The sequence below is a fragment of the Larus michahellis genome, chromosome 3 (assembly GCF_964199755.1).
Source record: "Larus michahellis chromosome 3, bLarMic1.1, whole genome shotgun sequence".
Classification (NCBI taxonomy): domain Eukaryota; kingdom Metazoa; phylum Chordata; class Aves; order Charadriiformes; family Laridae; genus Larus; species Larus michahellis.
In genome coordinates this window covers 78,663,844-78,922,671 of record NC_133898.1, presented here as the reverse complement: position 1 = coordinate 78,922,671, position 258,828 = coordinate 78,663,844, and the positions used below count along the sequence as shown (strand labels likewise).

General features: G+C 40.0%; 1 protein-coding gene across 5 annotated transcripts; it reads right to left on the bottom strand.

Moving 5' to 3' along the window:
• Nucleotides 1-49,369: 49,369 nt before the first annotated feature.
• HS3ST5 (heparan sulfate-glucosamine 3-sulfotransferase 5) lies at nucleotides 49,370-247,344 on the bottom strand. 5 transcript variants are annotated; one of them, XM_074580914.1, is made up of 8 exons: nucleotides 246,621-247,344; nucleotides 145,995-146,202; nucleotides 86,015-86,196; nucleotides 84,947-85,213; nucleotides 83,749-83,863; nucleotides 82,935-83,005; nucleotides 57,579-57,717; nucleotides 49,373-51,121 (listed from the first exon to the last, which is right to left on the bottom strand). In XM_074580914.1, exons 7-8 carry the CDS (start codon nucleotides 57,683-57,685, stop codon nucleotides 50,191-50,193), a joined length of 1,038 nt encoding a protein of 345 aa, XP_074437015.1. In that variant the 5' UTR covers nucleotides 57,686-57,717; nucleotides 82,935-83,005; nucleotides 83,749-83,863; nucleotides 84,947-85,213; nucleotides 86,015-86,196; nucleotides 145,995-146,202; nucleotides 246,621-247,344; the 3' UTR covers nucleotides 49,373-50,190. The 5 variants fall into 5 exon arrangements, with proteins under 5 accessions (XP_074437019.1, XP_074437015.1, XP_074437016.1 ...); XM_074580918.1 differs by lacking the exons at nucleotides 82,935-83,005; nucleotides 83,749-83,863; nucleotides 84,947-85,213; nucleotides 86,015-86,196; nucleotides 246,621-247,344 and adding an exon at nucleotides 65,053-65,157 and having other exon boundaries at nucleotides 49,370-51,121; nucleotides 145,995-146,010; XM_074580915.1 differs by lacking the exons at nucleotides 82,935-83,005; nucleotides 83,749-83,863; nucleotides 84,947-85,213; nucleotides 86,015-86,196.
• Between the last annotated feature and the right edge of the window lie 11,484 nt (nucleotides 247,345-258,828).

Sequence of the window (258,828 nt, the reverse complement as noted above, 5' to 3'; positions counted from 1 at the left end):
ACGGCAGCTCCCCTCAGCTTCCCCCCAACCCCGGGCCCGGCCGTGGGCGGGGAGCGCTTCCCGCCGCCCCGGGGCCGGTACCTCACTCTCGGCCCGTCTCCCCCGGAGAGCAGACGCTGAGCACGCTGGGGATGTCCTGTGCCCATGCAGTGAGAAGTCACGCAGTCTGCTGTTTCCCACAACAAAACTGGTTTCTCTTGGGCTTTGGGTTTTTTTCTGGTAGTGGAGTTATGTACCACTATTTTTAATTTATGTTTTTTCTTTTGTTCTGAAGATTTGCAGAAGAACTGCCATTTTTACCCGTGTTTGAGAAGAGCCCCCCTGATACATGAGGCGGCTGCAGCCAGGCCTCGGGCCGCTGTGGGCCCTGCCGACGCCGTTGCTGCTGAGTACCCTTGTTCCAGAAGAAGTTCAAAGCCTGCTTCACAGGATGAACGGCCGTTGCTCCTTCCAAAATTAAGGCATGCTATGGAAGATGAAAGTAATTGGGGTTTTATATAAGAGGGCTTGACACCTGAATCAGGTTTCAGATTAAGATCTAGCAGCAGTTTTCCCTGCCCACCTCAGCTCTGCTACAAACATAGGAGGAGGAAGTACAGGAAGTTAATGTGATCATCTCTGTACTAACCCAGTGGCTACAGCTTCCTTGTACTCGCATTTATATAGGGGTTCACACTTGTTAGAACTTGAGGTCTGATATACCTGAGTCTGGAGACGTGTATCAGTTACGCAGAAGATTACTGTTTCTTCATCTGACATGAAAAGCCAGTATTTAGGGACTCGCGCTCATTGTAGAAGTCTTCACCAAAGTTTCTTGGAGACTCTAATAAAAGTACCTAGAAACTCTGATTGTTGCCACATATACTTTTATACTAGATTATATAAAAATGTAATTGTTATCAACATCACTCATCAAAACCAGTACATGCACAAACACAGGTTAGATCTTTCTTCCCAGAATTAGGGTATTTTCACTCCCGGAGATACCTAAGAGGAAGTTGGGACCTTGTAGCTGATAAAAATTGGTTTTATATTGTTAGAGAGAACCAACTGTAAGACACGTTTATGTTAACTACATGTATACACACAACACCCTGAGGGTAAACCTAGTACATGCTGAAATAAAAATGGGTTCTGCATTTTCCCCCCCTCTTCATGTTGTAAAAAGAGGATACTATTTTGTCATGTGGTGTAGCATATTTGAGAAGCATTTGCCATATTCCATTTATAAATTTCTGTCTTAGAAATGGCATACAAAATTGATTTCTACAGCTTATCATACAACTGATAATGTGCTTCATGCTGCAAAGTGCAGCAAAATATCTACGTGAAATTATAAGCTATAACAGGCATGATACTATTCACCACTAACTTCCTTGTAGTCTCAGTCTGCTTAGTGCTGTCACTGCTTGAACAGAGTTAGATAGGACTCCAGAAGCTCCATACATTGGTTATCTAATACAAAATAAAGTATTATACACTTCTTTGACCGTTGAAATTCAATGCATTTGTGAGGTTACTCAGTGTTTCATTGTTGCCGGATAAACATTTGTATCCAAATAATGTAATAGCACAAGTCAGCTGGCTCAATAAGAGGAAATTCAATACAAGCAGTGACATATTGTCAAAGTTCTTAGTGACTTTTTCTGAAGTTCATAATTACATTAATAATACCACGTTTCAAAGCTATGTGTACAACATGGATTTCCTAGCCCAGTCTCACTTCTAGAAATGCAAGTTCTGCACATACATTCAAACCCACTTGTGAAGGGAACAGCATGGCAGCCATGCTACACAAAAGCTAATGACATGGAAGAAAATCTGGAGCAGTCACTCCCCACAGTAAGCACACATGAACGTCACCGGTTTGAGTCCCAGGCCGGTTCTGAGATAGAAGAGAGTAAATAACAGCGTATTAGTGGAAAAAGTGACTATTCCATTTTAATATGTAGCTACATACAGACCTGATTTTACAACATAATGGAGATATTCTTATACCTTCCTGTAATTGCTTGTTGCCGTTACTGGATGACTTTTAGCTTTATTTCATGCTCTCTCTGCATCATTATACTAGCATTAGCTTGTTCTTTCACACAATATGTATGTTGTACCTTAGATAGTATTTATTAAGTAAAATGAAAAAAGGAGCAATAAGGATCTTTTAAACAGAAGAGTAATTTTCAGCTTCAGCATTTGCAGCCAGCATTGCTCTCCTAAAGCACATCTATTATGGATGCTCAGTGAATGCCCATGCAAACAGTGAATGAGAAATCTCTATAGGTAAAAGTTTAAACCTTTATTTTTCTTAGCAAAAAGTGCTCAAGACAGCATTCTCAACTCCAGAGTACCCATCACCCCAGTAAAAGCCAAGCAGAGTATTTTAAAACAGAGAGCTTAAGTGAAGGATCTAAAGCACCTTTTTTTTCTCCTCTCCTCACAGCTGCTATAGAAAAGTGGTGTTACTCATATACCACAGAAATCATAACCAGATCGCCTTCCTTCTCTCTCCTTGCATAACCTAGAAGCAGAATAATGCAGCTAGAAAACTTGCTGTCACCTAGCTCGTTACTTACCTAAACTGTGCCACCCCGTACACACTCACATACATACAGCCACCTCCATTCATTTTAGCAGAACTCAATAACTAATCAAGTTAAATTAAAAAAAAACAAAAACAAAACCAAACACAACCAAAAAGCCTCTAAGGAGCAAATTGTTCACCTAACAATTGAGCCCCCTCATTATCAAAGGCCGAAGGGAGCTTTTTAAACTACCTCACTCCAGACCGTACACTCAGAAAAAACAAGCTAATTTAACCTAGAGATACACACAAAATCTTTTCATTAGTTCACCTCTTCATGAAATAGTTATCCCTTACACTATTAAGTACAGTACAATCCAACATCCCATATCTTTCTTTAAATTTAACAATAGTCATGCTCATTCTCCTGCCCTCCTTTTCTACCTGTGAGAAGTAAGTATTTTCAGGTGCTACCTATTAGCAGCATTTGCAGCCGCAAACTTGTAACCACACATGCATAAATGTAAGGAGAAGTCACAGATATTACTACTATTGACTTGCCCCATTGCCCAGTAACGCTAACGGTCTCTTGACAGCATGCAAGAGAGTTAACATGGAAAAAGTAGTTTTCTCAAGACATTCATAGACTTTACAAGAGTTCTAAAAAGCATAAGAGTAAATAGGGCTTTGGGGCTGCTGTCCTGAGAAGGAAACGTGGTTTTCATCATGCAGATACCTTGCTAGTGAAATCATTTCATGCAGTACATCAAAGTCATTAAAGAACAAATAGATAAAGAGAACTGAATAGAAAACAAACTGTGAGATTCAGGTTTTCTCCCTTGGTTATTTGTGCAATAAGCACTGGCAATATTGCCATCTACTAATTGCTTTTGAATTTCAAGAGGGTGGACTGCTGGATAGTCTTCTTTATTCATTGTTAGGAAAATGCTAGGGCTCATAATGGGTTTGTAGGAATGCTATGGAATAGTCGTTACTGCCCATCTGGGAGCAAAGGGAACTTGCCCTGCTCCTGGATGCTCATGTCAACAGTAAAACAGTGATTTCAGTTTAAGCAGTTGGCCAGTGTATTATTCTCTTACACACCTATCATTTCTCTGTGCAGTGTCTTCATCTTTGTGTTGTGCGTGTAAACATAATAGATCAGTAGTGTATTCTGCCTGGGGCAGCTATCCCCACCCATTGAATCTCTTCTGTAATTGCCTGAAACTGGTTCCTGTTCAGTTGTGTCTCTGTCAGTCTGGTAGCCAGGAAAAGTCTGTCTTCAGTGTGCAGCACATAAACACAGGGGCAGTGTTTATGCAAAGCAGCATGGTACAATGCAATAGCTCTAATGCTTATTTTTCTCTTTTAAAAAAAAAGGCTACACAATGTTTTTAAAGCACATAATCATCAATATTCAAATATTTTCTTTTAAAAACTTACTTTTTATAAAGTTGGTAGGAGTAGGAAGGTGGAAGAAACATGCAATGCTAGGTATAGTTTAATGAGAGCAATGTAATCCACCTTTCCTGTTTGTACTGAAAACTTTGACAGACCTAGAGAAAACGGTATACATTCACCTCTGTAAGAACTTAGATGGCTATCACTTACTTTTGCAGTTAAAATGCTGTTTCTTGGTGGTTGCTAGAGTGCCCGGTATACGCAATCTCGCAGTCTTCTTTGTTTGCAAAGAGAGATCAGTTTAAATTATGCTAGCTTTTGGTGAGATGACTGAATCTTATTCTGTGTATTTGGTAATGCCCGTAGAAAGACAGACATCTTTTTAAAAGAAAATCTGGCACATAGTTATGACATTCAAAAAATATAGATTAAAAAAGTTACTGTCCATCACAATATATTTCTCAGAGCCACAGACCTCCATATCAAGCACAGTACTTGAGACTTACTGTTGTCTGCTTTGCTTTGCTTTGCTTTATTTTATCTACTTCTGAGCTAAAGACCGAAGTTGGGTGGAAGGTAAACTAGTGTAAAGTAGCAGCCAGGTCTTCTCAGCCTATAAATGATGTTTTCATAGCTCTGTATGCTTACAAATTGCTAGGGTTAAATTTTCTTAGGAGCAATCTAATTTACAGAAATGGGTATGGACAAACGCAGGTAATTTTTTGTTTTCAGTAAGTAGTGGGAAACAGTCTGCTGGTAGGAAGTGCCCAGATGAGGAGCACATCAGGCCATGGGAGAGCAGTGTGCAGAGTACCACGGTTCTCCAGCAGCTCCCGAGGAGTGAGTCCTGAACTGCTATAACCTATAAATCACTTCCTTATTTCTTCTCTGTCTCAGGGGCTGAACAGGTCACAGCTGATAAGACATTCTGGTCCCTGCATGATTCACTCTCCCTTTTGATTCCTTGATTAACCCTTGATATCTCAAGCAAACAAAAACCAGTGAGTCACTGGCCATCTATGCAAACACCCTGCCAGTGCTAGTTTTTGCATATCAGGTGTACCATGTGAAGCATTATTAAGATAAAGCTGTATCCGCATAAGTAAAATGCACCAATTTAACTTAAATCAAATTTAAAACCAATTTAAACTGCAGTGAGGCACTGTATGAACACTATTTCAACTTGACAGTGGCAGGTTACCTTCAATTTAGAATGATTCTAATCTTCAGAGACTAATCTGATATAAAGCAGCATCCACGTAGTCATTTGTATCAATTAGAAAACAATTTAAGGTAAACAGGGGCAAACTTCCCATATAACTGGTGCCTATCAGTTTGAGTTTCCTATCTGATGCAGTCTTGACAATGAATGAATTGTCAATGAATAAAACCAGGCAAAATAAATGGAATTCTGCAGCCTGTAGGCAGTTAGCTGCTTGAAGGACAAGACTGCTCGCCTTTCCGTTAGCCATACCAGTGCAAGGTTAAAAAACAGAAAGGGTGACCTGAGGATGGATGCATCTGAGGAGAGACGTGCAGTTGTCAGCATGCAGATGAGATTCTTGGCAATTCTCTTTGGCTTTATTTCCACTGTGCAGGAATTACCAGCAGGCTGTGGATCAGCAACCTCATTATTGCAAAGTCATCAATGTTCCTTCTTTCTTCATCTGTTCTTAGCGTGGATACATCACAGGTGCAATGTACCACAACGTTTCTTTGCAGCACAGCAAACCTGAGTGTCAAAGAACAGAAGCAAAGGTGAGAAAAGGTATTTTTACAAGATGGGTCCCGAAGAAAGATTTTCTTGTTACTTCTCATGAATCTAGTCAAAATAGGTCACCATTTAGGAGTTTTTAAGCAACTATTATTTTTTTCAGGAAGTCCACTGAAGAAAAAAAGAAAATTCTCTCTCCCAAATACCAAAATACCCATTCTACCCCACTGACCCAGCTTAATATTACATTCTAGAAACCATCTTAATTTCACATTTTAAGACTTGTGATTTATTAGTAGCTGCCTGTAATAACGCATCATATTGTCCTGAGATGAAAATACTGCACTGTATATACTGTGCATATATTGTCACTTTACTAGTAACACTGCCTTTAGAAAAGGAAGCAAGTTCTTCTCTACCCCTTTCTGCCATCATTTTGCCTGGAGCCTTCAATGTTGTTGTGCTGGTTATATACCCACTTCTCTGCCAAGATTCCTGTTTCCTCACCTCACCCCACTTGATAATCAGATTCCTTCAGGAATATCACATTCATTCAGGTGGTGGCTGGGAGATCAAAGCATTTGAAGGGCAGGCTGAAGCAAGTTTCTTGGCACTGAAGTGATCGAGAAGCAAACTAAAACAGAGGTTTTAGGTTCTTGCAGAAAAAAGTCCCTGTCACATTTTTATTCTACGTTAAATTGTTCATACCATTTTATTTGCTTTCTAATCGGTTGGAGATCATGATATATTTGATATGAGTGTTAAATAATGGACATCTTAGAAGGCCATCTGAGGGCTGGCGTGGTCACATCTGTCTTACTGGCCCCTAGACCATGTTGCTCAAAGCCCCATCCAAACTGGCCTTGAACACTTGCAGGGATGGAACATCCACAACTTCTCTGGGCAACCTGTTCCAGTGTCTCATCACCCTCAGAGTAAAGAATTTCTTCCTAATATCTAGTCTATATCTCCCCTCTTTCAGTTTAAAACCTTTACCCCTCGTCCTATCACTACACTCCCTGATAGAGAGTCCATCCCCATCTTTCCTTTAGGCCCCCTTCAGGCATGGAAGGCTACTATAAGGTCTCCCTGAAGCCTTTTCTCCAGGCTGAACAACCCCAGCTCTCTCAGCCTGTCCTCATAGAAGAGGTGCTCAGCCCTCTGATCATCTTCATGGCCCTCCTCTGGACCCGATCCAACAAGTCCATGTCCTTCTTGTGCTGAGAATTCCAAAGCTGGATGCAGTACTCCAGGTGGGGTCTCACCAGAGCAGAGTAGAGGACAAGAATCACCTCCCTCAACCTGCTGGCCACACTTGTGATGCAGTGCAGGATGTGGTTGGCCTTCTGGGCTGCAAGCATGCATTGCTGGCTCATGTTAAGCCTCTCATCAACCAACACCCCCAATGCTTTGCACAAGTCCAGGTAGATGGCGTCAGTTGCTCTTCCCTTTTCCACCAACACTGTAATGCCATCGTAGAAGGCCACAAAATTTGTTAGGCATGATTTACCCTCTGTGAAACCACGTTAGCTGTCACCAGTAAGGTGAGTCAGATTTGATGGATACTCATATGGTATTATGTGTTGATAGGACACATGGAAATGTAATGAAGCTGCATCAGACTGGACATTAGGAAAAGGTTCTTCACTGAGAGGGTGTTCAGTCACTGGAACAGGCTCCCCAGGGAAGTGGTCATGGTACCAAACCTGTCAGAGTTCAAGGAGCGTCTGGACGATGCTCTTAGTCACGTTAGGTAGTCCTGTGAGGAGCAAGGAGTTGGACTCCTTATGGGTCCCTTCCAACTTGCAATACTCTGCAATTCTGTGATTCTATGGTATTACAGTAATAACTAGCGTCCATTAGGTTGAAAGCTAAGAAAAAGAGTAATATGAAATCTAGTGGCATAAGACAGCATAATAACAAGGTTGCCCTCTAAAATGCCCAGAAGGAATGACGAGGAAGTAGTCTGCTTTAGCAAGATCATAGCCAAGAAAGAGACTGTGGCCAGTTGTAGTATATGTATACCCCAGCTCTAAATCTAGCCTGTTTCTTAAATATCTCCAGCTCCAAATGGGGTCCCTGTGTGAGCCGATGCAGGCAGGATGCAGGAACGACCACAAACCACGGATGAAAAGCAAAGAACAAGTTTAATCTCGGTACTTCACAGACCAGGAAATCTCCAAAGCAACACCTGGGTAGAGGCATGCAAGCAGGGGACGCGGGCACCGCAGAGTGAGAGAGAGTCCTTGTTAGCAAGAGTCCTTGGCAGTGAGAGAGTCCTTGTTAGCAAGAGCACGCGCGGACTCCCTGTTCTCGCTGGTATTTAAAGGGTTCAAACAGGCATAGTTTTCCCACTGTGCTTTGATCTTCTTCAACAACAGGCCAGGATTCTCAAGCGGCTAGATAAGGTGTCCCTGACTCCATCGCAGACTTACGTTATCTAAGTGCAAGTGTTTTACTTGCAAGCACCCAAGACTGAACAACAATTAGTGTGATATATGTGTTTCCCAGCACCACAAGTGCAAGTCACTTGGGCGTATTTACAATCCTCCTCGCCAATATTCTGTTGCTTTCCCACAATCCCTCACTCTTTTTTTCAGCATCATGAATTCCAAAGTCTCCTAGTAGCCAGTCACTTCTGTATTTTAGGTTTTCCGTGATGCTTCCTGCCTGACGAGATGAGGCAAGTCAAAAAGATGCGTTGATCTGGTGAGAGATGCAGAGGGAGAAAGCTGTTTCAGGGCCTGAGAATGAATTCTTAAATTCTAAGCTTTAGTTAACTTATATCCAGCATGTTTTTTTCTCCTTTTCTTCAAATGTGATTTACTTAAGACTAAATGTCTACACAAACAGCTGGCTTAGCACCTAAGATAATTATACCAGCTGAGGATCCGGACAAGTAACATTCCAAGTGATTCCCAGACTACTTACTTTCACTGCAGTTTACTTAAATAGCCAAATCTATTTTGAGAGCACTGAGTACTTATTTCTGCTACTGTATTTATGTTAAAAGTTTTAGCAATTCTAAATATATCTTCAGTCTCTCAAGAGACCTAGGATTTAAAAGCAAAATATAGCAGAAAGCAAAGTCTCTAGTTCTGACGTGAAAAGCAAATAGCAAGACTAAATCTCATATCTTTTTTCAACTCAGGTATTTCATACTCTGTCATGGACAGTATGAAAACTTGAGGTTACTCTGTCATACATAACCTGATGGCCTAATTCTCCACTAGTTTACTATTTGCGGAGTCCTGAATTAAAGCAGGATTTAATACTGTCCATGAAGTATCCCCTGATTCAGATTTTCAAGTGGCAATGATTAAATATCCTGAGGTATTGGTACGCAGCCTTCACAATGTTGTGAAATGTATTATTGAACCATAGGATAAACATATGAAGCTGCATATGCCTACTATCTGTTCCAGGTGTGGGAAAGGAGTACCTACAGATGTGTTTAGCAAAAAGCTAAGGAAACAAGTGTTTTCGAACTCACGACTTAAAAAGAGGAGATAGTGAATTTACCAGTTAGGAGAGCCCACTCAATGCAGCTGCTGCATTATAGACAACTGGCAGATTCTCTACATTGTCTAATGTTCAGGGAGTTTCTGAAGACTAATAAAGACTTACGCTGAAACCTGACATTTTTCAAGAGAAGAAAAATTAATCAAGTCACATTTCTTGGTGTTTTTTTAGAAGAAAAATATTGACTTCCTTTGCATCTGAAGACAAGTCCAGTCTCATTTTAAGCTGTTGCTCCAAGCTTTGAAGTGACTTTCTCAGGGGGATATATTTCACATCAGGTGGATATATATAACTGAAATTTTATCGGTGGGAAGTGTTGTTTTTTTTAATTATTGTGCTGGTTTTAGCTGCATCGAAGTCTGTTTCAGTGTTCAGTGTGCATTCTGGAGTACAGGAAGAACTCACTGTACTTCTGTCCCTGCCGACTCTTGAAGCAGTACAGACAACTCACTGAGTCATCTTCCAAAAAAGAGAAAATGCAGTCACCAATGGGATGTTACTAACCACATTCAATAGATGTTCCCCCCCAAAGTCTGCAGCTGAAAAAGCAGAGAGAAGGAAACCACTGGTAGAGACTATTATAGTTTCTCAGAGTCGGAAGATAGGGTGAAAGGCCAATGGGTTTCAGGAAGATTATCCGCTCCACTAACCTTCTTCTTTCTATTTAGGGAGATTTGGAAAATTATATTTTGTGTTAGAATTAGCCTAAGGAACCGTGTGAATTAATTAATTCATTTTCTCAAATCCCTAACTTAGTGCTCTGATGAGTAAAAAGTGGTAGCTGTGATACGGTCTCTACAAATTATGTTTCCTTTTACATTAGCATCATAAGCAGATAAAATACTGACATATTTGGATGGCTTTGCTGGATTGCTCCTGGAGTATGTCCAAATGAGAGGACTGCAGGCCATAAAACCTTGCTTGTGTCCATGCTCTAGCCCCAAGGGGTGATACAAAACACTTCATTTATGAGTAGGTAACTTAGCGTACAGGGTGTCCTGAGAGAGGAGCTCTTTCAACGTGTTTGGAAAGACTTTCCTCAGCTCTTCTTTTACCATGCATGCACTGTGACCCCTCTATACAGCACTGCCCCCTTATGCAGCTTCTCGGCACCTACTCCAATCTTGATGCATTAATATCTTCCAGCAAGCACACCGATATATGTGGTAGCACACGATGGTGGGAAAGATAAGAAAGGAACGAAAGACTTCAAAAAACTCAAAGGAGGGAGCAGCATACTCACACCCAAAACACTTAACCTCATTTCAAGGACCATGTCATCCTGTCAGGTACCAGGCATAATCTCAGGTGAGCTGCTCTGACATAACAAGAATATAATGAAGTCCTTGCTGTCAAGACTTGGTTGACTATCTTTGATGTTTCTGGAAGTATGTGGTGTGTGATGACCAACAAGAGTTAATCTCCAGATGGTCTTGACTCACTGCTAAGTGAAGAAGCCTGGCTGATAAGTGGGTGGAAGAAGATGATGGAGGACAGCCGGTGGCCGGAGATACAGCATTGCCTGCTGACTCTCATGGAGAAGAGCTTGAAGGATTGGACTGTCTGGGGAAAGGGACCTCACTGCTCGCTCTCTGTTGTCATTTTTAGTGTTTCTGCAGTCAAGGCCATGGCTAGGGAAGGTCCCCGCTGCACAAGTTTAGTGCCCCATCCACTGCTTTGTGGCTGCGCTAAGTGATTTTCACCCAGCCCAGAGTTTGTCACTGACATTTTTCCGTCTTTTTCACTGCTCCCGTGCTTGCTTAGAGGCTGCACAGGTTGCCCTCTGCTGTGGATTTCCTGAAATACTTCATCTGAAGTAGGAAAGCCCCCTTACCCTGAGCAGTTATTTTTGTCCTTAGTCTTATTACAGCCTTTTTCTCTTTCCGTGAGCACTACTTCCATGTTTACGTATACCTGACTGGGACATCTACACATCAATAAACTCCAGCTCAGGTCTACCTTGGCAAAGCTAGGGTCTTATAAAAATCTCCTCTAGAAAGAGGCTTTAGTTAGAGCATTTCAGTCTGAGTAGCAGGCTGAAGACTTTCCGCACGTGTGGCTCAATACCAAGTGAGCTGTGGGGTTTTTTACAAGCAGTGTTTTATGCTTGCAGTGGAGCTGGATCTGAAGATGCAGTGACCACATTACAGTGCCTTGTGGGATTTATAATGGTGAATTTGAGCCCTTTCTGGAGAAGGAGGCTACGCTTTCAGAACTTACCCGGGAGTTTCTGGAAGCACTGTGAGGAGTAGGTGACCTTAAAGTTTGCCCTGCAGATAATAAGCAGATAATAAAGATAGTAAAGAACCACTGGATGATATTCCCAAATAGTTTTCCAAAAGTTAGGTATTTAGTCTTGAAGCCATCATAAGGGGACTTTTACAGAGTTGTATTCATCAGTAGGTTAACCACCACAACTCTCCTGTCTAACACAGTTTCTCGATTTAGATAATGTCCTTGGAGTAGGAAAGAAAAGCTATGAAAGAAGCTATTGCAAAAGCGTCTTTGAAGTACACTTCTGGCAATACTTTTGCTGTTAACAGACATGTAGAATAGAAACAAAGGACCTTTGTTTGTGTTTCATATAAATCCTGAGGTTGCAAATTTATTGGATTCCTAGTTCCTCTGATAGAGAGAGAAAGAAGGAAGAAAAAAGGAGGGAAATTAAAAATATTCCCAAATTAAAAAATCATTAAAAAAAACCACACACAAAAGTCAGTATTTTTTACTCTACCTGTAACAATAGTTGCTAGATATTTTCCTCCACAGCTCTGCTTGAGAGAATTTCTCCTTATGTGAGAAGTAGCTATGTTAATAATTGATAGCATTTGTTATTTATAACACAAAAAACCCTTTCATAAAAAATATTTCCCCAGACATAATAGTGTCGAATGATCAGATGACCAGGCATGTGAACAATGCCTATATGGTCTTGTGAATATGCCCCCTCCCACCCTCCAAATTAATGTTGGGTTTCCTGAGCCCAGTCCTGCTGTCTGAGCTTCATGTGTCCTTGGCTCAACTTCAGCTTGCAAAGGCAGACTATCATTGGTAAGTATTTTGAGGTTCTTTTTGGACTGGGGGTTGAGGAAATGTGATGGTATATTGCAGTCATTCCGTTTCCATCTCTGGTAAGCAGTGATAGAAGGGTGTTGACATTTAAAGCATTATCAATGGGTAGCTAAGTTGGTGCTCGCTGAGAAGGATGCGGGAAATCATTTCTCAGAACATTGTTAGTTAAGGTTCTGAAAGTGCAAGCAGATGCCACTACATCTGTTACATCCTCTTCCCGTGTTTGAGTGCATCTCTCCAACCACATTAGCTGGAGATTTCAGTCTGAGGGAAACAGCAACAAACACAGATATTTCCCCTCACTTCCCAAGCCTTTAGGATCTGGAAAACAAAGATATAGCATTTAAAAGATGCCAATATATCTTACAGCTTACTTGCCAAATCCAAACGGTGCGTGTGTTAACTATTAGTATTTACACATTTGATGCAAGAGAAACTTATCTTAATACATTTTGGGTAAATGGCTGAAAATGTATGTGCTGGCAACGATGTGGCTGAGAGACCTAGGAATCTAAGGAAGTAGCTGTTCTCCAAAGTGAGAAACATAAGGGACAAAAAGCATTATGTGGTTGATATGGCCAGTTTCCCAAAGAGAATAGCAAAAGAAACAAGCAGTAAAAGACTAAGTAGGAAGCAGCAATTTCTCATAATGCTGCTTGCAATTACAGAATAGTTATAGGCCATTCATAACAAGAGATGTTATGTGTGCTTTGTTATTTATTTTGTAGAAGTAATTCAACCATTTTTTACATATATATTTGTTTAGGATGTCGAAATTCACTTTCCTGGCTTTGAAATATTTCTATATGTCTAGTAGTAGCATTGTTCTTCTCATCTTCATGTGCTTAGAACATACAGAATTAGGACCTAAGAGCTGTGAATCGTAATTTAAAATAATATTTAAGTTCTGTTGCTGATGTTGATTTATCGAAGCAGTAATTTTCCATGGCTGCATAAGCTCTCTTTTTTTTCCTTTTGTAGCATTGATAATACAGTAAATCCCAATGGAATAAATTCTGTGTTGCAGCCAATGGAATAAAACCAGCACAGTGTTTACAGACAGTTACTTAAGTGCCAAATATCAGGGAAACTGTTATAAGTCCCTAAGAAGCTCTGTTAGGAGTCATGAGGATAGATACATCATAAAGGAGAGCCTGTGGAAGGGAATGCCTATTTCATGGTTACACACTGAGCGATACGTCCCTGTATAATCCCTTTAAAGCAAGGTATGAAAACCAAGAAAACAAGCAATTAAATCTAAAAAAGGGAGATTGGACTACAGAGACAAGAAGAGGCACAGCATAAGGCTCCTCCTTATACTCGCTCTTTCAGGTTCAGGAAACCCTGACTTGCTTTCTGCAGAGCCACAACAAAAGACTTGAACAATGTTGCTTTTCCCTTTTTCAGACCTTTCCTTTGTCTATAATTTAGGTGGCTTCTGGTGTCTGGGAAGATGTGGGAGGGTGTCTGAGGGAGAGGAAGGAAGGCTCTGCTTCCTACAGGTGCAGTTCCAAAGACAGGCCACCCCGACCAAAGACTGCAGCTGTCATCTCCTCCTGGTGGCCTCAGGACACGCTAATTGTCTTGAGCTGCCACTGGACCCCTCCACAAGCTGATTTAAATCACTTAGCAGAAAAGTAAGCTTGCAAAGGCATTGGGTAATTTGTTGTTAGATTTGTAAACTGAATTCACTCATAGGAGAATCCTGTGTGATGAAGAATTGACACAAAAGATAGGATCACACCGTGTGCCTGGGAATGGGGAGAGGAGCACGGTCAGGTAGCGCGAGGAGAACAGAGTAATGGAGGAGATCAGGGGATGGGGAGGAGGGAAGAGGAGAGGAGGAGAGGTCATGAGACCTGAGGACAAGCAGCTGTTAGTGTGCTAACTACTAAGCGGGTCACCATGGGTGAGAAGATCATCAGGACTATCAGAAATGTGACTTTACTGCCTTCGTGTATCAGTGTCTCCCGTATCTCAAGTGCTCCCTCACTTTTACTGATTTCAAGACTGGTCACACACCTTGTCATGGTTTTGGCCGGATTGACCAAGCAGAACAACAGATGGCCCTCCCCTACCTCTCTCCTCAGAGAGGAGAGGAAGAGATAAGGAGATTTACGAGTTTAGAAAAAGAACTAAACTACTTTAATGAAAATAATAATAAATAAGAAAAATAGTAAATAATAATAGAATAATAAAAATTAAAGGAAAAAAAAGTATACAATATATATAAAACAGTATCCAGCTCCCAGGATGACGATCGCATCACCAGCAGACACAGGGAAAGTCCCAGACTGGAGTCAGCGATGGACAGGAGCTGAATTCCGGAACTAGAGTCAGGAATGCTCGGATCGGGATCAAAGGCAGATGAACAGACAGGGTCCTCTCAGACATCGGCCATTGAAGAAAAAGCGAGCCAGAGCCCCCTTGCCCCTTTGATCCCTCAGCTTTTATACTGAGCGTGATGCAGATGGGATGGAATACCCCGTTGGTCAGTTTTGGGTCACATGTCCCGTCTGCTCCTCCCTGCAGGTGGGACCCCTCTACGCTTCTCCGCTTCCGACCCTCGAACAGGGCAAACAGCGAAGCGAGCTGACCTTGGTTGTTATAGCAATAAGTATGAGCAAGAGCCTGTGTGCATACCGTTCCTTGGTACAATCAGGTCTTATCACTCTGGGAGTGAACAGTTTCTGAACAATATGCTGTTAATTTCAGACTTTAGTCAGTTAAAAGAGGCCCAACTAAAAAGTAAAATTACAAATCAGAAAATTGGTTCTGTTTTACCTCAAACCAGGACACACCTGTATAACTGTCTTGCACAGGAGAAGTTTTCTGTCTCAGGATTTGAGCCAGGCACCATCTTCAGTGATTTTTGGTGGCATTAGAGCCTTCTCTGCCTGTCCACATGCAGTGAATTATAGCTTCCCAGCGAGCAGATTAATACCCTGTGGCACAGCTCACCACCAACCATGAGTGGCTACTGCACAATCTGTTTTTAATTTTACCACTTCTAGGATGAAAGAAGAAATCACAAAGCTTAACTCTGTCAGGGAGCGTTGTAGGGCAAACAATCAGGGGCAAGAGCTACTTACATTTCCATTGCCATCAAAACTTTGCTCCCTTGTAAGCATTCTACCTGCTAAATTATCATATGGATGAAGAAAGGCAGCTCCAGACATGCCTTAGAGGCAGCACCCGTTCACCATATAACCTGATAATAATCCCAGTCCTGGCTACCTTATTTCCCTTACTCATGGTGAAGGAAGACTTACTCAGGGTTCTGGTTTTCAGAACCTCTTCTGAACTTCTGAGCTGTGTTGTAAACACACCAAAACTGCATGGCAAGCCTTTTGTGTTTGCTGTAGGATCAATGTCTGCAAAGTCCGCATCTATAGCAGCAAACCAAACAGTTCCAGGGTGTGTTCCCAGACACTGCAACTCAAGTGTCTGTGCTGTACAGCCGCCAGTGGTTGCTGGTTTTGACCCAGACTGGTCATCAGTCTTCCAAACATAGGCCCTGGGCGTGTGTCAGAAGTTAGTCTGGTCATGGACCATTTCCATTAGGCAGTTTGGATGAAGCCATCTGGTTTTGTAGGGTAAGGTAATTTTATGTTATGAACGTGGGCTGTACTGTTCCAGTTGACTTCAATGCCACAGAGCTGTCCTGGGCTTGTTTAACTTACTAGCAGAGACACAGGAAAAGAGCTGATTGTATTTTGGGCTTCCTGTGTTAACGCGCAGTGTTTAGCATTAGTGCTTAATTTGGACAGAACCAAGCCTAAATAAAGGTCCCCCTTGGATAAAGTCTATCTTTCTGCAGGTTTTGTTTCAGAAAGAGTCACACTGAGATTTCGTTATGTTGCTGCCTCGTGCATTACAAGGGACATTTTTTAATTGGCTTTACAACACAATTAAGCAAAAAGTTTCATGCCAGTGGGGCACAAAATGGTGTATTTTGGGTGGGTTTTTTGAAAACCATTCAAAACATAAAATGCTAAAGCTCTCCTTTCTTTTTCATTAGGAGGAAGAAACTTCTTTTTTTTTTTTTTATTCTCTTTGTTGTCCTTAGTGTCAATTCGGACTTTAAAGTCAGTGTCTTCCATAAGACTGCTAATGATTTTTTTCCCTAGACCATGCAACCATTTCTTTAGACTGTACTTCTTTTTAATTGACTTACTAAGCTTTCTTCCAAAAGCTTCTCTTCTTTTCTTCTCCCTTTCTTTTGGAATTCAGAGAAGGCAATTTGGACTGATTTCAGTCTCTTATAGATTTTGGAAAGATTCCAGAGGCAAAGATAGGACTAAAACAAACTGGCAAATTCGATTATTTTTAAGTTTTAGCTCTTAGTTTAGACAATTTTGACAATAATGCTGAAAGGATGTTGGAAAATGTCACAGTCTGGTCAGGAAACTGCAGTATAATGTGTGGTGAATAACTAACACACCAAGCGACACTGATAAAGGAGTTCTGGGGAAAATGATACCCTCAAAAATGTTGTCAACCTGTTATACCCCAATTTTTGCTCCCACTTACATCGAACTAAGTCTGCAGCAATTTCACTGACTTAACGTCAAGATTGGATTCTATGTTCCCATGCACAATTTTTTCACAAAAGGTGAGCCTCATTGGAGTTATTTCAGTGAGAAATAGAGAGAGATCAAGCATTTTAGTGAAGAAAGGGACACGAGAAGCTGAGTGATCACCGTGGCTGCATTTCTCCTAAGCCGTGGGTGCATGACACGGAGCGCTGGCACCTCTCCCGTCGCAGCAGCCAGCAGTGTGATACCAGAGGTCTGGGTGTTGGGCTTCTTCCCCCTGACAACTGCAGGGAGGGGAGAAAGCGAGCTGAGGCATTTCGACATCCCCTGATACTGATACATTTGCTAGTAAATATATTTACTGGTGCTTTAAAAGATATAAGTAGTTCATCAGCTCAGACTGGGCACTTTATGTACATCTTGCATGAAAAGAAAAGGATTGAAGTGTGATCCTTAATCCTGAGGATTTGGATGTAGTCCTGAGATTACCACTTTTCCCGTGACCTGCATCATGGCAGTTCTCTGCCAGTGTAACACCTTTCAGCTTCATGGAGCGATGTAGCGCAGCTGCGAATCGGGTGCGATGTTCTCCCATCACCCAGCTATTCCCCGGGACACCTGGGATGTACACACAGTCCCAAGTCAGTCCTCCTGAGAGGGAGGCCAAACTAATACCCTTCAGAGATGATGAAGTTCAAAGGCCGTCCTCTCCAGTAGTATTTGGGATAATTACAAAACATAAAATTACATTTTAACAGACCTTCCATGAAGGAAGCTGGGGTAGCATTTCAGTTCACCTGCGTGGTTCCCGAGAGTCGTGTCATTTCTTCTTACCTGTGCTGTGAATTTCTTCAAGCACCACCTCCCAGGCAAATAAACAAAGAAAAGAAACCAAGCTTCTTAGGAATTTTCTGTTCCTTAATGCATGACTATGCTAGAATACATAGCTGGACATTTGTAAAGCCAGGAAAACAGAAATAAAATGGCTTGCATTAATCCCAGGTGAAATGTTGTTGGCTGTCACAAGAACTGAATTTTGTCAAAGGCAAACCTTGGGCCAACAGGCCAAGTTACTGAGTATCCTTAACTGGCCAATTCCATAACAGAAATGTGTTATTACTTTGTAATAAACCTATTTTGATCATATTTGTATCCTTTTCTTTCCATGCAAGGTGTACATAAAATGCTTGGTCTGAGGTGATGAATTACTTTTATATCTTTTGCAGCACTGGTAAATGCAGCAGCTCTTTTTCTTTCTGGCCTCTAAAAGGTTACCTATCACTACACGCTTTCCTTTATTCTCAGAAGATGAAACAAGTATTTGATTCACACTGGTTGAGGCAGCAATCCTAGCGGAACATTTTTCCCCATATAGGCTAACCCTGCATTTATGTTACTGAGTAACAAAATTCTCTGGTAGCCTAAAGTGCAGACAGCAAAAAATGGTAAAGGCAACGCTTCCTCCCCGGCTTTTGAGGAGGGCAGTGGGTGCTGCTTTCTTGCCTTTGTCTCCTCATTGTGCACAAGCTCCGATCATCTCGCCTATCGTCTTTCACGGGGCATGAGCTTGGCAGAGTCCAAATGCCACACACCGCTGTTTTCGCCAGCAGGAGAACTCCTGGGTCTCTGAATGGATGTCTAGAAAAATTGCTTTTTACGATCTTTTGGTTCAGCTGGCTCTGCGGTGGAGGCCTGCCGCAATTGTTTGAACAGTTTGCAATAAAGAGGGCATAAGGAAGAAATATTCAGGGTCTCCCTCGGGAATGTAAGGAAAGCACCTGCATGTTAAATGTCTCAGAGTTTAATTCAAAGAGTGAAGTGATCCGCCCAACAGTATGCACCTTATCCTCTGAATTTAAAATACATGGTCCCTTGGGTTGTTCAGGTTATGCATTTACTTTTGCTTGTTGTTCGCTCTTGGCTCTCCAAGGATTGTTCACCATCCAAATGAGCTCCTGAAGTAGGTATAATATAATATCTCCTTCTCTCTTCCTGGTAAGTGGTTTGGACAGCTTATGCATAGATTACACTTCCAGCACCATTGGGATTCTGATTGAGATGGCTGAGTTCAGCTACACAGGGCTGAGGGATCCTGTTGGAATATTTCAGGTGACTTCAGCCGTCACATAGCCATTTGGTTAGCTCAAGCAGCATCAGTACTTCCCTACTTGGTTTTTGGCTTGGCACTCTAATAGAGCAATGAGGCAAATCCTTGACTCAACCTTAACTGGCACAGCCCCTTTGATTTTAGTAAAATAATGGCAAAGTGACAAACTGTCCAATACTTACCCTACCTTGAAGCTGCCTGTGTAGCTCCAAATTGCATTTTCTCAGTCTATCAATATTCCAGCCTAATGGATTTGAAAGAACTAAACACAATTCTGGTGCTAAGCATAGAACTGATTTCTCAAGTTGTTTTTTTTTTTCACATGAACAACTATTTGGATGGAAATTGTTACAACTACATCTCTGCAGCATCTTGTTGTAACAGGCACAATTAATAAGCTTGCCAGACATTTAGATCTAGAAAAAAATACCATTCTGTATCCAAAATAAAAGTGTTACCAGTGGCAACCCCATTGGTCTTTTTAGCAGACAGACTGGATGCTGGAGGAGTCAGGGGAAGGAAACCACTCTCTCAACATGGAAGAGGACTCTTCTTTGTCAGGACAATGTAGGAAGGATGCTCAAGCTATACTTGCTTTGTGTAAAATTGCAGAGCCACAGCTTCTAATGCAGGTTATTCTATAGTAAATTGCTTTTAAAGCAAGCCAGAAATAATCGGAACAAAGCAGGCCATAGCTGCTGTCACCTGCTTTCATGCCTCCAATGGGAACTAAATTCACTAAAATGGTCTGTAAGAAATATCGGGAGGGGTGGCTCTGTTCCTTTTCACCTATGTCTGAATAGCTGGCTTCACCCTTCATCAGGGTTCAGGCAAATTGCCCTGTTGAGGGAAACAGACGTCTTCCCTTCAGGCTGCTGGGAAAAACTTTAAATCCATTTTGTTTAGAAGTAGTGGAAACTGCAGAGGTTATTCACGGCCCAAGAAGTTCTGTGGAGGTCGAAGGACTGGGAAATAAGCTAACAAATGTTAAGAGGGAGGCATTGTCCAGTGGAACTCTTTTTGTCCCCAAAATGCCTCTGGCCTGAATTCAAAAGAAGGAAATGCATAATATCCCAAGATCAGCCCTCTGCGTTCACCTGGATGCTAGCACAAGAGACAAAGCACACTGGATGAAGATGCGCGTGTTCATCACATGTATGCTAGTGCAACTAATCCACACACACAACAGCCAAACTGTGGGCTGAGCCGTGCAAGGGGAAGGGGCAGCAGCACTGGGCTGGAGGTCCGCAGGTCCAGCAGGACCCTCTGAAGTGCCCAGTAGCCGACACTAGAGCAGGAGGCTTTAGGTGTCAGGTACTGAGCATTGCCTGAAGCTGAGCAGAAGCCAGGCACTGCAGCTACAGCAGGGATCACCGGGATGAAAGCAGCAACACCACAGCAATGAGTCAGTGTGTCCCCACAGCCAGCGCACGTCTGCCTAGCCCAGTCCGGGATGGACTTGGACTTTGCTGCCAGCACAGACCGTGGTGAGGAGTTGTGGTGGTGCTGAGGAGACCAATGGCCACTGGAGAGCTGCAATGGCTGCAGCTGCTCCCCCATCAACTCCTCCCTTCACCCACCACAAATACAGTGACCTTGAGTAGTCCCAGGCCTTCAGACACCCGGCGATGCTACATGCACCCAGGCAGAACTTCTTGGCCATTACTGCCATTACTCTCTTTCCTTCCTTGCTTATCTCTGTTCTGACATGTGAGCCAAAATCTGAGCACGCTTCATGCAGCACATCGTTCCACATCTTTTTTCTTTCTTTCTTTCTTTGGTCTTTGACATTGGAAAGAATGGCAAGTGTCTCTTCAGCAGCATTTTGCACTATTATTGCACTCTAAACTACCTACAGTTGTCTATATTTATTGGCTGTATTTCGTCTTTTCTGTGCTGTGTCTCAGAAACGCATGCCTGAGAGGTCATCATTTACTTAAGACAATGATAAAATATTTTATTGTGTTCTATTTTAAAAATATAATGAAGAGATGGTGCCTCATTCCAGAGGTGCTGGAAGCTCATAAGCCGTGGATTATTTAGTGCAGTAGTTGATGCGGGAAATTATTTACCTCTGAAGAATGGATGAGGGATTGTTTTCTGGGTTTATAGTAGGATGGCATTAATCAATGGAAAAAAGTAATTTCATTGACAAGAAATTACTCAGCAGGTCTTTGACTAAAAGACAAAAAGTCACAGGGTGAGTGAGAGAAGATAATAGCACATTTCTTCCCCTGAAGAAGCTTATTCCTATGAAAAGATTTCCAGCAAAATAAAGCAGATGGGACTAGCATAGGTAGGATGCTGAGCTAGACTCAGCTGTCATGGGCATAGCAACCCTTGTCCGAGACAACTGAACATTGTATAGTGAACCACATACCAACCAGACCCAAAGTCTTTTTTAAGTATTCTGTACCTGCTACAACCAGAGGTTGTTCAGGAATTGTACAAAAGAAGGACATTCATACAAAGTGTTTGCTAATGTTACATATTCCTGTACCTGCAGATATTGCTCAATCTGCAAACTTGATTTTGAACAAATTATTTAGCAGTAATCAGTCACATTCAATCAAGAATAAATCACTGGTTACATATTTAATTTCACTGTCATAGTTCATCTTGGATTATAGATAATCCAAAGGCTGAGATACAGTCCCATTTCCACCTCAACGGAAGCAAAGACCGCTTCACTGCATTTAATATTCATAAGGGAGAAAAATCCTCTCACTTCTGTGGAAATTTCACTCATAATGTAAAAAAAGACTAATGGCAGTTCTCACCACATGACAATACTATAACTAGGGGTCAGTCTTTGAGACATGTTGCCCAGAGAAGCTGCAGAATGTCCATCCATGGAGATTTCCAAAGCTCAAGTGGACAAGGGCCTGAGCAACCTGATTTGACACTGAAGTTATCCCTACTATGTGCAGGATGTTGGACTAGGTGACCTCCAGAGATACCGACCAACCTGCAATAATCTATGATTCTGCATACTTCTGGAATTTGTTGCTGAAGGGGGTTAAGGGATGCAGACCATATCAGCAAATTTGAAAAGGGATTAGACAAATCCATTGACAACATGTCCATAAATAGATAAAAAGGAAGCAGTCACGGGTATGCCCTCTAACATCCTTGATGATTATGGACGCTGGAGGTGGACTAAGGGAAGAGTGGATAACTATTCATGATGTCTCTCTAAGTAGCACCTCCTATTGACATAGCCAAGGGGAAAATACTTTGCAAGTGAACTGCTGGTCTGATCCACAGGACGTATCTTTTTATTATTAATTCATCTTAACTTATTTCTTGACTGCAACACTACTGTTGCTGCGTCTCTGATACGTTGCATAGAATCATGGAATCATGGACTGGTTTAGGTTGGAAGGGACCTTGAAGGTCATTTAGTTCTAACCCCCTGCCATGGGCAGGGACACCTCCCACTAGACCTGTATCAAGTCCTTTGATCCCTCTATTTCCTAAGTTTCTTATGGTTTTCCCAAACACCTCTAATGAAAACTAGGCCTAAGTGTCTTAAAAAAGCCTCTCAAATCTGACTACATATAAAATTCATCACAGAAAAAAGAGAGAAAAAGGATTCACCTGTGCCGTCTTTGGTCTCGTGTTAATCAAGGTATTTGTTTTTTGTTTTAACAGCTGCCTCTCCTTGCATTGAATAACTACCACTTACTGCCCTCTGCCAGTGCCTTGGAAATAGTATTGGTTGGGACTCTGAGGATGATTTTGAATCACGGACTCATCTGACATTACACCAAAGTATCCAAGGTACTTCACTGTAGGCGTCTGCTGGTTATATCAGTCTACTCACATATGGAGCTGCCAGAAAGCTGCATATATGCTGTTTGAATGCAGAATTGGAGGGGGCCCTATGCGATAAAGAGCTACAACGTGAACTCATCACATATAGAATTAAAAATGATGCTCAGCGCAGAAGATGTGAGCAGGGAGATACAGGAGCGCAGAAGATGTAAGCAGGGAGATACAGGTTCTAGCAGACTGGAGTTTACTGGGGGACATTGGAACTCTGTATTTTGGGATTAAGCCTGTTTCCATCTTGGTAGGAGAATAGTTTGCAGTCTCAGTTAAGAAGAAATCTGGGCTCTACCTTGGAAAACAGGATTAAAATCAATGTACATTTAAAACTTTTAAACCGATTTTTCATGCTTTGATGGGTTGAGCTAAAAATAGAATGAAAATCTTAGGTAGCAAAGAAATACCTATAAGCATATCTCAGCATACATTTATTAACAAAAGCCTATAAGCAAGCACTTATGTTTAAACCCGTGTGTTAGTCAAGCTGACTTAACTACACAGCAGGCCTGAAGTGCCCTCCTTAAGAGGCGTTCTTTCTTGAGCTGGGATCTCAGGCCTTTAAAAGAGTTTGGCCATACCCAGGTTCCTCCTGCCCTGCTGGAGACCTTGCAGTTATCCAAGCTATGAATGCCTCCTGGAACTTCTGCTAGGCTAGCCTGCAATCACAGCCTTTCTGGAGTAGTCCCATCTGTCTATAACATAACGATTCACACATTATTCCTTCGTAAAGGGTAGGGAAAGTCATCACTCTGGGAATTTACAATCCCCTTTGGTCATCCACTATGCCAGAACCGTAACAACAGTTTTCATTATTGTGCTCTAGTTTTAATGGATTATCCTTTTTATTGCTGGCTGCAGTTGCAGTTCTCAGAAATAAACCCAAAATTATTCATTATATTAAAAAATTCTCCAATCTTCATTAATGTTGCTCTCTTAAGTGTTATTTATTGAATGATTAAATTACCATTAGCAGATGGTAACTGAAGTATATAAAATGCAAATGCCTACAATATCAAGCAAGCATATTTTACCGACAAAATTTAATACAAGTGCACATCATGACTGCTCTTTTTTGTTCACAGAATGGAAGATAATGGAGATGAGTACCATGTCTCTCTCAGATTAATTAATCTATTTATTCAACAAATCAAGCTGATGCCAGTAGTTTAGTTAACAATATGGAAAGACAGGTGATATTGGAGCATATGGTCTGCAGTTAAAATGAACTTTGTTGCTCTATAATGGAACTTTTTCCTTGTTTCTTAATTTTAATGGTAGACCCCCAGAAGCTAAAGGCATATTAAGAGAACAAGGTTGTAAATTGTTTCTCAGTTTTATTCTGAAGCCTAGATAATCCCATTTTATAGATGAGACTCAAAGCACTGAGATAACAAACTCTAAATACTTGAATAATACAGAAAGTGTTCTTTTTCCGGTCACCAGGGTCCTCCACATTCCCCATGCAATTTGTTTGAACTTGTACCTCAAAATCCTATTTACTTCAGTGGGAATTAGACAAGTAACATATATTCAGACCTGTAGCCTTTGCAGACTATAATATAATGGTAATGGGAATCGTACAGAGTATCCCCATTGTCTCATTTCCTGATTCAGCAGAATTAGTTCTTCCTTTATGCATCTAATTCAGCGGGATCCATCTGAAGAGCCCTGAAAACATTAGGGTAAACGCACAGCGGGGACCCCCCATGCACATATTCTTTCTTAATGTACCTGGGGCTCGGGAAGGCTCCTTCTCATTACGGAGACAAATGGAAAGTGCTCGCTTCAGTGGGGGCAGCAGTAGCAGAACCAACCGCACTTTCTGCATTCTTCCTTTCTTCTCTAATCAGCCAGCCTTTGCAAGCCACAAAGCCTGCTGACACAGGGCGTAGAATTATCCCTTCTTGCATGAATAGAAATTTGTGATGTGGCCTGGATGTTACAAGCTTGCATTTGCTTAGCCGCACATTGTGACAAATCAGAGAGGCTAGCAGTAATGAGGAGATGGGGTATAAATATAGTGGTAGCGTAACTGAACTGTTTGCAAAGTTTCTATGTTGCATATCCATGGGAATAACACTGTAGGTGATGAAGGAAAGGTTTAGTTAGCTAACAGGAAGATAGTAAGAAGAATCAGAGCAAACGTTCTCTAGAAAAAAAAATAAATAGATATATATACACAGAGTATTGCTGTGTATAGGTTATTTCTGCTATTTTAAGGCCAGGCATGGATCCCTTTACTCGAGGGAATTCATTTACATTAAAAAAAAAACTGCAATTGCACTGTTTGAAAAATATGAAGTGTGGCTTCATGTGGCTCTGAGTAGAGACATGTCTGGCTTCTGAGTGTTCCCTCCAGCTCTCCTGTGTAGGTTGAATCATAGAATCATAGAATCATAGAATCATAGGGTTGGAAGGGACCTCTGGAGATCATCTAGTCCAACCCCCCTGCCAGAGCAGGGTCACCCAGAGCAGGGTCACCCAGAGCAGGTTGCACAGGAACGCGTCCAGGCGGGTTTGGAATGTCTCCAGAGACGGAGACTCCACCACCTCTCTGGGCAGGCTGTGCCAGTGCTCTGCCACCCTCAAAGGAAAGAAGTTCCTCCTCAAATTTAGGTGGAACTTCCTATGCTCAAGTTTGTGCCCGTTACCTCTTGTCCTGTCGCTGGGCACCACTGAAAAGAGCCTGGCCCCATCCTCCTGACACCCACCCTTTAAGTATTTATAAGTGTTGATAAGCATTTGGACTTTTCAGGTCATACCCCAGAAGCCGTAGCACTGAGAAAAGCCATGCAACACTGATTTTTGCTCAGAAAAGTGTGGGTGGGCAGGAAAGGACTATCAGCTCTGGAGAGGTATAGCTGCTGCTGTCCCGTCAAAGTGGTACATTTTCCACTTGAAATTTAGCCAGGAGCCTGGGGGTCCATACTGCTACAAGGAAAATGCACTGCTGAAGGGCCAGGTGAGAGTGCTGGGTAACTATAGAAAAGGGGTAACATTACAGCTGGAAAGAACACTGAAGCCTTGACTTTGGTGGAGAGTCATATTAAGCGTTGGGAGAGTTGGGAAATGTAAGTATTTAAGTTCTAAAGACTTTGTTGTAGTAAGAACAGTAGCTTTGTTTGCACCAGCTGAACAGTAATTAGCTACATTTGACATAACTAAGTCAATTAACTCCCTTCTGTCCACTTAGCTGCAGCTTATTTCACTTTCAAACACTTGCTACTCATGTTTTTTTAAACTGAGCAAAAGCAACTTTTCTGTCTCAGCAGACTCTAGAGCTGTATCACGTTTACAGGTAGGCAGGTACAGCCGGTCCCAGGAAACCCTCCGGTTACACTGGCTGTGTCCTCCCTGCCATTTCAGTTGAATAAATAAGCATAATTTACCAAGATTAACTGTTGGATCTCTGGCGACCTGGCCCTTGAAGGACTAGGTGTTCACTCTGGCTGCTGAGGAGATATAAGGGTAGCAGCCGGGGGCCCCTCTCACAGCATGGCTGTATGTGCAGCACCTGCCCTAGGCTGCAGCAAAACTGTGAGGACCTGCAAAATGCAAAATTTAATTACTGTGCCATAAAAATAATGTGGAACCATAGTGTTTAAGGGGTTTGCTGGCTGAATGGCAGAGTGACATTACTGGGGCCAATAGTGTATGGCGTTTTGCTATCTACAACATTAAAAACAAGTGAAAGATACAGGTTAAGCTTTATGACTTCGTCCACTTTCTGGAAAAAGTGAAATTAAAAACAGATTCTAGAGCAGCTAATCACGCTGTGCTGAGCCGCACCACAGAGTGCTAAGAGTGGGACGAATTCCCTGGAGAACCTGAATAATGATATTTCCTCAGGTATTGCCATAGATCTGGGGACTCCAAGTGCATAATAATGCACGATCAGACAGAAGCATTATTAACTCTGATCATAGCGAGTGAACATTCGGCCAGCATCTCCCCCTCTCTTCCCCTGTTCTCTGCCAAGTGGTTGCAGAGACCCAACCTATATACTGTTTCAGGGAAAAAAAAAATAAAAAAGAGAAAGAGGTGAGAAAAATAATATTAGCAAAGCCAGGTATCCATCCCTGGGAGGGATGGACTCCTTAAGTATCTTGCTAACTGCCACAATTTGAAGAACGAATCAAACAGTAAATAATGTGACAATATGGAGAGATGGATCTTGGTGGAGCCTATAGGAGTGGCACACCCAGTATTATCTTAGCTCAGAGAGGGGAGGTGGAAACAACCACAGACTGTTAGCTTTTAGTTGGAAGGAATGTTCTTTTAGTTATGATAAACTTCTTAGCCAGACCTCTCAAATCTTAAATAATTTTACCACCACAGTGTGACTGAATATGGACAGGCAGAGAAAGCTGTAATGCCACCAAAACCATTGCAGATGGTATTTTGTTCAAATCCTATGAAGTGTGGACACATTTTCTCATCTAAGGTAGTTATATTGGTGTGTGACTGTCCTATAAAGTCAAGGTGAGGGGACAGTGAGGATGCTAGAGGCACTGAGAAGGGAACAAAGTAAAGTCCCATTCTTGCTGATGCTGATGATCTTCCCACTCGTGCTCATTTGCTAGACACTAGTAGCTGTTCGGTACTGGGTATTCATTCTTCTCTCCCTCAGCCACCCCTCCCTGTTTGAGTCTCATCACACTATATAATGATGATATAATAAATTCATCCAGGAGACTAACATTTGTCATATTTGACTCATTCCTCTCCTCCACCCCAAAATAACTATATGCTGTGTTTTGTTTGATATATACCATTGTTTAGATAGGATTTAGGTTTCTTTTTCTACACTGCAAAATGTCTATAACAGAGAAGTCAAGGCTGAAGAAGTGCAAAACGTAATGTTGTATGATTTATGAGGCTTTTCATGTCTTGGGAAGAACCCCTTCCACTGTTTTGACTAAACCTAGAGAAAGTTTCTGGACACCATGGCCTAGACCTCCCTGACAGAGTGCGGGTGACTTGTCCTCCTGTGTCCTCCCTTTTTGCAACTGAATATTTTCTGGCCCATCATCTGTTCTGCATGCGCTGCCTTGACAGACGGCGGGCAGTGGGGCTGTTGGAGGAGCTTTGCTGAGAGCTCCACACCGTGACCCATCTAGCAGGTCTCATTTAAGTTTTGCTAAAGTGTGAGGGACAGGCCTGAGCCAAAACTTAGGCTTTTTGTATTACAGCAGAGTGTGGGTATCAAGCATTTCATGGTTCAAGAACTGTAGTTTGAGTAAAATGATACTTAAGTCCCCAAAAGTCACTCAGATCAATGTTCTGATCTTTTCTGGCCTAGGTTTCTGTATTTAAGAACAGCCTCACTTCTGCATGAAATTGCTTAGCAAACTACGCATCAGCCGTAAGCCAGGGAATACCCTGAAGAAAATCTCTAAGATTTTGTAGGTTAGGATATCGGGATTGTTTTAGTCAAAATGAGAAATCTGTCTCTTTTATTGCAAAACTGGTTTCCCATTGTATTCCTTGAGGGGGAGCTCCAGTTAATGAAAACGACTCAGGGTGAAATCCGCTGAAGAAAAAAACCTACAAAGTAAGGGAATGTTTTCTAAAGATGCTAATAAGTCAATTGATGGAACGAATCTCTCACTCGTATGTAACAAGCTTAATTTTCTAGCTGATACACTGCTTTTCCAGCTGTCCCCCTTCAATTAGTATGCAGTAAAGTTTTGTAACCAGGATTTCTGTCATCTGCAGCGGAGCACAATGGTGCAAACAGCTCCTGTGCTTTTCAGCTCATGCTCCTTGTGTGCACAGAATTTCTCAGCCTCTCCCAACCCAGAGCGAATATATTACTTTTTCAGTGAGTTCCCAGCTACTCTCCAGGGAAAAAAAGTTCCCATTACGTTACATTTCAAAAAATTATTATTTTATGATACTCAAAGAGAAATCAGTTACATCTTTTATATTTTAAGGAATGTTACTATTCTCAGCCTTTGAGGAAAAGGTACAGAAGTGCTACAAATTCTGTATGGAATACACCCTTCTTTTTGAACGTAGTACTGCATTTTAAGCTGCAGGTTCAGAAGTTCTCATAGTAAGGTAGAATTTTCCAGCTGTAAGTTCTCTTCCTGGAATGTCTTTCTCTTTTACTGAGAGAGATTTTCTCCCCCCTCTTTTTTTTTTTTTTTTTGTTTTTCTACTTTAAGGTTCATTTTAACATGGAATTATAAGTGCACTCTAAAAGTTAACAGCCACAAAATTATTGACATCCAAGATTATTAAAAAAAACCCCCAAACTTACTACATTTGCCAAATGAAAATAGGTTACCCTTACAGGTGTGCGTTGGTATCAGTTTTACTTTTTATGTTTAGGAGAGTGCACCAGAAATACTAATTTCCTAAAAATTGAGACCTCAAAGATTCCCCCTCATGATCCTGTTTTTCAAAATAACAAAACGTCCTAGTATTTGGATAAGAAAGCCATGAACCATCATACCACTGACTTGCTTCTACATCCTTTGCAATGCAACAGGAGCAGCAAGTATTTTAATAATTTTATGGCCTTTCTTAGTCATGTGGTTTCTGTAATATTGTTTTGGACAGTCTTTAGGCATCAGTGATCATCAGTAAACCTGGAAAGAAAGGAATTTGTATTTCTTTAAGATATACCTATTCTTATGTGAATAAAAGCAACAAGATGAATTTACCTTATGATAACCTGAATGTGCTGTATTACTCCTTTATCCGTTTTCACTTGCTTTCCATATACAAACATAGGGGAGTTGTTCAGTGATACGTGAGTCATCAGTCTGAAGATGCGCTTTCTCACTATTCTTTCATTGCAGAGCATATAGTCAAACACAGACATTGTTCATCGTGATGATGAAGGCTTTATCACAAAGGGCAGAGGAAGGTTGCTGGGCTGGAACAAGCCGGGCTTACAGGACCACCTAGCATCATGAATCTTGCCTCTCAGGCAAGCATTTTCAAAATGAGGAGCAAAATAAAAGCAAAATGCTCATTTGCCTCTGTGCAAATCAAAAGCTACCCACCTGCTCAATGGCAGCCTTTCACAGGCACCATGTATAGCTGGGGCAGCAGTTTCCAAGCTCCTAACTGGACTCGTGAAGTTCATCATGGAGCAAGGTGCCCTCTACTACAGCAAGAATTTCCCTTCTGGGCAAGCCTGCAGCTTGATCCCTCCTGCCAGCCAGAGCTCAGTGGGAGCAGAAGCCACTGTCTGAAAGAGAACAGCTCATCCTCAGCTCCTTGCTGCAGTGGTGGCAGTGGTTGCTGCCAAGGTCCTGCAAGTGTTTTGAATGCAGCCGTCCTTTCAGAAGATGGGTCCACCAAGGGATTCTTGTTTTCCCATCTCCAAAGCAGCTCCTTCCATTAGCTCTGCCATCTGTTTTATGTTGAACTACTCTTAATTACAAAGAGGCTTCCGGTGTTCCCTTTCAGCATGCCCAACAGGCTCCCATGTCTGGAGTGTGGAAGAAGGCTGAGACCTCTCTACTTCCGTTAGGGAATGTAAAGTGGCAAAGTTACAGTTAGCAAAAGTGAAGGGATAATCCTTTTGGCTTAGGCCTGAGAAAAAAGGCCAACAGTGTCCTTACTTGTATATGACATACACCTTAACTTATACATATTCTAGCTTTTCTATATGTTTCATATCCTGGATCATAGGCTACATATATACTAATAAATAAGATGTCTGGAGAGTGCTTGTCAGCACAAATCACTGCTTTGCCATGAGGAGTGCTAGCAATATGGGCCATGGTGAGGCAGTGCTCTAGACTAAGACCTGACTCTGATTAGATTACTGATAGAGATGTAGCCATAGTGCTCAACAAGTTTTTTTCCTTCTAACAAATTCCTGATACACCTATTATTGTATCAATACTCTTGTTTAAATGAGGTATTCTAGTTCCCTCGTCTTATTCTTTAGACTTATAGAATACAAATAAAGTATAAAGGTATAATGTTTTATTATTTCCTTAAACTGTATTTAAATGGTACTTAGTCTGTATTGATTGTTTTTCACCTTCTCCTATATGACTTCTTCTGATATCTGCCCTTTACGTCACACAAGGATAGGAAGTTGCCTGTAAAGGATGTATCTTACTGAACCTGGTGCTCTTCTACATTTGTCTGTATTTCCTGGCATCAGTTATTTCCTCGATAAACAACTCAGAAATTATAAATCGCTTGTCTGGCTGTCTTAAGTAGGTGTGTGATCCAACTCTTGAAGACTATATTATCAGTAACCTAAAATTTTTTGTGTTCCTCACCCACGAACCTTTCTGAGACTTTTCATTTGACTACTAGGCTGTAAAAAATGGCAAATTAGCCTTCTCCAACCTCAAAAACCTGAAAGTCTTTTGTGCAGGTTACTATAAAAGTAACACGAGCTCCATTGAAAATATTAAGTTTTAGTGGCATGCCCTTGAGAGCAGTTATACTGGGGACACATTTTGCAGGCCTAGGACATTTCTTTTCACAGTGATAACAGAAATGAAAAGTTTCCTGACAGCTCTCTATAAGTAAAAACATTAAATGATTCTGTGATGACAGCATTACAGTTCTTGCAATGCAAAGCCTGACCTAGTCTGGTCCTTGTTGTCTCCGTCGCAGAATGGAAGATAGAACAGCACATTAATGCTGACTGTAAGTGCTCACACTAGTACGACTAGCTACAGCATTCAGAAATCTGTAACCTTTTATCCTATGGTACATGTGCAGCATGGACAAGATTTCAGCTTCCTTTCCATGGTTCTGCACCTTGATAACCCCACCTGTGAGATCTTTGAGTACCTTCAGTCCCAGAATGCTAGGTGTACCTAGGATCTGGCCCTACCTCCCTGGTATTTCACTGACTTCAATGCAAAAGGTCCCTGTGTACAGTTCTCACTACACAGTTAGTAAAAAATCTCTGGACCATGAGTTCCTGCATGTATGTAGAGCCCAGTAATAGTAAAAATCAATGAACAATAAACCTAGCAATTGGGAATCCAGCATCACTTACAAAGAAACATAAATCAAATGGAAACCAAAGGCAGCAAACAGAACTGAATCGTTCCTTTTCTTGGAAATGTATGGTTCATTAGGCATGCTGTACAAATTAGATTTAAATATGCAAATATGAAAATGTAAATATTTTTTTGCTTGGACTTTCAGTATAAACATATATTCTTTCTGTGGATTAGTACTGTCCTCATGAGAATAAGCACTGGTCATATTGCAAAAGACTTCTAAAAAATATTTGAGCTGTTTTTTCATCTGCTATGACTGCTGCCAATCTTCGGATTTAGCTGTTCAAAGATGAGCAGAAACAGCTGGTTACATAATGGTACAGAGAATAGAGTGGGAACATTTAGCATGTTTTTCCTGATACTTCTGGATGTGGTGGTGTGGCTCAGGTAGGTGATGTCAACGTATTCAGACAGGATTCACTCAATAAAAAAAAAATCACTTATTTTTCAGAATGTATGTGTAACTTTCTTTATAGTGTATGTTAGTTATTTCTTCCCAGACCCCACTTTGCAGAGATTACTTATATTATACCTGAAGCTAAATCACTTCTGGTTTGGATTTTTTGTTACTGTGTTTTTTTTAATGCAAATCTATTTGTTACAAACCCTTTTCTTTTAGAATAAAAACATTTTGACCCATTTTACTGTTGATTTTTGTCAACAATTGACTCTGACATCCTTTTATCAATAAATGTGTACCTTTACTCTTATATTTCCCAGAGTTTGGTCCACAGAAAAATTTTTGGACATTTCCCTTTGTTCCTTTCATTAAGAAAGGATATATAAGGATAGATACAACAAATACAACTGCTAAAATGTTATTGCTGTATCAGAGGAATACGTTACACTCTGCATGTTCTTTTGCTGATAATTCTATTCTGTTCTCCATATTTCCCTTCATTTATGTTTTGTCATATATTACCTTGCTCGTTGCTTTCGTTCAAGTTATCTGTTTTAAATGTCACAATAATGACCAAGTCATCTTTGCTTGGGAGGACCCATAAAGTCTTTGGTATCTGAAAGAATTTTCGCATTCCTAGTTGCAGATACGAAATCTTTATATTCTCATTCTTTACTTTCTCCTACTACTGATGTGGTGGTAGAGTTACCATAGAAAGAAACTCTATTGCATTTGCTATTATACATGGAAAAGGAGCCTGATGGGAAAGAGACCCTTAAGCATGAATGCAGTCTCTCTTAACCCTGATACTCTTCAAATCCGATTCTTCTAAAGCACTGACCACTGTGACTGAGAATGCAAGAACATGTTCCTCAATTCCTAAAGTAGAATCCCCTGCAGAGGGAATCATGACACTTGTGTAGTTTCACACTACCTCAGGGAAGCCAGATGTGTTTGACAGACAAGTGACTGAGAGGTTGCCATTGGTAAAACAAGCTGATGAGAAGGAAAGTTGAGACTACTAAAAAGTTAGCAGGAGTTTAAATCCTCAGCTAAAAAATGAAAGTGTTACCATCTCCATTCTGAGGCATGAGCTGTCCCAGTCATAACCACTAGATAAATCAGTGCTATTGACTAGAGCCAATTGTAATTTGGGACCTGTAAGAACAAAAAGCAGAAGGTATCAGTGAGGGATCATTATCTTTCCTATCCCTCTCCAAAGTAGCTGAAATACTCTTGTGTGTTTCTTTTTGTGGCGACGCTTTCTGACCTGATGTGACATTTTGGCCTTTCAGCCATATGTCTATTTGACCTTATGAACTTCTCAGTTTATAATATTTCACCATCTGGCTCCAATCCATTTACACAAACATGAGATTTCTGTTGCTGCTTTAAAGAACAGTTTCTTGAGGTGAAGGAAAGAAAAGGTATCTATGAATCTATAGATTCACACAGAAACAGATGCACGTACACTTGTGGACACACCCAAATTTAACTGAGGAGAGGTACTTCACTGTAAGTTCATTCAACACACTCTCACTACCTCCAGGGGTAGATCAAGTTGTTGACAGAGGTAATGGTTTGACTTTTAGAGATTCAATACCTAAGTTGTTTTGCAGATAATTACCTAATGCGGCAAGGGTGCAGAACAGGTGCCTTCTCTCATATGGCATCTGCTGCCTTTTCAGCTGAAGCTAAACTACTGAAGCTCGAGGACATTTTGCAGCTTGGTAAGAGTCCAGCAACTCTAAAGATCAAGGGGAAAAAAAATCATAAAATTTACTTGTGAAATTGTTTTTCTGTCACACTAACACAGATTTTTGTTGCTGCTGACTTCTCTGATACATGTCCAATTTATTGGCTTCCTATTGCTGTACATTGTCAAGTTCAGATGTTAACGAATTTACCTGGTATAACCTCTACACAGCACAGAAACGTGATTCCCACTTTGTTGAGAAGAAACTGAGACACAAGCGACCTGACAAAGGTCATACAGGGAGAGTGAGGCAAAGCCAGAAATTCAAGCCAGAGCGCCTGCATTTTCAGGCAGAGCCTTAATAGCAAGATAAGCCTTCCTTTTTATCAGATCATATATGCGTCTTAAAAACCAGTAATTTCTAGCTTGAATACCTAAGGTTAGAAACATAAATCCATATTTGTATGTACTTTCATAAATATGTTGCTTTTCAGCTGCTGACTTGCTGCTTCTTTTGAGAGTTTTGTTGATGTTTGTTCTAAGTTGTAAAATATATTCTTGAAAGTGGGAAAGCCACCTATAAAAATAGTCTTCCTGTATTTTCACTTCCAGTTTAGAAGCTGGCACTAATATTAATCTTGTGGAACAGTTTGTTTTCTACTTTTAAATAGGCAAACCCACACAGATATTCATAGAAGTATCGTTGTTGCCAAAAGCTTATACTACATGAATTCCAGGCAAATTTCTTTCATGTTTCTTACAACTCTTAGCCCTTCACAACCACTGCGAAACTTCTTTATGCACTCTGAAATTTTAATTATGCTATCTGTATCCTTTTGGTCTACTCGAGATTAATGGGAGTCAACTGCCTCTTATTACCTTTCTAAGTGAAACATGATTATGCTTCTCTTCAGGAAGACTGCCTACCCTTAAATCAAGACATTTTCCTCTTTTTAAAGTGTTCCCATCTGATCTCTAAAAAATGGTACCTAATGCTTTACTAAAAAAGAAGCTAGACTAACTGTTCTATAATCTCTGGAATACCCATAGGATTTTGTCTTAATTATGACATTAAACCAGTCCATTTTCAGTCTTCAGGGGTCTATGTTGAACTTTTATTCAGTGACCTTTTTAAAAAACCTACCACTCAGATTTTCATTGGTTAGCAGCTACTAATGCCTTTAGAAACCTTGGCTATGACAGCTTACGCCCTTATTCCTGGGCTTCTTTTATTGAAATAAATTCTTTGAGAATCTGAAGTCTTATTCTCTATGAACAGGAGAAAAGCTGAAAAGCAAAGGACTGAAATGGGCATGAAAACTGGATCAGTCTCTCTCCTCTTGTCCTGCTTTGTCCTGCACTTATTGCTAATTATAGAGAAATTCGTGCTGCTCTTGGCTATTTGGTCCTATTCACAGCAGCTTTTTGGGGGCTGTCAAGCAAACCTCTTTCATGTGCACTGTGGGATAAATTCTGAGCCTTCTTCATCAAAAAGATGTACTTGCTCTTCTCCTAAAGCATGTGCACTTTTTTTTTTTTTTGGCCTAGAAATTCCAACCCAGTGCAAGCAATTTTGATCCAGACATGATTTAATGGCCCTGTCCATTGGGTTGGGGTTTCTGGGTATCCAGCATATCAAGTGGAATTGATGTTCCTAAGCTAGTTGAGACGCCAGATGTTTGGAAATCCTGGCCTTGTCAGCATAACTGCTGTGCACAACAGAGATATCTCGTACGCTGAAGACATTTGCAAAAAACAGAAATATAGTAACCGCCAGACAGCTATGAAAACCACGTTACGTCCTGATAACTCATCCTGCAGATGACACAAAAGGGACTTGTGCACCATCGGATAACAAAATTGGAAGGAGGGACGGTGATACGGAAGGAGACATAATGTAAATGGTCTTGACACTGATGGAGCAATTCTGCATAGAAACTGGTCTTGATCTTCTTTTTTTTGTCATGTTCAATGAACCAATGATATATTTTTGGTCAAAATGGCTATAAAATACAGTCATTGGATAACAGTAGCTGACTTTCTGATTATTTATTCTCTCGCCAATTTTTATGTTATCTGGAAATGGCTGGGAAAATACTTCTATGCTCATCAATGTTGGTAAAGTATTAAATATCAAGGAGTCGTTGAACTTTCTGTGTTTAAAAATGTCATTAGTTATTAAATAACAGTGTATTTAAAATATATTAAAAAGATGCAACACTGAAGTTATGTTCAATTTTATGAGCTTTCCAGCAGAAATGCCCGTGGACAAAACCATCAGCTGTGATGCTACTTTTTTAAGGAGACATCCATCCTTTTCTCTAGGTAGGTTTGATGGCTTGAAGCAGATACTGCAGCTACTGTTCTTAGGATTTATGTTGCTAACTGAAATTCTAACTTTCAAAGCACTGAAGTTTGCATGACAAGGAATAATCTGAAGCTCTGTCCCAGGTAAAACAAGTTTCTCTCTATCCTAGAGCATTACAGTGTATTTCTGCCATGCAGTTTGAGGATAAGATCATGGTTTAAAGTCTTAATGTTTTTTGTTTTTTAGTTCGTTTGTTATGCTGTCTTGCTCCATAGCTTGTCCTGTTGCTTATGCATTTTTGGTCTTGGTTATGACTCTGGCTTTTGAATAGAAAACTAACATCTCTGCTTCTGAGCGATGAGGTGAGTGCTCTCTCTGCCAGCTCTATTGGATAATCCAGCTCTCACTCTCTCATTATTATTACTGTTGTTGTTGTTCTTATTGTTACAGCTGCATTAGTTCTTCAGAGTTAGGACTATCCACCTTTGTAACAGCTTATAGTGACCTAATTATGAACCCAATTTGGCAGGCACTTTAAGAACAGAGATGCAAGAAGCAGGGGCTGTTCCAAAGAGAGACACCCGTGTTCAGCACTGCCACACTTACCTTTTCTATGAAACCCTGATGGTGAGAGCTGCAGGTGGAGACCAAGACCTCAGATTCCACAAGCTAAGGAGATTCAAGCCTAAGTATCCAGCTGGCAGAAAGATGCTTTCTGGTCCCTCTGGTGGACTGTTAGCAAGAAGGTTTGGGAGATTGCTGGAAACAGGGGAGAAAGCCCATCTCTCACAGCTGAACCGGGACGCTCAGCTGAGCAAGTGGATCCCTTGAAAGTTTGGCTTATAGAGGGAAAGTAGAAAAAATATCTGGTGTTAAACTCAACGTGTCCACTTTAGGTAGGTCATTCTTATTTACAATAAGAAGGAATAAGACTTTTGAAGACTCCTGTGTTGTTAACTGGGAAAGCAGAATAGTTGTGTTCATGGACCCCTGCCCTTGCTCACACAAACACAAGGGTGCAGAATTCAGCCAGTCTCATCAAATAGCACAAACCTGACACAGATACTCAGGATTATGTAGAGGTGCATGACCTACATGGCAAAGGTGTACATACCTGGAGGAAAAACTATCAGAAAATGCAAGCTACATTATGTCTCTTCAGTTTAGTGAAGTCATTCTACTTCCCTAGCAGTGCTGCTACAGCTACAGCTTTGTCTTAACATGGCTGTATATGGCTGCTTACAACCAGCAGCTATATCAAGTACACACCACATTCACCAGCTGCTGTCACGGGCTGAGCTTGTTCCTGAGGCTCAGTAGTATCTATGACTTACAAGGCCAGAAGCGGAGAATGTATGGAAGTCTTTGTGTGTTATGGCACTATGCATTCCAAGGAAATTTGGTGTTGAGCAGGCAGAAGGCAGGCAGGGAGCTTGGTGGTGGTTCTTTTATGTGAAGGATGCTGAGTTGTCTTGGAGTCATGAATTGGATCTGTGAAGCCTTTGCTTTGCTGTCATTCCTATCAACCTCTGTTTTAAACAATTTTAAAAGCTGTGTTTCCTGCTTGTTTTTAGAAGGGGAAGCTAATTCCTCATCCTCCCTCCAGTTGGGTTATAGACATCCAGTGAGGTGGAAAGGTGTGTGTTTTAGTTATTCTTTTGATTTACTTACTCATGCATAAGAGGTGAAACGACAGGGATGAGCCATAACCACATGGGTCCAGTCACTGCAGAACCACAGAAGATACTGACTCTTACCCTGAGTTGATTGCTATGAGAAAAGGATGATTTGTCACATGGTTTTCAAAGCACTTGAAGATCCTTCCAGCTCTGTAAAAATATATGGAATTATCAATGGAGTATATAATCATAGAATCATAGAATTGTCAGGGTTGGAAGGGACCTTAAAGATCACCTACTTCCAACCCTCCTGCCATGGGCAGGGACACCTCCCACTAGATCAGGTTGCTCAGAGGTCCACCCAGCCTGGCCTTAAAAACTTTCGGGGATGGGGCTTCCACCACTTCTCTGGGCAACCTGTTCCAGTGCCTCATCACCCTCATGGTGAAGAACTTCTTATTTTAGTTCTTTATTTGTTTTATATGTAATTTTCAAATCTTTCTTTTCCATTCATCAGGGAATATATGTCATGTTTATTTATCAAGTTATTTTCTCTATTATTTCCTTTCTCAAATATACCTGTTAAAGCCTTTCTGATTCATCTTAGATACTTTGACTGGCATTAAATTATTTTGCTTATTTCCATCTCTTATATTGTGCCCTCACATATGGCAACTGTTTTGTTTTGTACTCTTTTCCTATGTTCAATATAATTTTTTTCGTACTTATAACCACAGATTTTCATTCCTATTTCTTGTCAAATTATATCCATGCTTGCTTCTATGTATTCTTTCTTTCCAAAGAAACTAGTGCCTTTTGTCTATCACTTTTATTTTATCCAAGGGTTTTTTTTGTGTGGCTTTTATTCTGAGATACAGAAGCTGTTTGTCCTTCCAAGATGAAAGCTGCAGGGTTATAGTAAGGACTCATTTGGACAATTGAAGTTGGCTAGCTCAGTGTATAAAGTTTCTCATCCGCACCTTTCACAGACTCCCTTGCATCCTGCAGCCTAACACAGTTCCCTGACTTGCAGAAATAACATTTCATGCCCAAAAGCCATGCATGAACTGTCCCTAAGTAAAACTTATGTGGGCCAGAAGTCACAGCTTGGCCATACCTGCTTTAGAGTAGCTCAAAACATATGCAGGCTTCTCCCTTCATTTTAAGTATTGAGATGTGAACTCGAATTAGCTCCTTTTTAAGTGGTTAATTTCTCCTGTATTTTGATTAGGAGAGTAATAACCTTTGCCAGTCACGCTCATAGTATTTTTGGCTTGACATACCTTTTGGCTTGACATACAGAGTTGCCCTTTCTGCCCCACTGGAAATTTGGTGAGTCATCAAGCAAGAAATCCAGTAAAAGGGCAAGATTTCTCTCTTGTGAAAAGTCTGAGCAATTACATATTTACTACTTTCAAAAAGACATAAACCCAGCCCACAAAACTCATGGATTCCCTTCCCTAATGCAAACCCACAACAATATAAAAGAACAAACAAAGTCTTACCAAAGCAAGAGATTTCTTTAAACAGCCTTAGGGAAAGACTGAGAGAAGACCCATGCCAGGTGTCTGTGTCCCAGGTGGAAAGAACTCAGATATGATGGAGATGAACTCTGGAGACTAGAAAAGAGCAGGTGTATATGAAAGACTTAGAGTAAGGCTTGCTCTGCATGTACGTATACAGAAAGGTTACATAGCAAGGGAGAGACCTGCCTTTTATCTCCAAGGAGAAGATGAGATCAGCCCTCCCAGGAAGCCCACCTCTTTACTGAGTGATAGGCCAGGGTGCACACCTGCACCAGCAAAAAAACCCCACTTTGCCCTTGCCCTCCAACCACTGCAGATTTGGGTTCCCACAGCAAAGCCAAGCTTCTCCACCAGCTGGGAAGCGTAGCCCAGCCCCAGGCGCTGCACTGAGTCTGCTCATGAGCTGTATGTGGCTCAGGAGCTTCCCTGCTTTCATCCCTTTGGTACGAGTCAGCACCATCCGCAACCACCCTCATGGGAGACATTGGATTAGTCATTATTCTGGATTTATATTTCCTTTTGGTAGAGATTATGGGGAGCCTAATGATGTGGGATTCAGAGTGGGAAGGTGATGGGATAGGTAAGGCAGAGGAGGAGGAGGACGGGTGAGCACGTGCTCCCAGGGGTGCTATGTCAGTCCCACAGAGAGGTTTCTGTCAATTACCTGACCATACCTGGGCATAGCAGTGTAACACCTATAGAGTTTTCCCAATCGAAATGCAAGCAGAAAATATGCCAGGATACACTGGCTGTATATGCTAGGACCAAACATCAATATAGACAAAACATATTTACTACGTAGCCCTGGTCTGTCTTTGAGGATATATTATTTTGAACAATGGCTCCAGCAGCTGTGATATTCCCCTCTTTTTCACACCTGAAACTTGCCTCTTTTCTCTACAAGGTCATAAAGTTGAGCTTAACAGAGCTGTCTCCCACTGATTTTACTATAGGTGTGGCAGACAGGGCCTCTTATATTAAAAACAGTGGTACTTCATTCCTGTGGGCTCTGGTTCTATCTTAGAGCTGACTTTTATTTTTGTGGGAGAAGATGAGCTCCTTCTAGATTCTCAGAATCCACTTCCCAAAAGCTGCAGCAGAAGAACTGGAATTAATTGAACATAAAGTGCTACTACACCTTCAGTTTGATTGCACAAAAAGGTGTTGAAGTTAAAAGGACATCAGATCTGCTGAATTGTAACTAATAAAGAGCTGTAAAGGAAATGAAATGAGATCACCAGTTGCCATGGTTTAACGCCAGCCAGCAACTAGGACCATGCAGCCCCTCCCTCACTCCCCCTTGCCCCGCCCCCCCTGCCAGAAGGGCAGGGAGAAGAGGGAAAAAAGGAGGGCAAAGGGAAAAAAAAACACCTTGTGGGTTGAGATAAAGACAGTTTAATAGAACAATAATGGAAAAGGAAAATGATGGCAACAATAATAATAATGGTAAAAGAATATGCAAAGCACAAGTCACTCTCACCACTTGGTGAATTGGTTGCCCAGCCCAACCCAAGCAGTAATGGCAGATTTTGCCACCCCTGGCCAATCGCCATTTATATACTGAGCATGACGTGTATGGTACAGAATATCCTATTGGCCGTTCTGTTCTGTCTATGCTCCTTCTCAGCTTCTATGGGAAGCTGAGAAAATGTCCTTGACTAGTACAAACATCACCTAGCAACAACTAAAGCAATATGCATTACTGACATTCCTTTCATACCAAATCTGAAAACACAGCAGCCACTAGAAAGAAAATTAACTCTATCCCAGATGGAACCAGAACACCAGTGTTACTCAAATGAACTCTAATGCTGTTTTCATCATGCATTACTCAGTTTGAAGATTGTAACTTGGGGACTAATAGAGCAGTTCTACCTCTCAACCGTTCTACCGAACTAGTCAGAGTACTTGTTTCCCCATACCACGTGAACTCCTACAATGTCAGCCCTGTAATTCACTATTCAGAGATGGAGTATTGCAGTGTACCTGGCCTCATCTCTCTTCTGGAAACAATGACAGTGCTGGTTTCACTGTGCAAGCTGCTATGGCGTTCATAAGCTTAGATGGTTTTAAGTTGGCTGCTAACTTGCAGACCTAGAACTTGGCTGTATACATGAGATTTTCTAGTTCAAGGGTGTCAATCCAAGACATTGGGGCAACTGGGGATCATTTTTGTAATGACCAAACTTTGTAACCACCTTGCATAATTTGTAACACAGAAGTAGGTGCTAGGTTACCCTTACCATGAGTGAAGACAGCGCCTTCTAATGATTCAGCAACCGATATTATCCGTGTCAGAAATACCAGTATAGCCTCTTACCTCCACAAGACGTCATGGCATCCATCTGTTCAGCTTCCTGAGGAGGTTGTAGGAGACCAGCTGGTCCTGAGCAAGCCCAGCAAATATTCATAGCATGCAACCTTGCTTTGCCAGCAGTTCTGTTTTATACTTGCCCCCCAAAAATGGCTACCTTACATTACAGAGTTTCCTCAGCTTGGGAGAATTTGAATGCTTGCAGCATATATTGAAAGAATATCCTAACCATGGTGTAAGTAAAAACTGCCTTTGGATGTATCTCAGTGCACTTTTTGGGTTGAACAAGAAAGTTGGCAAGAAGAGTCTTGTAGGCTAACACTTAGGAAAAACCAGGAAAAGAAGGTGCCTACAATTGTAGCCTGCTCCTGTGATTGTTTCTACTCTTTTATGCAATACAAAAATGCATTGCTACTACTTTTATTTATCAAGTAACTTAGCATTTTGTGTCATTGCTATTCTAATCCACTAAAATTGAGTAAAAATGGAAATCTGGAGTGTTTAGATAGCTCCAAGGCTTGATAAGATGTCTGAGTAACTATATTCTGGATTTATTTTAATATCTAAGTGTCAAAAATGGAAGTGAACATGACAGCTGTGAACTACTCAATGTCAATTTGCAACATTTTAAAATAAAGCCTGGGTGGCTTTGCAAAAGGAAATTTTACTGGATCTTAAGCGTAAAAGAACTTGTATGAGTAGCTGTACTTGTTCTGCTTTTGTTATCAGTGAATAGAGTGTCGGGGCACTGTACCAGGACAGACAACGCCACGTGCCTGCGGGTGGCAATTTTAGACTCCAGGATGGAATGTAGTCAGACTTTTTCCCTAATCAGCACTGAGTACAAGTTTTCCTTCCAGTTAATCCTGGGGGCCTTCAGAACAAATTAATTTAAATGAGCCTGAAGGTGTAACAGTAACTGCCCATTGTATAGGATATGCATTGCTAATTAGTACTGATGGCAATGATAATTACATGTGGCTACCTCTTAGAAGACTGGTCTTACCATTCACTTTAAAAAATAAAGAAGAAAAAAGAAAAGAAAAGACTATTATTTCCTTTATCTCTATGGTGCAGGCTGGCCCTTTCAATGCATAGCAAATGTGGTGCTTTTCCTTTTTTAAGACAAATGATGGTTTCGCTTCACCAGCCCTATAGGTCCAGGCTGCTTCTTTGCAAGGCACTGTGATACACCATGGCCATCCAAAGTAAAAAAGCTTTTTTTCTGTTCCTAAAACTGTATTACTGGTGGAGCTACACCGAGGAACTTGTAACAGCTGGAGCAATTTTCTGAAGATGAAGCTAGTAATAGTGCTGCTGCTAGTCCCACCTCTTATGAAATGCCTATCACTTTTTTTCATATAGTAGGGAATTGTAAATTAATTCTTCTGTCTCCATGGGTTTGGAATAGAAACGATGCCTTCACAGTTCAACGAAGTGGAAAGTCTTTCATCAGTAGAAAATCAGCCAAGGAATTGGATGGCAAAGGCCTCATACATTACAAAACAGTTGTTTGCAATTAAGGCCAGGAGTAAGATGTGCATGAGTCTGTCATGTTTCTTTTTGTTTATTTAATCAGCCTGAGGCATAACCTTAGATGGTTTGAAGTGGCATTGTTTCCTTGTCACGTCCTATGATTTGCTGTGTGTTATGTGTACAGTATATGTACTGTATCAAAAGACTGCAATCTGTTAAAAATAGAGACATTTCATATTTTGCCTGAATCCTGATCAGGACATTTTCACAGAAGCATTAACCTTCTAAAGTAGTGCCCACTGCTGGGGGGAGATTCTTTTGAAAGTCGTTGGAGGGAATCAGCTAAATCATCAGCAGAATGAAAATTGGGTGTGCCACAATCTTTCCCTGCAGTCACAGGGGCAAAGACTGTGACAGACTCTGCTGATGTTTCTTTTTCTGTATCCCAAGACAAACACTTAAGGGAGAGCTGTGGATCACTTTGCACCATGATGGAGAACTTTGTAACTGATATAAAGTTGCATGGAGTCAAAACTGAACTGAAAGTAAGCTAGATATGAACTCAAAAGAGTCAGGTAGCTTGGTCAACATCAGCTCCTAAAGTCATACTACTGCCAGTTTTAATAGGGGTCTCAAAACAGCAGGTAATCTTATTTACCATATGCTAAGCACGGTGCAGCAGATGGACAATGGTGTTCTAGTCTTTTCTGTGCTTTCCTTGCACTTGTCAATTCAAGCCCTGGGAACAAGGCTGGTATCCAGACTGATAACACATGGGTGTTCTCTAAGGGCTTGAATCTTTCATCAGTGCACGATTGCAGAAAGAATTGAAACCCCTTTCTCTATAAATGTAAACGCAGTTAGTGATAGCTGGTAGTTCAGAAGATGGGTTTATTATATCTGTCTCAAAGTTGTCAGAAGGTAAATCAGGCTTTAAAGAACAGATTAGCCGGAACTAATCAGCTGGTAGAAATGTGCTATGGAATATCACATGTAGAGATCTCCTCAAAGAAACCCGTAAACAAAGGAAAAATCAACTCATACTTAGTAACAATTATTAGCTTGAGCATGTCCCTATTTCAGTAACATGTACGAGCCTTCAGTAACAAAATTAAGTCCTTATATGTCAATCTGAGAGTCACTACGTCCATGTCGCCCTTTTCAAATAATCTTTTTTTTTTCTCCTCTGTGAGGTAAATCTTACATGATAGGCTATAAAGACGGACATTGAAGTAGAAGTCTAAGAGGACTGTGATCCAGTAGCCAGTCGTTCTCCTTGCAGCTGACAGGTACAATAACAAAAAGTGTTTGGGATTACTGTTAAAAATCTCTTTAAAGTATTTATCTGAAGTCCTTTTCTCTGCAAACAAGCTCTTTGAAAAGTAAAATTTACCATAATTTAGTCTGTTTCTGCAGTATCTTACAAATCTGAGGACCAAGTCTGCTCAGGGATCTCCAATAAGTTTAAGGTAGTGTGGCACATTTTTTTTTTTTTCAGAAACTAATAAAACAAGCCATAGTGTTTTCGAAGTGAGTTGGGAAGGAAAAACAAAACTTCTATTACCATACCAGCATATTAATTATCAGATTTTAAAGACACTACCCAAATTTCTCTGATTCATTTTATACGTCTATTCTTACAAATTGGTAACACAGGAGTGCAGTTCTGGAACAGCTGGTCAGTGCGTTCAAGGGGTTTCTGGATAAGTACACAGAAGAAGAAGGCACTCAGGGCTGCTACATCTGAAGATGGCACTGTCCCACTCGAGTCCTCCAATGACTGCAAACCATCGGAACCTGGAAATTTCTTCATGCTTTCTCTGTCTTTATGTCCTTCCTCAGCCATTAGCTGTTGGCCACTTCCAGGGGCAGATCCTGGTTTGGAAAGACCTTTGCTTTGACCCAGTACAGTTTTAGTGACCTTACTCACCTTTTTAGGTCAGGTTAGTCTTCTGCTTGCATTGTGAAATGAAGCTGCTCCATGTGGAAGGAGCATGATAGTCAGTGCAAAAGAGAGGGAAAGAGCACATTATGCGGGCAGGGAGATTGGGACCTTGGCAGGCATCAGCTGGGTTGACTTGAGTTCAGCTGGGCTGACTGACATAGGATTGTAGAGTCCTTCTACAAAGCTGATTTCTTTTTTTACACAGAAAAGAAATAGCATTTTATCCTCCCATGTTAAATGGAAGCAGAGATGCATTCAGCTCCTGACCTCTTCTTCATCAAGAAGGGTCATTTGTGAACTTCCCGGTTACTGCAGGCCTCTCAGTCATTGTACCAAAACCAGCAGCGGTGATTTGTTATATTGTCATTAAGAAATTGTGCTTCTGCGTGATCCTTGCTCCAACATGAGCAGCCTTAGGAGAAGCTGGGACTTGAACTTTTTCAAGTGGGTATTAAAAATCCCTTCCAGTGATGGCTATATCTTTGGCCTTCTCCAAAGATGCAGATAATTCATTTCAGTGATATGCTATCGCTGGAACAGACTGTAGCACTGATGAAACTTCGGTAAGGTATATCGGTTAAACTGCAAGCAAACGCTTTTTGCTAGAGCACTCAACCCTACCTCACGGGAGATAAATCAGTTGCATGTGTGAAATCATGTCTGCAAAATAACTGGATGCAATAACTTTAGCATGAGATTTAGGTACCGCAGCTTAACAATAAATTTATTCCATCAAGCTGAAAATGCCTGGAAACAGAACTGTGGCATTCAGAAAAGCCTAAAACTCATGAAATTTCTGAGCTTACCCCTTTGGACAGGTGCATGAGCATTTAAGGAGTAAAGTCTCACCTGTTAGAAAAGCGTCATTTGAAAGATTCACACAAACCAGCTCCCAGTAATTTTACAGGAGATTTATTCTCTCACTATTGATAACATTTGATTGTTTAGAGTGAAATAAATCTAGATTGCTAAATCATGATTTCAACAAGTCTCATTAGTATCGAGGAGCTTATATTGGAGGACAGGGAAAGGAAGTTTCTCCAAAACTTTATCATCATGAGTTTGTGGATTGGTTGAACTTTTGGTTCTGTTTTCTTCAAATTATGATCTACGCTTTAGTCTTACATATAACTGAAGTCAAAACAGAGGAGCAGTATAAGTTAAATCTTTACCACGTGTATTCAGACATGGATCTTTTGTATTCACTCAGCAGCCCACATGTTCTGGATATATCCCTAAGGCATGTATCCAGTATAAGTAGCTGCTCATATAATTTGGAACTGCAGAGAATGTAATGAATATGCATCTTTGAAACAATTTTTGATTACTCTGTTGTCCCAAGTTTATGGGTATACCTCAGTGTCTTGCTGTAAAGAATGCCATGCAAGAGACGTTGCTCACTGTGAGCTTCTTGAAAGAAGGCTTCACGAAATTCTCCTTTCTGGAAATTTACGTGCTATGGACCTTCTATTATGATATCCTTTGTCACTCAACATCACTGCTGAGGTCATCCAGGATGTGAAAAAGAAAGATTTCTCTAAGTTACTTCCTTATCTTCTCCAGTTAGAGGGTTCCAATAAGTTACACAGGCTCCCAATATGTGTTAGGTCAGCTAGGCAGGGAATAAACGTGCACAGTAGTGCTTCTACAGCTCGGGTTTGAGCAGTGATTGGACTGGCTTGTGACACTGGGCTTGGACCTTCACTGACATCTGCGTAACACTGAACTGATGAGTAATACTTAAGAAGGACCTTAATGATAGAGAGACATCTTCACAGAATGACTGAGGTTGGAAGGGGGGTCCAACCCCCTGATCAAGCAGGGATGCCTAGAGCCAGTTGCCCAGGACCATGTCCAGATGGCTTTTGAATATCTCCAATGATGGAAACTCCATGACCTCTCTGGGCAAACCGTGCTGGAGCTTAGTCAGCCTCACAGTAAAAAAGTTTTTCCTGATGTTCCGACAGTGCCTCCTGTGTTTCCATTTGTGGCCATTGCCTCTTAAATATCTTGGACTAGCATACTGAAATATGTGGCTAAAAAAGTTGTCTCTCTTGTATTCTTAGACATTATGGCAAAAAAAAATAATCCATTTAAATAGGGCAAATACATTTTCACCATGCTTATTCTCCTTTCATTAATAAATACAGTGCGTTAATGGTAAATGAACCAGTGATCTCCAAATGTCAGTCCTTTATCTATCTGTATACTGATATCTGAAAATACAATTTCAAATTCAACTCTGATATTCTTTTATGCTGCAAATTGTTGTTCTATGTAGTTTAAATAGCAGCTGGGACAATCTGATAAAAATGAACAGAAATATTAGCAGTTTTAATCTAAACATTTATCAGAGCTGTGATGCCTGCAATTTTACGGTACAGAAAATATGAAAGACGCAATGTCTTTAGAGAACTTGAATGCCATAAGTTAACAGCTGCAACTTCATATAGCTGTGCATCATTCTGCAATCATAAACTCAAGCTATGAGCTCTCTTCCCAGTCTGAACACTCGTGATCAATTTGAATAGAAATGATTCACTTAGGATTTGGGAAAGCAAAGCAGAGAGGCTGAAATGAATTATTCACAAATTGCTCCTGAAGAGGTAAATACCATAAGGTCAGAACTCCTCAAACCGGTTATGAATACTGCAGCAAAATCCCCATTAACCCCATTAGGAGTGTGCTTTGGGTGCTGTGTTGGATCCATGTATTAAGAACCAGTTTTGAAATTTTCTCTTCACTGTGTAGCATCAAAAAGACTCAAGGATGTTGCACTGAAGGCTCAGTGAAAGTGAATCAGTCTCCTGCTCTTTTAGGCTTCTTCATACCTTGCAATGCCTCTGAACTCTCTTTCCTCCCCTGCTATTCCTGACGATTCCTCTGTGCGTTTTTGAAACAGATTTGTCTAAGATCTATCGCCTAAATTTATCCATGTATCTCCAAAATTGCAAATGATCAGCTGGAGTTAAGCCAGCTGACTTTAACAGGAATATGCATAGGGGTGCCTGCTAGATCACAGTCTCTGTGATTTTTCTGATCAATGCAGAGAGATTTTAACTTCGAATGCATATTTCATGCTTGGAGGTAACTTTGGCCTAATTTGTCCCTTTCGTTGAAAATACACCTCAGCCTTCAGTCATAGTTTGTAGGCGGGACTATGTGAAGCCAGTGGGTATCACCCAAAGGCAGCTGGAATCTGCTCACCTGAAGACCGTGCAAATGTTAAATTGGATAAAATCTCCTCTTTGAACACTATTAGGTTAGTTAAATGTCTCGGCCTTTATGACTGGGTGTGGGCAGGATAAATGGTTCTCACACAGGAAAACAGTGAGTAGTATTGTAGCTACTGCGGAAAATTTCACATATGCTCTACCGTGTTGTGTTGGCAAGGCTCCGAAGCAGCACGAAGAAAGGGCACATTGCTCACAGTGCTAGCACATATGATTAAAGATACAGCAAGACAAGTAGCAATCTCTCACAAGAGATTTAAAAATCACTTATTTAGAAAACTGATGCTTCCAAATCACTGAGCAAGATAAACAGCCCACAGGGAAAACTTGATCTTATTATAATCTGAACTACCAGCTACTCTGCTACCATAGCTTAGAATATTCAGATGTTCTGGTACCTTCCAAAATCTGTGTCCCCATCAATCTTTAGATGTTGGTTTTAAAGTGGTTGGGTCTTTTCTTTCTTTCTTTCTTTCTTTCTTTCTTTCTTTCTTTCTTTCTTTCTTTCTTTCTTTCTTATTCTAAAAGACATTTTTCAATTGCTTTTATTCTTCTTCTTATGAATCTTTAAGAGCCATACAATATATAAAGCATGAAAATACTCATTTCCTGAACGAATTTCTTGTCACTTACTGAATGGAAAAATGAGCTATATGTTTATACCAGGAATAACAACACTGTGGTTGGTTGGTTGGAGCAGGTGCATATGTTACCAGATAAAAGCAGAGGTATCACAACTGTTTTCCTTGACTTCTGAAACACCACCAGCTTTTGGTGATGAAATCTCTATAACTATTCTTCTAATCTTGTTTGTCTCTCTGTCGTTTTGGTTTTAATAGCGGCTCTGCTTTTCTGATATACCTGGTTACAGGAATCTTTTACAGTCATTCTTTAGCCTCACGGGCTACTGCAACTGAATTAATTCTAGCAAAGTGCTTCAATAGAACAGCAATAATGTTCTTTGAGGTGTGTATTGCACCAGATTCCCAGATGGATGAGTTTTTTAATAAACTCAGCTTCACCACACGTATCAGTTCTCTCAACTGTCTAGAAACCAAGTTTACACGTGCAGCTCTCTCTCGCACGTTTGCACATGATTTGCCTGGGCTAAGGGGCCACACCGATGTACATCAAGCAAAGGTGAAAAGTTGTTGCACATATAGGTAATTTTAATCCATTCCGTTTTTAAATACCACAATAAATTTAATTTTCACAATAAATTAAATAGCCATATTCAGTTTACAAAATAGAATTACTTAGTGTGAAACCAGTATTTACAAACATTATACACTATGTACACGATGTTTAGCTTTGTTGACACACAAGCATAGAAGGAAAAATTATTTGACCTTTTTTTGACACATGATTGACATGCTACAAGTGACACTATGGTCCATACAATAAAACAATAGTGCAAACTCACCACAGGAACTCTGTAACGATGTAGTTTGTATGAGATAAGATATTCATTTCAAATAATAAGAAAATAGTACTATCCACTCTCATTGTAAAAATTCAGCGCTGTGTTTAAAGTGTCAGTATTCCTTTAGCAATATACATACCAAATATAGCCTGAAGGTTATGCTTTCTCACAGCTTCACAGACTTTTGACATGAATTTTTATGGCATAAACTGACGTTTTGCTTAGATCGATAAGTATGTCACATAAACACTTCACTAAGCGAGAGGAACACTGACCCTTTTAACGGTGTCTGACTTTATGTCCCTAAATACCTCCTTTCCCTTTATTATTATATCTTAAAAGATGCAACTATGCTGACAGTAAATTTATGTTAGTTACTACTCTGTAGAAAAAGTTGATCCCACCGTATATTTGGTCACACACTGCATATGTACACGTATGCATGAAAAAAGTTACTTTGATAGCCGTGTCTATGAAAAGTGCATATTTTAGCAGAGACATTTATTGCATGTCTCAGGTGCAACAGAAAGTGTTGTACGAAGTTTAATTTAGGGCCAGTTAAATGTCCTCCCAGTGATCTGGTAAAATTTTTGATTAAAAGGATGAAAGAACTTGCGCAATTTGGTAATGACAGAGGTATCCACCTCTGGATGGATGCGTCCCTTGCTACCCGCCAGGCACTTGTTAAAGACAATGTTAAATCGCAAGCAGTAAAACCCTCTGGTGGCATTGAAGTATAAATTGTACTGACTTATCCTCGGAGGAAGATTTAGGAACTTCTCGACCAGCTGCAGTTCTGGCAGTGGTTCTGTGATGAGCCGGTCTCCGTCCACGATATGAAACTGCTCGACTGGGAAGTATTTTAACCATCTCTCCAGATGTTTTGTGTAGATGCTGGTTCTCACCGCCTTATACTTAGTGTTCACTTCGCAGGTATTAGGATCAATAGCCAGCTTCTCAAATTTGTAATAAGTTTTGTTCTTTCTTTCCTTACCTTCCAGCACCTGAGTGTAATCAGAAATAGCTCTTGTGGTAGGTTCCCTGACAATGATCAATAATTTGATAGATGAGTTCATTTTGTAAATCCTTTCAGGTACTTCCTCGGTGATAAAATACGCAGGGCTTTTCTCAATTGTTATTTGATGAGGGTAAGAAAAAGGCATTTTTTTCCGGTACCACTCAATCCCCTTGGCATAGTTCTCATCATTGTCAAAGAAGTGAATCTCTTGAGAAGCTTTGACCACTGCGGGGTGAAGGTTCAGCATCTCCAGCAGTGCTCGGGTGCCTCCTTTCCGCACCCCAATGATAATGGCCTTGGGAAGCTGCTGAACCAGGTTGTGCAGCCGTATTTGCTCCTTGGTGGCATTGCCCTTTCGGAACTCGTGGAGCAACCCTCGCTTGAACTGCAGAGCTCGCAGCTGGATTTCGTCCTGGCCGCGGGGTCCAAATCGACCATCGATGGGGCAGAGGGGCTGCAGTCTGCAAGCAAAATAAGAGGTATTGGTAAAAAAAAAAGGTATCTCTTAAGGCAGGTTTTTTGTATAAGGCAGTCCTGCTCATGGAAACCTTTCACAATGTGGTGTGATGCACGCATCTTTCAACTTGTATTTCATTCTGCCAGTGATTAAATTGTTTGCAAATAGTTTGATTATTTATTCTAGTATTTTGCTATGATTTTGGTGAGTAACTCCCGACTCCACTCTTCTGCTCTTTTCAAGCATAGGCACTACGATTACTGTTCTTGGGGCTTCTTGAACCTTGCCTCACCTCCCACTTTGCTGATTACTTTGTGATTGCTTTGGCAGTTTCTAAAACATTCTAAGATGAATTTTATTTGGTCATTTTGATCTGAAAATACAGTTCATTTAAGTCATCTCTTTCCAACACTTTTCCTGTTCTAGCCTGAATTATTTCCTGTGCTTCTCATTGTGTTGACTTTATTAGCTGCTGATCCAGAATTGGCCTTTTTAGTGAAGAGGGGCAAAAGGGGTGAAAAACAGCTTTCTAGGCATCACCTTTCAATTTTTTCCCTCCTCTTTAGAAGTTGCCTGGTGTTTTCCCTGGAACAGAATCAGAAAGACCAAGGTTCTGAATCAGGCGTGATTATTATAGAAAGAACGGCAAGAAAAGTTTTTAAAAATGCATTTATCGCATTGTTACATCAATGATTTTCTTATCATCACTTATGTGTCCTCCCACTGAACCTCATTTTGCGCCTTACTGTTTCTTCTTTCCTCCCTGCATTTTTGTACTATTATTTTCTATTCACCAGCAATTATTTCACCTATTTTCCACTTTTCTAATGCTTCCTTCTGGTATTTGATGTCACTGAATGCAAGAAATGATTCAGTAAGAAAAATGTTAAAATTTCACTACTACAGAACCTTGAGTAAGCTCTCACCTCCACTTCTAAATCAGCGCTTTGGTCATTATGCAGGCCAATATTGCACTGAAAATGAAATTGGTGTGGAGAGAGAGCTTCCAAAGTCCTACAGAAAAAAATATTATTAAAAATTTTGCGGAGGCATGCTCTCCAAAATTAAGGATATATAAGGAACAAAGGTTGCCTAGGCAATTTTAATATGAGCTTGCTGTGCATATATATTATGATACGTTTTTTTAAATTACATGGCCACATGCTATTATTTTTCACAGGACCCCTGCCTCAGCCACTATACCAGATGGGCAATGCTCATTAATAGCTGCTTAGGTATTCAGTATTTATGCTGGTTTCTCAGCATGTGGCCCCTCACTCATTTACTGTATATTATTCAAAACCTGCTTTCAGGACAGAATTAATTAATTCTTTATGGCTTTTCCATCCATCACTGCTTGTTGGGGTCTCTAATTTGACACCGATGCTAGGACAATGGATGGTTGGGACAAAGTAAGTTTGATCCCCCTGGCTGACCCGCTAGCTGTTTCCTTGATTATCCAGATGCTGAGAGATATAGCCTGTCCAGGCAGAGCTGAAGAAACAACCCAGATGACATTGCTGGGTTCACACGAGCTCTAGCGAAATCCTGCAGGCTAATTAGAAAGTGTGATGAAAAGTGAGTTCCTGTTGTTATTTCTTCTCTCAAGTTTCCAGCCTCTTCTTTTCTATTGCTGTCTGCCATATCATAGAATCATAGAATCATAGAATCATAGGGTTGGAAGGGACCTCTGGAGATCATCTAGTCCAACCCCCCTGCCAGAGCAGGGTCACCTAGAGCAGGTTACACAGGAACACGTCCAGGCGGGTTTTGAATGTCTCCAGAGTTGGAGACTCCACCACCTCTCTGGGCAGCCTGTTCCAGTGCTCTGTCACCCTCAGGGTAAAGAAGTTCCTCCTCATGTTTAGGTGGAACTTCCTATGTTCAAGTTTGTGCCCATTGCCTCTTGTCCTGTTGCTGGGCACCACTGAAAAGAGCCTGGCCCCATCCTCCTGACACCCACCCTTTAAGTATTTATAAGCGTTGATAAGGTCACCCCTCAGCCGTCTTTTTTCCAGACTGAAGAGACCCAAATCCCTCAGCCTTTCCTCATAAGAGAGGTGTTCCAGTCCCCCAATCATCTTTGTAGCCCTCTGCTGCACCCTTTCCAGCAGTTCCCTGTCCCTCTTGAACCAGGGAGCCCAGAACTGGACACAGTACTCCAGGTGCGGCCTCACCAAGGCAGAGGAGAGGGGGAGGATGACCTCCCTCGACCTGCTGGCCACGCTCTTCTTGATGCATCCCAGGATGCCATTGGCCTTCTTGGCCACAAGGGCACATTGCTGACTCATGGTCATCCTGTTGTCCACCAGGACTCCCAGGTCTCTTTCCACAGAGCTGCTCTCCAGCAGGTCAGCACCCAACCTGTACTGGTGCATGGGGTTGTTCCTTCCCAGGTGCAGCACCCTACACTTGCCCTTGTTGAACTTCATAAGGTTTCTCTCTGCCCAGATCTCCAACCTGTCCAGGTCTCTCTGTATGGCGGCACAGCCTTCTGGTGTGTCAGCCACCCCACCCAGCTTGGTGTCATCAGCAAACTTGCTGAGGGCGCACTCTATCCCCTCATCCAGGTCATTGATGAATATGTTGAAGAGGACTGGACCCAGTACTGACCCCTGGGGAACACCACTCGTCACTGGTCTCCAACTAGACTCTGTGCCCCTAATCACAACCCTCTGAGCTCTATCTTTCAACCAGTTTTCTATCCACCCCACTGTCCATTCATCTAACCCACACTTCCTAAGCTTCCCTATGAGGATGCTGTGGGAGACCGTGTCAAACGCCTTGCTTAAGTCAAGGTAGACCACATCTACCGCCCTCCCCTCATCTATCCATCTAGTCATGCCATCGTAGAAGGCTATCAGATTAGTCAGACATGATTTGCCCTTGGTGAATCCATGCTGAGTACTTCTGATAGCTTTCCTTTCCTCCACGTGCCTTGAGATGACACCCAGAACGAGCTGTTCCATCATCTTTCCAGGGATGGAGGTGAGGCTGACCGGCCTGTAGTTCCCTGGCTCCTCCTTCTTGCCTTTCTTGAAGACTGGAGTGACATTGGCTTTCCTCCAGTCCCCAGGCACCTCGCCTGTTCTCCAGGACTTTTCAAAGATGATGGAGAGCGGCCCAGCAATGACTTCTGCCAGCTCCCTCAGCACTCTCGGGTGCATCCCATCAGGGCCCATGGACTTGTGAATATCTAGATGATCTAATTGGTCCCTCACTCGCTCCTCCTCAACCCAAGGGAAGTCTTCTTCTTTCCCTGTTACTTTAGTCAATGCTTGGGACTCCTGAGGGCTGGGCCGAGCAGAAAAGACCGAAGCAAAGAAGGCATTCAGTAACTCTGCCTTCTCCACATCCTCCGTCACCATGACTCCTGCCTCATTCAGCAGTGGGCCTACAACTTCTCTGGTCTTCCTTTTGCTTCCAATATACTTGTAGAAGCTCTTTTTGTTGTGCTTATACTGCGTAAGAGCCTGACTCGGTCGCAGAGACTGAAGCATTGCAACACTGATGCAAACCTGCCAATAAAAAACCCCAACAAAACAAGCGGAAAGCAGTGTCTTGACTCGACAGCGGTATGACTTGGTCAGCCTGTGGTGTGCCTGGTAAGACAGTCTCTCTGCAGCAGCGAGGCGGCAGTTAAAAGCATAAGAAACAGAAGCCGCAATTGCTATCTCTCTTCTTCTCTTCCCTCTCCTTCTGTGTATTTGTTATTTGTTTTCAAGCAAAAAGGATGCCACAACAGCAGTTCCAGACCCATCGCGACTAATTTTATCTCTTTTGCTCAAAAAGACAGTTAGCACTGCCTTCAGTGTAACACAACAGCTTGTCAAACAGGGTGGTTTCCTTTAAAAGTAAATAAATACTCAAGATATCCTCAAGCCTAAGGGAGAAGATTGGGTGTTGGTAAAAGTCCTTCCTCAACACTTCATTTCAGTTTTTTTACTCTGTCCCCTTTCTTCTCCTCTCTCTAAACAATAAAAAATATCCTTTAAAAGGTCTTGGCAGTGGTGGCGTTAAGCAGGCCGTCGGATCTTGGTGGTTGAATCCCCAGATGTAACTATTTACTGTTATATCACAACATGTTAATATTTTTGATTTGCTGAGTCATGTTGTCCATTAAAATAGCAGTCCTTTGTAAAGAAAGAGTATATGGCATTTATTATATCACTGAAGTTGCTCTCCCAAAACAGGCAATTTCTCAAACTGCTACAGTAAAACTCCACAAATACTCTTCTTGTGAAAACCACCATAGAGCGTTTTGTCTCAGGGAACTATATTTTTGACTAATTTCAAATCAGCTAAAGTATGTCTGGGCAATCCTAAGGACAAATAGCAGTGCTCTCTCTCCTGATCCAGAATACTTGCGAATTGGCTTCTAAGGTAGGTGTCAAGGTGGCAAAACATTATGGGCATTTATCGCATCGTTACATCAATGATTTTTCTTATCATCACTTAAGTATCCTCCCACTGAACCTGGTTCCAGCAGGAGAGTTTCAGAGCATTGAAATCAGGGGCAGAGGCTCCCCATGCTGCCAACGAGACACTCAGGCAACTCCAGATCCTCTCAAAATCTCCAGGCACAGAATCTGTTCGAGCTTCCACATGCGAAGCAGGTCCATGCGCTCAGGATCTGAAGGATGTTGGCCTCCCCTGGAAGGAAGTGCTCAGCTCATCTGACTTTATGACTCAATGAATCAGATAAACTAGCGGTGATTTCCCTTCGGGCCTAAGAAAACTCAAAACATTCCCGTTGAAGAGCCTAATCTGATGCTATTAAATGTGGGCCGTCCCCAGCTCTCCTATTCAAATTGGATCAGCATAAATTAAGCATAAATGAATCTGGATTTCTTCCTGAACAATTAGTTATTCCAAGTCTATTGAAGCCACTCAGTGTCCTTTTACTGACAAATTCAACAAGTTTGGATTGTGCTGTACTGCTAAGGCAGAATTCATCTGTCTCATGCTTTCTAGTGCTTCTTTCTCTCTCTTTTTCATAACAATTCCAAATAAAGGGCTGCTTTTTAACATTGTGATATTTTTCACACTGGGTAACACAAGAGAATGAAACTGAATTTTACTGCCACTGGCAACGTTATATATGAAACTGGTGGAATTCACTGCCGCAGGAGGTCAGTGAGTCAAATACTGTGGCCAGGTTATTTTATAGCCATCAGTAAATTCTGTAGATGTGCAAGCATAGATAATAGCATAAGGTTAATTAGATTTCATGCCTCTGAGCATAAAATATACTGTTGCAGAGACCAGTAAGGAATTTTGCCTCCATTTACAGAATCACCATAGTCTTAGTGAAGTTTTCATCTGAAGCATCAGAGATGCTTTGACCACCATGGGAAAGAAGATATAAATTCTGGGGCTTAATTTGCAACGCACTTGGTCCTAATTGAGTACATGATCCCCCTCTTCTTCTGGAGTGGATTTAGGTGAAGAAGGCACCACGTGACCTCAGATGGAGCTCAACATTACCTAGCAATGGACACTAGGTATCTCTGTTTTCAATTGACTTTCCATGCACTGCGTATTCACACAGCATTGTGTCACAGTTTTGAACTCAACTAATATTTTCTGTCATTTAAAAGAGCACTGGCAAGTGTCTACCAGCTTCTGGAAATCTCAAAGTCTTGCTTCACTCATTCTTTCGAAACAGCTTTTTTTCTTAACCCTCTCTTTGTGTAGCCCCTACTAGGGCAATCCTAGGCCGTTTTGAAGATGACAGAAACAGCAGTGTCAGTGCAGGTAGCGCTAGTGTTGCACTGTCAAAAATCAGTCAAAACTCAGCCTGGTCAAAAGTGCCAAATACTCTGATTTCCTCTGCTGGATTTGCTACTGTTCTTCGGGAAATCACTTGCAGAGAAAACCCACTTATTTAGCACATTCAACTCCAGAAAATACTGGCTAATTAACATAGTTAAAATTCTCAAACCCTGAAGCAGTCTTTCAAGTGAAATGGTATTCAAAACTTGACGAGCTACTCTGCAGGCTCATACTTAATTTTAACTATCACTGTAGCACATTAATTGCTTGCTCATAAATTTAGAAAGACGATATATAAATACATCATAACTGTTTTGCTGAAACTAGAGGTCACCACACAGATGCACACAGACAAAAATGAGCTACTGTAATGACATTTTTACTGGGCGCTGGTTTATTTCTTCTCTGAAAACAAGTGCCAATGTGCTTAGAATACAAATGGACAGGCAGAAAGACTTTGACGGGGATGACCCGCGACTCTGTTTCCCTACTCTCTTCTCCAAAGGGGAGAAAAGGACAATGAAAACCAGTACTAGAATAAACAGTCTTTTTGTCTTCCTATACATGATTAGACACTAAAAAAAAAAGGGAAAAAAAAAACCAAGAAAGAAATCAGACCCTTTAAGCAAAACCCGAGACAATGTGAGCCCATTTTTAATGAAGAGAGCAGTTACTTAATGACTTACCTATCCAAGCTCCCAACTCTGGCAACTAGATATAGGAGACTTCCAATAGCAAGGCTGCCTAGTACAAAGAGCTTCTGTCTCAGCAACGCCTGCTGTTTGAATAGCATGGCCCTCCATCAATCTTCAGGACTTCTTCAGTCTGCAGAGACAAGAGCACATAAAACACTCATCAGAAAGCTATGTGCAAGGTAATGTTTAATTGGTTGTTGCAAGTAATCAAGCCACACTTGCAAAATCTTTTCAAACTGCAAAATAAGTAGTTAAAACTTTTTTGTTTGCTACTGTTTTTCTGTCCCACATGGTAACACCAGGCAATGTATTCGGGCCAGGGTGATAATCCTGGAAGTCAATAGTTCAGTTTCATCCACCATTTACTAGAGCTGTTTGATAGCCATACTGTGGGTCTTGACTGTGTAGAGGCTTGTATTGTAATAGGATCTCTTGTTAGGTAAATATGTTTGGACTTTAAGCCCTTCAAAAGCAGCCTGGGCTAGATTTCAACAGAGATTAAATGTTTTGCTGCCAAGTGAGGCGTCAGTAACCAGGCGTTAGGCTTGCAGATCCTCTGCACACAGTGTATGGGGGCACATTTACTGTCTCTCTCCTATTATTAGAGTGTAATCTGGAGAGAAATCTAAACCACTGTACTTCCTGATCTGTGACAGCTAGCTCCTAATGACAGACCTGAGAAACATAGCTGGGATGGGCACAATGACCATTTTTCGACACGAGCTCATCCTGTCACCTCTCCCTGGGTAGGCATTAGCTTGGGCTCTACAGAAAAACCCTTAACCACCTCATCTGCTTGACACCAGCCTTGGCTGTCGTCTCAAGACCTTATGGGACACAAACTGGAGTCCTTGAACTGAGCATGCCCATATCCCCAGATTTCAGCAACATCGAAGCATAGACTTAAATTTCCTTCCCTGATGTGCACCAGGCACCATCTAAAGCCCACAAATGAGCTTTGCTTCAAATACTTTAAGTAAAGAGGCAAGCTCGAGTCAAACAATGTGACCTCGTGCCAAGAAGATTGAACCAGAATTACCAGGAGGTCCCTAGGTATGGTAGAAGGAAGTGCTGAGTAAAACTATTTGTCTTTAGCCTGACTCTTTCCTGGACATTAGGTTTCTGTTCAAGACTGCAGACCTAATGCCTTCTTACAAGAACTGAGGAGAAAGCTCAGTCCCTCCTTTCAGAGCACAGCCAAAGATGACATAGTTTTTCACTCTGTACCAATCCTAGGCTTTCTTATATATACGCAGGAGACTAAAGTTCAAATCCTCTCACTGGCTCAGGGGATGTAAAGACGTATTGTCTACCTAGCAAATGAATGCTTTAATCACCAAATTGATCCTCCTGATGTAAAAACCCACAAATATAAACTGGACTCAGCTGAACTACTCATCCATATTCTCACTCCCTCGACCAGGGATTGCTTAATGTATTTGGGAATAGTTTCAACCCAAACTGCTTTTTTTCCGATTTCAACTGGACTTACTTAGAACAATTTTTGATGTCAAGTTTCTTATGTTTTACTACCAGTAAAGCTCCTTTTGCAGCTCACTTTGTTCTTTTCCAGCTCTAGAACTTGCATCAAGCAAGACTATGATAGATTATTTTAAGCATATAACTATATACAGAAACAGAATGGGTAATAGCAGTGCAAAGTTTGACTGGACACTGTTAAATAGAGCCTGCAAATATTTCTTTGTCCTGCACCTACTGTTAAATTTTTGGCCCAGAAAGCTCTCACGAGACTCCAGGATACAGTTTGGGGGCTACTGCAAGCCAGGGACCATTCCCAAAAGACAGTATGCATGCAGCCTGCCGGCCTTAGCGCTGGCTGAGTTTCATGGTGTGGATGCAGGTCACTCCATACTGGTTGTCTTCAAGAGTGGTAGAATAGTCATCCCCAAGCACATTTATTTTATTGCTGTGTAGAAAGCCTGTGTAAGACCAGCCCATCATCTCTTGATAAGGGCCATGCAACATTGAATCTCTGATCTCTGTGTTAGACTGAGTCTCTAACACACTTCTGGTGTCCTAATAATAATAGTAACTCTATACAGCCAGGTCGTAGTTCAGGATAACCTCTCATACAGGATAACCTATCGTAAAGAATATATTGCTTTTTACATAGATAAAAGTAACTCTAAAATAAGAATTCTTTGATAAGTTCCTTATTGCAACAAGAATCTTACAAAACACAGAGTAAAAGGAGTTTGCAATGTAAATACAGAGACAGAAGAAGCATTATCATCCTTTAAAAAATAAATGAGGAGCAAGGGTACAGAGAGATTAAGTGATTTGCTCAAGGTCACAGAGAAAACCTGCAGCACCAATAGGATTCAGTGTAAAATGTCTGAATTCTTGTCTAGTGCCTTAACTACATGATAAACTTTTGCCTTTTTTGTAGTGTACTTTTTCTTAACATTGAAAAATAAACATAAAAATGACATATAAGTGAGGAATTCTAGACATTCAGCAAGGCAGAACACCCACAGCTGAAGCTTAAATTATTAAGAAAAATGCACAGATACTGTATGTCTATGTTGTATATGCTACTGCAAATTACTCTTTTAAATAAGTTATTTAATTAAAAAACAGAAAAGAGAAGGACATGATGATGATGATAGCAAATGTTCATATGTTTCCAGCTTTAAATCCGTCAGTGCTGCTCTTTCTAAATAAAAGTATCGCTTCAGCATTACAACATTTCGTCCTGAACGTCGTCTCTCAGAAGACATACATATATAGCCCTCTGTACATGAAATTGAAGTTCTGTCTGCGTGTTATCCCTTATACAGGCCCTTGCAACCCAGTTAAGTCCTACCTGCAGGCCTCACTAAGGCTATGGAGGTCATCAGGCCATAATGACATCAAATTAAAGACAAGCTGTTTACCAAAATAGATTCCACAAGGTCTCATGACTGCAATATTCATATTTGCAATAAGATTCAATGCGAAAAAACCAAACAAACCTGATCAACCAACCAACCAACCAACCAAAAAAACCCCAAACCAGTTCCCTTTGCTCTGTGTCTTTATGTACCCGAGTACAGAAAACTTTTCCACAGAATGACAAGTCCTAAACACCCACTAGAAATGCAAACATAACTTTATTTATTTGCTTGTTTCATTTTTGCTATCACTTTAGGCATCTAGTTTAAAATCCATGGAAGGAGTTTTATTCCAGAGAGGCTGTGACCTTATAATACTATTCTCAGATGTTAGGTTTTTTCATGAAAATAAACGTAGAGAAATAATATCTCAGCTTAAGTAATGGCTTGCAATGGATGTACTGAGGTCGCTCTATGTGACAGAAGAGAGGACTGAAGAAACACTTCTATTTAAGCCACGGAGTTAATACAACCAGAATGTGATTAAAGTGAAGGTCCCTAAGGCAGAAATGTTGCTGGAGACTAACATGGCAACACCTAAATGAAATGGAAAGAAGAAATGAAAAGGAAGAAATGAAAATTCTCGGACACGTTATAAGCTGCACAAAGTTTTCTATAAGGAACGCATACTTTTAAACTTGACAAGAAGCCGGAAGGCAAGATAAAATGTAATCCAAAGTGACAAGATTTTAGCACTTATTTGAGGCAAATAAGGGTGTTTTTTTAAAAAAATGTTGCTCTCTGTTAGGGACGACAGCTGAACTGGCACACAAACTACTGACCGGTAGAGGGAAGCTTGTGAAAGCTGCAGGCAGAACTAAAACGGTCGCTGGATGCTGAATGTGGAACCTCCTACTAAAAGAGATGACAGTATACTGTTGTACATCTCCAGCAGGCTTACGTCAGAAGTATCTATCTTTAACAATCTAGTTAAATACACATATGAAGAAAATCCTTTCCTGGATATCGATGCATAAAGAACAACACAAACAATTCACAATGTGGAATGCGTAATTTCCAGAAATGAAAGCGTGTGCAACATGGCGTAGAGAAAAAAGTGTAATGTGCGTTGTGACTTCAGATGCACAACTGATCTAACTCATTAGATTGACATGGTAAAGTTAAATAAAGAAGCTTCATTTAGCACTAGGAAGTAGCTTTATCAGTTTATAGGTGTGAATGCTTCAACCAACCCCATTTCCCATATTCCCATCCCTGTTGGTGAGAGGACTGGGGTTATTGAGCGAATTGCCAAGAGAAGACAGTATAACATAACATAACATATAATGATATACAAATTAAAAACATATATAACATAACATATAATGATGATACAAATTAAAAACCAGATGGACTGTTCCTGACAAGATGAAGTGATCATAGATAAAGGAAGATATTGCATGTGGTGGCCAAATAATGTGAATTTTTGGTAAACTCTTGTAAAAGTTAGCTTTAGTTTCAAGTTAGGTCAAAGTAAAATAAGTAGAATAAAACAGAAAAAAAACATACCAATAATAACAGTATTACTGATAAAAGTGTGAATTTGATAACACTGCAAATGGTGCAGAAGCACTGAAAACAGAAGCTGTTGCTATGATCACCTATTCCAACTAAACAGACAATGAGATAAGAAGGTTGCCAGGAACTTGTTTGAAAATGAGCAGAGGGAAATTTTTGGACACATGGAACAGAGATGAGAAGATGCTACTGGTAAATTAATAGCATGTGGTTGATTATGGCGAGAAGCGTAAGAAAGGAAGGCAACATATAATCCTTTGGTAAACAGACTGAAGAGACCCAGTCTTGATGGAGTGCTGTGATTAATCAAAGTGAAGTACAAACCACAGGCAAATGTGCACAAAGGAGGCTGGAAAAAATAAAAAAAATAGGAGGTGGTTTTTTTAGTTGGATTTATCAATTGGTTGGCATAGATTTTTTTGATTTTGCACACCAGCAGGGGTCAGCTGTTGACCAACAAATATTTTTCTTCACACTGTGAAAAGATCTTTGAGTTTATGTGGGATTTAAATACAATGACTGAGAAAACAAGTCAGGGAACTGATCACTTGGCATGTTTCCATTTCTCTTGATTTTCCATTATGTTTCTTGAACATTAACTACAGCTTCTTGCATTTGTCACTGTGAGCAAAATTCATACAAATCACGCACTAGATTTTTTTCTAGGGTGGAAAACCACACGGCGTTTGGGAAAGGAAGGTATTTATCTCTCAAATTGTGTGCATCAGCTCATCAGCTCATGATCTTCTTTGTGGTCTGTCTGGAATAGCTGGTCGGGCTCCTGCTCTTTCTTTAGCCTCCTCCAGGTCCTCCCCTTCCCCTTGTGCTATCTCACCACCGATGAAGGTCTAGGCTAGTGGCAAGGAAAAGATACAATCCCACTGTACTTTTTCCCCAGTACCATTCGCTTCAGTGCTTTAATTACAACAGCGCTACTGCACCATGTGGGCTGTATTAAAGAGCTAGAATAATCATGATAAAGCAGAACATGATTCTTCATTAGGAAGAGGATTTTTCATTCCTAATAGTGCTGAATAGCATAAGAGCGGACAAAACTCTTCCCCTTTTAGACACAGTGAAATGAAATGGATAATGGGAACTGAAAGCTTTGAAAATATCATTTTTCTGAAGGAACTGCAAAGTGCTGAGCCCACAGAAATGGAATTTGGATTTAATTTTTTCGTTTAATTTTCCATAATGGTTCATATTTTCAATATAAAAAAAGAATTTTAATTCAAATATGTAATTACAGTGTTTCAATTTTTTTCTTGCTAGCTTAAGAACGAAATGAGATGAAATAAGATTAATGCACACTTGCTCAGTTCAGGATGTGAAGGAAGAAAAGAAGGAAATACTTTCACAACATGGAACAAGTTCACAGATTCAGGTAAATGTCTCTGTGTACAAAACATGTCCTTTCCTCCTCGTGACTCATATTGACTGAAAGAGTGGAGAATAAAATGTCAGCAAAGCTGACAGAAAAGAGTAAATGATGCAGATAAATTCCAGCATAAAGATTCCCTATAATTTTATGCCACAACCGTGAGAATAACTTAAAAATACCTTTTTTTGTCTGCTATTGTAGAGTTTTGACCTTTAGGACTGCCTTTAAGCTGCCCTTGAAGACAGTCATTTGTGTAAAGAAGTGGTAAGAAGCTTTCTTCAGAAAGGCTGCTTTACTCTGGGAGACAGTCCATAAAATCAGCATCTGTATGTGGATACTAGATAAGAAAATACATGTTCCTTTCACAAAAGTTAGCACACTGTCAGTGCTGAAAGAACATTTGTGATTCATAATCTCAAACCCACCAGGGGTGGGTTGGGTGGTACACCCAAATATCTGGGTTCTCTCAAGCCTATAGAGAGTGGTAATGGCTATTTATTTAGTCCACTGCCCACAGGACATTTGAGTCCAGACGTCCTCAAGACTCATCTATCCATAGTTTTACTATCTCTAGATATCACTGTGCCAAGTGACAACAGTACAGAAGGCCATAACCAGCTCTTTATCACATTCCTTTCTCAGCCTGACCCTGGGAGGTTTTTTTGCATTTTACTGAAAGACATTGAGCAAGATGGTGTTGGGAAGAGAGAAACAACTCCAAAGCTCGCTGTTGCCTTTGCTGTGCCCTGTGCCAAACAGATCTGCTGCCAGATTGTCAGAGTAGTTAGGAATCTCAGACGCTTTGATGCCCTTGAGGTCTCAGACACATCTGCTTAGGAAAACTGCCTTATTGCATCTGAGCCGGCGAGGCAGGCGGCCGCGTTCTGCTGAATGATGACGAGGTTGCCATGATCCACAATTAGCTACAATGCTCCAGGAACACTTCCAAGCGCATAGATCTTAATAGGACTTCATTAGTCCAAAATACAGATGCCTGTCTCCTTGCCAGCATCCCGAGTAAATTACCCTGCACTGCTCTTCATAGAGCACGAGATTAATCTGATAGGGTTGGCCTTTTTCTTTGAATTAATGGTGTTTCCCCAGCTACTTCCCTCCTTTTCTTCTGAAATGATCACCTTACTTGTCTGCTCCATTTCTCAGGAACAGTGGAGGTGACGACGACACTAAGACAGAAAACCTGTGGACCTGCAATTCTGAGTGCAGAAAGTTTATAATAGCTACTAATTTCACAGTCTTCAAAAGAGAACACCAGCCTCCTTTCTTCCAGCTGGCATTACAACAGCTGCAACCAAAAATCGCAATCAAAAAGGAAAAAGGAGGTTGAGGAGCAAAATGCAGTGAAATGGAAGAGGTGAGGAATGACTGCAAACATGAAAAAAGAAATCGTAAAAGGAGGCCAATATCAGTGTCACAGTAGGAGTAAGCAGTTTGTTTTTCAGTTCTGGGAAAGACTTAAAGAAGAAGATAATGAATCCCCAGAGAGAAAGGTAAACAGGTAGATATCTAGAGCTTTTTTCTTCTGTCCGTCGTTCAGGCTACATAATTTAGAGTCATGAACAGTTTACTGCATTGAGTGGGATATGAAGAAGGCAGAGAGGTATTACTTAATACGTTTCAGCATTAAATAAAATCGCATCTTTTCACATACTTGAAGTTTAAAAAGTTCTCTTCTACTACTTCAAGTCATGCTTGCAGACTATTGCTCCTTTTTTTTCCCCTGGAAAAAGTTGTGCTTTCGCAAATAATTTCATACCTGAAACAAGACAAATGAAAGACTGGTTGAAAGTTCTTTAATTAACTAAAACCTGACAGACAATTTAAGTTAATTCCCTTCTTAGCTATTATGGTGGCAAAATCTAGATACCCTTCTGCAGGCCATACAGCTCTGTTTTCTCTGACTTTCCTTTAAAAAAGCAGCAAAACTGACTTAAATGCAAAACATTATTAGGACTGAAAAGCATTCATGGTAAAACTAACAGCAAAAACTTAACCAAGCTGCAAATATATTTTGCTGGTACACTGCATTTACAGTAAAAAATGCTTGAGTAGATTTTCCTCATGGCTCTTAACTCCCCAGTGAGAAAAAATTCCAACGTAGGAGGTAAGACACCCATCCAGCTCTCTGCGCATATATGGGCATGTTATAAAAAAATAACTTGTGTGAGTCTGAACATTTTTTTGCAGCCTAATCTTAGTCTTTGCTCCTGAGGCCAGATACGCTGCCTTAGCTACGCGGCTGCCAGCTCCCATGCTACGTGTGCTGCAGTAATACCTACCGCCTGCACAGCTGTGTCTTGCTGTGGCTGCTAAACTGGAGTACACAGCAGTGATAAAGGTAATTTTCCCTACTATTGATGCAAATGACCAGGTGCAGTGAGATGATATTGCAAAATACTGCAAGATGACTAAATACGATAACGTCTTCTTGTGATCCTGTGCTCCTTCAGCTTCTGTGACTCTGTGACCTGTTTCTTATGCAGCTTCAGCTTCTTCTGAGTGTCTTGTAGAGCAGGCAGTTTGCTCTTTCCCACCTGCATATCTTTAGGTAGATCACTTGCTCATCTCTTTTCTCTTGTACAAACTCATATTCTGGACTTCCCCATTACTGATGAATAGACATCACACTGTCTAATATGGAGCACCTACATTCATTCTGGATTGGTAGCATCTCTTGTCTTTTCCTCAGTACTTTAATCTGAGGCATATTCAGCTCAGACCTCTGTCCAAAACCTCATACGCAGGCTAAATTTCATAGCCCCTTTCTGCAGAAATGTCCTACGCATATAGTCTATTACATAGCTATATATCTAAAATTTTCCCATGGTTTCCCTTCACCATTTTATCTTAACTACTGCAGTGGTCTTTCCTCAGGCCTTGACCTTTGTAACTGTGCTCCGTTCACATCCATTCTGAACAGCGCTGCAAAGAGCAATCTTCTAGCCCATTTCTCTGACCACACCACATCTGTCTAGACACCCTTTTATTGTCTTCCGACTTTTTCTATCATGCCTTTCTGTATATTTCCATGTCTGAGGGAACAAGGAGAAGGGGAGTTCAAAACCTTGACCCCAAAGACCACTCAGTTATTTTTCAGAATGCAAAGTCCAGGTGCTTCCCATGTAAGTCCTGACCACAACACTTCTCTAAGTAGTGCTATCTATTTTAAGGTGGAAATCTAAGTGAAAATATCAATGCCAGTTTAAGCAGGGACTTGTTACTATGCCTCTATGAGAGAGAGATCTATTAACAGTTTTGTCTGAAAATAAGAGTGCTGTGATGTTCTCCTGCGCATGTGTTTTAAAGGCCAATAACACACTGTTATACTGGCCCGAGTGACAGTTCACAGCCCCAATCTGGGTGGAAAAAACAGGGGAAACAAGGAGAGACAGCTCACATCTGCAGCAGCCAGGTGTCACAGAGCTGCACGGTGCCGGAGACTTCCCCATAAATGAGCTCTCTGCTCGCTAAGCAGTGCTGCTTCCCTTGCACAGCCCATTCATCTTCTTCCCATTGGGCAATGTGAGCTGTAGAAGTAACAGCTGTCTTGAGGCTGCATTCCATCACTTACATGTAGATGCCCTGGCCAATACGCCTGCCTCATGGTTTTAACTTAAAAAAAAAACCAAACCACATAAAAAGTCAACAAAAACCTCTTTGCACATGCTTTACTGGTGGGTCTCTGAGGCAAGAAAGATGCCTTCAGAGAGAGGTATGTGCTTCTGATCCTCACTGGCAGTCACACCTGAAAAATTCCAGAAGGGATGTTCCTCTGCTGGCATGAGGTGCCTTCTCTCTCTGTCTTTTTAGAGCAACTTTTTAGAGAATACTTTTCAGTGTACTATTCACGGTCCTTATACTGATTTCACGCTAATGCAGGTTGATTAACTTGGTGGACTTTAACTTGAGCTCCATGGAGTGGAGAGGATCTAATCCTTTCTCTATGCGTGCTTATGACTTAGTATCACTTTCCTAGAGATGTATTTATTTATTCATTTTAACTTTGTCTTTTTTTCCTGACCCATCACAATGACAGTCACCACACGGACTGTCCATATTTTTGTGTATAGACACATTTTGTCTGCATGGTAAAATATGCTAGAAATGATGCCGCTAGACGAGGCTATTACTTGTCTGCCACTTAGTTAGTGGTGGATCAGTGAAAGAAGAGAGAGAAGCATTGGTCTAGCTAGATGTGAAGCTCATGTAATTTATCCAGGAACTTGGAGTAGCCTCTGGCCTATGCAGTTCACATTTGTAATAGCCATTAGTCAAGGTATCTGTCTGGTTTGGCTTTGCTCCTGACTCTCATCTACAGAACCTACATCCTAATACCTTTTGGGACCATGGTCTGGCTGCAGCCTCAACACTGTCTGTTTTGTACAAGTATAGAAAACTGTAAAATAATCTGCACAGTTCAAAATAGATTGGTTGGGTGAGAATTAATCCCAGAATGTGTCGATGTTTTCTTTAATTGGCTTTGAAATATGCAAAAACACCTCCCCATGTTCTAAAGGACCTAATATTTAAAGCTGCTGCCATATAAGTATACAATAAAGTTAAATTACTTCTGTTTGTCTATGAAAATTTAGGTCCTAAAGAGTCCTGCTTACAAATTGTGTAGCAGAGTGAGTGACACTTTATAAATGCCTCAATAGATGGAAGAGTTGATCTAATAATGAAATAAAGAATACCCACAAATAATTTATTTGTCATTTGGTGGGGGAAAAGAAGACTGAATAATTTATTTGGTCAATATTATTCAATCATCAATAGAACTGGTGGAATAATTTATAAATTTACTTATGAATAATTTATTCATCACTTGATGGTAGGAGGGAATTAATGAAGTAAACAATATTCGAGCAACACTCAACAGGCTCTCACGGACAGGCAGGGAGGAACTGAGGGAATGGATGCCTTTCGTCAGCCTCATGACAGCCTGTGCATGAGCACAGTGGACAGCCAAAGGGCAGCCGCCCTGCAGCCGCTTCCGTACCTTGCTAATAGTAGTCACCTTCTTTCCCATCTACCCACCCAGGATGACAGCTCTGCAAAGGTGCCCTGAGAGCTCTGAGTGATCTCATTGTGTCTCTGATGACACAATGTGTGGAGATTCCTCCTCCGGTGTTTTCCACCGGCTTCTGCTGTGATCGCTCAAGCCGGGCGCCGCTCGCTCTGACATGTGGCAGGAGAGGCTGCAGGTGCCATCGCAGCCTTTCAGCAGCTTGAAACCTGTCACGCAGCTGAGAAGCGTGCTGTGCTCTGCTTGTGTAGCCCAGGTTGGAAGCAGAGGGTTTCCCTCAGAAAGCCACTCTCCCCTGTTTCTAATAACAAAAATTAAAACTCCAAGGCATCTTAGTGAAAAAAATAAAAAAATCTTAATAGCTTAAAATATTTCATGTTGCCTCCTTAAAGGGCAAATCATCAAGCTACTCAGATCCACACTAGATGACAAAAGTCTGGTTGTGCAACTGAATTGTGCCATGCCTGAAATCAAGCAACAAGTTGCTGATGTGCAAGGAGTTAAAAATAACCCTATTGCCCACCATGACTTTTCAAAATGTGAGTTCATAGGCTTGTTACTGCAACCATCAAAATCATTTCAAGGCATATCTTATCTGAAAGCAATTTTTAGATTTGTTTAATTTATTAATATCTTTCCAATGTGGCAGTGTGAGGGGGAAGTTTCTTGCTAAGTAATGCATTCAGAAATACCCCACTGCCGTCGGATAGCATCCATTGGTTTGTCTGAGTTTGCATTACTGCCATTGAATGAATCCACAACAAATCCAGTCTGAATGTTAACCAAGAGCTGCAACAGAATACTGTTAATAAAAATCATCCCTAAAATGGCTTTTGTTGTGTTATAATCTCCCATTGTAATAGCTGTCATAAAAATACAAATATAAAGTAGGCATGAGGATGTGAGCAGAAGGGGTTTTTTTTCTGTTTGCGATGTGCTAAATTTAATGGTGGCTATATGTGCAGTTTGGGATGAAAACAGATGCCCTTTATGAATAGACTAAGTGGAGGAATCAGCTGGCTTATGTTCTCCTCTCAACTGCTACCAGGATTTTTCCACTCTCTGTTCCTTTGTTAACTATAAACTGTAAGCACTGAAAATCAAAAAATGAGGGAAAGTTTATGAATTATACACGGTCACAGAGTTTATTAGCGGTCTGTGCTCGTCCTCTTGGGAGTCACTGGAAGAAGAGCTTTGAGCAATTCCCAAATTTTCAAATGGGTTCTCCATTTCTTTATCTCATTCAGCTTTTGATATGGTGCATAAATTATTTATTAGGGCTACCATTATTTCGTTAGCTTGCGTTGTCCTCTGGCACCATGTCTGCAGAATGATATTCATTTTGCATTTGCAATTACGAAACTTAAAAGAAATCAGTTAATTCTTCCTTTATTCAGCTCCCTCGTTTTGCAGAATGATGTGTGAAGGACTGAGATGTGAACAGAATTTCATTTTGACCTTGAACCCTAATTACTCTTTTCATCCTCCCATTTCACCAGAAAATGTAACTCAAGTTTATGTAAGAAATATTTCTATTTTCCTTTCTCTCTTTTTTTTTTTTTTTTTTAAGGTGGGAAGATGGGATAGGAAATAAATTTTTCCACATCATAAATTCACCATTAAAGCTTAGTGAATTATGTGCTATGCTGGTTAAGTTCAGAGAAGGATCATCTTTTATATGCTTTACGTCTGTCTCCTTGAAGTTAATTTTTGAGGCAGTTCATCTCATAGCTTCCCAATTGCAATAGCACCTCAATGGAACAGCTTGACTACTTCACCTTACAGAGTGTAAAGAGACACTAGTCTTTTTCCATACCACAACGTACAATATGTTCTTAAACAAATGTTTATTATGATTGACTTCCTCCTGTTTTACTCCCATAATGTTCTTACATCCCTTCCTGACATCCCTCACCCTGGTCTGCTGCTGCAATTACCGGGTAGCTGGCTACCAGGCAGATTTCCATTTAAAAATATATCTAGGTAGCTTTACACCTAAAACAATGTGCTAATGGGCTGGAGCCAGATCATAGCTTAGCCTGGAGGAAAACTTTATCCTCACTGTTTGGTACAAGAGCAGACTCAATTACACCAGTCCAAAATAATTTCCCCTTGTGTCCATGTGGCGCATCTGTTTCCTGCCCCTTCCCAGGGTTCCTCGGCTGAAGCCCTCTTGCAAAAGAGAAGGAAGAAGGAGAAGCTCTAGTGGGAGAGGGTTTGTGGCCATTTCTGTCCAGCTGTGGTTCACCTTATGCAAAGAAGACCCTGTGATATCTGCTTAAATATCGACGTCTGTGAGGCGATAACCATACTGAACAGACAGCAGTGAGAGATTGTCGTTTAAGACTCGTTTAGATGTGGTGTTGGGGGATATGGTGTAGGGGAGAACTTTGTAGAGTGGGGTTGATGGTTGGACTCGATGATCCCAAGGGTCTTTTCCAACTTAAATGATTCTATGATTCTACGATTCTATGATTGTGACGGAGCTGCCTCTGCTGCAGAGCAGTGGTACGTCCCCACCTGAGGCCCCTGTCAGGACAGAGGATGGATGGCAGCACCATGCTCCTTCCCCTGTGTTGACAACCACTCAAGCGAACGATGTGCCTCCTGGCATCTCTGCAATAGGCCCCATTTTCTGCAAATGCAAGATCACAGCCCAGAATAAGGAAACAATATGACAGTATTACCTACAATTATTTTTCTAGTACCAGCTATGGATTAATTCACTGATTTCCTTCAAGTAGCACTCTGTCCTATCTGCAGGGTTACTTTAATCCTTCGGTCTTTGAAGATGCTTCTCTTATGACGCCATGAACAATCTTGCTGCTAACTAACCACCTTATTTTTCTCTAGAAATATTTGGGGTTTTGTGGGCATTGATATACTAAAGTTCTGCATCACTTCCTTCAGCAGTTCTCATTCTTGAGAATGGCAGGCGCTTTTACTCTTCTGAGAGCGTTATATGCATTGTGTTTGATTAAATGTAATGCATTTAGCAGTTCTGTGGGACCGATCACAAATAAGAATCCAAGTAGGTGGGATGATGTCAGTGGTCACATTGTTATTATCACCAGAATCAGACTTCTGGAGAGTGGGGCATGAGAAAAGGCACCTCTTACCTCCAAGTTGATGGTCCTCATGCTGCCTATTTAATAGTTTACTAACAGACTATGTGGTTGTAGAAATGTCTTTATGTTGTACCAGGTGAGCTAAGGAAGTTGTTAACTTCTGTTTTGTAAAACACAGATAGTAGGTACAAAGGTACCATGTAACTGAAGTTTCATATATGCAGAGAACTTTGATTTCCATTGCAATATATGCTTCTGCCCTTCCCCTTTCTACTAGTAGGTGTATTTTTTTTTTGTCTCTGAAAGATGGTGGTTCAGCGCCCTTGCCAGCTAAAGCTACCCACACAAAAAATGCCACGCTACCCTCAGCAATAGTAGGTTTTTCAAACTACCATTTCAGAGGAACCATTCCTGTGGTTCTGCTGGGACTCCAGGAGCAAAGTTTCTATGGAAGTACCTGTATCCCAGGCAAACAGCGTTTCCCCGCTGTGAGGCGACTGCTCCCAGCTGCTCTCTGCTTCTCACCAGTTGCCTGTTGGTAGGAAGCCTCTCCCAGGGAGAAGCTGTCGGGCTTCTGCCCACAATTCCAGGCCACCAGGGGCAAGACATGTAGCTGTTCCCCCCACCCTACTGCCAAGTTCAGCCTAGTAAGACCCAGAGAGAGGCATTTCTCTGCACCTGGACAACTTGAGATCCCTAGGGGCTCTCTGTACTATTTATATATACAGGTCGTGGATCTCTGCGTGGATCCTTAGGCTACTACTACATAACAACTGGCACTAAGCATCATTCTTCTTAGCTGCCCCCCAGAGGTGCCAATCCACATCGCAATCCACAGTGCCCAGCTTCAGGCTTTTTTTCACACTGCTGTGTGAAGAACGGGGCTGATTAAAAAGAAACCAACGCTCCACGTACATTCACACTCCTTGTCCTAAAACGAGCCGTAGAACTGTGAACGTGTTTGTACCCTTTGATGCACCAGGCAAAAAAAAGGAAGAAAAATAAATAAATCTCTTTTATCTTCTAGAATACTAACAGCTTCTTTCCATCTATGAAAATAACAAATACTTGCTTTGAAATTAAGTCTGTCATCTGAATATTAATGGAAAGCACTTCTGCAGACTAGTATTTAGTCTGCAGTGTAAAGCTAAAAAAAAGAAAATTAAACCATCCACTCAATCGTTTTCTGTCAGCGAGAGACTGCTCTGCGCTGCTCTGTGCTGTGCATCCCGCTCCTTCCCAGGCTACCGAAGGGGCCAGCCCCCGTACATGAAGCTTCCCTTGTTATTGCAGCCTCTTTTGAAGATATAAGCACTACACAACAAGAACAGCTGCTAGGCTTATCCCTTGAACAAACAGAAGGCAATGCAATTGAGTTTGCTTTTGTCCAAGGATGGTCTGGCCTAATGCTTTAGATAAAAACGTGGATCAGATTGTTTGACACCGGTTTAATACCTGGAATTCTACAGGCGGCTCTTAGCCGCTGCCCTACTGCATTCCTATACATTTCCCTGCAGTGCCCCAGCACCTATCCTAGATGGCTGCAATGCTGTGAGGATGCCGCAGCCCCTCCTGCCTGTCTCTGGCTCTCAGATTGCAGCTTGGAAAAGATAAACTCCTTCCACTGACAACTTCTTCTGTTCAGGGTTACCATTTTTTCCACCAAAGCCTTCCCTTGCCAGCTAACAGAAGTAATGGAGCTGAGACCTCTGCTGCGACCGGGAGTGCTTTGAGCTGTACGGACCATCTGCCTTATAGGAAGGCAGATCTGTTTGAAATTCCCATAGAAGAACAATACAATTATTATTGCTAATTAATAGTAGACAAGGACACAAACCCATTCGAAATCAAATTAAGTTCCAATCAAAAAAGTCAAGTGTGATTTCTCATTGATTGCATTTTAAAATCAATCAGTCAGGTTGTGTATGTTTTTTTTCGCAGGATCCAACAGCTTACTGATACTTGTCTTTCTAGTGAGACTGAGATTGAAGCAGAACTGTGGAGTTTTTCCTTTAATGGAATTGATTTTTTTAAAGGAAGATCTATTTTAATTAGAATTGTACAGCGAGATTTGTCAAGCTCACGGTCCTCTGGAAGTTTATTATGAGGCTGTGTGGAAAGAAAGATGCTCTATGTGTTTACTCGCTCCCAAAGGGCCACATGAAGTTAAAATGAACCTCTGTGCCTGCTGGCACATACAGACCCCATGAGCCTCCTAAATTCCTGCTCAGCAAAGGCTGCTTCACACTGAGAAAAGGAAATATCATCGCCTTTCTTCAGAATGGCAGATTAAGTTTTCCCTGGTTCCCCCTTTCTGAGCATCAGACTCCAACATCACATATATGGATGCTAAAGAGCCCAGATGGCTGGTTCAGCTTTAAATTAATAACGTCAGTCAGATGGGGCATGATACAGTTGTTAAGTTTGTTCACCCCCACCACTTCTGTGTGTTACACTAATAGTTTAATTTAGTGCTTCTGGCTCTCCTCTGGAGCAAGTTTCAGGAAACTGTTGTTGAATATCAGGTACGTGCATTTGGCCATGAACATTCAGAATTAGAAGGAGGGACAGTCCGCACTGTACCTCATCTCAGACTGTGACACTTAAACTCTTGGGAAGTTGTAATAGTATAATTAGTAATATTGGAGTTAAGTCTTTTGATGCTACAGGAGAGCTATTGCAACAGTCTGCCAAAATAGCACATGACTCTATTTCAAAGAGATGTTAGTAAAGAAAAAACACAATATGGAGCAAACAGTCCATGTTATGCAGGATGAATAGGAAGAAATCCCAAATAATAATGATCATGGATCAGTGGAAATCAATACAATAGTACATGCAGAAAATCTGTAGCTCTGGGAGTGAATCCTTGGAAAAACAATGCATCGTTAAACAAGTCATTCATTAGTAAGGAACGACCATCAAAATCACAGAATCACAGAACCACAGAATGGTAGGGGTTGGAAGGGACCTTCGGAGATCATCTAGTGCAACTCTCTTTCTAAAGCAGGTTCACCTAGAGCAGATTGGACAGGATCACGTCCAGGTGGGTTTTTAATATCTCCAGAGATGGAGACTCCACAACCTCTCTGGGCAGCCTGTGCCAGTGCTCTGATGCCCTCAAAGTAAAGAAGTTTTCCCTTGTGTTCAGATGGAATTTTCTGTGTTCTAGTTTGTGCGTGTTGCCCCTTGTCCTGTTGCTGGGCACCACTGAAAAGTCTGGCCCCATCCTCTTGACACCCACCCTTTAGATACTCATAAGCATTGATGAGATCCCCTCTCAGTCTTCTCTTCTCCAGGCTAAACAGACCCAGGTCTCTTAGCCTTTACTCATAAGAGAGATGCTCCATTCCCTTGATCGTCTTTGTAGCCCTCCACTGGACTCTCTCCAGTAGCTCCTTGTCCTTCTTGAACCGGGGAGCCCAGAACTGGACACAGTACTCCAGTTGTGGCCTCACCAGGGCAGAGTGGAGGGGGAGGATGACCTCCCTCGATGTGCTGGCCACGCTCTTTTTAATGCACCCCAGGAGACCATTGGCCTTCTTGGTCACAAGGGCACATTGCTGGGGCATGGTCGACTTCTTGTCCATCAGGACTTCCAGGTCCCTCTCTGCAGAGCTGCTTTCCAGCAGGGCAACCCCTAACCTGTACTGGTGCATGGGGTTATTCTCCCCTAGGCGCAGCACCCTACACTTGCCCTTGTTGAACTTCATCATGTTCCTCTCCGCTCAACTCTCTAGCCTGTCCATTCGCTGAATGGACAGAAGGCACAGCCTTCTGGTGTATCAGCCACTCTTCCCAGTTTTTTATCATCAGCAAACTTACTGAAGGTACACTCTGTCCCCTCATCCAGGCCATTGATGAATATATTGAACAAGACCAAACACAGTACTGGCTCCACTAGTTACAGGCCTCCAACTACACTCTGCACTCTTGATCACAACCCTCTGAGCTCTGCCATTCAGCCACTTCTCAATCCACCTCACTGTTCACTCATCTAACCCACAATTCTTAAGCTTACCTGTGAGGATATTATAGGAGACAGTGTCAAAAGCCTTGCTAAAGTTGAAGTAGATAACATCCACTGCTCTCCCCTCATCTGCCCAGCCAGTTATGTCATCATAGAAGGCTATCAGATTGGTCAAGCATGATTTCCCCTTGGTGACTCCATGTTAATCACTCCTGATAACCTTCTTTTACTCCACATGCTTAGAGATGATATCCAGGGTGAGCTGTTCCATCACCTTTCCAGAGATGGAGATGAGGCTGATTGGCCTGTAGTTTCCCAGGTCCTCCTTCTTGCCCTTTTTGAAGAGTGGCATGACATTGACTTTTCTCCAGTCCTCAGGCACCTGTCCTGTTCTCCAGGACCTTTCAAAGATGATGGAGAGTAGCTTTGCAATAACATCTGCCAGCTCCCTCAGCACTCCTAGGTGCATCCCATCCATGCCCACAGATTTGTGGGTGTCAAGTTTTCCTAAATGATCTCTAACCTGATCCTCCTCAACCAAGGGAAAGTTTTCATTTATCCAGATTTTTTCTCTTACCTCTGGGATTTCCTGGGAGGATTTGTCTGGGATTCCCAAGGGCTGGCCTTAGCAGTAAAGACTGAAGCAAAGAAGGCATTCAGTAACTCCGCCTTCTCTGTATCCTCTGTCACCAGGGCACCCACCTCATTCAGCAGCAGGCTCACATTTTCCCCACATAATGGGGTTTCAGTGTCAGAGTATAAAAACTTTGGATAAAGACACTCTATATTCTTCACGGTAAAAAGTAAGTCTATATTTCATTGAGACTGAACAATCCACTTTATGTCTCGGGCAGAACCATCATCAAACTCTTTGGCACTTACCTAATGGAAAGAATGACTTAAACTGGTACCTACAATAATAAAGAGGTCTTCCCATCACCTGGGGCCCCGGACAGTTGTTCCTGTTTACAATATATATTATTATTTCTCCCATCATTTCATCACATTCACAAAGGACAGTTAAAGTTGATGTGGAATTAATATATATCTATTCCTTGCTATTTCCTTCTAAATATGAGGAAAGACAGAAACTGTTTTTGGTGTGTGCTGTGTTCTGGAGTTCCTGAACAGATGACATCTCTCTGCTGTGAGTTGGGACAGTACAGTACAGGGGGTTCTGTAACTTCAGCACAGATCTGAGACCCCCGCTCCAGAGCATGCTTTTCCTCTCTGAAAAAGATACCTATCAGTCAATAATTGCTCATCTCAATCCTTGCTTTTAGGAGAGGTGGAAAACTTATTATATTCTTCTTGCCCTGTCCATGTTTTCTTTAACCAAATTATATTTGCCACTGAAAAAGACCTATTGATTAATTTAATAGATCTTTTGTTCTTTCTGCAGATTAATGTCTCACTTTTTATCTTACTTCCTTGTGCAATCTTCACATCAGTCTATTTAAGCATTCTGAAAGCTTTATAGCATTTTTTAAACTCTTCATTCTTTTGTCCCTTATGTATCAGCCTGGGCAGGGGTGAAATCACACAAGTACTCAGCAACTACCAGCACAAACAGGTCCCTTCCCCCCTAGGGTGGTGTCTGGTGCAAAGATGACAAGCGCCAAAAGGATTTGTCACTCAGAAAGCTGACATCAGGATCACTGGGCTAAAAGCTGACTCCAGTTCCCAACAGGGCAGGGTAGGTATATATATAATTTTTCTCTGTCTTTAGCAGAAAAAATTCTGACACCACTTCTTGATTCTCATCTCTCCTCTGTCTAGAGCCTTGGGAAATCGGTCTGGGTGTGAAGTTGCAATAAATCCTGAGGACTCCAACAGAGGCAACAAGAAGACAACTACTATACCAGTGTGATAATGTGGTGGGTAAAGTGACGGGGTAGGAGAAGCAAGGCATAATGCTTAATGATACAAGTTCTTCTCGGTCAGTGCCCTAAATGTCAAAAGTCTCACCAGACAGTTTAATAGAGACAGCAATCTGGCTTCAGAGCCACACGGTGGAAAGTCACATTCCCCCAGATATTAGTCTTAAATCACGATCTCACAATGTGTGCTGTTGACACTGTACTGTATATCTAGGCTTTTTTACAAATTTCCCATCTGCATACAGCAATTTTCTTGTTGATGTTTAGACATGATTGACATAATTCAACAATCTGGCTTATTAGTTTGCTATGTAACTATGTAAAATGCTGACAATGATTATCCCAGTTGACTGAGGACATGCTTCCTGTGACACAGTAAAACAAATGTAGCAGAGGAGGCTTTTTCCAAATGATTGCTCCAACCCCCTAATGAGAATGTTAACTTATTTCATCAGGGCTGCACTACACCAAGCGTCTTAATGAATCCTCAAGTCACACAGCTCCGTTTCTTGAGCCTGGGGTACAGTAGCTAGAATTGTATGCCTACGGAGTTTTCTCCCATCTTTATCTGCATGCTGCATTATAATGAACCCATTTATTATACTGCCTGCAACAAGACATTTCTTTGAAAAAGATAGTATTTCCGAGATTTGGTTTCAAAATCTACCAAACTCCTCAGAGGAGCGCTTCTTCCTATAAATCAGTGCCTCCTAATGGAAAGAACCTGATGAAAGTATGAGTAATGGTAGGGAAAAAAATAAGAATAAATCAACCTGCTCATTAACCTGCTTGCACAGTAAATTCTCTGTGCTCTGAAGGCCAGGATTTAAGACAGTTCCTCTAAATCAAAGGATTCTCATGAACCCTATTCTCCAGTTCCCTTCTATAAGTTATGTTTGGGTAGTCAATGACCGTTTGTAGGGGATGTTTTTCAGGTGTTCGCAAACATCGGCACTGATTTATTTGGAGAAAATAACACATGGTGTTCCCAGGGGAAAAAATCATTACCTTAGTTTTGATGCATCTAATTACAATAAGTCTCTATCATACTCACCATCTACCCTAATTACCCAGGGAATTGGCAGTGTTTAACAATGAAGGAAAGAGGGCTCCAGTGTCCAATTAAGGTTTTCTTTGAGGATTAATAAATCATGTCTCATCAGCCCCACTGACCCAGAGGTGTTAATCTTCACCTTATCACTCTAATCTTAAAGCAAAATTCTGCAGATCAAGAGCAGCAGAATGGTTGAGTTAATCGTTCCATTAGGCTGATGAAGTCTTTATACCCATGTCCAATAATACACTATTCCCTCAGTGTCTTTACATACTCTGCTACAGAGCAGAAAACAAACAGTGAAAAGACTGCCACAGCTATTCAGCGCAGCTGACCGCTAGCTTGGACTTGCTCCATACTCAGCTGTTTGGATACAACTGTGCTGCATTCACATACTGGAGCAAGGCACTGAGAAGACTATAAACAGTCAAGAGAGGTTTTAGCACATCTAAATGCAGTTGCAAAAGGAAATAAATCATGTAGTCAATAATGAAAAGAAGACTTAGCCGTTATCTGCCCTGTAAACAATATCCTTGGTTAGAAGGCATAAACAATACTGTTTTATTTAAGGGCAAGGATCCACATATTTCACTGGGAAGAGTTTTTCTCATTGACAAGCCTACAGTAATCATGGAGAGCATGGCAAATTGAGTTAAAAATATGCTCCTAACCACTACAATAAATTAGAAATCACATTTTAACTGTGTTCCCAGCCTATTTGTATTTGCTTTCTTTTTGTTTTTTTTTTTTCCCCCTAAGTAATCTGGCAGGTTAAATTATTGTGGCACGAACGTTCACTAGAAGTACTGAGCTCATGTTAAAAATCCATTTCATAACCATTGCTTTTCAAACAGTTCTTCCGCCTGATCTGAGTTAAGCGGGATAGGAAGTGGGAATTGACACCTTTCAGAGCATGGGTCACATACTCGTGTGTCACTGAACAAAGGGAGAGAGAGATATGGGATCAAATCCAGAATAATTCCATGGGGTGGGCAGAGGGAAAAGGGAGGAGAGCTGGATTTCTAAAAGGCTTTTGAATGTATAATCTTTATTTATATTCACACTCTATTTCCTTGCCCATGTCTGCCTCCTTCTCTTCTAAACAAAACACAAACCTCCATTTTCCCTCTCCCCACTCTGTCTCACCCCCAGAGCAATGGGTCTCGGACAGACTCTTCCCCCTTCCAGAGACTAAGGACTCTGCATTGGATTCAAGAGGACAGAGCATGTGTTTGAAGTAAGGCAAGTGTTAAAAGAAGCTTAAAGAGTTGGGTTAAAGGAGAGAAAAATGAGTAACATTTTTTCCCCCTTCTCTTTTCTCCAAAATGTGAGTCACATATTATGTTATTTTCTGAAACGCAGGCACAGCCTCTTCTTTTACACTCTGAATTCACTCCTGAATGCAACACCTGAACACGCAAAGAAAACATTAAACAACACAATTGTTTATGTAGTTTTTCATAAAGATTTCTCGGAGAAAGTGGAGGTCTTGGACAGCTGCTATTTCATCCATATTATTATTTCCTTTTTTTGCATCTTGAAGATATCTCAAATAGATTCCATTTAAAATAAAAACAGATAAGCTATTATCATGCTACCCTCTGTGTCCTGTGCTGAGAAATGGGACATATTATGATACTGACTACAAAGCATTTCATCTGTAAAAAAGACAAGTGGCTTACACATAGAAGTGTGCATCTTATAAAGGACCCAGATCAGATCATTTAAATGATTAATTTAACCAATACAGTTTTGAGATAAATTGATTTGCCTCTTTTCCCCTACTTATCATCCTCTCTCTCCTTCAACAATTTAGCACTCAACCAAATACTACCAGGCATACAACATTCCCAAGGTCATTCTACTGTCCTCCTTCAAGTACCCCATTAAAACCCTCTTCTAATATAAGACTATGAACAAAATAAAATTAATCCTCCCTTTCCCTCCAGCCTAAGAGGATTCAAACTCACATATCTCACCTCCCAGGAGAATTGCAACCTCTCCATCTATGGACCAGTGTCTTTATGTATGCACATGCATACGCGAATACCCAGAGACAGAGAGATGGACAGAGCACTCTGTACTGCTCCACAGAAAGCTGTTTTATTTTACATTAAATAATTAAGGAATCCTTGGGCCAGAGAGCAGGACGGAGGATGACCATAGGGCAGCAATCAGGGCACTCAGCTGGGAAAAAGACCCGTTTTCTGCTGTTTGCTTTAAAGACTACTTGCTATTTAAACCAGTGACTGCTCCAAAGGAAAGACGTAACTGAGTCGTCTCTGCCCTGCCTGATGAAGCATGTGAGCCCACACCTTCCAGGTGACTTGTTAGGTGCAGCAGGAGGACTTCCAGGAAAAGAGGTTCTTCCCTGGTTTGCTGCAGCTTGTGTCTGCATTGGGGCAGCTTCTGGTACTGAGTGTCTGCAAGGTCATCTTCTGGCCATATCACTGCCTCACCGGGCACCCCTAAAAGTCAAACGGTGTCTCAGAAAGCTCAGGACTCAGCTACAACTGTGTTGCTTTTACGCTGTATTCGTGTTGGACTGGCTTCTCTTCCCGTGGGGTGGAGGACATGCTAGAACCGTGTCAGTACCTCTTTTTTGGCAGGCTTAAAAAGTGATGGCACCCCAGGTAAGAGTCTTAGCACAAACCAAAGATCCCAAGTCCCTAAAGATGAATTCTCAAACAAGGCAATTCTCCACCCATTTGTCTAGCTGTGCCAGATGACAGAAGTAACCTTAGAACATGTCTAAGGCGGGTGTTAAGAGTTACAGGATTAAATATTGCCAAGAGCTAGGTCAACTCATCTGGGTTATCAAGATTCAAGTCCTTGCTCCAGAACAAATAATTAATCACAAGTCTATTCACACTAGATGAATGAATGAATGGATGAAAGAAATATCAAGGAAAAATGTGAAATATCATTGTGTCTGCTTCATCAAATACAGAAAGAAAGCTTTGGCACCTAGCTGTAGGGCAGAGTTTGCAGCCAAGAATATGAAGAGAAAGGAGATGTCTGTCTGGCCAGAGGCAGATACTTCTTTCCCCTTCATTTTATTCCTGGTTAATTCAGGTAGCTTCCTGTGTACTTCCAAGGTGGAACACCAGCACCAGGGATAGATGAGTCCAGGTGACACCAGTTAAATCCTCCACATGTCAGTACCTGTCTTCTACACGCCTAAGCATCTAAGTGGCTCTAACCTACAGCCCTTCTCCTGTTTAGTTCTTAAGATGTACAGAAGAAAGAGGGGTTTCCAAATCTGGATGAAATCACTCATATTATCATATTTAGTTGTTGTGCCCAGAAAAGAAAAGTGTGAGACAGCACTGGAAATTGTGGTGTTGACAAAATAAAATCATTTACACAAAGAACATTATTATGAGACAAGTAAAATGTTTGGAAAGTAGTTAATGTCAGATCGTTCCCATTCATACATTTTTAAAACAGATTTATAAAATGCATCCAATTCGTAAGTGTTTTGCCTTTCATATTTCTTGTTAATTTCTTTTATTTTAGAATTCCACTGAGTGAATATCTCTGCACATTATGTACAGAAGATAGCAGTGGAATAATTTTATATCTTCTTCTGTCTCCCTCTGCCTGAATTTTAATAATAATAATGTCTGAATTGTTATAACACAAAATTGAAGGCAACCTGCCTGACAAACCAGGCAGAATGCATGAACAACCTCAGTATTGCCTTACTTTCCAGACTTGTGACAAATTACGTCTAGTTTATGCAGCAGTTGTTATTATCCTCATGTTTCTTCTCTTAAAAAAAAAAAAAAAACAACAAGAAAAGTTACTACACTTATGGTTTTCATTCTGTTTGGCAACAAAAAGTTAAAAATAAATAAATAAATAAATAATCAAAGGATCAAAAACCTGCCTGAGATGATGAAAAATAAAAAGGGAGCCATGTGCACATCTCTCACTCAACTGCTTTCAGTTCATCAGCCCAAATAACCAGGCATCCATTTATAATGCAGTTGCAGCCTTTAATAGAAGGCCAAATTGAATTTGCTGGAGTCTTAAAAATGAACTTTTATTTTAATTAGCTGGAACCTGAACCTCATCGAGATGAAATCGATCGGAGTATTTCCACACACTTAATATGTTTGGGGTTGCACTTTTGATTTGCCACAGCGTTTCCCTAGTTTGGGCACTTTTTGCTGCCAGTAGCTGGAAGACTGCCAGTTTGCTGCTGTGGTACTCAGTCTGGTCGCGTATACAATTTAGAATTTCATTTCTCCATTTATTTATTTTCAGTTTGATTTAGTTCTTTTGTCACCCTAGTAAAACTACAGTTGAGGTGAGTAGATATAGAGTCAGGAGAAATATCTTTCTTTCATGGAGAGAGGCCAGTAGAGATGGATGAATGGAGAGAACGAAACCACCACCATAGATGGAGCAACGTTTCTTCTGTCCGGGAGGCAAAGCTAGGAGCTGTGGAAGTATCCAAAGCCTTACAAAGTGCCAATAACATAAAAAGCATCTCTCACAAGGCTGCCTCCACACAAAATACAACTCACCCTGATAGGTCTTCGTTCATTCTTAGAAGATCAGAGCTGCATGGGCTGTCTGCCACATCCTGTTGTCTCCTCTAAGGGAAGCGTAGACGATTAGTTGCCAGATTTGATAGCATAGGTTGAAAAGAGCTTATTTTAGCTACAGAGGAGGAGTCTTTGTCAAAGACATGGAAGACTACTACCTGCTAAGAAGTAGCAAGGTAGAAATTTTGGTTAAAAGAGCCCAGTTGCAGTTTGTAATCTAATAGAAAAAGCTATAACCGTTGATTTTGAAAACTGTTTATTGCAGTTTGCATCTGATTCTTCAGGGAAAAAAAATAGGCGACTGCTAGCTGTATTCTCCTAAACTGCTTTGTATATCCCTAGCTGAGGATGGTGTGAACTCAACAAATAATGTATTTGGATTACCCTCCAGGGATCACCTCTTTCTCTTCTGCTGGCCTTCACTCAAAAGAGAGATTCTTGCAGGTTTTCTTGCTGGGGCCTCCATCTTTCTGAAGGGAAACTCTCGACAGTAGACACTCCAGCTGAGTGCACACCTCTCTAGGGACGACAGGACTCCCTTTCTACCTTTTCCTTGTCCTTGGCTCTTGCTGAGTATAATTTGTATTGTTACATAAATTTGTTGCAAGCAAAGATTTTTTGAAAAATCTGGTTTACTCTGCAAGTATTAGACTGCAAGCTCAGCCCAGCAAATTTATCTTCTCTAATATTTGATTTCTTCTCTTTGCCATTTCTTTTTCTTCACCTAACAATTTTCTCAATAAAAAAAGAAATTCTGTCAACATAGAGGCTCTCAGCATGCTGTCCGTATTACCTCAGTGAAAAGGAAATTTGATGTCTGGACATATGTTGTCTTGTGAAAAAGGGTCTTCACGCACAGACAAGCCTAGCAGTATAGTTAACAGTATTTCCCAAGGGGGGTGGCCTTGCTTTAAAAAAAGAGAAGAAGAAAAAGAAAAAAAATCAATATTGACTCTTGACACATTTTCATTTACATCACTGCATGGCTTTCAGTCTGGGCACAAATCAATAGGCAGCTTTTAACACTGCTCAACTAGTTTGTTCTATGTAAAAGAAGAGAGATTTGCCTCAAGTGGCTTGTTTTTCCCTTTGGGCTCCAGGCAGACTCTCCACCATTAGCAGTGTGTGATTCTTCGAAATGAAGTTGAGTTTATTTGACTGCTCTTTCTGCGACTGATCCAAAGAGCTTGAACTGTAATATTAATCACACGACGTTTTCTTCATCACCACTTACAGTCAATTGACTTTGTACTTAGTGAAAGCGTCTCAAGCAGCCAACAAAATGTACCAGAGGGCAAGAAGTCAATAGGAGGAAGAAAGATTTAGTTTCAAGACACACAGTTCACAGCCTGTGGAGCTGCGGCCACACACACGCCGGGCACTTTATCACACTGCAGGTGCACTGCTATTACATGTTTTCATTTTCATGATGGAGGCATCCACATCACCTGAGTTATTCCTGATGAATAAGTCTCCTCAGTCAACTACAGCTTTTCCCTCAATCTCAGATTTACCTGAGAGATGTAGGGATCAGGTAGCTTCTCCAAATTGCACGGGGTTTACCAACTATTTAGTTTCAATTCAACTCTCTACAGATTTCAGTAGCGAACTGACCCATGAAGCAGGCGCCTTCTGTTTCAGATATACTGATGACTGTTACTCAAATGCCAGGCATATGTCATATTAATAATACTACCCATATGTTTAACATGCCAATTTGACTAAGATCCCATTAATACCATTTTAATAGCCACTTGCATACAGTGAGCCTTCTAAAACCACATCTTTGTCACATATTGATTTTTCAATATAGAAGAGCAGGAGCACAGATGCCCAGAGCTACAACATTGTCAGTTTTGTTTCCTAGAGTCTCAGTACCTCACCGCAGAGAATTTTTAGCTCACGAATTCTCCACAGAAGTTTTCACACTAAAGAAGTGCACGCAACATTGAAAACAAGAGCCGAGAGGATTCATTTATTGCATGCAATACCTTAGAAATTTTCTTTGCTAGAAGCAGACTCCGTGTGAAGTCCAACACGCCATAAAATGGTCAATCACGTCTTTTTCTATTGCACATTTTAGACATGCATGACCAGAGTCTTCCCACTTGTGTAAAACAGCTCGTTGACTGCCTTCATTGCTTTCAGGGGATTCTCCGTAAATAAAGTGGGTTCCTCAGTGGTGCAGAACTGATGTAACACCCAGCACAATGTCGACTCTCGCTCTCTGGGCTTTTCTGGATTAGGCCTCTAATTATCTATATACGTAGTCACATGTAATAATAAAACAATATATGGTAAATGAGTACATGCTGATACTAAACAAGTTTGCTATCACTTTATTAAGGAAAAGCACTGCTTTATTTTCTGTGAATGAACCAAGCTTTATTCAAGACTCTGTTTTCAGTGGATAAAATTAGCATTGTTTAGATGGAACACACTGAGCATATTTTACTTGAGACATATTTTGCTGGTTATTAATTTTTCAAAATTTCCATAGACTGGCCCAAACTGCATGAAACAGCTGTCGGTCTCAGACCATTCAAATCAATTTTTATTTAACCATCCAAGTTTTCATGACATTTGTCTCTTATGAGTTTAGAGTTACAGGACAACATGTGTTTCCCAGTGGAAAAGAACAGAGTCATAATAAGAATAAAGAAGGACTTTCAAGGACACTCACAGAGATCAGTCAGCCAAGACTTTCTTTAAATCTGTATTCTTATTCTGTTGGGGGGATTCAAACCAGGCTATACCAAAACAGTGAAGAAAAAAGTAAAATTAACTATCTATTCAAATGCATCCAAACATTAATTTGGAAATCAGCTCTGCATACTACCAGTTTTGCACAATCCTTTAGCCCTCAGTTCCTGATGCAAATACAGCATGCACTTGTTCTCAACTTTGTCCCCTGACATTTGCAAAATAGTAGGCAAAACTCAAATTAATTGCTTAATTAGGAAGCATAAAATCATATTTCCTGTGGAACGAATCCATTTCAATACGGCTTGTACACTGTGTACCACTAACAGATACATAAGGCTTGTACCACTACTCACCAAAAAAGCCCATTAAATGCCAAGTCCATAAGCACGCTCCAGCTGTTCTACGCTGCTCCACCCGCAGGAGTCGAGGTAGGGTACCCCGGTGTAGTGTGATGAGGGTCACAGAGGCAGGCAGTGTGCGACCACAGCGGCCAGCCCTGCGCCCCAGCACAGCAGCAGCGGCGGGAGGGCGAGGGCTGAGGGCAGGACGGGGTGGCAGTCAGCTCCGTCCCTATCAGGTGACAAACAGCGGGCACGCCAGAAAGGCTGCGGGTCAGGCTGCCCAGCTCCCCCCATGTCCCTTCCGAAATTCGCCCGCTACTTAGCTGCAAAAGGTGAGCAATACTTTCATCCCAAATTGATAGTAGACGTACAATTTCACGCCCACTGTAAGAATGCTCGCAGCTCCTGTGATTTCTTTTATAGATCTCTGATACTCTGTACTTTGAAAATTCATTCAGAATACCTATTATACCAAGTAACATATGGGCTTTATATAGCTGTTGATTCAAACATAAGAAAACCTGAGGCCTAAGAAGTAAAATCACCTGAGTAATTTTGTCTTTCCTGTCAGTTAAATAGGCTCAGTCTGATTACTGAGAAATAGACTACCATTGAAGATCTTTCATTAGGAGACAAACTAACTACAGGGACCTCACCACTATCATTTCCCCATTTTATAGAGGCATAAGTGGGAGGGCGAGTGAGTTGAAGCATCTTGACTGAGGCCATCCAATGACCAAGAGATCCCAGAGCCAGACACACGTCATTTTCCCCCAGGTCAGCGAGCAGATCCCGCTAACTCTGCAGCTGAAAGGTCACTGGGGAGAGCTGGGGGAAGTGATAGGCACATGGAGCTGGATGTGGAGGACAGGGAGAGACTGGAATTTTCTCTTTGAAGCTTGCAGCTCTATTGGATTAAGCACAGCGTGACGAACTGTGTTTCAGCTCTGACTGTTCTAGTTTAGTGGTGTAGTCTAGCAGAGATAATACTAGGCAAGGTTTCAGTGGCCTTGGGGTGAAAATAAATTGTTCTAAACCTCCTGAAACAGAGCCTAACACTCTCTCTCGGAAACCACACCACTGAAGTGCAGCATACGTTTAAGTGGACAGTCAGAGTTCAAACATATGCAGTCGTGCTGGTATTTCACAAAGGACTCCATTCGGAATGAAAAAGAACATGAGGATAAGGCCATGGGAATTTTTCACCATCTGTGATAATAATTCAGAAAAAGCCTGGCATGCAATCTGCAGAAGAAAATTCTCTCTCGGGGTTGCAATTCCAGGATTTACTTCCAGGATTCAAGTATTACATTTTTTTAGTGCCTTATGATTGCTCACGGAGGCAGATGATTTCTGTGTGTGGCACAACTCTTGGAATGAGTTGCCATTTGGTGTAAAACATTTGAAATAATGTATTTGGCACAATATTCGCAAATGACCAGACTCGATGCTGTACTTAGGCTGATTTCCAATACAATAATCTACTATAGATTGTCCAGTTCTTTTACATCACATTTCCTGAAATGAAAGATTAAAGACTGATGTAACACAAAAAAAATTGCATAAATTGTTTTTCTTAGTAATTTGGGTTTTTTTTACACCTGCTTACACGCACAAAAGTTTAATAATTGTTAAGCAACAAATCTGTAGAGGTACACATGAGTTAGCATCAGCAAAATTGATTCCATTGTTAAAAATCCCAGAAATTGCCATTAGGAAAAGGGCTATTACCAGGCTAAGTCAGAGTGACAGCTTGCCTAGGTAGTGGTTCCTCTCCGTGGCCGGGGTAGGGCTGTGCTGTGGGCAGGTTAGATAGGTCTGCCCAAGCAGCTGCCAGAATCCCAGCCAGTCTCCAAACTGCCCGACAAAACCTGCCTCAGGTATCTCGTGCTCCCTGATGCCGCTGCGCCTTCACAGAATGTGTCTGATGCCGGCGCTGGCTCTGCTGCCTCCAGGCATGCAGGATGGGACCCCTATTTTCAGGACTATTGTTTCTCCCTACGCTGAAGGAATCCCAGCAAGTTATTCCTCGCAGTTTCCAATGCAGTCCAAAGCCTGCTGGCTTTTTCCTTTATACTCCTTCTCCCTCTCCCTGTAGCTGAATGGTACAAAATGAATAAGAAACAACATAGCGAAATACAATCAAAGTGTACGTTTGTAGATCAACCTGCTTAATGGGGAAGTTAGCTCCTATTCTTCTTACATGCTTTAAAATTCTGATGTCAAATGTATTTAATCCTATTCAGTTCATGTCCTCAATCATTTCTTTTGACAGCAAGCTCCATTGGCTAATCATTTATTCCTGAGTCAGTTGAGGCTTGCAACACTCTGGTTATTAATCAGATCAGGTTTTGCATTCATTAATGGTGAAATGCAAGTGAAAAATATCACTACATCTCAACGAGTCTGATCCTAGTACAAATGTGAATATGGATTGAACTGAAACCTCCACAGAGCTGAACACTTATGGATGTCAGAGGACCCAGGACAAAACCCTGTTCATGACTTCTTCTCTGCTTTGGCTTTTATCTGAAGTTCAGAATTGCAACAATTCTGATCCTGAGACCATAGAGTCCGAAGGTAATCAAGACACAGATAGAAGAAAAGTGTTTGGGGATCATCCTTTTTTCCCTTTCTTTACTATTATTAAACAAATCTCTCCTTTCAAAATTTTGCAGTTGACTAAATTATGTTATATTGGTGTTAGAAACAGGAGTATTTTGTGTGAAGCCATGGGCACCGGCTAGGCTATGCTGCGAGGCATTCGAAAGATTCCATGGGAGTCCTTTGACTTAAATGTAAGTTTGAGGCTTGGGCAATTTTGGATATTTGACAGTTGTATTGGCTCGAGTGCCTGGTTGCCATCACTGATGTCTGCCGCTTGTTCCTCTCCAGCCAGGCTGGCCCATCACACTTTTGCAACACTTTTTTTGTGCCCCAATGTGTCAGGGTCAGCCCCAGCTACCGACAAGCTGTGTCTGAAATAGAGACCACTGAGACGTTGCTGCCTTCTGCATGGAAAAGGCAGACAGGAGAGATTAGCGTTTGGAAGTCCCAGCGAGTGCCTACCTATTTATTTTTATAGTCCCGGCCCAGACACAGAATGGTAACCAGGGCTATATGGGTCTTATAGATAAGGATATAAATAGATAAGTAGACGCAAAGGTGCAAATGAACGTTGCATATCCTGTGTCTGCTGAGATATCGATGTCCTTTTATCTCAAGTAAAACTTAAAAAGCAAAATAAGGGTAACAGACATGGCTACCCAGCCAGGTAAACATATATAAGGGGAAACATATTGAAGGAATATTTTAATCTGCTTTTATGCAGAAAGGGAGTTTTTAAATGACACGCAATTAACTGAATTGTGATGCTGATGAACAGATCTCTGTAGAGTAGAGACAAAATTGCTACGGCATTTCTTCAGAGCCCAGGCACTAATAACAATGGCTTTATTTCCCTTATGCTGCTCAGGAATAAGAGATTAGGAGAACACTTTTCCTGCCACAAGCAGTCCTAAGAATTAGTGAGCATAATATTGCATCTCTATACTGCGAAAAAACCCCAACATTTTAAATAGCCCTCTAGAGATATAAGATTAGAGAGATGGATTTTCCACTATAAAGTACGCATCCTTGGCTGTCCTAAAATCGGCATTTCTCCCAGCACATCCATAGCAGTCACGCGCACAACCATGTGCATGCCTGGATGCACAATTCCTTCAGGTCAGAGGCAGATATTCCACCCTGTAGTAGCACTGCAAAGGTGAATGTATATCGTACCAAAAGATGTCAGAGCCATTTCCTTTGTGAAAAGTATGGAGATCACAAAGGACTTCAGTATGTGTACATATACATGCGTGCATATGTAAATAAAGTTTTAGAATTGTTTAGGTTGGAAAAGACCTTTAGGATCATTGAATCCAACTGTAAACCTGACACTGCCAAGTCCACCACTAAACTATGTCTTTCAGCACTGCATCTACATATCTTTTAAATACCTCCAGGGATGGTGAATCAACCACTTCCCTGGGCAGCCTGTTCCAGTGCTTGATAACTCTTTAGATGAACAAATTTTTCCTAATATCCAATCTAAACCCCCCCGGTGCGACTTGAGATCATTTCCATTTGTATATATTTTAAAAATATTTGCACGGAAAATTATGTCTGCTTCTGTTGAATCGTGGAGACACCTCATTTCATAACAAAATCTGTTGCAACAGTATCATTTAATCTGCATATTTAATAGCATTTTTTAGCAGGTAGGAGTACTTAGGAACAAAAGAAAAGGGCTCCTACAGTTAGTTTTAAATGAATAGCTCTGATGAATTCCTGCTCAGAGACTTCAATCTGTGCTATTTTGCTCTTAATCTCTCACGTCATTTAAAATGGTACATCTTTAAAAAAAAAAAACCTTACTAGAAAATAATGTAGCAGAGTTTGGGCTTCTGCTAGCACAATGACAAGACAGATACTCTGTTTTCTACTCTCAGTCTTCAGGTTCCCACTTACTGTCCACCTTTTTAATTCCGTCCCCCCCCCCCCCGGCCTTGTAATTATTTTCCCCTATGCTTCCTGACACGACATGTGCTTACACTAATTGGACATCTAAATCACAGTGAAAAATTTGCATGCTCTAGGCTCTAGCTTTAAAAAAATGCCAAATGTTACTAGTTGAAATGACAAAAGATGTGCAGACAAGGGAGAAAAAAGGTGTTTTAATAACAGGACATGGAAACCTTGTTCTGATCTGTTAGTATTGCAACCATTTGGATGGAACAGATTGATGGTATTTGGATAAAACATAGCTGGGAAATAAGGTTTCTTTCATAAATTCTGTCGAAAAAAGATGTTCTTGAAGGTACAGCTCCATTTGACTCACACCTGCTGCCTTTACAAGCATAAAGTTTCTGTAGCTCTCAGTAAGGGCGTTTTTTCTCTCCGTATCCCACCTTCATTCTTTTTAGTGCATCTGATAATAATCAGTGATTTTTATTTTTTTTTTAATAAAGCCTAATTTCCTAGATCCTTGTGATTAAAGAGGAGAAACAGAATAAAAGAAACCCACTCAATGTATCAGCAGCCAATTAACCAGCTTTAGTGCCCATGGAGAGTAGCTTGCAAATGTTACTGAAGTGTTGTCCAAAAGCGAAGCTCAAGGCTGATAGAAAGTGGTTTTTTTCTTTTTTTTTTTTTTAATAATTTTTAGCAATATCATGATTTTTGGGGCCTAACTAGATGTACTGGCTGACCGTGTTGCGTCCAAGTAAATCCTGCGTCAGAAGGCAACTATTCAGCAGGGCACAACTGTGAAAGGCTTGTGTTGGTGCTCTTCTGGGCAAAGGAGAACACTGTAATGCCTCTTCCTTGGTCCTGGTGCCCGAGGTCACTTCTCCAGTGCACATCCCAGAGACCAACAGGACAGGGGAGATAGAGCAGACCATTGGGAGGGATCCCACAAAAGGCAAACCTGCAGAGCACTGGGGTCGTGAAGATGCTGAGCAACAGCTCTTTAGCCTTTGTGTGACATCAGCCCAGCGTGATGCCCTTGGTCTTGTCGTTAAATCTTTTGGGGATGACTCAGGGAAATATAAGTTTCCTTTTAGTTTTCTGTTGACAGATCTGCAGTTTTAAATAAATAAGTTGGTAACAGCATCTGACATCATCAGCTTGTTAATGGAAGTTTTATCCTCTGGCACCAATATTATCTTTGACCACTATATGCTCTGGCTGAAAAAGGAAGTACAGCACTGTGTAAAATAAGATAAAAAGGGGAATAACAGAATATGATGGACATTAGCAGGGGAGGATGCTCTTTGAATTTAAGAGACTTCATTAGGACTCAGGACATCCAAGTCCAGTTTCCCCTTCACCTAATGATTATGAACTGGTTGGGGAAGTGATTAAGTGTATCTGTGCCTCAGTACCATATCCTAAAACTTTTTTTTTTTCATCTCATCTAATTAGATTCAAACTGTTCAAGTTAGGGATTTTCTCCAGCTATGTGCAGTGATTAACGTAAAAAAATCTGTTGTACTGAGTGCACTGGTGTGCTGGTTTTTGCTAGGACAGAGTAGTAGTAAATTAAATAGTGACATCTATACCTTTAATAATATTAATCTCTAATAGTGGTTGCCCATATCTTTAAATAATGCTTAACATAAAAGAATGTTGTTGCAATGTACATAAATTATATATAATTTGAAAAATTGTTGGAAGTGTATATACTATATACATACACGTGTGTGCACTGAATATAATTACATATTATAAAGATGTATAAAATTGTATATAAAATTAAGAATGTGAAACGCTAGATGTTACGTACAGTCTCTTTTTCCTGTCTTAAGACACAGAGCTAGCTGTTAAGACATAATGCTTTCAATTTTATAAGACAGCGCCAGTTTATCTTACTCCAGAATATAAGCCAAGGTAGTTAACTGCATGTTATAAATACTACGTAGGTTATTTTCATTTATATTGTTTGATTAGTACTGTATTTGACTTTTTAATATTTATTAACCTAGTGAAAAACACTTCCTGTCAATAAGATGGTGCTGGACATAAAAGAATGTGTTTCTCCTTTTTGTTAAGTAAGGCTTTGGCTCACATAAAATTACATGAATTCTCTCTCTGATGTAAATAAACCCACAGTAGTTTCAATGAAGGTATTATAGGAGCTCCATTCTGTGCAGTCATTTGGGCAAAGAATTGAAGTGATTTTCTGCTATGTAAAAGCAACTTCTGTTACTTCTGGCTACTTCTGGAAAAGACTGGCTGGTGGTATGGATTTGATTAGCTCATCTCTTTTCTTTTGACTCAGGGACATGGAAAATAACGAATGACTAATCACTTCAGGTTACTGTTTTTACACTGAGGCTATTACAGAACCAATTAAAAAAGTCAGACAGAAAGCTATATAGATCTGATTAGGTTATAATGCTAATACAAGGAATCGTGTACAGATAATTATTCTGCAGTACAGACGACAATTCCAGAAAAGACTAATCAGAAGACATATCAAACACCTAAGAATCACAATTCTGGCTGAATTCCTTTTGTCTGTCATTTAAAAAACTGCAGGTATATTGTGACTTTTTAAACAATAGAGGGGGAAAAATTACTCTGGACTCTTTCCTTCCTTACCTTACACAATGTTGCTTTACAGAAGCTCAGTTTGCACGATGTGCCTGCATTAGTCATAGCTGGGGTGTAATTCAAAGCAGCTTTGGATGTTCTTTAAATTCCAGAGGCTGGTAATAGTTTCCTAGGGACTACCCCACAACTGCGGACTATGACAACACAGCAGACGCCATAGCTCAGCGGACAGAGGGGATTACACCTCTGCATCAGGAGCCGCAGAATTAGACTCAGAGGCCAGCAGTAATAACGCACTTGCAGCAGCCCAGGTGCAGAAGGGAATATGACAGACAGTAAATCGAGGTAGCGCCGTGCTGCACTTTGTGTCCAATTTCTAGGAATGGGGAGAGGCCAGGAACAAACTTGTTCATATTGTTATTTTCAAATACGGTCTCTGTGCTAACATCGCATTTTGAAACTCAGAAGAAAAGTGCTTGTCATGCGTATGTAACTCCTCCTGACCTTCTGCACGGTATCTCCTTCTCCCCTCCCTCGTCACCTCTCTCATCTGAGAGTCCTCTCCTCTGCAGTTGTGCTCAGAATAGGTCCTGCATCTCCCTGCCAGCAACTCATATCTTATCTCAAAACATATGACTCAGTACTGTCTCCTTCTCTTTTTCATTATTTATACCATGTGCCCTACACAAAGTCGTGTTACTCGGTTCTGAAAACCCCCGTGCAATTCAATTCACATCAAAGCAGTCAATTTGTCAGCTTCTCCATCACCTAAAAGCTCTATATTCACTGCCCGACCTCCCTCAGCATATCTGCTACTTTTCTGCCTTCTGCCACATAAAAACACCCCAACACTTCTACCATGCTACTCGCAGGGAATTGACTGATTTGATACATAAATTGTCTCTCGTCTTCCCTTTTTCAGTGTCTGCTGACTATTTAGCTGTCTCCTCTCAATGCGTTTGTTCCTCAGGGCAGAAACACAGCTCAGAAAGCTTTTAGCATGCATGGAGCAGTGCTTAAGTAATAATTACTAACTTCACTGTGCACCTAACTGCACAAGCCACTACCTATAGTTCCTGCTTTATTCCAAAATGCATTTTTGTATCAGTCCTTGAAATGTTTCAAATAACAACATTTTCGTAGCAAATGATGGCCTCTATGTGAAGTAAAGCATTTGAAATAAAACCCTTTACGAACTGCTCATTGAGATCCATTAATCAAGCTACGTAAGTAAAAATTGAAAAGCTTCTCATCACCAACCCAGTCTCTGTGAGCTCAGCCCCATTACCACGTCCTGCCTCTTGAAGTGTTCACCTGGAAATCCATTTCTGGATGAGCGCAAGCTGCAGTCTGGATGGGTTCTGGGCATGACGTGAGTTGCAGCATGAAGTACAGTAGCAACCTAATAAACTCTTAGAAAATTGCAGTCTTATATCTCACTAAGGTCACCTAAAAAGATAAATTCTACATATAATTAAGCCTTGATTTGACCCGTTTCATGGACTTTATCTCTCACTAATTTTTTAAAATCTTAATTAGTATTTAGCATTTATGCAAGTCTGTGTGATTTAAGATGCCGAGTGATATATGAGTTCAACAGAGTCCTCAGCTGAAGGACAAGTATTTTAGTGAATGTGAGACCTGACCCAAAGGCTATTTCCAGCAGTTTGTCATTTAGTACAGGGAAGGTTAGGTAGGTTACAGTGATATATGATCTTTCATGCTCTGAACCCAACAGCACAGTTGAACTGCTCCTATGACTTTCATTAACTGCATGCAGCTCTTTTTTTCATATGGAGTAAAGTGAAAATGTGACAACCTTTCTACCCGTGACTGAAAGAAAAGTGAAAACTTGTGATAAGTTGGGTCAGTCCATCAAAACTCTGCGCGCAGTCCATGTAAGACTGAATGCAAATTTCTGCTGAGTTTATTTTGCACTCATTCATATACCGAGGGGAATGGGGGGGGGAGGAAATCTTGGCGAGGGCTCCGCGTGGAGCCCTGCCAGCACGCTGCATTAAGCAGTCACCCCAGTGTGGGACCAGCCTGGGGAACGCCAGCGAAAAACAGCACCTGCAAGTGTTCCGCAAACGGCACAGGGCTACAGAGGGGTTGGAGAAAGGATGTAAATGGGCAAAATATGATGAAAAATGGCGAAGAGCCATGAGCAAGCAAGACATATGGGCAAGCTTTTCTGCTTAAGGGGACAAGTTAGTGGAACAATTCTTCTCTTCCTTTCATTTATCCATGAAAATTAGAGCTGTTAAAATTTCAAGAACTGAGAAACTGGCATTTTTTTTAAACAACAGTAGTTTGAAAAATGCTGCTTTGTTTTCCGTTGTTGACATTTTTCCCTCAACATTTTCTATCAGAAGACTGAAAAAAAAAATAGAAAGAAAATCTGGAAGATACCTATTTTTCCCTAGCCAACTGGACAGATACCAGCAAAAACAAATAAACAATCATTTCAAGTGGCAGTTCATAATGTGGTTTATAATCACAAACATTTTCATCAATAGTGCTCCTGTTTTTCATTGAAAATCTTTTCAGGTGAAAAATTTCCAACAAGTACTAAATAGAATATTAAGGGCCCGATTCTGCCTGCAGGCTGGTGAAGCAATTCTGTTGAACTGAAGTTGCCTTGCAGAAAACTGAGCTGAATGGAGAGCTGGGAGTCTGCCGTGTGCTCCTACGTCAGCTTGGGGGTTAGCATATGAACATTCCCCAGTGACAGCCCTTTTAAAAAGTCTTCCAATGTATAGCTAGGAGTCAAATTAAAGTTCAGGTTCACATGGATATGAGTGAAAAAGGAAGCAAACTTATACTAATTTTTCTTTGAAGGTAATTCTATATCCCCCCCAAACAGCTGAAGAAAGAGTCTATAAGGGGAACATAAGGCTTCTTCTATGCATGCCTATGATAATGTCCTCACCAAGGCAAGGCTGAGAGTAGTGTGTCAGGAAAAAGTGTTGGGAGATCCCTTTCCCTCCCACATGAACATACTAGCTCTGGTATGCTCATCACGGTCAGGGATCACCACCATCGTGGAGGTGTGTGGTGGAGGTCTGGAGGGCATCCGCAGGACAGCACTGCTTGTTTCATTCAGGCAAGCCATGGCAGCGAGAGCAGGATTCAGGCGCAATGGTAAAGAATAAGTCTCAGCTTTCAATCTCTTCCCATTGCATGACATTAATTTGCTAATGGAAGAGTGTTTAGAATCCCTTTAGTCCTGGGTAACCTTTTCACATAATGATTTTACTAAAGTGACTAAAGTAAGCTGGGCTTGCTTCTAAGTACTGTAAGGCTGATTGTCACTAGTTGCATTTGACCTTGCTGTGTGCAATCCCTCCCTTGCTCTAAGATGCTGACTCAGTGCTAAGTGCAGGATGAGTCAAGTGCATTATTGCAGGCGCCTTAACTTTTGTAGCTTTGGAAAGCAACTGTTCTGCAGTGCCTTCCACCCCCTCACAACAGACATCTGCATTTCTTCTATATATAGACCAAAAAAGAAGCCTCTGAAGGAAGGAAGAGCCCTGGCATAGTGAGCAGATGTGGGAACTCATGCTGGGAAGCTCCCTTTTGCATCACTGACTAGTCCCAATAACTGCAGGGAGGGCTTGACTGGCTACACCTTTCCTGGTGGCAGCAAGGACCACAGAGGCACTGACCACACCTCTTGTTTTACAAGAAGTTGATACTTGTAGCCAGCAGGGGCTTGAGGGGTATTGCCTTTCACTTGCCATATAGCAAGGTAAAGTTTGTGTTTGTTTGTTTTTGGGTTTCTTTGTGTTTTTTCTTGTTCTTTTTTTTCTTTTTTTTTTTTTTCTAACCTTAAGGTTAAAGTAAATAGACAACAAGTTCTAGCTTCCTTCCTGGCTCTGCTAATTATGTCATTGTTACTTGGGGTGTATGATGCCCTGCTTATAAAGGGTGGGTACAAGGCAAGCCTAGATCCTATGACTGTAGAGTGAAACTCTCCATGAAAAACCCCCACATGCAATTCCCTCAGTACAGGACCAGAATCATAGATGAGAAATAACACTGGGCAGAACAACCTGTGACTGTGGTTATCTGCATTGTTTCATGCAATGTGCCGTTCAGCGTGGTCGGGGCCTGTCTGCAACGTTCAGTGCAGCAGAGAAGCATAGGAGCCCTCCTGCCCTGCACGGTGTGTGGAAGCCTGTGGTGCTGCAGGGTGAAGGGGAACCCCTCCACCTCCGCAGCATCCTTCTGGGGGGTCCAGGATGCTTTGTTAAGGGAAATGCAATTATGCTCATGGAAATGTGGACTATAACTGAGATGTTGCTTATTAGACTTCAGAGAGTCATAGAATGGTTTGGGTTGGAAGGGACCTTAAAGATCATCCAGTTCCAACTGCCCCTGCCATGGGCAGGGACACCTCCCACTAGACCAGGCTGCTCAAAGCCCCATCCAGCCTGGCCTTGAACACTTCCAGGGATGGGGCATCCACAACCTCCCTGGGCAGCCTGTTCCAGTGCCTCACCACCCTCACAGTAAAGAATTTCTTCCTAATAGCTAATCTAAATCTACCCTCTTCCAGTTTGAAGCCATTACCCCTTGTCCTATCACTAGATGCCCTTGTAAAAAGGCCCTCTCCAGCTTTCTCGTAGGCCCCCTTTAGATACTGGAAGGCCACTATACAGTCTCCCTGGAGCTTTCTCTTCTCCAGACATTTAATGCAAAAAGATGTTGTGTGAAGATCTAAAGGGCCATTGTCTTACCGGTCTACCTAATGAAGTTTTAAAGATTAACACTTGATTGACAAGGCACTCCTTTAAGAATAATACCAGTAATCCAAACCAGGGAAAAACACTTTTGAAGTCTTTGGAAATTAAAATCTATCTCTGCTTTACTGCATCAGTCCTTCACATTGCTTTTAACATTTAAGAATCCTCTGAATTTCCTCTACCAGTTTCTGACATTTTTACTATTTGTATGATATATTTGTTATTTTTAACCTAAATCTTCAAGACAGCTATGCTGAGAAAGTTCTAGCAAACTGAACAGATCATGAAATTAGAATGGCCTTCAGGAAATAACAAATCTACAAGGCTTTAAATAATGTATGAAACTTTCTCTTTCAAATTGCCTTTTACAGCTGAGTGATAAGACAGACCGTTTTGGGGGTTTAAGCTACTAAACTTTTTTCAGAATTTCAGCTACTGGAGAACATGCAAAGCTAAAACATTTTATCTCTTTTTTTTTTTTTCTTCACCAAAATAAAGTTATTTAGTGTTTGCCGGAACAGAATAAAATAACGTATGTTTCCTGCTAGATATAAAGAAAAAAAATAGTCCGAATTTATCAGAGTAATAGATCCAGCGTGCAGAGAGAGCACACGTTATCTAAGGCCTTCTTGCGTACATACACAAAAGGATGCATCTGCATGCATCAGACCCGTTGACCTGCGCTCACTCATGACACCTGATAGTGAAGGCTGGGGTCTCCATCCTGTCCCATGACACGCATTCCTGCAGAGCGTCGCAGTCACCCCGGGTGCCACCCAGGCAGTCTGTTGCAGGTGGCTGTGCTGAGCGCTACAGGAGGGGATGGGGTTGCGGTGCTCTAGCATGGACTAGGGATGTCTCGTGAGGAAACACGCTGCCCAGCCTCAGACAAGGGACCTGGTCTTTTTCCTGCTGGAAGCATGCGCCTCCTCCTGCCTGCTGGTGTGCGTTTTCAAAGTAAGTGGCCCAGGAAGGTGGTGGGGAGAAGAGGCTGGATTGGTTTTGCCTTTTCGGTTTCGGGGAACGGGAGCCAGAGAGGTGTGCAGCAGGATGCAGAGGACCTGCAGGCAGCCCTCAGCAGCTAAGGGCAACTGCTGACAAGGCTAAAGCTACTCCAAGCCCCACAGCTGGCCTGATGCCAACACCTGCGCTTACAAAGGAGTTTTCAGCTCTCCAAGACAGCTGTTTTCCAGAGTGCCAACCCAGAGATAAACCTCTTCTCCAGGGAGTCGGATACCCTGTCTAGAGGGATTTCTCCTGTAGGTCCTATCTCTGCCTGGCCAATTTATTTGCTAATGTTCACTTGTGGAAGGGGCTGAGAATCATTAGCTCCCTTTGAACTCGGTATGAATACAAACCATTCAGCACCACAAGCCTGAAATGATTTTGAGTGAAATCCTGGCATTAGTCAAGCAATGAAATGAATGGACTCTTATTTGGTCTTTCGTCCAGCAGATGCACATTTTTACCACCTGAACAGGACCCTTCTCTTCTCTCGCCTCTTTAGACACATCCTCTGCTCCACTAGAAAGGAAGGACTTAAAGGTGAAGTAGATATTGCTGATGTTTCTTAGTGCTATAGCCTGCTTTTTGCGGCTTCAAACTTTCTCAGGTTTTGAAGAAGCAGGCTTGAGTTTTCTACCTCTGGTGTGTTTTTCAAGTGGAATTTTGGGCATGGAAGTTTCATAGTCAAAATAATTCAGCTGTTTCAGAGAACAAGAAGAGAACCAGTACTGAACTATGCCTCTTAAAAAAAAATAAATTGAAAAAAGCAGAGGGAAGTTATGATGAAGAGAGCAGAGAAAGAGGCAGAAGTATAGAAGCCAGCAAGGAGAGGAAGTGAAAGAGTGAGTACCAAAGAAATAAGTATGCACCAAGGCAGAGGATGGGATCTGAATTGAGTGCAAGGATGCTCATAAAATGAAAATTAATCGTGTTGCCATTTTCAGACTGTGGTCTATGTCTAGGAGTTATTTCATGCAGCCTTTTATCAAACTCGTGCAAGGTGACTTACAGCCACAAAGGGGTAGGCAATAAGGCAGCATTGTCTCATTGTCATCTCTTCCTGATTACATTTGAGAGAACATTAAAGAATTGTTTCTTTTACTAGTGAAACACGTCTCTGCTCTAAATCTTTTCAATTTATCAAGTCTGTTGAAGTGAGTAAAGTCAAGTCTGTTGAAGAAATAAAAATCATTATAGGCACGCAAACCATTCATTTGGTTTCAGCATGACTTCAGACATCTTGGAGAGAACTCCAAATATGCAGACCACCCCCAAACTTGAAACCATGAACTGAATTTCTGGTATTAAGTTTGGAAAAATAGGGAACAAGCATATGAAAGACTGAAATATTCTGTTTAAAAAGTGTTGAAGAAAAATCTTTCTTTTTTTTTTTTTCTTTGACTGGAAAATGCTTCTGTTAATGTTTGAATTATTTATAGTTATCCCAAATTTTAAGCTAAAATTTTTCACCTGAAACCTCTTATGGAATTTTTCTCCACATTGTAATCTTGACAACTTTCAATAGCAGTTTTTAGATGAGTATTTTCTCTTAACACATTTTTTTTTATTTTCCCTTACTACTGTATTTTATGTGTGACCGACAAATGAAAAAAGTCCCTTCCCTCAACACAGAATGAATTCCCCTTGTTTTTCTACCATCATATTTTACTTGCATTGGAGTATTTTCCTGACTTCATCCCTTAGCACAAAGTCCTATCTCTTAGCATGAAGCAAACTGCCTTTTTTAATCCCTCATGTCATTGAACAAAGTCATTTCCCTCAGTGTGGGCTTTCTGAGAGAGAAAATTATCCGAATATTTGCTTTCAAGGAAAACCATTTGAAAAGAATGAAGGTTATCTGAAAGGATATCTGAAAGGATTATTGTGAAAGCATCTGTAAAAACATCTGTGAAAGCGGCGTAATTAAGTGGTTATTGTTAACTCCGCTGTTAATGTGCTCCATTGTCGTGGGCAGCACACATACATACCTATCATTAGAAGAAATTAGTTTCCCTTCACCCTTCATTGTTGCTACTTAGTCAGTCATCCTACAATTATAAATTCGCTTTTCTTGTGTAAAGCATGTAGTGACAACACTTTCAGGATTTCTATCGATATGAAGCTACATTTATGAGATTAAGAAAACACAGAAGCATAGAAATTGCCAAAGTAGATTAAATCAGAGGTCTATGCAATTCACCGTCCAGAAGAAAATGACTACTTTCAGATAATCTGCAACCTTTAGGTAACTTTTCCTCCGTGGAAAGTTGAAATCTGAGATATAGCTTGTGAAACAAATTGAAGCATGAGAATTGTGACCTCTTTTCTTGAAGTGACAACCAACATCTGAACAACCAGTATCCTTTGGGGGGATATTACAATGTACACATTTTAAAATATGCCAATCTCTAGCCTCTTGAAATAAAGTTTTTATTTTTTAAAAACAAACTCAAATGCATCATGCTATGTACTATCAAGAAAATGACAGCTCTTTTCGCTGACAGGTAGTATGCTAGTTGTGTGTCATAGTTTACGTGAAAGGAAATTCAAAATATGTCCTGATCTACCAGGAGCACAGTATTCAGTTGTATTCAGTAGTATTTCAGTATTATTAACACGGAAAACACGTGTAAGCCTTTAGTAAAGGTTGTTCTTAAATGGAGGCTCCATTAAAGTCTTACCAATTTGAAACATTTTTCTTCTAATTTTTTGGTGGCTGTTGCTGCTTGCATCTACAAGGTGGAGTACACAGTACAATCTTGTAATTTGTTGGAAAATAAGGATAAACTAACCCAGAGGAAATGCTACAACAGACCTAGGACATCTAGCGGCTCTTTAGATTTAAAAATTTCATGGAGACACTACAGAACATGCAGCCTGCACTGTGCTTTCTGTGTTCACTTCCAAGTACAAAGAGATTTGTTTTGAAAAAAAAAATAATTGTTTGTTTGTTTGTTTGTTTTTTAAAATACAGAACTCTAAATATCATTCTAAAGCAGATAATGAAGCAGAAAGCAAAATTCAATTAAACCTTGATATTTTCATTATAACTATGTCTTCTAACACTTTCCATTTTAATCCAGGCACACAATCCTTCCACATAGTAGAAGTAAATACTCATTGTTTTCAAATAATGAAAATAGCCACTTTATATAACTGTAACAAATAATACCTGTAACCCAAATAATAACTATAACAAAAACTTAATTCAAGTATTAGTTTTCTCTTTACAGCTATCACTGAGACTTTCTGTCAAGTTTGGTTAACGGGTTCAAAAATTACTAAGAAGGCATAAGAGCCTGCCAGACAGATATTTAAGTAAATCACATTTTCGTCAGAAAAAAAAGGATAAAAAAAGCAGATTATTTCATTCATCTCATCAAGTAGTTCACATAGCCTGACATGTTTGGTATCAGTTCTCTCTCAAGAGACACACTCACATACATGATGTTTTTTTACTCAAGAAGTGTACCACTCCCAAATTTCACAGACATACATAGACTCAAAAAAGCCTCACAACTTTTTGACTTTGGTCCATCCCCAGGAAAGAGATGTTTCTCATCTGCTGGCAAGGCATATTTGTCACATTTCAGGCAAGAGCATCTGAGCATGTTTTAGTTATCTATTTATTTGCTTGCCAGAAAGAACAGATGATGTTAATCACAGCAATGATGGAAGAGAGCATCCAAAAGGTCCACATGGCTTTTGATTAAAGCATGTTAGATCGTATTTTAACTTCAAGGGTTTTGTTGTTGTCACGGCTCCCTGCAGGGATGCACCTAATATATCTGTGCTTTTTCACCAAGTAATATAGACGGTATGCTAGCTCTCTTGCTGTTACTTTTCATATATCTTTTTCTATTTAAATCCCTTGATGATTTGGAATTCACATCTAAAGCTTTATCCAAAGCTTAAAATATTTTGGAAGCCCCAGAGCCGAGTTTTCTTGCTGCTTATTCCACAACTCCTTAACTCAAGAGATTCAGCTCCGCAGTTCCTCCTGGAACATGGAGAAATCCTTCACATGTAGCAAGATTTGGCCTCACCTTATCTCCTGATTATTACTTGCTGTACTGACATATTCCATTTTCCTTTACACACATATATCGCTGCATGGGCTTCCCTGTGGCCTGTATTAGGAACTATTTGGACGGTTCTGTAGATAGATGCAGAAAAAATCTGCACCTTGGCTATGCATGTGCCTTTTAGACTGTACCTATACAAGGAAAATATTCCTATATAATCCCAGTTTTGATCTGAAGCTAATACCCTTGTATACTAACTCATATGAGCACTTACAGATGTGTCACAGGAGAGGCTTTTGTTCAAATAGGTTCCCAGAAACAGTTTTGCACAAACCCCAAAATGTGCCACCCAGACTAGAACATGTCAATTGCCTTGCTCAGACATGCTCTGTTTCCAGTACAAATAAGGCTCTCAGAGGCACTAAAATCTGCATGGTCAGTTCAGAGAACAGAGTCCAGCTTCACTGGAGTGTGGGACTGTGGCCACCTGGAAGGTTTGGCGTAAGGGTCGTTGGACTGGCTGAAGGGCATCACCCCTGAACGCTCACAATTGTCACTGAAAGAAGTAAACACCGGTTTAACCCCAAATTAAACATGTGAAGGCATATTCACCTTCCTGGGTGAGGGAATAGGTGAAGATGTATCAGAGAAACAGAGCTTTGAGGAGTTGTGATTCACATAGACACCCATCTTGGAGGATACATTTACACAGACAGGTGGGAGGCCAGGGCACTGTAAAACTTCAGCTCAAGGATTACATCAAAATTCAGGTTTGTTTTAATGAACAGATTTAATCACTAATGAACAATAACCATCTCTCTAAGGAGTCTCTATTGTGATTCCTCTTTACACAGACAAAACAGACTTGAAAACTGAGTTGAATAGTGAGCTGAATGGTGAGGTTGAGTAATGAAACAGTTGGTATGACAAAAAATTGCATGCTAGTCCAAAAAACCCCCAAACCTGGTTCATAAGAGTTACAGAAGGAATTTGATGATACCAAATGACAAGAAGATGAAATGGCAGACAAAATTTAATGCTGAAAAAGGTAAACTAATGTATGTTGGTAGGAACAACCTGAAGTATGCATGCACATTAAAGCTCAGTCATGAAAATTAGCTCTTGCCCATCAGGAGAAATGGATGCAAATAGTTCTGTGTAAAATGTCAGTTCAGTGCTTAGAGAAGTTGAAATTACAAAGAAATATTAGAAAAGGAAGGGATAATAAGAGACGAAACATCATCATATCACTGTGTGAATTCCTGGTGTGTCTACTCTTGAATTCTGCAGATAGTTCAGGTTATGCCACTTCAAAAGGAAGAAAGTAGAATTACAAGTTCTTCAAAGAAGAATAACGTTGGGCAATGACCTCCCTGTGAGGGGTAATTTCATAAACTGGAACTCTTCGGGTTGAAAAGGAATATTGGTAGAGGGAAAATATGATTTCATTCTATAAAATTACAAATTGCATGGAGATACTGAACAAGAGCCTGATTATCCATTATTTTTCAGGATGTAAGAACTAGGAAGAACCAAATGAGATTATCATTAGGAGGTTTAAAATAAACAAAAGGAAGTACTTTTTCAAATAAGGCGTAATTTAGTTGTGGAACTATTTGTGAATGTCAAAAATATAAGTGGATTCAAAGGCAGATTGAAGGCTTTCAATGAAAGATCCATCAGAAGCTACTAAACACAGTGAAGTGATTACAACATACAGCTCACAAGGTCTCTGAAATGCGAATTACTAGGAATAGTAAGGGTATGAGTTAAAGTATCGTTCTCTATTTGCCCTGTTTCTTAAACTTCTTCCATAAGCACTCTTTATTTATTCTTGTCAGAAATGGGGTAGTGCAGTAAATGCACTTTTGAGCTGATCCTGCACAGCTGTTCTGTGTGTAGTACATAACTCAGCTTTCACTTAAGCCAAGTTAATTTCATTGACTTTAATGGGAGTGGAATTAGGACATCTAAGAGAACGAGTCTCCCAATATGATGTTTTGCTAAGGATACGAAAACTAAACTTGTTAGATTGGTAAATGTAATTTCAAAGGAAATGACAAAAGTTGCCCAAACCAGAGTGCCTGCAATGTAGCTGCAAAGCAAAACCACTGTAGGGATTTATCTTAAAATGATATGCAAAACCTGTAGGTTTATGATTTATCTGCTCTTGAATTTAAGTGAGTCGTCAGCTGACCATTTTTTCTCTCTGGAGTGGTAGCTGATCTGGTTGTGTGACTGTTCACCTGAGCTTATAAAATGCTTGGTCAATTCAAGGTCAGGCTATAGTTTTATGAAATTAAGATGATAATAGATATGACCAAACTACAAACACGTCACCTTCTTTTCCCGAATTATTTGCTTTCCTGAGACACTCGTTAGTAAGTGCACAATTAGATCAATATTATTTGGTTTTCTTTTCTTTTAGAGAAAGAAGAACTCTTTTAGAAAACAAGTCATGTGTTTGCAGAGAGAACACGTTCTTACAAAAGGAAGAAAATAAAACCAGACCAGAATAATTATTTTAAGAGTGTAAACCACAGAGTTATTGCTTTAGTCCTAATTCCGTGACTAAGTTTGTTACCTAAGGCAAGCTAAATACCGGTAGCGTATTAGAGTGGATAAACATATGAAAGAACAGTATTTTTAATTTTGAGGAAATATTGCTTTTGCATGTGAAAGCATGCTCTCAAGACATCTCTTGTGCTTGTGCATCTACAGTGCTTCTGCCAAGCACTGTAACGTTGTGCCTATGTAAGAATCACTATATGCTATGTTGGGAGAACAAACAATTCCTTCAACTGCAGTGCCCTAAAAATGTGAAGAGTAATTCAGGTACCTAGACGTAGGCATTTAATGCCAATTGAGGAGCTCTGTCATAATTCAAGATACATGCATGGTACTAACAGATATGACACTGGAATGATGGAGGACTCTCACCTTTGTTGGGAGTTGCGAGAGTTGTGATACCCTGGGGCACCTCAAAATGTATTAGCGACGTATATTTAGATACTTGATTAATTCCCTAGGTTTCAAATTTAAGCAAGCTAAGGGGGCTCTCCCAATGTTACAGTTATGTCCCAAAGGCAGGTCATCTCAGCCTATGATACCATTTTGAGATAGATGGTACCTGTGGAAGGTTGCCTTTCTCTGTAAACAGCAGGTTTTAATGGATAACCAACTAACTCAGGCTTGAATCCTAGTTCTTCTTCAGCCAGTGCCAAGTGAGTTGGATCCTACCCAGTTATTCTACTGAGGTACCATTACACTACTGCAACACAAATATTAATAATGCATAAGGGTTTTGTTCCCCAGAAATAAGAACAAGCTCTAAGGACTTAAAGGTAAATGTTTCTCTTTCTTGATGAGGGAATGTTGTAAAAGGAGTGAAGTGACTTAACCCAGTTCACTTGGCAGGCTATCAGCAGAGCTAGCAATGCAGTCCTTGCTTGCGGATGCCTAAATATGGTATATAAAAGCTACATTATTCTAATAATGAACTGTTAATTACCTGGCTGGAAACAAAGAAGGAACTAATTAGATTTGTTTCATGTTTCATGGTGACTCAATTATTAAATATAACTAATATAGGTGAACCAATTAATATGGTAAGAACATTAAGCTTCACAAGGATGTTCATTGATAGACAAACGTAGGAAATTGAATGGGAAATAAGAGCAGTAGCTTTTACCTTTAATGTCTAGACTTACTGGGGAGGTGTGAATATGTATTACCTCAACCAAATATCACAATGAAGAGAGAGGAAATTCATTACTGTCAGAGGGGAATATATTAACTTTACTGCGGTCTTTCACTACTCAATCGACTATCTCTCTAGGGAGGTATTGCAGGGCTTCTGCACACTACGAACACCTTGATGGCCTAGGTACAAAGGAAACTTTTTTTTTCTTTTTAAAAATTACGTCCTATTAAAAGGAAGGCTGAGAGCATGAGAACTTATAAGTAAGTGAGAAGAGTATTTCCACCTTTCTCTGAGTAATAAAAATATATTCTTCAGTTTTACATTGATTGATGGTTGCTTTGTCTTTATCTTTTATATTTTAGTACACAGTAAGAATTATGTTTTCAAAAAAATATATTTTTTTTTAGAATTAAAGAAAGAGAAGGATGTGTTGGAAAACATCATTTTTTAAACAGTGGATACACATACAAAACCATACAGTGTCTGTTAGAGAAAAAAATTACTTACTATGCATAGAAGTCTCAATATGAATATGCATGGAGGTGATACGTACATGACAAAAGTGTTAATACTTCCATCTGAAGTTCCAAGAGGTGCCAACATGATATCTAAAAGCAGTATGCACCATATTTTTACCAATTTGGGGTTCACTAAATGTATGCTTTGATTATATTCATACATTGCTCAAAACAGGCCAGTATAATCTAGTTTCTCATATCTCTGCATACACATCCAAACTCATACCTTACATATCCTCCAAAAAAATTTTATAGCAAAATTAAAACACAAAGAGAGGAAAATATGTAGCTTTTCTTTCTCTATTCTCTCTTCTCTTCAGAAAAAAATAATTGGAAAGAAACTCTGTCTACGAACTTTATCATTTTGAAAAAAAAAGGCCAATTAACACAAAGTATTTTAGACACAAAATTTTGAAAAACTGTTGCAGAAACAAAACTACGTTTTATTTTCTGTAAACTTAATTAAAAACAAAATCAACAACAATTTCTCCAGTTCTAAAAGTTCAGTTCAAAGATGACCTGACACTGTCCCTTGGAACTGAAAACCTGAAGACTAAAATTACTTCAGAGTAATTTTACTCAACAGGCTGGGGAAACCTGAACAGCAAACGTGTTGGCTCTCCTTCTCTAATTCTTGAGTTTTCCAGCTGTTGAGCTCTTCTGGATCCATCTGTCCTTCTTGGCAAATATTTGGCATCCAGATGCCTCCCGTGGTGATAGATCAGACATGGTCTCTTATGTATGTGCTCTGGAGTTTCACTGAGATGATGGTGCGATATCTCTGTATTTTTTAAATAACTTTGTGTTGGAACATGTGCATCTGTATAAACAAACAGCTATTTAACTCAGTTTTTCTGCAAGCCCAGAAACCCATACTGCTTCACGCTAATAATGGGCTTTGCCAGCTCTGAAGACAGAGTGGAGCTCCTCTGCTCTTCTGATGCATCAATATGTAAGTACTCAATTGGCAGCTGGATTAGTGCACAGCATGCATTTTCTTCCTTGTGAGTATTTTTTTTTTTAAATTCAAGGGTAAATGTCAAAACAATGCTGTAAAACCAATTAAGGAGAAAGAAAACAAGATTAGAGGTGCTACTTGAATTATTTATTGTTGTTCACTGCTGCCAAGTCCTTAAATAAGTACTTAATAGACCTTACTGTAACTCTCTGAGCATAACAGTAATTTATTTAATGCACAGTTCAGCAGTTTCTTAACATTAAACTGAAATAGTCCATGTAGTATGTTGCGATCCTTTTTGAAGCTTCCTAAATTTGTAGCGTTCACCATTTATGAAAATCTTCACACAGAGCTAAATTTATTAATTTCATTCAATAATCTGATATACTAAACAGGTATTGATTTCTGTGGAAGGGAATACCAAGATTTATTGACCAGAAAGATTAATTCTGACCAATTTAAAGCCAAGGTCAATATTTATCTCGAGGGGAAATAAATCTTCGTAGTCAGAAAAACAAGAGGCTGCTATGTTTACGTTGTTATTTATATTCTCAGTGTTTTAATCAGAAATATCTGGAAATCACTCTTCCATGGATCTGAATTTCAGGTATGTGACCTTTTTCATTGATATTAACATGATAAAGTGGGAAAAATATTTATAGGACTGGGTAAAACCATCTTTCTTAACCCATCTCCACCAGCGTTTCTAGGGAATATACTAAATACAGTCAGGAAGCATTTACTTTTAAGAATGAACAGATTGGTCAACATAGCCACAGATTTACTGATTTGTGGTCTGGTAAAACCAGGAACCTCGTGATGTACACGCAGTTCAGCAACATCATGTGAATATTCACCAAGGCCATATCTGAACCATGTTGGGAGTGAAAGGGGTGGCGCAAGGTCTGGATAATGCTGGGACACACACCTTGTTGTGGGGCCCAGAGGCAGACTAGATCCATGGTCTCACACACAGCACCACCAGCTTGTCCCAGCTAAATGAGGAACCGTACGCTCTTCTCCTGCAATATTATCTGTTTCTTATGCATAAGACCATACTGCCCTTTGTGAACAGTTGCATAATATAGGACTTATGGCTAAGGCACAAAATGGGAACTTAAACAGCACATATTATAAACTTAAATTATTTCTTTGCATGACACAGAGGATAAATTCGCCATGGTCTTACTCTTCATGCTGCCATGCAAATCAGCCTAGTGGAATGGAGAATAAAAATCAGTAATATCTGTGAGGTGCTCAGATTGTACAGCAGCTTGTCCTTCATGCAGCCAACAGAAGAGGGATTTATGATGGCGAAGGGGAAAATGTTCTGGTTTTGAGGGAAGATTATTTTTGATGCCATTATCTGACTATTTGAGCTGTAGGTGTCTTACTCTCTAAACATTTGGGCTGAGTTCCAAATCTTTATCTATACATGCACTTGCTTGAAAAATAGTGTCAGCCACTCATTAGCAGTAACCTGCAACTTTTGAAATTGACACCATTTACCTACAGGAAATTGCCTTTTTGAAATAGTACTTCATACTAAAACATTCTGAGATAATTGTTCCAATTAAAAAATACATGGGGCATTGCTGTGCACCTCAGGATGGAAACTTTATTGTGCTGTGAAAGAAGTCAATGGGAGTTCAAAGTATTCAGACACCTGCAGAACTGATGATAGAGAGCCAAAAAATTTGTAATTCATGCTGGAAAAAGAAACTATTCTACATGCAGATACAGTGTCAAAAAGGATGGGGGTCTTAGCTTTGCTCCTTCTCCTCCCCCACCCCGGTTCCCCCTCTCCTGGCTTCCAAAAACAAAAAAAAAAGAAAATGAAACGATGGATTTCTTTTGTCTTCGAGTATTGCTGAGCTCTACATAAATAGGAATATGCTCGCTGTAGGGAAACAGTGAGATTCAACTATTCCCATTAAAATGCTAATTACCTCCCTTTTATAGATCAGTTGGAGAGGATTCGGGGAACAAAAATAGCACCCAGAGATTATCATAGAAAGAAAAAAATCGAAGAAGAAAACATGACATTAAAAAAACTTGCTTCTAAATTTAGAAGCCCACTAAAGTGAGGCTAACCATTTATTCTCCCTGGAGCTGCTCCATATATTAAACTGATATTCAGAAGTCATGAATTGCTATGCTTCCAAGCACAGTTCACAGTCTGGATTATTGTACTTTCATATATTTTGTGTCCTGTCCAAGATATCACTGACATCTTAAAAGAAAGTCCTCCAGTCCTTACTATGTAGAAATAAATAATGTGGGACAACAGCATTAAGCAATATAATCATAAAATTATCTGTTATTAAAAACAGAGCACAATTTTTTAGGGGAAATATATTACTCAGCTGTAAAATAATATGTTTGCCATTCACTCTAATGTTTCAACATTATGATTCAATCTTCTAAAAAGCTGACATGGAAAATAACGGCGTAATAAACCAATTCATCATAATGTGTAAAAGAAACTACTGGAATAAATTGTAATAACCTTTCAAAAACTAGCAGCTTTTAAAAGTATTAATTTCTACTCCAGATAATTGGAAAAGACACCTGGGCGGCCAGGCAATATTTTTTATGGGATTGCCCTGTCAGGGACTCAGATTGTCTTCAGAGTCAGGAGCGATCGTTTAGCACTAAGTGACAGTGAATCTTGCAAATGGGTCTTCCTGGATGCTGTTTGCCATAAATTACCAAACTGAACTCACCTTCAAGGTCAACCATAAAAGAAGGCAGATATCAAATGGCCTTCACAGAGACCCAAAGTAGACTTCAAGCCTCACGTTAGCAGGCGCTGGTTGTGTTGGTCCTGTAAAATTGACTTAATAGACTGACAACATAAGTTATTATCAAACTTTGAAGATATTCTTGGTAACGAAATAGCTGAAGAACGTAATTGAGAGTTGTAGTTCAGAGGAAGAAGGACTAACACAAGTTGCTCCCCATTACGTGGCAGTATGTGCAATGCTAAGAAATTCATAGAGTTAAAATTGAAGATATCAACATGTTTCAAGGCATACACGCAAAAGAGCCTCCTAAAGAAAAGTAAGACATTCCAAGTCTGTCAACTTATTTTACCTTTTGCCTTTCACAAAATCTCTTGACATTTTTCCTCCAAATGAATATCAAGGCCATCTGTGTTTACGTAAGCCTTGTTAGTTCCAGTGTTTCTGCTTTGAAATCGTAGTTCTGGATTAATGAAAGTTTAGTCAGTGGTGTTTACAAAAGCAGTCAGCAGTATCATAAACCTGTGCTACAACATTTTTAGTACTTTTTTCTATTAGAGACAAGAAAGGGTAATAAACAATCTGAACCTTGATGTCTTGAAATGGCAGAAAGTTTTTTATTGCCATCCCTTTTTCTCCAGCACGGAAGCTGTGTTCCAAGGGTAACAAATGTTAGTTCACATTAAACCAAACCAAACAAACAAACAGAAAAAAGGCAGAAAAGAAAAAAACCAGAGGCAAATCTTGTGACCTGGCCAGTTTTGTGGACCGGCAGTGTGTTATGGAGCACTGTACTAAAGGCTGCTTACTTGAGCTTCCATTGCTGTAAAAACAGAGGAAAAATCATGCTCAGTACCATAGAATCACAGAATCACAGAATGGTAGGGGTTGGAAGGGACCTCTGGAGACCATCTAGTCCAACCCCCCTGCCAGAGCAGGGTCACCCAGAGCAGGTTGCACAAGGACACGTCCAGGCGGGTTTGGAATGTCTCCAGAGATGGAGACTCCACCACCTCTCTGGGCAGCCTGTGCCAGTGTTCTGCCACCCTCAAAGGAAAGAAGTTCCTCCTCAAATTTAGGTGGAACTTCCTATGCTCAAGTTTGTGCCCATTACCTCTTGTCCTGTCACTGGGCACCACTGAAAAGAGCCTGGCCCCATCCTCCTGACACCCACCCTTTAAGTATTTATAAGCGTTGATAAGGTCCTCCTTCAGCCATCTTTTTTCCAGACTGAAGAGACCCAAATCGCTCAGCCTTTCTTCATAAGAGAGGTGTTCCAGTCCCCTAATCATCTTGGTAGCCCTTACAGTGTGTGTTGGCAAAGGAAGGGAAAGCAGGAGGGTGCGAGGAGGCTGAGTGAGTGGCACAGTGTGGACAACACCTGCTTCAGGGACACTAGAGAGCCCACAGGACCATGGTGGTGCCGGAGGGAGTGCGGAGGATGCATCAACCTTTGATGGGTGCTGGTTCAGCTCACCCGCAGGGATGTCACAATCGCCTTGTAACCCCTCCCAGCCCTGTCCCACTCCGTTGAATTGTATCCTCATGCTAATGTGCTTTTAAACAATTCTGTAGTGAAGTATTGGCATGCAGCATCCTATTGGAAATCTTTAAGGAGCTGCTGCGGTGCACAGAGCAAAGCCTCAGCTAGTGCAAAGTGCTGACACGTTTTTCAGAAGCCTCTCAAAATGACAAATTTTTCTTTGCATATGTTATACCGTTTAGCCTTAAAGCAGCAACAGATTTTATGTTAAAAATAAATCAAAGTAGAGGTTCGGGGATTTACAGAGTGAACTCCGGCTTAACTGCACCACCTCAGCCAAACATCCCCAACAGCATCCCTGTTATAGCTGTGTAGTATATTGTGCAGCATGAAAACAGTTGTTTTTTTTTCAAACTAAACTTTTGATAGTTTTACAATAGTTCTGTAAGAGCTCATGAAAGGATAGAAACTTTACTGGACAAAGCAAAGGCTTTTGAATTCCTGTGGTTCCCCATATGAATAAAATGACTTGCAAAGCTTCATCCCGCACATGTACCTTTCTTTGCTCTGCAACGCTGCTTTCCTCCTTCCTTCCCTGTACGGTGAGCCAGTCCTTCTTGTGCTATGATAATACTTTTGTGTGTGCCATGACCTCTAGAACTGAATAGCTATTTCATATAATTGCAAAGGTACCGCACTCTTTCCCACTAGCTTCACCTCGATCCTGAGAAATGAAACAAAGAGAGATTCTCCTCGCAGCCGCTCTTCAGTGAGCTCAGATGTCTGAGCCACAGCCAAAACTAGGTCAAACAGCCTGTTTCCATATCACATTCTGACCTCTTAACAATTTTGCTCTGTGATATTCCTAGTGGGTCTTAGCACAGACATTTACAAGGAATAAGAGGAATAAAATCCTCTCCAACACTTTCTCTAATTTCAGCATAAATTGGTGACATAGTTTGAAGTTCAGACTAAAGATGTGCTAATTATACAGGGAAAAATCTAATTAAGCGAATCAGGAAACCCATGGCAACTATTGTCACATTCTTGTATGACAGAAGCATCAATCTGGCAGTCACTGGAGCATACGCTCAATAACTGCCTCAACTCAGATCCCTTTTCATCAAGACCTGCAAAGTTAAAATGAGATACCAGCTATGACAACAGTTCAGCTTCACAGACCATATTGCATGAGGCAGCACTTCCTTCTCTCCTCTTTTCTTTCATCTACAAAATAAATAAATATATAATAAAGCTCCCAAATAAAATACACTTAGCATACTTGTACGTTGACAGTGTGGAAATGTTATGAAAATGACATTCCCTGCTAGTGAAAAGGGCTGAGATTGTAATATAATGCAATGTATAAATTTTTCTTTCTGCGGCACTGAATATATTCCACTGAAAAGCCATGGAATTCCTGGTTAGAAGAAAATGGGAGATTAAGACAGTGAGAAAGTGCCAGAAAGACAAAATCTGTCTGTAGGAGAGATGAAATTGCACCACTGATAAAAATTACCACTTCTGCTGGAATTCAGCTCCTTCAGCATTCATTACTCTGACTACAGGAAGAAGTTAAAATATTATGGTCATTTTGAAGGCCCTTTCCTCTCCAAAAATATCCCTAAAAATAGGAAGAAAAATGCTAGTCTCAGAGGCAGGGAAAGATATACAATTTGTAACACTGTAAAGATGTAGAACCTATTTAAATAGGTTTGGTACAAAGCTTTTACATTTAAAAGATTCATCCAAAGAATCTCAGGCATAATTAGCATTGCTGGTTAAAGACCGGGGGAGGTGTTTAGGGAGAGTAAGATCTTTTTTTTTTTAAACCAGCTGATACAGCTGGAAGGAACAGACCAGCTTCCAGGCATAAAAGAAAGTCAATACACTTAATGGTATGAAAAGAATGATATAGGGGAACACAGCATTTGGGAGAAACCAAAACTCCCTGCAAGGCTGATGAATGTGTTGCTGATATCCATGAATTAGTGAGCTCAGGCATAATATATATGCAAAGAAGAGACTATCAATGAAGCAGTAAATTTTCAGCGTTGTTTGACCAAAGAACTAACAAAAATCTCAGCCTAGAACACTGCAACATCCAGAGGGGAAAAAGAAAGATCTGAAAGAAGGATCGGTCTGTGGCAAGGAGCACCCAAGGTGTTGGGTAGGATATGAGAAATGCAAATCAGGATTGGGCAGAATTTTGCAAATAAAAGCAATGAAAGGAGACACTGTCTAGCCAAGATTTTTCAGGACTGATATAATGGTAATGGGAACAGTTTGCTACACAAGGAGGTGAACTGTATTAAGCTTTGACTGAGCAGCCACATCCTTCCATAGGAAATGGTGTGCAAGACATGCATCTTCTGGTTAGCAAAATTGCACTTAATGTTATTCTCCAAAAGATTCACCTACCCTTTCTATGAAGAAGCTGAAGTGAGGTACCCCGGTTACCCATGTATGAGACTTTACTTAAGGACAACAGGATAAAAAACATCACAGGACTATAAATCAATTTCTGAGCATGTCTGGGTCATAAATTCATTAAACAGGTAATGTCAGAGATGGATTTCTGTGTTCCATTTCCACTAAGACATAATAAGCAAAATAGCACAATAAAAGGACACAAATATATATTTCATAGATTAGGGCAGTTTTCTGGAAAATGTATTATAGAAGATAATATCACAGACTCTGTTGCTTCAATAGTACTTGCTGCACTTTAAATCCCGCATGCAGTACGCACTCAGCTAAAAAATTTCACAACCTAAAAAGCATTAGGTGCACTTATTTACAGATGGTCTTACAGAATAATGAAGCAGAGGATACAGAACTAAGACTGTCTTGCTCTTCTATAGTTAGATTTTATTTCATGTCTGTGTGATACAGGAGCTTACCTGCAAAGTATAGCTTACAAAATTTGGCCCATAATTAACTGCTGCCTGTTTTTTGGTATCTTGGATAAGGCAACTGAGTGATATATTAGATACAAAAGAATACAAGGTATTTTTTTATATAATTACATTTAATACTTGACGTAGTGAAGTAGGATATAGTCACCCATGTTATTACTTAATTCAGCCCAAGACGCATTTCCAAAGAAAGTGAACAAAGCCAATGCTTGCAATCAAGTGACTGGAGAATTGTGTAAGAACATGTTGCTAATGCAGGTACCATGCTCCGGAGGAAGAAGTTAAACAAATGTAAATGCATTAGCATACTGTGATAAAAATTAGAAGTAGCAATTCCACATTAATTCATTTAAGTATAGGCATGAGACTCTTAGTGCATGGAAGGGAGAGGGTCATTTACATATTACTGCTTCTCAGGGACATCAGGTCCTGAAAAACTGTTGCCCGGAGTACTTATGTCAGTATATGAAGTCGAGGAAAGACACTGATAAGCCTTTGGAGTCAATCAGAAAGAAAAATATTTGTGATGGTATCAGCAAAGTCACCAAGAATAGTTTTGCAGTAGTAGAATTCCAAGATTGTCAAAGACAAACCAGAAATGTTGTGGCAGTTGCCAATGCTGGACGCAGGCTTTCTCTAGCAGAGATGACAGTATGATGCTACGATCTTCTAAAGTATGAGTTAATTTAGAAGTAGACATTTTGTATGTGTCAAACAAGCAGATAAAAGCACTAAGCTGTTTTTTAACTGAGGAGATATTGACTTCCGTGTGCTACTAGAAACAAAGACTGCTGGTCTGCCAAGAGAAATGCTTTGTTTGCCACAGTGATGGGCTCTCAGTTATTTGTAAGGAACAAACACATGTATACGACCTAATTTTAGAGGTGAAAGATATGGTACCATTATCACTATAATTAGAAATAATTATTTCCATCCTTTCCTTCATTGTTTTGGCTTGGTCTGTACAAAAAAAAAATATCAAAATGAGTATGTAAGTTGTCCTTGTTGATCACAGCACGCCCTGTCTTGATCACTTTGTCAAGCCAGCACTTCTGCATAAGGTAGCATCAGTTTGTTTTTTACATTACAGGTGAACAAAACCCTTTGGATTGTATTGGACTGTCACAGTTATTCTCTGGAACCCAGGTTCTGAGAAGCATAAAAACCTCTTATGGTAATTTTTAAGGCAAACGATGAATTTGCTGCTGAGTCCCTGGTGCACAGAGTAGCTACCAGTCAGTACCTGAGACACTACTTACAAGAGGCACTTCCCATCGTGAGCTACAGGACAACAGCTCCTGTTATTTCCAATCCAATGAGCAAATACGTTAATATTAGTGAAATGTTTGCTATAAAACAATGACATCTGTAGCAAACTAGAAAGAAAATAAACCCGTTAAATCCTTCTTTAATTAAATTAAAGAAACCTGGTCCTTGCTGTATGGGCTTGTACCCAACATACCAATGGATGACAACATCATATAATTTATTAATTGTACTCCACTACCTGATTTCAGGGTAGGTTCTTCCTGAACATCAGCAAACCCAGGAATTATTATTCCAGTCACCGGCTGAGGAAAAGTTTATGTCTAAGCAGGTGAGCCATCCCCCTACATATAGTGGTCAAAATGACACTATTTTCTTCAAGGTAACAAACACATTATTCAACATAGGCAGGACCCACAGCTAAGAGTCCTTGACGAAGTCTTAACTCCTAATCTCTTGTAAAACAGCTGTTAGGTTTCTCCTCCAATGTTTTCTGTTGTATCACATCTCTCAGGACAATTTTTTTTCACAGGGAACTCTCCCAGGAGATCTTTTTATCATGCTCTATGCAACAGGTTAAATTAATTCAGCTTCTAAGATACTTATTTGTGGTTTTTTTTCCAAGGTTGACCCCTATAGGAAGACATGATTACCAATCTCAAATGCTCATACAAATGATACTGGAATATATGCAGCAGCTGTTCTTTCAAAGGAACGAAAAGGTCATTAGAAGACTGGAAGCTGCAGTAACGCTTGTTTTCTTCTAACCCAGACAGGGAGAGAGAGGGGGAAGGTGAGAGACAACGTGTCTGGGTGACTAGCAAGTGGCAGTGGAAGGTATTGCCGTGGGTCTTAGGAGGAATGCAGCCAGCTGTATACTTACAGCAGTACTTAATACCTGAGATTTTAAGGACTTAAGTATTTAAACAGCTAAGTTGTCCCTTTAATGGTGTCATCACATGTATGCTCTGTTTAGCTGTATCATGTGAGGCATCTTCTGTTCTTGTTGCACTCCTACGTTTCTGGAACAAATTTTAGCAGGAGTCCTCTAGAGAAAGGTCTCGTTTGTGACATTTCTCAATGCATTCTTATTTTCGTTTTGGTTAGAACTTGGACTTCCTTGGACTGATGAAATAGAGGGTAATGCACCACAGGGAGCCAACACCTGTAAGGTTTGAAAAGAAATATGCCTATGAAAAAAGAAAGCCTATGACAGCAGAAATATGAAGGCAGTTCCATATATCCCCTGTATTGCCAATGAACAGGCAACAAGGACCTTCTTTCAACCCTGCTGTCAGACAGACCCACCATGCCCAAACCCTCACACATCTGGTGGGAGTGACAACACAGTCCTTTCCCTCCAAGGAGGACCCACATTTCTGGACGTAACATCTTTCAATGTTCACAGTTTGCCTCAGAGACTGTGACGTGTGGTCTCTCATTTCTGTCATCATTTTCCAGGATGTGAAGGGAGGCTGGGTTTTGTGCTTCAGTGGTCCTCATCGAAAAATACAACATTTTAAACCAGAAGGTCATATGACAGGTCTGAAGGAAGAAGTTTTAGCCAGGGTGCGGACACATCAGTTCTGGAGTCATTCCCAGGGCACACAGGAACTCAGCACAAGAGATCAGAAATTCACATAAAGGGCCACTGGGAGCAATAATCTGAGTCCTCTGTGGGCCACCATGAGAAATCCCCGCAGGGCTGCCAGAGGAGCACAGAGCGACAGAGGTACATCCTAACAGCACCAACCACTCCCACACCAGAAAATTCTTCAGATCTTCATACTGAAAAATTAATCACATACCAATCAGGCAACATTTTTGTTTCTGTTATTTCTCTTGTTGAGAAGGAGAGACTGAGTTTCAGTTTGGGTTTGAGGAAAAATTATCTTTTGAACTGTCCTTTGGTTCAAGCTTGATGTTACTATCAAAAGTATGTTATTAATAAATATGTAACTGATTTAAACCAGCTGCAGCCCAGAGGACTTGTGTTAGACACCACTTTCAGAGTGTTCATAAGAAAATGTTCAGAATTTTCTTGGCCCTGAGGAAACAGGCTGGGGTCAATCAACAACACCTTTTTGCCCTGTTGCAACATACGCCTGGAAATTAAAACCTGTTTTCTGTAGCTGGTCTGCCAACATGTAGTAAACAAGCTGCTAATACACAGACTTGTTTCGGGTAATATCCGTAATGGGTTGGGCACTGTCTGAGACGTAGAAGGCTTCTAACCTGCTTTGTGGAGCACCCAGGAAAGTGCTGAGAAAGCAGGGGACAAGCGCCTCCAGTGCAGTCAGTAGTGGGGTGCTCTGGCAGACACCTGCTACATCTCTCACATATGCTGCATTGACCCATATTTTGTAAAGAATCTGTATAATGTAGCCTTACATATAGGCAGCTGACGTGCACTGTGGGAGTTTATTAGACCCCTGCGCTGCCGTTATTCCCCAAAACCTTCCTGTGAGAAACTGGTAAGTATGTGATCTACACCTGGAGATAATTTTGCTTAGCAGAGGCCTAACATAAAATAGCAAGGAGGTACTAAATGAAGAGATAAAATTATATGGTGCAAACAACGAGATGAAGCCTGGGTTTCTTTCATTTCTCTGCAAGGACTGAAAGAGGGAATAACAAGCATAAGCATTTTCAGGTGTTGAATTTGAATGGATGAATGCAGACACTGCACTGGCCCCTGATAGGTAGCTTACAGTATCCTAAAAGGGAAAGGACTGGGAAGGGAACAATAGTTCAAACCATAAAAATAGAAAGGAAATGATAATGGATTTTTAATTAAAGCTTAAACCAATTTCCTTAAACATTCTAAAGTTCACACTTGTAAGCTGTTTCTTAATTTGCTCTAAGGAAAATCTATTAATGCTTTGAGTTAAAATCTGAGTCAGCTACAATGAAAAGAAATCAGGAAATTATTTTTTTTTTACTTTTGGAAAGAGGACCTTTCTGTCCTGTACAGTTTCTAACAGCATGGGTACTTCCCATGTTATCTAAAAAAAAAAAAAAAGATAAAGTAATTGACATTGTCATTGAGCTGAGGCATTAGATCAATATTAGCTTGAGAGTTCCCATAATTCTTGCAGTTTTAAGGTTTAAATGACATTGCTGGATATAAAGTGTATCAAATGTAGATGATTTGAGTATTAATTCCTCATTATTGTGTAAAGGATGATTAACTTTATTGAACCTTCACCTGAATATCTTTGGCAGGGCACTGAAAATTTATCTTAATTTTCTTTTAGTTTTCTTTAGAAGTCCAGGTAAAGATGATACGATCAAGTTAAGCGTTCAAATTTAGATGTTGTTTACTTGTATCGTTTATAGAAATAAGGAGGCCTATTTTGTGATGTGAAATAATAAGGAATTTTATGCATTCCAATTTGAACAGTTGGTATCATTGCTTCTAATAAAGTCTCTTTAGTTAACAGAAGATGGTGTGCTATTTAAGCAAGACCAGCAAAATACGTAAATCAGCATGTATGAAACAAAAAGGGGAAAATAAATCCTGGTGCGGGCATATTTCTTTCTAAAGCTCTTCAACGAATTAGAAATAATTCCAAAGAAAAGGTTATCTTTTTCTAGATGTCACTTTTATGAAATTGTTTTAGCTTCTCCCTTTAGTGCAGGAAAGGAATCATTACAAATAGGATACAAGTGACCTGCAGATGATAAACCTCCTCCTAGCTATTTCTTTGTGTTTGGCTCTTTGGGCTTTATATTTAACAAATACATTCATTTTAAATATGTTTACTTAGATTTAATTTTGAAATAATTACTATAAAAATATGTAAGCCTTGATGTTACTGCCACAACCATTCTGCATTCATTATTTATGAAACAGCATATAAAGCATATTAAAGCTTTGATCATCAGAAGGCCTAGATATAATCTGGCCTCTTTGTTGTTTTTGGCTGGTGATTGTCTGCAGTAATCTGTTTATATTTGACACTATCACAGTGCTCTAAGATACTAATATACAGCAATATTAGACAACTACAATGACTGTGGGATGGAAATTTCCATTTGCTCTGGAAAATATTCATCAACTCTGAGACGACAAAAAACATAATCACTGTAATTTGGTTGTTCGATATACAATGAATTTCGACTCTTCATTCTTAGCTGGATTTTCTCCAGTTCCCCCTACTCTAACTCAAATGTATTTCTCTGTTGCTTTGTTATTTCAGTGATTCTCTGAGATGCTTTAGAAGTAACTGCTGGTCATAGTCACAGAACTAGATAGTCTAATATCAAAAGATCACTAATTCTTAATATCATTACAACTACTGCACTATTGTGATTTGAATATCCATGTAGTTTCATGGGATTGGTGGATTAGAAGATAGTTATTCTGATTGCCTCATATGGGACTCAGAGTTTTCTCTGGAAGAACTTTCATTGACATTAATAAACTTTGGACCAGGAATTTTGGGTCATTGATTGGCTACCTTTAAGAAGAGCAAGAGTATATATGGACTGATTTACGAGTAATGTCTACACTCGGGAAATGTACTTATGGGGCAACAAGAGACGGAAATGAGGACTTTTCTGCTGAGGTTATTAGTTCTCAGATGCCACCAAGGCCATGGTAATGGCAGAGACACAAGAAAACAGGCAGAACAGAAATTTAGTAGGTCCAGAAGAGACTTTTGCGGGGAAACAAACAGCGTCCAGACAAGGGCAGGCGGCGTGCCCTGGGCAGCGGCAGGTCCCGGCTCTCCAAATATCGTCCGCTCCTGGGCTGGCTGGCACATTTTGAAAGGTGTAAAAATACCCAAACAACCAAGCCAACAGAAAAACAACCTCCTTTGGATTAAACGACCCAACAAACTCAGCTTACATTTTAATACTCTGCTTCATCTTCAGCACATTGAAATGCGGTTAACAGTAGCAAGTGTTCATACTAGATAAGGGAATTGTTGCTACTCGTATAATTATGCTGTTTCTACAGCTGAGCCTGGCAGTGAGACAGAGCAAGACATAGCATCACACTATTAGGACAGTTAGTGCCTTTGACAAGAATCCATTTTCCAGTGATCAGAGATGCAGTTTCTATTACTTCTTCTGTGCAAGCTCAAACATCAATGAAACAAACATTTTCCAGAAGACAAGTTGCTTTAAAATCCTTTTTTGCAATGCTGATGTTTTTAATGTGTTTTTATAAAACTCCAACAAAGAAGACAAGTGTGAAGATCAAGAAGTGCATACAAATAGCATCTTTAATCTGTATCTGTAATAGGAACTGAGCTTTCTCAGTACTGCAGAGATATATTTTTTTAATGACTCAGGCAAATCCTTTCCTAAATGTATTCATCAATTTGGGGTTCTTTTGCTTTTTCCTTACCTAGCATAACGTCTTCAGAAATCTCAATTTTCAGAGTAACGTTCAAAAGTTGTGCACAGTAAGTCATCTAGGGTACTTAATCTTAAATTTTGTTCTTTTAAAACTGCCCCCCCCCCCCACAACCCGTGAAAAAAACCCAACACCGCTGTGGACTCATGCATGCCATCTGCTGGCACTTTGTAAACCTCTTATAGGCACATTCTTGTTTCACGGCCTCTCCAGTGTTTCTCCCAGTGACATTAAGCACCCCCCGTACCTGCTAAGGTCAATCAAAGTTATAGGTAGGTGCTCCTAAAAGGCAGCGTCTCCCCAGCTGGACGCCCAGCTCCTGAGCTATCCAAATTTAATAGGCACTTGCAAAAAGATATCTTTGACTGAATTTCCGTCTCTTTAAAACATGTTTTTTAATGATGCTGGTATAACTATTTCTTGCGTTAGTGGGAATAGTGTTTGAAAAATACTGATTAATATTTACATGTTCCTTCATGAAAAATATTTTATTTCACTGTGATTCAGTGTCATACGCATACATCCATCTGTGTGGGTAAACAGTTTTTGGTATATAGAACATGCACACTTGGTGCCAGTGATTTATAAAATCTTGTGACAGTAAAAAAATGTTGACAAAGGCGTAGTGACATAATTAAGAATTGCATTTACAGACAGTAGATACTTTCAAGACTATTAAAAGCTAAAACTGTCTGCAGGAACCAACTGCCTTGTCCTGGGGATGGGGGCTTGTGCTCTCAGCTCCTACACAAATGTGCCAATCTTATATAAACCATTTGCCATGTATTAGTTTCTGGCTCATCCGAAATGGTATCAAAATAACAGGAAGGCCTTAGTTCAGCCACCGACTGGAAGTGACTTAAAGCAGTAAAACATCCGTCATTGAACCATCTCTTCTTTGTGTATGTTCTATGGAATCTTTGAAGGAAGAACCGTGCTTATTTGCCTTTTTGCAAGGGTCTAATGAAGTTGCTGGTGCTAAGCAAGGAGAAAATAAAAAGGCAAACCAACATATGAGGGTAACTCTGTTTAAAGAAAACATTGCAACACTCAAAGCAATGCAAGGAAGTCTGAATCATGTTTCTTGAAATATCAGACATGGCTTCCCTGAGCCAGCCAGCCACTCTGCCTCTAAGCATTTCAGTCTGTGGAAATTCAAAGCTTAAACAACAGACATTCCAGTTGAGAAAATGCAGGAGTGGTTAAGCAGAGTAAAAAAATTATTTAAAAAATAATCTCTTAAAATGCTAGCATATGAGAAATAAACAATCGATAAATTCTGTGACATGAACTGAAGAAATAGGGCAAAAGCATAAATCTTCTAATCTCTGCCCCTCACTCTTCCTCCCATGCTATTTCAACAATGAAAGTCTTAGGTTTTGGATTTGCTTGTTCTACTTAGGTTATCTCTGAAATGGAAAAATAGCACGCATTTAACTTACGTTGGTTTCTGAAAATGAATATATTATATGTTTTTAAGAATTGGTTTGATAATCTTATGAAAGTTTTCAAGGCACTAAACCATTAAAGTTAATCCTCTTATTAAGACCATATTTAGAAAAATGTCACAGTGACACATTTCTGGGAATCATAATTAAGAGAAAAGAGAGTGACAGAGAAGACTATTCTTTACAGAGGAATAGGAGAAGTAGCATAAAATAATTTTTCTGTTACTTGTATAAATCATTTGGTGCAATTATAACGGTGTTCAAGGATTAATATTGGAACGTTAGAATGATAACATTTAAAATAATTGCTTTTGTTCCTTTAATCTCCTGGCTTCATTGTTCTTTCATCTTCTGCTTAAATCCAAATGTCTGCATTTAAAAACTTTTAAAAACATTTCACCAGAAAAGCTCATGGAGATATATTATCTCACTTTCATTTCTGTCCTGAGGCTATCGTGTTTGACAGTGACAGAAAATAGTTTCAAGGACAATGTAATGACAGAGAGGGAATAAATTAAAGGAAAGTATAAACTTCTTAGTTGCAGAAATATTTTCCTCTTGTTCTAAAACTGTAGCCTGGAATAAATATTTTAGACTGAAAAAATGCCTTTAAACCATGAGCAGGCTTTTAAAAAGCTGCTACTATTTAATTCACCGATAGCCATATTTTGGAGGAACATTCTTAACATTATCCAATTACCACTTTCTCTGAAAACTATAAAATTTGAGTGAAAAGTTGATCATGTGTATATTCTGAAAGTATTTAATCATACCATCAACAGTGTCTTGCTAATCAGGCATGAATCTGAGGCATTAGTTAAAATACGGTGGTTGTTTCCTCAGCGTTGAAATACAGCAGAGAATCCTCTAGTTCCTACTTCTACAGGGGCTGAAGCTGCTTCCACATGCCACGGTGGAGCTGAGGGCAGCAGACTGTTGCCTCAATAGCTGCAGGGCTTTTTCACACCCTCTTCCCTTCATATCACAAGCCATGACCTTCTGCTAAAGCAGTCTGTATGGTTTTTAGGTGATGGGAACCTCTCCTGGGCTGAAGCAGCTCTGAGCAGCCTGGTCTAGTGGGAGGTGTCCCTGCCCATGTCAGGGAGGCTGGAATAGAGGATCTTTAAGGTCCCTTCCAACCCAACCCATTCTATGATTCTGTGAAGGATGTGCCGCTTGGTTATCACTGCACCGACCAACATGCGCCACGGCCAGGGCTCTTGCTGACTCTCTGCTAGGTTGTGCCCTTGCTCTAAATATGCATGTTAATGACTTCCCTGTGGCCCACGAGCCATCTGAAGGTGGATTTAACCATCCACCTGGGAAACCTCTAGGTGGGGTTTGGAAAAGCAGAAGCTTCAGAGCGTTGGGGTTTGTTTCAGATGTTAACAGAGTTAGGCTGCAAGTCCTTCTAAGATAAGGTTAAATTCTTGTTTTACCAGCTGAGGTTGGTGCTTTGAGGATTTCCTCAACTGTGGCAGCACTGTCATGGGCAAGGACTTGCTTTGGTGAGGAATCTCAATGCTGGGCCCATAATGCAGTCAGAAATAGCACGTATGATCTAATGTGTAATGAAACACCGAGACAAAGTTGTGTGCCTGGGGGTGGTAGCATATGAAGCAGGAGTTACTTGAGCAAAACGGAAGGAAACACCAAGCACAGAGGTTGATGCAAAATCTCAGACCCAGCCCAGGGTTAAGGACCTGGCTGATGCGATGGGCAGGTACCTCCATGACCCTGGGACTAAGAAACCAAAGCTAAGCAAATGACTCAGAGTTAATGTGATATGCACCGATGACCAATGTCTGTCCATTAGGTCTGAGCTCACTAATAACTTTTAAAGGCGCTGCTTCATTTCAGACCTGAGGGTTGGCTTTTCTAATTTTAGTCTTTTAAACAGTCTGCTGATGGTGTTGTGGCTACAGCAAAATAAAACTAGAGGTTGCTGGTTGATGCAGTCTTCTGCATAGAGGAAATATTTAAATTCCCTAAGGCCAAAGTCCTTTGGTGTCTATGCAGAAACATAAAAAATGTATCAAGAACTTTAAAATTTGAAATAAACACCAACTACTGAAAGATTTTCAGCAACTCAGAAGTTCTGACAATATGAATGTTGATGTACTTTTTTTAAAAAACATTGGTGTGGAAGTCCCCATGTCTACTTTCTGAAATTCATTCCAAGTCCTTTATTGTTTCTAGCTCTCATGACTGGGCTGATTTAACCCAGGGTGTCTATTATCCTTCAGCTTTTTGAAAGTTTCAACCATAATTAATACTTTGTATGGTAACAGCAAACGTGACTGTTTATTACTTTAAAAACAAATGTAAATATTTATGGCCTAATATACCAAAATTGATTAATGATGTCAGGTAGCTGAGTTTACACACTTAAAGAAACATGATATTAAATGCTGATTTAATACTCAGTGTTTTTTTCCTATGCATATCAAATGGAGCACTCCATGTGAATTACTGACTGCTTTTGAAAATGTAAACCTATATGTCTTTCAACTCTCTGATTAATATACATGAAGGCAGCAGTACACAATTCTTTTCAGAGTGGCTATGCTTGCAATGCCTGGATGAAATCGTTTTGAAGATGTTATGAAGAAAAATAAAAAAAGACAACAAAACCAAAGCAAAACAAACTCTGAACCTGGAAGAGTGGTTTAGAATTAGTTATTAATTTCTTTATATGTTTAGATTTATCCTGCTTTCAATAAAAACACTAAGTAGACAAGATAAAGGATAAAGAAACAAACTTTCAGGAAGACAAGTTTATTTTGGGAAATTATGGCATAACTTTTAACTACTGTATGACTACTGTGTCTCTGTAATAATTACATAAATGAATCCTGCTTTATTTCATACTATATTCCCACAATGCCTTGCCATTTCCTCAAGTGCCGTACCCTTTCTATTTTTCTTAATACTTCCCCAGTAGCAGCCTACTAAAAGGCTTTTAAATAACTTGTGCAAGCCTTTTTTTCTTTCTGCTTTCTGTTTTTTTTTTTTTTGAAATTAATCACCTATAAAACTGCATATTCTCTAGATACTATGAGATGAGGATTGCCCCCATTTTGCATAAATTGCTTTTTTGTTATTATTACAAGGCTTATAGGCTCAGCTCCTTGTTAACATGGCTCACAATAAAATTGAGTTTGCTCAGGTCACACTAGAGACTAACACTCGCCCAAAGATATTTCTGTGCTTATTGCCTTTTATCCCCGACAAATCCTCCTCACTGAGCAATAACATTGTTAAGTTTGCATCCAGTTCACCTGGATTTACAATCAGGGGGCATTTCTAATGCACTTCCTTCTCTTGGTTTCACACGGGCCATAACTTTCACTTTCTAATTTCTTTTGGCTGACTGACAGCTCAGCAGTGGAGGAAAAAGAGAAAGTTTTCTCCCTCCCTCCCTCCCTCCCTCCCTCCCTCTCTCCTTCCTTCCTTCCTTCCTTCCCTCCTTCCTTCCCTCCTTCCCTCCTTCCCTCCTTCCTTCCTTCCTTCCTTCCCTCCTTCCTTCCTTCCTTCCTTCCTTCCTTCCTTCCTTCCTTCCTTCCTTCCTTCCTTCCTTCCTTCCTTCCTTCCTTCCTTCCTTCCTTCCTTCCTTCCCTCCTTCCCTCCTTCCTTCCTTCCCTCCTTCCTTCCTTCCCTCCTTCCCTCCTTCCTTCCTTCCCTCCTTCCCTCCTTCCCTCCTTCCCTCCCTCCTTCCTTCCTTCCTTCCTTCCTTCCTTCCTTCCTTCCTTCCTTCCTTCCTTCCTTCCTTCCTTCCTTCCTTCCTTCCTTCCTTCCTTCCTTCCTTCCTTCCTCCCTCCCTCCCTCCCTCCCTCCCTCCCTTCCTTCCATCTCACAAAATCTGCATCACCTTCAGGTTTTTTTCCTTTTAAGTCAAGTCCTGCAGTAGTTTTGATTACAACTGTCCTTCTGAGCAATGGCAAAGGTTGCAATGAAGCCACTGGCAGGCATAAGGCTAGGCCGGACTCTGCTCAGCGGGTGACCTGCCTCCCCAGACACTTGGTGGAGGGTGGCAGCAGGATCCAAGAGGCAGAGGTTTCCTTCCCAAAGCTTGAGATGCCTCTGTGGCGTGCCCCCCATCATCAGAAGGAAAGAATGCAGAATGTCACCTAAAGTAAAGGAAGGTATAGACATTCCTCCACGTCATACAAAAGCATGTTTTGTAACTTGTTTTTCTGTTTCTATTCAAACAAGAGGGGCTGAAATTCTTGCAGAAATCAGGCCTTTTTATTTTGCTGACTTGTTACTCTGTTTTTCAATCAATATCCTGGTTTAAACAACTATCCTTCAATTCTGGAATAATTCTGTTACAGTGACAATTCAGTCATGCTTAATATTGAGTGTATGCTTTTCTCCAACTTTCCCCTTATTTACAAAATGCAATATGTAAAAAAAAATTATAAATTCCTAATTTTAATATGCATAACACTAAAATTCCCACCTCTCACCCTCCTCAGTACATGGGGTAAGCTCTAATGTCTTTCTGAACCAATATGTACTACAAGAGGAAAGTACAGTCAAGTGAGAAAAAAAAAAAGTCATTCCTCAAATAAGCAAGATATGTATATTCATATATTCACAAAGAAATTCAGCAATGTGTTTAAATTGAGAGAGTTCTGGAGATTTTCCAGCTTTCTTCTGGCACTATCGGTAGGGGATATTTCAAACTGCTGTTTCTTCATCACAAATACAGCGTCACTATTAAGCAGCACCCAGGAAGATAACTGAGCTGATGGGTCCTGCTTGGTTCACTGTATGATGATCAGATCATAGGAATGTAAAAAATTGTTACATCGAGTGATGATGTAAGGCAAATTTCCAGAAAATAAATCAACTGTGCATTTTACTACATTAGCAGCTTAACTAGTATCGAGAAAACATGTCTTGTTGACTGAAATCAACACATGAAATATAGTTTGTTAGTAACGGTATCAATTTCCTAATCAACACTACTTAGAGTTGACAGAATAATGCTAACCAATGCAGAAAACAGGGCACACACAGAAAGACAATCTGTAATATTGAGAAAGAAGTCATTCTATGCTTGAATGAAGAAAAAGAAAAGGCAGACAAGTCACTCTATACATCTTTCACTCACACATTGCAAGTGCGAAAAGGATATCCAAGCATCATTTGCCACATGCTCTGAAGCGCAACTTAAAAAAAAATGTCATTTTTTTTGTCACATTCAAGAATTTTACAAGTATGAAAGAAAAAGCTGAAATCGGACAGTGGTACACAACAGATGGGCTGAATTTCACTTTATATCTCTAATAAGAATGACAGTTTCCTTAAACGAAGACTTTCTGTAATGAAGTTCTTTACAAAACTCAATAAATATATCTTAACTATGCCCGTGTGAGATGAGAGTATTGCTAGTGTTCTCACTAGAGAATCTACCTACAGGGGCTCAAGACGAATTGTCAAAAGTATCAGCTAACTTGAAAGTCAGTCCGAGAAGGTTGCAACCTGGCCTTATTCTGCTGGCATCCCCGGAGGAGGGTACCCGTGAACTTCAGCTGCAGCTGGGAGTTGTTCACCCTTTCTGTCAATCAGACCCCAAGTATTTCCCGTCGCTTAGCCAAACGGAGTGAACTGGGAGTAAAATCCGCTTAGTGGATAGCTGTGGAAACTTAAATTTCAGTCACCTGCCCACCATCACCAGGAAGCCTAGGGGAGAGGCTGGGAGAAACCCAAGGAAGGGTCTTCTCTCTAGAAATGTATTCTTTGGGATAGAGTCGAAGCAAGTTAAGAAGTTGCCCTCCACTGCTGTAACAACACCCACAGTTACACTGTTGTAATGCCCTTCAGCACAAAGTCACTGGACTTGTTTTAAGCTGCCAGCAGCGAATGGAACTCAACCGTGCAGGCAGAAACCTCCAGCTAACGGATAGTAATGAACAGCCGGTGGGTAGTAACTGCTAAAATTGCTATACTGACTTTTGAAGCCTCAGGTGCTTTAATTTTTCCTTCCTGCATCTTTCTGCCTTAACTGTCATATAACTTCCATTTTTACCACATTTGAGGCAGGCATCCTACAGAGATTAGTGTATTTTTTCCATGTATTGCTAGTTAGTTCTCAGTGCTTAGTCCCTCCTGTGCAGTGAATGAAGCAGAGGTCTGAAAAAAATAGTATGTAATCATAAACTAAAGACTGTGCTATAATGCATACACTCAAGGGGAGTAAATTAGTCCTGCATTAGGCTACCCTAGTCCGTGGGTGCTTACCTTGGCTACATTTCAGGACAAAAACCTGTCATTTCTTGGTGCACCCTCGCTTTTGATGGCAGAAAGCTTAGCCTTGTAGGTAAGAGGTGTGCTGTAGAGCTCTCTCTGTGTGGGAGTGGAGAGAGGTGCGCTGGAGCAAACAGCAGCATCTCTTGGTAGCCACAGCCGAGGAGCACCCAGACTGGTTCCCCGCGTGGTGTAAGCCTTTTCTCCTTGCCTTAAGTGTGTAATTGCAACCAGACTGTGGACTACTTTGTGGAGGTCCCACCAGGGAAGAAGGAGCAAACACTTCACTAAGTGGAACGAATGATTTAACTACAAATAAATGCCGGACTTAAAAATGCCAGCTTTAATTCTTTCTGGTTGTCCTTCTGCTACTGTCCCCTCCACTTGCCTTCAGCAAGCCCTTGCCTCACGCTACAGCAATTCTCCCATGGGCTTCACCGCTTCTGCCACTTTAAAAATCTACCCTTTTCACTCTCCCCTGCCCATCACACCCAGATTTTAATGCCCCGTAAAAGCTTGTTTGAGTGCTTCCCCCAGCATTCATCTCTGTGCAAAATGGTTCTTCACAATCTGTAGTAAATAATAGAAGGAAGAATGCCCTGTAAGCAGATGCCCATTCCATTTATGTTTTCCTATAATTCAATCATAGTCCTTTTGTGCCTTGAAACTAGAAAAATCCACATTAATAACACATCCGTAGGGTTACAGAAGTACACCTGAAAGTGCCAATTCACTTTTATTTGCACACCATACTGGAGAAGCAAAAGGCCAGAGGCAATAGAAGGAGGAGGACTGAAATGTTGTTTGCAGTTCAGTCTGCCCTTGTCTCTTCAAAAGATTAAGATTATTATTATTCTCTCACACAGTAGCCCTATGGATTTGTTTGTGTCTTGAATTGTGAGCTTCCTATTTATGGCTTTTCCTGAGTTTTGTCATTTGCCTTGCTTGCAGAGTCTGGCTGCGAAAGCTGCAACATGCTTCCTCTGTGGAGCAATTGCAAGAGTTGCTAAATATTATGAACACGATCCCACAACACATCTAGCAATGCACTACTCTACGCAGGCTTGTTACCTCTTTGTATGTGGGAGGCCCAGAGGAAATCATCATAAAAGTGCCAAAAGAATATCTACCGATGACATCTGGAAAAAAAAAGTCCTCTAATGAAACTGGGACAACTGAGAAACATGCTGAATAGAAGCAAAGGTCTTCGTGCAATAAGCAAGTCCAGCAGCCGGGGCGTTAAGAAACCCATCAACCATCACGGGACCGAAGATAGCATTGCAGGGATGGCAGAAGTGAGCAACGGATGAGTTGGAATGACTCATGTGTTTGCAAGCCCTGTTCCCTGTTAGCAGTGTACTTACTCATACAGAGTTTATCTTATGTATTATTTGTTACTTTCATTCATTTTAACCTGCAGGCTGTAAACACATTTGTTATGAAAAGAATAAAATTACACAAACTCTGTGTGAAGCCCCTGAAATCTTGCTAACAGAACTATTCATCACCTTCCCATTCTCATCACAAAGGCACTGCACCATTTGTTATTATTAGATAACAAGAGAAAGAGAGGGAAACAGGAAAGAAAAAGAGAGAGACAACACATAATGGAGTTGGGAAAATGGACAAAAGGCAGAAGAGACATGGTGGTGGTGCTGGAGGACAAAGAAAAGAGAGGAGACACGGGCATGACAGAGTGATGAGACTCCATTCAACAACAGGCTTCCTTTATAAAGATATGTTTTCTCTTGCCTTGCTACTTTTCCTATTGTGATAAGGTGAAGCTTTTGAGTAATTTTGAATAGTGGCATGGCAGTGATTATCAGAAGAGTCTCATGAGTACTTTTAGCCAAATAGTCTTCAGAAGTTCCTAAGTCCATTCTGTCAATTCAATGGGAATTTTAATTGACTATTAAAATACAGCATTACACAATAAAGACATTACCGCACTGCTGCAGAAATACCAGCAAATGTGCCGTCAACAGAAAAGGCGATTCTCTTCTGTGGGTTTATCGGAACTGCCACAGCAGCATAAATAGCCTGGAGCAGCAGTAATTGAGGATAGAGAAGAGCTTTCCAAATATGCTTTTCCCCCAAACATAAGCAAAACAAAGCAAAAGTCCAATCACCAGAGCATGAATTTTACATGATTGGGCAGTTTCTCCCTTCCCATTACTGCATATGTAATAGGTCATATTTTACTGTGTGATATAGGACGATAGGCTGCACATCTATACAACAAAGAGTAAAAATTACGTGACTAAGTGAAATTACTCTATGATGACACTGCATAGAGCCCAGTCTCTTTGAGCATATTTGCTGTCTTTCTGATTTCCAGAACAAACATCCCGGTAACTGCACTGATTTAAAGTGTGAGGTTTTTTGTGCCCTCAGCTCCACAAGCTCACGGGGGGAAGATGAACCCCAATTTCACCAGAGCCCTGTCTCAGCTGATGGCTCCTTCTGTGGCAGGTTCCTCTGAACACCACCACAGGTGGGAACGTGCCTCACCATTCCCCCTGAGCTCTCTCACTCCCAAAGCACAGGGAGATGCGACAGCATGCCAGGGATCACGTCAGCAGCAATGTGCACAAAAATCAGCTCATGGCTGAGACCAGCGAAGCTTACCATGGCTCTGCCATCCTCAGTGAAAAGTTTATACCACAGCCTAAACCAGCATAAGTTATAAAGAGAAAACTTGCATTTTGAAGAAATGATGCATTCACAGGAATATGCACATCACAAAATCACATTAATCAGCTGGAATTGCATTTCTGGAAATCACATAAATGAAGCAGCATTTCTCCATGCTGTATTTGTACTGAAGTTGTGTAAAGAAGCAAGCGACCTTCCATTTAATCATGAGCAAACTTGCTCATTAGACAGCAAACAGTGGAGAAGAAAGCACGGTATACTCTGTCGATGAGCAGCATAAAGACCATAAACAGACCAAAAGCAGGAGGAATATTACGCACTGCTGCTGGTCTCAAAGGGCTTTGTTAAAAACAAAGGCATATAAAGTAGTTCCTGAGCAGGATGATTTTTAATTGTGTCCTCTTGGGAGAACTGTACAAGGCAGACTTGCTTGCCTCTCTTGTAGTCTAGAGGGACCTAACAAGCTCTCAACAGATTCCCTTTGGTCTAAGACAACATACTGCTGAGTATCTGGACTCTAGTTAAGTCTTAGTGTCAAATTATGTTTAGTTCGTTCTGAAACAAATGCAATTTTATTGACACCTTTTTTAAACTATAAGAAAAAACCTAACCAAATATGTAAAGGGTGTGGTGTGACAGCTTCTTCTAGTTCTACTTTCTCATTAGTGTAAACCTCTGAGCGTACACAAACCTCTGTGTAAAACTAGCAAATTGTGTCCAGTAAAACAACAATACCTGCAACACGCCTGCCTGTGGTGGGACTAGTGACCAGTCTGATTTGCCTTACGACTCTCAGGAAGCCAGGCTACCCATTTTCTTCAGCCTTGCTACAGTCCAGGGCTTCTTGTGCCAGATCCAGATTAAGCAGCTGGGCACAGCACCGCAATGCCACGCTTTACAACCCTTCATCGTCTACGCTCTCTGTTCCGTATACAACATACAGGCAATGCATGAGGAAGGTTGAGAAGAGTAAAATCCATAATAACTAAGTAACATGGGAAAAAAACCCAATCAATCCTGTAGGAGAAACCCTCTGCAGCTAACCAAGCTAACCAATAGGGAGAACCAATGGAAAGGATGTGACTTAAATTTTGATCTTGCCTCTGTAATTCCAGATTTTTTCCTGGGCTAGCAGGGGGTGCTTCCCTCCCATTGGGATTTGCAGACTAACATCTGTAGCAAGATTAATTATTTATCACAAAAGATAACCAGAGGAGAAAGAGCAGAGCCCTCCTCTACCATCCCTGGATTATTTCACAGCTTTATAGCTAATGCCAGACAAAAAACACGCACTAGACAAGCAGGACTCTTTCTCTGATGATTAGGCACCCACTTGGAAAGAGAGAAACCAGGCTCCAGTGACTACTTGGCAGAAAATGGGACGAAGCACTCCAGCAGGAGGGCCTGGCACTCTTCGGTTTATGTTACTGAAATGTCTATGCCAAGAGGTCTCAGCATGACAGCCTGTAACCAGGCGGCTTCTACCGAAACCAGGGCAGCTCTGCTTACAGGCACCGACTGAGGATCTGCTTCCCCCAGTTCTTTATGTTTGCTGTGATACGGTACTTTCCCCTTACCATCCCATTGCTTTCCATTGATCTCTCAGATGTTGTGAAAGACGATGAAAGTAGCAAGATGAAAGAAAAAGGGAAAGCTCAAAACAAGCTTCCATTAAATATTCATAAGTGGTAGTAATTACAAACAGAAAATAGGAAATATAGCAGTAGTGATTATGCAGTGTCCAAATCATCTATTTGCAACTCCCTCTAGGAATTTTTCTCCATAGATTTCTGCTGCCTGAGTTGGAAACTGAGCCAGTCTTTTTGGCCTGTATCTTTGGTCAAATTTTGCTACTTTATTTATCTGTTACATAAACGTAGGCTAGCGTGATGACTTGTGAGTAAAAGTAAGGCTCTATGCCTTATTTCTACTCTCCACTGTAATCCATAACGAAACTCCATCTTCAGGAAAAACAAGATGGCATCTCAATGGCACAAAACTTTTAGATTTCAAAACCTAAACTGCTGTGTCTGTCACTTCAGATGTTAAATGTCTTCTTTTGTGTATTCACAAAAGGAACAGATTTCTAGTTTTTTTTTCATTCTTATAGATTAAATGTTTTTTATATTATTTCTGCTTATTTTGAGAACTCAGGTGATTCTGATTAGCCATTTTTAAGTCTGCTAACCAAAATCTTTTGGGAAAGCACATATTTAAAAGACTGCTTTTCAAATATAAGATGACAGCAAACAAATAACTTTCTCTGAAGGCTTCTTACACATGTAAAGCTTATATCTATTTCATGTAAAAAATGATGAACATGTTGACTTTCTGGGAATTACCATTTTTTCAACTACATAAAATCACATGTTTATTCCATTCTGTCTGTGTTTCTGTGGTGTGTAAAAGCTGGTGTTGTTTAACCGGTGTTAAATACCAGCACATGTAGAAGAATCATGAAATACGTCCCAAGACATTCTTACAGGTTAAGATATGCAGAGCTGCTGGATTCGAATCTCATGTCAGTGCTAGAAAACAAGGCGTTCAGTCAGACCAAGGGTGAAAAAGTTTGTTGAACTCCAGTGTTGGTTTCCCAAGCCATAATAGTCCTCTCAAATTACAGAAAATCACAGCTAATTCATTCTGTTACTACTTTGAATCATTTTATTGTTCCCATGAAGAAGCCTCCCCCTCTGATATGAAACATCAGTTCATAGACACTTAGAAGAAAGCACGCATCCTGCTTCCATGGTGAACTTGTCTGTTCTTGCCATCTGAGCACTCCACTCAGCTTTGGAGACCACAGTAGCCTTGTTAGGTTTCTAAGGCACCCTAATTACGTACATTTGAGATTGCAGAATGCTTTAATTTAAGCCAGCACACAATCAGATGCTGTGCTTTCACAAATATTCAGAAACATCATCTGCCAGGATCAAGAGTAATTGAACTGATATCTACTGGGTTTTATCTGCAGCTTTGCTGCATAATTTTTCATTTTCTTTAGAAGGCTTTAGCACAAAGAGAGAACATGCCTAGAGTCCCACAGAGGTGTTTTGACATTAGGTTTAATAAAGCATGAAGAACTCATTAATAAATAATGTTCTGCTAGGTTAACAAATAAAGCTGAATGCATTCGCGAGACCCAGAAGTAAATCACATCGTGCATGCAGCCAAATAACTTGTTAAAATGATTGCAATGGTCCCATTTCTTCAGTGTGTTTGGCACAGCCCAACACAACACGGCACAAATAAAAAACACCGCAGCATATATGCATGCACCTTCAATTATAATGTTACCTGTCAATTTTTATTTGCACTCTGTGGGCTTGAGGGGTTTGTAAACAAGCATTCATGACAGTGACAAAGAGATATTTATATATTGTTAAGCTTTGCTGAGAGAGCACTGCTGTCTTGGAGTTTCAAAGGAAAAGACCTCTTGTATTCATTGAGTTATGCATCATCCCATCCCTCTGTCAAAGCTACAAGCTTGGTACATTTTACTGCAAATATGTTTGAGTTACAGCTTTCAAGGCTGTATCAATATTTCCATATGTCCTTATTTTCCAAGGTTAAACATCCTGGCAAGTTTTGAATCAAGGTCTGAGGAGAGCTTCTAGCTGCCCAGGGTCAATGACACAACTCCCGTCAGCTTCAGCTGCACCAGGATTTTATGGAGAAACCGGAGTAGGATTGTGGCAACATTAGGGTCTTGATTCACCCTCCATCACAATGACTTTCTCAGTTAAGTGCCTAAGTTGGAAGCTGAAGTCACCTTAACCTCTCCCTATGATCAATGCCAAGAGATGAATGGTTCCAGAATGTGATTCAGATCTGGGATGCTGATTACGGAATCAGCTTAAAATGAGCAAATTCTCAATTTAGAGACTTCTGCTACTGCTTATGCTTCTAGGCAGGAAAACTCCTCAGTCCCTCCAATGAGGCCAAGGAACAGATTGTACAATTCAAGTTCGGGCTTGTGAGATCTACATAGTTTGTCAGGGAAAAAAAAAAAAAGAAAAAAAGAAAAAAAAGAAAATGTTTCCTTATTTTATTTTTAGCTTATATTTGAGATACAGTCATATTCTAAATAAAGGAGTCATGATATTCAGAAACAGGGACAAAGAATCCAAATCTATGTCTTCAAGTCTCCACCACAGTTTCTATAAGCACAGAAATGCTAAGAAATGCTACATTCCTCTAACTTAGTTCACTGTCATTTGTAAGTAATGCAACTATCTTGGAATGAATATCGATTAAAAAAAATAAATTATTTCATGTCATCTATTCACTGAAAAACCAAATTCCAGCATATTTAGAGTGCTTATAAAAATGACATTATTTTTCACACCTGACTGAACTGCCATGTTCCAAGAGTTACCGTGAATAAGAGGATCGGATGAAGCTATAATGTGTTCTGAAAATGACTTAAAATCTCTGATATACGTGATGAAAGAAATGTCTACTTAGTTGAGGCAAAGCTATCTTTCCAGTTTTTTGCTGGTGTGTTGTTTGTGTTTTTTTTTTTTAAGAGAAGATATTAAGAAAGTAAACTTCAGATCCAGGCCATTTTTAGAACATGAAATTGGGAAGAAATGAACCTTTTCATCTGGGCCACAAATGAGGTGATTTTCATGTGACATTTTGAAATTCGCAAAACAGGACCAAAGTAGAAAAAAAAATTTTTTTAAAGATCCATGTATTTAAGCTGTTCAGGGATATGAAATGTTAAATAAGCATCTGTGGTATGGGACAGTAAGTAGAGGTGGATAAAATGCATGGCCCATTTATTTTCTATGTTTTTCTTCCATTTACCATTGAACATCATTTCTATCCATGATAACATAAGAATGCAAATGCATGAGCAAAGTCAGTGAAAATTGAAAAAGTGAAGTATTTTAGTGAGTGCACTTCCCATATGTTATCCTATGGTTCCACAATCTCTGCTGACTTAGTGGTGGGAAGCAGACTTGGTGTTGGTTACCTCTGAAAATGAGAGAGATGTAAATTTTAGAATCCGGTTTCTATTCCCTTTTTTTTTTCCTAAGTAGAGCCTAAGTATTCAAACTAGGGAAAACTTGGCCATGTTCTCAGGTGAGAAGCACAAGGTTGCTGAGAAGCTTTCCGTGTCTGGTCAATGCAGAACACAAGTTTTTGGTACCTGGTTGCAAGATCTGAACTGAGTTACCTGAATATACACCACAGCTGATACAGCAATGCTTCTGGGTTGTGTGATCACAGGATTTGAAGTGACAAGCTTTCTTGTGAGTGAAGATACTTGTGAATCCTCGAATACCAAATGGGCGCTAAAGATTTTTTTTTTGTAGTTATGCTGCTAGGTTTTTGTATCCAAATTCTTCTTGCATTTTACTTCAGCTATTTACATGCTTCTAGCAGCATGCCAATAGTCCAGAAACATATGTATATGGACATTGACTTTTGTTCTTAAGGACATAACTTATGAATAACTTAGTGTTACGTGGCGTTGGACAGCAAAATTGCATCAGAAAGTTCTATCCATTGTGTGTATCTACATAGTTTTAAAAGGCTACATCTACAAGATTTCAAAAAAAGCATATATCCAAGATTTGTTTATGGTAAGCCTTCTGAGGGTGCAGCTAACACTTTCAAACAAGCCACAACAGATATTCGCATAGCAATATGTATATATTACCATGTGGTAGAATCACATAATACATACAGCTGTTAAAGGAAGTGCTTTATGGAAAGAAAATACTATTGCTACTTCATTTCCATGCATATTAATCTGCAAGGAGAGAAAATTCAGAGAAAGGTATTTGTGACACACAATATAAAATTCAGCTAGATCAACCGATCAAAAACAATAAGAAAGCTATTTTAAGAATTTTTTTTCCTTTTACATTAATATTTTAAAAGAAACTTGCAATTAATTTTCTATTAACAAAGTGTACATAGTTCTGGTATATTTAAATATTAAAAGGTATTTACGGCACTATGAAATAACTGTTAAAGCAGGGATCACTTTTTCAGGCTCATTAAGATAGTAGCTTTCTTGATCTCAATCAAGATATCAGCATATTAATAAAGAAGGGAAAATGCCACCCCCTATATAGTGAGAAAGGACACTTCCTATAGTGAGAAAGGACACAGAAAGCATTTGTCATCTTTTAGTGTACACATTTTGCAGCTGAGTTTGTAATTCTGTTTTAGGGAAGGAAGGAGGATTTAGGCTTTGAAGTCACAGTTAAAAATGTAGAAAAAAACAACCAACCAAACCAACAAGCATGAATCCCCCAAGGAACCCAGTGTTTTTAAGGCAGTGTTTCCTGTGAGTCTCCTAACAGATCAAAGCACGTCAGCTCTCATTACACCCCTCCGAGAGCAAAGCATTCACACCCCAGCTTCTGGTTCACAAAGACTCCAGAAGGCAGAAGCCGACCAGGAAAGCATTTTGGGGTGTCCACTGCCCCCAGCTCCGCTGGGACTCCCCACAGCGACAAGGCATTTGGGGCCGGGGGGAGACAAGTAGACCGTGAAGTGGATCGGTTGGCCACTCGTTCCTCGGAGGAGCTGGGTTACACAAACCATCAAGGAAAAGAAATTCCCTGAGTTCTGGAGGAGTCCCCTGTGCCCTTTTAGCTGGTTGGGCTGCGCTCAGGATTTATGATTATACCTTATGATTCAAGTAGTGAAACGGGAGAAATTCTGCATTGTTTCCATGCCTTCTCTAACAAGCTCTGTCTTTTAAGTGCCCCTCTAGGAATATACACACAATTTAGGAAAACAAATGCTTTATTCATGATAGCAATAAGTACAGCATGACTGTACACATACCAATTGAATAGCAGTTTTGCATTTTTTATTTTATTCCTCCCAATAACTACATGTTCCTACAAGTGCCTCACAAACGTGCACTGAGTTTTCTACACAGCTTTTAATGGAGAACATTTTAAATAGTTTTCATAAAGTGAATGAAGCTGTGATAAGCAGCACAGCTGGTGAGCCAGTGCAGAGACTACAAGGAAGGAATTACCAGGAGGAAAATGTTCTAGGAATGTATTTTCCTTATGAGGCCCAAAGATTAACCAACTAAGATTAGTGCTCCAGTTCATATACACAAAATATATACGTGAAATACACGGGGTGACTCGAGTACTGTCTGAAAACATCTTTGCTTTTGAGACAGAAATTTTTCTGACAAGTATCTACCAAAAATCAAAACCATGTAATCACCAGTAAGAAAACCAAAAAGCGAAAGACCTGTATTATCTTTTCACTCTTGCTTACTTATGAATGTGGACTGGAGGAAACACAAGAGGAACATTTAGAGGAGAGAGGAGCATGTCTTGGGTCATGTTGTGACCTCAGAAAACCCAGGGCAATAAACTACAGGTGACTGCATACAACAACAAAATCCTCACCAGTGAGACCCCAGGACACTTTTTTTGCACTCCCTGTTGAGGGAACCGAGTAAAGCTCGGGGAATTGGACTAGATGATCTCTAGAGGTCCCTTCCAACTCTGAAGATTCCGTGATTCCGTGAAAGCAAAGATGATGCTGCCAGAGAGAAGGGTCAAGATTTTGACAGTGAATACCAACAGTTTTACAGGTATTTCTCCTCCATAAAGATGCTCATAGCTTTTCATTAATGTTTGGCACCATGCTCAAAGACCCGTTCAATCCTGAAATTGGACTGCAGCTTCCCCAAGAGTGTTGGGTGTGGCTTCTCCAACCATGTGCTTTCATGGGGCATTGTTTCCTTGCAACTTTTACATATGATTTCACCTCTACTCATTCATTTCTATAGGCTACTACTGTTGTGTCCTGGCACTTCACAGATGAGGGATGTTTGTATGACCTCATAGAATTTAAATCACCTATCTTTCACCTTTATCCTACCAAGAGTAGAAGGTTTGATTTTAGTAAATGTACAGAACATCTGAAAGTCAAATTCTTTGTTGAAAGGACTCTGCAGTGTGCTCAGACCCTAAGAGCTTACCACACAACTAGAAAAGATGCATTATGCCTCCGTCAGGAGACCTTTTTGCTCAGAATGTTTTAAACTGTTTCTTGTAGAAGCTGGCCGTTTGTGGAAAAAAGTAATAATGGATATCAAGAGATCCAAAATGATGGTACCTTTGAGAACAAGATTAGTGTTTTCTATGCAAAATGCAAATAGACTAGGACCCTCAGAGACACTGCAGTTCAGGAGCAATGTTCTCTTATTGTGAATAGTGAAACAGCCCTGGATGCAATGATTTAGATCAACCTCTTACAAAGTATGCAGAGATCTCTATGGCTAGGCCTTTGTCTTGGAGGCATGGAAGAGTTTTCTAGGCATATTTTTGCTGCCTCATTTTCTAAACTCAGTGAAAAGCTAAGAAAGAATGAAAAAAACCCTGTGTTGCAGGTGCTTTTAATTGGAGTGGGAAGAGTTCTTGGTTCACTCTCCGGGGCCACAGCTGAGCAACGTGCTTTTCCCCACCTTTTTCCAAGGATGTGAACAGTCTCATTGCAAACTAATGCTTAAAGGCATGCACCTAGGAATCTTGCTCAACTGGCTGTCTGGATCACTTCTGTCTTTCAACCAGTATTGTCTGGATCTCACCCAAGTTCAATATCAGCCAGATGCTCTTCTCCAGGAGCCACTTTCCTCTAGGCAGTGCAACATCTTTGTGATGGCTCTGGTTGCATCTGTGGAAAATGAGATATACACTTGGGTGTCATCTGCAAAGCCTGTAGCAGCTTAGCCCCTCTCTGAACAGTCTTTTGGAAGTATTGGAATGGGATGTAGGGAGAGGATTTATAGCCCTATGGTCAGACTGCAGGTGCAGGATATGGGGAAAGAAAAATTATTTCACCAGTGTTAGTTTTGGGTCTTACTGAAACCAGGTTTTGTGTCTGCAAGATATACAAGACTGGAATATATTACTTAGCATTTAAAGGGAGAAGAAAGACAAGTAATTCCGTATCAATGTCTGAAATTAAAAAGTCCTTGCAAATTAATACAGTCACAGGAAGCTGGATTAACTATACCAGCAAATGGAAATATGGTGCCCAATGTAAAACTCTCTGGGTAAAACAGATAGAATAAAGACTATTGTTTCTTATTGCAATATATTTTGGCCACTGTGTATTTTACATTTAATTTTACGGTGCAGAAGACATTACTGAAAGAACAGCTTTACTTGATAATTTTCTTGTTTGGTAGAGCTGATGTATTAAAAAGGTTAATGTACTGAATTTACGTTTTTCTGCACTGATTATTTCTTACTCCAGTAATCTCTCTCCTTCCTCATTCTTAACCTCTTTAAAAAGAAACGATATAAAATAGGACTTCTTTTTGACAGTTTTAGTCAGAAAACCTTACTTCCCCGGCCGATTTTCATGCTCTACAAGCTTTGCTATCATAAACCACTTTGCATGTATTAAGAAGGAGTATTATATTAGATGAGGCAATTTAAGTGTATCCCATTTCACTTGGTGAAACTAAGCAGCTTTGCATTATAACTAAGTTGGGCTAATGAGAATATGCTTGAAGCATGTGTTACCTGGAACTGAAGTTAGCTAGTCATTCAATACTGCAACCTGTGAGTTTGCAAAACGATGGCAGGAATCCTGCTGCGAGGGAGATAGGAAAATTATTATAATCTGCATTCCTAAATTGAATGAGTATTTTGCTCAGCAGAGGCCTCTTGACTGCAAATAGTCTGAAATTACATCCTGCTGTTTAAAATGCTTTTTTTTTCGAAGTGAGTAAAATTGCCCACATTTTCTTAAATCAAATATTTTTTAAATCATATATGAGTAAAATTATTGAGAAAGGGAAAGTCATATATCCTTCAGTTCTGCTTGTAAAAGCTATTTGATATTCAAGTTTTTGATAGCAGGAGCAAAGTGTCTAGAATTCATGGGTTTCTACTTTTATCTTAATTATGCAATTATTAGATTGATAGAGTTTATCATCATGTCTCCCTCATCACTTTATAACTGAAAAAAAATCCATGTTTGCAAGTTTCTTATTTTGTACAAAAGAAATTTGTAATATAGATATTTAATCAGAATAAGATAATAGGTGGGATGATCACACACACTAGTAAGCTCATATGCAAAGTATCCAGAAAAGACTATCCAAACATGAGCAAAAGACCATGAACTAGCAATCAGACACAGGGAATAAACTTCCCTCAAAAGAGGGGCATGGAAAACATAACTTTATTCATGCAAATTATTTGTCTTGTTAAAGTCAGAAATGGTAAAAAAAAAAAAAAAAAGAGAGAAAATGGCCTGGGCATAAGTAGTAGAGGTCACTGTAGCTCTTTCAACAATCATGTTCCATTGTGTAAAAGCAACAAATACTGCAAATACTTTGCATTGCATCCTGCCCACGAATCCAAAATGGAAGAAGAGGAGGTTCAGCTCCTCCTCCTCAAATTCTCTGTCCTTTAAGTAGTGACCAGTGAAAAGGTTAAACATAAAGGAAGATGATGGAACAATTTGTGTGGACATCGGTGCTCCACAGCTATAGGCAGAGGAGGTCTCAGCTCTGCAGCACTCGGCTGTATGCACTTCTGTACGTTAAACAGACCAGGGCTAATTCTCTCACCCAGAGTGTGGGTGACCCAGTCTCTCCACCTCAAAAATAGGTGGCCATATTCTTAGGTGCTTCCTGGAAACTGTGCCTACCCCATGCTGCTCCCTGAACTCTACCCTGGCATTGCATGGGATTGTGGGGCAAAACCATGCCAGGGAACATGGGAACAGATGGGATGGATGAGCAGGAGCCAGGGATTAAACTCATGCCCAAGCCCTATTTTGCTGTTGTAGATAGATGTATATAGCTTTAGGTTTGCTGATGAGGCATAATGGTTGAGAGGGAAATGCAGTTACTCTTGTGTGAAAGATGGTTCTCAGGAGAGCCAGCAAGTCAAGCAAAGGTGATGACAAGGGCAGAGACATATCTTAAACACAACCCTTTTTTCTGGAACTTAAGGGACCTTGTGCTGACTTGCAGTCGTGTTGATTTGGATTAGGATTCACAGTTCTGACCTACTTCTGAAGTGGTGGATAGATCGCTTCTGGTTTTCCTCCTCACAAAATATATATGACAGAAGACACCTCTTTTTTTTTCCACACATTAAGTCAACCTCCCAAAACACGGAAGAGCAGAATTCAGTCTTCCCCATGTCAGGGGACTCTCCTCCCAATATCTGGGAGGAAGTTGTAACCTCCAGGACTTAGTCTGTATGCTTTAGGCTTAGCAGAAAATCTCCAGGATCAGTTTTAAATCTGGGGTTATGCTAAATGTTCCCGCTTCATAAGCCATCATATCTTTTTGTGTGTGTGCTTTTTCATTAAATGCACAAAGTTTCTTTTAAGTTGATAAGCTAGGTACTCATTTCAGTATAACCATCATTTATTAATTTACATGAGGGTCATTTCTTACTTTTACTACCTAAGCTTCGCAGGCCTTGTGGATAACCCTAGCTGCATTTGTGCTCTTGCAGAAGGTAAAAGTCAGCCAGTAACAAAATTCATCATGGAAAATTTGCACAAGTGAAACTCCACTGGATTCGTAGCCAGTCAGAGAATTTAGCTCATTCTTTTTGATTTGCACTGTTTAAATGAACATATCCATTACCTATCAAAGAAAGTTTGTTTTTCAATCTATCAAATAATGTCATAGCATAAACATTTGTCATAGCATAAACTACAAATTCCACAAAACTGAAGAATAAAGCATTTTTTTTCATCATTTTCCATCCAAAGTTATATTTTGTTGCTAATGAATGTGTGTTTTAGTAGCGATACTGTAAGCAAAATGAAAGATACGTAGGATCTTCCAACATTACCTATCCTAATTTAGCAAGGCTCTGTCAACAATTGTACTGAGTTTGCAGAACCCATAATCCTATACATTATATATTTTTAACAGTCCACACAAATACATATTGCACAAATCCCTCAAGCAGAAGTACAAACGCGCGTGCAGTGCAAGGAGGTGGAGTTCACAACACTTTTGACATTTGAGCTCTGCAACTGTGAGAGATATTCTCTCCTTAGTTCGGTATTTTGTATACAGAAATGCAATATTATAAAAATCAGTCTACACATAAAAGCTACATTATATGCTCTATACAAATCTTACTTGCTTGGAAAATATTTAGGTATTGCAGTGAGAGCACCACACACAACTAACATCGCTCTCCTTCATATGGAAATTTTTGCAAAATCTTGCAGCTCCTCTAACCTTCTGCTTCCAAATGGAGTCTGTATTTTTATATCCATGTTCTTGTTCTTACTGAACTCTATTACAAAAACTCTCAGTAACTTCAATAGAACTTAGATGAAACAAAACTGTATTGTTACACTTTTTTTTTCTCCTCTTCTATCTGGAGTAGACATTTGGTGCCAACAGGGAAACAATTCCTTTGATGAGGGATGATATTTTTGTCTTCTATTTACTTTACACAGGGAGTAGGCATTTAGAATGCGAACAGAAATGCTAGCTAGAGTAGCAGACAGAAAGAGATTGATTAGAAAGCCATTATTCAGATGATATCACTAGAATCCCTCCACAAAAATGAGAAAGCAGAACTCAATTCGTGTAGTTCTAATTGCATCAAGTTTGAGCTCCAACTATTTTAGCCAATAGATTTCCTGAAAGCATTTTAATAGGTTGTGGAGATATTTAATAAGAACAAATAGTATTTGTAAAACTAATTATTTTTTTAAAAATGGCCAAATCAAATAAGATGAGGTTGACAGAGTAAAACTGAAAATAATTTTGCCCCCTCCTCCCCCAAACCCAGACAGAGCAATGATCCTGAAGAATATTCTGCAAAAGATGAAAAACAGATGGCAACCACAGAATAAAATGAAGGTTACATGACTGTTCACTTTTCTTCTCTACTGCATGTAGCATTATCCACATCATTATAAACATAACTTTTAACTTTTATTTTTTTTTTATAATGTTATGATTGGTGCTGAAAATCCTGATGTATCTTTGTGATCTTGCTACTTTCCTTGTCAGTTATGTGTCTGAGATGTGACTTGATGTGCACATATGCCCACACACATTCCACCACCTTTCTAAGCATGTATCTGTTTGCAGAATGGTTTCTTCTACATTTTCAATCATACCACAGAAAAATGATGTCAGTGAATTGTCCTCATTGAAGATGGTTTCCTGAGGTGACAGAGTGGTGACAGGCTAATATCCCTAGATTACATAACATTTTAACAGAAATCAAGGGATAGAAAAAGCGTTTTATTGAAATCTCACAGGTTCCAGGAAGGAAATAGCTGCAATTAGGAAGAAATTAATTTTTTCCAATATGTTATGTATGTCTTCGGCATTCCCCTGTAGCCCCCATGCCATCTAGAACAACTAAGCACACAGATGGACAAACATATACCCCCTCATCCCCAACGTCTGTGAACAAGGACCATCTTGTGTATGAAGGTAAGTAGAATACTCTTTTACCAGTTGAAAATCAGATGAGTGTGATTGTAATGCACGAAACCCAAGTTGAGAAGAAATATCACAAGAATGGCTAATGGCAATCAAGCTCAGAGCATGAGTAGAGCTTGCTTTTGCGGGCCAGCAAGTCATTTACAGGTCTTTAAGTTGCACCAGCTCACTAAGTACATTTATCCTGTGGCAGTTAAAAGCATGATCGCAACTATATTTGTGATGCCAATCACCATTTTATCCACCTGTGGCTATGTTTAAGCAACAAACTGAAACACAGTCTGCACTGCTAATGGTTAAACGAAATAGTCCCGAAACTTCAGGCTTTTAAGGAATACACTAACCTTTGTGTCCTTATGCACATCCAGAAAGTCCAGTACATCTACTTTTGATGAAGAACATTCAGGACAAATTTAACTCATCTGTTCCAGTGTTCAGTCTCAAGGAGTCTTTAGTCGTTACAGCAAAGAGCAGCGCAGGGATAAAGCAGCTCCAGGTACGCCGATGGAAAGATCAGACATCTCTGCTGAAATGGTGTACAACTCGCTGGGCCTGTACAAAAAGAGAAGACGCTTGTTGCATATTTGAAAAAGAAAACAATGAAAGAAACATTCAGTCTCCCTCTTTAAGATTGAAAAGAAATCTTGTGCAGCAGAGCCCCAGAGGTAGTGCTTGCCAGGTCATGTTTTTGAACACACTGTCTCAGTATCTTGTAAACATTGGCAGCCTGGAATCTGGAGCGCAGGTTAGGGAGGAAGGGGAAGGAAAATTACAGCAAATGTCTTTCACAATAGTAAGCCCCAAACAAAAAACATTCCCAATAACAGAAATTTGCTAATTACACATGTTTTAAGTGGGCTACAGGAAAAAGAATGTTAAGTTTTTACTGACAAGAGGCAATATACTGCATGTACTACCACTACTCCACTGCCTTTTACCCTTGACATTGACCAGAAATGTAATTTACAGCCATTTTGTAAATCACTGGAAAAGCTACTTTTATACTGAGAACCATGCCAGACTCATCTGGAGAAAATGTTAATAGTATTTAGTGAGAACTGTTTGACTGTTCCTGTCTTTTTTCTGTTTTCTGTTTTGTTTGTTTTTTGTTTTGTTTTTTTTTATAATTTATCTATGCCTCCATATAGGAGAAATGGGACACAGACACAAATGTGAATGTGGTATTTAATTGCAAACCCCGTGCTACAATTTCTAGCTTTAGGCATGAACATATCTACTTTCTTTCAAAGTAAATCAAACCCCAAGGAGTCTGGAATACAGTTAATTCCTCAAAATCATCAATGCCAATGTGACTTGCCAAAAGACATTAACTCTGTAATTATTCCGTTAGTCAGGAAAAAATACTTCTGAGTGGAGAAGCAGAATTAAATCAAAAGGATTCTACAGAAACATTACAAAGAATGACCAGTTTGAGCACCTTGCAGTATTGTCGGAGTCTAACAAGTGCAGATGCCTTTGCACATTTGAAACTAAATTTTGTTGTTTTATGGTTTTGGTGCACCAATAAAAGAACATAGAAATGCACAATGCAGAAGCTGCAGAATCTGGTATAAGTCTAGGAAAACAACATCTACCTTTTCTTTGCAATGAAGTGTTTATTTCATTACATAATTTCCATCTACATTACATAAACTACTTACTTGGCTCAAGAGGAGTTTACTTCTGACTGCTGTTGCCTGTATGATACATGATTTACAATGCTGAACTACTTGGTTTTCCATCAGAAACATTTATTTGTTAATAATTTATGAGATAAATGGCTTCTGATTGAGCAATTTAAAAAATGTAGCCAAATCAATGGCAAAAGACACCAAGCAGCATATTATAATGATACAATAATTCGAGCTCATACATTAGACTGAACTGATAATGTCCCAAAAGCCCTCTTTTGAGAGCTCAGATTCATAGAGTAAATATTCAGCTGAAATAACTAATAAAACATCTCAACTACTGCTCTGTGAAATCATGCCAGTACCATGAACAGTATCTTTGAAAAGATAATAGGTTGGCTCCAGAAAATAAACAAACACGCAAAAAAGCCCTGCAAAACTCCCCTGCAAGTTAAGTACACATGGGAATGAGATTAATAGTCACACGAAGGAGAAAAATGAACTCCTCTCTCAGGTGTGTGAGCGGGACTTTGGAAATCAGAAGGGTTTGATTCCTTTGATGTCAGAGATACTAGAGATACAGATTGTAGCATTAAATCCAAAATGTTTGCCATCACTCGTATGTGTGACACAGACAGTGAGAGAAGCAAATGTGATAAAACCCTTTAACAGGAAGCTTTCAAGGCCTCTTAACTTATCACAAATAAGTCATGCTCTGAGTTACTGCATTTTCAGCTAAGTTGATCACAAGGAAAATAAAATGTATTCTAAGGGCTGTGCTTTGACAATGTTCACTACCATTGAGGTTTTAGAGAAAAGTAGGGAGATTTGAAAACACTTTTGGAGGAAAGCTGCATATACACTTCTCCCCTTTTTTCCTATGAACACATTATATGTATTAAATATCTTAAAATTTTCCAGTGCCGTAGTCAAGCTCCCTAAGAAAATGTTGCTGAAAGTCCTGTCATTTTATAGGCACCCTGTAATTGCAGAATGGACTGGTTTCCCATCAGACTTGAGGAGACCAGTCAATAACGTGTTGACAGTATGTAGACTTATTTATAAAATGGATACTGTTGAGTTTAAATGAGTACACATATTCTGCCAAGAATGGATTGTTTTCAAACTTAGTAATAGATAGGATTTCTCTTCTGTTATTTGATGAAATCTCATATTGATTATAAATAATAAGTTTCAGGAATGACAGATCTACCAATAAAAGCCACAATTCAACATGGAATATATGCAAATATCAATATATGTAATTATATATAATGATCACAGATGTCATCAATTTATTTACTGTAAACAGTTTAACTGAATACATACGAAGTGAAAAATCAAATTAAGTGGGGTAACATCATTATTTTTTTCTCTTATTTGATTTCTAATTGAACTCTTCCTTTTTGTGCTAAGGAGAACACTACAGACTTTTGTTTAGTGACTGTCCATTTTCGATGTGCGTTTACCGGCTCTCCCTAAGACTAGATTCTTTGGCCAACGTATCCTTTCAGATTTCATGCCCAGGATCCCATTCCACAACCCACAAGAAGGCAAAAGGATGTCCAAATACTTTTAGTTCTTTCCCAGAGCAGGATTCCTTTCAACAGACTGCTTTTTCTGTAGGGGTGCTAGCCTTAGTGTCAACGCTATTAACCAGTAAGTTGTGTCACTCTTTTTGCATAAAAAGCCTTCTAGCTGCTTTCTTTATAAGCTAGATACACTCGGACATATCCTGGGGCTTTATCAAGAGAAGAAACAAAAATTCCAGGGATCCGAGCAGTTCCTTCATGCAAAGCCTTAGCTACTGTTTTGGTACATTAATTGCTACTAGCTCCTGGTCCTCTGGCTGTTCCCACTTGCCTCATGTTACTTTGCTCCTGGGATCCTAGGTTTCCCACATGTCCTGGGCATCACCCCGGCCACAGTTCACATGGACGTCACTCCCTGTAGGCAGTAGGGACTAGACCTTGCCAGGCTTGACATCTTCTGTCCTACACAGTTGTTTGAGCATAACCCAGCCAGCTGTGGTCCGCACATACTCCCACATGCCCTTAAGATGCATCTCCTGCCTTTCCATCATTCACTTAATGGAGAGACAAGAGGAGAGAAGGACGAAACAGTATGAGAACAACCAATTGATGTAGATGTATCATTCCTCTGCATTAAGAGAGCAAACCCCTTACTCAGCCACTTAAAATGACTTAAAAGCATTTCAAAAGCTCATTGAATCCAAAGCAAAGGATATTGTCTCTCATTAGGAAACTATTCAAGAGGAATCACCTGCGCTGCATAAAGGTTTGCACTGTTCCAGGCTGAGCTGGTTCCCACTCCTACCAACAGCAGCTAGACACTGCGTAGCTGTGTGGCTGCATCAGTGTCCAGTATTGTGGACTCCAACTATTAAAAATCATAAGTCAAGGCACACCAAAAAGTAAGATCTGATGAAGGTTATGTTTCTTTGTTTGTTTTCAGCAATGAGCTTGAGTTGCTTTACTGGTTTCCTTCTCTGAATCTGCTAGATGCAATTTTTTGTGTGTTTCAAGTATAAGAAAGCACTCTGCAAGAAATCTTATAAAAACAGACAAAATTACAAGAGTCTCCTGATTCTGGAAAGGCAGAATTAAAAAAAAGGAATTTTTTTTTTTTTTTAAGTTCAGAAAATAGCAAGCAACTTGTACATTTTAAGAAGCGGCCTCCTCTTTCTTCACGCATGAAAGTAACTCTCTCTCAAATAATACGCAAAAACTGGCCACGTACGTACACCTAGTGCATTGCAATGTAAAATAAAATGAGTTAGATTTAGCCATGACAGCTGCATCATACATGCTGCTTCAACAGCGTGAGGCAAAAGGCACTAAATCTCAAAGGGTAGACATTTTTTCTCTTTTACTTATCAGTAGTAGGCAGTAGTAACTACCTGAGGTAAGTCTAAACACCAAAGGTCACTCAGACTAAGACCGAATGAACAATATTTCATTGTTTGGGTTTAGCACTATTTTGAGCCCACATGCAGATATTGTAATTTAATAATACAATAGTTAATGTGCATCTTTCTAAAGAATTTTAAATCTCAGTGTTTTAACTGAATGCTATGTGAAAATTAAGGTGGATAAGAAGCAGCGAACTGGCTACGTTTCCTTGTAGACACTGCTGTGAAAACAGCACAGAGAGCAGCTATAGCTGCTTCCATGGCGGTGAAGAGGCTGTCCCGGAAGCAAGAGTCAGGGCTGCTCTGGCGGGTTCAATTTACAGTCAGAGCTGGTCGCTACAAAAACAATGAGCTTGCCATAAATGCCATGAAAACACATACAGAGAGCCATAATTACGTGACTGGGGACAAAGAAGCACCCTCTGCTCAGTGAAAATAATTTTAAGAATAACCCAAAATTTCTGAGCCTATGGCATGTGTCCAACCCTGGCAATCAGACTGCCCCAACTTCTAAGAAACCAGAGCTTCTAGTATTTGTGTCTCTGGGGTAAACCTTTCTGACAGATGGCCTTAGGCCAGTAGCATTGGGAAGCCCTCCAGCACAGACCTGCAGAGCTGGCCGCGTGCAGCCCAGGAACTCTTGATGAAATCTGGGAGGAATTTCTATAGCTTGCTTCTTTCACCTGCCACGTATGTATGAAGCACAAATACCTTTGGGGAAACAACTCTATTCTTGCAAATTTTGACATGCCACATATTACCTATTCAAAATGCTTTGGAGACGTGTGACACCATGGCATGTCATCATGACCACCACACTACTGCATTCATAACAGCAGTTCAGTTCCAAGTTGAATCTTAGTTGCAGGATGGAATGAATTTCAAGCAGCTCAGTAATATGCCGCCAAAAAGCTGAATACTAGCAACCTGCATTTTTAAAAAGATACATTTTTCCTTTTGAACTGAAATTTGAATGTGATAAAACACACCTTGGACTATTTGCATCGATGTGTAATAGAGGTTGGTAAACACACTGTGCTAGTGTGTCCACATTTCAAAATAAGCACAAACCTCCTGTTTCTCCTGTTTAACTGTCAGGCAAAAAGTGGCATTGGCATTCCACGCTGAGTAACGTGTTACTACAGTGTCAACCTAGTGCAGTGTGTCTACACTAAGAGAGTTACAAGAAGTCCAAAAAAATTCTCAAACTAAAATTACATTAAAAAAAAAAAAAGGTGTGAAATGTGCAGTAAATCTCTTGAGGCAGGAGTCTGAAATAACAGGGTTCTATTGTAATATAAGTTTAATAAAAAAACCAATAAAATATTAACGGACAACCTTTCTCAAAGTACTCTTCAACAGTGGTATGTACAACAAACAAAACCTCATTTGTACCTGACTACTGTTCAAAGTATCACAAAAGAGGATGCATATACCTTTAATCCACCATATTCCACATATACACCATATACACAATATGTACGTATCACATACTATTTTTGTGGGTTCTTGTGCACCAGCTGTGCAATAGTTATTCAATACAAACTGCTACCTGGGACAAGAGTAGCTGCTCTACTAACATAAATTCAGCACATTAGCACAACTGTACAGGCAGTTACAGCAGCTGAAGCTACGTGATCTACAGAAATCTGTCAGATTTTGAGGAAATCGCTAGTTCTTGGAGGAAATAAATAGTGGACTTCCTCCTGGGAGGAGATGCCCCTGCAGACACAAGGCCGATGTGAATTTTCTTAGCAGGAAACCTGTTTTCTATGACAGTCAGAAAAAGGAACAGCCAGTGGCCCAGCATTCATGCCTGTGTGCCGAGAGATACCTTTCTGTCATATTAACACGAGAGACAGTGCAAAAGCGTACACACGGAGTGGATGGAGCAGTGACACCGCTCATGTCACAGCCCTGGCAGCAGGGTACACCGTGCTCGCTGGGGAGCGAAGGCTGCAACACATACCCACCCTCGGCAGCTCTGTGTGACAGCGAGAAGACGAGGAGGGCCAGCGGGACTCACACGTGCTCATCGGCACGCTGCAAACTGACAACCCTGCCCAAAGATTTCAGGAACACAGTTTAGGTGCCTATATTTTGAAAGGAGACATTTGTTATGAAGATATTTCTCATAATACTTGTATTTCTATGTTCACATGTATTTAAATACATGTATTCATAACACTAATTATTTTGCGGAAAAAGGAAGAGAGAAAAACCAGCACATATTATAATAATATTATAGTAAGTACTATGGAAGTTTTTCCCTTCAAAACCTGAATACATATGAATATTAGCTGTTCCATCTCTTCAGAGCTACTTACTACAGCTTACCATGTAGTGCCTGATCCAATCTGTAAGCGAGAGAGAACAACCTAAAAAACGCAATAAGGGGTTCTTTGCTCCTATGTCATGGGTACTCTATCTTGCCTAATACATGACCACAGGCAAACTTTTCTTTATTTTAATGTTAGGCTGGGTGTCAGGGTAGAAGTATATTTGGTCCTGAGTCCTATCCTCTTAACTGGAGCTTGCAAATATTCCAGTTATCTGGATTTTTTAAAAAGAGGCAAGAAAAAGCACCAGAATACCTGTTACTGGAGCATATGATGTACAAGGAGAGGATGAGGGAACTGGGTTTGCTTAAGAAGGGAGTGCAAAAGGGACACCTTGCTGCAGTCTGCAGCCACCAAAGAGGAGGGTATGTAAAAGATGGAACCAGACTCTCCTCAGAGGTACACAGTGGGAGGGTGAGAAGCACTGGTCACATCATGCAACACAGGAAATTCTGCCTGAATAAAAAGAAAAAAAATTCACTGTGAAGATGGTCAGCTGGAGCAGGTTGCCCAGAGAGGTTGTGGACTCTCCATCCTTGGAGATATTCAAAACTCAACAGCATGAGGTTGAGCTACCTGCTGCGTGACTGGCCTGCTTTCAGTGAGAGGTTGGACAAGAGACACTCTGAAGACTCCTACCGCACAGCAGACTCTGCTGAGCAGAAGTCCTGGATTCATCTGACTGTTCAAACACCTCTTGCAGACCTGCTTCCCACAAAATGCTGGGTATTGCTAGGAGGAAAGAGTTTCTTATCTTTCTGAGTGGAATACGCACAGCAGTAATTTGAATCCCAAACCAGATCGTATGCACATGTCCTAAAGAATCTCAGCCCGATGAGCTTTCCAGAGGAAATGCAGCCTCATGGAAACCTAACTTCACCGACCTGAGCTGACTTAAAAGATGCACAGATTGTAGAGAGCAGTAAATATGTTCTCAATGCAAATATCACTATGGCTTATCTTTTCAGTACATTTGGCCATTAAACAAAGTTTTCTTTTTCTCATTTGGGGATGAAGTACAGGCCGATCATAAGATAAGTTAAATGTCTCTCCATGAGAACTTGTCTCCCTAAATTGATAAGCATATAAATTAGATGAATTAATATTTTGCAGTTCTACTTTCTCTGACTGGACAGCTTATTTGTTTCATCCGTGTTTTCAGCAGTTTCACATCTTCTCGATGTAACGGGATGTTCAGGGTTTTAGTATGGTTCTGGGCAGGCAGTGCAAACAATGCCATCCTGTGCTGAACCTCCTGGGATCTGATTTAACCCCCCTCCCTCAAAGGCAGCATCCTTTGATCTCAGCACCTTGCCCGCCATCTCCTCCTCTCTCCTGGCTGTTGCAGCTGCTGCACACAGCTGGGGGGGGGAAGAGGAGTTTTCCATGGGCACACCAAGGGACAGCTGCCAGGTGCCATGAGGCAGCGCTGCGGGTACGGATGCACCATGTCTCTCTCTGTACAGCCCGTGAAAGCAGCTTATCGCTACCCGGTCAGTTGTTTAAACAGTCTAAACGGCCACCTTTTCAGAAATCAGTTCCGCACTTTGAGCAAAGACACTGTCCGCCATGAGGAATGCAAAAAAGTTGCCTGTGCTAACAAAATTATCTTGCTGCTTCCTGGTTTCCTTCACAAACACAGGCAGAAAGAATTGCTCTGCGCCACATAACAGCCGCGTTTGAGGCAGAGCAGCAGCCTTTATTTCCAATTTGCTTTTATGTCAGTTCCTATCCTGCCCAAATGCTGCCAACCAGTATCATACTAACAGCAGATTTGAAAAGTGTTTTTCCTTTCCAGACCAGAGGTATTTAGTCCAGTCTCAGCAGTTTCACAGTGTTCTCCTGTCACGTGTCAGATTAATTAACTCAGCCCTGATTAATTAAAATTAGAAGTTTCTTTTATTCAACCATCTAAAATACCAAATTCCACTGATTTCCTGCAGAGATACACAGGCACAACAATTCCCACTGCAATCTCTCATTATTCTTTACAGAGATACTGTGCCACATCCCATACTCCCACTAGAATTTTACTGATGTGGCTGTACTGACGTTGGTAAAATTATTCTTGATTTACTTCGGCACAAAAGAGATCAGCATCAGGCCTATTGGGACAAGATAGTTCCTCCCCATGGTCATATTTACTTTACTTAAGACTACAAAAAAAAAATACATTGCTCAGACAGCTTCAGTATACCATCCTTTCTCATGGGAAAGAAAAGAAAAAAAGAATTACAATCTGCTCTAAGGCGATCTGCTGCTCTTTGTGGTTACCTGGAAAAATGAGAACATGATCAATCCAGCAAAATACAGACTGAACTCTGATGTCCAGTTTTACATGTACGTATGATTTTCTTTGGTGCTTAAGAACGACAGTTTTCTTTAGTGACAGATCTAGAAATAAGATTTTTTCTTTAAAAAACCGGAGATGGCTTTCATTAAAAATTGAGAAAGTGATTGAAATGAAAACAGGGTCAGGGGAAGCTGTTCCCGCTTCCCATGTTATTTCTATGCACGTGTGTTTACCAGTTCTGGTAAAAACCAACGGGTCCTCTAGAACAGACCACCAGCAATTGCTGTCTTTTGCTTGTGGTGTTTCATCAGCTGCAACTGCTAGGAAGGCTGGGGAAAACAACTGAAAAAGAGGCTTATGATAAATGAAGATTGTCAAGGACAGGCAGGTGAGTGACAGAAGCTGCTTCACTGAGAAAGGAAGATGAATGCTTGAAAAGACTTTCTTTTCAGTTTGGTGAATATTTTCCTCTCTATTTCTGTTAAACATATCAAGATCAGTACTGTCTGAAACACTTTTTGGTTGTTTAGAAGCCAACTAATGTTAGTGAGCAACTTCATTCATGTCAATTTTGGAAATTAAGTGTATATCTTTAGGGTGCTCCGGCACTGGGGTGGTTAAGAACAACACAAAAACTTGAAACGAGCAGAAACCGTAAACATATTGAAATAATGCCACTTGTGATAATGTTTCAGTAAGCTGTGGGGAAGAGTGGTGGAGCTTCTGTGGATGCACAGAAGGTTTGTTTAGCCACAAAAGTTGGCCAATATATCTGCTCTTTCAGCTCTATTTTGCAGCGATAACATCTGCTAATTAATCTATCAAACTATAAATTACATGATGGAGCCAAGAAGCCTTAAAGGCAACCCTATCGGCCCTTTCCCAGTAAAAGACTTCCACTTACATTAATATGAACACTTTGAACAGAGACCTTGCAAATGGGGTGCAAAAAGTTAAGCAGAGACTCTGCTAGCTCCAGTTTAACAAGTTGGACACGAAGAGCGCTGATTTAGCTCCACGTGTGAGCTTTAAAGACATGCAGAATATACGTTTTCTTAGTAGTTCTCACAATTGCTGTAGCGCAAAAAACATCGGCAGCTGAAAAACCTCCTTTGAATTAAAATACAAGAAGATCTTTTTTTTTCCCTTGTGATAAAAACAGCATTATTTTCTATCCTTTTCTGGTGCCCAAGCCTTCCCAATGCAATCAGGGGAATGCTTTCTAGGTTTTATTTTTCCTACAACAGTGGGTCTATTTTAATTCATTTTTCAATGAAAACTGAGGTTCTTATGCGCTCACTTGACTCCTGGCTTTTCAAAAGACCACAAAATATCATTAGTCTTATAATCAAATCAAGAGCACCCGCAACATTGGAAAAACACAAACCAAAATACTCATCAGCAGAACACTATCTTTCGAAAGCAGGTGCTTATGGAGAGAGAGTTCACTGGTTTTCTTACAGTTCCCCCTTAAGCGAATTCTGCATTGCACACTAGCTGTGCTTTACTGGCAGATTGGGTCGATCTGGCACAGCGTGTGACCCAAAAAGACCATCAGTAGCCGTTCCCCAGATCCTAAGGCACACTCTGCCTACAAGCAGCAGAGACCACAATGGATGTCACAGGCAGCTGGATGCCAGAAGGTGGGGGTGGCTGGGTGGGCCTAACGCAACACTAACATCAGCTCTGGTTCTGACGCTCCCCTTCACTCAGGCTAAAGTGACATTACTGACATTCAGCAAATCTTCCACTTCTACCTCTGGTTTTCTTGAGGCATCAAGATACAGGCTACCAGGAAGGCAATGGGCAGAGTTGAATGAAACGCTGACAAGTCATAGGCATATTTGCAGCCATATCCTCTAACCCTGCCCTGGGCAGGTATGGTCTCAGTGCAGGTAGGAACTGAAGGATGTCTGAGAAAGTGGTTTAGTCTATCGAGTTTATTCCCTTTAGAAGGAGTACTTTATTTATTAGAAGGAATACTTTCAGGAGTACACAGAAAAAATCATTCCGAAATCAATGTCTGAGAAGATCCTTGTCCAGAAAGTGCTTACTCCTTTTTTCATACTCTTCTCTAGAGACCTGTAGGATAGACGGTTCAAAGGACCTAAATCTTATTTCACCAGAACAGAAGGCTGTGCCCTCGGGCTTGTTGCTGTCACAGCATGCATATAACCCCCACTCGTGTTTTTCTGAAGCTCAGCTTGCCCACCAATTATAACCCCTGTGGTAACTCATCTGGGAAATGATGATTTGCCATCAAATAACCTTAAAATTAGAGATGGTCAAGAAAACAATCTAGGAGAAATATTTTCCTGCATTTTTGAAGAACAAAATTTTAAACTTTTCTAACTAGCTTTGCTGAAAGGTAAAAGAATAATCTTATTTGCAAATTTATTTATGCAAATGAATTATAACTCTCAGATGAGTACTTGCATAGAGAAACTTTCAGGGTCAAGAGCTCAGGTGTAACAGCTGTGGTCATTTAATTAATTCCTATAGACACATTTCTGATCAAACAGATTAATTTTAAAGCGTGAAAAATGGACAGAGGTGCAGCAGTTCATACTACATTGAAAACAATTCCTGCTCAGCATTGCTAATTAGGAAATCCCAGCAGAACAAGTAATATGGTACTCTACAGCACTACTGAAAATCTGAAAAACAGCAAATTCCAAACACTCCAAACAGAAAGTCTTAAGAACTCCCAGTGCAACAAATCTGTTCCATATGAAAGCTTTACAGCACTTGTTCAAAGTCTCAACAAATGCAAATATGATCACTGCATATAAACTCTGAGCTGATGTAATTTGCTGTGGCTTCATGGAAGTCAATGATGATACATTGATTTCCACTAATGAGGGTCTGACCTAAAAAATGCTGCATTCATTTACCAAAGAAATGCTTTTTTCTCCCCCACTTTCAAACTTTATTTAGCTTTTCTCCAGGGGAGCAGAAGTGCTGAATTAGCATGTAAATACACTCAACATGTACACCATGAGCCAAACAGATCATAAGTGCAAGGAGGGCATCAGAAATTCACCACTGTGCCTCCCCTTACTATAGATTGAGATAATCACTGTCATAGAGATGAAGAAAGAACAACACAGAAGGTGTTCTGGAAAACTTTCAGTTGTCTAGAAAATCCATGGCAGTAATTAGGAAACAAGCTAGATAATTTTATGACTCCAGGTACAAATAAAGTTATTTGCTCCTGTCATTGGCATTTAGGAAGAAAGAATAGTACAGATTACTTGTCTCCTTCCACAGAAAAAGTTTTCCACAAGAAAGCTTCAGAGAAGCAAGGTGGATTGGAATAATAAAAATAATTTGTAATCTATCCTGCTGTTTTGGCAGTGATTTTTTACTCCTATCAAAGTACTACTTTTTTTCTGATGTACTGTAAGAATGGAATAAAACTTTTCTTAAGAAGAGTGACGAGTGACCCAGTTTTTGAGGTAGCATTCATATCGTTATCCTCTGGGTTTAATGTTTAAAAGATTATCTTGACATTAGGAAAGAAGCTTTTCTGTATTTTTTCCTCAGTTAATTTTTTAACTCTATGCTTACAGGGAAAACTAAGCTGATAAGAGAGAAGAAAAATGGTTTCAAACAAGAGTTCCATTAAAAAAAAACCCTTTTAAAGATACAAATTTCTACAGTTTCCTTTTGGGTTCCATTTCCCAAACAAAGCACTTGTTGGATGACTTATTTGACATTATCCCTCTACCTAGGACTCAGAAGTTATTCAGTGAGGGTCCTTAGGTTGCAGCAATTTTAAGTAGGACACTTATTCTCCCTACCAAAGAGAGCAAAGCCCCAGGCACCCAGTGTACTTGCCTGCCTCTTGTCAGGAGTATTCACTTTGTTTGGTTTAGAAGCTGGGAATCTACCACGGCTGGGAGTCACTGGGAGTCAGGGCTGTGACTCATTTTAAAGAAAGCATTTTTGCTACGTTTCTCTCCTTGGTCATACTCTTGCACCTTGATAGAACTGTAACCCACAGCATGGTCAGGCCATAGAGTATTTTTCATTTAAAAAATTCTTTCACCATTGTCACAGGTGCAAAATTTTATTATCCAAGAAAGCAACCTATGAAAGTAATTTATGCAAGAAAAACAAATTTGCCTGTCCAGGCAACAGTTAAGATTATACACATACCCAATCTGATCACATGCTTTTCTTTCTTGATCAATAATAAAAAGAAGATTCTTGTTTGAATTGTCAGTAACCAGAATCTAGCTGGGAGTGAGATTTGAATGACGTGTTGGTTGCCAGGCCGGATAAACAAATTCATCAGCACTTCAGCGTTTCAAAGGTTCTACTCATTTGCAAATTTAATACCTTTTATACAAGGATGACATATCCCAAAGATATTTTTCTTTTGTTCCTATTAGATGCCGAAATCATCCGCTGTGCTCATCACTGTAGGGCTTACTGCGGTGGTTACAACCTAGAAGCTGATCTGACATATACCGCAAATAGCCTGATTTAAGACCAGAAGGAAACTCATACCCTTCACTTTTCTATGAGAGTAACTCAGATATGTAATATTATTATAATATTTTTATAGTTTTGAAATGCATAAAGCCGACCATATAATCATCTCTTTTCTACATAATTATAGTAATTTTGAAACATATCCAGAATGTAAACACAAAAGAAATGTAATTGTAGTTTTTCGCAACAGCTAGTAAAAACACTGTTTAAAACTTAAACCCACAAAAATGTTGTCGTTCCTTGTTAGTGATGCCTGGAACAGCAGAAAACAATCCTAAAACCTTGTTGTTTTATAAAACATATCAATTAAACAGATGATTGAAGCTAAAAATTTCAAAGTTCAAGAAGTGGTATAAGAAGGGTTTTGCATACTGTCAGTGGAACAAAGGAGCACAGAGCATTTGCACAAGGTGGTTTTGATATCAATAGGCTGAATTGTCAAAGCCATGAATCATCACAAAAAAGTGCCTGTAACAAGTAATACAAGACTTTGTAAGACGTCTGTAGTGAATCATAGGTTTAAAAAGAAAAAAACAACAAACCCAAGCTATTTTACTTCTTTTAACTGTTTTTCCCCTATCAGAAGAATATTACACAACACAGAAGACTCATTTTTACATCTCAGTGTCTTATTGTATGTGCCCTCAAAAGAACAATAATTGTTCTCTTTTCTTTTAAGGTTGATATGAATCTCTGAAAGATATTAAGGCTAAAAAAACTGCAGCATTTCTTTCAATACTGTTGTTGGATTGATTGGATTTAAAGATTAGTATTCACTGAATTGTTTCTAGCTTTTTTTTTCAGTGATAGTCCCATTCTCATTTTATCTACCTTTTTGTTATATTCTCTGAACATGCTTTCACATCTTCAGAAGGCAGATAAATTCTAGGGAAACAGTATTATAGTTATTTCAGCTTTTCTCATCAGGAAGAAAACTGACACTTTTGTGTGGAACAGGTGGGCTCCAGAAATACAGCATATCAAGCTTATCATGGTGAAGTGAAATGCGACTTGTACAGAATAATCAGATAAATTCTAGGCTGTGTATCAATGTGCAATCTTCTGCTTTGTCCACCACTCAAACTGCAAAACTGCTTTATACATATTCATGTTTTCAAAAAGGAGATGAGAATCCAAAGAGGCTGGGTGGCATGAAACAGAGCTGCATGGCAGCGTGCACATGGACCAGGGGAGCCCGACTGATCCAGCAGGTGCATCTGCAGTTGCGTGCAGGACCCCAAGGACTTCTTCCCCGTTGTCCCAAGGGAAACCTCAGTTCCAAGACCTGCTGCTAGAAAGATGCAGATTTGCAAGTTTGGTTTGTCTAATGTGACACTTGCAAACAGGACAGAACTGAATGATGAAACTAAGTAATGAAAAATTTTCCATTATTGAATTTTTCTTCTTTTAATAAACTAGGATCTATTTTCTCATAAAAAGTGCAGCAGCTTTGCAGCAGTAAATAATATATAAGCCAAAATGTATTTCTCATTCATGGATCTGCTGGGAGTTTTTGCATGATCTGCTTTAGCTCTACAAAGCAAGCATTTAAACAGTGAATACAGACTTCATGAGATTAGTTGGCAGGTAGCTACTTCTTCTTTCCCTTGTTCTGGACCACCTTATCAAAAATTCATAGAAAGGAATCCATAACCTGATGGCTTTTAGAGGCAGAAGGTAACATTATAGGTTTCCAATGCTATCTGAAAACATATTAAGATGAATTCTTCAAAGAAATTCCATGGAGCTTGGAATATCGTAAGTGTAAAAACTCAAAATCTGAGATGACAGTTAATCGTCTAAAACAAGGGAGTCCATTTTCTAAACAAGGCGCCTCCCTTAACTGAACTGCTTCATCAAGCTTTAAGCTTAGAGCACTAAAGACTAATTTAAAAAATTATCTCAGTGAAGGATGATTTTGATGAGAATGTCACATCTTTCAGGTCCTTCATGCTTTATTATGCAATACTTTGCAAGTGTTATTGTATATTTACAAAACAATAAATACGGTATGAAAAGCCAGCTGTGAAACAGCCATGAAAAAAGCTGCCCAGAGAGGTGGTGGAGTCTCCATCTCTGGAGACATTCAAAACCCGCCTGGACGCGTTCCTGGGCAACCTGCTCTGGGTGACCCTGCTCTGGCAGGGGGGTTGGACTGGATGATCTCCAGAGGTCCCTTCCAACCCTACCATTCTGTGATTCTGTGATTCTGTGAAATGCTAGAAGTGCACTTTTTGAGTGTTTTGACCTATTTGAGTGTTCTGACCTATTCCCAGAAAAAATACCACTCACTCTAAGAATTTATATTGTTTATGTACATGTTCTTAATTGTAAATTAATATCAGCACAAAAATTGCTCTTTAAGTGTTGGCTAGTAACTGTGAGTTCTCACAATAACACTGAAGTTGGTGATATGCATTTTCAGAATATGTGTAACAATATTCTTACACAAAGCACCGAAGATTAAACAGAGAAAAAGAAAGACTAGATCTTCAGCATTACCCATTGATGACAAAAGTGTTCAGAGTCAAAGTACTTTGGTCTACATCACTACCAAGAAGCTCCTGCACTGGGCACAGACATGTGCGCAAAGCTCAGACATATAAGCAATAAACTACAAAGGAGTGAGCACTGAGGAAGAAGGGGAAATGCAGCCGACAAGGTGTGATCAAACAAAAAAGACGCTGGAAAAATGCATCAAGGTCAGAAAAACAAATCAGAAAATGCAACTGGTATCTGCATGGGCTGGGGTGTTAAAATTAATTTTACATAATTTCTGCCACAAAGCGCAGTTAACATTAGCATAATTCTGAACTGAAATTAACTCTCTATTGCATCAGCTGATATATTTTTTCTTGATCCTCTTATCTAAAGGAGAACTAGTCTCCCATATCTGTGAAACACTTCTATTTTCTCACCATGTCCAGCTAGACCCTTGTGATTTCTCGGCTGTGTGGCTCCTCAGCTTGATGAGGGAAGGCTGAATCTCAGCTGAGGTTCCATGTCACATTCAGGAAATACAGAAATGAATGCTGATGGTGAGCATGTGCCCTGGGAGGTGTGTGAGGGCCACTCCTTGCAATCTGACAGCCCTTACTGCCTTGTAGAACAGTCTGGTCAGCAGAAAGCAGTCTCAACTCTCCTGACTTACAAATGCAGTGTTGATAGTGGTGGGACCAGTACTAGTCCCTCGTGATCTTTCTCTGACTTTCTAAGGACTTTTAGCTGATTCCGTTGCCATATCTCTCCAGGATGGAGCAACAAGTAAAATCCTGATGTGGCTTTCAGGAAGGAAAGCCTGCAAAAAGTGAAGGGGCTTGTCTAAGCAGAGCGTACAGATAGACATCTCCTTTGCTCTAATTCCTGCCTAAAGACAATTTTGGAGTTGTATGTGTTGGACAACATGATGTAGAAGCATTTGAGCTGGCTCAAGGAGCAGTATAGCCATGGCTATGCTTTCAGGTTTTCTGAGCAGAACACAACTGTGTTTAGGCACAAATGCGCTGTTCTGCCATAGGTCCTCCAAATTGCTGAAAGTGAATGCTGTCTCAAGTCAATCATATCACTTTCATGTACAAGTTCTGTAGCCTTTTTCTCCTTTGCTGTCTTTCAACATGTTATTAGGCACTTGGGATCAGAATACAGCCAAGCAGAAGAGGATACTCTTACCTAAAAGTAATGAACAGCCTTTTAACTATCTTTCCTACCACATCTCTCCTTTCCTTCCTCTACCTCCCTCCAGGAACATAGGCACCAGGCACAACTTCGTCCCAGTGCTCTTGCTACCCATATACTGGGTGTTGTGACATCCAACTTCTTTGAAGGCTGAGTGCTGAAGATTTACAGATCAGAGAACACTCAAACCTCACAAAATGTGATTAAATCTTATGGGCAGTTAGTTAATTTTTAATATGGACAAAAATGCATTTTTGTACTAGACAAGCTTATTTAGGATAAACTGTTATTTTTCTTGACTCCTTACATTTAATGGAATTTTTTTTGCCTGCAGCAGCATAACTCAATAGTATAGCTCTTCTCACAAATTGACACTTAATAACTTCTCTTTAAGAAGGCTGAGTTTTTTTAGTCATTTCTCTTGGCTCTAGCAAAAAAAAATAATCAACCTGTAGCCCTAAAAAGCAATGGCTAGTCCCTCTGGACTTTGGTACCAGGTGAAGACTTGCAGGAAATCTTTAATAAGCAGCATTAGAAGAGGTTGAGCAGCCAGAGAAGGGATATTTTTACACCAGTGCTGATGCTTTTGGCTGCTATAAACACATACTGGCAGCTCTCTAAGATGACTATATTAAGCCTTTGACTACTGAACTATTGACAATAAGAGTTTAGAACCTAGTTCATCTGGACACCTACATGTGAATGCTTAAATTTAGTTGTTTGAAACATGATCTGAATCTTTTTCCAAAGTATCAGTGTGAGTGTCCAAATGTTAAATACAGCTTGCAGTCTCAAACATACCTAAACTCTACATTCACTCATAATCATCGACTTTGTGTTAAAAATGAAAATGAAAAAAAAAATAATCCTGAAACACTCAACCATCTCCTTGCTATCTAAACTTCAGGAAGTATAAACGTACCAAGGTCTATGGTCTGGAGGGAGCAGAGTCCCAGGCTACAAGGATCTGGAAAGGTAGGGCAAACAAATAGGGCTAGGAAGACAGGGCTCTCTGGTTTAAGCAAGGGAGGCCATTATATGAACACTCATACCAACTCCATCGTGCTACTGAGTAGAATGGCAGATCCGTTCAGCTTACTGTCTTCTACTTGCTTTTCAGCAATGATGCTATAAAGGCAGAGCTAACAATTTGACTGATTTGTATTACACATATTTGTTCCCAAACAGTCCATTATTAAAAACAATTAATGAATCCCATGCTAGCAAGTCCTGTTCTCTTATCCAGTAATGAACTTGCCTTTTTCCTGTATCTGTAACTCAGAGCGTTAGATTCCCCAGGAAGCTGGAGCTGCTCTTAGTTTTACTGCAACAGTTATCGCCCCCTAAAGCCAACATAGCTTGAGAAGGAAAATTATCCCGACTAAGGGAGAACATCATTTGATAAGGAGTCAGGCTGCTCTGCTGACTGCTGTCCTTGCCTGGAAAAAAGTGATACAATGAGGAGTCAGCAATACATCTCCAGTTGCCTCATGAAGAAGACTGGCTGATGCCAATGTTACCACCTTAAACTGCTGCTACACACACAGCCCTGCTTTCTCTGTGGAGCACTGCCTGTACCCGTGCATCTGGTCTTTTCCTCCTTGCACAGGACAGATACATCTTTCCGGTCTTTGTGTAGCTTTTTTTTTTTTCCAGGAAAAATGCTGACACAGCAGTTTTGCTCATGGATCTGCTCAAACAGCCAAAACTCAAAAGAGGGATGTGTACGTTTCAAAATAACTCCAACTCGCAGGGAACAGATAACACTGTTTTCAGTGTTTATCACTGTTTGGCAGATAACACTGATTTCAAATCTGCACTCTGCTGCTGCTGCCACAGACAGCACATGACAAGCCCTGTGACAGTGATTGCAATCCCTGATGATAACAGCAGGATTGTTATCTGCCCTTCAGCAGCGCGCTGCCAGCAGGAGCCTATTTAAGCTTGTGAAACATGCAAGGCCATTCGTTCCCATCACACTTTTGTTTTCAAATGTCTCTGGGAAAAAAAGTTTTCCTCACTTCTACTATTATCCTCCTAATGTTTTAATTCAGTGATGAAACTTCTGCAGACAAAGGAAGAAATGTGGCAATTTTAATTTTAGTCCATTAACTACACATATTACTTCTACCTTATCAACAAATATCAATTACTTTGCACAGTCATGCGTTAATCTATGTAGCAGCCAACACAGGAGGTTATACAGTCATCTTTAGCGCTCCACAGATATGTGTTTTCCATTATTACTATACTCAGAAAGCTTTTCTCCCTGGGGGAGCTTCTAATGTGATATTTAGCTTGAATCCTAATGCAGCTAAGTTCCATTAAAACCGTGCACGTGGACTCAAGGGCAACTGTAAATAATGCAAAAATAGATCAATACTAATCTTGAACTGTTTATGTGTAATTCTCACGGAGCTCTTATATTTATGACTCCAGCCACATCCCGTGCCATAGATTCTGACTGGCTGCTCTTTCCCAGTCATGGCAGGGACTTCAGGAGTGTGCAACATCAGCATTGCTCTTATGGATCGTGTACAAAATATAAGGAGAATTGCATCCTCTCTCTGTAAATACATATAAGGATATATGGAGGATATATTCTTTAGAATATATTCTTCTCTAGAGAAGAATAACGTTAAGGATGGAAAATAAATAATGTGCCTTCAGCATTGCTCACTCTTGTGGGGCTTACCTTTCTGATCCTATTAGGTGATTTTGTTTTATTTATTCAGCCTTTCAAGCATAAATAGACTAAGAAAGCAATTATGATTTATTATAAATCTTAAAAGAAGCAAACTGTGTTTTCATATTGTGCCTGTTATGTCAGTAAACTGTATTTGTGCATGTATATTCCATGCTAGAAAAAAGTCAACCATTCACAACCGTTTATTGAAAAAAATATTTGAATCCACTTTTGTACCTCAAAAGTACAATCCCACCAATAATAATAAGGAACATTTAATTCTAAAAGTATTTATGTTTCTTTTAAAACTAGATTCTCATGAACAAGCCCCTTTAATAATATTCTAAAGGTGTTCTATTCAGAAATCATTCTGAATTATGCAGTTTCCTGGACAGTAAAATGCCTGCCTTCTCCTCCCCTCTGTCCCCATTCTGTTTATCTATTGTGATTTTTCTTGTTTTGTTTTTCTCCTCACCAAACCTTTTTAGCAATACCAACCAAAAAGCCGCCTTTTGTAACCCTAAAATAGGTATATTTTTGAGGAAAACTGCTCCTTGCAGGGTTCTAGCAATATATTTTGCTCATTAAAATGTAGCAGACAGATTGCTGATGAAAATTCTAATAAGAAATATTAAAGCATTAATACCATCAGCTCAGGGTTTTGTACAACATAGCAAACCGTATGCTGCAGAGCTTGGGATCTCTTTCCAGCTGTCAGCTGACAGCATCCCTGGGTTCCTGCTAATTGGCGACACACCAAGGCAAACAAGTCAGCTAATTCCAGAACAGTGAACTGATTAACTTTTGATGTATATACATATTTATAAAGGGAGCGTTGCTTTTGTCTCAATAATCAAAAATAGTTTTAGGTTTTGATTTTAAAAATTGTAGATTACAAAATTATTCATGGCATAAAAAACCCCCCAGGAATAATTCTTTCAATTGAATGTTTCAAAGGTGTGTTAATGTCAAAAAGAGACAATGTACACATATGTAGAAAACTGAGAATAATCAGTCATTATATCATTCCTGTTGACTCATAAAAGCATCACAATTACCTTTCCATTATAAAATAGACATTTTGCAAGAATATAACTTTTTTCCTATTTTAGTACTGAAAAACTACATTAAAATAGAGTAGGTTTTTTTTCAATTTTTACCTCTTTAAATTCATACAGTTTTATCGTAATGCCATAAACTGATAAAATAACATCTTTTAGATCTATAACAGTGTCAAGTGTTTACTTTGATTTTCTTTGGTGTTAATATGAATGACTGTGTCAGCAGATGTCACCCTCCACTGCCTTGTACACTGGGCAGTTCCTTGGTTCCATGGTTTCAAACCTAATGTTTGGAGGGTTCAAGGTCCTATTGAGCAGCCAGGAAAGCGTTTATCACCAGAATTCTCTAATCTGTCAAAGAAAGAAAACTAAAGAAATGAAAGAGCTGGAAAAGTAAAGCAATGTTGATAGGCATGCTGCAGGCTGGCTGCATTGGAAGCTGTAGACGGTGAAGACAAATGGTGGCCTAAAGCAACTTCTGATTATGTCTTGTTCCCATTCATGCCTCATCCTCTTACAAAGCAGAATGTGTACTTTTGGATAGGTCCATGCAAGGTTCATTCTTTTTTATGCCCATGCTGAGAGCAGCTGTGCTATACTTTTAATACAACAATATTGAATAACAGAGGCATAAAAAGTTCTGAGAGCAAAAGTTCAATTAGCCAAGAAGATTGGGGACATTATGCCTCTTTATTAGAGGATTGAAGACCTTATTCTAAGACTAGCTCTCTGCCATCCCTTTTATAATTTACAGCAACTCCACATTAACCAACAAAACTTTCTGCACCAAGTCCTTGCTACTGTGAGTTGCCAACCATCTTTCCTTCTAACAGGTTTTCTTATTGGTACAATGATAGATCTGACAAATATTTTAAAGTGTTTTGAGGTTTTTTGCCCCCAAATCTAGTCTTAATTTTATATAAACAGTTCTCTCCTTGGAGATCATTACATCCCTTCTGAACATCGTCCACACTCATTAAATTGAGCCATTATATAGCACAGCACACTGCTATGGCTGTAGGCAGGAGCAGGAATCCTAAAAGATATGTATTCAAATATTAAAAGATGATATGCAATATTTTCTGGTCCCTGAATTAGCAAATCAACAGAGGAAAGGCTTATGCTTATATAAAGTATTTCAGCTTGAGTGTGACAACATTAATTATCTGCTGTAACATGCTGATTTATAATTATGAAATCAGTAATTTAATTGGCATGTAATGCAGTAAAAACATTCCTGCCAGTGTCATTATCTAAGTGCCGGTGCTTGATGCTTTCAAACTTAGTTAAGCTGTCAAAAAACATTATTCTGTTAAGTGCTTATACCTTCGAACCCAAAAACTATTTGACAAAAACGTTTTTAAAAGTGTTACTACATGACTGCTGAAGATACTATCTACACATTTCACGCAAACCAGCCAAGCTCACTGCTGGTCATCAAGCACGTCTTACTGTTGATAGAAAAGGTGAATATCTATACTTCTTGGGAACAGAAGCTGCCATCAAATCACATAAAAATGTTTGATATGTGGATTACTGATTATGTCAATGTGTCAGAGCTTCATTCCTGGATGCAACTGCGTGTGGGCATAGTATCGTAGAATCATCTAGGTTGAAGGGTCCTTTAAGATCATCGAGTCCAACCATTAACCTAACACTGCCAAAAACACCACTAAACCATGTCCCTAAGCACCACGTCTGCCCCTCTTATAAACATCTGCAGGGATGGCGATTCCACCACTTCCCTGGGCAGCCTGTTCCAATGTTGGATAACCCTTTTGGTGAAGAATTTTTTCCGAATATCCAATCTAAACATCCCCTGGCACAACTTGAGGCCATTTGCTCTTGTCCTGTCACTTGTTACTTGGGAGAAGAGTCCAGCCCTCACCTCTCTACAACCTCCTTTCAGGTAGTTGTAGAGAAAGATAAGGTCTGTGTGTTTGTAGGTTTCTGATGGGGTAGTATGAACTATGGATTAGTATAGCACCCACCAAAAGATGAGTTGCCACTTCAATGAAGCAGAGATGAGCAGTACAAGAGCTGGGATCAGATAAGCCAGTTCACTATACTCGAGGTACTGTATGTTAAAGAGCCCGGGGACTAGTTTTATTTCTGCTAGTCCTTTCACTCCTGAACTTGAGATCATAGCTAGAACAGCAGGCAGTTCTTCAACCTTGTAGACTTGGGTGAAGGGCCTGATCTTCAGAGAGAGAGAGTCACACAAAGGGAATATATCAGAACAATCTTAACAGGACAGTGATCTGCATGAGTGATGCTCTGTCAAAGGAAGAATCCAACTTAAAAACTGGATACAGCAGGTGGTAGAAGGCAGGGAAGAGAATAAAAATCCCAGTGCTGTAGTCAGTAAATCATCCTACAATGGTTTCTTAGCCCGGCACTACATGACGTATTGTGCCTGTGTAACTATTTCTGTGATGGAAGGTATTCCTTCTACTGAAATTGTTTTACCTCTCCAGCTGCTAATGGGACTGAGGTACTACCACTCTAAGCAGTTCATTAAACCCTATGGGAGTAAGCCTGGATAAGCAAGATATAACTGATGACATAACAACATGAGCTGCTGAAATATTTAGGAATAATTTTCAGTTATTGCATACTGGCCTTTTTCAGTTTCCTGGCACAGTTGAAGTGCTACAAGTGCTGAGTGTGGACAGGGCCATTTTCTCAGATCATTTTAGAAGAGTGTCAATTCCTTACACAATATGCCATTTCGATATAAATAAAAGTATTCTACTAAAAACTGCTAAGCTGAAGATAGCTATTAGTATACCAAGAACCATATAGTATTACCAGGAGCATGGCCTATGAGGATTCCTGAAGGCAGATATACAGCTTCACATTAAAAGCATCATGCCGTTAGATGTGTGTATATGCAGTAGGATTCAACTCGCATTAACTAAAAGCTAAGCAACGAACTTCAATAGGAATCCCTTTGTGGCCAGTGGAGACAGGCATCTCCCTGGGATGGTTCATTGCTTCCCAAGGTAGTGTTGCACAATGTCTTTGTGTTTTCTATCACCAAGGGCCTTCTACTGGCAACTCTGAGGTCTGCCTTTCACTCACAGCTCAAATCTCTCATCCAAGTCACCTCGTCAGTGTTTTCCCAAAGCCTTATGGCAGTATTTTCCCATTGTTACTCTCACATCCTTGCATCTGCAAGCCTCAAAGTTGTTGTTATGGCACGTTCCTATGGGAAACAACTGCCACCGGAGTGAGAGTTACCCTTCTTCCAGCCTTTCCCTACACTTTGGTTACTCAGTGGACCAAATAAAATGCATGCACACAGCTTAACCAGCTGCAGCACCTGCCCCCAAAGTGTGCTTCCATTAGCACTGACAGCATCATGCCCATAAACCACTGACAGTTTGAGCAGGTTTTGAAGACGTCTATATAGTTACTCCAGAAGTTCGGGTGTGTGTGTTGGTAAACTACTTGCTGCTGATGGGAGTGGGGCCTGGGGGTGCTCAGCTGTGACCCTTGTCACTTCTCTTCCCTGGTGGCCACCAGGGATAGTTTTCATTTTCCCTTTTCTCTCTCTCCTTTTCCGTTTTTATCTTTCCCCAAAAGCTACTTTGACTGTCAATGTATGCCACCAGCTATGGACCCCGCTGATAAATCTCTAGGCATGTGATTTTTGTGCCTTTGTGCCACAATAGGTGACTGATATTTTTTAGACACCTAATTTCCTGACAGTTGGAGTTAGGTCAAACAAATCCCACCCTCAGGCAGCGCTGAGCTGGAGAGAGCTGGCAGAAGCCCTTTTCTAACATCTGACTTTTGAACACTGAGCTTATGTGCACAGTCCTGAAGACTGTAACCAACACACAGTAGCAATAGGATTATAGCCTCTGCTGGCAGAACAACTTAATTGTTCGTGCTCAGCCCTTCCAATATTTCCCACAGCTTCCGTTCTGTTTGAAAGTAAACCTCAGCCTCACCAGCACTTTTAAGTCTTTGATAACATTAAGAGACCATAATCACAGAAGAATCGGAACTGCAAGAAGTAAACTCTCTAGTTTAGCACTTGTAAATCAAGATTTCTAGGCTTCTTTGATCACTGTAAAAGTAATTAACCGCAACACGAAAGAGAAATAAATACAAAAAAATGTTATTGAAAAACTAAGCTATTATTTAGACAATTGAAAAAAACAGGATATGCAAAAGAATGTGGAATACTTAATTCCATTTCTTTGTGTGTTTTCATTATCGATTGTCATTACTAAGAAGATTCACAATGGAAAACATCATCCCATTTTTTAATCACTTTAAATACAGATTTGTGAAGCATCACATAATTATCCTTTATTCTCCCTTTTGTACCAAAAGGATGATATGAAAAGAGCTATTTTTAAAGTAGCATACTGCAATACGTAATGGCCATGTATTTATAAAACATTAACTGTTAGCGAGACTCCTCAGCATAGTGATTTGTTACCCATTGTCTAATGAAAATGAAGCCAATTCAAAGTAGTCACTGCTGCAAAAATACCAACTGCAGCATAGGGAACAGATTTCAATGAGCAACAGAACATCTTTAAAAAAGAAATGTGAAATATATGAAAAGTTTCAGACTAAGTATGCAAAACACAAAAGCCTTCAGTTATGGCATTTTAGAGATGGGGCTGACCCACCAGCCTCCCAAACCAGGAAGATGGTAAGTAAGACATAGCAGAGCAAATTAGCAACGTGCCAATATAGTTGGACCACAGCTGATTCATATCCAGCCTAAGAGAAGCCTGGGGAAAAAGCTAGCCTGGCAGAAGTAGTCTGTTAAAACATTTGCTTACTCATTTTGCTATTAGACGTAATCCATAATTCAGTATTAAGTAAGTAGTTTGTTCGAGACAGCTGAATGTTGAGAGCGCCCATAACTTTTTGTGAGTCTCCTGATGTGCTTTTCTTAAAGAACTACCTTCTAGGAGCTGTTTTAACTTAATGTTGAGTTCTAATTATTAAGCATATTGCTGGCCTCAATAGCTGTGCTAAAAATTGAAAATATTATCGGAATATATATATACAGGAGGCAAATAAAACCAAGTGCAAATGTTGTTGGTTTGTTTTGACTTATTTTTACATCATGATTTTTGAACAGCAAAGCTTAAGCACACATTTATACACTTTGCTAAACTTGAGCTGAAATCTGGTGTAAACCAGGGAAGTGAACTGGAGTGAACAGGACAGAAGTAAGACTTAAGGACTGAAAACTAAGAATGTTCTCAAGGACTTTCTGGAATTGGGACTTGGTTTGTCATTTGCACAAGCTAATTTAGGTTCTACTTATCTAAAATACAACTCTGCTACATGTTAATTTATTCAAATTGTTCAAAAGTAATTACTGAATAAGTCAAGAAATACAGTGAAACAATGTTACAATATAACATGTGTCCGAAAAATAAAAACAAGCTACAAAGTATATGAGGAAAAAGTAGCTTTCATTTACATTAAAGAAAAGTTACTTCCCATAAACAGTAAAAGTAGGTTAAAGCCAAGGGAAATCCTGTACCGTGTTCAACAGCGTTACAACTGACATAACATGAATGATTGTCAAAAACTGATGGGATCTGGCAATGTTAAGAAATATTAAATAGGCAAGAGATTTTTTTATAATGTTTTACTGGTTTTGACAGTTTATATACCTAGAAAGAAGGCTCATTAATAGTTATAAAATGCAACCTATTCAATTTTGTTTCATATTCACTGAGGCATTTCAGCAGCAATGAAAAGATGATTTGGGCTCAAGTAGAGGCTTTTGTAATAGCTGTCAACTTGACCAAACACCGTTTTGAGCAATCTGGACAAGAAGTTTGACAGTGTACTTAATTCAATACAAAATTAATAAAGGCAATTCAAAGCAAAAGCTTTTTCTTAAGGGAGGAGGGAAAGAGAAGGAATCTGCTACTTCCACACAGTTTTTGTCTTTCTTTCTTTCCTATTAAGGACTAAACTCCATTCATTTTGTTCTACAAGTTACATTTGGATGAATGGCTGCCTCCAGGAATTAGCCTGTGTATGAGACAGACGTTTCTGAAATGAAAAACAAAGTCTTTGATACCGAGTCATTCATTGACTTGGGGTTGCGTGAACACTGCATTTACAAGTTTGTTCTCTTGCATTTACATTTAATAAAATACGGTTGATCGTCACTTCCTGCTTCAGCCAAGTGACACACAGTTTTTGTTTTCCAAAACCGCTCCAGCTTCTTTATTCCACCATCTCCTATCTTCCTCTCACTTGCTAATTTCTATTCTACAAGAACAATGGCACTCAGGAGGGAAACAGAGTGGCACCAAAACTCCAACACTGGGACTTAAATTAGTTGATATAATTTTTATTAGACTATTAGGGCAAACATTGCCTTAGTGTTTGTGGGAGATAATGATATATATTTGAAAAAGAACCTGTGGCCTATATAAAACAGGATTAGAACTATAAAGGCTAAAAATTCTCCTGCCCTGCTCTTTGTAGGACATAGAAGTTTGGAAAGACTATAAAAAGACAAAATATGATATTAACCGCAGAAGCTTTTGTACTTTAGCAAGAGACAGATTATCAGGAAATATTGCTGTATTGTCTGAAGCTGCATTTGAACTCCAAAACACAAATTCTCAAGAAAATACACATTATAAATATACACACTGGAGCAAGAAAAGAGAAATTTAAATCTATAAGGCCATGCAGAACAACTGCTCCTGCTGTCAGCATTAGTGATTTTCCCTTTCTTCCCCAAGGGCTGACTGTTGACACGGTACACCACCAGTAGCTTCCGTGGATCTAGTGAAAGAAGAAGCTATTCCAAGACCCAAAACTTAATTTGCCTCATTCAGAGGTGTGTTTGTAAGCACAAGATGACATTCTTCACATTAAATGTTTTCTGATAACTTTCACAACATAATAATTATTAGAAAATACTATCATCTGGACACCAACAACCCTTGGACGGAAAGCAAACATGATCACATCACTTTAGTAACTGCACAAAGAAATCATACATAAAACCTCAGCCTCGAAGAGGGAAAGAAAAAGGCAAAGTCAAAGCAGTGAGAGCTGTAAGGATGTGAACAGAGTGTCTCACATCAAAGGTATGTTTTTGTAGTGTTGTGCCACTCCACGCAAGTACCTGAACTAAGAAAGACCTACACCTCCGGAACAGAGATGTAGTTGAGTTGGTACGGCAGGATGCCAAGGGCAGCTGGCCCTACGTCTGCCTGTGCTGCTCAGGTGCAGCTGTACCACCCCTGGGGTACAACCCTGCACAGAGCTACGGAGACATCTCAGCTCACCTGCAGTTAATGCATCTTATCTTTTTTTTTCTGAAAAGGCAGCTCAGTCTCCACTTTCACATGCGGCTTTTTCCTTCCATTTCTGTCTATCCAGAACATTTCATTCAAATCTGCCAATGCTTAAGCCTGTGCTATCTGGATGACCACACGTGACTGCTTAAAATCTAGAGAATTTCATTTGGACGAGCATCTCTCCCATTTTGTGGTGATGTCACGTGTTAAACTACTGATAACACCTTCTACAATTCTGCAGTTTCCGCCAACTTCATTCCAGAAGGCCAGAACAGGGAAGTGCTGTTGCAAGTCACCACTATAACTCATATTTACCACATCACAAGAAGCCATAAAAATATTCTTCCAGAAAAGGTACAAGTGCATGCAGAGAACTGACAGAGTTGCTTATTTTTGTTCAGCAAAGTGGCCCCTCTTCCCTAAAGAGGGTACCCTGAAACTGCAGCAAAGTTGGCAGATGATTCTGAGGAGATGTTGCATCATGAGGGTCTCCAATCTATGTGAGTCTTGTCCCAGACTTAATTAATAAACACAGTTTATATGGGCAGACGGGGGAGGAAAAAAGTGCTGCCAACGTCACCTGTCTCAGAGAGAGACAGAATGTTTAGGCAACGTGCTCTAACAGGGTCTATTTGACATGCCTCTCTTCAGTTATATAATGACAGCCTTTAGTTATCTGACTCACATCCTACCTCTCAGTGTTAGGTATGAATCAAAGCCACCTCTGGTCAGAACACATTATCCTTTGCCACTGAAACGTCATTTGATGAAACAAGAATTATAGAAACTCTCAGAACTTAGGTTTTAGGCAGTAACACGTTTTCCTGCAGTGGCAAAAAAAATAGTTTTGAAAAGTTGAAAGTGGAATTAATTATGAATTTACTTGTTCACGTAGAATAATCTGTCTTTAAAATAGCTCAGCATTGAAATTGCCTCAAAGGCAGAAACATCTGCTGTAGAGCACAAGCACATACACCCTGGCTAAAAACAGAAACCTGAGATTTTACTGTTGATCAGCTCTGCCTTCACTTATAGTTAACATTGCTGCCCAATTGCATTACAAACATGACAGAAGTTTAGTGATTGCTCTGAGTGACACCTAAAACACAATATAAAGGAAGGATGAGTACGTGGATGGAGAAAACTGATGTCAAAATGCATTTACATAAAGCCCAGTCCTAAGAAATCTGCCTCTTCAGCACAAAAAGCTCATACATACATAGATCTCAGAAGGACTGTATTCAAGAAACAGATGGAAGTTTGCATATTTTTCAAAATGAAAAGTGAAGCAATAGGAAATAGCCTGCAGAGAGCCAGACAATCCAGATAGTTCACCGGTAGCTTACCACTCAGGGAGGAAGAGGGCAGGGAGGAAAAAAAACAACCAACAGTGTTAAAAATCTGAAGTCACCACGATATACTGTAGTATTTGACCTTGAGATTGCTTATTTTTCTTTACAGGAAGGAAGGCAAGTCCATTGTCATAGGGCAAGAGACACTAGCTGTGCAACTGAATACTGCTTGCAGTAATGACTAATCAGTTAAAAGGAGCCTGCAGCAGGGAGTGAGTTCGTTATGCAGCCTCTTGCCTTGAAACAGCAGCTGGGCATATTTTCAGACTGTAGAACTTCAGCAGAGTCTTTCATACCAATGTGAAAATATATAGGAACAGGTAAATATACAAATATGCCACCTAGGGCCGTTCCTTGCTACTCGGAGGTCAGTTGGCGACTGCAGGTCCCCAAGAAGCTTTGCGGCTTTGCCCATGTACAGCTCTAAGCCAGTAGCTGCCGGCTTTGTATTCATCATGAACAGAGCAATGACAACACGTTCTCCTCGTAGAAGCCTCTGCTCTTCATGGTTTCTAACCCTCCTCACAATAACACGGGGTGAAGGCAGTTTCACCAGGCAAGCGTTCGTGCGTCGGACAGACTCACTGGAGATTTCTTGCTGGGTGCTGTTCTAACCTCCTGGAAGAACATTCCTATCAGAAGCCTGTTACTCTTTCAGTACACGTGCACAGACTTGTTATGGTCAGCTCCTGATCTTCTGTCATAGCGGAGGGCCCCAGACAATGCAAAAACATGGATAACACAGAGCACATGGAATTGTAAGTGTATATTATTAAATAGTAAGTCAGAAAAGAAAACTTGACAACACAGTATTGACTGCAGACCACAGATATCCTAAATGATGTGGAAATGGCAACTCACTTCAGAAGCATAACAATATAGAGCATCACCTCACCCATGGTACAGTTAACTTGCAAGCCAGATAACCTCTCTATTCAAAAGCAAAATTATTGAGTTTAAATTATTGACTTACAATCAGGGTAACATAACATGTCTTTCCTGATAGCTGTAAAGAACTGCAGCTATCCATCTCTCTCACTGTACCTAATGCAGGAAAGAAAAGAAGAGAAAACCCACTTTTATATACCTGAATATCAGAGTCCCATTTTGCCTCTGATAACAAACAGGAAAATCCATACAAGATTAGTCTTTTTGTGATGTGCACCTGAGAAGCAGACAGCAGAATTTTTTAGCATAATAACTCACGGTTAGATTACCCCTTCCCATGCACCCGTGACAGGGAGAAGAAGAAACAACATCTGTGTTTTCTAAATAGCTGCAAACTTAGAAAAAACATTCTAGAAATGTGGAAAGCCAAGGTCCCAGAAGGGCACAGTAGAACGGAGCTTGTACAAAGCATTTTTAACCACTGATTTAGGTCTGGCTGTGTTAACAGCTGACTCTATTAAATCAGACCAAATGACCACTAGTATAGTCCTACCCCATCACTGGTTAAGGATAAAGAGACCTGGATGTCCCTAGCTCTTCAGCCTGCACAAGAGCTCCACAAGGAATGAATGCGGTACATGCAATAGCAAAGGAGTAGGGAACAGCCATATTTAGCAGTGGATTTACACAATCCACTGCCTGATGAATTGGAAATCAAGTGCAATTCAAGTGCAACCATTTTGGAATGAATTCAGAAAACAGCCCTGAGAAAAATCACACATAAAGGATTTAAACGGCAATCAAATCACAGGCTATGGTACTGAGACCATAATGGAATCTTATTTATTGGCAAAACAAACAGCATAAAGGAAACATACTGAAAAGCTATATTAACTGATAAAATGCTGAGGAAAATATCATCAGAATAAGAACAAAGGAGAAACTTATTCGCAGCTTTACAATACTATTTGCAATAATATTGCACTATAGTTCTGATGATGATCATAACTTAAATATGGTCAGGACGCTGCAGAGATATAGTCACTGGCTTTTTTTTTTTCTTTTTTTTTTTTTCCCCTATTCCATCTTCTGGACAGAAGGAGAGGAAAGCCCCAGCCGAGGAGTTCCCCTGTGACATAGTTAGCTCAAGTGCTTTCCCCAAGTCCCACTGGTGTAAAGGAACATATTGGCAGGGAAGGGACATGGTTATACTGTTCTGGCAACCTCCATCTGGCGTATTTGTCCCAGGGGTGCTGCAGACAGCTGGCATTAGTTTCAATAGGCAGATTCAAATCTTTCTCTGGATCAATGTGTACAAATCAGACCTGTAACTCTGTTGATTGCTGTTCTCCTGCACCAGGCCGACTTTGCCACAATTGGAAAACACAGGGGTTTATCTTATTTGTTCACTTCTAAAACTAAAATATTATCCATTGTAACACCAGTCACTCAGCATCATCTTGCAATCTTTGTCATCATCCTTCTAGCAGAGAAAGATGAGTTTGAAGCCCTTCAAAGGGGATATGTCTTAACCTGTCCTAATCTGCAGAAAAAGGAAACCATTAAAAATACAGCTCAATCCTTACAAACTCACCTAGCAAAAAGACTGAATCAGTTAAACTGAACCTCTTCTTCCACAGGCAGTACTGAATGCTAGCAGACTGAATCAATTATCTCTACATGATCTTCCATGAATAAAATCTGGTTGAAATCATATATGAAGAATCTGTGTGCTACCTTAAAAGTTTTAATGAAGTAAATTTTCAAAAACAGCAAAAGCTGTTACTTCCTTCTTTGTCCCAGACATCCTGAATTCATACTTTTGTTAATTAATTTAAGTAATTTGATAATTTAAATTCATATGAATATTAGATCAAGGAGTCAAATAACATATACAAAAAGATCAGTATATCTCTCATATAAGCTGTTCATGCAAGACTGTAATGCATTACTGGAGAAACAGGGACAATACAAATGGCCAAAAATAATAATAAAGAAAAAGATACATATTATCTATTGCGGTGAAATTTTACTATCAGGAAGATTTCTAGCAGCAAAGAGACTTCTTTCACAGTCCTACATCAGGGGCTAATAAACTGTCACCCCAATGCTGCAGACATTAGTCCTTGAGAATAGTCCCATTGAAATTAAAAAGCTTCAAATGTTCTTTTTTCATTACGCTTAAAGAGATCTTTTTTAGAAAAAAAAAACTTTGAAATCATTCCAATATCTAAAGCCATTGTAGAGGACACAATTGCTGCTTCCATGTGAGATTTCTTCTAACAGAGAAGTGAATTCAAAAGCTGTCTTTTGAAGTTTAAAAAAATTCTTTCATTTATGTAAAATTTGCTAATAGTATGCGTAATGATACAGAACTAGATAGAAAAAATATTTTTAAAATAAATGTCAGGTTTCCCTTCATGCTGTTTTACATGCCTATCATTCTCTTAACAGCTACACATCAGCAGAGCATCAATTGAGCACAAACCCCAATTCTTTCATGACTCAGCTATTTAATGTGAAATTAGTGTCAAATGTTTATGTTACAGTGAAAATTAAGAATTCGCTTGAGAAGCTTCTATATAGCATCTTATCCAGATTTCATGTGGCAGTTTTATTGCTTAACATTTTAAAATATTATGATCAAAAGGGTAATTGGTCTTGAAAAACCAAAAAGCCTAAAATACTCCCTCTTCAATCCCATCCTTCCCTCTCTTACAGCCACCTGGGAAGCTGTTCAAGTTTAAGTCTGATAAAAAAAAAAAAAGAGATAGTTTTTTATGTCTATTCACGGTAGGAGAACAGGCAGATTTTTAATGTTGTGTTTCTTCCACTATGCATATCCAAAACACGATGGCTTCTCTAACAGAACTTTATTTTCACCCTCTCTAAGACACTGTTTTCAGTGAGACACTCTAACTGCCTCTCAGCTGCCAATGTGTCACTTTTCTGATAACACTGCTATCAAGAGGTATGTCCGTTAGAACTTCATTGAAGAAACTGGACTTTAAGGGTGTGGGTGTGTGTAAACCTTAGCGGGGGAGGGGGGGTGTTAAGTTTTGGAAGGGACAGGTTTGTAGCTGCTGTAAATTTTTATAGCCCTATTTACTTTGAGAATGTTTAAATAATTTATACTAGTAGATGATTTGCCTTAAAAATTCACAAACAACTTTCAGTTCCCTTCTATTACTCCTTCACACTACACAGACCACAGTTTGGACCATAAATATGAATGTACAGTCAGTACTTTGACTTTTTTCATTATTATCAGCTATTAAAAGATGAACAAGTTGCGTTCACATTGATTTCCTGCTGTTCTGCATGTGGAGCGGATAATAAATCCATATCACATCAATTGTGATTTAGAAAAAGATGCACTCCGGATTTTAGAGCATATAATTAGGTCAAAAAAGGCAGCCTGGATAGCTGACGTGTCTGGAATCAAAAAGCTTATCTGGAAACAAATTGAATATAACTCACAGACATTTCTATTGGCAAGAAAAGGTGACTGAGAATTTTGTTTATATTTTAAGAAATCTGTAGGTAGTAAAGAAAGTAATTTGGGGATCTTGTTGTGAGAGGTAAGATACAAAACTTTTGATTGCTACAAGTTATTGTGATAGGAAACAAAGAGATCTTTCATAAATCTACAGAGAAGAAAGATTTGAGGGTGCTGGTAGAGAAAGATTATAAAGCTGGGAAGCATGCAGTTTTATATCAGAATCATAGTATAACTTAGATTTGAAGGGACCTATGGAGGTCATCTGGTTCAACTCCCTGCTCAAAGCAGGGCCACATTTAAAGTTAGATCTTACTTTGAATTTAGATCAGGTTACACAGGGTAATATGCAGCCCAGCTTTGAATATCTCCAAAGAAGAATCATTCCCCAGCCTCTCTGGGCAACCTGTGCAGTGTTTGACCACTCTTATTTCAAAAGAATCAAAAAATGTTTTCCCCAATACCTAACTGGACTATCTATCATTATAATTCATGTCCTTTTGTTTTGCACCTTTCAAAGAAGCCTGGCTCCACCTTTCCTGCTATCAGCCTTTCCATACACCTCATGTGCACCATCCCCTTTATCATTTTGGTGGACATCCTCTGGATTTCCTCTACCATGTCACTATCTTTCATGTACTGGGGACCCCAAACAGGACACATTTCTCCAGATGATGTCTCGCGTGTCAATGTTAGGGAAATAGTCACTTGACTGGAACAACAGCTAATAACTTGGCAATGCAGTCTGGTCTGTAGTTAGCCTTCATCGCTGAAGGAGCACACAACTGACTCGAATAGCAGCTTGCTGACCATGCTCAGATATAACCCAGGTCAAATCTTTTAAGAGTCAGGCACTTAATTTTAGGCTGCCTCTTGCAGCGTCTGTATATGTGGCTGAGAAAAAACCTGACTTTCAGGTTCCAGCTCACTCTCCACTTGTGTGTGGGCTGTTACTTCAAGGGAAAGGTGGAAGGATGTCTATCACTGAGTTTGCTTAGCTGAGTTTTTAGCTTTTGTTGTGAATGTAAAAGAAGAAGATGGGTATTCAAATGCTTTTGAGATACAGCTATGTTTTAAAGGATGCGGAAGCTTAAACTTTAAGATAACCACAGATTATTAATAATGCAATAAATTGTTTTACTATCCATCATGTGGGTCATGAGGTTTCTCAAAGGGACAAGAAAAAGGGAATTTGTTGTCTGTACAGCATAGTCATACAGACAGTAGAACTTGGATGAGTGTTATTAATAAAGTGAAAGAAACAAGTTGGAAATGCAGATTACACCACATCTGTACAAGCCACATAGGTTATGCAAATTCAAAATGTATGCAGCCTTTCAGAGTTTTTATTGCTCTTAAGTGTTCACATAGCAGCCAAGTAACAGTGAGTTCTTCCACCTTTGTATGGTGAGAAAAAAAGCATTTCTTAGAGATGGGAGCACTGCTTCTGTTATCTGTGCCTCTGTCACCTTGAGGCAAGACTGCCAAAATACAGCCTGTGTGAAATCATGTACTTGTGAGATCATTTGGAAGTTTATGAATGCTGTTTCCTGAATATTATGGGACAAATCCTATTCTGAACACATGGATACATCAATTCAGAAACTATACTGGCTGTTAATTTAAGTGATGTACTTGAACTTCTAATGCCCTAATTATTTAGATCCAGCCACACTCTTTTTCTCTGTAAGCTGTGAGTAGATCTAGGGCTCAAGTCAGTTTAAAGTGAGTTATATTTTAGCAGGGTCTGTATTTAGGGCTGCTCACTATTCAGACTTACATTATTAGGTTCCCCCCCCCAAAGTTATGTAGTTGTTGTATAACCACATAAATATGATCAAAGACATAATTTATGGCACCTAGAAAATTTTTTAGCAAGCCAGTCGTTATGATGTTGAGATGACCTGTTCCCTTGCCTTCTATTTTTTTCAAATAATTAATTACCTAACAAAAACCATCTTTCTTTATAAACTTATAAGTATTATTAGATTCTAAATGACATTGAGAGTGATCTAGTGATATCAGAAACACCTCTAATGGTATCACAAAAGGCTGTCAGGTAGACCTGGCAGACAGACCAAGTGTTGGTTGATAGTGGAAAGCAGGGTGCAATTCATAAGCTGATCTGAAGCTCATTGAACTTCTTACTTTGAACCTTTGAAGACATTCAGTTCAACAGGCTTTGGAGTGTCCTTTTAAAAGATGCTAATTTTAAAAACAAAATTTCACTGAGGCATATGTGCTATGTGTCTTTTTAATGTGTCCCAGCCACTTGAGTTACGATAAATATGAGTAGAAGGCTAACTATAGTATTATTTGCTTTGTTGGAGTATTTTAATGTTACTAGATTCACTTTAGGTTCTCCATGCAGAAAGGTCACTCTTATGGGAGAGTCCTGGGGAAAAGCACCCCTTCTGAAAGCCCTCAGCAGACAGGTGTTCAAAGGAAAGGCATGGAAAGCGAAGCACTTTGAGTCCAACAGGATATTCTTTAGATTGTTATAAATTATTAAAACTGGAGGTGGCCTTTGAGAATCAGAGGACTATAACTGGGTTTCTGGAAGCTCCCACTGTTTCATTCCCTAAAGGTTAAACAGGAGATATCAATGAATCTCATTATCATCACCAGTGGAAATTTTTACTGCATTAGTCTTTGCCTGGACTTCTAGAAGTACAACCACATTGCAGAAAATCATGTAAAAATCAGGTACTGCAGTAGCTAAATGACAGCTTTCATAAGGAAGCACAAACGTAGTCTATTTTTAAAACTTCCTAATCTCAAGACAATGTTGCTATATTATATAGATTATTTTAAAGAGAATGGCTTACCTTGCAAATCTTTCTTCCTCTTTTTACTATGTGATCCATGACTTATGCAAGTACACCGTAATTAAGCATCAGCACTATCCATTCTGCTTAGCTGACAACAACGCACCTGGTCTAAAATCTGTAAAGCCAGTCATCCACCCCGTTGTCTCGCCTGAGCTGAATCACAAGAATTCAAACTTGTCTCTCTTCTGCAGCAGCAGCAGCAGCCGGACTATTATTGATGGAAACAAGCAGCTGTTGATTTGTCACTGACCCCAGGGAGAGTACGCAGAAATTTGATTCAGTCTCTATAGTCTCCTGACTCTGAAACCTTGTTAAAGCTTTGCTCAGAGGTATAATATTACGTAATCTCTAGGGTAGGGCATGGGTTTGTAAGATAATTTTTGAGACGCTCCAAGCTCTGGCCAAAGATTAAACAGAAGGGGGAGGTCTGTTCTTTAACTTCAAATTAGTAATTAGTGGTGGTGTTTGTAAACACTACATGCATGGTGTTCTCTACAACAGCAGAAGGGAAATCTATGAAAGCGGGAGCTGATGAGAAGAATACTAGACTGAACACACTATCTATAGTATTCCAGACTTTACAGTGTTGGGGAGGATCAGAAAAATCTGTGGCTATCTAGCTTCTCTAGTGCAGGGTGCAGAGGTTTTTTTTTTGTTTGGTTGAGTTTTTTTTTGGGGGGGAATTTTTTATCAGTAAGTGTGTGTTCTAATAATAGGCTATCTATCCCCAATAACATTAAAAAATATAAAACTGTTCTTTTTAGTCTCCCAAGCTGCTTTAAGCATGATTTAAAATTAAATAAGGAACTACTTTCTCCTGTTACAGACTGACAGATAGGCCAACGCCAGTATTATCTGACCCCTTAATTTAGGGTTTCTGCCTTAGGCAGTGTTCTCTGGTTTGATGCCATTCTAAGCTGTGAACACCCAACAGATCTCACAACACTTACACGTGCAATGTAGCCAGAAAACAAACATACTAGAAAATATAACCCTTGGAGTGTAGAATTTTACAGAATTTATTTAGAGTGTCCCACTCAGATATAGTTGGAAATTACTGAAACTTTGAACATTGCTTTTTCTCATAAATGTAGTTGGATAGTCTGTCTGTGTTTTGTTTAAAGACCAACAGGGTAAAAGTTCTTCTATGGCTTGGGAGGACAGGTGGCTAGTTCTCAAAAGGTTGTTGGAGTAACAATTACACAACTTTGCAAAAAAGAGTTTGGATTTCCATTTCTTCAATGATTAGGAAAAAAAATTCTTCATCAAAGTAAAAACTAGTAGTGATGACCTTGCTAAGAAGAAAATTCTCTCCTTTCTCTTACTGCTATTTCAACATTATGTGTGCAAGGGTAAGGAAAGTTCTGTAACAGTAGGAATATTAATGGTTTAAGAATGGGTGGAGTAGGATAATTGGAGACAGCCAAGTTACGCAAGCAGAATAGTGGCTGGTGGAATTTCATGAACCATTCAGTTTCTTCTACAGGTTTATCCATGTGCTGGAAGTTGCAAGTATTCTTGTACACTTCTGTTGGATAAAGGTCTACTTCTAGACATTTACAAAATTCATAGCAACAATTTCACTCAAATTTGTGCCTGAATCAAACATTTCACAGAATTATACAACCTATTAAATTGCTTTAGAACATGAGGCTTCTGCTCCTCTCTTGTCTTTCTTAAAATGTTTTTTAAGCTTCCCTCTTATTTTCTGTACTGTATTTCCCTTTTGGATGATTCAAGTGTATTGCAACTTTATGGTGCCTGGCATGTTAGGATCGTGCTGAACTTTTCAATCATTTTCCTATCACAAAAGTATAGTTTAAATATTATGACAACCATCATATGTTTGTTTTGAATAGAGAACACAGGGATGATGGTCTTAGTAGAAACCAAGAATCTAAAACAATCTCTGCAATATACCATTGGCTCTACTATCTTTCTCTGGAAAAAAATGCAATTTGCTTCAGAATTAGTGACTCCTTGATTGTAACTATTTTATTGCTTAGTATTCCAAAAAGAAGTAAAATATGCCCAAACCATTTTTGTGAGTAGAACATAAATACATAATACTACCAGTGGCAAAAGAAACTTCCTTTGTGTAATTGTGGCTACCTTGTAGAAACTAAATTGCCAAACAAATCAATGGGTAATTTTCCAGATACAGCTAGAAAATGGAAATGTATGTTCTGAGCACTAGACTAGATTTTGACCATGCACTGGATTTTGGAGAAAAGATTAAAAGATTAATATTCTTTTATCTGTATTCCTCTTAGAAGAGAACATTGAGAATGAATGGAAGTAGACAGAAGTTTTTCTTTAGTCAATATTTGCCAAAAAATTAGATAACACAGAAGTAAGCAGACAGCAAAATATGGTTTACCCTTTTAGAAATTAAAATAAATGCTTTAGGCTATAGGTAATATAATTTAAATCTCATTTGTATATACCAAATTAAATAAGTTGTAAAAAGTGAACAGGATGAACAGGAAAGTCAGATCTTTTCTTGTGGGATTTATCTTACTTTTCTGCCCCATTTTTTCCTGTTACTCCTTCTGATATAAGCACAACATGGAACAGTCTGTCTCTCACATGCCACAGTGATTCATCTTAATGTTTGCTATGAATTTGATGAGTGAATAGTAGCAGAGTGAATAGTTTTCTAATGAGTATCCAACTGACAAATACATAAAAAAAGCATTCCGTTTTTGTTTGCTTTTCCTAAGAACTATGATCTTGAAGTTAAGGGAAAATTAAAAAAAAAAAAAAAAAAAGAAAAATAAAAATGTACCTCCAGTCAATCATCCCAACAAGAGTTATCTTTTAGATAATGAAATAAATTTTCTGCTGTAACCAATACTTAGGCTCAACTTATTATTCTGTCTTTCATTTTATGCCATCATAGATATCAACATATTAATGAGTTTAGGGAGCGGACTGAAAAAAAAAGGGGGGGGGACGGTGTCAGATTTTGGCATGGCTGGACTTTGACTGCATCAACAACAAATCAATTGCATGGTCCAATGCAGTCCTAAAGTCTGAAAAGTCTTGATTTCAATTACTTGCATCTCACCCCTGGAGAATGGGACATGAATCTGATTCACAAAAAAAGGAGATTGAGTGGTTTGTCTGGGAAATATACTAAAGGCCACCTGAGTCTGGATCTCTATTCTTGTAGACAAGTCCTAAATAGTAGCAGGCACCTGTGATACTAGACAAGAGAAGTGATGTTGCGGCTCTCCCAAAGAAAAGATATCTCAGTACTTGGGATTTCTCTGTCCCATACAGTACTGCTCGGCAGGTACACACAGACACTAGAAAATCTCATTCCAATACATCCAATTCAAAATGTGTCTAGCTTGATTGATGGGATTGGCTTGATTAAATAGAATAGCGTTTCCGATAGTGATCAATCTCAGGTGTTTTGGAAGAATACAGTCCACTTCAGCTACATATTCACACGCATCCATATAAAGCAAAAAAACATTTCTTCTGTGTCCTCAATTTAAATTGGATAACATCTAAAATCATGCAAATTATAACTAATTTTACCTGGCTTTTTTTGTTTGTTTGAATCTCACTTATGAATTCAAAAATAACTTTTTTTTTTTTAAATATGATGTTTGCCAATTATTTACGTCACACCTTCCAACCAAAGGCAAATAGAAATATCCAGATGATGTGTTCATATATTTCACACAACTTATTATGGCTTTATTGGAAAAAAAATCTCATTTTTTTAATCATTGTATGAGACCATGTCATGAACTTTACTAAAGCATATCCTTCTCTCCATAGGGCCCACTGCTCTGTAAGAATAAAATTAAATACAGTATCTTCTTCACAAATCTGCACCGATTTCTGCTCTTCTTTCTGCTATCAGCCTGGCATTTATAAATAGTTAGATTTGTTTTTTGGCTTTAGAATTTGAATGTGAAAGGGCAAGTTTATAATTTTTTATAAATTCCTCCTTTTTTTTTCCCTCCTTAGAGAGGGGCGCAAATCATTCCTCCAGGTTCCCAGTTCTTCTACAAGTTCTCAAAGCTATGAGCTAATAATTTCAACTTTTCATCATCTGGCTCCTAAAGACCTTATGGCTGGCTAATGTAAAAACATTAATAAGGTATTGAAGGGTCGTAGTTTGATATTCTAGAATATATTAACTTTGTATTCTACCCTGACTCATGCCACTGATATCTAATGTATTTTTGCGACAATATTAAACTTTTTGGCTTTCCCAGAATCATCTACTAATAGTTTTCTCTCCTTTTGATCTTATTACGAATATACTTAATAGGTCTTTTTTTTTCTGAGAGAGAGGCAGGCTTTGGTGTTCCTCCTAACTGTAGCTCTGTGTACTGTATCTCTGTGGTCTTTTGCTTTGTTCCTACACTTTATTCATGGCAATCCAATCTACTTTTCTCTTTCCTTAGTTTTTCTTCTTGTCTGAGAGTCGTTAAACAGCTTGTGATTTAGCCATGTTGGTGTCTTTCTATGTTTCCTTAAGAATGGAAGAGTTTGAACCTCTAATTTTAAAATTGCTTGTTAAAAGAACTGCCATTTCTGCTTAACTCCTTTCCTGTTGAGCTTTTTTCTCAGCTCTCAGTGTTTACTGAATTTGCTTGCTTATTTTTGTTTTGCAATTCTGCTCTCTGGGCTCTTCTGAAAAGCTGTGAACTCTGTCAATTTACTGTCATTCTCATCCAAGTTGTCTTCAGCCTTCACAGTATCAAGTGAATATCTTTCTGTTGGCTGGAATCAGCCCAGAAAAATGTCACCCTCTAAATCCTTTCTTGAAGTTTTGTATCCAAATCTTCTCATGGACACATTCTTAGAACGCTGGACATCATATCCCTGTAGTACTCTCTATCTACAGTCAAAATCCCCAATTGCTACTGGCTAATTCTGCCACTTAGTCATAAAAAATACTCAGAAAAAGCCTCATCCATCTGATCTGTATGGGGTCTATTGTCTTCTACTAATCCAAGTCAGAAGTTAAAAGGAAGCATTTGTGATGTACCAAACAAAGAACATTTCCCTTATTCCACTGTCTGTCCTTGAACGAACTGTAACCTTTTACTGTAATATATCTGTCATGAATTCAAAGGGGTAATTGGTATGTCTCTCCTATACCAATTAAATAATATTTTGATTGTGTAGTGAGATTTCCAGCTCTTGCTCTTTATTCCTGTATTTTCTGCATTAGTATATCTTTATGTGTCTTAGATTTTCAGTAGTCTGATCTATTATCCTTCATGTTCCTCTTATGACCCCATTCATTAAATTTTTCTTTCCTATGTTTTTTTTTTGTGGTTTTGTGCAGGTTTCTTCTGTTTATCATTACCATTGGACTTTTTTTCCTCAGTCAGCTCAAATCTTTACCTGTAAAACCCTTTTCACAAGCTTTATAAAGGCATTCCTTTCTTCTTTTTAATCCCTGCCCCACTGCTCAAGGAACTTCATCTCAGATAAAGCAAACTGAATTCCTCTTGGTAGCATCCTCTGTGCAGCCACACATCTGTCTCCAGGACACATCCAGTCTGCAGGTGGCTACTTGGAAGCTGAACATCATCCACTACACGTATTTAGATTACATATCAGCTTTCACATCTTTTCAACAGTTCTAGATTTTTGTATCTCCTTACATTGGAGCTAATCACAGTTTGCTTCCATTGGTTAGCTTTTGTCAGGGAACATTTTAGTTTTCTGCCCTGCTGCAATATTTCATTTCTGAGATAAGATAATCAAAATGCAATTACTTAGAGAAAACCACAATCTACAGTCTGATTTTCATATAACCCATAGTCAGAATGCTCTCACATTTTTACACACTAGACAAACGTTTCAGCCACTTTTACATCATCAAGATTTTATGACCTTTAAATTTGATTACATTTGTATTTGGTTGACATTCTCACAGTCCTCTGAACTCTGAGATAATCATAACAATACATTTTATCAGAAGATCCAAAGTCAACTGATTAGTCACCAGATCATGAATAAAAAAAAGAAATAAATCAGTGTTACTAGGCTTAGTATTGATTGTTTGAAAAGCTTAAACGTATGCATATTCTAAAACTGACAGGTGCAATATAGTCAACATAACCTGTTATGAGAATTCACAGAAAAAGTTACAAAATTTTTGTGTTTTTAAGGTGATTTATCCATCCCCTAGAAAGCTGGAAGTAATAATTGGCAACTCAAAGATGGTGTTTTTTACAAGGTATAGATCAAATTCTAAAGTCTTAACTTGGTCTTAAGGAGAGATACTGAGTTCAGAACCTGGTTAAACAGCAAATTTGTGATGTTAGATACAGATATATCTGTGAGACTTGTTCTGTCAACTAAAATTTTAAGAGAAGACGCTAGAACAGAGACATAAATGTTAGGTTATTGTGCGAGTCTTTGGAGTAGGTATTACTAATTAGCACAATACACTTTTTTTCCTTCTACCTCCAAAAACTCTGAAGTTTCTTAATTCTTTAGATATCCCTATACGTATTCACTTTCAGACTTCTGTGACTTTTTTTTTTTTTTTAATTTATTTCAGCTATACTGGAAAATATTTATAAAGACCAAGGACATCATGCAGTTTGCATGAATAAATCAAACCTGCATCTGATTCAAATGAAACTCTCTGCCTTTAAAAATTGTAACTTTCTCTGTATGGGGCTTTACCTTAAGGAAATCTTGAAAATTCAGCTAGTAGAGAGAGTTTCTGACAGGTTACAGCGTACTTTCTATCAGAAGTTTATCCCTACCCTCCTGCTTGTAAAGAGAGCAGCAGTCTGTGCTCTGCCTCCCTGAACAGCTATGCGCAGTGTAGCAATTGTCACTAGCAAAAGGCCATCTCCCTGATTTAATACAGAAGAAAAAGAGCAAGAACTTCTTAAAGAGAGACCCTTAATCCAAGAAGGGCCTTCTTCCCTCATCCAGTGCGGTGGAGTCTTGTTGCAGCTCTCATCAGGGTATAATAAAATGAACACCTTTGTAAGTAGCAACTTTTCTCTGTGCTGCTTTAAATACAAAGAGTACTAAGTGAAAATGGACTGCAAATGAAATCTACAGATATTTTCTCCAGCTTCCAATCTTTTCTCAGTGTTCATACTTTATCTACGCTTCTGTTTTCATTATTTTTTCTATTCAGAACTGAATTGGCTTTCAGCTTAAAGTAGCAAGGATCAACTTCCGTTAAAAAAAGATAAACGGCACGCTTCTTGACAGTTTTCATGAGTGTATAAATTACTGAAGCCTCTTCGTGGTGGCGCAGCTTTCCAGTTTACTCTTATTTGTTACTAAAATCCAGTAGGTAACTGCAAATTACACTTCGCTTTAACTTTCTTTCTCATCTCTCTTTCATACATGTGCATGATATCAACATGATGACGCAAGATATATATAATTCCTCCCCTGTTGCTATTACATTTCCAGATTCAATCTAACTGACATTCAAAAAGCGGTCTAGAAAGATGCGTTAAACACTGCATGAATCAGCTTTTAAAAGCGTTCACTGTACCAATACCAATAACTGCTGCATATCATGCTGAGGGCTTAAAATGACAAATACTTTGTTATTCTTTTTGTAGGCTTGTAATAATTAGCAGTTGATTAGACTTAGAAGGGAGGATTCAAAGATTTCTTCCAGATACAATTTTGAAAGCATCACTAAAGGAATAGGGTGTAATTCTAAATGCGCTCTGCAAACTACACTTTTCGCCTTGAACTTTGCTTAAAGCTGGACCTGCATTAAGAACTTAATCAGATAAGAGAGCAAAATGAAGAAAAACGTTTTTAACCAACCTTTTATATACTGATATGCAGCCAGCCTGTGTATCAGAAAACCTGCTTAACTAAGAAAATACATAAGCTGTATATCAGTTCAATATTTAAAGAAGTTCGTATTGTTACATGATATGTATTTTACAGTATAACGTGCTAGATTTGAAACAATGTGATAGTGTTTGTCGGTTGCACAGGTGAAGTAGGAATCCACTTTTATTAGCAAGCAATCACAATGACTACTGTTTACTTCTGCACTTTTGTCAACAGCCCTGTAGTAGCATCTGAGAGGAAGGAATCCTTGTTGTTACTGCGCAACTGTTACTGTGCAAGCAACACTTCGCTTCAAATATACCAAGAAAGGTAGCTTGAAGAAGCAACAATGATGTACGCTTGTATTGAAGATAAATAAAATGTAAATTGAAGAATTTTTTAGTAGGAATGATCTTCCATTGATTAATATTTTAGGACACTTAAAAGTAATTCAGTCACTGGAACTATTAATTGCTTTATGAACCAGTTATTTTAGTGGTAAAATTCAACCTTTGAATTTAGTCAGAACAATAAGAGAATCCTAAGCAGAACTGGACTTTGATTCCAAAAGTTATAGGCTGACAGGGGTATGCTAAATGAACAACTTTTCACTACAAAAACATTTTTTCCTATCAGTGTAAAACCTACTAGATATAATACTATAAGAATGTATACCTGGATTTGAAACTGATTTTTTTTTTCTTCTTACACAATGCAACATTGCCATAGAAAAATTCAATGTAAGTACAGATCCCTTTTTGTCAATTCAGCAAAAAAGGCAACAGCCTCAAGATTCCAACACGCTAGACTTTTTTTTTAAATCTCATTGTATGTATAATCAGTCTTAGAGAAGGCAGTAACTCTGTAGAATGAGCTAACCATAATACCAATCTAGTTTTAGCAAAAACTTCAAAGGAGAGAAGCAGTAAATCAGTGACTATGGTTAGCTATTGCTGTCCATATGCATAATCCACTTTTCCCAAGCAAACCAGACTTGAGGACAAATGTGAAATATCAGCCAGATAAATAATGTTCATAACCTTTAGCTGTTGAGGTTACCGGTAACATGAAGCCAAATAATAAGAAAAAAAGAGCACTTCATTAATAATTTATGCAAGATTATATCTGATATGAAGTTATATGTATCTTCTGGCATAAGCATTTGTTGTGTTATGACTAAAATTAATTAGTCGAAACACCAGGCCAAAGGTTTGGCTTTCAGATCTTTAGGAATATAGGAATTCAAACTTTAGATGAAAAGTGGAGAAAAGAACACCAATGTTTACAATAAAAACTGGAATTGAGGGGAAAGGAGCATTTCAGGGGTTGATCTCTGCAATATTATTCCTATTTCTAGTACAACAACCTGTATAAAAGTGCCAGCATGAGAGTCCCGGTCTGCTCTGCTAAGGCTTCCTTTCAGTAGGGTACTCTAATTACACTCTGGGTGAGGATTTCTTCTTGGTGCTTATCCTTCCCTGACGACTTGTGCTGTTTCCCTCGCAGCTGAACAGGTCTAACAGGATGAGGGAGTCCACCCACCCACCCAGATCCTAACTGGAGAATCAGGGCATGCTGACCCTTATCCCAGAGAGAGAATTGGGCTCAAAGTCAAGTCTCTTGCTGCCTTCAGGGAAAGAAACCAGGCAGGTTTTACCCAATATTTTGCTTTAGATGCTGCTGTGCATGTCTTACGTTTCCTGGTTTGTTTGGTTCTTTTGTTGCTTGCTTTGCAGTCAGTGTGTATCTGTTAGATTTAAGGAAAATTAGGTTCATCCTATTGATTAAAATAATGACCCTTTTTCTAGTCCTGTTTTCCAGTGTGAGTACTTATTAACTGTGCCGAGCTTACTTGAAGCCAATGGGCCTAGTCACACAAATGAGAGTGACGCGTGACTGAACTGTACTGCAACCCCAGCAGTCGTAGCTTCACGAGTCTTCAGGTTTCGCCTGTGAAAGGTCCTACAGATAAGACAGCATCATTGGCACGTGCTTTATGTAGTAAAAGGGATGAACAACATCGAGCTGCTGCTTGTGATAGAAGGGAGCTCAAGGCCCCTCTGGTGGGGCAGCTGCACACAGTGACAGCGCAGCTTCCCGTTCCTGCCCTCCTATGCCGCACACTCGCCGGCTGCTGCTCGTGACAGTCTGCCCAACCGGTGCAGGTCACTAGTCCAGCAAAAAGAGCAAGCAAATTTCTGGCAGGTTTGTGAGCTGAATAAGAGTGCTGTGAGGCTGGAGGAGTACCGGAGCTCGTACAAGGGAGGGAGGAAAAAGTGGAAAAGGGCGCAAGGAGCAGCTGAGGAGGGGACAGGAAAGAGGAACAGCAAAGCAGACAGATGGTTTGGGAGCCACATCTTTAGTGATACCATGTGGTTACGTTGGGTCAGCTCCATCATCTTTCTGCCACCTTTCATCCATCAAATTATGACCTCCTGACTGCTTTGTATTTAAAATTTAACTTCTGATCAGGAATCCACTGGGAACAGAGAAGCAAGTATGGGGCTGATCTTGTAATGAGGGACCTGCAGACTGTGGTTTAACATTAACCATGCCATTTATAGTAGCCCAAACATTATTCACCTTCTCTACTTTTAGCCACTCGTTCTAGTTCCCCCTTGGAGATTTCTCTCCTCTCGGTTATGCTGATTCAGCTCTTTACGTGGCTGTGCTCTAAACTGGAGCTGCAAAATGAAGTGCTCAAAAAAAAAAAAAAAAGAAAGAAGTCGTCTTGCCTTTGAATAAAAACATGCCATTTCACCAGTCTCATTTATAATCGGGGTAAAAACTGCTGAATTGGTATAAATAACTGTCAGGGCTCAAAGGGAGGCAGGAATGCATGGCCACTGGTGGGGAGGGGGGGACACATCTCACACGTGATATGCTCCTGACAGAATAGGAGCATGAAGAAATGACAGGCTTAGTTTAGGCATTAGTTTAAACTTGTGAACAGTGTAGACAGGCAGCAGATTAGACTGCTTAGGGAGGTTGCGAAGTCGTCTTTGCGGAAGGTTTCTAAGAACAGATTAGACATGAGCCTGTCAGGATGTGCATAGCTTATCTGGGCTTGGGAGCTGGGGTGCTACAGCCTTGTTTTCTACCACTTGGTGGAGTGTTCTGAAATATTGGCAATAGTTGGTTGTTTCTATATTGCCAATATATTTTAAAAAAAAATTAAAAAACGTTTATTTATGTAGCTTTGTTTGAAGTAGTAAAAATGTGCTACAATGGTGTTCTTTATCTTGATGAAGATTCCTTTTAGCAAAGGGATAATAAAGCCATAAAGCAATACTGACTTTATCTTATAGCAAAAAGAATCTAAAACATTTCGATATAACCACATTTATATGTACTTGGCTTATGTCAACATCAGTAGTATTAAATTATAGAAAATTATTGTAATTAAGCAGGCGATTTGGTATACACTGTCAAAAAGCCAGCTTTACAGAGCTGACCGCACTGCAATTGTTAAATGTGATATTGGGTGTTCATTTCAAGTGGTTTGGAGCAGGATATCAGGCTCCAAAGGAAAAGAGGCGGTTCTTGAAAAATCAGGCTACTTTGGAGAATCCCAGATATCCGTACTTGAAATATTCAAAATAACTGCAGTAGAGTATGACAGAGTTAGCCATTTCAATGTTTCACCTAAAGAGGTTTGAGCTAATTTGAACATATGCTTTACATTTCACAGCTCTCATATAGGAGTTTATGAAGCACCAAAGAGTGCCTTGTTTAAGAGGCTAATCCTTTTCCAGTTTGATTGTTTCTGTAGAGACAAAATCTTTACATAATGAAATTATTATTTAAAAAAAAAACACAAAAAACCCCAAATAAACAAAACCTAACAGGACTTATTTTGCAAGTAAAACAGATCTCATCACTTAAGGCTCCTTTTTTTCAGGAGTGCTAGATATTTAAGAGTCATATATGGATGCCAAATCAGTCAGCTATAAAGTTTGGACTACTTTTATATAAATAATGGATGCAATTTCATATCCTTTTTGGATATTAAGAACATCAGCACAAAAAGAAGTTGGATATTACTGATAAACTAGGTGATGACAAAATAAACACTCTCCGGATTTTAGAACTGTATAAGGTTCCTTGTGCCCCATTTTTTATATTGCTTATGTCTTACACAAAAATACAGACTTCCATTTGAAGTATCATATTCCTGTTTACTGAAACAGTTTGTACTAAATTAGACAGTAAAGGAATGAAAGCCAAAAAGCCTGAATACCACTCTTGAGGCATTAGATGCCAAGGGGGAAATAAATAAATAAATAAGGAAAGAAGGAAAAAGAATTAACAATATTATAACTGGGGCAGGATCATTGACCCAGCCTTGTCTCATGCGTACAGCATTTCAAAAAGCAAGGGCTATTATAAATTTGTGCTAAACCTACCAAGCCATTAAAAAGAGTCCATGGAGAGCTGATCGATTTTTTTTATGTCTTCTGCATACTCATTAACTCTACAGTTATTAATCAGGTGATAGTCTGAACTTTGCTTCAATCACAGGAAATGTAAAGTTGTCTAATACTTTCCATTATAAAATCTTATTTGGTTGTTTGTAACCCACTCAAATTTGAATAATAGGGGCTCACAACATTCATCGTAAGTCTGGCTCAGACTGCAACATTTGGTAAATTCCAGCCATTTCAAAGAAAGATACTTGGGAAACAACAATGCTAAAATACCTCAAACAAATAACACACACACACCCCCCGCATATAACTGCATGTGTAGATGTCTGAGCCGGTGTTTATGTACAAGTGTGATAACTGAGATGTATATATTTCTAGTCTTCTCTTCAGACTTTAATGATAGGACAAATCACATGTCAGAACAGTATCTCAAAAGAAGTTGCTACTATGTCCTCTTCTCCATTCAAAGAAACACATTTCCAATATTCAGTGGTTCTCATGAACCCCATCATCTTCGCTCTACAATTAAGCATTTCCAGGAGAGAGCGAAACCGCTTAGCAACCGAGAGCAAAATTTTGAACTTATTTTAGGATACAATAAGAGGAATGGGGATCCATTGTGTGCAATGGCCAGCGTACAAAGTGGTACCATTAAAATCTTAACTGGAAGTTAAGCGATTGGCTATTACTGTAGAAGAACTACAGGAATCTGAGTGGCTTACATGAGAAATCGAGCTGATTTATTCATGGGAGACTATCTTGTGGTTTTTGAGGAGGTCAAGTGAGGCTCCCCTGCCAAGTGTATACTGTCTGACAGCAATAACACTGCTTGTGTAAGGACACGCCCCCGGTATTGGAAGAAACAAGGTAGGCTTGCTGAGGCTCAGAGCAAGAGGACACCCTTGAACTCATCTACAAGTTAATTGTTGTCCTTCATACAGCTGAGTAGTAGTACCCATGAGGAAGCACTGTCTTCTTTAGCCTCTTAACTATTTGGTTTGTTCCCCTCTGCCTTCCTTGAATTCACTGAACAATGTGAACTTTACAGTAGAGTAGGGAGGTAGATTGAAAAGTGCCTGCAGCTTCAGAAATAATTTAATGTTGGGTAATTTATTCAAACATTTTGCAGCTCAAAATAGTTTGATCTCTCTATAAAGCAAAATAGAGTTTCCTTTCAATTAAGCATACCATAAAAATGACTGTAATATGCATATAGAATCTGCTAAAATTCCAGTTATCTAATCCCCGATCTCTATGCAATATCTTCAGTTTTGTAATTCACAAAAAGACGTCTTGTTTTGAACAAGTTGTGTTATTACTACATTTTCACACATTCGCTTTCAGTTACAACTGGGAGACTTTGGCTTAAAAGGACTCCAAAGGCTCATCTTATAGACAGTCGGTATGTTCAGATAAAATTAGTTTTTTTCCCAGCCAATGTAGCCTGCCAAAATTCTTTCTATTAGTGGCATCTTGGCTTTTTACAGCACTAATATCACAGTGCCCTATAATTAAAGGGCATTTGTGTCTCCACATTGCCATTAGTATAAAATTGACTTGTATGGCCAAAAAACATGTTAAGCATTTGGTTGACCAAAAATAGCTGAGGGAAGTTGATACCATTAAGTTCTCGGGTCTATTAAAACATTCCTAAGAGATTAAGGGTTATGCTCTACCTTTAACTGTGCTCACATAAAGTGTGCTGCAGTTTAATTCTATGGAACTTGAATTAAAAATGACACCATTTAATTCTCACATAAGTTTTAAGTAGCCTATATTTTCTCTCCTTGAACTGAGGGATTCTGGGCAGCGTATGAGACTTCTGCATTGTTTTATGGAAAGTATGTCTAACTCACTTTACCATCACTGCTTCCTCATGTGTCATTGATTTCAGGCAATTTAATGCCAGAAAGAACATTTGATTGTCGAGTCTGACCTCCTGAATATCACAGCTCATTAAGTGTCATCCATTTGCCAGTTTAGAATCTAATATTTTGACTGGATTGAATTTTTTTTTTTTTTCATCTGCAGGTGATTAACCTGTTGTGGGCAAGGCAAGAAACTAGGTTATCACAGTTCCTCAAACCCCTAGCAATAACTGAGAGTTGAACAAGGATGGCACGCCCAGTTAATCATACTACAGGACTCATACCTCACAGTGCAGAGAAGTCTAATGATCTCTGCTAACCGGGTGGGGAAAACATTCCTTCTTGGTCTCCTGAACTGTGTAGAGATAGGTATGTGGACAAGGCTGATCACAGAAAAGCATTCTTTATGCAGTCCCAGGGTACTGGTCAGTAACAGCTAGCGTGATATTCCAGTTGCAGCCTATCTCTAAAACCTCTAAAACCTCAAGAAGAGATGACAATTAACCCCAAATATATGTGATCCTGCTTTTAACCAGGGACCAGTTCCTTTTTATGCTGTGCAAGGATAAAAACTTCCCTTATTTTTCCATAGATCCGTACACATTTCTTTCTCAAGTGAGTGTTTTAATCAGCTTCCAAAGCCTGTAATGACTTGCTTCAGTTGCTTCAAGTATGAAACTATGAACAATGCTATAGTGAATTTCTGGCTGAGTACTTAGGCTATTCATATTATTGCTAACTTTGGAATGATTCAACAAGTAATATTTTCTGCTTGTTTTACCTTTTTTATTTTAACAACAGAGCCTTAAAGTCACTACCTAAAAGTAGATAGAATGGCCACTATTAAAGCTGTCAGTTTACATATTGGGACTCCCTGTTATGCAAGGCTATTACAACTGTTTCAGGTAAGGATGCAAAATCGCACTGTGTAAGAGTCTATAAAATCCCTGGCCAAAATTTCTTGATTTAAAAAAAAGGGAAAAAAAGAAGAAAAAGAAAAAAAAAAGACTAGACTTCCCGTGACAGTATTCTAAACACAAATGAAAATAGTACTGTCTAAATTTTGTTGAATGGTATTCATTGTTGTCAGTTATTTCATTCTTCCACATTTTCCATGCTTCCTTCCAGGAGAAAAGGCTGCCTGCTCAACACAAAGCTCAAATGAAGACTGGTTGTGTAAAAAAATGTTTACTACCTATAAATAGTTCTTAAATAGTTCTTAAGAATATCACAGTACAAATAGTTCCTGCATTTATCAAAAATACGAAATTTACCCTTGTTGTGATCCCATTAGCATTATGTGAATGATACTAATCACTATTACCAAATACCCAAGCAATGGTAGCTGGCAAGTACAGCATTTTCATGCATCTGAACTGAAAAGAGGAAAAGAAGATGACTACTACTGAGTCCTCCCTCTTCCCCAAAAGTACCCCATCTGCACTTCTAATTTTTTACTGGTTATTCAAAGGTAAGCATCACTTTAAGTGCCAATGCTTTTCTTGGGCTGTAGGTTTTCTGAGATACATGACAATTTAGTAAGTCTTCAATGCTACACAGTTAATTATAAATACATCTCAGGTATGAATTAGAAATGTCAAGGTCAGGGAATCATTGTATAAGGCGATTATTTTGAACAAGGTAGAATAACTACAGCATCCTGACTGTTTGTTCCATTGTGAAGACAGAGCATGTCTCTCTTTTGAACCTGCTAAATGTGAGAACTGAGATAAAGTAGCTCATCTTCCAGAAAAACTGAGTAAAAGTTACCTGGAGCAATAACATTGTGAGCTCAGTCTGGCACCCTTCAGCGCAGGAAAAAAACAGCGAAGGGCAGGACTCCTGAGAAGCCGTGATGATGAAAGCAATAACTTCTTGGACATTAATGAGGAAGAAATGAACAGAAGTGCAAGTTCTTGCTAAAATCACAAATTAAGCGTGTCTGAAGAGACAGGTTTGCTTTGAGCATTTTGCAATTAAATTAAGCCCATAGATTACTCTGTCAAAAAAAATAAAAACCCAACTAATTTTAGAGTTTTCTTAGTGCCATACCTGTATATGTCAATATATCTATGTGAAACTTGTGTTGCAGAGAATTTGAACATAAATGTGTAATTCCCAGGATGCATCACATGGGTATGACCAAAGGAGGACACAGCAGAGGAGATCAGAAGTTCAGGTCTCATCGAAATAAGATCTTTATTTATTCCAGTAAAAACCAAGTCACAAATAGCCTATGTGAGGCAGGAAGTTAACCACCAGGACCAGAGCAGACCACTTCAGTGCTGATCTACAAAAAAATTCAACCACAACTTGCAAGGAAAAATATTTGGAGCCTAAATATTGGTTTACACAGAGATTTTTTAATACAATTTTACATAGCCACTGCAGTTATTACTTTATTTTTTTTCAGTGAGAGCAATTTATTGGTATAAGCCCTGATAAGATCATTTACACAGTAAAAAGTTTTTTAAGGTCAGGGCCACTGTAAGAGTACTTTGTGCTGGAACATGACAAGCAAAATGCTTCTCTTGAGAAGGCAACTTAAATCAGCAAAATCGTACTCCAGACAGCATACTTTACTCCAGCACACCTTTCCTCTTCCTATGATAAATAAGTTATCATCTTGTGAGCCTGGCTGCACTTAACAGGTTTGGTGATAAGAGCTACACTGATAGAATTACACCAGCCACCCCTTTGTAGTACAGAAATAGATCACTCTGATACAATAGCTTTCTTCACAGGTACATCTTAAGCCAGCTCCTTGAGCAGAATAACATATTCTATCAAAATAATTTTTTTTCTGTCTTTTGAACTACCACTTCTGCCGTCATTACTGTTTTACTTAAGGGTGTTGTATCTAGAGTGACCAGAAATGTAGCATCTTTGAAAGTAGACTACTGCCGGCAAAGGCTTAACTGCTTCTTTACATCCTTTTAGGTGCTTTTAGTCGCTTTTAGTCCTAGAGTTGTGTCAACCAGAGTGTGCACTGTCAGGCTTTTGGCTAATATAGCTATGCCAGTAAAACCTGTAATGCAAATTTGGTTTTAGACTGGTGTGACTTATTCCCTTTCTATATGGGATTGAACTAATATATGCTCATTTACACTGGGTGACTGTCTAAATCACAGATTGTACCAGTATAGCTTTTAGTGTGTACTAATGCACTAATCTTAATGTCCCGCCTGCAGGGCAGAATTGCACTGATTTAACTTAAATTGGATTTCAATCTGGCATAAAGCTTTAACACACAAATGTAGTCCTGGGAATCAGCTGCTCCAATGTTCTTATGCATAATCTTACTCTGCAGCATCCTCTGTACACGTCAAGAAGCTTACCCTCCTTACGAAGGGTAACCCGTATCAAATACCTCACATTTATCATGAGGAAATGGAGCATGCACAATGCACAGTTATCATGGAGTCACTGATGCCTGGTAACACATTGTCACCCTGTCACTTGCTAATATGTCAAAGCTGATAGTGATACTGTGATAGACACCTGCATTGGACATTAAAAAATCCTATGTCTAAATACTTCACACAAGTAGGGTAAATTACTCTATCCCAAGTTTTATGTCTCCATGTTATACTGAAATTACCTCTGGAGCTGCACTACGGACATATCCTTTAATCTCCAATCATATGAATACAGTAATTTTTGACAAGGGTTAAGATCCTCACCCTGAAGAGCTTCAAACTCTTTGGAGTCACGAAGCAGCTTTCTGAATAGGTAGGCATCCACACTGCCCTAAATTAGGGTTAATATGAGTTTTGGTTTTTTTTTTTTCGTGAAGTTACTGTGGAGTGATTTGGTTAATGCCTTGACCTCTGTGTCCGTGTTCATATGTCCGTGGCTTTATATCAGTGCAAAGGTGATTTCATTCATAAATCTGGTCCCAGCTGACCCATAAAATACACTATTAAAATGAAAACAGTGTCCCCAGACAGATTTTCACTCATTTAGCAAGGTCATTTTAGTTCATCTCTTTGGTTTATACCTGTGTAACTTTTCTGTGTCACCAAGGAGAAGGAAATGCAGGTCGTAGAAAGAATTTTTTTCCTTTTTTATTGCTGTGTTCTCTTTTTGAAGAGATAAGTGGGAAGAAGGAATTTGCATTTTTATTTAAAGCAACAAAAATGAATTTGCATTTTACCAAGAAATGCAGTTTTTTTCTCAATGCCTAATAAAATATTGATATTAAAATAAACAATGGAGGCACTGAACAAACAAAAATTTTAATTAGTGCTGCTAAGTGATGAATTCAATTTCTTTTCATATTTAGAACCCTTTCAGATGCTGCCCACTGCTCATTTTGGATTCAGGAAAATTTAGGTTTTTAACTACTGCATTTAAACCAGATACATAGCTGAAACAACTGGAAATGAAAAATAAATAAATTAGCTCTCTGCTATCATGAGCTAGAGCTTCAAAGGTCACATCTGAGCTGCAAAGAGAGACTAGAAAGAATATCAACATGGAAAAGAAGGCTCAATGGAAGGATGAGCAATAGGCAGGGGTGGCTCTGGGAAGGACTCGGGAAGCTTTGAGGAAAGGTTCTGGCTGACAGGAGGGAAGATGACAATACCTTCTTGTTCTCCTCCTCTTCTTCTGAAGCAAAGGATTGGTCCTGGCTGAAGGTGGCTGGTTTTTGCTTGGAATCCCACTATTTATTTAATAATGGCAAAGGGACTAAACGAAGCCTTTCTGCTCCTCCAGTTTTTGTAGACTGACTTCTACCAACTGTTTCACCATAATTCCTTGGCTTGTGCTAAAATGGGAATCACATGTTTCCTTTCTCAATGCTAAATGGGCCCAGCCATGCTTTACTTCCAAGAGCAAATAGTGTACAGACAACCCATCAAGGCAAAGGGTCTTGATTTTAATTGAGCTTCTTGACTTTGCACTGCTGATTCCATTTCCAGATCAGTAAGAGCAAAGGTACAGTTTTCCTTCAGAAAAAAAAAAAAAAAAAAGAATACAACAGATGATAGATGGTGAAAGAATTCACGGAAGACAACAGGGAGCCCAAAGCAGAAGAAGAGCAGGTTTAAATAATGGAGCGGGCAGCAGCTTCTGCTGGGATTCCAAAAGGACACTTGTGACACACACATGGACGCACTTTACTTTAAATTAATAAACACTGTTATAAAAATAAGGCATTTGCATCAATAAATAAATGAATAAAGCAAGTATGTTGAAGGCGTATTATATGCATTTAATGTCCCCTTGGAGCTTCGTGTAATTCACTTACTGTACATGTGCAAGAACAAAGACAGCATCAGCACTCGTGTTAGTGGTGATCCTCTTTAGAAAACTATTCAAGATTATAACATACTTAAACGGCAGAAACATCTGCATGCAGACTTTCAAACCCTAAAATTTTATATACCCACATTTTTCTTTGTCTAAACTGGCACACATCAAGAAATTGATTCTAAAAGGCCTATGCTCAAGACTTCGCAAAAATCGGACTGTTATGGATACTTCAAGCTGGGCATGCAGAAGACACCAGAGTTGTTATTCAGGTGTTGTTTTTCAGTTTCTGTCAATAGTTTTAACATGACATTCTCAATGTGAGAAAAAATTATGGATGCTTGACACGTGTGTCTGGGACAAATGCTCTTTTGAACATTTAATGGACTTTCAGATTGTATTGACCTATGTCGCAGTTTGTGGCCTTCTCTTATCGTCTGTACTCTGTGTTCTTAAGGACAATACTTGTCAAAATGCTTAAGAGAAACCAAATAACTTGGAGACCGTTTCCCATCTTTTCTATTGCAAATCCTGTGTGCTTAGTAGTGATTTGCTGATCCAACAAAAAAAATATATTAACTACCAAGCCTACTGTTTGTGAGGACATTATAAGCGTAAATATTTTCTCCAGTAAGACTGACACGTGACCCCTAACAGGCAATCGCTTCTTTCTCTTTTGCTTGTTGCTAGATAATGATACAAATAATTCTGAAAATTTACAGATAAAGCCCTTGCTTTCCTTATAATGATATACTCACTGAAAAGCAGCACCTGGTAATCTCAAATCTTGATTAAATTTTGATAGTGCACAGGCTACTGACTTGGACAAGCAAACGTGAAAGGATCATGTTACATATGGCTTCAAAAATATCCCCAAAAGCTGAGGACTAGAAAGATTAAAAATAAAGAAGCAAAAGACGAGAAGAGTACTGGAGATGAAAAAGCAGAACAGAAGGGGAGGCTAGGATGAAGAAAGTTTTCTATGATCTATGTAAAAATTAGCTTCAAATGAAAGGCATATACATGTGGTAATTTTATTCAATGTGAAAGAGCTTCAGTTTTTCCCTTTCTGTTGCTTCTTTTTTTTTAAACTTTCCCTCTCCTCTTTTGTTGCCTTTTCTGTGTACCTTACAATACTTGTAACTTATTTACGTCCTTGATCACTGCATGCAAGGTCAACTCTTATAACAGCATCTTCCCAAATCCTCCCACTCTGTACTTCACCAACCTCTGAGAACGCTGTATAAATGGGAAATACTATCTTAATATCGTTGCCAAACAGGGCATTATACAGAGAGCCAAGCAAGCCGTACAGAGTTCTGAACTCCAGCAATGTGCTGAGAGTGCAGGTGCGTGATGTTTTTGTATTCAAATTTTCTGTGGACATGATGTAAGTCAAACTCCGAAGAAAGGCCAAATAAAGGAGCTTCATGAACAGATTTTGTTAATTTGAGAAGTAATTTTAAAAGTTGCTCATAAACAGACTGGTAGTCAAAAAAATAAAGACACAAGTGGTTTTTTAAGGTTTTTTTGGTTGGTTGGTTGTATTGGTTTTGGTTCGTTCTTTCTTCTTTTTCTGAATTGATGTTGTAGAATAAAGATTTTTCCATGGAATGTCATCTTAGTGTAAAGTTAAAGAGGTCTTGCTGGCAATAGGCATAGCAGAAGATGGCACCTTAACTGCAAGCAAGACCATCAGGAATTAAGGGCATATCTCAGGACACATGTGGTCATTCATATTATCCGTATTGTTGTTAAACTTAGGAGCAGGAAACTAGGAGACTGAATTCAACTCCCAGAGCTTTATGTATGTATGTATGTATATATGTATTTATTTTTAAGGAGCAACCAGTGCATGGTGCCTGACCTCTCCTTGTCTCTTTAGATGCTAGTATGACCTCAGAATTGAAGGAAAAATGAAAATTTCACCCTTCTGGGTTTTCTAAGACATTTGTGCAGAAAATCACTTCCTACATGCTGTTCCCTGAAAATCTCACAAGAGAGCTATCTGGGGAGAAATATTCCCCTGAGCAGTATAAAAGCATATGCCTTAAATACTTTTTTCAGAGAAGGGAAAGTGTACTAAAGATGTAACAGTGCAAGTCAGGCATGACTAGATAGATACCTTGCATACTAAAGGGAAAAAAGCAACCTATCAAAATTATTTGATAATTAGGCAATTGATTTTATTTGTTGAGCTCTTTAACATACAGGACCCTGCCCAGGATAGCGCTCCGTAAACCAATTACTTTTATTAAAAGACAATCACGCACCTGTTAAAATCTCTAACAGTTGGTTGGAAGAGCAGGAGGACCATTCACTGCTCCAGCCAACGAGAGGGTCATAGCAAGACTGCTGTGATCAGGAAATTCTGCTGACCTGGTGCAGTTAGGGAGCTTTGAGTTTCAGCTGACAAAGCAGAGTTATGTTTCTCCAATTCCCCTAACAAAGAGACTGTAACAAGGCCTAGCAGAATAAAACCAACATTATCTCATGCTGCAGTGCGACAGTTTTCTCCCTGTCTCTTCCAAAGTCTGATCTTGAAAGATGCTGAACCCCAATAACTCCTCCAGGCTTTCAAGAGATCAGTGGTTCCTGAGGACCTCTGAAAAAGCCCATGCTTGGCCAGTCAATGCTCTACATATCCCGGTAATAAAAGGAAAGAATGAAGCTTTTGCCACCTTGAAGAATGCACTTTGATATTTACAGATTAATATGTGCTGTATGGATTATATTATTTTTTCTTCAGAGAGAAACTTGTCTAAGTGGCACTCCTTAGAGCCAGGAAAATGCACAGAAGAAGATATAATTTTTTCCCCCAAGTACAAGTCATCGACACCCTCTTTTCCTTTAAAACTGCATACGCACTTGTATATCATCCATACAAAAACTCTGGAATGGACAGAAAAAAGAGAAAAGCATTGTCTGCGCTTGAAGTGACTTCTTATTACAGCTATGTTGCTAGAACAGATGAAAACACAACTTCTGTGGCAGCAGGGCACCATGAACAGGGCTACAAAATCCATTTCTGAAACATTGTTAAGTTATGTTTGAAGTATGGACTGGAACTTGCAGCGGTAGCTAGTTAGTTCCCACACTATGGGCTGGCCTCCCCCGGGTACCCACCTGTGAAGCAACACCCATGTAATAAATAAAGGGATCCTGGTGCAGTGTTATTTTAGTGTCGCATAATATATTATTAAGCATCGCAGCTGAAATCTGTGGAAATTTATTAGAGATTAATCTGGGCTCTTCATCAGTTTGTAAATAGCCATTAATTTATGAGGACATTTCTGGATGATTTAAAGCCCGACCTTTTCTTTCTTATCCCCTGAAATACCGTTTGGCATTAATAGGAATTTTTGGGTATGCAACAATGCAGGATTGGGTCCATAATACTCAGGCATAATTGAAATATTAAAAGGTTATTCCAGATATGTAGTGCTCTTGACTGCAAAATTCTATAACTAGAAGTACTTGGAAAGCATTTTGATTGTAGCAAATTTACTACTTGCAGCCAGTGATTTATTTCATGCCCTAATGTGCTAAAAGGTCAGTAGCCTAAATTTATCTCAGCGCTTTTCAACAGGTTAAGGCTTCTACAGTGTGTTCATACATCAGGTACCTTTGGATGCTAATGTTCAATCTAATCACCGAATTCTTCAAGTTAATGGGAATTCCTTTAGATCTGAACTTTGCTTTTTTTTTTTCCTCCTGTTTCAATCTGCACATAAAATAACCTTGCAGCAAGATGTTACATTCTCACTTTTTGCCTTGTTTTGAGCTGCCACTAACAGCTTTTAATTTGGAAAGACTATCTCTGAGTTTACTGCGCCTGACTGGTTTCAGCTCAATTGTTTCCCTAGCCAGCAGAGCATTTCATTTCTCCTGAAGGTCACCGCAAGCTGCCAAGGAATTGAAACACACCAGCTTTTCATTCATGCTGCAATCTAATGCTGCAATGCCATTAAGATAAATGGAAGTAGGCATGCCTGTATGACTTTTTCTATCAACAGTTACCAAATTTATTATAATACCAAATAAATTAGGCCATCAGTGAATGAGCAACTATCCTCTTCGACTTCAACTCTTTCCTCAAGTCACTCAAAATTCATCCTTTCATTACAATGTTTGGACTGTGTGCTGATAATTATTTGTATAAATTACACCGTCATGTCATCTGCTTGTGCAAGTGGCTCTTCCGACTGTAGCACAACCACAACTAGTTGCAATAAGCCGGCCATGCAGTACGCTACACGGATCCAAACTATCCCATAAAACTAACACAGTGACCATCTGTTGGAGGAGGGCAGCCATTAACTGTTTTAAGGGCCTGGATGTGGTCCAGTATTGTTCATTCTGCCACCAAAATGAAATGACCATTCTAATCAACTATATGCATTTTAAAACTGGGTCATCATGTGGCTCCAATGCCCGTGTTGTTTGGAATCAATACGTGCGGCGCTGACTCACACTGATAAAAGGGAAACCACTCTGGTCTGTTTCCAAGCTGAAGTATTTTCAAGTTTGTGTGCTCTCGAGTATTCAGAATTCCTTTAATCTGAGAAATTGTTTAAAATTTTGTTAAGACTCAAATGCAAATTGAAAATGTGAGAGTAGAGAGTCTGCCAAAAAAGACTTAGTGTCTTAACAGCTCTACTGGACATTTCCCTGAAGTAATAAAATACAGTGGTCAATAATGACCATAAGAATGAAGAATCTATAAGAATTGACAATAATATTCATATTTTTTTAAAAAAATCTTAGGTAAGACAGACAAATTCTGGAGTCTGTGCAACAGTTACTCTAGTTTATTTAAAATCATTACTGTATTTTATGTAAAAGACAAAACAAGGAAGGAGTTTATTTCCTTGATCTTCCATCTTTCCACTTTAATATTGTAAAGTTGGACTTCTGAGTGAATTTGGAGATTTTTAGGAGGCCGCTCAGAGAGGTGGCGGAGTCTCCATCTCTGGAGACATTCCAAACCCGCCTGGACGTGTTCCTGTGCAACCTGCTCTGGGTGACCCTGCTCTGGCAGGGGGGTTGGACTAGATGATCTCCAGAGGTCCCTTCCAACCTCTATCATTCTGTGATTCTGTGATTCTGTGAGTTCTTGGATCTCCTGTCACAGTGGTGGGAAATCCATTAACTAGATGTGAGAATAACGTAATGTAGGCATAACACCGCCAGTTTCCTCACAACAGCCTGCCAAAAGACATAAAGTGGGTCTATCAACACCTTTGCTGTTTTACAAGTGCTACCTTGGGAAGCGTTGCAAATTATTCCTAGGTCTCTGATAGTCTTGTCATACAGATAAATACTTACTACAAACAAAGTAAATTGAGTTAGTTTTATTCATGGTTTCAGTCAAAACTAAGTGCAAATCTCAAGCAGTGTATAGCTAGCACATTGTGTGCAGTCCAAATTGGAAAAACCTGGCTGATAATTACGGACACAAAGTAAAGAGGGGTGGCTTGTTTCACACAAATGCTTTCTTGCATTCATTCCTTATGTAAAACTCCAGCTAATTAGATGTTAGATAAATATTATAATAACTAAATATTGTTTGCATTTGAATTTCAGGCACAGAAACCTGGAGTAAGTTTCCATGTCTGAACACTAGTACTAATGTATTTATAAAGTAAATATTTAAGAAAAAAAAAATAGCCTTTAATGGGGTTTTGATCTATCAAAGCGACCATATTACAGATGCATTACTTGCTGTAAAGATCTAAGTAAATAATTCACCAGTGAAACTGGTCTGGTCCTTACCCAACAGTTAAGGCACCTTTCTTATATGCCTGAAGTTCTGAAATGGAAAAGGAAGCCAAACTGTATATAATTGTTTTGGGTCAAATCATTCTCAAAGCATGAAGAAAACTTGCTCAAGTACACCAAGCCTAGAAGAACAACTCCAGATCATTCTTTTAGCTTTTTCCACAGAAGGTTTAATTTTCGGTTAAGCACGCAGAGTGACTGAATGACAGTTGAAGTCCTTGAACTTGCAGAAAAGCCCAATGGTTTCTGATCCTCCAAGAGGGAAGCTTCTTGGCCATCGGCACTGAAATCCTATTTTAAAGTCGAAAGTTACACAAAGAGGGATTTTGAAGTCATGCTGCCTCAGGCACACAGATCTTTTGTACTGTTGGCTTGCAGGTATGCATTGGGGAAGACATTATCTGAACAACAGTGTTTTTCCTAACCCATGTGGCTAGGACGCCTGCAGTGGATGTGCAGCTAAAGTACCTGTAGTTTTTTTGACTCACTGTTTGTCTCACTCTGGTGTCTCTACTCTGTATTTCATACAATTATTTGTACTGGGACAGTGGCTGAAAAATATAGTGTTACAGTATTTTACAAGCTCTTTTGCTCTTATTTTGGGTAACTTGAATTGCTGTCCAAGTGAAGTAAATCCAGAATGGGTAGCAAATGTGCATTTTTTTTCAACAACTTCACTGTTGTATGAAAAGGGATGAAACGAGGGGAACAGAGAGACACCGATCTCACCAACTATTTTATTTCAGTGTGTGCAATAGCTGGAAGGAGCAATCATTCAGTGATACATTTGGATCTTTTCAGAAAAGATGTGAGCCAATTCTAAGTAATCTCATAGCGGACACCTTAAGGTCAGTGTGGACATTTGATTGCCATCAAATAGAAGAAGAGCAATTACTGTAACTGGAACAAACTCCGCACCAATATAGTTCTAAACCCAGCTTAATCAGTGTCTGATCAGTGCTGATCTGCTCTGCTAAGGTATTTCAGCCGCACTCCTTCTATAATCTTCTCTCTCAAAAAAGAGCAGTATGAATGAGTATCTGATTCACTGGGATCCCTAGTTAAGTGATTGCCTAAGGTGATGACTCAGATTGGAAATCTAACTCGGAGGAGCTGCTGCAAGATTGCTCTCCCTCTTCCACTGACTGTAGACCGGCTTGCTGGTGGCTGAAATTAGCCTTTGTTTAATACTTCACAAAATGTCTGGCTGCACGTGGGACTGGCTCTTTTTCTTACACATATTTGGGATGTGTCATGTTTACTAAGTACTAACCAAAGGAGACAGAACTAGCCCACAACTCAGCCACGGAACATACTTGGAAAAAACCTTACCTGATGGGCTCTGTAGAGCCACACAAATCCCCTGTTTCTTTTTGCTGCTTTTTCAACTTTGGCCAAAGATTCTGCTCCCACTGTGGAGCCAGCAGCATAATTCATACAACAGCTTCCTAATCCACTGCCAATAAAATCAGCTTAGTTTAGACTAGCAGTTTAAGCTGTTTAAATAGCCTGTTTCACTCTGCCCTGGAATCTGGAGAGGGACTTCTCTCATTCACGCCACTCGGCAGGGCAGTGACAAAGGTGGAGCAGCAAGCGCTGCAAAGTTATCACCGCTGCGCTAGGAGGAACCCATCTGCCATCTCATTTCCCTCTGGCCTAAAGGTTCCAGTGCCACAGAGATAACAGAAAAAGAAAGAAAACAAAAAACCCTGTTCCTATTGTTATGGAAAAATCCCAACCTCTATCTGAACTTTTACCTCATACTATCTTTTATCCACCATATTCTTTCTCAGCAAGAAGCAAGAAAAATCAGAAAGCTCTCTCCTCTAGTGTTTTATTCTCATTAGAGTTCAGTCTCCTGGCTAATTAATGAGCCCCAGGTGCCAGACAGAACCTTGTTTGCAATAACTTATTTTGGTTTGGTCAGTTCCTCAGCTCTCCTAGCCAAGAGCAACACAGCAGATACCTCCTTCCATTTCTGTTCTACAGTATAACAAAATTAGAGGTAATTAAACCTTCCAGTTGAATCAGCATAAGTGGCATAGCATATCTCTAGTTCCTGCTATTTTCATCACCTAAAGAAACCTTCAATATGTGCAGGAACTTGTTCCTCTGTCTTTGGATCCCGGTATGTAACAGTAATAGTGTGGATTATACTGTTTGGCCTAAACGACACAGCACTTGACAGTTATCAGTAACGTAACAGGATAGGAGTGTAATAAATGTGTTTCTGCTAATGTGCTGCTGCCTATGAAAGAGTTAACTCAGAGGGAAAACATAAGGTAAAAGAACAGGGGCAGCAAGTTATGAGGGATCTCCGGGATAATGCATGTGATGTTATGTTGGTTATGTATTAGAGATCCCCCAAAGGAATTTTGCAATATTTAGTAATAAGCACAAATGCCATTAAGGGGTTGGCAGAAGATGAGATTTTCTGCACACCACTCATAAAAAAATCTATTAGACACAACCGAATGAGATCTCATTTGTTTTTTACTAGGCTACACTCTCATCACACTGAGTTTGCACTCCACTTTGTGCTGTGGTCCACCAAAAGCTTAGTAACTTCATACTGAAATGCATGAATCCTAGGAAATCTCAGGTCAGGTGGAACATGGAACAACAGTGACATGTTTATGTCCCACAGAACCATACCTCTTGCTCTGACTTTAGCCTGGATAATTTTTATAGATTTAATGTTGAGAGGAGTCAAACACTCATGCTGGAGCAATTGAGGTGACTGTAATCTGGTGGAAAAGAGAGTCTAAGCAGCTGGGAGCAGGCTTACTCTTTCGTTATAGCAGCCTGTAAGTAAGTTAAAAGTAGGGAAGTTGTTTTATCAGCAGAGCTATCTGTTGGACTGGCAGTGTGAAGGCAGCCATTGAGACAACTTCATACACAGGACATCCTAGCGTAACAACACCTGAAATGGGGCACCATGCTAACACGGGGTGCAAATCAGGATCCCCCTGAGCACAGCAGCACAGCTTTGGTGCACTCGGAAGAGCAGGGGAGGCTTGGTGAGCTATAAAATATTCCTTTCTGAGGGCTTGTCTGAACACAGATGTTTTAACTTACAACGTACAAGTCATATAGGTATAACTCCTCACATGAACGCCCTCATGGTGTAGTAAGAACGGTTGTTTTGTGTTTTTCTTGTAGTTTTGTATTTTCTGTTTAAATTGGAAAAAAAAACCACAACAACACAACCCCCCCAATTTAAAGCTATTAAAATAAGAGAATTTACAAAATGGATTTAGACCTGTACTTACGTCATTTAAAATTCCATTCTTGCTCACACTGGTTTACTTTCACTAAGCTGCCAAAACCATAATGCTCAATGACCCCACTGTGCTCTGACTCTACCGGAAGCTGATGTACTCAAAACAGTGTGAGAAACGTGCTGCTGTGAGAGATGCTGCCCCAACTCTTCTCCGGTGCACAGAGCAGCATGCACCTTCCTCCCTCAATACAACAAACAACTTTTGTGAACTTTACAGAAGGTTACAGAACCGGGTATTGCCTGGATGGCATAAAATGAATGTCTTGAATATGCAAATCCTACTATATTCTGGAACTAAATACCCTCAAGAATTAAACATGGCAGTTTCCTGATAAGTAATTGACTTTCTCCCACCCACTGAAAAGGAAGAGATAAAGGCTCTGTGTAACATATGTCTGGATACGTTCGGGTCATACATAGTGACAAAACACAATATGCCAGAAATTATTAAGTAGTTTCATACTGTTCGGCAGAAATGAAGAGGGGAAGTCATAAAATTTTGGCACACATTCAGCTAGACAGCACATCTTTACTGAATGAATATACATATCTGATAAGTGACCCCTCAGGAGACCAGTATAAATTGGCTGGATAGCAGAAAAGGTCCTCAACAAACGGTCAGATGAACTTGTTCCAAAGATCACATGTGGATATATTTATGTGGTCACTTAAGAAAAAGGTTGTTCATTGTAGGTGATTCATAAGGCTATCAAAAAGCAAGAATATAAGGGCTGATTCTTCCGAAAGGCAGAAGACCTTCTCTAGATTTACAAGGATTTGCTGAAAGAGCTTTACACTACGGTTACATTGATAAATCCTAACCATGGAGACAGAGCAACAGCAAAGGAGTTTCATTCCGGGAATAGAATAAGCTGTACTTGCAAAACGGCTTTTTTGCTGTTTTAGAAGCATTTCTACATCCAGGGAGTTGCTATCTTACTTATGTCAGTCAGGATGGTGAAAACATCTCACCCCTCCCCAGCCCAGCTATGTCAGCAAATTGTTTTAAGGGCAAACATGGTCTAAGTAAAGAAACTGTCAGAGACACTTTTTTTAAGGTCTGCTTGTTTTAGTAAGATACATTGGAAATTATTTCAGCTTTGCTGCATTAAATTTTGTTTGCAAGATATCATGACTTTGGATTTCAAGCAATTCCTACTACTGTCCTTCTGCTTTATCCTGTCACTCTTTTTCTTTCTTTTCCCCACCCCGTCCATAACAATGTGCTGTCTCTGAAGGGAGGGTTCACTTGTGGGAAAAGACACAAATAACAGTGATGTTCAACATTGTACAAGAAAGCCAATTTTATCCTGGTCTCCATCAAAAGAAGCGTGGCCAGCAGGTTGAAGGAGGTGATTCTGTCCCTCTACTCTGCTCTTGTGAGACCCCACATGGAGTACTGCGTCCAGCTCTTGAGCCCTCAGCACAAGAAAGATATGGACCTGTTGGAGTGAGTCCAGAAGAGGGTCATGAAGGTGATCAGAAAGCTGGAACACCACTCCTATGAAGAAAGTCCAAGCTGCGGTTGTTCAACTGGAGAAAAGAAGGCTCTGAGGAGACCTTAGAGCAACCTTTCAATACATAAAGGGGGCTTATATGAAAGATGGAGAAAGACTTTTTACTGAGACCTGTAGTGACAGGACAAGGAGCAACAGTTTTAAACTGAAGGGAGGTAGATTTAGATTGGAAATAAGGAAGAAATTCTTTACTGTGAGGGCGGTTAAGACACTGGGACAGGTTACCCAGGGAAGTTGTGGATGCCTCATTCCTAGAAATATTCAAGGTCTGGTTGGACAGGATTTAAGCAACCTAATCTAGTGAAAGATGTCCCTGTCCAAGGCAGAGAGGTTGGACTAGATGATCTTTAAAGGTCTCTTCTAGCCAAAAAAAAGAGAAAAAACGGATTCTCAAATTAAGGTTTACTTGTTAAAAATAAGTTGCACAACAACTCTGTACAGAAGTGGATGTCATTAATTAATTCAAATCACTAAACTGAGATTCTTAATTTGAATAAATGTAAACACAACAATAAGAGGTTTACATTTGATCTAGTCTCTCTAGGTTTTATTTGCAGCTAGTGGAGAAAAATAGGTTCTTGTAAGGCATGTTCCATCCACTCCTAAACTAGACATTTGAAACAGGTCAAATGAATCACACCCTAAAAATGTCTCTTTCTTTTCTTCAACTATAAAGGCCATCTAGCTGAAATACTGTAGATGTTGAAAGTTAGGTGAGATGAATCCAAATCCTACTATATATAACCATCACAAAATAAAAGGCGACAATAAATGGAAAGACAGACTTGCTCATGGAGACAGAGGAGGTAATCTGAGCAAGCTTTATAAATCCATCTGTGAGAACTAAGCCTCACGGAACCACGGAATTTTTCAGAGTTGGAAGGGACCTCTAGAGATCATCTAGTCCAACTCCCCTGCTAAATCAGGATTCCCTAGAGCACATTACTTAGGACTGCATCCAGGTGGGTCTTGAAAGTCTCCAGAGAAGGGGACTCCACAACCTCCCTGGGCAGCCTGTTCCAGTGCTCTGTCACCCTCACTGTAAAGAAGTTTTTTCTCATATTTGATTGGAACTTCCTATGTTCCAGCTTGTGCCCGTTACCCCTCATCCTGTTACTGGGAACCACTGAAATGAGTCTGGCTCTATCCTCCTTAAACCCACCCTTTAGATACTTGTATGCCATAATAAGGTCTCCCCTCAGCCTTCTCTTCTCCAGGCTAAAGAGTCCCAGCTCTCTCAGCCTTTCCTCATAAGGGAGATGCTCCAATCCCTCAATATTCTTTCTTGCCCTACGCTGGACTCTCTCCAGTAGTTCCCTGTCTCTCTTGAACTGGGGAGCCCAGAGCTGGACGCAGTATTCCAGTTGTGGCCTCACCAGTGCAGAGTAGAGGGGGAGAATGACCTCCCTTGACCTGCTGGCCACACTCTTCCCTATGCAGCCCAGAATTCCCTTGGCCTTCTTGGCAACAAAGGCACATTGCTTGCTCATGGATAATTTACCGTCTACCAAGACCCCCAGATCCTTCAGAGCTGCTTTCCAGCAGGTCCGCCCCTAACCTACACTGGTTCCTGACATTCTTCCTCCCCAGGTGCAGGACCCTGCACTTGTCCTTGTTGAACCTCATTAGGTTCTTCTCTGCCCAGCTCTCCAGCCTGTCTAGGTCACACTGGATGGCAGCACGGCCTTCTGAGGTGTCAGCCACCCCACCCAGTTTGGTATCATCAGCGAACTTGCTGAGCATACACTCTGTCCCCTCGTCCAGGTCATTGATGAATATGTTAAACAATACTGGTCCAACTATTGACCCCTGGGGGACACCACTGGTTACAGGCCTCCAACTCGACCCTGCTCCATTAATCACAACCCTCTGAGTCCTGTCACACAGCCAGCTCTCGATCCACCTCACTGTCCTCTCATCTAGTCCACGCTTCCTCAGTTTCCTAAGGAGGATGTTATGAGAGACAGTGTCAAAAGCCTTGCTGAAGTCAAGGTAGATGACATCTGCTGCTCTGCCCTTATCTAGCCAATCAGTTATAACATCACAGAAGGCTATGAGATTGGTCAAGCATGACTTACCCTTGGTAAATCCATGTTGACCACTTCCAATAACTTCCTGCTCCTGAACGTGCTTGGATATGACATCCAGAACGAGTCGCTCCATTACCTTCCCAGGGACGGAGGTGAGACTAACCGGTCTGTAGTTCCCTGGGTCCTCCTTCCTGCCCTTTTTGAAGACTGGAGTGATATTGGCCTTCCTCCAGTCCTCAGGCACCTCTCCTGTCCTCCATGACCTTTCAAAGATGATGGAGAGTGGCCAAGCAATAACATCTGCCAGCTCTCTCAGCACTCGCGGGTGCATCTCGTCAGGGCCCATGGACTTATGGATGTCCAGTTTGGCCAAGTGGTCTCTAACCTGATCTTCCTCTACTGGGGAAAACTCTTCCTCTCTCCAGACCTTCCCCCTTGCCTCCTGGGCCTGGTATTCATGAGGGACAGCCTCAGCTGATAACTATAATTATCTATAAGAACTAAGAACAGCATCTTTCTTTTTAACTCATTTGCAAATGCTTACTCATAAATGGAGGAAGGCTAACTGGAAGATTTACATTTGGTTACTGACCAAGCATGCTTATAAGGCCTCTTGTTCAGCCTGATACATTTCTTTGTTCGTAACACTTTTGTGTATCGCATATAATCAGTGTGCCATATTTCAGAAAATATTCAATGGGACAAAATGTACTGACTTTTCAGAAAAAAAAAAGAAGTGGAAAACATGAAAAGAAAAAACATATCAAACATTAAGCCTTTGCCATCTATTTACCTAAGCAGCTACAAGCACCTTTCCAATTATCTGCAGCTCAAAGAATAGGGCTGATGATAACACAACTTAATGCAGCAAAACAAGAAGCTGCCAGAGCCATAAGAGAGAGAAGAACATTTAAGCACAGGTAGAAATTGCACTTTCCGTGGAACTGAGAAAAACAGGGGACCCAGCATGGATGTCTGTGGGAACACAAAGCTCTAGGTACATGAGAAAGAATATGATGAATCTTGATGTGAGGAAAGCAGGAGAACAGAGATACCTCAGGTAAAAGGAAACTGGGAATATTAGTATAGTGAAAGAGGGTCTGGGAAGAAAGGCGGAGACAGAATGCAGAGGGAATGACATCAAACAATGAAAAGTGGAGACCTGGGATGGGAAGCAATGAGAAGCAAAGTGCAATCAATGTCTACAGGGAAACAAAACAAACAAACAAAAAGTGATGAGTGGACTACAAGAGTCCCTGAAATAGAAAGGAGAGGTCGGTCAGTACACAGGACTCATACAGGTTAGGGACAGAACATGAAGAAGTCAATAGTGGAAGTGCTTTACAAACCAGGAGAGTTTGAGGAGGGTCTTCAGAGGGATACCAAGAGGTTAATTTAACTTTAGCATATTTATCTTTACAAATCTTAATGAATGCTGTGCAGTTAACAGGTTTCTTCAGAAGACTGGTGACAATGCAAGAATTTGGGCGTTTTGTTCTCAGGACAGTTGGCCAACTTTTTGTTTGTTTGTATTTTTTAAGAGGATCTATGAGGGTCTAATAAAATCCCACCTATCATCAACATCAACTGCAGTGTCCTCTCAGTAGCTAAGGGTGTTATTTAAGTGGGTATAAAATATACCGATCCAACCTCAGTAGAGTAGAACTTCAGTTCTAGTTTAAAGATTGCTAATTTTCTTAGGAAAATTAATTCACCTTTTGTTAGAAAAAAGCATACCACAAATTATTCATTATGGATCTAATTCTCAGTCAAGGTCGTATCACTAAGTTCAGCGAGGAACAATGTACTATTTGGCACATTTTCCTTTGTTTAATATGATCTAGCTCTTTGCAACCATAAACTTTTTTAGCTTAAGTCATGTAAATACGTATTTAAAATCACTTTACAACAAACTCTGTAGCACCTACAAGTTAAACTGGTGTTACATTCCAAAATGGAATAATTTAAATGTTATTGTTTTCTAGAGACTTGCACATCATCTGTGACCAGTTTACAAAGGCTTTGTTTGTTGTCGTTCCTAAGCATCAGCCAAACAAACTCACCCTGGCTTCAGAAAGCCGAGCTGTGCTTTTTCCTTTTCACACATCATCACCAGTAATAGAGATTCTAAAGGCAAAATTAAACCCCAGGATAATGCTGGGCCACCCCACTGTCTTTAGATTAAGCCTGCAATAGAATTGCATAGGTGTAATTGACTGGAACTTAAGTAAATAACTCTGCTAGGGAAAAAAAAGCAGATAGACTCAGCTCACTTCATATTACCCAAATTGGTCTACAGTATTACCAGAATTAAGATAAGCCTAGATTTTAATTTTTCAAATGCTTTCTTTAATTATTAAGGCTTCTTTATTGGACTATCACTGTTAAATTTAATTGTATACCACTACATATTGAAATAATTTCTACAAGAATTTTATTTTCCACAAGTAACAAACGCATCCATACAAACATATGTCTGTGATCTATAATGAGCCTGAAGATTTATTGTTAAATTTCCATTCTTTTGGGTAATCATTGTGATAAAGAGAAATTAACAATGAATTTTAAGTACCAAGTTAAAACGAATGTAAATTATCAATTCTTGCACAAATGCCCTCAAATAAACCAATAAAGGAAAAGAAAAGTCACCTTTCTCAACAACTCAGTGCTAGAAGAAATGCTAATTTGTCCACTTTTTTCACACAGAGAGGGGAAGAAAAAAACATGGCTTTCTGTAACTCTACAAAAGATTGCACTACGTTGGATAAAACTATTGACATCTTCAGTGCTGAACAGCACCAACTACAGTTCACACTCTCCCCCACCCCCACCCCCCAAAAGAAGTATATGTTTCTGTCTAAATTTAGCTGTGTAATCAACACTCTGAGATGTGTGTGAAGAATCCAGTCCAAGACAACGGGTCAACTCCAGATTTCAGGATAAGACAGGACTGAAGACAGAAAGCATTAGGAGACAGGAAACTATAATCTCTTTGACACACGGGGCTTCTATATGTCACTGGGGATGAGGGCACGAAAGAAAGCAAGGATCACTGCAGAGTTTATATAACCTCATTTTCAAAGTCACCAAACCCATGCATCTCCCACACAGCTTAACAGAGCAACACTACTGTGAGCAAAGCCATAGGTCTGGGATATGTCCTGATCCTTTGTTTTCAAAACACTATCCATGACCCTGTCCCCCCCTCCTCTCTCTCTCTGAATGTCTAGGTCATTTCCACTGAAATTAGCATCTTTCTGGCCTTTAGGAAATCCAAAGGCACAGTGACCCTGAAGTATAATTTAAGAAATAAAAAAATTATAACCTGTTGCTAAGGCAGTAGTGTATTTCTGTGCACTTCAACATTATTTTGTTGCTGAAGATTTCAGCAGGTACACAGGGGTACTAATTAAAGAAGGCAGGAAAGAAGGAGGATTACACAGAGATGTTAAATTATGAAGGGCTGTGCAACGCAGAAGAGTTCCAGAGACACTTTTGTTTTTCGGAACTAGGCTCTCCAGTTTTGCATTTCACACCTTATTGCAGCTCCTCCTAATAAAGAATTATGTTTGTGGGCTCTCCAAAGTCCTTAGGAAATACTCAATGAACATATTACAACGTCCACTTTATAAAATGAACCGCTGAGCCAAGTACAATTTATTCCATAGTGGTGGAGGAAACATTCATCTAATCCTTTAATAATCTTCTGATATCTGTGGCTGATAAACACAGTGAAAACAACTCAATAGCTCCCATCATTTTTAGTAATGGCCACTAGAAAAAAGCTCCAAGAGTTAACAATCAGAGAAATTTGGGAAATTAAGTGAAAACATAGACGTGCCAAAGACACGTGTTTGCAAATAACAAGTAACATTTCTGTCAGCATCAAGTATTAGTCACATAAATGCAGTCACTGCCTCTAGACATGCGAAGCAGGCATTGAGAAGACATCCCAAGGGATATTGAAAGTTTTCTGTTTATTTCTTTTTTAATTTTATTTTGTGGACAAACTACAGACTTCCTTAGTTCAATAATAGAAGTAATCACTTTTGACTATTAGTCTGGCACCTTGGTCACAAAAGTGTCCTCTTCCTTAATATTTTGGTTATCTGTTGACAGATTTAGATTAAAGTGTCAAAAACCTACTTTATGCATTCAGAAAAAAACCAGAAAGCACTCCCTCCTCTCATAAAATCCATATTTGGGTGGAGACATCCATGTGTAGAAGTTTATTTCCTATTTCTTTTGGGATCTTGAGATGCTACCCAATATTGTGGGAAAAAAAAAAAAGAGAGAGAGAGAGAGAGAGAAAGAGGGAATTGAGGGGTGATATTTCTCTGGGGTGGGGGGTGGATGTTAGCAAGTTCCTATAGGCATACAAGCTGCTGCCTCAAAGCAGAGTGACCTGAGAGAGGCAGCAGTTCCCAGCCCCTGCCTAGTTCTTCTGGAGCAGGCAGCCTCACACTGTGACAAACTATCACTCTATGAATAACATCATTAAGCAAACTCAGAGGGAAAAAATAAATTGCCATTCAGAAAGCAACTATTTGCCTGAAAGAAGTGGGAGCCTGGTGTACCACCTCATAACAGTTTCTGTATTCACTGGGAAAAGTTTTCTTAGAAAAACCTCAAGACATATCTACTTAAAATTAGGATGAACTGAAGCAATATATTCAATTTTGTCTAATATCTTAGAATGCTCTGTAAGATACTCTGTCATAGCTAAATCCAAAAGAGTACATAATAAAAGCATATACAATTGTGTTTGCTTCAGATTAAGTACTTTCATAATGCATTTGTGGACTGCGTAAATGTCTCTTCCAGCTTTCAGTTGTGCAGACTAATACACAATATTCTGCTACTGTTACTGAATACATAATGTAATACAATGATCACAGTTATCATTAAAGCAACTTACAAAATTTGTACAGAATTGGCGTCTTTTGAAGAAGAATGTGAATTACTTTTATGAACCTTTCAAAACTGTAGACTTTTTTTTTTTTTTACATCTTCAGAAGACATTAACCTATAGCGCTTTCTTTATGATAACAAATTAGTTTCGTGTAGGGACTTATGATATGAAAATCTGACTTTTTCTGGTTTAAGATCATTTGCCTCATTGTCAATGAATACATCCATTTTTTCTTAATGAACAGCCATATGCCTACAGGGACTTTAGAAATTGAGGCACTGGTAATGGATGGTACAAGAGCCAATTTAGCCCCTAAAAGTTCTAGAGAATAATACTCTTCTTCAGCGTTTATTTACAAACATTTCTGTCACTGTAAACTTAAAAATGACTATTTGAAATGAATTGGTGTTATAGTGTTGTAAAGTAATAGTTATGTCACCTACAAATATTGACTCTCTGAAAAAGACAGCCTGACCCATAACACTGCCATTCACCTACCACAAGCTCTATATCAAGAGTGAGGAATTAAAAATTAAAGGAAAAATGCTTAAAACCCAAAATAGGGTCAGACACTGGGTATCCAACAGAAAAACCTAACCAACACAGCTCATTTCCTATATATGATGGTAACATATGACCCAGATAATTACATTCTCTCCTAAACAGACGGGAGAGGAGTGAGGTGTGTCAAAGAGCTGGAAGCAGTCCTTTTGAACGTTATACCTTGTGACAGGCGTCCCTAAATCGTGCAGCTGGCTTCAGACCCACCAGGGACTCCATCAGAGTTGGATTCCGGTGGCAGAGTCCTGCCCTGGCAGATTATTTCTCGTGTCAGTCATGCAGGCTCGGTGACCCGAATGAGAGGCCCCCGTGCAGCCACCACACGGCTGCGTACCCCAGCTTCCCTGCAAACCACCTTCTGCAGCAGGGCTCTGCACAGCCTCCACGGATCTGGACCAGACCCTTCGCAGTAATTAACCATGCCGAAAGGCCGGAGTTTTCAAGAGACTGTAATGATATTGGGGCTTGATGACGTGAGGGTCCTTACATGTACCTTGGAGGAGTATATTGCCCCCTCTGCTGCTATCCTGACAGTGTGAGGCTAGAGCAAAATAAGGATCCATGCCACTTACAACGAGTGAATGACCCTTCCAATGGACAACATATCGTAGTAAATATTTTTTTCAGCTTTTCTTAGTCTGAGCACTGCTTTGGGGACTTTCAGTCAGCAGTTACAACCAATGTGTAATAATGATTTGTAATGCCCCTGAGTGTCTCAAAACCCTCATATCAAAAAGGGCACAATATCATCAGGGATCGCGGCAGTATTGAAACTTTTGGACAAGTGTCATTAGAGTCTGGGGAGACCACGCACAGGGGCAGGGGTCTCTCCTTGCCCAAGTAACCCTTCAGCCTGCTGATATTCCTGCCTTGCTGTAGACTAGGACTGGTGTGGGCTGCAGCATGATGTGTCATCGGGCCCTCTATTTTTCCCCCAACCATCAGAGGTTTACACCTGCTTACCACAGGGCCAAAAAACCACTATCAGCCCATACAAGAGTTATGTTACCTCTCTGAGTGATTTTATTTCCTGTTCACTTTCATTCTCCAAAGAGAGAAACAATTAGCTTGTGGTGAGCTGTGCTGCCCTGCCGCATAATGGCCTCCTACCTTTTTTTCTTATAACAAGTCTCCGTCTTCAAACCCTTTCTCCCAGCGAGATTCTGTCCTCAAATCACTGTCTCCTCGGAGTGCTCTGTGAAGGGGAAGCGACAAACGAGGACCAAGCCATCTAATTGTCTGTGCTAAAGCAGGTGAGGCACTGACATTCCCCAGGATTCTGCAATGCTGATTTAACACTAGCCCTTGCCATTTGGAGACTAACAAAGATAAAATGAGTGTATCATCGGTAGCACTGAAAATTCAGATGCTGATGGGCTGGCAGCCCAAGTTGCCAGGAATCTTCTTTAGATCTCTCAGTGATAACTGATCCTTCTGGCTCCAGTATGACCAGGAAGCCTACAGCAACCTGGGCTGACTAAAGCATGGCAACACAGCAGGGTGGAGGAACCAGATCTCCTGCGGAGACTGGATGAAAGCTCCCAATCAAAGCCCTTTCGGAATTTGGAAGAAGCCAAGGCCTCGGCCTTTGTTTTCAGGTTGTCCTTAGTTATCGTGATTTGAGTGACCATGTAATTCAGAAGTATGCGGTATGCCCACAGGTTGGCCTGGCTGGCATTTTACAGTCCTGAGAAATATCAGAAGCACCTGCTCTCAAAATCGCATCACGAGAACCAAACCCGCATGAATCCATCACTGCTTTGGCTAAAGACCCTTGGGTCCTTCCACAAATTCCTTCTTCCTACACATATCACAGGAAAAGGTTCAACAACTTTGAATATAAAGATTTGATCTTCAGCATCTCTTACAGTTGCGTTACTGAGTATTTATATTTTGTAAGATAAAAGAGAGCAGGAGAGAGAACGGGTTCATTGAGGGTGTACTTATCCTTTGCTGTCTCCTAAAACACAAGATGAAACACATCTCTATTGCTGTATTTTTAGTCCCAGCTCTATTTATACAATGATGTTGTTGGATTTTAAAACTGTAAATTTGCTGTTACAGATTGCATCGTGTAGTTTCTGTATTGCACTGGGGTAATTCTCAGTTACATTATCCAAGTGGCAGGTGTGGGAATCAAGCAGAACGCAGAGCTTGTGGTAAGGGGACTGCAGCAGCAGCATTTCAGAGGGAGCAGCAGATGCTCTGATCTGCGCCGGCCAGCTGTGCCGTTCGATAGAAAGGAAAGCGTGTGCAACACCCCATCTCCCTACAAGTCGAGAGCACCACTTAACAACCCTGGGCACATCTGTGCTCAAGGACTCTGATTGCTCCTGTCCCCACAGAGGTCAGTAAGGTCACAGGAATCTTCAAATCCATCTTGTTTCGTCTTTATGTGATAACCTTGTCATGTTACTGTACCATATGTACGACCCACGTCTCATTTAAATCTTGGTCTTTCACATGAAGTTGAATTTACCATGAAAGATCTGATCTCCTGCAACAGGCAAGCATTGTTCTGAACAGCCAACCTTAGTTTCTTGTGACATACTAACATTTCTACAATTATTTTTCCTCAAAGTTGAAAAGGCTTCATAAAATTAAACTGCAATAAGAAACGCAGTCTTTTCTGGAGCGCAACGTGTATGTGCTACTATATTTGCTACGAGTCTAAATACAGATCAGTCTTTTCATTTGAAATTCTAGTGAAACTATGCAGAATATTAATTAATCAACCTGGAACATAGCCAGAACACCAGAGTTTAACATCCTTCCTCTTGTAAAAAGTACCATAGCATGTTCTTCCTGTGACATGAGAGGTTGAGGACCTTGCATGATAGTGCCCATATGAATACAAAACATAGTGTCATACTAAGGCATTGTTTCATTAGTTCCTTATGAGAGGAAGGAAAAAAAACCACAACAAAAAAACCCCCAAAGATGCACCACTAGAAACAATTGCTTGGAAGAGCTTGGAATTTTTTTTTTAATTCTTTAATTGCATCAAAATTAAGTAATAATTGGAAACTGATAATGTAATTAATAAAACAAAAGGCTCCTTTCAAACAAAGAACTTCTGGCACAGGAAAATGCCTATGCAATTGCTATTTCGGTATGATGTATGTGGAAAAAAGGGAATTAAGAATAATTACAGAAAAAATGTATTATATAAATCCAACATATTGATGAAATACACCTTTCAAATATGCAGAAAAAAAAGGCGAGCATTTAAATTCCAAGCATTTTGAAACCATAATAGATCTCTAATATAGATCTTAGATTGACCTCTAGATCTGTTCTTGGTTAGGACTTTTATGGACTTTTGTAAAGAATATAATTAAATAAATTAGTCAATCTATATTTTAAAAAATCAGACTACTGTTTTAGTAGTATAACATATTGTCCAACCACAGCCCCATCTACTCATACATTTTCTGAGTTGGTTACTACTTCATGGTTTAGAGAGGTACAATTGCACTCTCCCAACACACACAGACTACCTGAATTCCTTATTTCAATAAGTAGTACTTTCCGATTTGTTTGTTTGGGGGTTTTGTTTTTTTTTTGGTGTGTGTTTGTGCTTCGGGGTTTTTTTTTAGGAAAGAAAAATCGATTCCTTGGGTTTGGTTTTAAACATGAGAAATTTGCTTGAATGAGTCATGTTCTGGAACTGAACATTTGAACAGCTAGCATGTTCCTTCAGGAGATATTTTTTCTTATATGAAAGAATCCAGCCGTCTTTTCCACCTCCTTTCTTTTTCCCTTTGAGTTCTTCTATGGTGCAGAATTTCAATCTGAACAGCAAAAATGAGTTCATATCCTAACATGCAGTTGAGCTTCAGTTCTGAACTGTAAAAACGAACTAACGATAACCTGTTTCCTCTTCAGGATTTATGAAAATTAATATTATATTAGTGACTCCTGCAAATTACAACAATAAATACTGGAAAAAGTCAATGAGAAAATCAGGATTTCTGTCTTCAAAATAAGGCCTTGACAGTATGAAGTGAACGAGGCATAGGTTCACTCAGTAAACAACAAAAAGAATAAAAAGAATTGAAATGTTGCTCATTAGAGAGCCCATTCGAGTCATCATACAAATGAGTCAAGATTCCTCCTGAAGAAGTACTATGCACTCATGTAATTGAAGTCTGAATCATAATGCATCCATAGAGGAGGGCTGAATGCAAAGTGCCCTGGTTGTGACGTTTCCTAACATTTGAGCTCTTGATTTCAAAACTTTCCTAGTATTTTTAAGTGTTTGCCATTTGTTATACGGCTGCTTACTTGCTTACAGCTTGGTTAAAAGGCAAGTTACTGGTTTGACGTCATGATCCCTGATTTTGGTTTCATCTTGTTTTGGATGACTAAATAAGGTTTCTCAAACTGCTCAACTGAAAGCAGTGGCTATTTTTGAAATCTGTTCTCCTTTTATGCAGACAAGCTGTTAGTGCAACCAACAATTATATACATTGCCCATGATTGTAAGATTGTGTAAGATTACACAATAGAAAAAGGGTTATTAAGGGAGCCAAAATTAGTGTAGTAATGATTCAATTTGACAGTTTCATTATGTATAATGTGGATAAAACTGATAGGGAACTCCTTTTAAATTACTCCTGCCACATTCTGAACAAGACCGCTAAACCAACATAGAATACACTAGCTTATGTTCTTTTGTAATAAATTTATCATAATGGCGCGTATGTAAGCAGCCATATATTTTTCCTTTTATACCAAATGTTCAGGACAGTATTTTGATCTAATTATATTTCATCTAATTATAGTTCATCACGGTTAAAATATCAGATTTAATGGTATGTCACGGATTAACAGAATAATTTGATTTCTACACTGTTAATTAGAATGTACATTTACATGATTATGGAAAGTTATATATGAATTACAAAATTAATACTTAATGCATAAAAAACCCCTTCTGCCTGTCTCTAAGAGGATCTGTAGACAAATGAAATTATTCAAAAATATGTTTAGGTATTTAAAGTCAACGAATGGGTTTCTTGGGAAAGTATGCTCTACTATAGACATCATAAAAGTAAAAAACTAGTTCATAAGAAATTAGTCATTCGCGTGTGACAAACTCAAACATAAACTTGGAACATCCCAGGGATTCTCCAGCTAATTAGCTCCCTCATCTTTCTCTCCCGGTGCACATGCACTGGCTCTGAGGCAGGAATATGCCCCATCCCCCAATTGCACCCCCACTGCAGTCCAGACAGAAGTAGAACTTCTAGTTCTAGTTCTAGTTCTACTAATAGAAGTAGTAGGATTGTCTGGATATGTGAAGGACAAATCCACTTCCAGGCTCCTGTGGTGCAAAACCACGTGTGTCCCACCACACCGTCATCTTACAGAGGCAGAATAACTGGCAAGGACTCCACAACTAAAGAAAAGAGAAATTTTCACAATTTCTGAGGACAGACAAGCAAATAAGACCATTCCAATACAGAAAGATGTTAATAACTATATGGAAATGGACTATTCTGGCCTGCTGCAGAACCATAGCAGATGAGTTTATGGTGTCTAGTCAGCTGAAAATGTTGTGCTGCTGGTGGTTGGAGAGACAAGTTATTCTGTGGAGTAGGGCTGGGTGACATGTGCTGCTCTGCATTCACGTCTGCCCTCAATGTTTGCCCAGGAGAGGATTTTTCACCTCTAACTTCTGAGCTGGAAAATTATCAGGTCCGCTAGTTTAAATGCAGCTAGTAGACGCTTTCCATGCCAGAAAGAGCAAGTATGTCAACAACATAATGGTGACAGTCACTTTGCAGGCTGCAGTCGGTCATAGGGGCGGTGGCGTATGACACTGTGAACTCGGCAGGAACGTGCAAAATGCTGAAGAGATCCAACATTCATCTGTAGGGACAAGCAGGGATTTCATTCCTTCCCAGTGACGTAACCATCAGCCCTGTTTGCAGACTCAGTACGGGAAGCAAGACAGTCCCGAAATAATTGCAGGGGGTGAGGAAGACCAGCAAAGGAAAGAAAGTATATTTTATGCATATGTTTGGTTTTCTTTTTTTTAAATGCATGGCAGGTTAAACTTGTGTGGTAAATGACAGCCCACTGTCATGTGGGAATGCCACAGCAGGTAGCTGACTATGAGGGGATGGTTTGATTTTGAATCATTTCAGAGTACTTTAACACAACACAAAAGCAATTTCCTATCTTTTCCTCCTTCTTCTTATTTTTTCCTTCACAAACTCAAGAACTGACTTACTACGCAAACCCAGTTACTGCCAGGATTTAGGAGGAGTATCAGTTACTTGTGTACAATTGCAGAAGAGTTATAAATATTCAGAGGAAACTAAAATCCAAAGTTTTTCAAAGCAAGGAAGAACTCAGCTGGACCCCTGGCCATCATGGCCATTTTCTGAGTTTAAGACCTAAGAGTAACAACCTAGTATAAATGACATCAAGAGAATGAGAAACATATTAACTTTCCTAGTCCTTTTATTTCCCTTTTTTTCTTTTTTTTTTTTAAACAAAGAACAAAGAAATACAGAATATCTGCTCTTTATATTCAATGTCAATAGAAAGAAAAAGTCACTTCCACCAGGCTGATATGCTTTTATTTCTTTTCTATTGCACTGGACTACTACGAATTCCTCCCGGGAAAGAAGACTCAAGGAAAAGCAAGGTGAAAACTTAATACAGTTAAAGAATAAAAAATTGGAAGGCATCTGGTTTGGGTTTTAATAGTATAAAATTGAAGTCCTTTAAATAGTACCGGTTTAAACACACTATCACTCTGGGAAAGGCTGACATTATATTGCACTTTCAGAAACCCTAGGCTGACCGAAAAACAGGCTACAGGTGGAAAATATGTAAATAAGACTTTTCATCATGTAGTGACTGAACCACATATCAAAGCATGGATCGGGCTAATTAGCGACTAAGGCAGCTGTTGAAAATTTGTCCTACCTGGGAATCTCAAAGGGATGTCTACAAGGCAGTCGTGCTGGGAGCGCAGCTCCTGTCACACCGGTTCAGGTACAGGGGAGCTGCCACCGCAGACACCCCGCTGTCTTCCCATGGTTTCACCCACGGTGGGACCTATCTCAGATCACAGACACTGGGTGCAATGGGCAGAGAGGGGCCTGTCATCAAAGGTACTTGTAGTTACTGGTATGGGGGATAGTACAGTCTCGAGCTGGGTTTACTGGTTGGTGGTACATTAAAACTCCCTCCCTGTTATGCCAGAGGTTCTCTGAAGAAAGTAGCAAAAATAATGCAGCTATCATGCTAGCAGATCGCAAATCTGATTTCTGTTCCTACACCTCTCATTTAACCCAGCCCCAAACTGTGCTTGAAAAATTACGCTTAGTCAGTTAGTACCTACGGGTCCAGCTAGCCACATAAGCCAATTCTGAACTAAAATACTCCCTGCCTGCTCCTTTGAGTTGACACCCTGTTCTTTTGCCAGGTCCTTTAGACATCCTCAGAGCATTTCCACCCTTTTTCTTGACCACTTGTGTTCACATTTACGCCACAGGGAAAGGTGTCCACCATGGGTCTTCCCCTTCCAATCATGATGGTTTCTGTGCTGAGGCAGGACACCCTCCTCCCCGATCCGCAGCCACGGTGGCCATCCTGCTGCTCTGCAGGGCTGGGCAGAGGGGATGGGAGCCCTGGGCACCTGAGGGTTTAGATGCTGCACAAACACATACGGACTAGGAGGTTTGAGAAGAAAGGAACGAGTAAGAAATGACGCGTATGGGGTGTTGTTGGAAAACGGCTGTCTACATATGGGTACACTTTTTTTGCTGTTGCCCTTAAGGACAGTGAGCACCGGCATGGCTCACTGCTCAGCACGTGTTTTGTCTCGTACACCATTCATAAGTGCAACAACAGGGCTTGGCATGAAAGTACCTGGGAACACACTTCTGAATGATGAATATGAACATTGTTGTGGTTATAACTCCCCCCCCACACACTTCACCTTTCAATGTAATCAAACTTAAAAGCTTAATATGGGATCAGATTCTTCCAAAAACTTATAAAGAAGCCTATATGTCTTGCCCTAGACTTCACCTTTAGCTATACATGGAATTACTGATATTGCAGAAGCTGTAATTTACTTTTTATATGAGAGATTAAATCTTTAGATCTCAGTGTCCTCTAAAAGCAAGGCAAAAGTCTGACATTTACTAATAGCAATGCTCTGATCATGGGACTGTACTCCTTTTACTACACTGGGAGTGGGATACGCACCACTCTCACTGTAACAAGAACATACTGTGGAGCACCCAACTTTAAAAGAAAAGGTAAACAGTTAGTTCTCTTATATTAGATGGAGGAAATACCTGAAGACTCCTTAGGTTGGATATGACAAGGCTTTTTTTTTTTTTGTCCCATATTTTTCTTTAAAATATTTTTTAAAGTTCATGTTATGAAAGAATATCCTGACAAGTATGTTCCTTATTTTGGAAATCATTATAATTTAGTCTAATTATGGCATAACGTCCAATAAAATTAATTTGTTCTAGTCATTAGTCACATATTTAACTGGTAGGTGTGTGAGCTAAGAGATGAGAGAGTTTTATGAAATTGTGTCTGTCTTATCAGAGAGAAGCCTATGGTTTCAATCACATTAAAAAATGACAGGAGCTCTTCACCATTTCGAGTACAGACATCTCCCTCCTACTAGTGGAAAAGTGTCCTTTTTTACTGAGTATTTGAACACTTTCAGTTCCAATAGGTAACTTATGTCCCATTATAAATTACTGGGAATGGCACATTTCAGAAACCAAAAATGCACAGATATATAAAAAGGAGGAAAATTAATTCAGTAACTCAGCTAAATTAGAACCTAATTTGCTCAAATGTACATTCTACAGGAATGCACAAAGTAATGAGTTTCAATGATAGAAGCATCTAAAAAATTTTATTCCAATTTATACCCTGGAAATAGTTAGAGATATAATTTTTAAAACTAGTATTAAATATTAAAGTAGCAGTAGTTGAACATCTTTCCAAAACTCAATCCATGTTGAAGTACAATATATGCCTGTGCATGAATTGGTTTGTAGGTGTAAAGAAAGGAAAAGACTAAAATATGCGACTGAGCATTTAATCTCACGTAAGGTTGTTCACACAGGCAGAGCCCCTGGACATGCTCCTGTGAAAAACACAGATCTGTTAATTTTCTGAATACACGATCAACTAAAAACAGAGAGCAGCTACATTTATAAGTTCACAGTGAAGAACACCTTGCGCAGGCGCAGTTTAGAGAGACCCTCACTTTTTCCCCTGTTCTGATACTGCTCTGAAATTGCAATAGGATTTGGTAATCTGTAGAATAATTAAACTAAAATATAAAGCTTATAAAAAAAATTAAAAAAAAAAGAAGCAGAGGTCCTGGAATATGGCAGACAAATCAACGGTAATGGTTTCTGCAATCATTCATTGAATGTATTTTATTAATTATTGCCCCACATATTTCTCTGAAATGAATGTAATGCAGAAGATTATTTTTTTAGGAATAATTCCTTAGCTCATATAATATTTAGCCATAAGTCTAGTTTGGGAAATTTTAATGAGTATACTAGGGAAATATCCAAGGTATGGATGCAATTCAGAGATGCTACTGAAAATCATGCCATGATTCTACGGATTTTTATTTCCAGGAAAACTATTTGAAAGATGGGATACTGATTATTTTCAGAATCTCTCCTTATTTAAATTACCTTTATGTCACATTTCTTCAGAAAGTCTCCTGTAGCACAGAAGTTTTTCCTCAATCGACTGGAAAAAAATATGGGATGGCTTAGTTTTGTAGCAGGGTTCAGGCAGTTAAAAATGAAGCCAGAATTCTTGCACATCACAAAGGTGAATTCAGGCCCAGTGCAGATACAAAGAGCTTTGAAATATGACTATTCACACCTAAAATTAGACTGTGTCAAGTAGTAAAATCCAAGTGCCAATCACTCTCTCAGCAAAAAAAGACAAAATCTTAACTCTTTTTTCTTTTTTTTTTTTTTTGTTGAAAGTTTTCTTTGTCATGGTCACAGCTAGAGACTTATGCCATTTTTTTTCCCTGGATTTTCTGCTTTTATTTAAAAATAAAAGATAGAACCTTCAGAGAAGCATCAGAGAAATGCCGGTGCCAGGTTCCAATAAAAAAGAAAATGTGCTGACACAGATTCTAAGGTCAGGAGGAAACAACGTGGTAATTTATTCTGACCTTTTTCAAAACACAGGGTACAGAAATTAGGAGGTAATACTTGCAATAGAAGTTATTTTGACTAAGTTTACTTTTTGGCACAATGGCAGCTTTAATTTTCTCTCACTAGATGGACTTTTAGTAGCATTTTTCCAAGGTTATCTGGTGATGTTGTTTTAAAGGAAAACATGAGAGGAAGGTAACAGGAGAAAAAAGATTTCTCAGTTTGAAATATGCTGACTGTGTACTATACAATGTCATTTGACTGCTTGCCTCAGATATAGACTCTCCCGTTTTCTGTAAGCAATCCACAGGGCAGCATTCCTCTTCAATGAAAAGCTGAAAATGTGCATTAGGACACCCTTCATGCCAAATACAGAGGACAAGAGATCTCTCTCATTCCTTTGAAGGTTTAGTATATTTCAAATAATTACAAATATATATATAGAACTACATTTATTTATAAGTTTAGAGAAAAATCTTGCACTATATACTTTTTGAAAAGCCAGAGCTCAGTCAAATGTCACTGGAATGACCAAATACATTTTAAAAAAGATTTATTTGGGCAGTGGCTTTGGATTCAGCTTTTCCAGTTTTCCAGCCCTGGAAGTTTCAGTTTTCTCAGGCATTAAAAATATTCAAGTCCTTTGCTATTTAACGATTAACATCATTGTGGAGCTTTCCTTAAAGGTAAAAAGAGAAACCATTTTCCTTGAGCTTCCCAGGTACCTACAGCACTAGGCCCACCTCGGAAATTTCAGTTCAGGGACATTTTCAGAGACTGATAACCCCTTCAAAACTGAGCGTCAACTCCTCACAGTTATTAAACACAGCTAAGGTAGTTAGAACCACCCCAATGATGATATTTTGACGGCAGGCGTCACCAAGCGGTGCTATTACATACGTTTTTCCTGTTCTCTGTGTGTGTACAACTGTTCAGCTTTGGCTACACCAGGCTCTGTGTAAAGGAAGTAAACACTTTTTTTCCAGCAGGTTTGCATGAGTAATGAAGGAGTTTGTTAACTGCAAGGTCACTTTTTACTGTAAAGCTGCCGTATAAGAAATAGGTGGGAGCTTTGGGCTGTGTCTGCCAGAGGCAGTGCTGAACAGGTTTTTTTGCCTGGGAGAGACATATATTCATGCAGGAACAAATTACACGTGGAATAGATCTGGATTATCTGTCATTCACTTATTTTCAGCTAGGGAAGCAACCACAAGGCTCCAAACAGTTGTAACTCTTCATAAGCAACAGTCACGTCAGCGTGCATTCTCCCTGTCTACTTACACGTGCAAGAGCTGTATACTTTATACCCAGTGACATGCTATGTAAAGTTTGAGAGGGCTTGAGTTAATTAAAAGAGGTAGTCAGGATCTGTTAGATTTATAATGAAATCTTTAGAGTGACAATGCAAAACCATTCTGCAGAAATCCCAAGACCTCCACATAAATGAACTCAGCTGATAATACTTATTGACAGAACAGTGGTATAATCTCATTAATATTTGCAAATTTCAATTACAGGGAGGGCATGAGCATGTTAAGTAGTCACAGTTTTCCATTATGATTGGAACAAACGCCAATTTATTAATCCGTCGTCTAATTTTGAAAAAGGTGAAAGTGTGATGCTACTGAGAATGATATATGGTAAAGCAGATTATTTTTGCGCAGATGTAATGTTGTTATTTTCTTCCTGTGACACTGAAATTCTATGTCAAACTCTGGGAGAGAGGAAAGGATAAAAAAGCATAGGCCATTCTTCATATAAGTGAAGAATCGAGATGGATCACTTAGCGTGATGAAGGCAAGCAAAGCGGTATTTCATTATTCAAGACCTGTATCTGTAGGATAACAATCACAATTGCAGTTCACAAAAAGAGGGGCAACTTTATGTGTATTTCCCAAGAGGAAGAAAAAGGCAATGAAATGCCATTTTGATCCGTTTTCTGTCAGCAAAGATATTCCCAAATGAGAAAATGAACAAATAATCGACTAGAATAATTTGACAAGAGGACTCTGTCCTCATAAGGACCCAAACCTGAACCCTCGAAGAGCTGTCTAAACATCAAAAGACACGGGGATTTCTTGACATACCTTCACATCTTCTATACAACTACACTCATATATATTAACAGAACAGTTTGTATACCAAAGTAATGGATTATTTGTGGAGTTGTATAATCTTTTTTTCCTTCTGGTTTTTTTTTTTTTTTTTTTTGTAATAATATGAAGCATTATCATACCTTTCTTATTTGCATTATTTGGAGCATATTTGTACCAAAATCTCTTGTGGAGAATCAGAACTATTATCTACCTCAACAAACAACCAAAAAAAGTCGGCCAGTTCCTAAGAAGCCAATGATTTTTAGACTAGGACAAGGATAAAATAAACCTTCTGAAGCAAACCCTGCCCTCCTTCTATTCAAAGAGCAGAACTGGTGTATTATGCATCACACATCTAGCATAAAAGCAACCATTCAGCCCCAGAAAGAATAGCTTGCAGATGTCACTGCCAGGCACAGTTTTCTGTCAATCTAAAAATAAGACATGATCTTAGAAGGAGCCGAAGAAGCTTTCTAGAAACTCTTTGCTAACTGGCAAAGGGCTGGACACATGCTGAAGTTAATAAGCCTTTTCCAACACGAGGTTGGAGCAGTTGTTAAACTTTCTTCCTAGAGCTTGCTGAAGACCTCAGAAAAGACTGACTTATCTGGGAAACCAAAGAATATCTTTTTCTCATGGTCCAGGTACGCAGCATGCTGCAAGATTTCACTGTAGCAGCCATCCTAGGTTTTTTACTTCATTCTGCTCCTGAAAGCACAACAGTGAAACACATCTGTTTTGGCATTCTTCATTAGATGTGATAAAAAAAAAAGAGGTTGAAACCACAGCCTCATCACCTATCATGGAAGATGTCACTCTGTCTCATCAGGGTGCACAGTGCAAATGGATCTGGACTTATTGTTCCTTGGAGGCAAGATGAATACGTTTGGTGGCAGCTGGTAGAACAAGGAATATATCGAACTCATCCTTCCTTTCCCTCTGGCTCAAAAAGACCTCCTCCCAGAGGAGAACAGCTCTAGTCAAGCCGAGTAAGAAGATATGCTGTGAGCTGGGAACAGTTTTCAGCTTTTTGAAATTTGATTTCAATACAGGGGAGGTTAGATCTAGCATGCCTCTAAGGCTGTTAGCAAAAGAGGGTTCAGATAAACCATAGATACACTTGCTTAAGGCCATGCTAAAAACTACTTCTGGGTGGCCTTTATCCCTAATGATCCATCAGAACAGATGGCTAACGGGTTGCAGTCCCTGCCTAGAAGCAGTGGGGTTTATTTTGTGCCCAAAAGCTGGTCCCATTCCATGGCTGGATGCCCGCTGCAATCTGCGGTTTGGAAAGAGCCTGAGGGCGAGGGCAGGGTCAGACCGGAGGAGGTGGTAGAGGACCAGAGGAGGAGCCCAACGGGTTGGCCTGGACAAGCAAGAATCATTGGATTCAATTCCACAATAGAAGAGGCTACAGCAAAAGAGGAAGCTGCAAAACTCAGGCTGGGGGGCATGAGGATCGCTGCGTGATGAGAATCAGTAACATACAAGTAGAGCAGCAGGAGAAGCAACAAATACTGGATAAACTACATAAGAAATACTTACATAAAACTTTTTCAAGACAAAGAGGTGGTAATCGTGTTTTTTCTTTATATACATGTGAAGGAATGGATTAAGGAATGCCATTGTTTGGAAAAACAGACCTGTATCTTTCACCTTGCCTAATTCCAGGTTATAAAAGGATTACTTTCTATATAGGTTTCAAAATAATCCCACATTTTTGAGTAGGCAGTCAACTACAAAACCAACAATGCAAAACAGTTAATTCAGATGCACATATCAACAATTACAGTAATACAGAACTCATATAGTTAGCAATCTATGGGTCAGATACTCAGATAATGAAAACTAAAATAACTGTCACTATCTATAAATTCAGAGATTCTTACCCTGCATTTTTATAAATTTCAGCCTGCATATCAGTGTGCTATTAACTGAACTGAGCTTAAAATTCTGTGTGTGGTTTTAAAGAAAATTTTTGAAAAGCGTGGCCTTCTGAGGATACTTGTTTAAAATTCAGAAGGCCGCCCAGAATATCAGAGTGAGTTCAGCATTAGTGTAATTTTTCAACCTGACCCCAGAGGCCTACGAGCTAAAATGCCAGCAGATTAAAATGCTTTTTAAGAACCATACTGCACTAAGCGTATGTATGACAGAGTTATACTTTGAGTTACTAGCAGACAGTATCACTTTTGAGGCAGCAGCTGACACAGTTGGGCTAAGAACAATTTTGCGATAGCCTGTGCCAAATGGTTGCAGGACCAGGCTAATAGAGAGGTCTCCATTACCGTAACAGCAGCTTCAAGGTTAGCTCGGGGGGGGGTGCGGTCAGAGTCAGGTCTGCCACCCGCTGAAAGCAGGCAAGAGGAAGGGACAATTTTGGTCAGGGTAACAGCTGCTTTTTCATAGTTTATTGGAAGCTATTGGCACCCGTACCACACTGTCACCAAACGTGTCATGATCTTTCTCCCTGGATGTCTCAACCTAACATCTGTTCAAAGTACCTTTATAACGTAGACTGAGATATTTAATAGACGCTTACACTTACTGCCACAAATGACGATGTTTTGATATAGAGGCGGTCTGCAAAGAGATTTGCAGAGCTAGGCTGTAATCTTTAGGGCTTTTTCCAAGAAATAGGCTGGATGAAAAGGCTGCATCTTCTAAAAAAAGATGCCCAAAGAAATCTCAAACTTGTGGGAAATTCTGTGTCTGCCCCAGATTTGAGACTGGCTACTAGTTCACTATCCATTAGTAACCGTTTGGTAAGAGTTCCTCTTCCTCTGCTCTGCATGACTTGTATTCATCGACTGAGAGCTACCATCCCCACAGACCGAACTGAAGGGAGAGAAGAGACAAAGGCAGAGGCACCAGAGGTGTTATGGCAGGATGCAAAGAGCAGGATGCTCCTCAGAACATGAATTATGGTTGTGGTTAGCAGACATGCTTCAGCCACACATCAAAGAAGCTCCAGGACAGCTTTGGAGCTACTTGTTTAACTATTCCTTTTTAAGTATCACAGATAAAGAAGTTAAACTTTTTAGACCATACTCAGTTCTCCTTAATCATTATATCCCATATCTAGTGATAAAATGCATTTACATTTTGATAAGTGTGTACAGTATGTACTGAAGAATAAATTAAAACTCAGTATCTACAGGTATATCATAAATAATCATACAGTACCTTTCTCAGATTTTCACTAGGGGTCTTTCAATATCTATTACTATCCTTTTGTTTTAAAATGTATTTATGGAGTTGCATATCACACATAATTTTCCAAGCATGAAGCATTTTAGGGAACTCAGTGATTTCAATAGGAAAGCAAAGTAAGTGACCTGTATGTCATCCCAACTTCCAAACCAAAGCTGAGCTCACAATCCTGGTATGCTTCATTAAGTTTCAATTTTCTACAAAATTCTTCACTTCCTTGTTGGTCAAGCCAAATAGCTCCTGGTGAATAATGAAACTGATATTTGACTATTGCCTATTTATCAGATTCAGGTCTAATCATTTTGTAGGCTGGGTCCATCAGGTTCGTTATTTATGTACTTACGCAACAGTTAAATCAGACTCCTTGAAACTCCCCTGAGAGATATCCTAAAAGCATCACTTAGAGGAAGAAATGGCTAAAAGATTTAGTTTTTTTCTTTCTCCCAATTTGAAACCACCAAAGGTATTAAATCAATGCAGCTTGCCGGAGTCCTAACTGAAAGCATTGTCCAGAGAAGGCACTGGGACCTCATGACCTTCCCCCTGAGATTCAGTCTTACCACGCACCTGGGGTCACGGCATTTGGAGGCAATTATTTTACCACTGGTAGGAAAGTATTATCTCTCTGCTAGGTGACTTTCCCCCAAGAGCACTGTAATTTATGCGTGCAACCCATGAACCACAAAACCGGTACTGAAAGATTACCATGAGAAGTAGAATCTCTCCTGGGCAACATTTTTATTTGTCAGTGCCTAGATTAATTTTCACTATTTTTGAAGTTGTGCTATCCAGCATTGGTGAAAGAATCATAAAACCTTGCAAAAGCTCACCAGTAAAAGATGAAGAAAGAGTAGAGAAGATGACTTGTAGACGTTGCAAAAGATGCCACAGTGATGCTAGACGCCAAGAAATAAAAACCCGTGATAAGGACCACTCTAAATTAATGTATTTTTCCTCCACAACTAACTGAAAAAATATTTTTGTTGTGCAATTAGTCCACTGTCAGACAATTACATATTCAAATATTATCCAACTATTCTGTGTAAGCATAATTTTCAGTTAGCTGTGAATGTCTGTATTTTAAAGCTTAAATGAGTTTGGTTTCTGAGACCACACCCTAAAAGGTTTGTCATGATTTTTTTCTGACACACAGAATACTGAATATTCTACCAAATAAGGATTTTTGTCTCCATTTTTATTCTCTGGCAAAAGTTAGTAATGTATCTTTGAGAAGTGCTAGTACCCTCACTTTTGTAAACCATATTTTTCAATATTTTAAAAACTTTTTACAACAAATGCACTGTAAATAGATATAAGCTTTCCTATAACAGTGATTTCTGGATAAACTGACCCCTGCATTCAATGAGAAACATAAGTATAAATAATGAAAAGTATGCAGAAAATTAGCTACCATTTCCTAAAACATCTTACCATGTTTAAATCTTCCACTGCTTTCAGAACATTATGGCATATACCGCCGTTAATGACTGCTTACAAACAAATATTAAGCTCCTTTTACACTATTTTCAAAAACATCATGCTGTGCTGTAGTAACACCACTTAAATCAGTGGAGTTCATTCCTAACAAGGAAAGTGAGTAAACAATGTGTATGTATTTAGAGTCATACTGACCTAAATAATACTAAGACTACATCTATGCAAGCGAATTAAATAATGCTAGGGCATGAATCCATGCCCTGGAACTGTTGGGTTTTGTTGTTTTTTTCTAAAACATAAAATCTCAGGGCAGTCCCTGACACATTTTTGATCTTGGCTACTTGACCAGCCATCTCCGAAGGGTTTCCTGGGCACAACTAGGGCACTACCCCAGCCTGGGGACCGTTCCCGAGAGGCAGGATAGATGCAGCCTGTGCTCGGGAGGCTAAGGAAGCTTAACCATATGGAAGTGGCCATGCTTAGCTGGCCTCCAGGCAAGAGGGAGGCCTTGCATCATTCAGTTTATTCATAAAAAATATAGGCAAGGAGGAGAAATGCAGCTGTAATAGAACAAAAAAAAAAAATCAAAACAACAAACATTCCAAATTTGTCTTCCAACAGTAAACATTCCCAACTAATCTGTCATTATTACTGGAATAAAAGAGACAACCCATGACAAATCTGTTCTCTCGTGTCCCTGGGGGATAAACAGAAGTGAGTGGCCAGCTTCTGTCTACCACCGTGCTGGGGATTTGCACTGTATCCCCATGCTGTGCTTTCCATATTGATCCAGTGCACTGGTGCTGATACGCTCCCGGGTCCAGAGGCAAGCTGTCTCATCCATAAGTACTGCTTACTGATACCCGTCAAGTCACATAAACAACACATATTAAACTTAAATTCCTGAAACAGTAAACTAAGGAAACTAGATTTCTTTCCAGCTGGCCATTAGTCTTTTAATCCCACATTCTGAGCCTAAATACAGTTTGGTCAGAGAACATTTTCCTCTTAAAGTTGTTAAAAAGACAAACCTGATTTCCCACTCGCTATTTTTTTTAGTTACAGCACAAAGACACTTCCTTCCCTCTTTCTTTATGTTACCACCTTAAGTCTGCCTCAGTGCATGGGCTGTATTCAGGAATAAAAAAGTAAGCAACCCTCCACCACTAAGTGCGTTTCCAAGAAAAAGTCTGGTTACCTTTCCTGTACTTTCACTTTATCCACTAGAGAAAAAAACATGGTCTACCCAAAGCTGCGGGCTCTAGAAGTGGGCGAGAGGTATTCTCCCCATCAAGAAAAATGTTTGGAGCTTTTGAAATTCTTTTTAGAAGTTGCAAAAGCAAGTTAAAAATGTTAAACATTTACAAAGAAAAACATTTTGATTAGAGACAGATCAAGAATCTTGTGTCATTGTTTTGGGGACTTTCTTGGGTTTTTACATTTTTTTTATTATTTTTACAAAAATCCACCTTATAAATGGAAAAAAAAAAGAAAAACATACCTTTTAATTGATATATTATCACAGCATACAGAAAATGTATGAAAATAAGTCTTTTCTACAGACAGCTTTGGTTTCAAGGAACTTATGTTTAAAAAACATAGATTTCAAAGACATTTCAACCAGCTTCAAGTTTTTCATGAGAGCTGACTGAAACATCTTCAAAGACAAGATTTTTGTAATAAAATGTTTTGATGCATTTGAAAGTGACATTAAAAAAAAGGATTTTTTTTAATTTAATACAGAACATTTTCAAGGCAATGCATAATAAAGAGGCATTAATCAGACATATTTACTTTGTGTAAGAGAGAAGATTGTTTGAAAGCTTAAAAATATTTTTATCTCTTTTTCTTTTTTTCCCCTCTGTTTCTCACTGAATTTTTTCCCTGCTTCCCCAAAAAGAAAAGCAGAAAAGAAAAATGACATAAGAAACTTATATGGTTGGTTGGTTGGTTCTGAAACAAACTGAAAATTTCTAGTTCGCTTTGTTACAGAAGGAGAAATATGACAGATCTCAATGACAGATAAATCTTTTCCAATCCATTTTTGTTAAAGAAATTAATTTCTGCTCAGGGATAATGCTGGTAGGCAAAGCTTCTGTCATGAAATTCATCCTTTGTTGTTTCTTGCTATTAAGTTGTGTAAGGTGGAGGCATATGAAAATGTCTCTGAAGCATCTGCACCATAAATAGTCTCCTTGATAGCCTTCAGGAGAGAAGCAAAGGCAATGACAACACTGGGACCGATACAGAAGGGAGGAAAGAGCTGTTGATTCATGTTCACCCGGATCTACCTCAGCAGCAGCCAGCCAACGGTCTTGAAGGAACTGCTGGGAAAGCAACCACAGAAATGAAACATGGTTTTAGGTAGATCTGGATGAAGATCTGTGTTTCCATTTTCTGCAGTTGCACAGTTCAACTTTTTGAAGCCCAGGTTGTTTGGCTATACCTGAAGGAAGGGAATTTCATTCTTAGGCCAGTAACCATTGAATATAGGATACTGAAAGAAGGGCTAGCAATGACACTTGTAACCAGAGCTGTTTGGTATATGCAAACTGAGAACTTCTAATCCTAGAACAAGTTGTCACTAATTCTCCTCAAATCTTTTCTACCTCTGCGTGAAAAAACTCTGTGGTTGGTAAAAAGCGTAACATTCACATTTTCTTTTTCAGGATTATTTACCAAAAAGCTTATAGTAGATTGATTTAGCCAGATTGTGCATCACCATTCAGGAGTGTAATTCTCCACCGGAAGACAAATAAAGGCATGTTGTTTGACTATACTGATAGACTCTACACTCATAGACTTTTTTCCTACTGCAAATCTGTTTTACTTTACATTGGAGATTAATCCTTTTACAAAAGGCAGGATTGTGAAATCATAAATAGGAAGGATTTGCTGACACCTCTGACATTATTTATACTTATACAGCAGTTACAAGGTGAGGACACGCAGCAGCAAATTATCTAAAATAATTTTCCCTAAATCTTACTTCTGACATCATGCCACAGTTAGCTCCACCCAATCCAGTCAACTGTCTTTTCAGCATCAAAAGTTGGTATTAAAAAATGGTGTATCTATTTACTGTATCAAATACAGTGTTGTATCAAATACTCCTCTGCTCTACTGTCGTCTTCTGTTTTCCTAAAGCTCCACATTGCATTCACTGATAATCTTTCCTGGTTCTTCAATGTAAGACTGTAGTTGCTTTTTCAAGTCTTAACAGGAAGATCTTGACTGTGATTGTAGGTGACACTAGCCTGTAGCTGGCAAAATATCTTTCAGATTCATGTTTTTCGGGACATAGTGTAACATTGGTTTTAGATACCGAAGTGAGGATTCATTTTGTTTTCTCCTTTTATAGGATTCACTTAGGGGTTTTTGTTTCGTTGTTTTTTGGGGTTTTTTGGGGTTTTGTTGGGGGTTTTTTTGGTTGGTTTATTTTTTTTATATTTTTTTGGCAGTACTGGCTATTATTTATAACCTTGGGTTTAAAACATTCTGCAGGAGAACCATTGGACCCTGCTGTTTTACCTTCAGGAAACAGTTTAACCACTCTCAGCTGTTTATTGTGCTGTCATATCTTCCTCTGTATCTTCATGGTCAGAAAGGACGAGCAACCACCAAATCTCTGCTGGGCTGAGGAAACCAGACAGTAACAAACTAGGGCACTACGCAGATTTTGATATTAAAAGAAGAAAAATAAATAAATATGTACACACGTGTACACACACAGATAAATGTGTATACAAATACACACAAAATCTGCTAGGGCCATCTGGATTTCCAACATGGGAAATTATTATTTTCTGGCTTTTGTCTTCTTTTGAAACTCCCATCCTATCGGTATGTCAGCTTTAGTTACTTCTTCCGTGGCCACAACACGTTAGGTAACTCAACTTTCATAATTTTATTTTTAACCTCAGTTGCATTTATTTTTATGTTTTACTTCTGTCTTACGGATGTTTCATAAAAGAGTACTTTTTTTCCTCTCTTAAAAAAAAACCAGCAAAACACATCCTTACATATTTTCACTTCATTTTGCCATGTCTCCACCATTTCCAACTTTGTTTCTGAGTTCATTTCGGGTTTTGCCAAACTCAAGTTGTGCCTGTACATCTGGCAAAAAGTCAAGACCTTCTGTAATAGCATCTGGTAAGAGAAAAAATAAAAACAAACCTGACTGCACAGAAACCAGGATGCAGTGTAAAATCGTTTCCATTGATGGGAACTGACTTGTCTCCCATGAGATGCCAGTTTTCTAATGCTGTCATCATAGCAGCAACACCGGGTTGCAAAAGGAGGTTTTGATGTAGGTTGGAAGTCCGTCAGCTAGTGCAGAAAGTTTACATGCTACTGAGCAAGCTTAAGTACCTGTTGTACAGGACAAATCCCTTGTTCGATGGCTCATTTTCCGCTTAAGCCTACATAGGATTAACCTGCTAATATTAGTATTTCCTTTACATACTCTTAAAGAAAAATAGCTGATATATATATACATATATCGATTATTAATTTGTTCGTGAAGTCCTTCTACCAATCATTTTTAACATTTGAGGACATTTATTAGCGATTTGTGCTGTCATATAAAATCCTGTCATCCCTTGGTGGACTCTGAATACGTATCTGCTATAACACAGTCTAACAGTTTTATTTATGGCGGTCCTTTGGAGACTCCAGCAACTGTACGCAGTCAAGATTGTTCAAGCCATTATAATACATGATTGTATTACAGTGATTTGAATGGATAAAAGATCTTTCATATCCAAAAGAGAAATGGATTGATAGACACTGTTCTGTAACATATCAGGACAAATGTGTTACTTTAATCGCCCCGACAAAATGCTGTATTTTCTCAAGAAACACTGTTGCAAGAAACAAGAGGTGTAAGGAATAAAGGTGCTAGTGCACAAAAAGTACAGGAATTACATTTTTTTTTTTGTAGTGTGAAACATTCTATATCAACTCAGGTACCTTAAAAAGTCTTAAAAATGTCTGGGGATATTCAACAGCTTAAACATGGGGGCATTCCTTCAACTTCCTTCCTTGAAAAATGTCTGGATCTTACAAAATTGTCTATTAAAGTCTACGTTATGCAGCATTAGTTCCTGATATTATACCTAGAGTTCACTTTGTGGTAGTCCTTCATTATAAACTTCATCCTTCACATTTTATCTACAAAAGTTAATTTTTATTAGGAATATCAAACAGTACAGCTGTGCAACTCTTTTTAAAACAAGTAAAGGCTTGCAGTACTTCTAAAGTATACAAAACTTAAAATAGATAAATAAATAAACAAATATTTATTTATTTAAAGCTCTTGCCCTAGAAGTTAAAAATTAAAGATGGCCGATGCTGAAAATATTTAATAACCACAAATTTAAGCATTTGAATAAACTTGGAAAAATTATTACTTTTCACGGTCATTGATCACGAAAGCATCTTTGCTCAACAAAACAGGTGACGAGGCCCCTTTGAGGTCAGCACATGCTTAAAGACTAATATTTATTTAAGGGTTTTGCTGATGTGAATCTTTCTGCAATTACCATTTCATCTGATTGTGTTAACAATGCACGGTAATGCTTGTTTGTTCAGGAAGAAATTTTGTGCTTACAGACTTGTAACACTTGAGAGAGAGAGCGTGTGGAGTTAACACGGTATTCATGCGACAGGACAGAAGTACTATTAAGTGATATTGCCAGGCTGGGCAAACCAAGTGCATAAATAATACAGAAAAACACAATCTTGATAGCAAATACTGTCTGGCCATTTTCCTTAAAAAGATTAAATGTTCTGCTCTTGATTCTTTCTTTAATTTGCATGCGTTTGTATTCCGAACCCAAACTATACTAAAATAGTTTTTTCTTGTATATCCATCTTTATGTCATTTAGCCAGTAGCATATCATTTCAATCTGCTTGCTTTTCTAGGAAAGATCATATTTTCAAGGAAATGTCCTGATTGAAGTAAGAGAAAATTGAACACACCACACACACACATGCACACACGAAAACAAAGCGCAGTTGAGACTAGACATAGGCCAGTGATTGATATTTTAAGTTGCATGTGACACTCTTTCCTTGTTCTGTTGCACTGCATTTAGATATTGTATGGCTCTCCAGACATGCTATGCATAATTTTACATACCATCTGCTTTACATGCCAGGTTCCATATGTACAATGTATAACCTAAAACCAATATTTTGATTGATTTGAGCTACAGTGGAGGCTTTTGTTCTTAAATTGCTGGATAGAAGAATATAGTCCTAAATAAATTATCTGACAAATGTGTTCTAGGATTAACAAACAATTAAATTTATTTTGAAAAAGTTTTTAAAGGTGTAATAATTACAAAATTCAGATCACTTTCAACAATCCTACTAATATTGCTTCCTAAATTCAAATACTGAGAGACCTGTAAACACCACCATTCACTTAACAACTATAGCAATACAATGGCATAAACACGTTTCGGAGTCAGGCAATGGACAGCAAAAATAGTCTAGAAAAAGAGATATGTGAATAAAGATGAACAGCACTTATTCCTCAAAACAGGATGAGGTTTATAAAGACCCTAAAAGTGAGTAATGGATATTCAGAATCATGGCCTGGAGATCCCCAGTACTTCATTATCTGCCTTCTTTCAACCCTGTTTTAAATACCCAGATCTTATATACTCTTCAGTTACAGGTAAGCCTAAAAAAACCTGAATTTCTATTTTGGAGATGCTGTCCACAAGAACATCTGGCTGCATTTCCATATGCACGTATGAAGAATAAGTATTGGAACACCAAAATTAAAAGAATACAGAATTTCAAATGATGGATCTCAGGACAAAACTGAAGATTTATGCAAATATATATATCCTCATTTTTAGAACCGCTCTCTTCATCCAAGCAAGCAAAGAGGATTAAGCATTGCTTTAGACCTTAAAAAAAACACCACCACCCCCTCAAAAAAACACAGTCCAAAACTCTTAATATAGAAATAATCACCATGTTTTTTACATTTGGCTTGAAATGAAAGTATAATCAACATAAATAGATTGTGGCATCACAGTGTGTTAGTAAACAGCAGATAGAGTGGAGAATACAGGAAGCAACAAAGCAGCTCAAAGAAAATTTTTCTCCATTCAATGTCCCATAAAATACGTACCCTTCACCTCCATATATAACACATGATAAAATAAACATTTGAATTCACAGGGAAATTAGAAAGGAACCTGTAATATGACTTTTTAAGAAGGAGCTTTCTGTCTTCCCCATGTAATTGCAAGGAGAGAAGAGATAACCAGTGAAGCATTTGTCCATTTTACAGGTTTGTTTTTTTTCGTTGTAACATGAACATTTTAATCTGCTCACAGTTAAGTATCAGTGGCACGTTCAGTTCAATTCAATGACAATTCTACCAGATGCCTACAAATAAAGATGAATAAGAGATGCAGCACCTTAAACTTTTTTTATACTTGCCTATTAACACACACTTATGCTTAGAAGGGAAACATTACTATTGGACAAAACCAAGGTTATTTTTCTTATCAATGTAATAGTCACGTTCTTCACAGAGTACGGGCATAATTCCTATACTTGTTGACCACATACAGCATTTTCGGGGTTCTTTCAACACTCAGATTTGAAAAAAAAAAAAAAAAAGTATGTCTTCACACTTTCCTTTTTAAGGCACTCCAAACAATTGAAAGTGGTTGGCCAGGTTACAGGGACTAGCTTTTTCTCTTTGAACATCAATATTTTTATTTGGTGTTTCTTTATATATCTGACTGCTCCCAATCTAAATACTGCACTGAACAGAGGATGTTCTGTGAACTAGAACTTCCATTTGCTAATGGATTATTTTTGCATAAAATCCTCCTTGTAGTCATATTAATATGTTCATTTTAATTATTAATCAGAAGCATTCTTTCTTATTTGTGTCTGTGTTGTGAGAGAGTTCTTAAAAAGGGGATAAGGAACTAATGTACATTTAGATTTTTCTCCTCCCTAGAGGGAGGCTGTTCATGAGTTAAATGCTTACGCAACACCTTCCCTTACTAACTGTACTACATTTCTCTTGTTACTTCTCTATTGAACCTTTCTGGGCCTGATCCACAGGCCGATGAAGTCAATCGGAGCCCATCCAATTGTCTCAGTGGTCTCCCTCTGCTTCCAACTTTTTAGTGAGAAAAAAAGATACACAACACCAGAAAAGTGTAAGGTACTAATATGGTAATACTTTATAATGTCTATGGGGAAAACAATCAGCTTCAGTCCATCTTGATATCAAACATGTCAAGAAATCATTCCAGTATTTCTCCACTGCAAAGTGGGAATGAAAATCTAGAGGATGTTTCTGACACAGTGCAGCTAATCTCTGGTTAAAAAACTGTATTTTAAAAATTAAGTTTCTTTTATACATCTTCTCACTTTGCCATCTCTCAGCCTTCTGTCTAGTCCCTTTCATTTGAAAAGTATTCGGTATTGGCCAGAACCTGCTTCCTCTGAAGTCAATTGGGAGTTTTGCCATTGACTTCAATGGGAGAGTTATCATACCCAAGATGCAAAACACAGTGAGCAAAGACATCATTGTCAAAGTAGACATTGTAAAAGTAAGAAAAAAAATATTAAATTATTTCACAAAAACCACTTAAAAATCTTCAGCAGTAGTCAGCTTTTCTATATGTTTCCCACAAATCGCACCAGGCGATAGGAGAACAAAAAAGCCCCTTGCCCGGTGGCCCTGGCATTTGATAGCCGGAGTTGAACCCCAGCCTGCTGGGAGCCAGCCGTGCGACACCTGGGCGAAGCAAAGCCACGCACTCTATTCGATATCAAACATTTTGCAAACATTAAGCTTTCCCTAAGGGACGAGGGGTTTTGCCCCCGGAGCCCCCTGCAGCGCACGGGAGGGAGCGGCCGGGACGGGGAGCGGGCAGGGGAGCTGCCGGCAGCCTCTCGCCGCCGTGCCGGTCACCGGCCGGGGCTCCGCTCTCCTCCCCTGGGTGCTCCCCTCCGCAGGTGAGGTGCCCGGCAGAGCTCCCTCTCTGCCCGGACGGCGGCACCGCGGCTCCCGAAACACCGGACGGCGCTGGCAGCCCCCCCGCGGGACCCAGGAGGGGAGAAGCAGGGCGCAGTCCCCGGGGCGCGTCGGGGGCACCGTGCCCTTCGCGCCCCGGCCACAGCAAAGCGCGGAGCGGAGCCGCCGAGAAGGGAACCCCCAGCACGGCAGGGCACCCTCCACACCTCCCCCGTCCCCGGGGGACCCCGGCGCGGCGAGGAGCCCCGTTACTCACCGCCGTGCTGCAGGCGGCGACCCGCAGCGCGGGCGAAGAGCCCCCGCCCCGGCCGGTGCCCACTGCGCTGCACAGACCCCGTTCCTCGGCGCCCACATCCAAGCCCCGGCCGCGCAGCCTAAAAGTCCTTCTGAGGAGCACCCGGCGAGCCCCGCCGCCTCCTGCCTCGGATCGCTGTCATCTCCCCTCCCCTCGCCCTCCCCCCCCCGCCCCCCCGCCCCGCGCCCCCCCCCGGCGGGCGTTATAAAGCGGTCCCTAACCCGTTAGATCACGCACCGGCAGAGGTGCCGGTCCTCGCCGCTACTTACCGGGCATCCTTCAGAGCGGCGGGCGGGCGGGCGGGCGGGAGCGAGGGAGGAGGAGGAGAGAAGGAGGGAGGGAGGGAAGGAGGGAAAGGGGGAGGGAGGGGGCTGCGCGGCGCTGCGCTGCTCGGCAGCCTGGGCAGCTCGGCAGAGCGCTGCGAGTCAGCGAGTGAGTCCCTCCGTGCGTGTGTGCGGACTGCTGGGCACCGGCGAGGGGAGGCTCAGGCAACCGAGGGGCGGCGGGAAGCGGCGGGGGAGTTCAGGGGGCGCAGCCCGCCCAGCGCGGCGCGGCCAGGTGCGGCCCGGCGCGCCCCCGGCCCCGCCGCCCCCCGCTGCCCCCCGCCGCCGCGGCGGGAGATGCCGGGGAAGGGGTTGGGGGAGGCGCGCATCCTCCCCGGTGGCACACGCGCCGCGGGCGGGGAGGGGGGTGGGGGGGAGGGATTAAAAATAATGATAATAAAAAAGCCCTATCACCAGGAAAGAATAGAAAAAAAAATACAGTAAAACTCTGACTCTACTTCCCGGCCGAGGTTTGAGCCCCCACCCCCACCCCGCCCCAAAACTGCGGTCCCGCGGCAGCGGCGCGCTCCCGCCGCGCCGGGAGCCGCCACCGCCCGCGGTGCAGCGCGGCAGCAGCTGCCGCTGCCGGTAGCGCCCAGCTGGGAGCCGGAGCCTCTCCCCGCGTACGCAGGAGCCTCCCTCCCTCCTTCCGTCCCTCCCTCCCTCCCTCCATCCCTTCCTCCATCCCTCCCTCCACAGCCCGCCGAAGCGGGCAGCGCAGGCAGGTGCTGCCGAGGGAAGGGCAGGGCAGGGCCCTCCGCCGGCGCTGCGCGGGGGTGCAGCGGACCCTCCGCGGGGCAGCGGCCGCGCTCCCCCAGGCACCGGGGCGGCGCTGGAAGGCTGGCCGGGCCGGGAGACGGCTGGAGGGGATGGAAAGCGAGGGGCGGAGAGGGGGAACCGGCTGCCCCGGAGCGCTGCCGGCGGGGCCCCGGGAGGCAGGGGGCGGCGGGATGAGGAGGCAGCGGTGCGGTGAGGGAGCGGTGCGGTGCCCCACGGCAATGCCCGGCAAACGCCGCCGCTTCCCCCCTTGCTCGGCTCACCTTCTGCCCGAGCGGAATGACCCACGGGAAGGGAGCGAGGATAGCAGTGCATCGTTACTGCCTGGCTTCGTGTAGGGGGGGGGGTGGGGGGGGGGGGGGTGGAGAGCAGGCAGAGAAGGGAGGGAAGGCATAATTATAACAATCACACGGAAAAGGGTGAAAAAAAAAAAGCAACACGCACACCAAAAAAGCCCGTTCTCGGGAGAGAAATCAAAAATAACCACCACAGCACTGAAAGTTGCTCGCTTTGTGATTTGCATTATAACGCTGCCGCTGCCGCCTGGCTCCTCCAACAGAGCACCCAAGAAACATGCAAGATGGGCGAGAGGGAGTTGGATACTTTTCGTGTGCTTTCCCTTCCTGCCGGTAATTCTCTCTCTCTCTCTCTCTCTCAAACTCCCTTTCAAAAAAAACCCCACCCCAAACCAAAACACACACGTACCCCCCCCCCCCCCCCCGGTGCTGGAGAGGTGGCTCCAGGGGGTGGTTTCTGAGTTGCAAGTGGAGTTTTCCGGGGGCCTGTAGAGGACCCCGACCCCTGCGACCGTTCCACCGGGCTGTTGGGCCTCCGGGTTTGGCACGGCAGGGAGGGAGGGAGGGAGGGAAGGAAGGAGCCCGGGGGGGCAGGTAGTGCCCAGCGGCGGCGGAGCCGGCCCCCGGTACCGCGGAGATACCCGCGGAGGCCCGCGCTGCGCTCCGCCGCGCAGCTGCTCGCCCCCGCCAAGCGGGCGTGCCGTGACCCCGCGCAAATCGCGCCGGGCGGCGCGGGGTGGAGCGGGAGCCGCGGAGCGCGGCGCAGCGCCCGAGTGTGGGGGGCGCCGGGGAGCGCGGGAGGCCGCCGGCTGCTTTCCCTCCCTCCTCCCGCTGCGGAAAGCAAGATCAGTGATAAGTGGTGCTGTTTTCGGAAAAAAGATTGGATGAGATCTAACTTTTATTTACCAACAATTCATGCCCCGGTGAAAAAAAAATAAAATAACACCAAACCTTAACCCAGATTACCCAGATAAATGTATCGAGCCGGAGGTAGCGTGGCTGTTTGCCAGACCTATGATCCATTAACCTCTTTAGCTCATTGTTGGCAGGCAACAATAGCACATGATCATATTCTTATATTTCAAAGACAAGCTATTTTCTTTTCAAAGTAAACACCCCTCTCCTATGTCGCAATTAAAAAGGGTCTATTCAACAATGAAAGTAATAAGAAAGAAGTATACTGTGGTCTTTTTGCTACCTTGTGTTCATTTTATGAGTAAAAACATTGTGCCAAGCTTAAGGTAATATGTGCAAAGGTGGACAGCAGCATATGAAAAATTCTTATTTTATAACAAGGATTTTGGATAATTTTACCTTCACCATTTAATTATGTATTATGTAGACCATGTGTCGTCTAAAGTTTTAGTTCCGGTTCTTTTACAGAGAGAAACCAAGCAAAACCCAACATAATCAAAATTAGAGTATGAAAATAGGATATACAGGGCCCTTTTTTTGTTCCATATATGTTATAGATGTATACACACATAGATGTGTATGCCCTTTAATCCAAATACATTCTGTCTGAAATCATATATTCATCCATAAATGTGTGCACGTGTACATGCTATATATGTACATACCCATTATATATATAACATACTTCAAAATCATTAAAAAAACAGTATAGAAAACGAATATAGAAAAGAAGCAAAGCTAAAACCACAGCTCTCAACCCCCTGCCGAGCGCTATAAAAAATTGCTACCTCTTGGAGGAAAAGTCATAGAATCACTGATACAGAAAGAATATGAAAGTTATACCTCGCACCTTTACACAAGCAACTTAGTTAATAGAAATACATCTGTGGAAAAGTACAATGTTTTGTGGGTTTTTTGGCATAGGATATTTTGACATTAGGCTGTGGTCCTAATAGCCATGTTCCAAAATACTTGTTTTGGAAAGTCTACATTCAGAGAAGTTGAATCTGTCACTGCAAAATCGAGCTGCCTGGTCTGGGAGTGGAAGAAAATACGTGCAAAAAAGGACACCTGATGCCATGAGGATCTGGGGAAAAGGAATGGCAAAGGTGATGGGGATGGGGAGTCGGGCCACCTGGGTGACAACAGTGAATACAAGAAGCTGGTATGTTACAGGGGAAACTGGGCTTGGAAACAAAATGCCACCTCAAGTGAAGGAGACAGTATGAAAGAAGACCTTCATCTCGTTTCTTACGGTCAGGCTGTGCTGTAAAACACATCCCATTGCTCATTAGGGGGTGAGGAGTGTAGGGTAACACCTGCATCCTCTCAAGACCTCCACACATTGCTTCTAAATCCTCTGTGGCTTAGGAAAAGTCCTTCTCCAAAAAAACCCCATGAAACTCTGGGAAATGCTAAAAAATCTAAGTTCACGGGACTCACCTACTTCCTAGAGAATCTTTGTTCATTTTTTTACCCCAAGGAGGAAGGTTTTAGGGGTATTTCTTGTCACCCTAACTGACTCCTCAGACATAGTCAGCTGGCACTGTGCCATCTTAGCCCAAAGAAAGAAAGGCCCAAGACTCTTTGCTAGCTATTTTATGGTTTTAATCTGAGAAAATGAAGTCTTGATCCCATTTTCATTAAGATCAGTAACAAAATCAAGAAGTGACCGATACATTAGCAGAATGTTTTGAGTGCATGAGACTGTCTGGCTTCAAGAGCAGACGTTTGGGATGGGAAAGAGATGTAAATCTACGCTGTATAAATAGTGTTAAATTTAGGCTATATTTCAACCTGTTGTGGCAAGAGTAGTCGTTAATAGCTCAAAAATGAATGAGTGCTTAGCGCTACTGTAGATAGCCTGTTAAATATTATATTTTAGCTGGTTGCTTTTTCACTGTGTTTTCTTCACTAAGTCCAAAGTGTTTTCTCCTGACTTGAGAGTTGCCTGTTGTGGTATGGGAGAGGTATAAGGCATCACACCTTTTTTGGATATGTTGTGTAGGATAATCACATTGATATTAGCTGATGCAAAAGTGTGAATTTCCTGGCTACCCAAGCTTCCCACCTTTCACGTAGTACAAAAATAGCTGATACTTGGTTGCCATTACTTTAAGGAAATACAAAGCTGAGCCCTCTGTTCTTTAGTAAAGTTCTTTTAAAGTGTATTTCTTTTTCTACTACAAGGTATATTATCCAGCAGCTTTATTGCACTCATTTTCAGTACTGTAACTTGAAGAAGTGTTTATCATTTATTACAAACAGGCTTTGATAATAAAATAAAAAACAAAACGTGTCATTCTCTGCAAAAAAGCAAAGCCAGCAACAATAGATAGGAATGGTAAGATTGAAACACCCAGCCTTTATTATGCTTCTGATACGGCTGCTTTGGCTTGTAATCTCGTTGACCCCTTAAAACCAAGTGAGCTTTTTGGTACTCAAGAGGGTTTTCTAAGAAAGTCAAAATGATGGAGAAAATGACACTGATTGGTACAGGATGGCTACTCTTCCTTATATCTTGGTAAGGAACCAAGATGGTAGCTTGAAATGGTGGTGTTTTGACAAAATATGCAATTCAGTTCGCAATCCAACTCTTGACCATTAAAAGCCATGCTGTTTTGTTGCACATGGACACATGGTCTCAGCTGCTAAAATATAATGTAGCTAATGGTAATAGGAATATATTCTGCCTGCATTTTCAATTTAGAATTCAAGTTTCAGTAACAGTTCTGGTAAATAGAGTGTCACTTTATTTGTTAAACATCTGGTCTGTCATAAAGGTATGTTTTATGTAATCATACCCCAATTTTTCAAACTTGAATTTTGTTTTACCTGAAGTGTCTGTTACCGCAATTTTTTCTTAATTTATGGCAGATAGATAGCCTTATTTTTTGAAAAAAAAAAAAAGTGCCCTTCAAGAACTTAATAAAAAGTTAAGGTGTTTAATGATCTTACAGGATCATGTAAACTCATGTATTACAAGAATAGATACAATTTTTAAGAAATCTAACTGATATACTTCTGTTAGGTTGGAACTTGCCATCATAACCCACTAAAAACATGCTTCGCTGAATCAGTAAATACTATATTTTTGAGCTGTCTGCATATTATTGACTTTTCCGTTTTCTGCAAAGCATTTTATCAGAAGTCCCCTCCCCCCATTGTTTTCATGCCAGAAAAATCAATTCAAATCTTAGATATACAAAGCAACAAAGGTAATCTAACCTTGATTTATTTCAGAATTCATACCATCTCCTTCTTTATTTTGTTGAAGCTCTGCTTTACAGGCTTACCTGCAGCACCTCAGAGTTTTGACAACTCTTTCTAAATATACAGGAAAACATACTAAAGCATAATAGGTTGAGAGGCAGCTTGTTTAAAATCATAGTGAAATGTGACTAGCATGTTAAAGAAGGACTTTCATGTTGGGAAAAAAAATAAACCAAAGATACTAGGCTTAGAATCAAATTTTGTCTTCCAATGTCCGTGTATGATTCCCTTTAGGAAGGAAAAAAAAAAATTACATGCAAAGACCTAACATTAATTTTGATAGAAGATCAATGGATATGTACGGTTATTTGGTCACTGGGTAGCCATACTAGTCACCATTTTCCCAGGTTTATGATATTTTAGTCTTCTGTTCAGTTCCAAATTGACATACAAGGCCTACTGGCTCTTGTTTTCCATTCAGAAAAGCATAGGGAAAACAGCTGAGGTTTACATATAAGAGGAATAACTCTCAGCTATTTTACTGCCCCTTCTGTGTTTCTTCCTGACATTGTCGTTATCTTACACTGCTTTTAGCTTCGTATAAGTTTGCTAAACTTCAGTGATTCGACTTGAAATTCTGTATGCTGCTGGAGCTCTGCCTCAGGCGTACCTGACAAATGGCTCAGCTATATCCAAGAACAAGATTGAGGGACATTATTTTATTTCTTGCTAATGCATTCCTTGTAATACGTGCTTTTTAAGAACTCTAGGACCTGCAGGCAATGGAGAAGAGACTTGTAACTTGGCAGGGTGATAAGTATTAGTTTAGTTGAGGACCCTTTGGAACCTTCCTAAAAAAATCATTGAGTTTTTTCCAGTTTGTGAACGCTTGAATGCTCCGTTCACACATGCTAAATAGCAGTTTATTATAGGTGCAGCTAATTGTGTATGTTTAGCTGTTCTCCGGCCAGGTGTATTAAGATGTTGCCTGGTTTTGTCTCTCCCAATGCTGCTGTTTTTAAGCAAGAGAGTCTGTCTCTCCTCTGCTCTTCATTTGGTTAGAGCCAAAGCTGCACTAAGGAGGCTGGTTCAGCTGAGCGCAGGAGTGCAAGAAGCCTTCCCTGGTTTTCTTGGGACAAGGGAGCTGGCAAAGATGAAGTGACAGGCATTTCCATGGTAAAAAAGTGTGGGAGAAATACCTGAGACCTGGGAGGAACTGGTAAGGAAGAGACTGAACTCAAATGACTAACTGCTAGGTGCAGGAAAGGAGCATGGGAAGAGACAACAGATTTGTCTGTGTGGTAGTCAGATGGGAAAACTATGTGAGAAGTTTATAATTTGGATATGCTGATAAGGAAAAAGAAGAAATCTAAATACTGAAGACCGTAGCTGGCTAAGTGAAAAAAAGTCAGGTGGAAGCAGGCCAGTGAAGATGTGAAGATGAGAATGAAGTCCCAGAAGTGGGGGAGAGAGTGAGAGAACTGGAATAAGACACGAAGGCAGAAAAAGAAACAGGAAAGTCTGTAATACTAGAGCATACTGCTGTGCAGATCTTGGAAATGAACCAACCACCCCAAACCTCAGTGTTTCACTGTTATCAATAAATATCTGTGAAACCTGTTGGCAAAGTGTGCTCCTCACTCTCCCCTGGTGCTGCTCTACCCAAGGGGTGACCATCTGTTGCCATTGTCAAGCCTGGCATTAGCTCTACTGGCAGAAACATATCCCGTAGGTCTAACTTTCTGACTTCAATGATGAATCTTGTTGGTATCAGGCCATTTTTTGAAATATTTATGTCCAGTCTTTTTTGAAAAATAGAAAAGGCATGGAAAATGGAAGGGAAGGGAAAGAGAGAGAGGAAGGAAAGAAGCGGACCCTCTAATTGTTATTACAATACAGTGTTGCTGTCATGTATTAGACAACATTAGAAATGAAGTCACCTTTACTAACTCCATTCCTCTTCTCCTTCCCTACTTGTGGATATATGTTATAACAGAGTTTAAAATTATAAAACCATGTAATATTTTTTCTTCCTTCAGCATAGGACGTCTATCATTGCAGAAGATGAGTCCTGCTCAATGACTAAGCAGCTGTGTAAAGTTTTGTTTTATCATAGAATTATATAATGGTTTGGTTGGAAGGGATCTTTAAAGGTCATCTAGTCCAACTCCCCTGCAATGAGCAGGGACATCTTTAACTAGATCGGGTTGCTCAGAGCCCTGTCCAACCTGACTTTTAATGTTTCCAGGGATGGGGCATCTGCCACCTCCCTGGGCAACCTGTTCCAGTGTTTCACCACCCTTATTGTAAAAAGTGTCTTCCTTATATCTAGTCTAAATCTATCCTTTTTTAGTTTAAAACAATTACCTCTTGTCCTATTGTAACAGGCCCTCCTAAAAAGTGTCCCCATCTTTCTTACAAACTCCCTTTAAGTACTGAAAGGCTGCAAGAACTTGTCCACAGAGCCTTCTCTTCTCCAGGCTGAACAACCCCAACTATCTCAGCCTGTCTTCATAGGAGAGGTGCTCCAGCCCTCTGATAACTTTTGTGGCCCTCCTCTGGGCTCGCTCCAGCAGGTCCATGTCTTTCTGGCTGAGGGCCCCGGAGCTGGACATAGTACTCCAGGTACTCACGAGAGCATAGTAGAGGGGCAGAATCACCTCCCTCGACCTGATGGCCACGCTTCTTTTCTCACAGCCCAGGATACCATTGGCTTTCTGGGCTGTGAGCACATATTGCCAGCTCATGTCCAGCTTTTCATCCACCAGTACCCACAAGTCCTTCTCAGCAGGGCTGCTCTCAATCCCCCATCCCCCAGTATTGAAACCAGGGGTTACCCTGACCCAGGTGCAGGACCCTGCACTTAGCCCTGTTGAACCTCATGAAGTTCACATGGGCCCACTTCTCGAGCTTTTCCAGGTCCCTCTGGATGGCATCCTGTCCCTCAGGCCTATCAACCGCACCACTGAACTTGGTGTCCTCTGCAAACTTGCTGAGGGTACACTCGATCCCACTGTCTATGTCATTGATGAAGATATTAAACAGTACTAGTCCCAATACGGATCCCTGAGGGACACCTTCTGTCACCAACATCCATCTGGACATTGACATCCATTACCTTCTGGATGCAACTCTCCAACCAATTCCTCATCCACCAAACAGTCTACCCATCAAATCCATATCTCTCCAATTTAGAGAGAAGTAGGTGACTATGTCAAAGGCCTTTTATTTTCATTGGCCTTTGAGCAGATCAGACACTTTTTACCAATTTGTTCAAATTCTACTGAGGAAAATATTAATTGCATCTTCAGAGGTTTTTCTCTGATACTAGTCAATATGGTATCTGCATACCTCACAAAAGAATATTAATTTGCTTTCACAGTGCTTCCATTGTTCCCATTCTAGAGATGAGAACTGAGATGTAACAAATTGAAGCAAGAGTATCCACCGATTTTGAGAGTAGATGTAAATTACCAAGGAATTATCATTTTAGTTGTTGAAAGGCTATTGTGTGCTCACTTCGGCTGACAGGTGAGCCCTTCTACAAATGACACCCAGGTTTTTAAGTAGGGCGTCCAAAAATAAAATACTCATAATGCGTGAGAAATATGTGAACAGTTCAGTTTTGCTGTTTTTTCCAGCATCCTGCTGGAACTTCCCAGCAATGCAAGGGGAGAGTATCCCACTCTTCATGTCACCATTCAAAAGGTTTAAGAAAGAAATGTTTGTTGAAATGCATACTGCAACTTATTTCACTGTATACATTTTAAAAAATTAAAAAAAAAAAGGACAGAGACAAAACAGATAGCAACATTTTTTAAGACATGTCCCACTTTATCCCCAGGGATAAGTCATCCTATGCCCTGATGAGGAGAGGTCCTGTAGAAATAAAAAATATCTTCACAATCCATGTATGAGGTAAACTGGAACCCATCTATGCTTTAGACTTAGATTATAACTGCGTATTAGTTCTTAAAGCATAGTGAAAATCTAAATCCCAGAATGATCTGCTACTGAAAAATGTGCTGAACATTTATTTTGGAGCTGAACTGGAAAAGTTCGTCTACTATCTAGAAGCGTCTGGAAAATTTCCAGCTTTGAAGTTGACAGCCCACTTCACTTTTGGTGCTGTCATCACATTATTTTGAGCACTTAAAATATTGCACTTATAGGGGGAGAAAGGATCCAAGCAGAGCTAAAGGAAAGGGAAAACGCTTGGAATTGCTGTGGGCCGGAAGCCTTTCCTCCTTTCTCCAAGTTTTCTATCAACAGTGATGCCAGGATAACTTTTCTTGTTTTCTGATTTGGAACAAACATTGAATAAATAGTAAACTATGACCATTTCTTCCTTTACTGTCCACAACAGGGAACTTCTTTTGCTAAGTTACGTCTTCACAGAATTTCAATGGGACACAAACTGTTAGTTATTTTCATATTCTTTTTCCACTGAACCTGAAAACGAAACCCCTTTAGATTAAGAAGGACTGGTTGATATACAATAGGGGGCCCTCCTTTTTCTCTGCTAAAACACACAGGTGAGGACTTTTATCTGAGGGAAGTTTTGTAAGAATCACCAAGTGAATATTTCCTCTGAACTGATTTCTTGTTGGTGAGGGTCTTGTTGGTCAGGAAATGCTTTGCTAGGCCAAGATAGACAGTCACCTCATTAATCTGTAATATTCCTAAAACAGCCTAGTTAAGGTCAGGTCTGTATGGAATAATACTCAGGACATTGGATTTTTTGCTCATTTCTGTAACCACCATCAGTTTACTAAGTTTGCCAGTTCTGTTTGTGCCACTCAGCATATTGCTGCTTTGAGCCATGTGGCTACTTGAATCCAAAGATCTCTATCACGGTGGAGACATGCTGCAGAGCTGGGCCCTCTGCTCTTCTCTACAGAATTCAGAAAATTCATTATGCACATTTCAGCACCCTCTCCCTGCTGATGTGTTTTCATCCTTGAACTGTTGATCCACAACAAGCTCTGGACAATGGAAATGGCTGAATTTCTTTAACTCAGACTCTAGGTTTATGGAAAAAAAACAGTAAATATATACAAGTACGTGTTGAATAATGTATTTCAAGAACTGCCTTTGAGCGTGACTGTTTTCACTTACTTCCATATTTAACAGATTTTTTTTTTGTAACAAATCCAAACACTCAGCATCACATGCTTAGTAAATTTGCATTTCATGATACATGTAGCTGGCAGAAATAGAGAGAGATAAGTGTCACCTGCATTGCAGGTGACATCCTATAAAGTGTACATTGTCTTTCTAGGTGCCATATTTAGAAGCTGGTGTACAAATTAATCTTTCAAGTCCAGTTTTGGGAATCTGATCTGTGGTATTGCTCAATTTTCCCTTAAGAGACACACATCACTGAAGATCAGTCTCTATACATTTAGGTATTACAGAACCATATATTACCCTTTCAGAGCAATTTAGAGGCACTGATGGCCCCACAGCCTTGCTAGTGAGAATGGAAGGGACATGTTTCATGTACCCCATTTTCTTCTTTGCTCAGGCATATGCCAAATAATCCCATTCACAATGGGATTAGGTCTACCAAGATCTCTTTTAAAAGCTTTCTTCCTATGTAATCTAACTGGAAAGCTATTGTAAAATCTGCTTGGTGCAATGGCTAGAAGCCTTTTTCATTTCCACCTCAACATCTCCATGTCCATCTAGAATGTTGTTTTTGTTTCAGCATTGTCATTTAATGAGCTCTTTCTTCTTAATTTTATTTATCTACTAATGCATTTGTGGACCTCAATCACTCCCTCTCTGCTTCATTTTTCTCTCCCTCTCTGCTTCATTTTTCTACACATTTTCCTACCAGGAAAACGGTTTCAGGCTCAAACTGAAAATTTGGCCTTGACTGCTGTGTTCCTCCATAGCCTGCACCTGTTCTCTTTCAAGATTACCTTTCCTGACCAGAAAACTCAATATTGTATTGCAAGCGAGGTTTAACCAGGGCCTAGTATAACGGTACTGGCGCTTTCCTCTCTCTCACGGGTTCACCTTTTGCTATACATTTTCAGTTTGCATTTAACATTTTTATGCTGCATCATACTGGCAGTTCATTCATTTGGAGATTGCCTATCACATCCCATTGCTACAAATAACTTCCAGCTGATGAGCCTCCAGCATACAGGAGAACTTTTTATTATTAGCTCCATGTGCATGACCTTGCATTTCAATCTAGTCCTATTTCTGTTCATCCAGATCTTTTGGTATTCTGTTCTAATCTCTTCTGTCCTACCTTCCACATTCATCGCATCGGCAACTATAGATCTAAAACTATCCCATATTGAAAACCATAAACCAGATGAGTTCCAAGATCTTATTCTGAGGAACTTGGCTAGGAACCACCTTGATACTACTGTCTGAAACATCTGTGTGCTGCTTTCCCTAAAAATGCACCTTTGTCAATTTTACAATTTCTCTATTAATGCTAATCTTTTTTCCAGGTATACTGATAGTATACCAAGTGCTACTATATCTAATATACCTTTCCAATGACTAAATAGAAACATCTACTACATTGTCTGGGAAAAAGGAGTTATGTTCTCAAAGAAACATATGGATAAGGAAAAATCTCATAGTAGTATCAAGGAGAGAAGGGGCAGTTGTCACATTGTTTTTATTGCAATGAAAATGCTTTTTCAGCTGTTAAAAGAAAAACCCAAACCAACAAAAAACCCCACCAAACCTATTTATGTCTGCTTAGATATTAAAGCAAAACAGAACTTATTTTGAGACTAGAATAGTTAAGACCTAAGTGGTATGGGGCTACTCTATGAAATCAAGGTGATCCTTTCTAGTTGTCTATCTGTGGACAACTGAAGCCTTCTGAAAAACTTGCCTTTTGAGCTGAACTTTTTAATGAATTAGGTGGACCCATGGTCTTTCACTAAAATCCAAGGCTGATTCTCTCACTGATTTAAGTG

Bases quoted from the DNA above. Each gene is read 5' to 3' on its own strand.
- HS3ST5 (XM_074580914.1), bottom strand. From the start codon at position 57,685: ATGCTATTCAAACAGCAGGCGTTGCTGAGACAGAAGCTCTTTGTACTA. The intron at 51,122-57,578 runs GTAAGTCATTAA...TTTTGCTTGCAG, and splicing joins AGAGTTGGGAGCTTGGATAG to ACTGCAGCCCCTCTGCCCCA.